The sequence below is a fragment of the Monodelphis domestica genome, chromosome 6 (assembly GCF_027887165.1).
Source record: "Monodelphis domestica isolate mMonDom1 chromosome 6, mMonDom1.pri, whole genome shotgun sequence".
NCBI lineage: Eukaryota > Metazoa > Chordata > Mammalia > Didelphimorphia > Didelphidae > Monodelphis > Monodelphis domestica.
In genome coordinates this window covers 85073680-85316677 of record NC_077232.1, presented here as the reverse complement: position 1 = coordinate 85316677, position 242998 = coordinate 85073680, and the positions used below count along the sequence as shown (strand labels likewise).

The 242998-nt window shown below is 39.2% G+C and overlaps 1 protein-coding gene across 8 annotated transcripts; it reads left to right on the top strand.

Moving 5' to 3' along the window:
- Positions 1-2101: 2101 nt before the first annotated feature.
- SH3TC1 (SH3 domain and tetratricopeptide repeats 1) lies at positions 2102-129914 on the top strand. 8 transcript variants are annotated; one of them, XM_056802377.1, is made up of 19 exons: positions 2149-2230; positions 21577-21693; positions 60488-60807; positions 81300-81371; positions 84094-84221; positions 92624-92729; positions 95154-95318; positions 99415-99613; positions 100970-101040; positions 105503-105698; positions 107294-107427; positions 107914-107955; positions 111050-112744; positions 113872-114052; positions 115523-115673; positions 119011-119133; positions 122530-122680; positions 124374-124570; positions 129414-129914. In XM_056802377.1, the coding sequence occupies exons 3-19, from the start codon at positions 60534-60536 to the stop codon at positions 129669-129671; spliced, it is 4143 nt and encodes a 1380-aa protein (XP_056658355.1). In that variant the 5' UTR covers positions 2149-2230; positions 21577-21693; positions 60488-60533; the 3' UTR covers positions 129672-129914. The 8 variants fall into 8 exon arrangements, with proteins under 8 accessions (XP_007496862.1, XP_056658355.1, XP_007496861.1 ...); XM_007496800.3 differs by lacking the exon at positions 21577-21693 and having other exon boundaries at positions 2102-2230; XM_007496799.3 differs by lacking the exons at positions 2149-2230; positions 21577-21693 and adding an exon at positions 4284-4507.
- The last annotated feature ends 113084 nt before the right edge of the window (positions 129915-242998 follow it).

Below are 242998 nucleotides of genomic sequence, written 5' to 3'. Positions count from 1 at the left end.
TTTTGCCTCTTTTTGAACCCCCAGCACTTAGCATAGTACCTGGCACATAGTAGGCACTTAATAAATGATTCAGTGATTAGAATCTTTGCCTTCTCTGCTTGACTTTTCCTCTACAGTCATATCATTTGCATACAAATCATTTCTCTCTGAGTGTTAGCTCAGATTTATGTGATGATTTAAAAAGACATACAAAATACATTTTTCATATCTTTAGAAAGTCCCCCTGAGATAGTACAAGAATTATTATTTTATAAATTAAAGATCAGAGGTGGTTTAGTGTCCAAGGTCATAACTAGAACTTTTAACCATGACTAATTTTTTCACCATTTCAAAAGACTGTAAAACTTTATGGGGTAATGGGTATTGTATTTATTTTTAAATATTTAAACAATTCAATTTAAAAAAAAAATTTGACCATAGCATTCTGCTTTGGTAGAAAGAGTTCCAACTTTGAAGTTAGGAGGTTTGAGTTCAAATCCTGTCACTTCTAATATTTGTTTCTATCCTTAAGAACAAGAATAAGGAACTTGAATTTTTTACCAGAAGCTATTAATTGGGACCCACTGGTAGTTTTTGAGAAAAGGTGTTATAGTAGATGGTTTTATTCAACTGAATTGTTTCCTGGGTACCCACTGGGTACCTAGTACTGTCTGAGGCAACAGGAGAACAGAAGAGAGAACTAAGAAGTAGGTTCTGCTTTCAAAATGCTTTCATAGTTGAGATAAATACAAATAAATGCTAATTTAATAAAAACAAATTATAAATAAAAATGAAAGAGTTATAGAAGTAAGCCAGAGATGTCTCAGGGTAGGAAGAAACTAATTTGTGGAGTAGTATGGACAGTAATTATTATGAATCCCGTAGAGAACCCTCTGGGATAGGATAATCTAGGAAGAGTTCATGGAAGAGATCAGACTTTAGTTGGGGCTTGAAGGATGGTTGTGCTTTGCCTGGTAAAACTAACTCAAGGGGGCAGCTGGGTAGCTCAGTGGATTGAGAGCCAGGCCTAGAGACAGGAGGTCCTAGGTTCAAACCTGGCCTCAGACACTTCCCAGCTGTGTGACCCTGGGCAAGTCACTTAACCCCCATTGCCTATCCCTTACCAGTCTTCTGCTGATTCCAAGATGGAAGGTAAGGGTTTAAAAAAACAAACAATAACTCAAGCTAACAAAGAGGAGCCAGATTTATATCCCAAAGGAAAATATTTTTCATGTCATAAAAGCATGATATAAATGTAAGCCTTTATTATTATCACTACAGTAGAACAAAAGATGGCTCATTGTAATCAGGTGACCAAATTCTATGACTTACATTCTTAAGGTCAGGAGATCTGGATTCAAGTTTCCACTCTGCTACTCACTCTTTTTAAGATGTAACATGTCAGGGTAGTCAGGTGGATATATACTGCCAGGCCTAGAGATGGGAGGTCCTGGGTTCAAATTATGGATCCGATACTTCCTAGTTATGTGAACCTGGGCAAGTTACTTAACTCCTATTGCCTAGCCCTTACTACTCTTCTGCCTTGAAACCAATATTTAATTGATTCTAAGACAGAAGGTAAAGTTTAAAAAAAAAATACAACATATTTCTTCTCTTTGTCCTCAGTTTACTCCCCTTTAAAGTGAGATCACTTGGAATCTATGGTTTCTGAGATCTCTTCCTCCTCTGATGTTCTCCACCAATGAATAGTCTAATCTTTTCATCTCTGATTCTCCACATACTAAGGATCCATTTAGATCTGAAATTCTACCTTCTAAGGTATCTTCCAACTCTCACGCTATTCCCTCAGGGCCCTTCTACTTCTAATTTTCTTTTTCTTTGTTCTAAGGTCCTTTCCAACCCTTATGTTCTATATTCTCAGAGCCCTTCTAGCTCTAACATTATGTAGATTCTAAGGTTCCTTCCACCTCTGTTCTATCTTCTTAGGACCCTTCCCGTCTTAATATTCTATGTTCTAAGTTTCCTTCTACTTCTCTATGTTCTCAGAACCCTTCCACTCCTAACATTCTATGAGTTAAAGTCCTTTTTCACTTCTGATATTCTATGTTTGAAGGCTTTTCCAACTCTAACATTCTTTTTTCTAAGTTCCTTTTCAACTATGATGTGTATGACTTCATCATAAATGGTGGAAAGATCTAACTCCAGAGTCAGAAGATCTGTGTTCCTATCTGAGCTCTGCCATTAGCCTGAGTAAAGCCTCCTCTGAAAGATTTCTTACCTATAGAATAAGGTAAGTGGACCAGTTGGTTTCTAAGATTCCCTTTCAGCTTAAATGCCTGAATTATAGTCAGGTCCTAAGGTCTATTCTTGACCTTCCAGCTGCCTTTGGGACTGTGAAAAATTTGTATTGAATGGTTCTCCAGGGTGGATTTCTTGGACTCTCTTTTTTCCTATTTCTCTTGCCATCTGCTTTCTCCGGTTCTTCCTCTGACTTTTGGGGTAAGCAAGTTGTTCAGTAGTCTGGATAAGGACTGAGACTAGACCTGTGATTGTACTAATGTAGGGAACTGCCAGACAAGTGAGATCGTTTCCTTACAGTCTTAGATCAAGGGTTCTTTTATTTTTATTTTTTAAATTGTAATTTAAAAAACTTTTAAAATTTTGTTTTAAACCCTTATTTTCTGTCTTGGAATCTGTCAGTTCCAAGGCAGAACAACAGTAATTGGAGTTGAATGACTTCCCTAGGATAGGATAGGAATTGTCTGAGGCCTGATTTTAACTTAGGACCTCTGTAGGCCTGTCATTCTATCCATTGAGCCACTTCACTGGCACAAATCTGAGATTCTTAAGCTGGAATTCTTGAATTTGGCTCTAAAAAAAATCGACAACTATTTCAATGGAATATTGCATTTACATTATATTTTACTGTATTCTGAGAAAGGGCCCACAGGCTTTCCCAGATGGCCAAAGGAATAGTCTATAACAGTGATGATGAACTTTTTAGAGATGGAGTGCTAGGCTCTGCCCCTATCCCATATTCCAGATCCTATTAAGTTTTGGATGCACCCTGCCCCAACCCTTACTCTACACAGGGGAGGGAAGAAGAGCTCCTATTGGACTGCTGGGCAGAGGGCTGAGTGAAGTGATGAATGTCCTCAGCCAGTGTATAGAGGGGGAGGGGAGTGGCCCAAGAGCTCTGCTCCCCTCCAGCTCTGCCACCTGTGAACTACCCTTTATCCTTTATCCACTTTGAGTTCTCATTGGGCTACTGGGCAGAGGGGCATGGGGGGGGGGAAGGAGATGAAAAATGCTCTCAGGCATGATGGAGAGGTGAAGGGGAGCAGCTCTGCCCAAGTCCCTCTGCCTTTCTAGTTATAAACTCTGGGGAGGGAGAGGGGATGGAGGGTGGCCAAGTGCCCACAGAGAGCACTCTGTATGCCATCTTTGACCCCCATGCCATAGGTTGGCCATCTGTAAAAATGGAAATTTGAACCCCAGACTTCAATCCCCAGAAGTCCTTGGCAGTTCCCAGAATTCCCTATAATATCACCTGAATCCCCACCTGGGCCAAGAACAAAATTTGTATTTAAACTGACTGTACTGCCTTCTTGGTCTCTCTGCTTCTGCTTCTAAGCATATGCATCTCTCTACCAGGCAGGCAAGATGTAGTGAGTAGGTCGCACGTGCTTTTCTTATTTTATATTTCTTTATTTCTTAATTCTAATAATCTTTAATAAACCTCTAAAAATAAAATACTTTTAGTTGAAAAACGAATTTAATTTTTACACATCACTGGTCTATAGCACACACAAAAAAGGTAAAAACGTTGGTCTTGGATACTTGCCTTGAGTACTCAGAATTTGAGTGATTTGCTCTGGGTCCTATATACAACAGCATGGATCAGAGCTGGTACCTGAAACTGGGCTTTGTGGGCTTCAAGGCCAGTCTCTTCTATCCACCATGCCCCAGTACAGTTCACTCTCTACAATCTTAAAACTAACTAATGGTTGGGGTTTGGGGCAGCTGGGGCAGTTGAGAGGTTCAGTGAATTGAGAGCCAATCCCAGAGACCCAAGGTCCTGGGTTCAAATCTAACCTCAGACACTTCACAACAGTGTGACTCCAGGCAAGTCACTTAACCCCCATTGCCTAGCCCTTACCACCCTTCTGCCTGGGAACCAATACAGTATTGAATCTAAGAAGGAAGGTAGAGGTTAAAAAAAAAAAAAGCAACTTCATGGCCTCGGGGCACAGAGTGAGGGAGAAGAATTAATCAAATCTAGGTGGCCCAATCAACTCTGGAATTCTAAGAATAATCTCTACTGTTCCTCAATTTCAAGGAATGCCAGCTGATGTTTGAAACAACAAGCCCAGCCTCTGCGATAAGAGGAAGGTCAGAAAAGAGAAGCTTGGGGACTTTCCCTCCGCGGGGAGGGGCTGGGAAGCAGTAGCCAATAACAAAGGCTTAATTCCCCTGGAGCTCTAACTGGTTTTTCTTAGTGAGGGTGGCCCGAAAAAAGGTAGAGTCTTCCAGGCCAGAAATCCGATGTGGCTCCAGAAGACCCCAGGTAATGGCGCTTCCTGTCACTGTTTTCCCCCCTTCCGTGTGGAGAAGTCAGTAGAAGGGGATCCATCTGCCTTCGCCTCTTTCCTGTGGGTTGTTTCCGAAAGCTAAGCTTTCCTGTTTTCGCTTGCGAGCCCTAGTTGAGGTAAGGCTGTTTATTAGGGGTAGAGGTCCAAAGTTTGGCGCTGGCATTTTGAACAGGTTGGGCAACCAGAGATCCGAGCAATACAGAAGCGGGATCTTGGGAACCTTGGCTCCTTCCTTCCTTCAAGGCTAGGCTTCCGAAAGCCAGCGGAGGAAGGAAGTTTAGTGGAGTAAAAGAGAGCTGAACTAGGACTCAGAGATTATAGGTTAGAGCTCTAACTCTTAACTTTTGCTAGCTGTGTGGCTTTGAGCAAGTCATTTCTCTTCCCACGTTCCTTGTTAGAATAGGTGATCTCTAAGAAACTCTTCTGCCATATTTGTGTATGATACAATGCAATGGCTTCTAGTAAGCGAAACCACCTTCAATTCTTAATACTTTTGTGATCTGGAACACGTCACTTGACTTCCTTGGGCCTCAGTTTCCTCATCGGTAAAATAAAGCGGATGACTTCTTCTAGCTCTCGATCTGTGTTCCTGTGATTCTGTGACTCAAATGTGAATTAGAAACATTTTAAAAATTCTTTTCAGCACTACATTCTGGTTGAAACTCATGCTGGGATTAAGGTTTTTAGTATTGTTCGTTCTGATCTAAGAATGAAACTTCTTTTAGAAGAGAAATAAAACCTGGTGTTATGTATAGAACTGAGTCAGGGCTCTTTTTTTCCTCTTTCCATATGAATCTCCTATCTGCTCACATGATATGTACCACTGTGGCTTAGATTTTTTTTATTGCTGTCATTCATTCATTCATTCATTCTTAGGCAGTAGTCAGTTGTTTTTTCTAATAAAAAAAAAACAAAGGTGAAATATAGATAATATGATTATACTTCCTCTGACTTGTCATAGCTAAGAAAAGTATAAACCAGGAAAAAAAATAAGGGTTTGAATAGAATTTCAGTTTCAATACCTGTAGGGACCTTGGGAACAGCCTTATTCAGAAGGGGAATAGGAAGCACCTTCTGGAAAATCTTGTCTTCCCTACTTTTCCAGTCCTTGCCTTGGCATATAGTAAACACTTAAAAATTCATTCATTCAGTCAGTCATCTCTGAATAAGAATACAGAAGAGATGACTTATAAGTATTAACAGTATTACCTTGGGTGACTTATCTAACTCTGTTTCCCAGTCCGAAAAATAGAGAAGATAATATTTGTGCTATCAAGATTATCAGAGGTTATATGATAAAACTATTTAAAACGCCACATAAAAGTGATCCATTGATATCTTTATTGATTGGAAATCATGCTTAACATGTTAAGAACTTCTGGCAGAAAAAGGATTGGAAAGACACTTGATAGAAGGGAGACAAGATTGCATCTGAAGTCAGAAGAATGTGGATTTGAATCCTGTCTGTTACTACTGGTATAAATTGCGGTGAAAGTTACTTCCTCTCTCCTGTCACGTCAATATTTTTTTTTAAGAGCCCTTACTTTCTGTCATAATAATAACTATAAGACAGAAGGGCAAGAGCTAGGCAAATGGGGTTAATTGACTTGCCTAGGGTCACAAAGAATAATTTATTAAATACCTACTATATGTCAGGCACTTCCCTAAGTGGGGAGGATACAAAGAGAGGCAAAAAGCAACCCCTGCTCTCAAGGAGCTCACAATCTGATGGGGAAGCATCATGCCAACAATTCTGCAATACAAGATATATACAGAGTAAATTGTAAATAATCACAGAAGGAAGTCAGTAGCATTAAAGTAATCTTGGAAAGACTTCTTGCCCAAGGTGGAATTTTAGCTGAGGCATTCCAAGAGGCAGAGATGAGGAAGGAGAGCATTTCAGGTTTAGGGAACAGGAAGTGAAAATGCCATGAGTCTGGAGATGAAGTGTCTTGTGCAACCTTGTGCAACCAGGGAAGCCATTAGCGATAGATCCCCAAAAAGTGGGAGAGGGAGAGAGGAACCAGGTTGTAAAGGGCTTCAAAAGTCAAAAATGGAATTTTTATATTTGGAACCACTAGAATTTATTGCATAGAGGTGGTAGAAGTATTAGAAGAGAGGGCAGTTAAGTGGCTCACTGGATTGGGAATCATGTCCTGGGTTCAGATTTGACCTCAGACACTTCCTAGGTATTTGACCTGGGCAATTCACTTAACCTTCTTTGCCTAGCTCTAAACATTCTTCTGCCTTGGAACCAATAAACAGTATTAATTCTAAGATGAAACAAGGGTTTTTTTAAGTGTTAGAAGAGAGAATCTGGCATAAACAAGAGATGTTATAAAGGTAGAAATGACAAGATTTTGCAGCTGTTTGCATGTTGTTATGAGCATGAAGAGCTGTAGTCAGGTAGAACTGAGTTCAAATCCAGGCTCAGATATTTACTAGCTATGTGACTAGCTGTGTGACAACCTCTGTTTGCCTTAATCCGTTGGACAAGGAAATGGAAAACTATTCCAGTATCTTTGCCAAGTAAACTCCATGGATGATATCGGTGCACTATGGTCTACAAGGCCATGAAAAGTCAGACACAATTCAACAATAATGAGAATAAGGAATCAGGAGTTGGGGAAGACAACTAGTTTCAAGCTTCGGTGACTGGGAGGATAGCGGTGCCATCCATAGAAATAGGACAGTTAGAAAGAAGGGAGGGTTTGGGGTGAAAGATAAAGCATTCGGTTTTGTGTATATCTAAGGTGTTATGGACACCCAGTTTGTGATGTCCAGTATTACTGGCAGCTGGAGATGTAAGACAAAGTCAGGAGAGAGGCTGGAGCTGATGAAATAGATCCAAGAAGCATCTGCATAGAGCTGATAATTGAATCAATGTGAATGGATGACAGCAACAAAAAAAATTACTATTGAGAGAAAAGAGGGTGCCTGCTGTTGGTGGGTGCAACTTGAGGATTCAGCAAAGGAGACTGAGAAGGGCCATTCAGACAGATAGGAGAACCAGGAGAGCAGAGGCTCAAAAACCTAAAGAGAAATAAGAAGACACTGATCCAGACCTCAGTGGCCTCATCTGCAAAGTAGGATCTTCTGTCCTAAGATTCCTAAGTCCTGACCATCAGGTGAAGGCACAAAGGGCTGAGAATTAGATCATTTCCCCAGAGCAGGGCTTTTCCACCATAGGCATCAGAACTGGAAGGTGCCTTAGAGATTTTTCAGTCCAGTTCTCCTGTCTGTAAAATGAAGAGGCTGAAGATGGAAGGGGAGGAGGGAGTGACTTGCCCACTGGAAATAGGGGAGAAACATAAAAAGGAACCAGGGAAAAGGAAAAGGTGGAGAAAGCAGACGCTGTGGGAGCTACTTTGCAGTTTTACTAGGACCCACCCTGGTTCTTCCAATTCTCTTTCAGTTCATTTTATAAACCATATAATTGACTAGAGAAAATGAGATCAGAGATGGTTAGACTGTATGTCCTGTTTGTTTTTAAACCCATACCTTCTATCTTAGAATTAATATTATTGGTTCCAAGGCAAAAGAGCAGTAAGAGCTAGGTAATGGAAGTTAAGTGATTTGTCCAGGGCTCTACAGCTAGGAAGTTTTCTGAGGTAAGATTTGAATCCAGGATCTCCTATCTTTGGGCCAGGTTCTCATTTTGCTGAGCCACTCAGATGCTCCCAGATTGGATGACCTTTGACATCCCTCCTAGGTCTACCATTCTATGGTTTTCATTAAATGTTGCTACCCAAGAGAGAGTGGTGCAGTAGAAAGAAGACTTGAAATCTTGAAAAAGTTCTGAGGGACTTATGAAAAAGAACACTATCCACCTACAGAAAAAGAGCTGCGGGAGTAGGAATGCAGATGGAAGCATGATTTATCACTTGATTATTTGGGTTTATGTTCTTGGATTTTGTTTCTATAAGATTATTCACTTACAAAAATGAATAATATGGAACGTGTGACAATACATGTATAACCCTGATTGAATTGTTTGTTAGTTCCATGAGGGGGAAGGGAAGAAGGGAGGGAGACACTATGGATCATATAACTTCAGAAAACTTATGTGGCATTTTGTTGTGAAAGTAAAAAAAAAATTTAATCTTGAAAAAGACCTGGGTCTGCATCCTAGCCCTGTTTTATTAGCTCCACGAACTTGGGCCAGTGGCTCCCCTTTTTTGTACCTTCAAAAGAGGATAATGATGCTTGAACTACTTCACAGTTTTGTCATGAGGAAAGTATTTTGTAGACCTCAGAGTGCTTTAGAAATACATTAGCCTAAATAGCTCAATGCAAATATATTCAAAATAAATATATAAGAGAATTCAACATAAATATATAAAATAACTAATTGTGTATTTATTTATGTTTGTTTGTTTGTTTGTTTATTGATTGATTTTAAATTGAATGAGCTATGGGCATAAAGACCAGATTAGGTGGCTTTGGATTTGGAGTCTGGAAGATCCAGGTTGAAATCCTACCTCATCTACTTAGCGTGGCTTCAGTTTTCTCCTCCATTAAATTGAAGAGGGTTGTCCTTGATGACCCGTAAGGTTCTTTCCGGTTCTAAATCTATGATCCTCTTTTCTGTGATGTAATTGACCGAGGAAGCTACCAGATGAGGAAACTGACTCTACCAACATAAGCTGGTTGGGATCTTCTCTGTGACTTAGTCTTAGGGAGTTGTCCAGAACAGGAAGTTAGCGGAATTGGTCACACAGCTCCTATGTGTTAGTGCCAGGACAGGAAACTAGTTGCTTGAGGCTGTGAGGTGGACTTTTTATCACTACCATGTTGTATCCCAGCTAGGGTCTAACAAAAGCTTTACTTTGTCTTTTTTTTTTTAATGTGTTGGTGTCTTTGGTTCTTTTTTTTTTTCATTTTGAATTAATTTATTTAGTCAATTTAGAACATTATTCCTTGGTTACAAGAATCACATTATTTCCCTCCCTCCCCCCATCCTTCCCACAGCCATTGTGCAATTTCATTGGGTATTACATGTGTTCACTTGTCTTTTTTTTTTTTTTAACAAAACACATTTTATTTATCACCCCTTAAGGACAAGCAGCAGAAAGACCAAAATGAGTATTCTAGACACATGGTAAAAGATGGTTCAAAAAAGCAAAATGAGCCATTTTCTCCATTTCCCAAGATCTTAACAAGAAGGAATTTGCTTTGTATGCCCCAACAGAGCATTTTGTATTTAAGCCTGGAGGCAAAAAGAAGCCACTTGGGGGCAGTTACATGGCTCAGTGGATAGAGAGAGGCCTAGATACAGACAGGTGTCCTGGGTTTGAAATATCTGGTCTCAGATATGTGCTAGCTGTGATTGCCTAACCCTTACTGCTCTTCTGTTTTAAAACTAATACTAAGACAAAGGTAGGGGTTTAAAAAAAGAGAGAGAGAGAAGGAATTTGTTTTCTCAAGAAGACAATGATAAAGAATGGGAGGAAAGACATTCTTGGGTAAGGTAAGGTGAGATGAGGTCTGGGAAAAAGAATGGTTAGCATTTTGACATGTCATAGACTTTTGGAATTAGAAGAATCTTTAGGGAAGGGAAAATCACATCTCACATTTATTTGGAGCCTAAGGGCTACTTATTCAATGCTGGAGCCAGAAGAGACCTTAAAACAGAATGTTGGAGATGAAAAAAGCTTTTAAAAATAAAATTTCTGTACTTCCAGATGAATTTCATTTTTTTCTAGCTCTGCAAAATATTAATTAGTAGTTGATTGGAATGGCACTATAAAGGTAAATTAATTTAGGTAGAGCTGTCATTTTCATTATGTTGACTCTGCCTACCCATGAGCAATTAATGCTATTCTAGTTGTTTAGATTTTATTTTATTTGTGTGAAAAGACTTTTGTAGTTGTGTTCATATAGTCCTTGGGTTTCTCTTGGCAGGTAGACTCCCAAGTGTTTTATATTGTCTCCAGTTAATTTAAATGGGATTTCTTTTTCTATTTCTTGCTGGATTTTATTGGTAGTATGAAGAAATGCTGTGATTTATGTAGGTTTATAAAAAAACAATTTTTAAAAGGAAAATTTCATTGAAGAAACTGTCCATATTGCACTTTATTTTCCCATTCCCAAAGAGGAAAAAATTGGCATCTTGTTGATAAATGTCTATTTCTCATTAAAAACAAACAAACAAATAAAACCTTTAGATGTTAAGCCTTCATCTAAAAATAGGAGGTAAGATGGACTCTGATTTTGAGGGACTAAGTCTTGACTAACCATATTGGGAGCTACAAATAGGTCTCTTTGCTTTAGTTTCTTTTGCCTCTAGCCTGTACAGAACTAGACCTGATTACTTGTGGGAGGTACAGTTGTTGAACTTGGAGTGAGGTCTAGTCTGCTCTGAGGCCATTGTTATCTGAAACTGATCTCAGAATTGGCCACATGGTGCCTTTTGGTAACCATATTGATTGGGTGAGTTGTCTTTTTTTCCCCTTCCTTTAAGTAGCATGTCAGCTATAGTGGAAAAAAAACAATGCATTTTGAGTTAGTTAAGAACCAAGTTTGAATGTTCACTCTAATATTTACCAGCTATGCAAACCTAACTCCTTTTTTTTTTCTAAGTCTCAGTTTCCCCCTCTAGGATATTAGTTATACCGCCATCCAAGAGGAGTTGAAAAGTAATTTTGGAAATCTTAAAATATAGATTTGTATTATGAAATATGAATTGTAATTAATTTGGGGGGTGGCAGCCCAAAAATCTTAGTACAGTTTTAAGTTAAATATTAAGCTTTCAGTAGCTTAAAGTTTTACTAAAATTTTTGATACATCTAAATTATTTCCATCATGCCCAAGAATATATATTTTTAATGGCACTGGCTCTGGGGGGCCTTTCCCCAACTGGACATTTATAGGTTGGGCCCCCAGGTGGCAGCTGTTACTACTCAGGGTTTTAGGGATAAGCCTGAGGAGATGGATTTCTAATACTTGTTTATGAGTCTCCATGAGTATGTACCCTATTAACAATTAGTTGAACTTAATTAACTTTTACAAAAATTATTTGTTAATTAAGTATCATGGGATAGCTAAGGTAGTACAGTGGAAGGCAGGTCATGCCTGGATTTGGAAGGTCCTGGGTTCAAATCTGGCCACAGACAATTCCCAACTGTGTTTCCTAGGAAAGTCATTTAACCACAATTGTCCAACCCTTACCAAACTTATGCCTTGGAACAGTTACTTAGTATTGATTCTAAGACAGAAGTTAAGGGTTTCAAAAAATAAAATTAAAATAAATACAAAGATATAGGAGGCCACCATGATGGTCAAATGATAGGTTGGATTGCCAGTTTTCCATCACCAGACTCTTGGCTCCTTTACTAATTAGTCCATAGCCACATTGCCTTAGAAATGGCAATTTTGGGGGCATCTGGATGACTCAGTGGATGGAGAGTCAAACCTAGAGACAGGAGGTCCTGGATGCAAATATGACTGCAGACCCTTCTCAACTGTATGACCCTGGGCAAGTCACTTAATCCCCATTGCCTAGCCCTTGCCATTCTTCTGTCTTGGAACCAATACACAGTATTGATTCTAAGAGAGAAGGTAAGAGGTTTTTTTTTTAATGGCAATTCTGGGACCAGAATTTTGATAACAAGCTCAGTATTCTTTCCAACATATCACATTATCTCATATGTATGTTTCCTTCCAAATTTTAGGATGGATACAGTTAGACCAAAGGATTCCAATCCCTTTAGACTACTTTGGGATGCCCATCATGACCGATTTATTAGATATTTGTTCATTTTTCTTAATAGCTAGTATTCATATATAGAGGACATCCCCTTAGTCTTAAAATTCAATTTTAAGTTACTGAACTCTTACAACTCTTGAATTTTGGGGACACTCTGTAGAGTACTTTTAAATTTGCAAAAAGACAGAGAGACAGAGACAGAGACAAGAGACAGAGAGAGAGGGAGAGGGAGAGAGGGAGACAGAGAGAGGAGACAGATGAGACAGAAACAGAGATAGAGAGAGAGAGAGAAAGAGGGAAAGACAGAGACAGAGAGAGAGCAACAGTGACAGAGACAGAGGGGAAGGTGATGATGGGGGTTTGGAGGTGGAGAGAGACATTTAGGGGCTTTGGTGCCTCACAAAAATCCTTTCTTTCCTGTAAGCCTCTCCATGTTGCTGACTCCTGTTTCCTAGCAGCAATAACAGGAAAGTCTTCCTGATTTCTTTCATTGCTGACAGGGGCTTCTGGAACTTTGGCTATTTGTCTCCTAAGCAATGTCCTCCCAAAGATATGGTGGTCCCTATGAGAAAACTGATTGGGAGGCAGGAAGTGCAGGAATGTGGCCCTATATGTAAGCACTTCCACTGCTTGCCAATCAGAAGAGCTTATCAGCTTTTAAGTCTTTTCCCTGGAATATTTCTGAGGCTTAATCTTTCTTTAGTATTTGTTACTTGTTTAAGTACCTACTATGTGATACCAAGAGAAGAAAGAAACAGTGTTTGGATGAAAAGAATTTATATTCTAGCCTCTGCATTTTAGGAGTCAATTCCTTTAATTCCTTCATTTTAGGAGTGAATTCCTTCAATTCCTTGTAATCTCTGCAAGTGAGGATGTTGGATTAGAGTCGGGGTCTTCTTCCATCTCCTCCTCCTGGTTTTGAGTAAGAGGAGACCTAGGTTTGAGTTTCTACTCTAATATTGATTAGAAATGCAAACTTGAGTAATTTGCTTTTTTTTTTTAAGATTCAGTTTCTCTATCTGAAGATATTACTTCATCTTCTTCCTCTTTCTCCCTATTATTCCTCTTCCTTCTTCTCTTCCTTTTCCTCTTCCTCTTGGTCAAGTTGGAAGTCCTGCAGCCACTCAAGGGCCCCCTTTGCCCCTATCCTTGCTATAGACTTGCCATATTGGCATCACACAGTGCAAATATCTTCTCAGCTTAGCCCTATTGGCACTTAGAACTCTAGAACTCAAGTAATCCACCAGCCTCAATTTCTCTTATAGCAGGAATTCCAGGGATTTGACACTATGCCTGGCCTAGATCAAGAGGTTCATAGCCTATGCCTGAAGAGATTCATGGAGAGACTCTAGGGGAGGAGTCTGTGAATTTGGATGCAAAAAAAAAAAATAATTTCAGGGATCCCTTCTACCTCATGATGGTTTGAGGCTTTGTGCCCCATAATCTGGAAAGTCTATAAAATATTTTGGCCCTCCCTTCATACCAAAGAAGTCTGATGTTTTTCTTTTTCTTTTATGGGCAAGTTGCCCATAAATTATGTTGATATTATACAATACTATTTTATATTTTATGCATTTCCAAGCTTCTCAATTTCTTCTGGGTCATCTGCTAGCTTTTGCTTATCATCTGTGACTTTCACAAAACTCCTCAAAATTCCCGTTTAATATCTTATGCCAACCTATGATATATTGAAACAGTGATGGAATAAGTCAAGATGTGGAAGGGATATCTATATGTCTTTATTTTCACCAGGCTTTAACTGAAATTTATTTCATTTTGAATTTAAATTTGAATATGAAATTTATTCCAATTATGAATGTAGGCAGCAAATCATAGTCATATCAGCAATAACCATGAGTTAGCTCCAATGGAAATCATAGTTAATTTCATATCGTAATTTAGTGGTAAATACCTTAACATACTGTCTGCTTTCTTCATTATGTTAAAATTATAATTGTAATTAAAGCATTTGCCAGATATCGCTATATTTAAAATATTCTGAGAACTGTATTTCAATATAATTGGATTTCTTTATAATCCAATGTATTTTATTGTCTGTATTTAAAAATGTAGTTCTAAGACGGGCTACACAGACTTTACCAGGCTGTTCAAAGCAACCATTACATGAATAAAGGGTAGTGCCTTAGAGATCCTTTCAGCATTGATGTTCTAAGTCCTAAGGTCTCTTCGGGCCCCAAGGTCTTGTGATCCCTTTACCAACCTGTTAATAATCTTCTGAGGGTCAGAGAGGTGCCTGTTCAGCTGGGAATGCACCATTTGCAACAAGGATTGCCTCAAGTGCATAACTGCACTCAGAAGGCCATCTCTCTTCTAGATAATTACCTGACCACTGACACTTAAACAGAAGGATCTCTGGAGTTCCTTTGGAGTTAGTGAATATTCATCAGTCACTCTCACTGCCCTGTCTACCTGCATGTCTGTTTGTTCCCCAACCCCCGGCTGGGTTTAATGGTCCCCAGATCCTAGGAAATGAGTAGCTAATGCATCTGTGCTTTGGCAGCCCCCAACCTTAATAAGGTTAACTTAACGGGTGACATTAGGGAAAGAAGAGATTTAGATTGTAAATTTCTTGATGGACTCTGTCATTCTCTTTGTCCAGAACAGGGCAAGGCATGTAGAAGGGACCTAATAAATGATTGTTGATCATGGAATGAATGAATGGTTTCCAAGAATAACAGCTTTTCTGCTCTTCAGAAAACATCTGGAGAATTCTTTTGAAGTCTTAGCATCACTGTTTAGAAAGGGCATTGACACGCTGGAGAGCAACCATCCAAGGGAGGACAGAGTGGTCAAGGACATGAGTGTATGACAGATAAGAATTCATTTAAGGAAATGGAGATAGTTTAAGCAGTGCGAAATGGGAGAGTTGTTTTTAAGTACTAAAAATGTACAGTAAAAGAAAGACTTGATTTCTTCTATTTAGCCTCAGAAGAAAGAATTAGAATGATGAGAAATGGTCAACAGGCTTATTTATAGCCTTGATGGCAGGAAGAACTTCCTAAAACTCAGAGTCATGCTTAAATGTAATGGGCTGCCTTGTCTGGTAGAGGATGCCCTCTCCAGAAGATCTGAAGGAGTACTTGTTAGGTGGGTGGTAGTAACGATTCTTTTGGAGATTGTCAACATGGAATCCAGAAACCCCAAGCTTGTAGCCTAAGCCTAAGATCTGATGAACTCCAAGTTCTAGGACTAGCTTGTATGTTGGAGACCCCAAAGCTTGTCCATGTTCCCTGTTCCTGTGAGAATTCACCCTGAAGGGAATCTCAGGTTAGCAGTTTCAGACTGAATAATGGACCCTAAAGTGAAAAACAATCCACTTCAGGTGGAGGCTAAGCCTAAACTGAGTGACTCTCCTTGTCTCCAGAAGCCTTTCCCAGTATATCACACCCTCCTTCCGAGTATCGAACTAGGGACTTTCAACTTAGGAGACTGACAGGACAAGAATCACTTGGCTTGGGCTTTAGCCCTCACCTGAAATGGATTGTCTTTTATCCCAGGGTCCATTATTGAGTCTGAATCTGCTAGCCTGAGATTCCCTTCAGGGTAGATTCTCACAGGAACAGGGAACAAGGACAAGCTTTGGGGTCTCCAATGTGCAAGCTAGTCCTAAAGCTTGGGGCTCATCAGATCTTACTAAGCTACAAGTTTGAGGTTTCTAGATTCGATGTCGATAGATTATATGTTGGAATAGAGTGCTCTGCAATTCAGATTCTCCATGCTGAGAAAAGGGACCAAGAAGCACTGGAATGCATCAATCCGGGCTAAGCAAATCAAGCCGTATAAACCAGAGAATGGGAATTTATTTGGATCCCCAGGCTGTATTGGTGAACATTCTTCCATGCTGTGTTGTGATCTACCTGCTCTTCTTACCTCCCTATAGGAAAAGGGGGCTGATGTAACTAGCCTACACTGGCCCAATATCCAGTGATTTGCCTTGTCATAGGGAGCACATCACTTCACTCTGGGCTTTACTTTCCACTTCTGTGAAGTGAGGAAGTTGGCAATGTGTATCTTTGAAAATACTTTTCATCTCTGACGTTTCAGGATTCTGGGACTAAATTACAACTTTCCTCGGATAGAGATTTCTATTTGCAATATTTATTTTGTTATCTATTCATATCTTCAATATTTATTTTATAGTCTTTTATTTCTATCCACCAAATACTTAAGTACCTAATATGCTTAATATATAACATTAATATCTATATTATCTACAGATAGACAGACAGACAGACAGACAGACAGACAGATGGAGTCCTTTGCTGGGCTGGAAGGAGGGTATTTAAAGGGAATTAGCATGGTACAATGTTAGGATGACTGGCTTTAGAGTCAGAGGGCTTGAGTTCCAATCCCACCTCTTATACTTATTACTTGTGTGAACATGACCAAGTCATTTTATCACCTTGGGTCAGTTTCTACATCCGTAGCCTGAGGAGGTTAGACTAGATGGCCTCTGAGATCCCTTCCACATCTAGATTTGTGATCCTGTGAAAAAAGATCTATAGAATCTCAGAGGTCAAGGAGCTTCCCTCTTTGTTGGAGGAATACATGTAATGGGCCTGCAAGTTAATGTGTTACAATGTCAAATCTAATGAGAACAAAGGAAAGATTAAGTGCTTTAAGAGAATTTGAGGATGGGGACAAAAGTCAGCTCCATAGAGAAGATGTCAATACTTTGGCACCATAACACAGCATAGCTAGTTCATACACAGTATGTCCATCATGTGAGAAATATTCTGTTGCCAACTTTGGCATGTCACATTGTAGCTGGAGAGCTGACTCCTGGGTTTGACCTTACAGAATTTTCTGAAGGGTTCTCAAAAGAATAACTTTTCCACTGGCTTTTATTGTTTTTTATTTATTTTTTTAAACCCTTATCTGCCATCTTGGAATCAATACTGCTCCAAGGCAGAAGAGTGATAAGGGCTAGGCAATGGGGGTCAAGTGACTTGTCCAGGGTCACAGAGCTGGGAAGTGTCTGAGGCCAGGTTTGAACCCAGGACCTCTCATCTCTAGGCCTGACTCTCAATCTACTGAGCTACCTAGCTGCCCCCTCCACTGGCTTTTTTTTTTTAAACCCTTACCTTCCATCTTGGAGTCAATACTGTGTATTGGCTGCAAGGCAGAAGAGTGGTAAGGGCTAGGCAATGGGGGTCAAGTGACTTGCCCAGGGTGACACAGCTAGGAAGTGTCTGAGGTCAGATTGGAACCCAGGACCTCCCATCTCTAGGCCTGGCTCTCAATCCACTGAGCTACCCAGCTGCCCCCTCCACTGGCTTTTAAAGCAACCATATTATCTGATCTAAATAATACCCTATAGTTAAGAGGCAGCAGGGCCAAGTGCTAGCATAGTTGGCTCATGCCTTTCCTCCAGGCTGCCATGTTGCCTCAGCTGTATATTGTTGTCTCTCTAGTCTCTCTGTCTCTGTCTCTATCTCTCTCCTCTCTCTCTCCCTCTCACCTTCTCTCTCTCTCTCTGTTAAGACTCTGAATACTTTTCTTCTCTCTTCACTCTCAATAAATTCCTTTAGTGATTTCTCTCTCTTCCTCTTCCTCTCTCTCTCTACATATATATGTGTGTCCATCTCTTTCTATCTATCTGTTTGTCAGTCTGTTTATCTATCCATCCATCCATCCATCCATCTATCTTTCTATCTATTGTGATATGGAAATCACTTTAAAAGACTGACATATATTAATTTAAGGTCACCAAGGAATTCAGCTATGTAATTCCTAAATGAAAACTCAAGTCAGCAGTCAACCTTTTATGGAGTTTTAATTACAAACAGGAGGAAGAAAAGTATTAGAGGGAAAAAGAGAGAGAAGGGAATAGGGCTTAAATACCCACTCTGCTTAGGCTGGGCCAAAGGCCCAAGGCCTTGGATAGCCGAGGCAAAGAAAAGAGATCAGTCCCTATCACTCATGTGACCAAAATGGAGAAACAGTCTGAGGGGCCTCCACCCAAGCACCAGGCTCCAACTACCAACACTCTCCCTCCACACAGGAAGTCCCAGCCTCCTCAGCTCTCCTCTACCTCACTTCCTGTCTCACCTGTTCCAATGGTGGCTCTAGCTTAACCCAGGACCACCCAGAGGTCTGTCCCCTTTGCACATGTCTGTTGAAGGTAATATTCTCAAATAATTAAATCTTGAGCTTTGCTGCAGCCCTTCCTAAATCCTGTTACCCTGAGTAGGGTGGAGATTGTAGTTTCCAAGACCTGATTCTGTCATTCCAAGTATCTCTATTGTTATTGATCAGGAAATAGCCAAATCCCATACTCTAAAGAATGGTTTGAACAGGGTTGAGTAGTTTTGAAATTCACACTATCTATCTATCTATCTATCTATCTATCTATCTATCTATCTATCTATCTACTTGTTGGCTCTTCAGCAGAATAGAAACACCTTGAGAATACAGATTGTTTTATTCTTTGTATCTTTAGGGTCTAGCACAAGTCCTGTGAAAAAGGAAGGTGAGAGTTCAAATTCTGCCACTGTTATTCACTAGTAGTCTGTCTGGGAAATAAATCACTTAGCCTCTTTAGGTGCCTGAGACAACTCTCTAAGACTTATTGGTGTAACAGAAGTCCCCCCCAGTAATAAAAAATTACATCCTTCTCAATTATTGGGTTTGAAGAGGATCAAATATTTACTTTGTGTGGCCCCAAATTAGAATTAACGATGCTCTAATCTGAAGAAAGTGCTTTTATTGATTCCTATACCATTTACTAGCTTGCTAAATGACCTTGGAAAAGTCTTTGCCATCCATTTCCTCAGTCAGTCCTGATTACTTGATAAGTATAGAGTTATTGTGAGAATCAAATGAAATTAGGGAGGGAGGAGGCTTTGCAAACTGAAGGACTCAGTAAACTGTAGATTTTCCTCTTCCTTTCCTTCTCATATATTATTTGTAGAATCTTGGCAACCACATTTATTGACCATATACTATGTACTGAATGGAGGACTAGGTACTGATCTCTTACCTCTTCTGGCTCTAGACTGGACATCTTCCATCACTATAATACATCAATCAACATTTATTAAGCAGCTACTAGGTGCCAGGCACTGTGCTAAGTGCTACAAAGCATTCTTTCCTCATCTCTACCAAAATCCTTCTCTTCAATATTTATTTATAACCAATTATGTGTCCTGACAAATTTCTACACAAGTTTTCTTAAATTATATGATCAAACTTATCACCGTCCCACCCTTCCCTTATCCCTCCTGGTGCTTTGATCTGGGCTATACATGTATTATCAAGTAAAACATAAAAATCCTTTTTTTCAAAGCCCAGCTTAAATGCCACTTCTTCCATGAAAACCTGAGATTTCCCCTTACCAAAAGTGATTTCTCCTTTTGTAGAATCGATACGCAGAAGAGCCTGAAATTTGTTTTCAATGTGCCCATAGACATGGCATTGTACTCTTCTGCTCTCAGTTTTCCCACCTGTAAATTTGAAGTAAAATAATAACTGAAAAATGTGTCTCTAGATTTGGAACTGTAATATAAATATATACTATAATAATGATAATAATGATAATAATAAATATGAAATATCCACTTTAAGGGTTGTAAAGTGTTTTACATACATCTCATTTTATTCTTACAACAACCTTAGGAAGTAGGTACTATTATTATCCCCATTTTTAGAAGGAAACTGAGGCAGAGAAGAGTTATATGATGTGCCCAGGGTCACACAGTTAGTAAGTATCTGAGGTTAGATTTTAACTCGGGTCTTTCCAATCCTGGACCTAATTGTTCTATCTACTGTATCAAGTAGATGCAATCTTTTCATTTTCATTTTTTTTTTAGCCTTCACTTTCCATCTTAGAATCAATACTGTATATTGGTGGTGGCTAGACAATATGGGTTAAGTGTCTTGCCCAGGATCCCATAGCTAGGAAGTGTCTGAGGTCATATTCGAACCCGGGACTTCTTTTCTCTAGGTCTGGTTCTCTATCCACTGAGTCACCCAGCTGCCCTGGATCCTTTCATTTTAAAGAAGAAAAAGTTGAGATTCAGGCTCCCACTTATTCAAAGAGTCACAGGAAGCAATAATTGGCCATGTGGGGATTTGTGTCTAGGGCCTCTGACTCTAAATCTAATTGCATTATAAATTAGGAATATTTACAAATATCAGCTGCTGGTTTTCCTGATGATGGTGGAGGATGGATGGAGGATACTTTGCTGCTGTGGTGATTTTGTGGTTTGGTTTTTTCTTCCTTCTTCCCGATTCTCTCTCCACTGCCTCAGAGACACTCGCTATCTGGCCATCTTTAGTATACTCCTGTCACAGCTGGATTGCTCTGAGGTCAGCATTATCCTCTAGACTGCTGGGCGACAGCATTTCCTCACACCCTGAACTCTGTGTATTTTTCTCTTCTGGTCTCTCTGTTTTTACAGTTTTCATTCAGATTGTGCAGTCAGTCCCCTTCCCCAGTGAAAAAAAGTATGTGTGTATTTGGGTGGGGGTAGGGCACATGAATCTCTTGGCATGGGAGGGCTGACAGTTTTCATGGCTGGCTTTTAACTCCTCTTAATCTTGGTCACTCTGGTTTGATAAAATAAACATACAGATAGGATATTTGTATGCCTAATTTGTTGTCTAGCCAGTCATTTCAGCAGTGTCTGATCCTTTGTGACTCTATTTGGGGTTTTCTTCACAGAGATATTAGAGTGCTTTGCCATTTCCTTCTCCAATTTATTTTACAGATGAGGAAACTGAGGCAAACAAGGTAAAGTGAGTTGACCAGGGACACACAGCTAATGTTTGAGACTGGATTTGAACTCAAGTCTTCTTGATTCCAGGTCTAGAGACTCTCATCTATTCACTGTGTCAACTAGCTACCCTTGTATACCTAAATATCTCATTAAAAATAATTATTTTGAGGTTCAGGTAGGTGGCCAAGTGAATTGAGAGCCAGATCTAGAGAAGGGAGGTCCTAGGTTCAAATGTGGATTCATATATGTTCAAGCTGTGTGATCCTGGGCAAGTCACTTAACCCCCATTGCCTAGCCCTTACCACTCTACTGCTTTGGAACCAATACAGAGTATTGATTCCAAAATGGAAATGAAGGGTTTAAAAATTATTATTATTATTTGGTTTTTAAAAATCAAGTTACTCTTTGTCAGAATTCCAGAGGTTAAATTTAGCTCTGACTTTGCCTAAAGCAATTTTCCTGTCTTAGCTTCTTTTTTTGTAAAATGAGGACAGTAATTCTTTAGTGGTTATCCCCTCCCCAGAGGTGTTATCTGAAAAGTGCTTGTAAAATTTAAACGGTTAGAGAGCTGAGAAAGTTATTACTGTGGTTTTAGGTGACAAGACCAAGACTGGTTATCTACGCCTTCATGGAGTTTCATGCGCTTAAGTTGCTGTTTATTTTCTCTAACGTGTAGAGCAACGACCACATGAAACCTGGTTACTTTGGGGAGGTGAGTTACATACAACAGACTCAGAATGTTAGACCTGGGAGAGATCACAGCATAATGGAATAGAGGATGAAAGAGCTGAAGAGGGGCTTGGAAACCCCTGAGCCCAGACCTCTCTCTTGATTTTATAGCTAAGAAGAGTGAGACCAAGAGAGGAGAAAGCAGAGAATTTTAGAGTTGAAAGGGAGCACAGGAACCATCTTAGTTTAATCCATACCTGAAAAGGAGTCTCCAGTATAGCATATCCCCCAAATAGTAATTCAGCCTTTGCTTATAGACCTCTATAACATCCCCTAACACCTGATGCAAGCTATTCCATGGATGGATAGCTCATTCTTTTTTTTTTTTAAACATTATTTTATTTGGTCATTTTCAAACATTATTCATTGCAAACAAAAATCATTTTCTAACTCCACCCCCCCTCCCCCCCGCCATCCTTCCCCTAGCCAATGTGCAATTCTACTGGGTATCACATGTGTCCTTGATCTGAACCCATTTCCATGTTGTTGGTTTTTGCATTAGGGTGTTCATTTAGAGTCTCTCCTCAGTCGTATCCCCTCAACCCCTGTAGTCAAGCAGTTACCTTTCCTCAGTGTTTTTACTCCCACAGTTTGTCCTCTGCTTGTGGATAGTGTTTTTTCTCCTAGATCCCTGCCAATTGTTCAGGGACATTGCATTGACACTAATGGAGAAGTCATAAGTTCCATTGTACCACAGTGTGTCAGTCTCTGTGTACAATGTTTTCCTGGTTCTGCTCCTCTCGCTCTGCATCACTTCCTGGAGGTTGTTCCAGTCTCCATGGAATTCTTCCAGTTCATTATTCCTTTGAGCACGATAGTATTCCATTACCAACATATACCACAATTTGTTCAGCCATTCCCCAATTGAAGGGCATCCCCTCATTTTCCAATTTTTTGCCAACACAAAGAACACAGCTAGGATTATTCTTGTACAGGTCTTTTTCCTTATTATCTCTTTGGGGTACAAACCCAGCAGTGTGATGGCTGGATCAAAGGGCAGACAGCCCTTTATTGCCCTTTGGGCATAGTTCTAAATTGCCCTCCAGAATGGTTGGATTAATTCACAACTCCACCAGCAATGAATTAATGTCCCCACTTTGCCACATCCCCTCCAGCATTCATTACTTTCCTTTGCTGTCATGTTAGCCAACCTGCTAGGTGTGAGGTGATACCTCAAAGTTGTTTTTATTTGCATCTCTCTGATTATAAGAGATTTAGAATACTTTTTCATGTACTTATTAATAGTTTTGATTTCTTTATCTGAAAACTGCCAATTCATGTCCCTTGCCCATTTATCGATTGGAGAATGTCTTGATTTTTTTGTACAATTGATTTAGCTCTTTATAAATTTAAGTAATTAAACCTTTGTCAGAGGTTTTTGTTATGAAGATTGTTTCCCAATTTGTTGCTTCCCTTCTGATTTTAGTTACATTGGTTTTGTTTGTACAAAAACTTTTTAATTTGATGTAATCAAAATTATTTATTTTACATTTTGTGACTCTTTCTATGTCTTGCTTGGTTTTAAAGTAAGACTTTCCGAGCCAGCGAGAAGCCTCAAGGTAGGAAGATAGAGGAAGGATAGAAGTTCTGGATGCCGTGAGGGGGATGGTGGAGCCAAGTTAGAGATATAAGGTGGCAGGAATGAGTCAGAAATCCAGGCCTTATTAATTATCATGGAGCCACAGCAAAACTCCGATCAGTGGACTACTCAGAAGGCTTGTTCCTGTCCAAAGATCCCAATTTAATATCACACAGGTCAGAGACATGATAGAGAAAAGAAAGTGCCTGGCCGAAGGCCAGGTCCCGGGTGGGAGAGGTAGATCAGGAAAGGAATCAAAGATGGAGCTTGGCCTCTCTGGCCAAGCTCCAGCAAGGACAGGCATCAGTGAGAGCTGAGATCCAAGAGAAAGAGAGGGGCGGAGCTTACTGAGGCCCTGTATTTAATCTCTTTGATATGCAAATATACACAATACATAGGGATGATTATCATTGGTTAACGACAAGGTATAGGTGTGGTTTCTCTTAGCCAGGTGAGCACAAAGAAACCTGTTTTCCCTCCTAACCTGGAGGAAGCTGGGGTCAAGGGTCAGAGGCTTTCCCAGCCATGCTCAAGACTGAGCATGCTCTCTTCTAAGCCACTCTGTACCTACTGTCTCCCTTGCCCATAGATAGGGGTGGACTGCTACATAAAGTCTTTCCCTTCCCAGAGGTCTGACATGTATACTATTCTTTGTTCACCTAATTTACTTATAGTTTCCTTCTTTATGTTCAAGCCATTCACCCATTCTGAGTTTATCTTGGTGTAGGGTGTGAGGTGTTGATCCAGACCTAATCTCTCCCACACTTTCTTCCAATTTTCCCAGCAGTTTTTGTCAAATAGTGGATTTTTGTCCCAAAAGTTGTGGTCATTGGGTTTGTCATAGACTGTCTTGCTGAGGTCATTTACCCCAAATCTATTCCACTGATCCTCCTTTCTGTCTCTTAGCCAGTACCAAATTGTTTTGATGACCACTGCTTTATAGTATAGTTTGAGATCTGGGACTGCAAGGCCCCCTTCCTTTGTATTTTTTTTTCATTATTTCCCTGGATATCCTTGATCCTTTGTTCTTCCAAATGAACTTTGTTATGTTTTTTTTTAATTCAGTAAAAAAATTTTTTTGGAAGTTCAATAGGTATGGCACTAAATAGATAGATCAGTTTGGGTAGGATGTTCATTTTTATTATATTGGCTTGTCCTACCCATGAGCAGTTAATGTTTTTTGCAATTGCTCAAGTCTAGTTTTAGTTGTATGGAGAGTGTTTTGTAGTTGTGTTCATATAGTTCATGTGTTTGTCTCGGTAGATATATTCCTAAGTATTGTATTTTGTCTAAGGTGATTTTGAATGGGATTTCTCTTTCTAATTCTTGCTTCTGAGATTGGATAGCTCATTCTTAAGGCAATTTTTCCTGATACCAATCCAAAATTGGCCTCTGCAACTTCAGTCCATCCATTTGCTGTTGCCCAATGAACCCACTGGAGACAAAAAAGACAAGCCAAGCCCATCTTTCAAATGACTTCTATTTAAGGACTTGAAGAGAGCTACACTGGCTAGAGCTACACTGGCTTCTGCAAACTTTCTTCTTTCTTACCAACCAGACCCAGAGCCTTGAATTGATATATGATACCCTAGACTCAAGGACACTCTCCTCATTGACCACCTCTAAACATTCTCCAGTTTATCAGTGTTCTTACTAAACTATGGCACCCAATAATGTAAATAAAAACAATGTCCTAAAATAAATGTAACAAAATAATATCTTTGAATAAATATAACAAATAAAAACAGTATCCTAGAATAAATATAACAAAAACAATATACTAGAATAAATGTAACAAATGAAAGCAATATACTAGAATAAATATAATAAAAACAATATGCTAGAATAAATATAACAAATAAAAACAATATACTAGAATAAATATGTTAAAAACAATATATTAGAATACATATAATAAAAACAATATATTAGAATAAATATAGCATAAAAACAATATACTAAAATAAATATAAAAAACAATATACTAGAATAAAGATAATAAAAGTAATATACTGACAAATATAACAAATAAAAACAATATACTTGAATACATATAATAAAATATACTAGAATAAATATAGTAAATAAAAGCAATATACTAGAATAAATGTAACAAATAAAAATATATTAGAATAAATATAATAAAAACAATATGCTAGAATAAATATAACAGAAATAAAAATTATCTCCTAGAAGCAGCCTGACCAGGGCAGAGAACAAAGGTATCACTATCTTCTTATTCCTGGAAATGGCTGCACTTACTTTGTGAAGCCTAAGATCACATTAGATTTTTGGGGGCTGCTACACCACACTGCTGACTCATATTGAACTCACAGTCTACTAATAATTTCCCTTCTCCTCTCACCTCCCCCATCTCTCCTCTCTGGCCATGCCTCCCCTATCTTGTGATTCTACAGTTGTTTTCTTGAACCCAAGTATAAGATTTCAGGCTTGATCTACTAAGATGAAATTGAGGAGGAATGAATGTAGTCTATCTGTTTGGACCTTGAATCTCTCATCCACTCCCACCCAACTTTGGGTCATTCACAAGTTTTGATGAGCATGTCTTCTGTGTTTAGACACTGATCGAAATGTTACAACAGTACAGGGATGGGAATAGTTGGTGGTTCAGTGGATGGAAAACTAGATCTGGAAATGAAAGGTCCTGGGTTCAAATCTAGCCTCAGACCCATTGTCTAGCCCTTTCTGCTCTTCTGCCTTAATACATAGTCTTGATTCAAAGATGGAAGGTGAGATTAAAAACAACAACCACAAAAACCAGTACAGGGTCAAATAGCTAATTCCCCTCAATTTCTAAATCTTTGATCCTATGACTTTTTCAAATTCTCCACTAATTAAAGTGACAATTAGGATTTGAACCCCGGTCTTCTGACATCCATATTCCCATGAAAATTATAGCTTCAGAGGTCCATAGTAAGATAGCCCCCTGACCCAGCCTAGAATTTGGTTCTTTCTAGTTTTCCAGTCCATTACTCTACAACACTTCCTATTTTGTTTTCCTTGTTCAAAAAACAAATGCAATACCAGAGCTAGTCCTTTCATCTCTGTAGGGCTCAGTTATACCCTCTGTATAAGGTGAAGGGGATTGAATTTTATTCTCTCAAATGTTTCTAACATTCTATGTTGTATAAATGTGCTAGAAGAGTTGAATAGGAGCCATTAGGGTGAACTGGTTAATTGCTGAGCACCAAAATAGCCATGCTGTTGGACTAGATGGTGCTGGGCTATAGTTTTCTGTTGAGTCCCTGAATATATGTGAGAGCCCAGATAATACCCAGGTATGTTAGATATGACTCATCCAGTGAAGGGAATATGAGTGATTGGATTTCTTTGCTCTCATCTTCCCAATTCCTTGAGTGTTCCTAAAGCTTAATTGCCAACATCTAATGTGAGCCACAACAGAAAGCAATGGAGTACAAAAGGGGATGGACTTGTCAGTAGACCCTGGACCTCAGTGACCCTGGGTAAATCATTTCTTTGGTTGCTCCCATCTATAAAAAGGGAAGGATAATACCTTGAATCTTTCACCATCTACTTCATTTACCTTATAAGAAAACATTTTATAAACTTGAAAGGACTAGATATGTTAATTTATTATTATTATTGCCTTTAGAACATAAAAAACGCATAGGTAAAATCTAAGGGATTCTAGAATTGTTGTTCAATTGTTCCAGTCATATCTGACTCTTTCTCATTTAGGGTTTTCTTGGCAAAGCTATTAGAGTGGTTTGCCATTTCCTTCTTCAGCTCATTTTATAGATGAAGAGACTGAAGCAATCAGGGTTGAGTGATTTGTCCAGGGTCACACAGTTAGAAAATGTCTGAGACTAGATTTGAACTCAAAAAGATGAGTCTTCCTGATTCTAGAACCATCACTCTCTCCCCTGTGCCACTCAACTGCTCAATGGAAGGGACTACATTTAAATAACTAAGTACAGATAACCCTTCCACAGCACCCAGAAAATCCATATAACATTTTTTGGCCTCTTCATACTAGAGAAGTCTGAAATTTTTCCTTTTTTTCTTATGGGGTACTTACAGTATCTTCTCGTAAAATTTAGGTTAAGTATTTGGTCGTATTTGTATGTAGGTCAATGTTGGGCCAGCTCTACATTTCTACCCTTTGTGTGTTCTCTACTGACTTTTGTATTTTTTTTCTTGCAAACTTTTAACATTTTACTTATTTTAACTTTAAAAAATAAATTGTGTATATTTTTGGTATTGAAAGATAAGATATTGATATTACACAATAGTATACATCTATGTTATGAATTTCTGAGTTTTTAAACTTTTTTTGTGTCATCAACTGATCTTTATGTGTCATCTGCAGCCTCTGTAAAACTTCTCCAAAATTCCCATTTAATTTTTTATGCCAACTTTTGACATATCGAAACCACGATGGGGAAAGTAGCAATGTGAAAGGGATATCTGTATACACAAAATACAGATGCAGAATAGATGAAGGATAATCTTAGACAAGTAGCTAGATGACTCAGTCGATAGAGCATTGGACCTGGAGTTGGGAAGAACTGAGTTCAAATCCAACCTTAGGCAGTTACTAGATGTGTGACCCTGAGCAAGTCACTTAACTTCTTTAAGCCTTAAATTCACTGGAGAAGGAAATAGCAAACCACATCAGTCTCCTTTGCCAAGAAAATCTCATGAACAGTATTGCTGTGCTATGGTCCACAGAGTCACTAAAAGTCAGCCACGAATAAATAATTGAATAGCAGTGGAGAGGCAACGAAGCGGATATAGTTTGTCCTAAGTGAGGAAAAGAGAGAAAGTCAATTTGAATGTATCACAGAATGGAGGAAGAGAGGGAGGAGTAATTTCCAAGGAGGGTGGAAAGATAGAATTGGGCCAGGTTATATAAGACTTTAAAAATTAAACAGATGAGTCTATATTTTATCCAAGAGGCCATAGGAATCCAAAGCAGTTGGTTGAGTAGGAGAAATCACAGGGTCATAACTCTGCTTAAAGAGAATCCCCTTGGCAGCAGTGTGAGCCACTGGAGTGGGAGACTCTTGAGGCACAAAGACCAGCTGTTGGAATTATCTAGGCAAGGATGATGAAGGCATGAACTATGAAGGTAGCAGCTATATTAGCAGAAAAGGGGGGGGGTGACTCGAGACTTTGTAAAGGTAGAAAAAGCAAGATTTGGCAACTGATTGGCTATGTGAGTCAAGGTGGAGGGTGGCAGGATAATAGGAAAAATGTGTTTTTAAGCTATTTGGAGCAATCTCAAGTTGCTGACATTCCTTTCTAGAAACACCCTGATTATCATGGAATGATGTAAAATTGATGAAAAGGCGAACTGGCCAGATGTAAAATGAATGATATAAGAACCATTAAAAATAAAAGGGGAGTAATTAAAGAGTTCCTGGAGAACTAGAATCAAAGAGTTATGATGAACGTAGAGGGTGAGTATGAAGAATTCAGTATATATTGCAGGTCTAGGATCCTTGCGAGGAGGAGGATTCATGTATCCATATCCTGGAATTAGAGAATTTAATTTTTTGGCTTAGTTGAAAAAATAACAACTGTGAGTGAAGTATGATATTGGAAAAATCCTTGGAGTCATGAGCCTGGGACAATAACAGTAATTTTGTGACCTTGAGAGCAAGTTGTTCTATTCTCTCTGAGTCTTAGTTCATTTATCTGGAAAGTGAGAATTATAATACTTGTATCATTTACCTTCCACATCTATAATAAATTAAATGTCTGTGTGCTGCTAAGGCTAAAGTAAAGTAAAGGACAGCTTAGGTGGCTCAATGGACAAATCATAGGGCCTTGGAATCAGGAAGAATAGAGTTCAAATCTTACCTAAGATACTTTCTTCTTTATAATTAATCAATCAATCAATTAATTTCAGATACTTTCTAGCTGTGTGAACCTGGCCCTGGACAAGTCACTTAACCCATGTTTTCCTCAGTTTTACCATTTGTAAAATGAGCTGGAAAAGGAAATGACAAACCATTCCAGTATCTTTGCCAAGAAAACCTTGAATGTGGTCATAAAGAGTCAGATACAACAAAAATGACTGAACAAAAACAAAATTGGTAATAGGAAGCTCTTGTGTCCTTTGAATTCTGGAATCTAGATAACTGAATTTTAGTACAGGAGTAAGGAACTGCAGGTAAGGCATTAAAAAAACAAAACCCTTTACCTTCTATCTTAGAAACAATAATAAGTACAGGTCTCCCTTCCCCCTTGCAACTTTCCCCATAGGAATATTGATATATTACAGGTGGGCATAATAAATTAAATAAGAACTTTTGGAGTGTTTTGAAAAAGCCACAGAAAAAAATTAGAAACTGTATAGCCTATGACCAAATACTTAACCCAAATTTTACAACAAGGTACTGTTAACACCCCATAAAAGAAAAAGAAAAAATTCAGACTTCTTCTCTGGAATGGAGGAAGGGTCAAAAAACTTTATATGGATTTTCCAGATAGTGGGAACTCATTGGTGCTTTTCACTCCCACAATGTGAAAGGGTGGTTCCACAGCAGAAGAGCAGTAAAGGCTAGGCAACTGGGGTTAAGTAATTTGCCCAGGATCATATAGCTAGGAAGTATCTGAATTTGAACCCAGGACTTCCCATCTCTAGGTCAGGTATGGTATTCTGTATGTGCTGTCAGCCATCCCTGGTCTCACCTGTTTCCCTTCATCACAAGGAAAGATTTGATGATGGGAGTGTATTAGGAACTGATGACAATATTAAAACTTAACAGTAAAAGTTTAGGGGACAAAGAAAGGCAATGAAACTGCAAATAGTTTGCCATTGAACTAATATTTGAGCATCGGCTATGTGTGTGGAGTTTGTTGGGAAGATACAGAGGTGGTTAAGGCTTGACCCCCTCCCTCAAGAAGCTTATCATCTGGAAGGGGCTAAGCCCCTCCAGGATATTGAAGAGATAAAGGCATCTGCCTTTCTGAGGGCTCTGAGGAAGGAGGGATCTTATCTTAAGGATGGGATAGAATCCTGGAGGGCTTTAGAGTCTTTAGAAGGAAGGTTTTTCACTTCTGTGCCCTGGGGAGAACAAGGAGTATGCTAGAGAAGGGTCAGAAATACAGTTTGTAATTTGGGGTATGTGAAAGGAAGAAGAGGGAGATAAGGATAGAGATTGAGACTAGATAATCTGGCCAGTCTCCCCCTTTCTCTTCACAACCTCTTTCTCTCTTGTCTTTATGTTTTCTTTTCTAAGTTAAACCAATGGACTGGCATATCCTGGGGCATTTGCCATCCTGCTAGAAGGAAAGAAGGAAGGCAACCTGGGGAGAAGAAAACCTCCCTAGATTTGGATCCAGGTTATCAGGGTCCAAATTTGATTCTGCTTTTCAGTAGATGAATGACGGTGAACAAATCACATCTTTCTGAAACTCCATTACTTTATCAATAAGAAGTGGGTAATACTTTCATATCCTTTTCTCAGGAATTGTTTTGGAGACGGGATTTTCTGTATCTTAAAGAGTTATAGAAAGAAGATTTTAATATGATAGTTTAATAATTCCATTATAGAAGTGATAATTATTACTATCAGCCTCATCATCAGAGTTGATAGCTAGGTACTCTGATGGCTCATGCAGTAGGGACCCTTTAGAAGAGACTTCTTCAAAGGATGCTCAAGCTCTTTTGGAATGGTTGAGATTAAATTAAGATTTTCAGCTTTTTCTTAATGGACATTGAACACAGGATGCCATTTTGAATCCCAGTGTTCCAATTCAAGTTTTTATTCAACCAGCATTGAGTGCCTGCTTCTTAATGTGAACTTAGAATTAACTTGAGGAGATGAGGCTTAAACAAAAATAAACACTTCAATGGCAACAACAATTAGCACTTAAAGGCTGAAATAGAATGGACCCAAGAGATCTAGGTTCTAGTTCTAGCCCTGACACTAAATGTGGTCTGTGACTCACTCCCAAGTAAGTAATTTCTAAGATCTCTTTTCAGTACTTAATTACATACATAAAGCACCAGAGTCTTAGAGATCATCCAAGCCAAACATGCAGATGAGAAATTTGCTTAGGGTCACACAGGTAATAAGTAGATTATCCTCTAGGTCTCTTGTCACCAAATCCTGTCTCCTTTTTTTTTTTCCTCTGAAGTTTTTCCAGAACTCCCTTGGTACTCATTTCCCCATATAACATGAAGGGGCTGACATAGATTCTTATTTTTTTTAACCCTTACCTTCCATCTTAGAATCAATATTGTGCATTGGTTCTTAGGCAGAAGAGTGGTAAGGGCTAGGTGATGGCAATTAAGTGACTTGCCCAGGGTCACACAGCTAGGAAGGCTGAGGACAGATCTGAACCCAGGACCTCCGATCTCTAGATCTGGCTCTCAATCCACTGAGCCACTTAGTAGCCCCTATTGTAAATTATTTTTAAAGTTCCTCTCAGGTCTGATAGTTTATGAATGTGATAATGCACTAAAAGGAAGCTCAGATTATAGGTGCTCTAGGAAGTTCTAGGAAGAGAAGGAAGGAGAACCCTGTGAGTCAGAGGTCTTCCTGGTGGAGATCATCCTTGGTGAGGGATTTGAAGGATAAGTAGGATTTGGAGTTAAGGGTGAAAGGCTATTACAGTCCTAATCATGATGATTAGCAATCTATGCTAGGGGGTTGAACATAAGGAGAAGATCAGATTGTTTGGAAAAGATGCTTAAAGGTGAGGAGTAATAAAAGTCTGGAAAGGTAGGTTTGAGTCAGATGATAAAGGGGCTTGAATGTCTTGTCTGGTCAAGGAGTTTGCATACCATCCTAGAGATAAAGGAAATCAATTTAAAGTGAATACTGGGGGAAAAAATAAAGTAGATACAGAGAAGATCTGGCCATCCAAAGTGGTTGATCTCCTTGTCCCACCCCCACCTCACATTGCTCTTAGTTGTTGTTTTGTTTTGAATTCTTTGTGACTCTATTTGGGGTTTTCTTGGCAAAGATACTGGAATAGTTGGCCATTTCCTTCTCTAACTCATTTTACAGATGAGAGAACTGAGGCAAACAAGGTTAAATGGCTTGCCCAAAGTCACCTCAGCTAATAAGTGTCTGAGGTCAGATTTGAACTCAGGAAGATGAATCTTCCCGACTCCAGAACTGCCACTCTACCAGCCTACCTAGCTGCCCTCTTCCACACAACAGCCCCTTAAAACACTTGAAGAGAAGTCTCCTAGCCTTCTCTCTACCAAATGTTTTCTTATCTAGACTAAACCCCCAGTTCCTTCCAGTTAGGAGGAAGCATGTTAGAGTGGAAAGATCACTGGCTGTGGAGTCAAGGGACCTCACTTCAAATCCTACCTCTGGTAACTACTTGCATGAAGTTGAGCAAGTCATTTGACCTCTTGGCCTGAGTTTTTCTTGTCTGTAAAATGAGATGGTTTGGACTATGTGGCCTCTGAGGTCTTTTCCAGTTTCAGAATGATAAGCCAAGCCAAGAAATAGACCTCCTATCTGGGGGCCCTTTGCCATCTTGATTGCTTTCTTATCACAATCCTTGAAATCTAAGTTGGTGGATAATTTTCATGCATATCTGTATCGATCTTTCTTTGAGATAGCTGTCCTTTTATCTTCCCTCATATTGTGATCACTCACCCTCAGGCCTTCAGGTTTCTCTTGCCTGGTTTATATTAATAGGTTCTTGACTGATTCCTGGGCTTCAATTCTGTCTTTTGCACAGTTGCCACATTCATCTTCTAATTCAATCTTCTAAAAGATTATTTTGATATTTTGATATTTTCTCTAGCTCAGAAATCTAGAATGCCATCTGCACCACCCCCAGAATAAAGTCCAAACTCCTTGGTTTGGCCTTTGAGATATTCTACTATTTGGCTTCAATATCTTTTCATTTCAGGGGGACTAGGAGGAGATAGGGACAAGAACTCTGAACTCTGATTTCATTGAAAAAAGGGGCTCTTGAAGGAGGAAACTCCCTTCACAGTGCATATAGATGCCTTCTCTGCAGCTTCTAATCTTGGAACTTAGAACCTAGAACCTTAGGAGTTTCAATGACTTAATGAGGGTCACACAGCCAGTATTTGTTGTAGAACTTGAACCCAAATCTTCCCTGGCTCTGAGATTAGCTCTCTATTCATTGTCTTGTCTCCTTTCTCAAATTAGTATGGTGTTAACAAGTGTTTTATAATGTACAATCAGTCAACAAGCAAGCATCCATTAAGTACCTAATCTGTGTTGAGCACTGAGCTAAGAGCTAGAAATACAAATATGATAATAGAAATAATAACTTCTAGCAAAGAGGTTATATCCTACTGGCAGAAAAGTAGACACACACATATGCATAGACACACGCACATCTATATCTAGAATGAATACAAAATAGTTAAATACAAGGCAGTTTGGAGAGGAAGCTAATAGCAATTGGGAGGTCAAGAAAAACTTCATTTAGAAGGTACTGCTTGAATTGTACCTTGAAGGGAGAGAGGGATTCTCTGAGGCAGAGGTAAGGAGGGAGTGCATTCCAGGCCTGGCAGATAGTTAATGCAGAGAACAGACAGGAGATGTTAGGAAACATTAAGAAACAGGAAAGGATTGTGGAATACTGTCGGGGAAGAAATGTACAATGAAGCTAGACAGGTACGTTGGGATCAAGTTGCAAAGGGCTTTAAAAGCCAAATAGAATTTGTATTTTATCCAAGAGGCAATAGGGACACACTGAAGTGTATTGAGTAAGGCAACCCTAAGGGCACCTGTGAAAAAATTACTTGGGCAATAGTGTGTAGGAACGAAGAAGGGAGAGACAAGAGCAATTATTTAGGTAAAAGGTGATGAGGCTCTAAACTAAGGTAGTAGCAATGTGAGTGAAGGGAGGAAAGACATGATATAGAGTTAGAAAAAGCAAGATTTGGCAATTTAAATGGATGTGAGGGGTGAAGGAGAATGAGAAGTTAAAAAGATAATGCCAAGATTATGAACCTGAGACAATGGAAATTCTACCTTCAATAGAAATAGTAAAATTTGGAAGAGGAGAATAATTCAGGGAGAGTAAAGGAAAATTAATGAATGAACTCAGCACCAAGAAGACCTATGTCTAAGTTAATGTCTAGATCTACATTAATTTTATATATTGATGTTAATGTTTATGACTATGTCCCTGCCTTCAAGGAAAATATAATCTAATAGGGATGGAGGTAAATCTAAGGTACACAACATACTGCTGATAACTCCATAGATCTTTGATTATGTTTACATGAAATCTCATTTCACTGACACAGATCACAAACTCTTCATGACTTATCATTCTAGATAGTTCTTATCCATATCTTTCTAGAAATTCACCTTAGAGAGTAAGTCCAATATCCTAATGGACTTCCCCTAGCCCTTTTTAGCTATCCTTCTGTTATTTCTCTTTCCCTCCATGGTCTCTAGCCATACATGTTCTTAATTGATTTGTAACACAAGTCAACACTGGTAATATACTGCACCATTTATATCCACGATTGTTCTTTGGGCACCTGCCATTTTGATTCTTCTAAGATCATAATTTTTGTGAGTGAATGGGATAGGGGATTTGATTCTCTCCATCTCCCCAGATCCTTAGACATAGTCACAGGATTTACTTACTAGTGATGAAATTTTAATTTATTAACATAATATAATCCTTTGCTAAGTTTGAATACTTCTGTGTGTCAGAAGGGAACATCTTCATTGCATAAGAAAAAACTGGCCATATCTTTGTAGGGCTTTAAATAGCTAAGATCTAGAGAATTCTAAGAGTTGAAGCTACTGAGAAAGCCAGCAGTTGGAGAAAAACCCAGGCTTTCCCCATTTCTGTTGGAGAGGAGAGAATTTCCTCTCTCCCAATCATTGTCCATCAATCATGATTTCTAGAATGGAGCTATTTTCTCAGAAGGATACCTCTTATCCATCAGTTGTAGAATCAGGTCAAGAGGCACAGTTGAGGGAGCAGGAACACACAATACAGACATACACAGATTAAAAGAGTCAGTCAATTGAGACTGGAAACAACTTCAATGAGCATGAAGCTAATTGTAGAGAAGAGCAAACTATGGACTTAAGAGATATCTAGCTTGGGTAATTAAGGGCTTGACTGAAAATAGAATTGTATAATGAAAGAAAACATTGTGAGGCTTCACGTTACCGGATGAATGTGTAGCCTTTGCTCCATATTCTTTAGATGTATATTTTGCCAATATGTACTCTGTTTCTGTCCACTCTTCCTTTGGATGACACATGTATTTCTGGGATATCAGGTTTTTGGAAGTTACTTAAAAAACAAAACAAAACTATAAGCTGTACTATTCCATCTTTTCCTTTGCTAAGAGCTAGTTGTGTCCACTAACTGATAATACATGGGAAGTTAACTGATGGGGGCTCATGAGTTTTAGAAGCAGCCACTCACAGGGAATGCTAGAATCAGTGAGAGTAGTCTCATTTTCTGGGGACCCATCCTGAAAACCTAGTAGTAAAGTTGGGTGAATACTCCAAAGTGGATGCTACAGGAAAAGCATAACTGGTATTTTAGTTTGTTTTTTTTTTTCTTTCAAGACTTTTGTAGTGGCAGTTAGCTCAGGATCATTGAAAATGCTTCTCAAATGTGATCCAGTTTGAGGCCTTTTCCCTTTTCAGTTCTATACCTGTTTCCATCTATAGTTCTTGTCTATATTGTGAATAATGATAGACTAATTCCATAGGCTTTCCATCAAGCTGAATGACATACTCTGGACAACATGTATTTTTTTAAATTTATTTTTGTAGTGAAAATGGCCAGATATCTTTCTTAGGACAATTGGATATCACAAAGAGATTTTTTTGGTTTGTTCTTTTTCTGAGACTTGATGGAGTTAGTATAGTGTCATCTGTGGTAGGACTATTTGGACAAATTCATAGAACTTTAAGTAAAATCTAAATCCATAAGCTAAGTACAATTTCTGATTTGAAAAATGAGAGAAGACTTCATGTAGGAATTGGCCCATCTCTTTCCTAATCTCTACATCTGTATGTGAATCTTCCACTTTAGTCAAATTGATCTACATCCCTCTCAGTCTCTTTCCTGTTTTGTGCATTCCTAGTTGTGTACTTTTTAATATTTTCTCACACATCTATTTTCTCTAATCACTTTCATAGAATACTTTTCTTCTCTAAATCCTACTCATTCTTTAAGGCATTGTTGAAAAATAGATTAGACTCATGGATTGCATCAAATAAAATAATTTAATAAGAATAAAAGTAAATTTCTGCCCCAGACTCTTCTATTTATGAATCTTTGCAACATGGAGCTGATCCTCAGTTCTCAAAACTATATTCAAAGTAGGTCCTACCATGCTGAGAAGGTTTTGAGTATGATCCGGTGACAGATTATATGTCTTTTGTCTTAAGTCCACCATGAATAAGTTTGGAAAAACTCATTGCCAGGTTGGCTACAGGGCAATCAATGTATTTTCAGCACTGTGTGCCATTGGAGTGAATGCTCAAACTGGAGAAATTATGGATCCTTGAAGAATCAAAGTCAATATAAAGTTATGTTGTAGTTATTGATTGTTCATTTTAGTCATGTCTGACTTTTCATGGCCCCATTTGGAGTTTTGTTGTCCAAGATACTGGAGTGGCTTGCCATTTCTTTCTCCAGTTCATTTTGCAGATGAAGAAACAGGCAGAGTGAAGTGACTTGTCCAGGATCGTACAACTATTAAGTATCTGAAGCCAAATTGTAACTCAGAAAGATGAGATTTCAATTCCAGTAAACTATCCACTGCACCACCTTGCTACTCCTCAGAGTTCTATATTGGGCACCAAAAGTGTCACAGGTATGGGATAGTTGAGAATAAATATGCTTATATAAAAATAAAATCTGGGAATTTACTGGACTACAAGCTTGGTATGAGTCAATGGTGTATTATAGTAGCCAAAAATGATGCTTTCCTGGGTTTTATTCAGAGACACAATAACTCGAATGAAGGACTTGATAGTTGCATTCTCCTCTGTCCTGGAATATTGTTTTTTGCCTCTGGCTGCCATATTTTACAAAAGATATTAACAAGCCAAATGATGACCTGGGTGGCCAGAGGATTGGGATCATGCTATCTTAAAATCATTTGAAGGAACTGAAGATGCCTAGTTTCAAGAAGAGATTTAGGACAGAACCGATAACTGTCCCCAAGTGCTTGAAAGATTGTCATCTGGGAAAAGGATTTGACTTGTTCTGTTTGGCTCCAAAAAGAAATGAAAATTATAGAGAAGTAGATCTAGATCTGATATGAGGAAAAACTTCCTACTAATGAAAGCTTTCTCAAAGAGATGACTTAGGAAGTAACAAGTCCATATTCACAAAAAAAGTTTCAAGCAGATGCTGAGTGGCTGCTTATCAGCAATGTATTGGAGTGGAATAATTGGTTAGATACAGATTGAACTAGAATATCTCTGGAGTCCCTTCCAACCTCTGCTTGCTAAATCTAGAATATGGAGTTGGGAGGTGCCTTGGAGATCATCTAGTTTAACCCTTTAATTTTGCAAAAGGAAATCAAAACCTGTAATGAGGAAGTGATGTTACCCAAGGTCATAAGCTAATTAATCAATAAATAATTATTAAGTGCCTACTTTGTGCGAGGCACTTTTCTGAGACTGGGGATACAAAAAAGTCAAAAAACAGTCCCTGAACTCAAGGACTTTACAAATGAATGGGGAAGACAACATGTAAGCAAATACATACAAAGCAAGGTATACACAGGATCACTAGGAAATAATTAACAAAGAAAAGCCACTAGAATTAATTGGGGCTAGGGAAGATTTCTGGTAAAAGAAGAGATTTTAGTTGAGACTTAAAGGAAGCTAGTGAGATTGGCAAGTGGAACAGAGGACAGAGCATTCCAGGCATGGGGGGCAGCCAGAGAAATTGCCCAGAGCTAAGAGATGGAAGGTCTTGTTTGTGGAATAGCCAGGAGCCCAGTGTCAGTAGATCAGAGAGAGCATGCTGGGAGTAAGATATAAGAAGACTGGAAAGGTAGGAGAGGGCTAGGTTATAATGGATTTTAAATGTCCAACAGAGGATTTTGTATTTGAACCTAGAGGGGGATGGGTAACCATTGGAGTCTACTGAATTGGGTGTAGGGCAATATGACATGGTGGGACCTGCACCTTAGGAAAATTAGCTTGAATGGCTGAGTAGAGGATGGATGGGAGAGATGTGAGGCAGGCTATTACAGCAGTCCAGACATGAAATAATGAGGGTTAGGGTTAATGTTAGAGAGAGAGGGAGGGGGGGGTGAGAAAGAAAGACAGACAGACAGACAGACAGAAGAGAAAGAGAGAGAGAGAGACAGAGAGAGAGAGAGAGAGAGAGAGAGAGAGAGAGAGAGAGAGAGAGGAGGGAGAAAGAGAGAGAGAGAGAGAGAGAGAGAGAGAGAGAGAGAGAGAGAGAGAGAGAGAGAGAGAGAGAGAGAGAGGAGGGAGAAAAAGAGAGAGAGAGAGAAAGAGGAAGGAGAGAGAGAAAGAGAGAGAGAGGAGACAGACAGATAAAGACAGAGGCAGAGACAGAGACAGAGACAGAGACAGAGAGACAGAGAGAGAGGAGTCCAGAATGACTCTTGAGTTCCAAGCCTGAGGCACTATTGAGTAGCCAGTTTAGCATTCAAACTCTGGCTTCTCTAACTCCATATCTAGTGTTTTTTAAGAGCTGGAGTTTGGATGGGAGATTGTTTCAGGTGGGGAGTAGCCAGTGCAAAATCCCAGAGATGGGATGTACCATAGTATGTACAAAGAATAACAAGTAGGACACTATGGCCAGACTATTGTACAGGGAGAGGAGCAGCACTTAAAGTGATTGCAAAGGTAGGAAGGGCCAGGCTGGGAGCAGATCCAAATGTCAAACAAAAGACTACATTAGATTCTGGAGGCAATAGGGAACCACTGGGGTTTATTAAGGGGAGAGGGCAGGGTTATAGAGTAAGAGTTATGCTTCAGAAACATCCCTTTGGCCACTGCTCAGTGACAGCTGGATTGGATGGGGAGAGACTTGAGGCAAGGGGACCAGTGAGAAAGTCTGAGCACTAGCGGGCCCATTTGTAGTCTGGACTCCTGGACCTGGGGTGCTCATCCTCCTCCCTGCCCCTCCTCTGAGCTGTCTGGGTCTTGTGAAAAGACATGGTTATTGAGAAATCCCCTCCTATCATAGCCAATCCTGCAGCTGTAGGGTCAGTTTGACAAACAGGATACTGGGTTATAAGGCCAAAGGGACATGGGGAGGAGAGGAAATATCCTGGGACCCTTTTATGGTTATGGGTCCTGGCCTTTTCTAACTCCACTTCAAAATGGGCAGAATCACTAGCTTCCTTCAAAGCACAGCTCAAGCTCACTTTCTTGTTTCCCTACTCCCAGTCCCTTGTGGTCAGTACTCTTTTAGACAGTTCAGTGAATAGAATGATAGACCTGGAGCCAGGAAGACCTGAGTTCAAATTCAGCTTCAAATACTTCCTAACTGTGTGTCCTTGGATATATCACATACCCTCTGTCTTCCTCAGTTTCTTCATTTGTAAAATAGGGATAATCATAGCACCTCTCTCCCCACCTATTTTGAGGGGGTCAAACAAGAACTTTTTAAATATTAAGGTGTTGATGCTATAGCTATTCTAATTTATGAATATAAATATGTGAATTTATGAATAAATTATATAAATATAACTAATAATAACACCTACCTCCCAGAGTTATTGGGGGGGGTCAAACAAGAGCTTTTTAAATATTAATGTGTTGATTCTATAGATATTCTAATTTATGAATATAAATATGTGAATTTATGAATAAATTATATAAATATAACTAATAATAACACCTACCTCCCAGAGTTATTGGGGGGGTCAAACAAGAGCTTTTTAAGCCTTAAAGTGTTTATGTTTTATATAAATTTTAATTTATAAATAGAAGTGTAAATTTATAAATTTGTTTATATTCAATTTAAATAGAAATTTAGTGTTATAATTACTTCTACTACTATTATTACTTTGTATTTTTCAGTTTACTCAATATATTCCATACCTTCACTACCTTGGGCTAGCTTTAATTTAATTAAATCCAAATTAAGCAAAAGCCAATTTACTGGTCCATGCCCTTGATAATCGTTTGAGACGTGCAGTGGAACATAACAGAAGGGCCAGTAGGATGTCGAACTGGACCTGGTACACAGAATAGAACGGGAAGCACTTACTATTGTCATGGTAGAATGTCAGTGTTGGGAGAGCCCTTTGAACACAATGTCATGAATTCCGAGGGATGGTAGAATGTAGGAGGTGGAGTGTTAGAGCTGGAAGGAAGCTTAGGGTTTCACACTGAGATGGTACACTGGGGATCCCCAGCCATGGTATACCAGAGGAAGCCTGCAATGAACAGCAGAGATTCTCCATAAGTCTTGGATGTATGTACAGGATTCTTTTTTTTTTTTCTGACAAATAACTCTAGATTCCAAGTTCTGTGTAGGAAATATCCATGCCAGGCCTACATGTGGTCATCCAACCCTTCATCTGGCCTCTTTCCATGGGTACAACCACTCTTTGTCCATCCTAGAATCATCTTTAGTTTTTTGATTCACTTGCTTAGGCATTAGGAGTCTATGAAGGAAGTGATTTGTTTCTTGGCAGCTATTATAGGAGACTGAATTTTGTCATTAGCTGCCTAGATATGATCTTAGATAAATCCCTAGCTCTCTCGGGGTCTGTGTCCTCTCTGCTAAGTTTAGGGGGTTGGGCTGATTGATTTCCAAGGATTTTTTTTTTTTTTGTAATTCTGACATTCTTGGGGGAGTTTGGAAAGAGGAAGCCTCCTGCCTGTGTTTAGGGAGTGGAAGAAGAAGTGTCCAAAGAATGCAGACAACAGGAAGGTGGGGTGGAGTAAACTTTGAACCATCACTAAGACCAGGACTGACTTACTGAGGGCCTCTCTGGGAACAACCTTTTAAACTAGGACTATTTTCAAATGAAGGCAATCATTTTTTTTTAAAGCAGGGTCTCCTTATCTCATCTAGTCTGGAAATGTAATGGCTACTCCTGGGCCCAATCCCATTACCAATCAGTGGAGAAGCTTTGACTGAGTTCAGTTCCCCTATTCTTATTCTCTTCCTCCCTTTTTCTCCTCCTCTTATTCTATTCCTCCCACCTCTATGGAGCCCGCCATATTGGTATTGAACTATGGGAGGATTCCCAAATGTCTATACCTACCGCAACTCAGAACTCCTTAGAGAGCTCAAGCCATCCACTAGCCTCAGCACCCCTCAAGAGAGAGGATCCCAAGCCTATACAAGCAAGGATGGTGACAGTTTCTAACAGCCAGACCTCCCGCCAGTGGGACTCAGTTCCTTACTATCTGCAATTTGGGGAGAACCATTTAACTCGTCAACCCTTCAGTTTCCTTCTCTGTAAAAGAACTGGAACTACCCATCTTAGCAGGCTGTTGTGAGGCTCCAAAAGAGCGGGTCTTTAATGTCTACATTTATGATTATTATTTTTCTTTCTTTAAAGAAAAACACTTTACTTTTTGTCTTTCTATCTTATTAACTTACTTTCTGTCTTAGTAACAACTCTAAGCCAAAAGGACAAGGTGAATAGGGTTAAGTAACTTGCCCAGGGTCACATAGCTAGGAAGTATCTGAGGTCAAATTTGAACCCAGAGCCTCTCGACTCTAAGCCTGGTGCTCCATCTAGTGTGCTCCCCTCAGCTGTCCTTCAGATTATTATTGATTTGCAGCTTAATGGCACATAAAGGCTAATAACCCACTTTTTTCAAAGCAGCTTTGACAGATAGAGTACATGAATGATCCTCATTTTACACAAAAGGAAGCCATATATCAGAGACATCAAGGGGAGAACATGGCTTCAAATCTAGGTTCATAGCTATGTGATTTAGGACAAGTCATTTACCACCTCTGGGACTCAGTTTCCTCATTTACAAATGAGAGGTATAGTGGTCTAGTGGTTAGAGAGCTAGCCAGGGAACCAGAAAGACGAGGGTTCAGTTGCTGCCTTTGATCCATATTGACTCTGGGCAACTTACATAATCTTAGTTCTAACTTTCTAAGACTATAAGTTGAAGAAAAGGTTCCAACCTACACTAGTGTTGGCCCCGTGACTAGATCACTAGATCACACATTCTAGAGTCAAGAAGTTCTGAGTTTAAACCCAACCTCAGAAACTCACTAACTGGTTAACCCTTGGCAAGTCACTGGACTGCTCTGTCTGCCTCAATTTTCTCAACTGTAAAATGGGGATAATAATAGCATTTCCCTCCCAGAGTTGTGAAGATAAAAGGAGATATTTGTAAAGTACTTAACACAGTGCCTGGCACATAGTAGGTGCTTAAACAATATTTATTCCTTTTTTCCCTTGTAGGGCTACCTCATCTAATAGTTCTATACACCAATGAAATCACAGTCTAGTCCCTATCCATCCCAGTCTCTATAAAGTGACAGATTTAATGAGTTAAGGTTCCATAGAACATTCCAGGTTTAGCATTCATAAGGTCCCTTCTGGATCTAAGTTCTAAAATCTTGGAGGGTCTGTGAGCTTCATTCAATGCTGATAACAGGATTCTTATTTCATCCTTATAGCAACATTATGAGGTAGATAATAAAAAATATTTCCATTTTATAGATGGAGGAATTAAGGTCTAGAGTGATGAAATCATTTGCCCACAGTTACGAAATTAGCAGCTGAACTAATAATCAAATCCAGGTCTTCTGAATGATAGCCTACTACACACTGCCAATCCATGTTTGAGGAAACAAAATGGTATCAGACATAGTGTATACCCTCTAGGAATTTATGAATATTATATATATATATATATATATATATATATATACACATATATATAGTCATTTAGTTGTTTCAATTGTGCCTGACTCTTCCTGACCCCATTTGGGGTTTTCTTGGCAAAAATGCTGCAATGGTTTGCTATCTCCTCTACCTCATTTTATAGATGAGGAAACTGAAGCCAATGGGATTAAGTGACTGGCCCAAGGTCACTCAGCTAATAAGTGTCTGAGGCCAGATTTGAAATCAGGAAGAAGAATCTTCCTGACTCCAAGCTTAGCATTCTATTCACTGTCCCACATAGTTACCTTGATGTATACAGTAGGTGATCCATATATGTTTCAAATGTCTAATCAGAGTAGTAGTAGAAATGCTTCTTATTTATAATTGAACATTTTAGAATTAATAAATGTGATATTGTAGGTAGAGTATTGACCAATGAGTCAGAAGATCCAGGGCTCTGCTCTAGGATGATGGACAAGTTAGTTATCTTCTTGGGTGTCATTTCCCCCATTTATGAAACTGGGAGTCTTTCCTTTACTAAGGATAGAGAGAGAATTGTAGGAACTATAGTATTTAGAGCTGGACAGATCCCTAGATATAAGCTAGTAGAACCCCTTCATTTTACAGATGAAAAAACTTAAGGTCTAAACAAGGAGAATATTTTGCCCAGATTCCACTCAGCTACTAAGACAGAGTCAGGATTCAAACCCAGAACCTCTCCCATCAGATTTAATATTCTTTCTTTGTCTCACAACTGGGCTAGACCCCAGTATTGTTTGTGATCCCTTTCAGTCCTAAAATCCAAATTCTATGATTCTTGGCTTCATGGTGTCAGGAGATATGCAACTTCAGGAATGCCATAGAATCCAGGAACAAATTTCACTGCTATTATGCAAAAAGATATCACTGTTAGCCCTAACTCACTGTACAGCATCCTAGAATGAATTCCAGATGGGCCACCCCAAACTATGAGAGCTAGAAGGGACCTGAGAGACCTTAGAAAAGTCATATGAATTTTGTGACTTTCCATTTGGTTCATCCATAAACTGAAGGGTTTGGACTAAGCAATTAATAATGTGTCTTCCAAGCTTAAATATCATACTTCTACCTTAAGATAATTATAAACAGATGCTATTTCTATAATTGCATGGGGCAGGTAGGTGGTCCAGTGGTCAGAATCTCAGGTGTGGAGTTAGGAAGACATCTTCCTGAGTTCAAATCTGGCTTCAGACACTCAATAACTGTGAGACCCTGAGCAAGTCACTTAATCTGCTTGTCTCAATATCTTCATCTGTAAAATGAGCTGGAGAGGGAAATGGCAAACTACTCCTTATCTCTGCCAAGAAAAGAGTCTGACACAACTGAAATGACTTAATTTCTGTGATGCTTACAGTTTACAAAGGGTTTCCCTCACAACAGATAGGTCCCATTATAGAATTTCAGAGCTTGAAAGGTTCTGAGAGATTGCCTTGTCTAAATCTAGATCAAAGACCACAGATTTTGCAGGGGAAAGGGACCTTGGAGGGAACCTAGTCCAATCTTGCTCCCTTTTCTTTTTCCTCTTTTCTAGAGAAACAGACCTAAAAGGGTTATATGACTTGCCCACGGTCATCCACTTAGGAAGTATGAGTAAGAAGGCTGAGACTCAAACTGCCTGTCTTCAAGTCCAGCTTTCTGTCATTTTTACCAAGCTGTCTCCTGGCTAGTTCCTCTTAAGGATCAGGGAAGGTTCTCAGTTCAGCTGTACAAATATGATTATGTAAACAGCAGGAAGGCTTTGTTTTTTTTAAAGCACTTAAGAATAATCTAAAAAGCAGGAAATGAATTGGTCTCCAATTTTTATAACACAAAGGTGACTAGAGAAGCTCAAAGATTTGCCCAGAGTCAACACAGCTCATTGAGAGAAGTAGAATTTGAACCCAGGTCTCCTGCCTGACTCCCTAAATCCACAATAGGTAGGTTCTGTGGCTCCCAGGTGCAGTGTGGTTCCTCCCTACATGCAGTTGTCTTTAAAAGCTAGAAAAGGAAACTCACAGCCCAAGCTGACCTGGCCAGGAGAGCCACGAAGGTAGTCTTTACAGGTAGAATATTTAGGCAAGGGAAACTCTATAAGCGTTTTCCAGGATTCTGTATAGCAAGGGGAGGGGATAGAGGTGGGAAAGTGTGACTCAAGCCAGAGGAAAGCGCATGCAGCCAGACTCCCCCAATTCTTCACCACTGAGCTTCCTCTTCTCGAGGGGAAACCTAGTGGCTTGGCTTCTATCTCAAAAAAAAAAAAAAAAATCCCCGGTTTTCCTACACCGCGGGTGGCTGAGGTAGGGGCACAAGGGGCCTGGCTGTCTGGGGGAATGCAGGGGATCATTGGTGAGTTAATGATCAACTCTCCACCCAGCCAGCCGCCACACTGCACTGCCCATTCCCCCAGAAGGCCAGGTAAGAAGAAAGGCAGGAAGGTATGCGTCCGCACTCAGGAAGTCCCTGCCAGGGGGCTTGGAGCTGAGGCTGGGCTGGCTGTGTGCACAGGCAGCAGAGGCAGGGCAGAATGAAGCGATCTTTGACCAGGTAGGGAGGCAAATACGGAGTGGGAGGGTGGGCTCTGCGGGACATTATTTGTGTCAGTGGTGAGCAATCGGCCTGTTTTTTCCCTTCTGTGCGCTCTCCGAGGGGGACTGGGTATTGAAGTTGACCCTAGCAGGAAAGAGCTCTCCACTTTCCGCGACTATAGTTTCCTCTTCCCTCCTTTTCTTTTCTTCTTCCCTCCCTTCGTTTTTCCCAATTGTCTTTCGATTTGAAGGAAAATGAATTCCCAGGGAAATCAAGAAGATCCAAAGTCCTGGCTTTGGGCTCTAACATAAATGGGATAAGTGACCGTGGGCAAGTTACCTTACCTCGAACAGTCTTAGGGAACTCATTAACGTTTTAGATACAAGTCAGGTATTTAAACAGAAATCATCTGCTTTGATGGAGGGAGTTTCCTCCCCCTGGAAATCCTTTATTTCCTGGAAATCACAAGTTGGTTAAAAAATTAAAACAAACAAAAAAACAACCGGAATTCCTGAAACCTCAGCTCCTTCTAAGGCTCCTCTCAATACCTATATCCAGCTTCTGGCTCTCTGTCCTACCTGCCAGTTTAGGAATGACTTCCCCTTCTCAAATCTTGCACACAACTACTTTTTGACTAAGCTCGAGGCTGAGGAACTATGCTCCTGACACAAGAGATATAACAGGAGAGAATGGAATGAGCTGAGAGTCTAGGGGTTAGGGGTTCCTTTCTCTAGGCTGCTGTTGTGTCCCTCAGTGGTGTTAAACGGAAAGGGGGACCACTAATCCATATGTAAGGGTCTCTGCAGGTACATACTGACAGCCTTAACATGTAATATTATCTATATTTGCTCATACTTGTATTTCTTTTAACTTATTTCCCAATTGCATTAAAAAAAAAAAAGCCTTTACCTTCTGTCTTAGAATCAGTACTGAGTATAGTTTCCAAGGCAGAAGTGTGGTAAGGGCTAGGCAGTGGGGGTAAAGTGACTTGACCAGGGTCACACAACTGGGAAGTGTCCAAAATCATGTACATTAGTGCTCTGATGAGCCAGAACATCCCCAAGTCCACTAGTCTCCCAATGGCTAAAATTCTGTTTAACATGATCTTTGGAAGATAGCTTTCCAAAGTCAGTGAGTGGTAAGGCTCTCTAGAAGAGCCATTAAAATAGCCCTCATCTCTTTATAAAGGAGCACTTGGAATTAAGGAAGGGCTGTCCTCCTCTTTCAGGTACTCATTTAGGTTTATTCAGTTTTCTTGTCTGTTTTGCTCATTTCAGTTTTGAACAGATGGGATATTGAAACTCATGTTTATGGTGTCCTAAATATTTATCACAGATGCCAAGAACAGTCTAAAAAGTAGCATGTCAATTTTTTTCTTTTCTTTTTTAACCTTACTTTTTTGTTGTAAACTCTGAGACTGAAGGGTATTTGCTAGACAAACAGGATTATGTGACTTGCCCAGGGTCATAGAGTCTGAGGCCAAATTTGAACTTAGATCTTCTCAACTCCGGGCCTGGTACTGTATCCACTATGCTACCTAGCTGCCCCTACTTTTTTTAGTAAGCTAGAGAAACTTGGGACATAGAACAGGTGAAAATTTTCTAGAATAGGAGAAAGGACACTTTCTAATTTTGCTTTTGACCTGGTGCCAGACCACATGCATATCTATCGCTCTTGCCTCACACACTCTGCCTCAGTTTCCTTATCTGTAAAATGAGAGAGTTGAACCATCTGAATTCTGAGATCCCTTGATATGCTCAGCTTCCTTTCTTCTCCTAAAACACAGCTCGATTGGCTCAGGTGCTTGTTAAAAGGTTGGGAGGGAGCCAGGCTGGGAGGTTGGAGTTGGGGCTGGGCACAGCATTAGCAGAAAATGTGGGGCTAATGGAGGAAAAAAAGTAAATGAGTCTGGCTTCATGTCAGGCTCCCTAGCTTTTACACATAAGCTATCTGCTTCGTGAAAGATGGAGATGGGAAGAATCCTGGAAAAATATAGTAATTGATGTAGGATATAGGAAGTAGAATCAGGAAATCAATAGAAACAATGCAAATAGAAAGAATAAAAATTGAATTTAATACTATGCCATTATAATAATCAAGAAGCTTGGACCTAGGGAAGAGGGGAGAATGCATATCCCTCCCTCTTCACAGATGGGGAATGGGAGGACCATGAGTGTGCAATATGGCAGATACTGTCAAATTAGGTTGGTTTTAGTTGATTTTGCTCAAATGCTTTTTTCTCTTTTCTGTTTTTATTCTGTGTTACAAGGAATAATTCACTGGTTAGAGGGAGGAGGAAAAATATGTTCAGAAATTAATTTAGGCAGGTGGAAAATATATTTTCTTTCTACAAAAAGGATTCTGGCAGAAAAGTTTTAAAAATTTGGGGAATAGAATATTAGATCTTAAAGGGACCTTTAGGGATTATCTATTTCTACATTTTATAGAGAAGAAATTTCAAGTCCAAATAAGAGAGAAAACTTGCCTAAGGTCACACAGTAATATGTTGAGATAGAGCTAGGACTAGAATTCATTCCAGAGTTAGTATTTCTTCTTTTCGTGTCTGTGTCCTCAGACATGCAAAATTCTCATGATTTAAAAAAAATAAACATTGTTTTATTTGGTCATTTCCAAACATTATTCATTGGAAACAAAGATCATTTTCTCTCCCCCTCCCCCCCCCCACCTCTCCCATAGCCGACGTGCAATTTCACTGGCTATCACATGTGTTCTTGATTCAAACCCATTTCCATGTTGTTGGTATTTGCATTAGAGTGTTCATTTAGCGTCTCTCCTCAGTCATTTCCCCTCAGCCCCTGTAGTCAAGCAGTTGCTTTTCATTGGTGTTTTTACTCCCACAGTTTATCCTCTGCTTGTGGATAGTGTTTTTTAGATCCCTGCAGATTGTTCAGGGACATTGCATTGACACCAATAAGTCCATCACCTTCGATTGTACCACAGTGTGTCAGTTTCTGTGTACAATGTTTTCCTGGTTCTGTTCCTTTCGCTCTGCATCACTTCCTGGAGGGTTGTTCCAGTCTCCATCTCATGATTTTTTAATGGCTTTAAATTAACTAAAGATAATAAATGGAGCTGGACAGGAAGGAGGATGTTAGCATTTCTGCCTGTCTTGAAATACTGACCCTTCCCCCCTCTCTCTCTCTCTCTCTCTCTCTCTCTCTCTCTCTCTCTCTCTCTCTCTCTCTCTCTCTCTCTCTCTCCCTCAGTGCCTCTATTCTGCCTCTGACATCTTATAATTCTAAGTGTATCCACTTTATAGAAGCAGGAGATTACAAGAAATAATAATATCCCCAGAGACCCGTCTCACTTCCTCATGATCATTCTCAGTTCTCAGAATGAAACCTAAATTTTATATCATAGGAAACAGAAGGGACCTAACTCAAGCTCTTTATTTTCTATATAAGGAAGATGAGGCCCAGGGAAGGGAAGACTCGTATTCAAGGTCACAGGGATACTAAATAGAATTTGGTCTCAAGTCCCCTGATTACACACTCAGGGTTTTCTTAGATGTGCCAAGACACTTCTTACATAATGTTGCTTCTGGCTGCTTGCCTAAATGAGAAAATTTTGGCTGTTAAGCTGCCCACAGAACCAGAGTCAATCCAACTGGGCAGGGAGGCTCCAGAAACACCTCTCCTTTCCTTTCAGAGCAGATCTAGGTAGCTTCCTCTAGTACTGAAAAGACAGAAGGAGAGACAGGTATCCAGGCATTCAGAGATGGGCTAGAATGATTTTATAAGCTAGAAAGCAGCAGGTATTTACTACTGTCAGAGCCACACACACGGGAATTTTTAAAATAATTAAACACCAGCAGAAGAATAAGGAATAAGTATTTCTATAGCACCTACTATGTGCCAGGCCCTGTACTAAGCTATTTTTTTTAACATAAATATTATCTTTTTTGGGGAGAGGCAACAGAATAGTTTCCTTTATTTCTTCATAGTTATTTTTCACGTTTTTTTACACTAGAAAATTGTTGTTTTCTGGCCTCTTTATTTATTCTGGCCTCTTTTTTATTCAATAATATCATCTTATTTGAGTTTCATGACAGTCCTGTGAGGTAGATGCTACTATCATCCTCATTTTACATTGGAGGAAACTGAGGCAAATGAGACCTAGATTAAAATAATACCTCTGAAATTTGCTGTGACCCCAAACAAGTTATTGTGCAGCTTTATAGAGGTTCCCTCCTCTATGGAAACAGTAATTGCACTATTTATCTCTAAGAGTAATAATTAGAAACAAATAAATAAATTGACCAGTCAATAAGCATTTACTAATTGTGTAAGTGATAGGGATACAAAGGAGGCAGAAAATAGTTTTTGTTCTTAAGAAACTCACAATCTAATAGGGAGACAGCATTAAAAACTATGTGCAAAAAAGATTTAAATAGGGGGCAGCTGGGTGGCTCAATGGATTGAGAGCCAAGCCTAGAGATGGGAGGACTTGGGTTCAAATCTGGCCTCAGTTATGTCCTACATGTGTGAACCTGGGCAAGTCACTTAACCCCCACTGCCTAGCCCTTACCCCTCTCTGTCTTGGAACCAATACACAGTATTGATTCTGAGATGGAAGGTAAGGATTAAAAAAGAAGATAAAGAGAAGATAGATTGGAAATAATCAATGGAAGGAAGGCTCCTGCATGAAGGAGAACCAGGAAAATCTCTGGTAGAAGGTATGTATTTAACAGAGACTTGAAGGAAGCCAGGAAAGACAGGAAGCAGACAGAGATGAGGAGAGACAAGGGCATCATTCGCTGAAAATGCTTGGAGTGAGGAGACACAGTATGTTGAATGAGGAACATCAAGGAGGCCAGTGTCACTGGATCCGAGTATGGATGATATGGGGAGTAAGACCAGGAAGGTAGGAAGACGCCAGGTTTTGAAGGTCTTTAAAATCCTAACAGAGAAGGCTCAGTGGATTTTGCATCAGGCCTGGAGGTGGGAGGACCTGGGTTCGAATCTGATTGTAGGTACTTCCTACCTGTATGACCCTGGACAAGTCAGAACCCTCATTGCCTAGCTCTTACTGCTCTTCTGTCTTCAAATTGATGCTAAGACAGAAAGAAAGGACTTTTTAAAAAAATTAATCGAGGATTTTATATTTGTTCCTAGAGATGTTAGGAAGCCAATGGATCTTACTAGATGGGTTGGGTAATATGATCAGACCTATACTTTAGGAAGATGAATTTGATAATTGAGTGGAAGATGGACCACAGTAGGCAGGGACAAGCAGAGAGTCTGGCCAATGAGTTATAGATGGTTAGGATCTACCCCAGAGTGGTCACAGTATCAGAGGAATGCAGGAAGTATTCTGTCCACAACTTTATCGTAACCCTAGTAATTTAAGTTTAGATAGCACTTTTTTTAAACTCTTACTTTCTAGCTTAGAATCAATACTGTATATTGGTTCTAAGGCTGAATCTCCATAAGGACTAGGCAATTACCCAGGGTTACCCAGCTAGGAAGTATCTGAGGTCAGATTCAAACCCAGGACTTCCCATCTTTATCCACTGAGTCCCCATAGTTGGCCCCTAGGTAGTACTTTTAAAGATTACCATGAAATAAGTAAATAAGTAAAAACAGGGAAATTTACAGTGTGTTTTTTCCACAATAATCCTGTGAGATGGATGATTCACTCCTTATTATCCCTGCTATAAAAATGAAGAGATTGAGTCTCATTGTGAGCTATGACCTGCCCAGTTTCCAAGTGTCAGACCTGGAATCAAGTCCAAGTCTCTAGTCTCTGAGGTTTGTTTTTTAGTATTAAATACTGCCTCTCTAAGATCAGAGCAGTGTGGTATAATGGTAGAGAGCCAGCTTCAAAGCCAGGAAGATGAGGCTTCTGGAGAATATGTATCATCATTGAATGTCTTATATCAAGAGCATTCTGGACCTGACTATGAGGTAGCAGATCTCGCCTAAAAACCAGCAGACAAAACATGAAGAGGACAAATTATGCCTTCGACCGTATCTGAAGGAGGTTATACGTGAAAGAAAAGAGAGAGGAGAATAGGGCAAGAAGTCATCAGGCCAAAAGAATTATGGATATGTTGGTCTTTGAAATATTTTTCAATAAGTATGGTTGTGCAAAATATGACATCAGTTAACCATTTGTAACGTGTGTGCTGTAGATTTATTTAATTTTGATAAGTACCATCATGGGGGGAAAATAGATGAAAAAGGTTAAAAGAGAAATTGATGCCCTGCCTTGGTAGAGTCAATTTCTTTACTTCGGAGTTCCCTGTCCCAATATAGTCACAGACCCAGGACCTATTGCTTTGTTCTTGTTTGATCATATCCAACTCTTCATGGCCCTATTTGGGATTTTCTTGGCAAAGATACTGGAATCGTTGGCTATTTCCTTCTCCAGCTCATTTTACAGATGAGGAAACAGAGGCAAACAGAACCAAAGTCACACAGCTGGAGGTTATATCTGAACTCAAGTCTTTTTCCAGACTTAGTTCTCTGTCTGCTGAGCCACTTACACCCTATTGCTAAGATATTTTAATTTGCTGTGTAACCTTGAAGGAATTCCTTCCTTTTCTTGGCCTTAATTTTCTCAGCTATAAATAAACTGAAAAAGAAAATACTAGGTGCCTTCTGGGATCCCACCTCACTCAAAACCCTGTGCTCCTATTCAACCTTGACTTTGGAAGCCAGCGAGCAGATTGGAGAGCCTACTCTAGGTCAACATTTGAGCCTGTGGGTAGTGGCTTAACCAGAGAGGCCTCAGGAGAGCTTGCTTGAACAGGAATTGTGATCTTTGGGGACATAGACTTAGGAGGTCAGAGAAAGCCACTGAAGCAAGACTGAATTGGTTACTTAAATCCCAGAGTTTCTGTAGGTTCTCCCTGCCCCACTCCAGGAAGTACAGAGATGAGGTATCTTTGGAATGTGTTTGGAGACATTCCATTGCCCTGGGAGGAGTCCCAGTGAGGACTGGGTGGTGGCTGGGGCCTCCCTTCTCAGGCTTCCCTGGGCTTCCCTGAGAAAGATGCCTGAAGGAGCTGGCCCTGGTCTGTTGTTGGAGCTGCCTAGTGGAGGGAGAAGGATTGCTAGTGTAGGCATGAGGAGACTTGGATTTTAGTCTTGGTTTTTGCACTACTTGGAAGTATACAAGTGACTTCTCTCTGGGTCTCTGGGTCTCCACTTGTGCACTGAAGACATTGGATTTCCAACAGGTTCATGGTGACCCCCATTCCAATTCTACCACACATCTTCAGCTCCCATATTCTAACAAACACAAGTGGCCTGGTGAGGGGTGGAGAGTAGAAATAAAGAGTTTCGTTCTGATTTCTATAATAAGCTCAGTGGTTGGCATTAGACAAATTTCCTTATAGAATATGAAAGGGAGAAATCACTAGGAAAATGGTTCCATCCATGCTTGATGAATGGATAAATGAACGAATAGAAGCATCTATTAAATATAATGAATATACTCAGGCATTCTATTTCTTTGTTTGGAGAAGAAACTTCTCTGTTCTTTTAGTTTAAAGATAAAAGCTTTAAACTATAGCTGGTGATGTCCGCTCCCCTGCCCCTGCCTCTCCTTTCCCCCCATCTTTTATTTATTTTCTGTCTGGCTTCCTAATTTTTACTCTGACTCACTTCCCCTTAAGGTCTGGATTGCTGTTTTGACATAAACAAATGAGGCTTTGCCCACTCCTTGATCTCTAAGACATACATTTACTCAGAGTTAGACCAGGAAGAGACCTTAGAGTCAATTCTGTCATGATATATGTGGGAACAAGGGTTTAGAGAGGGGCCATAATCATCCAGGACAATTTGGCTAGTTAAGTTCAGCCACCAAAGTGGTTTTCCTAAAGTGTTGTTCTGACACTTTCACCCTTCCTACTCACTAAATTCCAAAGGCTCCCTCTTGACTTCAAGATCAAATATAAAATGTTCTATGTGACATTCAAAGCCCTTCAAAACCAAGCCCTCTTCTACCTCCCCAGTCTTCTTATACCTTACTTCCCAACAGGTACCCTTTCATTCAGTGATGCTCACATCCAGGACATTCTGTATCTTGGCTCTGGTCATTTTCTCTGGCTGTCCTCCATGCCTGGAAAGTTTCCCTTCCTGGTCTCTTCCTACTGGCCCCACTGGCTTCCCTTAAGTCTCAATTAAAATCTCACATTCTATAAGAAAACTTTCCCAACTCCTCTTTAATTTTATTGCCTTCCCTTTCAATTAGTTCCCTTTCTTCCTGTATATAGCTTGTTTGCATATATTTGTTTGCATGTCATCCCCTCCATTATTTTGTGAGTTCTTTGAGAACAAGGACTATCTTTTGCCTCTCTTTATATCCACCAGGGCTTAACACAGTGCTGACTAAGACTAGAATTCTGTTCTTCTGATTCCAAGGCAAGCATTCTTCCTACTATGCTATTACTCCTTTTCCTGTGCAGATTGCAAGCAGGTTATTCATTCTTCCTTTCCTCTTCCTTCTCTCCAACCTCATGAATATGTTGAGTTTGGGGTCTTAAAACTGTTAGTGTGGGGGTACCTAGGTGGCTCAGTGGATGAAGAGCCAAGTCTAGAGATGGCACATCCTGGGTTCAGATCTGGCCTCAGATACTTCCTAGCTGTGTGACCTTGGGCAAGTCACTTTAACCCCAATTTCATACCCTTTACTGCTCTTCTATCTTGGAACCAATAAATAGTATTGATTCCAAGATGAAAGGCAAGGGTTAAAAATAAAACAAAACAGTAACAATATTAGTGCTGTGGTGATACAAATTCCTTGTATAAAATCTAAAGGGAGGAGACATGGCAACAAATACCAACCCCAACCCCCCCCCTTTTATAGCACTTTATATCCATTACAGAATGTAAGATCCTTCAAGGCAGGACCTGGTTCAAGATCATTTCTGCACTCCCAAAGTCTGGCACATGAATCTTTGTGGAATGGATTCTCTTTGATCTTCACAATAGCCCTGGGTAGTGGAAAGGAGAGATACTATTATCATGATTATACTGATAAAGAAATGGGGCTTAGGAAGGCCAGGGACCCAAAGTTTGTCCCAATTGAGATCTGGGTCAAGGTCTTGCTTGTTTTCAAGTTCAGTGTTTTTCTACTAGGTTACTCTGAGCCTACATTTCCAAAGAGCAGACTAGAGTTGTAAATGTAGTCATGATAAAGGAAACACTTATTTTACAGAGAGTGTGAAACCAAACTGCCAATCTTTGAATGATACTAAGGCATAAGGGATTTCTGTTTATCATTTTCAGAGAGTATTTGATGAAGGGCAAAGAGCGTAAAATACCCCCTTCCTAACAGTATTTTTGTTTGTTTGTAATGTATAAATGGAGATTTTGAACCTTTGACTTAATTCCCCAGAAGTCCTTGGTATTTCCCAGAATTCCCTATAATCTCTCCTGTGTCTCCACGTTGGTGAGATCACTTTATTGGTACTTAACCGGCAGTAACACCACCCACATTCTCTTTTTTTTGCATGATGTAGCATCAGCAGTGATGGTGGTAAGGTGGGGAAAATTTGAAAATGGCTAACCAGCCATAGGCATGTGGTTTTTATTTTGTATTCACTTTATTCCGTGATTTCTAATGATCATTTAATAAACCTCATAAAAGATAATATTTTTATTATTAGAGATATAAATTTAATTTTTACAGGGATTTAAAATGTGTTCAGTCATAAAACACATGCAGAAGTGGCCTGTGTTCAGGGCACTGGGAGAGGCAGAAAGAAAGTATGTCACCTGTTTTATAGGGAAGATAAGGTTTGGATACACACACTTTTAGCACGATGTTGAGTTAAGAGGTGGGAGAGATGGACTGCGGGCATTGTTTTGGGTGTGGATTGAGGAGCATCCAGAAGGCTTCATGGGAGGCACCTCTCAGAGAGAGGACTCACCAGATGATGATGATGTGCTGGAGCATATAAAGGATATGTAAGAAGAGATCAGGGAAAACTATCAGAAGAGACTTGAAAATAACAAGGTTAATACTAATAGCAGTGTTCCTGGAATAATTGTTTGAAGGGCTAAAATTCCAGGGAATTTTTACCCTGGAGACTGAGAGACCAGATGACTGTCAAAGAAAATGGAGAAAAGATTTCTGTTCAGATACAGGTTAAAAAGATGAACTTCATATTCCCTCCCTGCTTTAAGATTCCCTGCTTAAGGGAATTTTTAAATTTTTAAAAAATTTTAGTGGGCTTTGGTTTTGTAACATATTTACCAATGTCATTTCTTCCTCCCTGAAACCTTCCCTTTCAAAGAACTATTGTAAAAGATGGTCTGTGAGATTTAAAAAATGCTTTGATGGGGCACCACAGTGGATAAGAGTGCTAGACCTGGAGTGGGGAGGACCTGGGTTCAAATTTTACCATAGTCACTTACTAGCTGTATGGCCCTAATTGCCTAGTCCTTCTTGCTCTTCTGTCTTAGAATTGATAGTAAGATAGAAGGTAAGGGCTTTAAGAAGGAAAAAAGAAACTTTGATAATTATAATTCCATATATTATATTCCTTTTTAATCCTATGTATTTTATTTTATATGTTTAAAAATACTGCTCTGAAGTGGGGCTCGTATATATCTATAAAACAGAAAAGTTCATCTGTAATGAAATAAAGAAGGAAAAAAAAATCCAACTAATTAAAACTGACCTGCACCACAAGAAATGACAAGCAGGCTAATTGTAAAAAATCTTGGAAAGAACTACATGGACTAATGAATAGTGAAATGGTCAGGACCAAGAAAACAACATATCCAGAGACAGAATTAATACTGCAGGAATAAAGTATGAAGGTTATCTTCCGAAAGTGAACTGAAAAGTGGAAACATGAAAACCTTAATTTCTATGAACTTATCTGCTCTTGGACTATACATTCTGTGATGCAGGGAGGGGAGGGAGGGATTGGGACACTTTTGGATAAACTCTATTAATAAATACATTTAAAAATAAAGTACTAAAATTTTTTTAATTGGCCAACCCATCCACCAAGGCCAGCATTATATACAGTATTCCATTTCTCTACTTTACTTCTATAAAGAAGGGAGAGAGGTATATTCTGGTATTGCTTCTTTAGGTGGTACAGTATATAGTGTGTTTGGACTTGAATGGAGTAAAGAAGACCTGATTTCAAATTGTGCCTCAGACACTTACTAGTCATGTGACCCTTGACCAGTCACTTAATCTTTCAGCCTCAGTTTCCTCATCAAATGAGATAATATTTATCTAGTGCTTAGCATAGTTCCTGGCATATAATAGGTGTTTAGTAAATGCTTGTTTCCTCTCTTCCCACTCCTATCTATAAAATAATGTTAATAATAGCATCTTCCTCACAGGGTTGGTGGGAGGATCAGATGAGATAGTATTTGAAAAGTGCTTTGCAAACCTTAGGCAGCTAGGTGATGCAATGAAGAGAAGAGTCAGGAAGACTTGAGTTAAAATCCAGACTCAGACACTAGTGGTGTGACCCTGGGCAAGTCACTTAACCCTGTTTGCCTCAGTTTTCTCACCTGTCAAGTGAGCTGGAGAAAGAAATGGCATACCATTCCAGAATCTTTGTCAAGAAAACCCCAAATGGGGTCATGAAGAGTTGGACTTGACTGACAAGACAAAACAACATAATTGCAAAGCCTAGAGTCTCTAGAATATTAGCTAGTGTTATTATAGCTACTGTTATTCTTTGGAGCCAAGATTGGTCATAGCATTCAGTTGATTGTTTTGTGGTTGTATGCATCATTGTAATCAGTAAGTTTATTGTTTTGTAGATAATGTGCTGATTATATCAAGGTCTAAACATTGCAGAACCTTCTTTTTTTAATTTGTTTAATTAATTAATTTAGAATTTTTTCCATGGTTACATGATTCATATTCTTTCCCTCCCCTTCTCCCTCCCTCCTCCCAAAGCCAATGAGCAATTCCACTGGGTTTTACATGTATCATTGATCAAGACGTATTTCTATATTATTAATATTTGCAATAGAGCAGAACCTTCTAAAAGAGATCTGTAACAACTCAAAAGAATTTGGTTCAACTATCTATACAGGAGAAACCGAGTGAATGAAGAATGCTTATTGTTCAGACTAGGACATGTAGTTGGATAGGCAACTCATATTGAATGAGTACATATGTCTTGGACAAATTCTACAAATGGACAATGAGATAGGATAGTTAGGTGACTCAGTGGATAAAGAGCCAGGCCTGGAGACAGGAGGTCATGGGTTCTGGTCTCAGACACTTCTTAGCTGTGTGATCCCAGGCCAGTCATTTAATCCCCATTGCCTAGCCCTTACTATTCTTCTGCCTTGGAACCAATACTTAGTGTTGATTCTAAGGTAGAAGGTAAAGGATATTTTTTTAAATGGTCAATGATATGAACCCAGAATTAAATATAAATTATATTACTTTTGAGAAGCTGAGTAGTGCTTTCAAAATCTCTAAGCTTCCTTCCGGAAACAAGATGCATTTAAAAAAATAATACGGGGGCAGCTGGGTAGCTCAATGGATTGAGAGCCAGGCCTAGAGATGGGAGGTCCTAGGTTCAAATCTGACCTCAGACACTTCCCAGCTGTGTGACCCTGGGCAAGTCACTTGACCCCCATTGCCTAGCCCTTCCCACTCTTCTGCCTTGGAGCCAATACACAGTATTGACTCCAATATGGATGATAAGGGTTTAAAAAAAATAATGCCTTCTCTAATAAGAGGAAGAGAGAGAGTTAACTATTTTAATGTAGCAAACAAATAAGTTTGTGGTTTTTTAATTAAAAGATGAGAAACTATATGCCTGGAGAAGAAAGGTCAAAAGGTCCTTTGATATAAGTGGGAGATAACCAATGGACAGATCACATACTCTGTTGGCTTTCATGCATTATCCAGAGATATTGAGGAAGGGCCCCCAGTATGAAGTCATACTGCATGAAAAGGCATGAATGGATTGTTTTGAACAGTGGGTGAAATACTCCCCCTCAGTGAGAGCACAGATGCAGTGAAATTTGTACATGTTCTATCTCACTTCTCTCTTCCTCCTCCATCACCCCCCCTCTCCAGTTGACTCTAGGTTCCTTTAAAGGATGTTGTTTTATTTGGTCTTTGTGGCTTCAGCACCCCTAGCTAGCATAGGCACTCTATATAGACGTAGTAGTCCCCCAATACATATTTGTTGACTTGAATTGGTTTTTTGTAATTCCTCTCCCCTCTTCCCCTTATTAAATGGATTCCTTCTTCCTGTAAGTGATGAATTGTCTTTTAGAAGATGTTTCCCAATATGTGGGGCCATTTGCCGGAACTTTTTATCTAACTGTGCAAAACCAGATCTGTTTACTGGCTTCCTTCCTTTCCTCTCTCCCACAGCTGGTGGCTTCTCAGCACCAGCAAAAATCTGGGCCAGTCAATTTGTTTTCCCTGGATATGACTGAAGGCATGTCAGTGCTGTGAGCCTGGGCATGGCAGGGACCACTCTGAGTATGCCTAAGAAGCCTGGAGAAAATGTTCTTTTAAGGCACTGATTTTTGCCATCTTGTCTCAGACTCAACTTGTTTGTCTTGGCAGAGAGTAAGACCCCTCTAGTCTAAACTAGAGCACTGGCCTTAGAGTCAGGAGACTTGGACCTTACTATTGGCTACCTCTATGACCCTCAACAAATTATTTCCCCATTCAGGACCTTAGTCCCCTCATCTGTTAAATGGGACTAATAATCCTTGCTCTATCTCCCTCACTGGAGTGATGAAAGGATCAAATGAGATCATCTATGGGAAAGTGCCTCCCAACCTTTGAAGTATAACATAAAAATCAACAATTACTTTAATGGAATTAAGCCAACATTGATTAGCACAGCGCCTGGTTAGACAAGTATTTGGTTATCTTCCCTAATAGATTTCAAGCTTCTTGTGAGTGGATATTGTTTTATTCTTTGTATTTGCACACCTAGCACTAACAGTGTCCTTGGCACAGAGCAGGTACTTAATAACTATTTTGTTTTGTTTTAAACCCTTGCCTTTTGTCTGAGAATTAATATGAAGTTGAAGTTGAGACAATTGGGATTAAGAGACTTTACCAGGTTCTCACAGCAAGGAAGTGTCTATTATTTTTAAACCCTTACCTTCTGTCTTAGAATTAATATTAAGTATTGGTTCCAAGGCAGAAGAGTGGTAAGGACTAGGCAAATGGGGTTAGATGACTTACCCAGGGTCACATAATTAGGAAGTATCTGAGGTCATATGTGAGCCCAGAACCTCCTGTCACCAGGCCTGGCTCTCTTTTCTACTGGGCCACCTGATTGCCCCTCTAGGCAATGTCTGGGGTCAGATTTGAACCCAGATCTTCCTGACTCCTTAGTTCCTTGCTTCTTAGCTGTACTGATATTTACTTGTTGATTAACGGAAGCATGAGTCAGAAAATCCAAGTTTCAGTTTGGGTTCTGACATTCACTAGCTCTATGACCTTTCACACTTAATCTATTTCCTTGCTTAGAAAATGGTGATAATAACACTTTCTTTATCCACTTCACAGGACTGATGTGAGAAAGGGGCATTGTAAAGCAACATGTAAATGTCAGTTGCTGTTGCCATTATAATATTAAAAACTTGGGCAAGTCACCTGATCCCTTTGGGTCTCAGTTTCCTAATCTAAAATGAACATCTCTGCTGCTCTGTGATGCTATTTTGCAATTTAACCTGGCTGTGGGTGTGGACGGTCTAAGGGACAGACAGTCAAACAGGACACATGGAATACCAGTGTTTGCACATAATCGGGAAGGAAGGAAAGTTCTTTCCTGTTCTCCTGATGGTGATTTTTCAACAACAGGATATTTCCCTCAGAGGTCCTCTTTTCTGAAAACAGTGTTTTGTTTTGTTTTTCCTTTAGACAGCTGGTCATGCAGATCCTATAGCGAGGAGTGAACCGACAAGTCATGGAGGGACCAGTGGTCCCGGTTGACACAACAGTAAAGTGCTTCAGGCCAAACATTGAGTCGCAGACTAGCCAAGAGGAGGAAGACAAGGAGGGATGGCAACCGCGTTTGGCTCCCCTGATGGGAAGGAAGCCAACGGCATCCTTGGAAAGGAGAGATCAGGATTGGAGGAAGAATATTCTTGACGGTCTGCAAGGACCAAACAGTCCCATCAAGGTTCATAAGTTTCCAGGAGAAAAAGAGAATGAAGAAACCTTTGGTCGAGGAAAATTGGGTAAGAATTCCATTCATCTCCACTGGCTTTTTTGGTGGGTGGGGATTCCTTTCTCTCTTGTTCATTTTCCCTCTCATCTTATTCCTCATAGGAAGATAGGTATCTTCTCCTAGATGTGGCTTTTTTCCCTATCTAAAAGGGAGGAAAATCAAAGAATGGAGAAGGGAGTAGGTAACAGAATAAGACAATGTTAAGATTGCAGAATGATAAAGCATCAGGATCCTTAGAACACAGAAGAGAGACAAATACTTAGAACTGGAAGAAGGCTTACCATAAATCCTATGCTATATTACAGTGTACTAGAATGCTCAAAGATGTCCTTAAAGATCATTTAGTTCAGGGGTTATTAACCTAAGGTCCATGATCTTGTGGTTTTTCAATATTTCAATAAGTGGATTTCAGCCTAACTGGCTTCCTTTGTAATCCTGTTAATTTTATTTATGCATTAAAAAAATTATTTTGAGAAGAGGTTTCACCAGATTTCCAAAGGGGGCCAGGATGCCAAAAACAAACAAACAAAATGAAGAACAAAAAAGAAAAAGAAACAAGGTTGAAAAACTTGATTTAATCCAGCTCTCTCAGTTTATAGATTAAGAAACTGAGACCCAAGTATATGTGGCAGGCTGCCCCGAGGCACACAACTGATGAAGCAAAGCCAGGATTCAACCCCAAGTCTATAAAATCTAAGTTTACATTCTTTCCATTGTGCCATGAGAATGTGGCTTTTTAAAAGGGTACCTGTTGAATAAGCTAAAAGTGAGAAGCTAGAAAAGTTTGCCACAGATCCTCAAAACGGTTTGTTTCGGTAGAGCAAAACAGGAACAAGCCCTGTGAGAGTTAACTTTGGGAGTAGAGAATCCTGTAGTCATAGAGTTGTGGTAAGGGCAAAGTGGAAGTAGCTCCTGGGTACATAGATTAGCCTTTAATTTGCTTTGGATATTTGTTAAGAAGTGACCTTGGTCAAGTAACTTAAACCTCTTGATGCTTCTGTTTCTTTATCTGTAACCTGTTAACAGACACCTACCTCATTGGAGTGTTTAGTGGTTCAAACAAAATAATGTACTTTGCTCATCTTAAAGTTCTATAAAAATGAGATCTGTTGTTATATTATGATATATAATATATATAATTGATAATACCAACCTCTACAATGTGGTACAGTGGAAAAGAGACTAGCATTGGAATCAGAGAAACTGAGTTCAAATCTTGCTTCTGATGTTTACTACCTGTATGTGTGACCTTCTCCAAGTTAAGTCACTTAACCTTCCTTGACTTCAATTTCCTCACGTGCAAAATGAGGGGGTTGGATTTGATAGCTTCTGAGCTCCCTTCCGGTTCTTGATATCTGTGATCTTATAGGAGCCTTAATACCTCACAAAGTTGTTCATTTCATGAAATGGTTAGACATCTCTAATTGTGGGGAAGTGTTTCCTTTCATTGTTCTGGTCAGCCTCCTTGGAACTTTCACTCACTGGCCCCCTAGTTTTGTCTTCTGGGACCAACCACAAGGTAGAGCTCTCTTCTTCATTACATCCTTTCTCTTACTTGGGGATAGCTATGATATTCCCCTTGGTTCCTACCTCTACTCCACATCTTCTGACTTGATTGAATTGAAATTGGTGATGATGCCTAATCTATCATTTACTAACTCTATGACCTGAGACAAGTCACTTAATCTCTTAGTCTCAGTTTATTCATCTGTCAAAATGATACTATAATAATCGCTCCTATTTCTAAAGCATTCTACATTTTGTTCTCCCCAATAATCCTGTAAGAGAAACAAGTAAAAGACAAGAAGAGAGTGAGGTACCATGATGTAGTAGACACAAAGCTAGGCTTGGAATCCCAAAGAAGTGGGTTCAGACTACATCTCTGTCACTTGTTAGGGGTATGATTATATAAAAGTTTCTTAACCTCCCTTACCTTCATCTTTTGCAACTGTAAAAGGAGGATAACCAAAGCTGTCATATCTACCTCCCAACTGAAGTTCAAATTACATGATGTATAGAAAGCGTGTGCAACCTTGAGAACACTATATAAACATCAGTTACCATTATGATCGTCAAGCAGTGTTATTTTCACTTAATAGGTAAGGAAACTGAGTTCTAAAGAGATAAATTGACATCTCTGTTGACAAATCTTCAGACATTTTTTTTCAGTTGTTTCTCACTCTTTACCCAAATTTTGGACTTTTCTTGGCACAGATATTGGAGTGTTTGCCATTTCTTTCTCCAGTTTAGTTGACAAATGAGGAAACTGAGGCAAACAGTATTAAGGAACTTGCCCAAGATCACATAGGTAGTAAGTGTCTGAGATTGGATTTGAACTCAAGAAGATCTTCCTAAATCCAGGTCTGGAGTTGAATGCATTCTGGAACCTCTACCTGAGTAGTAAGCCAGGGCTTTGTACTACCTCCTCTACTGGGCTGTTTTCAGGGATTAGAGTGCTGGACTTGGAATCAGGAAGACCTGTGTTCAAATCCTACTTCAGATATTTACTATGCCACCTAAGCAAATCTATTAACCTTTCCCAGCCTCAGTTTCTTCATTTCTAAAATAAAATGGTAATGGTATCCACCTCCCAGGGGTATGAGGATCAAATTAGACTACATACATAAGGAATTTTGTGAACCTTGTTCTTAGACTAAAACCGTAAATAAGCCTGAGCTACTAATATTGTCAGAATGATGTTATTTCAGTCGCCCTGATAAATGGGGTGAGGGCCTTTTTAGATCTAGTGGAAGAGTAACTGCATAATTCTTTACTTAGAATGCCCCATGCAGAAATAGCCCTCCACAGAAGCTAGGTAGCAGTTAACATTTTTGGTTTAGATAACCTCTAAAAGGTCTGTCCATTTCCTTGCAAGGTATAATCAGAGACTTGGGTGGAGTAATGGCAGTGAATCAAATCATCACACTAGTATGAAATGTTAGAAGAGGCAACATAGAAGGCTTGAGAGCTGAGGTTGAAATCCAGAAAATTTGTGTTCAAATTCTGTCTCTGTTACTGTTACTCCATTATTGACTGGCCCAATCAGTTCAATTCTCTTTGCCTGAAACACCTTTCAAGACTTACCTACCAAATCACAGAAGGGTTGGTTGAAAGGAGTTCCCACACTGAGACTCCCCAGCTGATGAAATCACAGATTCAACAGGTATTCAACTGTTTAAATTGTACACTCTCCATTTCGGAAAGGCACTGAGAAGCCATCTAGTTCCACCTAACAGGAATTTCCCTTATAGCACTCCAAGTAGCCATGGCCCTTGCCAACCTCTCTGCTTCTACACTCTCAGTATTTCTGGGCCTTTCAATCTGCCTTTCAGCTGAATGTTCTTAATATTTGCTTTCTTGCACAAATTAAGAATATTAGCTTTTGGGGAGCTGAGACTAATTGGACTTTTCTATTTGTATTCTCATTGCTTGGCACATAGTAAGTTTGTTTGTTTGTTTTCCTTGGGGAAAAAATGCCTTACCTTCTCTCTCAGAATCTACACTAAGTATTAGTTCCAAAGCAGAAGAGCAATAAAGAGTAAGCAACTAAGGATAAGTAACTTGCCAGGATCACACAGTCAGGAAGTATGTGAGGCCAAATTGGAACTCAGGACCCTCTGTCTCCAGGTCTAGTTTTCTATTCACTGAGCTACCTAGCTACCCCTATGCAGTGAGTTCTTAAGAAATTCTGCCATTCAGAGAAATAGCATTTTTGCATCTACTTGCATACTTCCACTGATGAGTAACAACTACTTATCAAGACTAACCCTTTCTGGTTTCGGAGACCTTGAATAGAAGTTTCTCTTGATAGAGAACTAAAATCTGCTACCTGTCCTTCTCTGAGAATCTGTGAATGCTGAAATGCAATGATGCTGTGAACAAAAACAGTAGAAAGAGTTAAAAACCAAGACAAAGTAAATTAGATAATTGCTAATAAGTCCATTCAAAGCATCCAGCTTGAACATGTTCTATTTCATGGTCCTGAAAAGATAGTATAATTCAGATTCGATGTCATAAGAAGATCAATTGAAGAAACTGAGGATATTTAGCCTAGAGAAGAGAAAATTCAAGAGGAACCTAATAGTTCTCTCTGAGGATTTAAAGATTTTCTCTTAGAGGAAGAATCGGACTTGTTCTCTTTGACTCCAGAGGAAAGAACCAGGGGACACTCATTGGTAGATATTAGAAAGAGATGCACTAGGGCTTAATGTCAGAAAGAACTTCCCAACAATTAGAATAGTGCCAATGTGAAATTGGCTGCCTTGCAAAGTAGTAGGTTCTTTTTCATTAAAGATCTTCAAGCAAAAACTGGCTGACCACTGGTCTGGTATCCTATAGTTGGGATGGCTTTAAAAAATCTTCCCAACTGGAAAATTCTGTGATTCTTTGATGGCTGAGCCAAGTTGGAAATATTGGAAAGGTAAAGGAGGAGAAAGGTTATGGCAACATGGTACGGGGGAAAGAGAATTGGATCTGAAGTCAGGAGGTTTGAATGGGATTCTACCTGTGTGCCTTTTATTTTTTAAAACCTTATCTTCTTTCTGTCTTGGAACCAATAGTGAGTATTGGTTCCAAGGGATAAGAGGCATAAAAAGACGTCAATTGGGGTTAACTTGATTTGCCCAGGATCACACAGCTAGGAAATGTTGGGGGCCAGGTTGACCTCCCATCTCTATCCATTGAGCCACCCCAAATGCCCTACCTGTATAAACTTAAAGTAAGTCACTCAGTTTTCTGGGTCATAGTTTCTTCATTTGTAAAATTAGTACAGCTTTCCACATCTTACTCTCATGAGTGGAGATAGGCAAATATCCCATTTGTTTGTCTTTAAAGGAAGTAGTAAAGCTTCATAAGACTGACTCTGGGCTTCCTGGACAATTCCTGGGCAAACTGTAGGATGTATTATTACATGGATTGTTTGTATGCACTTAGAAAAGAAATAGTGGCTCACTAAGAACTGAATTCATCAGGAAGAGATTACTTGATACCAGGCTCATTTGATATTTTTGAGATGGTCATTAAACTTGACAGCCAGTGTGGTGTAGTGGGTAGAGAGTTGGCTTGGGATTCAGAACAACCTGGGTTCAAGTCCTACCTTCTGTGCATACTGGCTGTGTGACTATAGGCAAGTGCCCTAGGTAACTCTTCAAGATTTTAAGTTATGGCGGAGTTGTGTGGGTGAGTGAGATTCCTTACCAGGCATTCCCCACATGGATGAAATCCCAGGGCCAGACTCCAGACCCCCCACCTCTCCCATATTACCCACATAAAGAAAGTTAGGCAGATGAGGAAAATGTCATGTATATGTTAATATAGTATATCTGTATTTCAGGAAGATATTTGGCAAAATATCATTTTCTCCTTTGGGACAAGATGAGGGCTAGTATTTGATGATAGTAACTTAGGAAAAAAAAAAACCTGGTTCCATGTGGAGACCTAAAGGGTAATAATGAAGGGAATGATAACAGTATGGAAGACTGTAGCATGTCCTAGGGACCGGTCCTTACCCCTCTTAAGTTCAACAACCCTTCCTGTCTTCATGGTGTTTATATGAAATATAGAATAAGGCTATGTAGGGAAAGGGAGTAGCTATTTATTAAGCCTCTAGAATGGTCCAGGCATTGTGGTAAGCATTTTATAAATATCTCATTTGATTCTCATAATAATCCTTTGAGGTAGTTGCTATTATTATCACCATTTTATAGATGAGGAAATCGAAGTTGAGAGAAGTTATGTGATTTGCCCAGGGTTACACAGCTAAGATGTGTCTGAAGGTGGATTTGAACTCAGATTTTCCTGATTTGAAGCCCAGTGCTCTATCCACCGTGATCCCTTCCTGCTTTGAATGAATGCAGGGAGTTGGATGGAGAAGAAGACCATAAGCCAGTGGATCTCAATAGCTCAAGAATAGTTGGCTAGTGATAGCAGAAATTTTAGAGAGATAAATATGGAGTCCTGTGTTTGGATTAGACAATTGCTAGCATGAGTACAGACTATGGAGTTGGGGGGGGGGGGGCTCATTATAAATAAAACCTAAGGATGTTGGTAGTCTTTAAATTCAGTGAGTCAACAGTACTATGTAGCAACCAAAAAAAGCCCCTAATACCACATTAACTGTAATAAAAGGATCCACAGTAAGAGAGGTGCCCTGGTGGGATGACATTAGGATTACACTTGGTCCAGTTATTATTAAAAGTGACATTGATAAGCTGGGGCATATCGGTGGCCAGGCTTATTAAGATATTTAATGAGAGGAGCAACTAGGTGGTTCAGTGGTTAGAGAGCCAGGCCTAGAGACAAGAAGTCCTGGGTTCAAATTTGACCTCAGACACTTCCTAGCTATGTGACCCTGGGTAAGTCAATTAACCCTGATTGCCTAGCTCTTACCGCTGCTTTGCCTTGAAAATGATACTTGGTGTCAATTCTAGGGCAGAAGGTAAAGGTTTAAAAAAAGATATTTAATAAGAGCAGTTAATGATATTTGAACTGCTGCTATCCAGAAGCTGGATAAGACTCATTTTATTCTGGGGTACAGAATGAGGATTAAAGGGTAAATGTCTCAGAAAGGGAGATTATAGTTCAATGTGAGAAAAAATGCTAATAATCAGTACCATCAATTAGAATTTTCTTTTTGAGATTTTATTGCTTTGTTGCACAATCATTTGTCTCTCAACAGCTATGAGGATAATTGAGTTCCAAGCAAAAAAGCCTTTTATAACTTAAAATTCACAGTATCAATACATGTATGTATACTGTTAGATTTATAAAGTACATTTCTTTGAGTTAATCACTATCAGTATGTCTATAAACAAGCTTCTTTTGGCATTGCATTTCTCCACTGGCTGGCCTTTTATTGCCCACTATTTTTAATGAACCCATGCCATTCCCATTTTACTTTGAAGGCACACTACACACTAGACAGCAATTTCTTTTGACATTAAGATGATTAAAATTCCTAAAGGTCAGTATATTTTCCCTTCCTCTTCCTCAGAGCCTGATTTTGATACTGGCATTTTCCATCAAAAGGTGAACCTGGCTGGGATACAGAGCCATGGAATCCATACATGGCCCAATGACTAAATAATAGGTATATTTTTGTAATGACCACGCAGACATGTTAAGAAAAAAATTCATGAAGTCTGATGAGTATTTTAGACACAAATGAACCAGGCATTTAAAAAAATTTTTTTAAATTTAAATTAATTTATTTAGCCAATTTAGAACATTATTCCTTGGTTACAAGAATTATGTTATTTCCCTCTCTCCCCTCCCTCCACCCTTCCTGCAGCAGACATGCAATTTCATTGGGTATTACTTGTGTCCTTGATCAGAACCTATTTCCATGTTGCTGTTTGCAGTAGGATGTTCATTTAGAGTCTACATCCCCAACCATATCCCTTCAATCCATGTATTCAAGCAGTTGTTTTTTCTTCTGTGTTTTTACTATTGGAGAAGTCCATTACATTTGACTGTACCACAGTGTATCAGTTTCTGTGTACAATGTTCTCCTAAACCAGGCATTTTTAAAAGAGTGAGATCCACGTCACTGGGGGTGGGGGGTGTTAAATAGATCATTGGGAGCCTTTTACTTGATAAATTTTAGACTTAATGAATTGAACAAGGGTTAGACCAGATGACATCTGAGTACCCTTATGATACTGTAAATTTCTAGAGGTGTGGCAAAACCTATCTAAGAAGTAATTGAGAATAAGTAGGAGGAGAACCTTCCTGTTAAGAGAGGATGGCATATTTGACACTAAGGAAGGAGAGGGCATCTAGTTGGGGGGGGGGTGGATAGTCCTCATTGGAGTTAAAGGATGCAGACATCAAAGAGGTTGAGGGTTTGGGTGGTTAGGTTTTTAGTAAAGTCATCCATATTGAAATTTCAGAGGGATGATGGTGTGGGTGGAATGAAGAGGAAGACCATAAAGTAGATACCAAAGTTGGAAGAACATCTTGGAAGTTGGTTTGCAACAGCAACAAAGAAGGACCATGACCAATAAAGCAAATTTTCATGGCTCTAGATAGATGAAAAGTTGGTTGTTGAGTGAGAGTGGGAAGGGAATGGTCATTCTGGAAGGCTTCTGGGAGGAACTTTAGAGGTCATCAAGTCCAACCACTTCATTTTACAGATGAGAAAATTATGGCGAAGAGAGGGGAAGTAATTTGGGTTAATAGCTATTGAACACTTGAGCAAAAATATACAAGGGGCAAGCATTACATCACAGCAGAGTTGTAACAAGGGTGAGGAGAAGAATTCTGAGGAATTTTGACTCGGGCCACAGAAGTTTAGAAATGGATTCAAACCTAGGTTTTCTGATTTCACAAAAAGGGCTCTTTCTGTTGTGCCAGTGAGAGGAAAGGAATATGCTTGCCTCAATTCTAGCTCTTAAAATTGGGAGTTTTAGAGAAATAAATGCCATAAGGTTGCTATGGATGTACCATTCATCCTCAGGAGGAGAGCAGGGTTTCCATTATTTAAAAAACTTCAAGACATTGCTAATAGATTAGGGATTCCAAAAGGCATATTGGAATGAGCTCAGCAGTGATTTCAATCAAGTTAGAGTGAGATGGTGGAGATATAAAGCTTTAGAGGGATAAGGTGGACCAACTTTATGTACCAGTGATGATTTTTGGAGGCTAAACCAAGAGATTGACTGGCACTCCATGCTCCTTCAAAGTCAGACTTACACACAATACATACATTGGTGTTTTCTTGTGGTTTCTTAGAATTATAGGACTAAGAGCTGGAAGACACCTTACAGATCATTTAGATCATACCTATCCTTTACAGAGGAGTAAATGGGATCCCAAAGTAAGGATAGGACTTGCCCTAGGCCACGCTAATAGTTAATAACACAAAGCTGGCATTTGAACCCAGGTCCTCTAAGTGCTAGACAATGCTACCTCTTCACCCACTTGTCCTTTGTTCCTTGAATAAGGCCGCTGGGTTTCTAGCTCCATTCAGGGGAACTGAAATCTTTTATAAGGTTTCTCTTCTCCAAGAAATCCAGGAGAACCCTTTCAAGCTTTCGGATTACAGTTTGGTTCTTACAAAAGTGGCAGAATGTAATTCACTTATTGCTGGCCGAGCTCCCAGCTTCATAGACAAGAATTTTGCTGTGTTACCATAAAAACATCTATTCTTCTCTCTGGGCCTCAGTTTCTCCCACTCCAAAATGGGGTGGAGTGTGATTGGACCAAATTAGGTTCACCACTTTGTTGTTCTTGTTGTTTAATATGTGTATCGATAACTATTTCAATATAATTGATTTCCCTTTGTAATCCTATGCATTTTATGCATTAAAAAAACATGATCCTGAGGGGGTCCTTAGGCTCCACTAGATTGCCACAGGGGTCCATGGCACATAAAATGTTAAGACTTCTTGGACCAGCTGATCTCTTCCAGTTAGCCATCCTCAGATCCTATGAAATTCAAGCTTCTACCTTGATCTGCTGCCTCTGAGGAAGGACCTGACTCCATCCCTGAAGGCAAACAGGGACAAGATAAGAAAGGGGCATTTTAGCTGCTTCCCCTTGTGGTTATGACTCACTGGGGGAAGTGGACTAAGGGAGATAGATGACTGCTTAGCTAGGAAATGCTGTGATTTATAGCCTGGTCTAAGAACCTTGTAAACTCAGCTCATTCTCTTGCCAGGACTGAAAATCTGCCAAACCAAAGCTGGGTCAAGTTTGATAGCTCAAGAATTGTTGCATTGGGTTTGTTTTATTTTTTTCTTCACCCCCAGGTGACAAAGCAAAGAAACTTGCCCTTGTTCACATGCATTCTTCTGTTGGTATTTGCCCTGTTAAATCCCTCTGAGATACCAGCCAAAACCCTAGTACAAATGCAAGGGATCCAGTCATTGTGGGAGAAACAGACATTTGCATGAAACTAAGTTTTATTCTCTCTTTTTGAAAGTTTTACAGAAATATAATGTAACCAAACAAAATAAAGAATCATATGGTTTAGAACTGAGAAAGATTTTGTTGTCTGATCTAATTTTATCTTCTCTCTCTTCTTCCTATTTATTTAATTTTTAAGTTTTAGTGAGAAGAAACATGGCATAATTTGTAAAGAGATGAACTCAAAGTCATGATACATACTAGCTATATGACTCTAAGCAAGTTATCTAATTCCTCTGTGTCCCTCTACCCCAAACCCCAATATTCTTTCTTTTTTTTTTTTTACACCCTTACTTTCCATCTTAGAGTCAATACTATATATTGGTTCCAAGGCAGAAAAGTGATAAGGGCTAGGGGTTAAATGACTTGCCCAGGGTCACACAGCTAGGAAGTGAGTGTCTGAGGTTAGATTTGAACCCAGGACCTCCCATCTCTAGGCCTGGCTCTCCATCCACTGAGCTACCCAGCTGCCCCCTCCCCCCAATTCTCTTAAGATTATGAATTGCATAACAGAGTTCCTTCACCAGATGTATCTCACACCAAGGAAATAACAAGTCTGGTTCAAACCATAATAAAAATGTTCATTATGCCTTTTATTTTTATTAGTCATTTACTTTATACTTCCTGCCCCCATCTCTCCCTTGAATCTCTGCTTGTGACAAAGAAAACATCCCACCTTGTCTTGACTATGTTTGGTACATGACCATGTATGCCCCCACCTTTCCCTTGAAGCCTTGCTTATAACAAAGAAAAACAGTTTTTCAAAAGCAAAGAAAGTACCAGCCTTGCCTTGATTGTGTCTGGTATATATCCCATCCACATTTCTCCTGAAGGGAGGGAGGTGTATTTCATCATCTCTCTAAGGCTGAGATGGCTCCTTTCAATTCATCCAAGTTGAGTTGCCCTCATTGTCATCTTTTCCTTATTAAACTGTCCCTTATTCTTCCTTCTTTATGCATCCCCTCATACAAGTCTTTCTGAGTTCCCATGAATTCCTCATAGTCATTATTTCTTTTTTAAATCTTACCTTCTGTCTTAGAATCAATACTGCTTACTGGTTCCAAGGCAGAAGATCAGTAAGGGCTAGGCAATGTGGGTTAATTGACTTACCTAGGGTCACACAGCTGGGAAGTGTCTGAGGTCAGATTTGAACCCAGGACCTCTGGGTCTGACTCTCAACCCACTGAACTACCCAGCTGCCCCAATAGTCATTATTTTTTCTGGTACATTAGTGTCCCTTCACTCCATTTTACAGATGGAGAAACAGAGTATAGAATTAACTTGCTAAAGACCAGATGAGTGATGGTCGGAACTGGATTTGAGCCTAGATGTACAGTTTTCATTAAGGCAATTAAAATGATAAAGCTTTATTATGCCCAATGAGGGATGTTTATTTTATTTTTTACCTTCTCTATTAGCATTAATACTAAATATCAGTTCCTAGGCAGAAGAGTGGTAAAGGCTAGGCAATGGGGGTTAAGTGACTTGTCCAGGGTCACATAGCTACGAAGTATCAGAGGCCACATTTGAATCCAGGATCTCCCATTTCCAGACCTTTTACTCTATCCACTGAACCACCTTGCTGCCACCTTACTTTAAAAAAAAAAATTTATTTAATTGATTAAGAAAAATTTTCCATTGTTACAAAAGTCATGTTCTTTTCCTTCCCTCCTCCCACCCCCCCTCCCATAGCCAACAACACTCAATTCCACTGGGTTTTACATGTGTCATTGATCAAGATCAATATTATTGATATTTGCACCAGGGTGATCATTTAGAGTCTACATGTATCTCCAGTCATATCCCCATCAACCCATGTGATCAAGCAGTTGTTTTTCTTCTGTGTTTCTGCTTCCACAGTTCTTTCTCTGGATGTGGTCAGCATTCTTTCTCCCAAGTCCTTCAGAAATGTCCTGGATCACTGCATTGCTGCTAGTAGAGAAGTCCATTATGTTTGATTGTGCCACAGTGTATCAGTCTCTGTGTACAATGTTTTCCTGGTTCTGCTCCTTTCGCTCTGCATCACTTCCTGGAGGTTGTTCCAGTTCACATGGAATTCCTCCAGTTTATTATTCCTTTTAGCACAACAGTATTCCATCACCAACAGATACCACAATTTATTCAGCCATTCCCCGATCGATGGACACTCCCCCATTTTTCAATTTTTCGCTACCACAAAGAGCACAGCTATGAATATTCTTGTACAAGTCTTCCTCTTACTTATTTTTTAAAAACCCTTTCTTTCTTAGTAACAATTCTAAGAGAGAAGGATAAGGGCTAGGCAAATGAGGTTAAGTGACTTGCCCAGAGTCACATATCTAGGAAGAGTCTGAGGCCAGATTTGAACCCAGGTTCTCCTGACTCTATCCACTGTGCCAACTAGCTGCCCCCCAGGTACCATGTTTATAAAATGCTTCCACATATATTATCTTTTTGAAACTACCCTGTGAAGGAGGCGGAGGAAGCCTTATTTTCTCTGTTTCAATGCAAAGCAAAATGAGAATCAAAGAGGTTCAGTAAACCCAGCATGATTTCTTTTAAGTTGCTCCTGATGAATAGAACATTTTTAAAGAGTTCATTTTAAAGTCTCAGAATGAGTAAAATATTAAAATATTAGTGAAAAAGTACCTTGATGCTGAAGATTCCAGGCAGGACTGGACCAGATATGAGAAAATTAGGAAAACAGTCAAAAATCCCATATCCAATGAGTGTCAGAGCTTAGTATTCAAGCTTATGCAATTTTTAAAAAAATGTTTTCTTTTATCATTAACTATTTCTCAATTACATGTAAAAAGATTTTAATATTCATTTTTTTATTTGAATTCCTGATTCTCTAAAGAGGGGAGCTGAGTTCAAGTGGTCTCTGCCATTTAGGTGACCTCGGTCAAGTCACTTTTTTAATCCCTCCAAGCTCTATTTTCCTCAATGATGGGGAAAGGGGAGGCACAATCATACTTATCCTGCTGATGGTATAAAGTCATCATGGGGATGGTTAGAGATCATGTGTCTGAAGTGCTCTATAGAAAAGTTTTGGGGAGGTGGGGGTTGGGTGGTAGCAATGAGGAACCCGAGACCCTACTTCATTGTCTAGAAGCTGAGCTCACAATCCAGTCTTTTTTTTTTTTAGTTTTTAAAACATTATTTTATTTGGTTATTTTCATACATTGTTCATTAGAAACAGATCATTTTCTTTTCCTTCCCCCTTTCACCCACCCCTTCCCTAGCTGGGTGATTAGTCTGGGTATCACATGTGTCATTGCTCTGAACCCATTTCCTTGTTGTTGGTATTTGCATTAGGGCGCTCATTTAGCGTCTCTCCTCGATCATGTCCCCTCAACCTCTATAGTCACGCAGCTGCTTTTCCTCGGTGTTTTTACTCCCTCAGTTTGTCCTCTGCTTGAGGGTAGTTTTTTGTTTTTTTTTTCCTCATAGATCGCTGCAGGTTGTTCAGGGACACTGTAAAGCCATTACTGGAGAAGTCCATTACGTTCTCTTGTACTACAATGTGTCAGTCTCTGTGTACAATGTTCTCCTGGTTCTGCTCCTTTCGCTCTGCATCATTTCCTGGAGGTTGTTCCAGTCTCCATGGAACTCCTCCACTTTATTATTCCTTTTTTGCACAATAGTATTCCATCATGTGTATGGGGTGCTCAGGGAGGGGTAGTATCTCTGGTATGGAGGGCCTGTTGTGCCCTCCTAGGGCAGCTCTCCAGCCTCTAACCCCCACCTGACACCCAGCTCTCACTTGTGGCTCCCAGTAGCTGCTAGCATGCAGCAGGGGCCACACCCTGGGCAATGGCTTCGACAGGCCGGCCAAACCTTGTGAGGGTAGCCATTGGGTCATCGACCCCTGGTGAACCAGGGCTTTGCTCACCCAGCATGTGAAGACTGCTTTGGCCGAACAGACGGAAGAAACTAATAATAAGTTTCAACAGCTGAGATGGCGATGCAGCAAAGCACTGTGGAGTGCTTAGGGCGTGTTGGAGCACGAAGGCCAACACGGCCATCCAATGCAGCTGAGGAAGTCTCCAGATGTAACAATTTTTCGTGCCACTGGACCCAGGCTTCCAACGCCGAGAGAGTGGGACTGTCTGTGCATCGACTTTTCCACTTAAATCTCTTTCACACACAAGTATCTTTGTGCACACTCATCTATCCTAACCCTGTCCACCCTCTTCAAGACCTGCGGCGATGGGGGAGTGACAACGCAACAGGTGGAGGTGACCACTGGCAGTTGTAGTCACGATCCTGCATGTAGGCGGCCCACGGACCAGCGGTCGCTCGGCCTTGTGGGCAGCAGGGACATTTGGCAGCATCCTGGGTGACTGAGCAGCCCTCTCTAGGACATCACTGCTCACCCTAATCAAGGGAGGAGACTAGAAAAGGGGTCCTAAACATTGCCTGCCCTACAAACACCCAGTCAGAATACCATGGCTGGCAGGTCATCCCCTTTAAGCGGTCAAAATCAAAGAAAAAATAACAAAGAAACTCCTACTAGGAGCATGGAACATGAGGACATTACTTGATAGAGAGAATAATCTGTAAAGAACTGGCACGATATAACATCGACATTGCAACCTTAAGCAAAACACGCTTACCAGAAGAGGGATCACTCAGCGAACCCACCACTGGATACACCTTCTTCTGGAACGGTAGAGCCTCAAATGAATACAGAATCCATGGTGTTGGCCTGGCCATCAAGACTACTTTACTCAAACAGCTGCCAGACTTGCCTGTGGGCATCAGCGAGAGGCTCATGAAGATCCTTTTGCCTCTCAGCAAAGACCGGTATGCCACCATCATCAGCGCATATGTCCCTACACTGACCAGCACAGAGGAGACCATCGAGCAGTTCTACTCTGACCTGAGCGCCATCCTGCACTCAGTGCCCACAAATGACAAGCTGATACTACTGGGAGACTTCAACGACTGCGTTGGCCAGGACCATAAAAGATGGAAAGGAGTGCTCGGCAAACACGGCATGGGCAAAATGAACAACAATGGCCTACTGCTACTCAGCAAATGCTCAGAGTTTGAACTCACCATCATGAACACTGTGTTCAGAATGGCGAACAAATATAAAACAACGTGGATGCATCCACGATCAAAACAGTGACATCTCATTGACTACATTATTGTACGCCGGCGAGACATCCAGGATGTAAAGATCACCAGAGCCATGAGAGGAGCTGAATGCTGGACAGACCACCGATTGGTTAGAGCGACTCTTCAAATGCGCATTGCGCCTCGCCATCCAAAACGCGCCCAGACAGTTCGCACATTTTACAACATGAGTTGTCTTAGAGATCCATCTTATTTGCAAACATTCCAGTCCTGCCTGGACAACAAGCTGTCTGCCAAGGGAACACTCACTGGAAGCTCAACCGAGAAATGGAACCAGTTCAGAGACGCAGTGAAGGAAACATCAAAGGCAGTCCTAGGCCCCAAACAACGCAACCACCAGGACTGGTTTGACGAGAACAACACTGCTATTGAAGACCTATTGAGCAAGAAGAACAAAGCCTTTATGGAGTGGCAAAATAACCCAAACTCTGCTCCTAAAAAGGACAGATTCAAATCTCTTCAAGCCACAGCGCAGCGTGAGATCAGGAAGATGCAAGACCGATGGTGGGAAAAAAAGGCAGAAGAAATCCAGTGCTTTGCTGATATGAAAAACTACAAACAATTTTTCAGTGCCCTCAAGACTGTCTATGGGCCATTAAAACCCACCACCACTCCCTTGCTATCCTCTGACGGTGACACTCTCATAAAAGATAAAAAAGGCATCAGCAACAGGTGGAAAGAACACTTCAGTCAGTTTCTCAACCTAACCTCTTTAGTTGACCAAAGCGCCCTTGACAAGATCCCCCAAAATCGCTCCATTGAACAACTTGACGTCCCTCCTTCAATAGAGGAAGTCCAAAAAGCCATTAAACAAATGAGTGCAGGCAAGGCACCCAGTAAAGACGGATCCCAAACGAGGTGTACAAGGCCTTAAATGGAAAGGCGCTCCAGGCATTCCACATAGTGCTGACCAGCATATGGGAAGAGGAAGACATGCCCCCAGAACTCAGAGATGCCTCCATCGTAGCCCTATACAAGAACAAAGGCTCAAGAGCAGCCTGTGACAATTACAGAGGCATCTCACTACTCTCCACTGCCAGAAAGATCCTTGCCCGTGTTATACTCAACAGACTCATGTCATCTGTTTCAGAGTAGAACCTACCTGAATCACAATGTGGCTTCCAACCAGATCGTAGCACCATCGACATGGTCTTCACGGTGAGGCAAATGCAGGAAAAATGCCTTGAGCAGAATCTGAGTCTCTACGTTGTCTTCATAGATCTGACAAAGGCGTTCGACACAGTGAACAGGGACGCATTGTGGGTGATCCTCAGCAAGCTCGGTTGCCCAGCAAAATTCGTCAAACTGATCCAGCTCTTTCTTGTCGACATGACAGGGGAAGTCCTATCTGGTGGAGAGACTTCCGATCACTTCAACATCTCCAATGGCGTGAAACAAGGCTGTGTCCTTGCTCCGGTACTATTCAACCTATTTTTCACCCAAGTATTACGACATGCTGTGATGGATCTAGACCTGGGCGCCTACATCAAATACCGACTGGATGGCTCACTATTTGACCTTCGCCGCCTGACTGCAAAAACAAAGACAACAGAGAGACTCATCCTGGAAGCTCTCTTTGCAGATGACAGTGCTCTCATGGCCCACCAAGAAAATCATCTTCAAACCATTGTGGACATGTTCTCTATTGCAACAAAACTGTTTGGCCTGACTATCAGCCTCAGCAAAACAGAGGTGCTGTTCCAAACCGCACCAGGGAGGCCAACGAACCAGCCGTGCATTACAATCAACGGCATGCTGCTTTCTAACATCAACACTTTCAAGTACCTGGGCAGCACCATCGCCAACGACGGGTCCCTAGACCACGAGATTAATGCCAAGATCCAAAAGGCCAGCCAGGCACTTGGGCGGCTGCGCTGCAGAGTCCTCCAACACAGCGGTGTAAGCACTGCGACGAAGCTCAAAGTGTACAACGCAGCGGTCCTCAGCTCGCTCCTGTATGGTTGTGAGACATGGACACTGTACCGGAAGCACATGAAGCAGCTGGAGCAATTCCACCAACGCTCCCTCTGGTCAATCATAAGGATTCAATGGCAGGACCGAATCACCAACCAGGAAGTCCTCGACAGAGCCAACTCCACCACCATCGAAGTCCTGGTCCTCCAAACCCAGCTACGATGGTCTGGACACGTCATCCGCATGGACCCACAGCGAATACCAAGACAGGTATTCTATGGTGATCGGTCAGCTGGACTCAGGAAACCAGGCCGACCAAAGAAAAGATTCAAGGATCAGCTAAAGTCCAACTTGAAGTGGGCTGGCACGACACCAAAGCAACTAGAACTCGCTGCCTCTGACAGAAGCAGCTGGCGAACCCACATTCACCAGGCCGCCACCACCTTTGAAGATGAGCAACGTCGACGTCTTGCCGCTGCGTGTGAACGCCGACACCAGGCCACAACCTCACCTCCCATAACAACTGGCGTCCCATGCCCCATGTGCCACAAACTGTGCGCCTCAGCCTTTGGACTCCAAAGCCACATGAGGGTACACCGTAGATGAAACTGCACAAAGACAATAGTCATTCTCGGTCACTGAGAGACTACCACTACTATTCCATCACCAACAGATACCACAATTTGTTCAGCCATTCCCCAATTGAAGGGCATCCCCTCATTTTCCAGTTTTTGTCCACCACAAAGAGCGCAGCAATCCAGTCTTAACAGAAACAGAAATCAGCTGGGAGAGGCAATTAGGCTGCTAAACTCCAAAATAAATAGTGCTAGAGATTAAATTCTAGTGAAATTTTAAGCTGACACCAATCAGTTTGAAGTGGAGTGGTCGGGGAGACTTCCTGGAGGGGAGATGAAATTTGACCTGAGAATTCTTAATCAATTCAATTCATTAAGTCAAAGTTCTTATGTCCAGATGTAGGTATAGCACTGTGCTGGGCATTGGAAATATGAAGAGCAAACCAAACCCTATCCGTAAGGAATTCACATCATTATAGTCATCATCAGAACATTTATATAGAACTTTAAGGCTTTCTAAACACTTTACAAAGAGTATCTTATTTTGTTCTCTCACCAATCCTCATTTTATAGATGAGGAAACTGTGGCACATGAGTTAATTATTGACTTTATGTAGCTAGTAAATGTCTGAGGCTGGATTTGAACTCAGGTCGTTGGGATAATAGGCTTAGTGCTCTGTCTAGCAAATCTCATCTTCCTTCTTGGAGGAAAGGTTTAGATGAGCAGGGATATGAAAGCAAGGTCTTCCAGGGGAACAGAACAAATTGTGAGTAGAGGAGCAGTAAATAGCCATCCTGCTTGGAGGGCATCCGTCGTTCATGCATAAGAGAAAAGCAATAATGAGGGGAGATGGAGATAGAGATCATTGAGTGTCAAGTGAAGGAGTTACAGGATTAGGGAATTAGAGGTGAGGGCTGGGAGAAGGGAACCTGGGAGGTCATCCAGGACAACACATTCATTTTATAGATGAGGAAAAAGCCCCAAGAGGTTAAAGAGCCAACCCTAAGGTCAGAGCAGATGAAAGATCTGAGATGCTAACCCAGGTACTGTGATTCCAGATTCTGCTTTTTTTTTTTTGCAGGTAATGGGGAGCCATCAGGTTTAAATAGGGAAGCCACAAAACACAAGGAGAGTGATATGTTAAGTAAAATCCTGATTTCTAATTTGGAGGAGAAAGAGAGGCAGATGAGAAGAGAGCAGCATGATGTCAGGAATTAATCATCAAACAACTCTTGAATCTGTAATTGGTTCACATTCTGAGTCTTTGGGCAGCAGTGATCAAGTTTTAGCCTCCCCATCCTTTAGCATGTCTAGGATGTGTAAAGTCATAAGGATGAGCCCCGCTTTTATCAAAGCAGATCATAAACTCTAGCTAACTTAGAAACTCCCAAAGATCACTGGCTTTAAAAGCAAACAAATATATATATATATGTGTGTGTGTATATATATATATATACACATATATATACATACATATGTGCCACCGTGTCTGTTTATGTAATATATTATAAATATATGTATATGCATTATATATTTATATATGTATAATATACAATATTATATATTATATTATATTATATTATGTTATGTTATATTATGTCATATTATGTTATATCATATTATGTTATATTATATTATGTTATATATGTATACATACATATATACTAACCCCATATATATATAAAGGAATGTGCATATATGTATAAACATTCATATGTGGACTATGCTGCCAACTCAGTGAGAATCTCTCCAGACTTATTGAAGCTGGTTCTTCAATAATGGACAAAAGCCACCATCAGACCCAGACTCCATATTAAGGACTAATGCCTCTAATGTGTAGCAAGCAAAGATTTAAGAAGAAGGAAATGTGCTTTGGGGGTGGGGGTGGGGGTGTATGTGTATTGGGAGAATAATACTGAAACAGAATTTTCTTTTATGAGAGAAAGTATGCTGTAGCTGTAAAATCTTTGGATTCAGACTGAGTTCTAGGCCAGGTTCAGTTGAGAACTCACTGTATGGTCTTGGAACAGTTACTTCTGATCTTTGGGCCTCTGTTACCATGTGAAATGAGGATATTGGACTAGACCAGTGTTGGTGAATCTTTTGGAGACAGAGTTCCAGGCCTCGCCCCAACTCCCACCTGCTAGACTGAGTACTGTTGTGCCATGCCCCCCCTAACTTATCTTAGACAAGGGAGGGAGGAAGCTCTCTCATTGGGCTGCTGAGCAGAGGGGCAGGTCATGTGAGAAATGAGAGGGGGAGGGGAACAGCTCCTCCTGAGTCTCTCTGCCTTTCTAATAACGAACTCTGAGTGGGGGTTGGGGGATGGTCTCATGCCCACAGAGAGTACTCTGAGTGCCATCTTTGGCACCTGTGCCATAGGTCCGCCATCACTGAAATACACTGTCTTGAAGGTTTTCTTCAGCTCTACTAATGTTTTATAGTTGGGGGGGTAGACAGAGAGGGAGAGGGAGAGAAAGAGAGAGGAGGAGAGAAAGAGAGAGGAGGAGGAGGAGGAGGAGAAGGAGAGAGGGAGAGAGAGAGAGAGAGAGAGAGAGAGAGAGAGAGAGAGAGAGAGAGAGAGAGAGAGAGAGAGAGAGAGAGAGAGAGAGAGAGAGAGAGAGAGAGAGAGGGAGAGGGAGAGAGAGAGAGAGAGAAGGAGAGGCAGGCGAAGAGAGAGGAAAAGAGAGAAAGAAGGAAGAGGGAAGAGAGAGGAAGAGGAGAGAGGGGAAAAGGAAGAGATAAGGAGAAAGAGGGAGAGAGATAAGGAGGAGTGAGGGGGAAGAGGAGAGAGAGAGAGAGAGAGAGAGAGAGAGAGAGAGAGAGAGAGAGAGAGAGAGAGAGAGAGAGAGAGAGAGAGAGAGAGAGAGAGAGAGAGAGAGAGAGAGAGATCCAATCTTCAGGGCTCTTTGTGCTACTGAAGTTTGGCATTTTATTTGTAACAGTTTGAAACTTTTTTCATGTTCACAATTCTTATTTCAGATACTCGACTCTCTGACAGCTGCAGGACCACTGTGGGGACATCCCTTGGCCAGATGGGAGCCTTTCCAACAGGTATCAAGCACCATATAGTAGCTGAGCTTTAACTAGAGTTGTGACGAGAGTTTTGTCTAGGTCACAGAAGTTTAGAAGGTGCATATATTTAACGCATGCATTCCTTCATCAGTACCCCCATGAGACAACTTAGCTTAGTGCTTAGAATTACTTGTACATATCTAGACACCCAAGGGTTCTTCTATATGGACTCAGAGAAGATTAGATTAGTCAATAGACACAATACATGTGTTTCGAGGTTCTCTCAAAGTGAGTGAAGCAGTTAGTCTGGGTCCTTCTCCTTTAGTATTACCCTTCCCCTCTCCAACAGGGCTGGATAATAATTCCCTTTTTGAAATTCATGATCTCTGTGGTTAGAGGTGGAAAACTAATGGAGTCATCAGATCATAGAGCAAGCTGGTGGGGGGGTACAATGCATTGGCCCAGTAGTCAGGATAATTATAATTATTATTATTATAGGCAGAGTTAGAAAGGACCTTTTACAGAGGAACAAATTAAGGCCCAGAGAGGTAAGGTCATTCAGCTCCTTAGCCTCCAAATATGGTACTCTTTCTGCTACAGCCATACTGATTATTATTTAAAATGTGATTTGGTGCTTAAAGTCTCCAGGTGGTCTTAATCAGCTACCAAATTTCAACTAGGTGATGATGAACTTAGATAATTAGAAGATGGTAATAACTTGAGTTTGTATAGTGCCTTAAAATTTGTAACAGAAATGGAAGCTATTCATAAATCCTCAAGATAGGGAGGAGGTAGCACAGTATGATTAAATAACAACAAAAAAAACCCACTTGATTGGAGATGAAGAGAATCCCAGATTTGGTATTTATTTAAAGTCATCTGTAAGTCATTTTGTTTCTTTAAGTCTTAGCCTCACTTGGTTGTGAGGAAAGGGCATTGTAAACACAGAAATCTATTATTAAGGGTGCCCATGTTTATGTAACTTTGCTACTGACCTAGCTACCCTTCCCTCTTGATAGAATTTGTAAAAAAAATGTTGTTTTAGAGTCTTAGGGTAGTAACGTCCAATACATATGGCTCCACCATCCTGAGAAGACACCTGCTGGCATATATTTTCCTCTCTTTCTCATGTCCCTGTTTTATTTACCTGTTGGGTCAATTTCTGTAAATGGCCAAGGGCTAAGCAGATCTTCCAATGACGATACTTTACTGCTGCCAAATGATTATGGGCCAATTCCAATTTAAAAATCATTGCAATCTTCAACTATAGACACTCAAACTTGCTTTACCTCTTGCCATAAGTACCTCACTTTCCCCAACTAGATTATAAGTTTCTGAGGAGTAGTAACTGTGGCTTACAGTTTTTTTTTTTGTTTTGTTTTGGTTTGGTTTTTTATTCCCTTTTTATCACAAGGCTGGTTTGTTGGTTGCAGAAATTATCATAGAATACACAAGGTTTAAATGGAAGAGCTCTTAGAACAGAGAATGGTAGAGCTAGAAAAACCTCAGAGATCACCTATTCCAATATTTCACAGAAAAAGGAACCAATATGATTATAGGAAATCATATGAAAGTGACTTTAAAGGCCATCAAATATAATTCTTATTTCACAAATGGGGAAGTTGAAGCTTACTTGCCCAGGGTCACATCTGGCAAGTTTTTGAGGCAACATTGATACTCAAAATGTCCTAATTCTAAATACAAAGTTCTGTCCCACGAACTATCATGCTTCTCTCTAAGACCTTCTGCTAGGAGATTGGGCAGTGGCAGTCTGCCACTAAACGTGTCTCTATCTAGTTCTAAAAAAGACTCTAGGCATTCTTGGCTTTATACTCTTAAGACCAACCTCATTCTCGATTCCCATTTGTAGATTCTCTAGGAAAATGGAGGAGTATTGATGTGCCCAAATAGATTTTTTTTTGTTTGTTATTCAATCATTTCAGCTGTATTTGGCTCTTCATGACACTATGTGATTTTCTTGGCAAAAATATTGGGGTGGTTCGTTATTTCCTTCTCCAGTTCATTTTACAGATGAGAAACTGAGGCAAAGTCAAGTAACTTGTCCAGGATCCTATAGTAAGTGTCTGAGGCTGGATTTGAATTCAGGTCTTCCTGACTCCAGGCCCAGTGCTCTATTCACTAAGCCACTTAGTGGCTCCCCAAAGTATTCAAGGAGTTATCAATCTGCTTGGGAAGTAAATGGCAAAGGAAAACAATTCAAGGGAATTCATTTAGAAAATTATTGTAGACGAATTCTTTAAGCAGTTCAGAAAAGTAGAGATTTCTGAGCCCTTGAGTCTCAGTGAGTAGACTCCTCTTCCTTCTGCAAAGGTCTTAAGTGCTGTCAACATTCAAGGATTACAGACTGAGGAAATAAAATAGATGTCTTTGATTATATGTGTAACTAGGATAAGAGAACTAGATCCTTGTCCAAGGTGTTGCTGTCCAAAGGGGGGAAATGCATTTCCTTTGGGAAAATAGGATATTTTGTCCTTGCTCTCTTACAGAGATGACCATGCCTGAGCCTCTCTGTCCCCTACCAGCCTACTTCTCCCTCATTCCACATGGATTAAAGAGGAAGGCTGGTCCTAGCAAAGGATAGAGCAGGATCGCAGACTAGCAGAAGTCACAGAAAATGGGGAGTTTGATGGTCTTTTCTGGTGCTCAGTTGAGCCACCAGATCTACCCTTTTCTGCAATGAAATATGCTCCAGGTGCCAAAATTCCTAATATAGCTCTGACTACAATCTAATCTCTTCCAGATATTTCCTTGAAGCTCATCATGGTGCAGCCAAAGAGTGGCCTTCCTGTCCCCTGTCTACAAGAGGAGTTGAGGCGAAGACTCCGTCTCTTGGAAAATGACAGCCGGGAAGTTTCAGCTGTGTTCAGTGTAAGTTTTAATGATTTTTTGATGCTTAAGCCTAATTGGAGGGCTAAGACGTTCACTTAACTCTCTTTCCCTAGTCATGGTATAGTAGACAAAGGGCTGGTCTTAAAGCCAGGTAGACCAGGATTTGAGGGCTGCTTCTAGCAAAATATCTATTTAATTTATGTATTTGTCAAGGCAGCTAAGTGATACAATAGAAACTTGAAATCAGAAAACCTGAGTCCAAATCCTTCATCAGACAAAGCTATTAGCTTGTGACTGTAGGCAAGTAACAGAACCTCTCAGCCTTCACATCCTTATTTGTTAAATGAGGATAATAAAATTACCTTCCTTCTATGGTTGTTGTGAAGATCATCTGTGCTTTATAAAAGCTAGCTATTATTGGTTATTATTACCTGACCCAGGACAAGTCACTAACTTCTAGGTGGATCTCTAAGAATATAAAATGCTGAGAATTTGCATCAGGAAAGGGCATCTACATTGTACAGTGGTTAGAGTAGCAGGTCTGGAGTCAGAAGGACGTGCCTTCCTGAGTTCAAATCTGACCTCAGACACTTATTAGCTGTGTGACCTTGGGCAAGACACTTAGCCTTGTTTGCCTGAATTTCCTCATCTATAAAATGAGCCAGACAAGGAAATAGCAAACTATTCCAGTATCTTTGCCAAGAAAACTCCATTTGGGATCATGCAGAGTTAGACATGACTGAAAAAAAAAATGAAAAAAATAGAGAATGTTTTAAATGAAAGAGCCCTTAGAACAGAGAAAGGTAGAACTAGAAAAACCTCAGAGATCACCTATTCCAATATTTTACCGAAAAGGGAACCAGTATGATCATAGGAAATCATAAGAAAGTGACTTTAAAGGCCATCAAATATAATTCTTATTTCACAAATGGGGAAGTTGAGGCTTACTTGCCCAGGGTCACATCTGGCAAATTTTTGAGGCAGAATTGATACTCACAATTCAGAATGGAAATGGGCTTTCCCTCACCTAGTATTTCCTATCCCAATGAAATCCCGGACCGATCCCTATCCTTAGTTCCCAAAATAACCTTGAACACCTTTCCCTGATCTTTATTTGATGTAAATACCTCCCTGTCCTTCTCAGGGCTTGGCTCCAGCACTCTCACAGCATTACTTGGGCACATCTATAATGAGAGTCAGCCCTGTCTTTGCTTGATCTAACTCAGGACAATGGCTAAGCAGTTAGAGTCCTATAGTTTGCATCTGAAGGGAATCCTAGACCATAGAACTAGACAGTTGGAAGAAACCTTAGAGCCTTTAGAACATCAAAGGAGGGCAAGAAGCAACTTAGATCATAGAAAAGAGGTTTTTCTCCTAGTTTTAATACTCTTACAAATTATCTAATCCAAACTGTTCCTCAGCCTCAAGCCCACCTCTGCTCCCCAAAGATAGACTGTTTCTTCAGGGGTTTTGTGAAGTTCATTTTATAAACCATCTTTCCTGCCAGGTGTGAGCTGGTTGGTTATATTCTACTCAAAGATGCAGCTAAGAATACTAGAGATGTTGGGTTTTCGCAAAACATTTATTTATGATTAAAAAAAATTATAAGGACAATCCTGAAGGACTTATGAGAAAGATGCTATCCACGTTCAGAGAAGGAACTGTGGGAGCAGAAACAGAAGAAAAACAACTGCTTAATCACATGATTCAATGGGGACATGATTGGGGATGTAGACCCTAAAGGATCACCTTGGTGCAAATGTCAATAATGGGTCTTGATCAATGACACATGTAAAACCCAGTGGAATTGCGGGTTGGCTACAGGAGCAGAATGGAGGGAGGAGAGGGAAAGAACATGATTCTTTTAGCCATGGAAAAATACTTTAAATTAATCAATTAAATGAAATTTTAAAAAATTATAAGTACATGCCTCATCTCCAAAGTGCCGAACTTTGAACTAAAGTAGTTGATCCATAGGATGGGATGTGGCCAGTTTTCCTTATCATGTGCAATTCTGATTGTTTTGACAATTGTGTCATCTATGCTTACTCATCTTTGTTGGGAGAAATGATCTTGTCAAATCGCATCTAAGGCAAGTCCTGTGTGATGCTGCCCCACCAAGGTCCTGGCATGATCACCTCCTTGTATTTACTCTTATGGTCATGGCGATGGTTCTTACTTCCTCCAGCGGACTCAAACACCACTGTGGGGTAAGACACGGGCCTCAGGGAAAGTGTTTGGCCCAAGAAGAAAAGCTAAAAAGTATAACAGTATAAAAAGTATAAAACCAGAAATCCACTTGTGTAATTAGATTTTGTACCCTCGAACTACATTTCCCAGCATTCCTCTTTCGTCCCTGTTATGTCCTTCTGGTTTTTTTAGATAAAAGGTGCTGTAACTCCGCCCTCTCTCTTCTCCCGCTTTCACTGTTTGAGAAACTGCTCTTTACGGACGGTTTTTATTTTCCTCTACTTCAAGTATCTATTAATAAATCTTATAAATAGAATACTTGAAGTATTGGATATTAATTTTTAATCTTACACAACTCAGATCTTGGAACTCACCCTTCCAAGTCCACTCCTGCTGTTGTTCAGTCATTCAGTCACATCTAGTTCTTCGGGACTCCATGGCCCATGCTTGTTCATGGGATAATCTTTTTTTTTGTCTTTCCCAACTCTTTTTTTAAAATTTTATTTAATCAATTCAGAACATTATTCCTTGGTTACAAGAATCATATTCTTTCTCTCCCTCCCCTCCCCTACCTTTCCAGTAGCTGATGCTCAATTCCACTGGGTATTACATGTGTCCTTGATCAGAACCTATTTCCATGTTGTTGATGTTTGCACTAGGATGTTCATTTAGAGTCTACATCCCCAACCATAACCTCTACCCTCCATGTAATCTTGGCAAAAACCATTTCCTTCTTTAGTGGATGAAGGCAAATAGAGGTTAAGTGACTTGACCAGGGTCATAGCTATAGTAAATGTCTGAGTCCAGATAGAAAACAGGTTTTTCTGACTCCAGGTCTAGCACTCTGGCCACCTTTGTCTCTTAGACAAATAGAGGTCAAGTGACTTGCCCAGAGTCACACAGCTAGATTTGAACTCAGGTCTTCCTTACTCCAGGCTCAGAGCTGTATCCACTGAGCTATCTAGCTGCTTCCACATCCACTACTCCTCTGTAAAGTCACAGGGCTTCACTATTGAAAAGGAGCTCAAAGTTTATCTAGTCTAACACTCAGATCTTTTCCAGATGGGCTACTATCTAGCTACAACCTCTGTCATCATATCTGTGTGAACCCAACTTCAGCTAAATAAGGATCTCTTTTATACCATCCAGCCTACGTTTGGAGACTTCTAGTGACCCATTATCCCTAAGCTAATGGAGGTGGGCAGCCGTGGGCCCTTCATGTTTGGAAATCTTGTATTTCACACAAAATCTGCAGGAATCAATTCACCATTCTGTATTATTCATCACTTCTATGATTCTGTATTTACCGTAGATCGGAACTGCTACGCATTATTAATCCCTATAAAAGACACTCCAGAAGGGTAGTGAGACGTCTCCTACACTGACAAATGATGGCAGGTGGGACAAAAGGGGCAAACATGGGACCTGCTCATTAAAAGCTCTGGCAATCCAGAAGAATCCCCCAAACCGATGTCTGCTCCTTATTTTCCCTTTTTGGTTTCCTCAGATTCATTTAGGATGGGTCAGACGCCCAAACACAACTCTACCTGGACTTGTACCCTCCTCCTTTACTCTGGGTTTTTCTGCCTGTAACACCCTGTAATGGCCAGGGTGGCCTATTCTGAGAAAAGGGGGAGATTTCACTGGAATGGGAGGGGACAAGCCCCAAGACCCTCAATAAATATTCAAATCTTGAACTACCCCTTGGGCTACACCACCAGCCCCAAGGCTATTAGTTATTATGCCATCTTAAACTTATTTAAATAAAATTCTTTTATTTCATTTCTGGACTCAATGGAGTTTTGAGCCTCCCATTCTTGGAGTGAGACCCTGCTTACAAACTTGAGTGTGTTTTTCCACAACAATTCTATTTTCAGATCTTTTTAGAATTTTTTTTAGAATTGTTTCTCCTTGCACTGAGCTTAAATCTACTCCGAAATTTTCATCTTTCCTTGGAATATAATCTTCTTGAGAAAAGGAATTGGGTCATTCTTTAAATTTATTTCCCCAGTGTCTAGCACAGTGCCTGCCTGGTGGTTCATAAATGCCTGTTGATTTAATTCCTTTTATGATTCCTAGATTTTCCCTCTGCAAATAAATGGAATAAGACTTCTTTATGATAGCCTTTCTTGAACACTACTCTCAGGCACCTCCTTAGCCTCCTCTTTCTGGGCTAGTCTTTACAGATTCTTCCTCTTGACCTTCTTTTGGCCTGGTATCGAGGTCCCTGACCATCTTGGATGCTCTCCTCTGTTTCCTTGCTGACTGATGTCTTTCTAAAATATGGCATCCAGAACTGAACAGAATACTCTCAAGTAGGATCCTCCGTACACGCTGCCTCTCTTCATGTGGCAGAAGACTGCCTTAGTTCTGGGTTGTCCTGTCATTACTGATATAAAGTTGGCATTCCATGAAAATGCTCAAATGTTTTTCAAGAGGAACCATCATCTAGATGTGCCTCTTCTATCTTCATTTGTGAAGCTGACCTTTGAAACCCTACTGTGGGCCTTTACTTTTATCTCTAAATTTTGTTAGATCCTACTCAGTTGTGATGGCCAGTTGAGATCTCATAGGATCCTGACTCTGCCATCCAAAGCATTAATTATCCTTTAAGGCTTGGTACCATTTCCAGATGTGATGAGCCTGTGATCTACGTCTTCAAACCAGTTACCGATAAATCTATTAAATAATAGAGAAAAATACATACCCTGGTGCACTAGACTAGGAAACCCCTATTGATTTGTAATTGATAAATTAATCAATCAAAAGCATTTTTTTAAAACCCAAAAGCATTTTTTTAAAACCCTTAACTTCTGTCTTAGTAAGACAGAAAGCATTTTTTTAAAACCCTTAACTTCTGTCACATACACACACACAGAAGTTAACGGTTTTAAAAAACTGCTTTTTATTGATTAATTCATGAGTGAATTCTAAGACAAGAGAAGTAAGGGCTAGACAGTTGCTCAGGGTCACACAGCTAGGAAATATCTGAGGCTATATTTGAACTCAGGACCTCCCATTTCAGTCTGGCACTTTATCCACTGTGATACCTTGATGCCCCCCAAATATTTTTAAAGTATTTACTGTGGGCCATGTCCTGTGCTAAGAATAAAAACAGTCCTTGCCTTCAAAGAACTCCCATTCTCACTAATGTATTGTAGAAAGAGTTGCAATCTGATCCCACCATTATGGAGAGCAATTTGGAACCATGCTCAATGGAGTCTAAAACTGTGCATACCCATCAATACTATTATTACAATTATATTCCAAAGAGATGCCCCGCAGAGGGAAAAATGACCTATTTGTACAAAAATATTTTGTGGTAGCAAAGAATTGACAATTAAGGGGTTGCCCATCAATTGAGCAAGTTGTGGCATATGATAATTATGAAATTACAAGCAGGGTGATTTCAGAAAAACATCTGGAAGGATTTATATTAACTGATGCAAAGTAAAGTGAGCAGAACCAGAAGGACATTGTACTCAGTGATTGCAATATATTTTTAAACCCTTACCTTCCATTTTGGAATCAATACTGTGTATTGGCTCCAAGGCAGAAGAGTGGTAAGGGCTAGGCAATGGGGGTCAAGTGACTTGCCCAGGGTCACACAGCTGCCCCCTGCAATATTTCTTGATGAACAATTATGAATGATCTAATTATTCTAAGTAATGTACTGATCCAAGACAATCTCAGAGACTTATGATGAAAAATGCCTTTAGGATTCTTAAAAATAGCTGATGGAATCTGAATGCAGCCTGAAATGTACTACTTGAAATCTCTTCTACAAAATGACTACTATGGGAAAATGTTATACATGATTACACATCTAAAATCTATATCAGATTGCTTACCATCTCAAGAATGGGGAGGGCGGGTGGGGAATGAGAGGAGGGCCAGAAGAAGGAAGAGAATTTGGAACTCAAAGCTTTAAAATTTGTTTTAACATATAGTAGAAGAAAAAAAAATAAAAGATTCTTTAAAAAACAAAAGTTTACATTCTAATGGGCGAGATAGCATATAAATAACTAGTTAAATATAATTATATGTATATATATATATATATATATATATATAATAGATGGGAGATAATCTCATAAAGGAAGGTGCTTGCAGCTGAGGAGCACTGAGAAAGGCTTCTTACAGAAGGGGAAATTAGAGTTGATGGCATTAGAACGGTTGCCTAAAGAGTTCCTTGTGAGAAAGCATTTGAGAATGATGAAAAGGGCTTTCGATGGTAAGTCAAGAACCAGAGAATTCTTACTTGAGATTTCAGAGATCATCTAAACCAGGAGTTCTTCACCACTTTAGTATCATGGATCCCTTGTACCGTCAGTAAAATGAAGGAACAAAACTAGACCACAGAATCATAGAACTTCAGTGATGGAAAGGGCTTTAGTGGTCATAAAGCCAACCCCATCCTTCCACAAAAAGTTCCTTATGGTTCCTTGCATTTCTTTATCTATAGCTCTATGAATTCATTCACCAAAGTAAGATTTGATGCTGTAGCCTAATTAAAAAAAAAAAAGATGGGGAGTGCAGCAAAATGGCTTAGTGGATTGAGAGCTAGACCTAGAGATGGGAGATCCGGGGTTCAAATCTGGCCTCAGACACTTCCTACATGTGTGACCCTGGGCAAGTCACTTAACCCCAGTTGCCTAGCCCTTACAATACAACCCTTCTGTCTTGAAACCAATAAGAATTTTTAAAAAATTTTTTTTCAAAAGAATTTTAAAATAATTTTTTTTTAATTTTAAGAGGATAGGGATTTGTTTAAATATGTACTGCCTCTGAGCATTCAGTATATTCAAACCAGAATAGACAATTATTAATTACTATTAATTAATCTTAAGGAAGAACCAAAAAAGAAAAGAAATTAAACTCTGAGGTCGTGTTCATATTTAATAGGTTAGTAAATGCTGTATTTAGTCCAGAGATGGTGATGAGAGTTGAAACTTTGCCTTCTGAGGGTGCAGAAAAGATCTTGGAATATTTAACCTGATGTAGAGAAGATTTAGGGGATGAGAGGGGCAAAAATACCTGAAAGAGAATGGAACTTGGAGTCAGTGTATGGGAGAGAAGGAGCCAAGTAGCAGATGAACTCTAGGCTGTCCTGTGAATGAATGAATGAGCATTGAAGTTTTTAACTATGTGCCAGACACTCAGCTATATGTTGCGGATATAAATGCAAGCAAGCTAGACAGTGCCTTCCCTTATGGGCTTCATATTGTTAAAGAACAATAATTTTACTAAGACAACCCATGAGTAGGAGTGATGGTGAGGGGGTTAGTAATAGTTCATATTTCTCTAGCATTTTCAAGATTTATAAAGCACTTCCATCACAAGCCTCTAGTGTTCCCCTCTCCCTTTGACCCAGAACCAACCAACCAACAGCTGGCTCAATTTATAAAACACTGAGCTTGGAGTCAGGAAGACCTAAATTCAAATCTATCCTTAGATTTGGTAGGTGTACTACCTTTGTAACCTTTGGACAACTGACTTACCCCTTGTTTGCCTCAGTTTACCCAACTATAAAATGGTGATAATAATAGCATCTGCCTCCCAGGATTGTTGTGAGGATAAAATGAAATAGATTATAAAGAACTAACAGTTAAATTTAGTGTCTCTGCTAAAAGCATTATATTTTTATGAGGTTTATTAAAGATTAAGAAATAAAAAAAAATACAAAATAAGAAAGCACATGCCTAGGCACAGAGCCCATTCACAACCACTTACTCTACATCTTGCCTGCTAGGTAGAGAGCTGCGTGTGCTTAGAAGCGGAAGCAGAGAGACAGAGTAGGTGGTACAGTCAGTTTAAATACCCATTTTGTTCTTGGCCCAGGTGGGTATCTCCAGTGAGATTTTAGGGAATTCTGAGAACTACCAAGGACTTCTGGGAATTTAAGCCCAGGGTTCAAATCTCCATTTTTACAGTACATAGGAGGTACTATATGTGAATTATGATTGTTAATAATAATAATTTTATTATCACAAGGAACATAACCCAACATTGGCTCCAAGCAGAGGATGTTCTGAAGGACTAGAGGAAAACAAAGCAAATAGGTAGCATAAATCAGAACTTAGAGACTTTTGAAAAAATATATTAAAGATGATTTATAACCTGGCATTTTCTGTTTTCCATTTTCCACTAACAATCTTGATTATTTATTTGGCCATCAGCATAATAGCCAAAAACTAACCTTTGAATAATGCCAACTGTAGTATCACAATTTCATTCCTTTTTTCCTCCAGGAGCTGTCAGCCAGGCTGCTATCTATTCACAGCGACCAGGATCTTATTGTAGTGACATTTAAAACTTTTGAAGAAATATGGAAGTTTTCTACCTATTACTGTCTGGGTAAGGCACTTATGTTCTTAGGAAGAAATGTTCAATGATTTCCCATTATCCCTCTTGGGTTCAACTCTTGCTTCAGATACTTACTAGCTGTGTGATCCTGGGTAAGTCCCTCAATCTCTTTGAGGCTAAATATCCTCATCTATAAAATGAGGATAATAATAGTATCAATTCCTCAGACTTATTTTGTGAATCAAATCGGTTAACATTATCTAAAGTTCTTTGTAAAGGTTAAAACATTGTATAAACATTATCTATTATTATTACTTTTTACCTATTATAAAATCAATCTCTCTATCTTACTATTATTGTCATTCATCAATACCTTGGGAAAATATTTTGCTAAACGTTAACTATGTAAAATAATAATTCTTTTGTAGTAGTAATAATCACTTGTGCTCTTGAATATTTCTGCTAATAAAACTTATCTAACAGTTTTTCAAAAAGAGAGATAATAATAAATGATATTTAATGGTGCTTATAATCATAAAGTCTTTCATTTGATTTTTCCAACTCCTCAAATAAAATAACAAAGACATTGTTATCACTCCATTATCAATAGGGAAAACAGAGATCAGAGAAATGTAATGACTTAACTAAGATCACAGTCCTAATCTTCTGATTCCAAGTCTAGAACTCTTTCTATCATTTGATAGTACTACAGGCATAGATAGGTAGAGAATTTATTAATTGCTTACCCTGTGCCAGACATTATTCAAAGTCCCAGGGATACAAAAAGCAAACAAAACAGCTCCTGGATAATGGGAGTTTATATTCTTTTTTTTTTTTCAAACCCTTACCTTCTGTTTTAGAATCAATACTATGCATTGGATCCAAGGCAGAAGAGTAAGGTTTAGGCAATGGGATTAAGTGACTTACCCAGGGTCACACAGCTGGGAAGTGTCTGAGGTTAGATTTGAACCCAGAACCTCCAGCCTCTAGGTCTGGCTCTCAATTTGCTGAGTGAACTAGCTGCCCACAGGAACTTATATTCTAATGAGAGAAGGCAAGACATAGAGGGGAACTGGAAGGAGGTCTGGGGGTTGGTGGAGATACTCATGTTGAAGCATGATGGAGAGATGGCCAGAAGTCCATGACATCCCCTGGAAAAAAAGTATTTTTAATGAATCCTTGATAATATGATTTAGTGAAAAGGACACTGGAATTCATGGTGTCATGAAATTTAAGGCTGATGGGAACCTTAAAGCTCATCTGGTCTTACCTCCTTCGTTTTGAGAAGATTGAGAACCAAGGAAGGTTAATGATTTCCCCAGTCAGATGAGAAGATAGTGGATAGGGATGAGAACTAGATCTGTGACTTCATTAGTAAAGAAAATTCCTGAATAAAGAAACTCCCTCTACTAAGTCAGGCTAGCATTATAGTCTTAAAGAGGGGACTAAAAAGTGACCACTAAGTGGCTAGTGGATAGAGAGCCAGGCCTGGAGATGGGAGTTTCTGGTCTCAGAAACTTCCATCTCTGTGACTCTAGGAAAGTCACTTAACCCCCATTGCCTAGCCCTTACTGATTTTCTGCCTTAGAACTGATATTTAGTATTGATTCTAAGATAGAAGTGTTTAAAGAAAAAAGCTGGGGTGGGGTACTAAAGGACTGAAACTGACCAACATCACAAAGCCATTATGTGCCCAAAGCAGGACATTTAAAAAAAAATGCTCTTGCCTTCTATCTTAGAATAGATACAGGTATCAATTTCAAGACAGAAACAAGGTTAAGGACTAGGCAGTTGGGTTTAAGTGACTTGCCCAGGGTTACACAGCTAGGATGTATCTGAATTCACATTTGAACCCAGGACCTGGTGCTCCATCCATTAAGCCAGATAACAGCCCCTCAAAGGCAGAACTTGAACACCAGTCTTCCTGGTTCTCTGTTCACTATACTATATAGATTTTTTTTTCACCAATATTTGCCAAAGCCAGATTTTCAGTCTAAGTCTTTTCATTCCCACTTCATTATGCTTTCTCCTACCCCATGCTGTCATTTGAAGACCGGAGCACTGGCCACTGGTTTTGGCTCACTCTACTCTCATCTATAAAATTAGGGTAATCTATCGTACCTCATGTGGTGCTTTTAAAATTCAAATGAGATAAGGTTTATGAAAATATCTTCTGAACTTTAAAATGCTAAACATTAAATTACCATGATCACCATTGCCCATCAACATGCCTATTGTCAGCTCGTGGCTCATTTACTTGTACTTTTGCTTCCCTTCATTTTCTCATAATTTTGTTTCTCTTCACAGTTTCTCTCAGGGTGCACTTTTAACTAAGGCATATTTCTTCTTTGCCAATTTTGAAATAGTTTTCTGCACCGAACTCTGTAGTCTTGGCAGATGGCTACATTTACCTCCCTTTTGTAGGGAGACTAGGAAAGACAACAGGCTTTCTAATTCTGTCTTTCTTTTGGCTAGGTTTTATAAACCACTGCATGGAAAACTTATTGATGGACCAAGACTTCTGGCTTCTCTCCAACTATGACAACAAGAGGGATATTGAAGACTTTGATGCTGGGATTGATGTCTTTATTGATGAAGAAGCTTTAAACTTAATGCACAAAAGTCTCTTAATCCAGGAAGGTAAGGATTGCTTGAATAAAGTTGTATTTTATAAAGTGATTGTTATTGGTTTTTCTCCCTCAGGAAATGAGGAAGAAAAGGGGTACAAAGGAAACCATGAATGTCTTGAAATTTGAGAGATTAAATTTTTCAGTTCCTTTTAATAATGAAAGCTGTACAAAAAGGAAATTGGCTGCTCAGCAAAGTAGTGAGTTCTCCATCACTGAAGATGTTCATGTGGAGACTGTTTAATTACTTTAGATCATATATTTGAAGCTGGAAAGGACCTTAGAAAAAATTAAGTACAACCCTTTCAGTGTTTTACAAACCTTAAAGTGCCATTTATGAAAATGTTGTTCTTGTTGTTACATTTGAGGAAATTGAGTCCTAGTGAGGTTAAATGACCTGCCTAAGGTCAAAAAGGTAGTAATTAGCAGAGCTGAGGTTTCTGAATAAAAATCCAGCATCATAAAGGACATTGTAGAGGTAACCAATAAGCCAACAATTATTAATTTAGTGCCTACTGTGTTCTAGGGACTGTCCAAGGTGATGGAGAGCCAGAAAGAAATTTGAAACAATTCTAACCCTAAGGAAATGTACATACTATTGGAGGACACAACAGATACATATATAAATATATTCAGAATAAATTGAGTAGGAGACAGTGCTTGAGTTGAGTCCTGAAAGAGAAGCATGATTCTTTGAGGCACAGATGACAGAAGAGTACATTCTAGGGTTGGGAATAGCCATTAAAAAGTAATAAAGATGGAAGATGGATTGATGTGTGAGGCACAGAGAGAAAGTCAGTTTGGCTAGACTGTAAATTGTGAATTTGAGATGAAGATTGGAAAATGATGGAAACATAAACTAATGGTCTTTAAATTATCAAAAAAAAGTTTCTATTTTATCTGGGAATCACTGGAGTTTACGGAATAGGGTAGTGTTATGAATCAGAATAAGCCTAAGGAACATCCCTTTGTAGAAGATGGATTGGAATGGAGTCTTTTTTTTTTTAAAGAGAAAAATGATATTCTTTGATCTGCATTCATCATTTCCTTCTATGGTAGTGGATAGCATTTTTCATCATGGGTCCCTTGAGGTTGTCTTGGATCCTTGCATTGCTGATAATAGCTAAGTTGGAATGGAGAAAGTATTAAAGAAGAGAGATTTATTAGAATACCACTGAATTAGTCTAGGTAAAAGAAATGGATTTGAGTAGAGTGAGTCTTTAAGTAGGTTGAGTGAATAATAGACCATTACAATATCACAGGTAGCAGGTGATGAAGGTCTGAAGGTTGTGGCTGTGTGAATAGAAATGGATTGGATGTGAGGTACTTTGGATGTCAAAATTGTAGTACTGTGCAACCAGTTAGATTTTGCAGGGGGGTGAGGGGAGTGTAAGAGAATAAGGAGTCCAGGGTGCCAAGGAGATGAACTTGGGAGATGGGGAGAATAGTGGCTCTCTTAACATAAATAGAAAAATTTAGTGAAGGGGAGGACTCTGGGAAAAGACAATGATTTGATTTCACCATGCTGAGTTTGGGATTTTCCAAGATGTCCAGTTTGAAATACCTCATCAGCACTGAGTGATGTAGAAGTCAGACTCAGGAGAGAGACCCAGGATGGGGGTCTCTGAATGATCTATTTAGAGATAATAATTAAGCTCATTATAATTGATAAGGTCACAGAGAGAGAGTATGGAAATAAAGAAGAGAGCCAGGAACAGAACCTTGAGCTACATTTCACAGTTAGATGATGTGACATAGTTGAAGATCCACCAGAGGAAATTGAGCAGTGGTCAGATAGAGAGAAGGAGAATGTAGAGAGAGACTCATGAAAACCCAAGGAGAAAAGAGTATGCAATATAAGTGATGGTGGTCGAGAATATCAAAGGCATTAGAATTCAGAAAGAACAAGGACTAAGAAAGGATTGTCAGAGCTCAGGTTTATTCTGATGTTAAGGCTTGTACTGGTTGACTTGTTCTATCTCTTCTAGCACTTAAATTCTATAAAATTGATTAATAATAGTGGAGGATGATTAATTTATTACTAAATTTTGCTCTTTTGATTATTAGCTTTTGATATGGAAGACTGAAATTATTTTAGGAAGTATTTAGTAATAACAATTTTTTTTTTGCCCTTGTTTTGGTCTGGAACTTTGATTTCATTGCAGGGGGCTTCTTGATAAGGAAACTCCTTCTACCAATGTAGCTCAACAGCTGTACTGCAACTTTCAGTCTTAGAGAGGTGGCTTAGGCAGCGAGAAGTTGTTTACTAAGAATCACACAACCAATGTGTGTCTGATAAATATCTTGATCCCAAGTCTTCCTTGATTACAATGCTGACTCTCTATCTATTCCACTATCTCTCAATAGAAACTACAGTAATAACTCAATATCTATAGAGTTATAAGGACAAAGAACTCTCCTCAAAACAACCCTGTGGAAAAAAAATTGTACAATTAATATTGTTCTCATTTGAAAGAAGAGAAAATTGAGGTTCAGAGAGATTGAGACCTTTCCAAATGATTCTATAGCTAGTAGGTATCAGTCTCTGAACTCTTGTTCCCTGTCTCTCCTATTTGGGGTGGTGTTTCAGGATCTAGAATAAACTCAAGGAAAATTGGATTTATCCAAGTATTTTAGTAAACCACCTAGAACAAGCCAGCAGCTATGGTGAACAAGTCAGCTATGGTCAATACCCTCCTCAAGGAGATCTTGGGGTGATTGTAGGGAATTCTGGGAAGTACCAAGGGCTTTTGAGGATTGAAGTCTGGGGTTCAAATCTCCATTTTTACAACCATCAGATCTTGACTTCCAACTTTTCCTAGGATTCAGTAAGACACATCTGTCCACCTATCTTCCATGAGTATCATAGTTTCATTTGCCAGTAAAGAACAAAAGCAATTCTACAAATTCTGTCTCTCTTGGTTGTCATTTTAGCTTTCTTAGAACTTGTACCTTTTATAGGAATTGTATTTTAGGAGGAAATTTTATAGGAATTATTTCAGTATCTTTGGTTCTGGTCTTCTCCAAATGTTACACGAGGCCCTGGTGCCTTATTATTTTCCTGTATTATATTATTTGTTCTACATTGGTATAATTTACACATGACCAGTCTGAGTTCTAGGTATAGGGGAGGGGGGGAAAGAGAAGGGGATATGCCCTGCTTTGTAGGTAGGAGTCCTGTGATGCTATTACCATTAGTGACTTGGTTGTCATAGGATTATAGACCTCAGTTAGTTGGGACCTCAGAGGTCATCTAATCCAACCCCAGCATTCTGCAGGTGAGAAAAGTGAGGCTCCTGGAGGTAAAGTGATTTGCCCCAAATCACATAAGTAATAAGAGACAAATTTGGGATTGGAACTCAGGTCCTTTTCTGTTAGAGCCATGGTCCTTTCCATGTATCATTCTGTCTCCATTCTAGAACCCAGATTCCTGCCTCCTCAGTGTTCTTTCCCTAAATAGAATTATCTCCCTTTTGCTGCCATTATCTGGATACTTTCCAGATTTGGAGGTGCTGCATTTCTCTGCCTGCCTCCTTCCCCACTAACCCACTTCAAGTCTCCAGGACTTCATGACTTTCTACTTGACAGAAATGGGAAAATAGGAAGGAGACCTTTAATTATAAAAGGAGGAGATTGGCTTGATGAGTAACATACAAAATCAGGCTCATCACTTTGTATGGCTCTGACATCTCCCAGTACTACTTTGCATAGGCTTGCATAACTTCTCAGGTTGTTTTGAGGTTTAGATGAGATACTTTATGAAATTTGCTTAATATAGAGCCATAGTAGATACTCAATAATGGCTTTTTTTTAGCCGATGGACTTCCTGCGACAGGGAACTCACTACTTTCAGAAGAAAAACTCAGGCTGCTGAAAAATACAGTAGGGTCTTTTTGAGAGGAATTATCTAGGATACCTAGAATCCAGGTCTATGAACAGTGTCTGAACACCAATTTGATCCATTAATGGTGTCACCCAAAGACCAGAACTACCTTAGACTAGTACCATTTATAGTTTAAAAAATTCTCACAAGAAATGAAACCATACCATATATCAATAAATTTTTTCTTTTTGCTGACTTGAAAGACAATCCTCTGGTACATTTTAAGGGTCATTCTTTGTATTGTGTCCTGACAACCATATAAGAGAAATCATGGCTCCAAGAGGTGAAAGGAAGACTGGCCGACCCTGCCGGATTGCATCGCCAAGCCATCTGGGGACACTGACACAGACGACACAGCCACGGTCTGATAGCCTTTCTATGTCAGCCAATGGGTCCTCTGAAGAACTCTTGATTCCATTTCATCAGTAGGTACCGAAATAAATCTTCTCTTAAGTTTACTGGGCCTTAGCAAGTAGTTTCATGCACTTGAATTGTACCTTTGTGCCCAAGTGGTGATGGGTAGGCGAAAAGTAGAAACACAGAAGAAAAACAACTGCTTGATCACATGGGTCAATGGGGATATGATTGGGGATGTAGACTCTGAATGATCACTGTGGCGCAAACATTAATAATATGGAAATAGGTCTTGATCAATGACACATGTAAAATCCAATGGAATTGTGTGTCAGCTACAGGAGGTGGGTGGGAGGTGGAGAGGGAAAGAGCATGAATCATGTAACCATGGAAAAATACTCTAAATTAATTAATTAAATAAAAAATTTCAAATTAGGAAAAAGAAAAAGAAAAATTAAAACCTAAAAAAATAAAATACATGCTTGTTGGGTGGAGTTATTTATTTCATTTGATTTTCACAACAGTCCCCTGTGGGATATATGGTAGGGTTCATTAGTTCCACTAGACAGATAAGAAAATTGAGGGATAAATGGGCAATGATCTTAGAACACAATGTCAGAGCTGGGAGGAAATAGAACATAATATATTAGATCAGGGAGGGAATTAGATGTCAGCTTTACATCACTGTGTGACCTTGTCACACTAAAGTCACTAAACCTCTTTGGGACTCAGTTCCCTCATCTATAAAATGGTAAGAGTAGCAGGCAAAAGGTTGGACTAGATGACCTCCAATGTTTCTTTCTCCCTTAATCTATTATCTTGTGATCATTCTTAAGATTTATACCAAATGGGGACTTTTGTGAAGCCTATGTGTACTGTTTCCTCACCTTTTTCTTTCGTTATCCCCTTCTCCCTTTCAAAACTCAGCTCAACTTTAATCTATTTTTCTATCTGCCTATATATGTGCAAATTGTCATCCCCCAGCCCCTCCACTAAACTGCCAACTTCATGAAAGAGGAGTATTATTTTTACTTTTAGTAGTGGTGCCTAGCATAGAAGAGGCACTTAATAAAAGTCTTTTTCTTTTTAAAACTCTTACCTTCTATCCTAGCATTGATCCTGAAACAGAAGAGTAGCAATGGCTAGGCAATTGGGATTAAATGATTCACACAGCTAGGAAGTGATTGAGGCCAGATTTGAACCTAGGTCCTCCCAACTCCAGTCTGGCATTCCATCTACTGTACTACCTAAATGTCCCAACATTTGACTAATTCCAGTTTCCACCCAGCCTGCAAGAATGAAGGTTGATAGGATTCTGTTATTTAGCAAACTACTTAGGGAGTCAGCAGCAATGGCCAAGTCATTTGGGGCTGCCCCTTTGGTATGCATGGGGATTTTCCAAAGATTTCTCTTTTTTCTTTTCCAAGGTGGTCTCTTAAAGTGCAGTCTGACCCCATAGATGTCTTTGTTGATGAATCCATAATCTACAATCAAATTGGTAAGAACGCTTGTTTCCCTGCCCTGTCTCATTCATTTCAGTTGACCTGAGAAACTTAATTTGGACTGAATGTGTCTGGAAGAGCTGCCAAGTATACATGAATCAGCTAGGATAGGTAAGATGGTGTGATGTCGCAGGGATGCTGGGTAAGATCCAGCAAAGCTATTATAACTTTTTTTTGCCAGGATAATATCTTGTTTCTTTAAAAAAAAAAAGTCATCTTAAACTAAATTAAATTTTTTAAAAAAGAATAAAAAAGCCATCTTCCTTTACAGATAGAATAATAGCAATATTATATCATATAATCATAATATCAGTTATGATCTTTGCAAATCTTTTCTTTGGGTCTTAGTTTCTCCCTCTGTAAAATAAGGAGGTGAGACTATGTGATTGTTGCTAAGAGGCTCTTCCAGTTCTGCCATTCTATGACTCTCAAATTTATGAGTGATCATCCATTCAATGTTTCTGTGCCAGCTTATATAAGTCTTATAGATATATGTCTTAAATATCAAATAGACATTTCCTTCATAACTACGTAAGGTGGATATTATACATAGTTTGCAGAGGAGAAAACTGAGTCAGAGTTAGTCATTTTAATACCTGGTCACATAGAAAATATTGCAACTAAGATTGAAACTTGGGTCTCAATTCTCAAAATCTAGGGTTTTCTCCAAATTGATCACATAGATTGTTATTTGTGTTCATCAGAATTGTAAGAAAATTCTTTCCCACTTGAAACAATTATCCAATTATCACTTTGTATCAAGTTCATGTATGGGATGCTAACGAACCCAGAACCTTTGAGAAAACAGGATGATATTCATAAATCATTTAACATAGTGCTTGGTACATAGTAGGTGATGAATAAATGCTTCTTCCTTTCCCCTTTGGTAATAATTTAAATAATTAAATGAAAGGCAAATACTTCAAATTTTGTTTTTGGTAGTGTTAATTATTTAAATCTTTTGAGGGTATTTTTTTTTTTTTGGTTCTGTATCCTTAACTAGATCTCTTTCCTTCTTTTTTGTATGAATTCTTGAACCACTCTAAGACCAAAAACAATCAAAATTCTTATTGTACCAAGAAGTTTTTTTTTAGTCATTTTACTTATGTCCAATTCTTCATGACTTCATTTGGGATTTTCTTGGCAAAGATACTGGAATGGTCTGCCATTTCCTTCTCCAGTTTACTTTGTAGATGAGGAAATTGAGGCAAGCAGGATTAAGTGACTTGCCTAGAGTCACACAGCAAGTAAGTGCCTAAGGCCAGATTTTAACTCAAGAAGATGAATCTCCCTGCCTTCACACCCAGTGCTCTATCCTCTGCATTACCCACCTGTTAATTTTATTGGATGTGTTTTATGAGCATGTCTGGTTCATAATTTTTAGATAATTATCTGATGTGGAATTAGCTTGCATGTAAGCCTGCACTTCAATAATGTGTTTGCATATAACAGTTCTGTGAGGTAAATTTTACCAGGGTTATTTACATTTTATAGTAAAGAAAACTCAGACAGACATGAAAAATAATTTCAAATCAATGGAATTAGCTCTGGAAGGGACCTTAGAGATCACTGAGTTCTACCATCTCAATTTACATAGAAGGAAACTGAGACCTAGACAGGTTCATTGACTGGCTCAAGACAACACACTTGCAAAATTTGAACCCAAGTCTTCTGTCTCCAAATACAGGGCTTTCTCCAGTTTGTCACACTACTTCAGAAAGGTGATTTGCTTATGGTACCACAAGTCAGGGATGATGCTAATTACTCTAGTGGTCTTTTTACTATACCACACCTCCTCATGTCCCCCAATTTTAGAACCCCCCTTGAAATTCCATTTCCAAAAAATGGTGTGAAAAAAGGCAATATAATGGACAGATTAATTACATCTTTTTGCAAATATGTTAAGATAATAATTTTGCTATCACTCTTGGATTTTATACTGAGGATATAATTATTGGTGTATACTAAACTTCCTTTTAACAAGAACTGTTCAAAAATAGAATAAATGAGTTGTCTTGTTGGGCAACAAATTTCCTGATCGTGGAACTGTTGAAGTAAACTTGATGACCACTTGTTTGGGAGTGTGAAAGAGTTCCCTTCCTCAGGCAGGGGGTTGAAGATGACCTTTCAGATCCTTTTGCATTCTAAGAGTTTATGATTTTATGTGGTAGAATAAATTGGAAGTTATTCTAGTGCCAACTCTGACATAGTTTTGCTTAGGCAAGTCACCTTATCTGTATCTGTTTCCTTGACCACAAAAGAAAGGAACAATTTTTCCTTCCTTCCTTCCTTCCTTCCTTCCTTCCTTCCTTCCTTCCTTCCTTCCTTCCTTCCTTCCTTCCTTCCTTCCTTCCTTCCTTCCTTCCTTCCTTCCTTCCTTCCTTCCTTCCTTCCTTCCTTCCTTCCTTCCTTCCTTCCTTTCTTCCTTCTTTCCTTCCTTCCTAAAATGAAGCTATTGGAATTTAGTTGGTAATACCAAGGGCCTGACCAAATAGCTCTAGAAATAGAGAAGACATTCCCAATACGAACTAGTAGCATATTGAATTAGGAAAGTAAGTGAAGAACAAAAGATAATCCTTGGTTATATTCCTTGGTTATATACGTCTGTAGTGACACAGTCAGAAATAGCAAAACACAAGAAGGAACAGATTTAGGAAAAAAGATAAACTCTGTTTGAGACATAGGGAATTTGAGGTGTTGGGACACCCAGGGGTGAAAATCCTATAGCTGGTTGGAGATGTGGGCTCAGCAGAGAGGGTCAGACTGTGTATATAAATCTGAGAGTTTTCTGAACAGAAGTGACTGAGCAAATAAATGATACTGTCAAGAGGGGCAAATGTAGAGACAAGAAAGCCAAGGATAAAGCTTTGAGCAACATCTACATTGCAGAGCAAGAAGATGAAGAACTTAGAATGTAAGTTCCTTAAGAACAGAAACTATTTCATTTTTGTCTCAGCATGGTACCTGGCATGTAGTAGGTGTTTAATAAACCCATTGATTTGAGAGATACTTGGATAAAAAGTCCATTGACTTGACCCAGTGAAGGCAAAATAATGGAGAAAGAGCTTGGGGTTATTGGAGAGTAGATCTTGCACCAGATATAAGCTGTCTCTGATGGTTCTTCTAGTTCTGAGATTTTGTGAAGTTGGAACTTGGTAAAGAGAGACCAGGAAGGGAGGGAAACTGGAGAGTATGCTAAATGATGATCTGTTGAGAGAATTAGGCTTTATAAGATCATCTATTTGGGGTTGCCAAGGACCTTTGATGTCATCCAGTACACTCCCCTCACTGTATACTTGAAGAAACTGAGTTTCAGGGAGATTGTGACTTGCCTAATTTCCCACAGGAAGTAACAGACTCAGTATTTGAACTCAATTCCTCTGACTCTTTCCATCCTACCACACTACTTCCCAATGAGAGACATCTCCAAATACTTGAGGGATTCCCCTGAGGTATGAAAGATTAGCTTTATTCTGGTTGGTCCCATAAAAACATAAAAAACTTTGGAACAGTGAAGTTAGTGGGAAGCAGATTCAGATCAATTATACTAGAACACTTTCTAAAAGTATCATCTAACAATGGAATGGACTTCTAGAGAATGTAGTAACCTGGTCTGTAGAGATTTAAAAATTCACAAAAATACTTTCCTCACAACTAGTCTGGGAAGAAGGTAGTAAAAAATATAGTTATTTCCATTTTAGAGGTGAAAAAACTGAGTCAAAGTCTAAATGACTAGCCAGCATCTCACAGCTAAGCCAAGATTTAGCCTTAGTTTCTATGGTGGATGAGGCAGCTAGGTGAGGCAGTAGATAAAGTACTGTTCTTGATTCAGGAAGACTTATCTTCCTACATTCAAATCTGGCTTCAGAAACTCACTAGCTCTACGACCTTGTACAAGTTATTTAGCCCCGTTTGCCTCAGTTTCCTCATCTGTCAAATGAGCTGGAGAAGGAAATAGGCACACCATTACAATCTCTTTGTCAAGAAAATCCCAAAATGGGGTCATGAAGAATCAGACTCAACTGAAGAATGACTGGACAGCCACTAAACCATGATTCCTAATGGAGTGCTCATTCTACTTTGCCATTCTATCTCCCATGGTAGTGAGGCCCCTGGTCTCTGAAAGTCTTCAAAGTAAAAGCTAAATGCCCATCCACTCCCTGAGGATATTATATAAAGAATATGTTTTACCCAAGCATTAAAATTAATGTTCCAAAATTCCTTCCATATCTGAGAGAATTCCACATCTGTGCTTTCCTCCTCCATCTTCTTGCCCTGAACCATTGCAGATATCTTGAAAGCATTCTCGTTAGTAGGGATAGGGGTCAAGGCTGTCCCTGTCTACATCCAAGAAGGGGAAAACATTTGCCAGATTTGTGAGGGAATTTTCTGGCTTGGCAGAAGCCTCTGTTCTGTTGTTTGAAGGCATTGATTTAGAAGATGGTATCTTTTCTGCAGGTATGGGAACATGCTTTGCCATAATGGATCACTGTAGCCAAGGACCAGAGGAGATGAGTTTCCAGGACAGGGATCAGATTGAAATCCTTGGCGTCCTTGTTCCCTGCCTGGGGTGGTTTCTGGGGAGGCACTCAGTGACTGGCCAGGTTGGCTTTGTGAAGACCAGTCACATTCAAGTAGATAACCAAGATTCTGGGTAAGTAGAAGAGCCCAAATCCTTCTTCAGACTGTTGCCATGCCTCCTGAACCAGTTATGGACAGTAGTTTGCTACTGCCCAGACTTATGGTTGTTGTTTAGACTGAGACATCAACTGAGAGATGACCTAGTCATGGGTGGTCTGACAAAGATGAATTGGGAATCCTAACATTTAGAACTAAAGGGGACCAGAGATTATCTCTGTTATTGTACAAAAATGCTACACCTTTGGGGGCAGCTCGGTAGCACAATGGATAGAGTACTTGGATCCATTTTAGCCTCATATACATTCTAGCTCTGTGACCCTAAACAAGTCACCTAACACCAGTTGCCTAGCCCTTATTGCTCTTCTGCCTTCGAGTTGATACTTAGGCAGAAAATAAGGGTTTTGTTGGTTTGGGTTTGCTTTTTTTTAATGCTACTCCTGCATTCAAATATCACCTCTGATACCTACTGGCTACATGATTTAATCTCTCAATGCCTCACTCCCCTCTTCTATAAAGTAGAGAGAATAATACATGTTTCTACCTCATAAGGTTGTTGTGAGGACTAAATAAAAACATGTAGACAAAGTGCTTTGTAAACATTGCAGCACTTTGGCAAAGATAGTTACTATTGTTATTGTTATCATTAATTATCATTAGTGCAACACCTCATTTTGCAGAAAGGGAAACTGAGGTCAAGAGGAGCTAAGAGACTTGCCACAAATCACAAAGTAGAAGAGCTTGCTGCCAATCTTGGGTCTTTTGGCCCCAATTCCAGTGATCCATCCACTGCACCCATTCCTCTTGACAGCTGGGGCCACCCATCCACATGTACAATTATTTATGGACCATTATTTCTTTGCTTATTCAGACTTCTAAGTCACAGAATCATCAGTGCTCAAGACCTCAGCCAGCACACAGCTTGGCTCTCCATTTAAAACTTCCCTAGGGATACACAGATCTCAGACTTCCACAATGGGAAGCTACCCAAGAGCATCAGCCCCCACAGGAGCTCTGTTCTGTTTTGATACAACCTCACCTAACCTTCTTATTCTTCTTACTTTTGAAGAATTTCAGTATTTGCAATGTCATGGCCCATATCAAATGACTACTAAGGGATGCTGGCTCTCCCCCCTTTTTTTTTAATGGCCTCAGTAAAATAAAATAGAATAAAAAAATTTATAAATGGCCTCAGTGGGAAAAAAAGTGTGTACCTTATTTAGGGGGACTATCAGCAGATGCTGCCGTCCTATACTCCCCTTCCTCCCTCCCCAAGCTTAGCTGTTTTCCCTTTCATATGAGGTAACATAGACATGTTTAGATTGAAGTAAATGCACCAGATTTTCCCCTAGCTGTTAAGTGGTTTAGCTTGATTCCAAAGTTAAAGGTCTTAAATTTTATTCTAATCTTGGTGCCTTTAGCGCCAAAAGAACCTTAGAAATAGGATTTTGTTTTGAAGAAATAACATTTCCAAAAAATTGAATGTTAGTTTTAATATTATATATTTGAATAATAAATGTATAATAATAAAACATTGATAAAAATAATAGTTAATAGTAGAATCTTTGTTGCTTGGAATAAACTTAATATAGCTGATGTCCTAATTTCTAGGCTAACAAATGTGATCTTTCTGGATGAGGAAGAAAGATCATTTTTCTTTAATAAAAAGAATTTTTCTGAAGATGATGTAATCCAGTTATTGAAGAAAACAGCCACCTCTGCTGTCTGCACAGCATATAGTATGGGTAAGTACGTCCTCTGTGGGGTGTCCTCCTCTGCCCTGTGGGGCACATCCCAAGGCAAGTGTGAGGTTACAGGACTGAATAGCAATCAACGCTCTGATAGATGGGGCTGAGAAGGTTTATTATTCATGTGATTTAGCTTAGTAATGAATGGAAGATGTACCATGTGCTCGTGACCCAACTGCACTCCCCACACACCATGTAGAAGCTCTTGAAGCTCACTGGGACTCTCACAACAACATTATGAGGCAGTTGGACCAGGTACTGTTATTCTCATCATCCATGTTTTGCAGAAAAGGCAACCAAGGAATTAAGGGCCATGAAGGGGAAGTGGCTTAGTGAATGGCACACAGCTAGTAAGTGGTACTTGAAACCAGGTCTTTTTACTCCAGATTTTTTCCTATTCAGTTTTTGCTAACTCCATTTCTAATGCTCTCTCTACTATCCTCTAGCTGCTAACTCTTTTCTTTTCTTTTCTTTCTGATTCAGACATATTTGAAGAAGTAGAATTTCAGAAATCTCAAGAACAAGGTATGGCTTTGGAAATGGTGCTGGTACATGCGTTCACTAGACCGAGGTGGTGGTGGAGATTTTCACTCCAGGAAAAGGGGCTGTTGTGTTGGAGTCTGCAGTTAGGGAGTAACAAGTCCCCTAGCGTGGTCATAGATATTGAAATTTACATAGATATTGAAATTTACATTATTCAAAGGTATGACTTGGGGCAGCTGGGTAGCTCAGTGGATTAAGAGCCAGTCCTAGAGACAGGAGGTCCTAGGTTCAAATCTGGCCTCAGCCACTTCCTAGCTGTGTGACCCTGGGCAAGTCACTTAACCCCCATTGCCTAGCCCTTACCACTCTTCTGCCTTGGAGCCAATACACAGTATTGACTCCAAGACGGAAGGTAAGGGTTTAAAAAAAAAAGTTATGACTTAGATAAAATATGGTCATTGGTTCCAGCCTAATGGAAACAGGCTGTTGTGAATTCAAAGAATGCCGCCTTGTCAGAGGAAATTCTTTATTTGAAATAATTGGGACGAAGCTGTTCATAGAGCATAAAGTGGTACTTTGCATGTAGTAAGCATTATTCAGTCAGTCAGTAATATACAGAATCTATTAATAAATAAACATCTTTTAAGTAGCTACTGTGTGCTAGACCCTCTGCTAAACAGCAGGGACACAAAAGGGGGCAAGGGAGAGATCCTGCACTCAAAAAGCTGATAATCTAATGGGGAGACAGCATGCAAACAAGGCAAATAATATAGTGGGCAAAGAAATAATTAACAGAAGGAAGACATTAAAAGGGATTGGGAGAGGTTTCCAGTGAAAGACAGGATTGTAGTTAGAACTAAAAGTCAGTTGTCAGAGCAGAGGAGGGGGGCATCCAGAGAACATTCCCAGAGCAGAGAATCATAGCATTTCTGGCCAGTCAGAAAATAGCCGCAGGGATCCTCCAGTCCAACAAATATAGTGCCATTTTATATTAAATATAAGGAGCGAAGCAGGCAGAACTTAGAGAATATTATATACAGCAACAGAAATATTGTTTGAAGAGTAATTTGTATATGTCCACCTCCAGAGAAAGAACTGATAAATAGAAACAAGCAAAACATGTTTTTACACATACATATATGTGTATGTATTTTAAACCTTCACCTTCCATCTTAGAATCAATACTGTGTGTTGTTTCCAAGGTAGAAGAGCAATGAAAGCTAAGCAGTGGGGGTTAAGTGATTTGCCCAGAGTCATACAGCTAAGATGTATCTAAGACTAGATTTGAACCCAGGACCTCCCATCATTACATCTGGCTCTCAGTTTGCTGAGCCAAGCAGCTGCCCCCTTATATATCTTTTCATCAAATGATGCCTTCTCTAGTGCTGAGAGGGGAGGGAGGCAGAGAGGGAGATACCTGGGAGTTTAAATGTAACAAATAAAAAAACTAGAGAGAAAAAATATAAGGACAAAGAAACCTAAAGTGACACGCTATATGTAAGGTCACATAGGTATTCATTGGCTGATCTCACATTTGAACTCATCTTTTGATTAAAGAACCACAGAGCAATTATACACCTCAGATATGGAAAAGGGATTCAGTTTATTCTGTTGTTTGTTTTTTTTTTTCCTGAGGGGACAGAATCAGAAGCAATGGGTAGAAATCAAAGGGTGGAAAATTTCAAATTAGTAGAAGAAAAATGTTCTAAATAATCAGATCTCTTTGACCATGGAACTGACTACTTGGCTGAATAAGTTCATCCTCAATAGAAGGGTTTAGCAGTAAAAAAGTAAAAGAGTACTTAGAATATAATACAAGTGGGGTCTGGGAACCTCAATTTGTGACTTGCCCAGATACCAGACTGAGCTCTGAGTATATTCAAGTAAAAGAGAATTCTGGAATCAAGGATGGAAAATGGATAGGTTGACGTGCACTAGGTGACCTCAAAGGCTTCTTCCAATACCGAGATTCTGTAATTCTCATGAGTGATATTAGTGATATTCCTCCGATTCTGAAAAACAAAACAAAACAAAACTTGGGGCACTAACAGTTCCTCCCTAGAAATGGGCCAAACTCCTTATGCTGTCCAGAAGATGGTGCTGGAAAATCCCCACTTCAGGATGAACTATAATTATTTTTCTTTGGTGTGCAATTTGGTAGTTGACATTCTCCAGGTTCAACGTGTTGGGAAAGAAAGTTCAATTTGTCTCCAGAAATGTTTTGAACAATAAAAAGAAACACAGAATCAAGGCAAACATAAGATTCTCCTTTCCTTATCTAGGGGGAATCTGAGTGGTGGCTCCTATGAAATTTTTAAATCATAGAATTTAAATCTTGAAGGGGCTTTAGAGATCCATTTAAAGCCATCTGGATTAGACACTTTCCCTCCCCTGCTTAGAATTTAGACTACATTTGGAAGGAAATGAGAAAATGGGATGCTATTTCTTTAAGGTGTAAGGTTCTGCATGTTGAAAAATTCCTTTTGGCAAGAGAGGAAATAGTGACTTCCTTGGATATCAAAGTGCCTGGAGGGAAATATGCAAAGCCCAAACCTTGGCAGTGGTTTCCTGGCCGTCAGAAGTGGCCACATCTTGATGAGTTAATCTAATATAGAAAAACAATTTAAAACTTGGCTGCTCAACAATGTTTTGTACTTTTATCCCAAATCTATAGAGAGCACTGAAGAGAGTTTGTTTTGAACATTTTTTCCTTTTGTAAAAGGCAGATAAATGTTTCTAGTCTTTATTCTTCCCTTCCAAATGCTTTCTTCTTTAATTTGATGTCTTGCTACTTGATTGATATTGAGATGGAAGGGATGCAATTATTAATTACCTCCTGCTTACAAAACACTTAGCTAGTTGGAGAAAAGATGAAAATCTAGTTAAGACAAGATGGTTGGAGCTCAGTCTGGTATCTGGGCAAGTCACAAATTTAGGTCCCTAGACCCCACTTGTATTATATTCTAAGTTCTTATCAAGGTGCTCCTGGAGTGTTATATGAAGTATAATAGAGTTATTTAAAGAGCATTTATCTCCCAGGACTGTTTTGAGAATCAAATAAGAACCCTTTGCAAACCTTAAAGTGTTGTATAAACATGAACTGTTCTCCACATCATAACCTTCTTCTAACTTGCAGAAATGCCTCAGCTTCCATTGGGCTCTGATCCCATTTCAGTGGCTGACAAAGTGAGAGCTGTGTTAGAAAGGTACAAGACCCCCCAACTCTGCCCTGAAGAGATTGACAGCCATGAAGGAGAGGATTACCAGCCATCAACTTCAGAGAGCCTCCCCATGTCTCAAGAACCCCATTTTTGCCTCAAGATGGAAGAAAATGACAACAGTCCAGAGAAATTTCTCCTTTTGCTAATGTTTCTAAATGAGGATAAATACATACCATGTTATAAGAGCCTGTATGATGTCTCTCTTCCATGTCTTAGCACCATGTTTGATGGCTATTCCGAGGAGGAAGAACTCACCTGTTACTTTGGGCAGGCGAGGATAGCGGCCAAGAAAGCCAACCTTCCCATGGCCCTGACGAGACTGTGCTTCCTCCTCGGGAGGCTCTGTGTCAGAAAACTCAAGCTCTCCCAGGCTCGGGTTTATTTTGAAGAAGCCTTGGGAGCCTTGAGAGGCAGCTTCAGTGACCTTTTCCTTGTGGTTGCTATCTACACCAATCTCACTGCCATTTATTTGAAACAGAAAAATAGAGAGAAATGCACACATGTGTTTGGCAAGGTAGCAGCTCTGCTTCTTGGAATTCCCAGCTATATCTGTAGTACTGAGATGGAAGCAGACCTCCTCAAATTTGCTTTGAAGATGGTCATCCTGAACCAGCAAAACCAGCAGGCTGAAGCCAGGATCTGTTTCCTACTGGCCAAGCACCATATTAATCTCAAGCAGCCTGAAGAAGCCTTGCCCTTCCTGGAGAGGCTTCTGCTTTTGGATGATGAACTGGGTTTATGGGACAGTTCGTGGTCCACAGATTGTTACCTCCATCTTGGGGAAACCTATAGCAGGAAATGTCTGCCCCACCTTACCGTGAGCTGTATCAAAGTCGCCTCTTTCCAGAGCTCACAGACCTTCATGAGCTCCTTGGAGAGCATTGACTTGGTCATCCAGAATACCCCGAAGCTTTACGGCCTGAGGAAGGTGGACCATGTGCTGCCATCCCAAATCGCACTCTACCTCAAGCAAGCACTGTCCTCTGCCATGGCTTCCCAAGAGCAAAAGCTCTGTGGTTCCCTCTACTGTAGTCTTTCAGAACTATATAGCCATCATAGGAGATATGAAGAGGCCATTGACTATGTATGGAAAGCTTTAGAAGTGGACAGCTCAGCCAGCATTGGCCAGGTCATTAACAACTTAATTTCTCTTGCTTGGTTGCACATTCTTCACCAGCAAAATCCAGAAGCACTGGAGATCTTAGATTCCATTGAAGACTCCTCTGGAAGTAGCCCTCAACAATTAGGGATTGTTTATAACATGGCTGCCATTGCCCTGAAAAGGATGAACTGCATAAAGAAGGCAGCTGAGGGATATTACAAGGCGCTCCATGTATCCAAAGATCTTGGGCTGGTCCAGAACCAGGCGGTTGTCCTGGCAAACTTCGGGGTTCTGTGTCTTCACTTAAATGCCAGTGGTCTGGCTGAACACTATTTCATTGAAGCAGTAAAACTCTTCTCTCAACTTCCAAGTGCTGTGTGTGGCCGAGAATTCGTCCAAGTTCTCCTCTGGCTGGGACAGCACTACACGAACAGAGCCCAACAGGAGGAAGGGAAATGCTATTACGAGTGGGCATTCCTGGTGGCCATGGAAATGAGTCATTTTGAAAGTAAGTGTTTATCGCATCTCCTCCTGCCCACCCACTCAAAGTCAGAACCTATTTTTCTTTCTTTTAGTTCAAGGCACAGTTATTTTTTACTAGCAGATAATTGCCAGGGGTGCTGACTACTGGGCCCTGAATTATCTAAGTGTAAGTGTAGAAGGAGTATTGTAGAGGGCTCAGGATTTAAAGTCAAAGGACCTGAGTTTAAATTTGAGTTCTGTCACCTTACTACATAAGTGGTAAGTCTTATCTTTAAAATGACCTTTGGAACTATATAATCTCTGAGGTCCTTCCAGCTCTAAATATATGACCTTTCTAAAATAAATCAGAACCAAAAGAAGCAACAATATCCCTATTTTGGGCTGCCTGAAGTTCTACCACATTTGGTTTGCTCTTTCTTTCTTCTTTTCTTCCTCCTTCCCTCTCTCCCTCCCTCCAGCCTTCCTCCTTCCCTCCTCCCTCCCTCCCTCCCTTCCTCTCTCTCTTTCTCTGTTTGTCTGTCTGTCTGTCTGTCTATCTCTCTCTCCCTCTCTCTCTCTTTTTCTCTGTCTCTCTATTTCTCTGTCTGCCTGTCTCTCTTTCTTTCCCTTACCTTCTGTCTTAGTAACAACTCTATGACAGAAGGGCAAGGGCTAGACAAATGGGGTTAAGTGACTTGCTCAGAATAATACAGCTAGGAAGTATTTCAGGCCAGATTTGAACCCAAGTCCTTTTGACTCCAGGTCTGGCACTCTATATGATGTGCCCCTTAGCTGCTCCTCCCCACTCCAAGACATTCTTAGAGCCATCTTCCAATCCTACCTCAAACTCATGAAATGTTCTTTATGAGATTTTAATGACTGTTGGCTGAACATGCCATACCTTAAAGGTATCACTTAGCTACTTGTATATCCTATACAGGAGGAAAATTATTTTCAAACTGCAAATTCAATTCAATTCAACCATCCTTATAAAGTACAAAAGAAACATGCCCTGCCATTATTACTATTTTTTTCCCCTTTCTATACCCCACTATCTGTTCCAGGTGATTTTTTTTCCTAGTCATAACTCCTGAAACTGTACTCTAAATGGGCATGGTTGTGCTTTGCTCCTCACTATTTCTTTCCTTCTCCCTTTATTATTGACTTTCCCAGGCCAACTCCAAGCAATCCAGCTACTGTGTCATTTCTACAGCACCATCATGCCAAACGAGGCCCAGTGTGTCATCTACAATGAATATCAGCTCTCCTTGGCCAGGAGGATGTCAGATAAAGTGCTAGAAGGGCAGCTCCTGGAAACCATCAGCCAGCTGTATCTTTCTTTAGGTACAGAAAGGTGAGAAGCACTACATAGGCTGACTGGTTTGGGAGTGTGGTTTACCTCCCTGCTGTGGCTGGTTGTTTTTGAATATGGTGACATGGAAAAGGAGCTGTTGATCCCTAGGATATCCGCCCTGGAAGAGACCATAATATATAGAATGGGAGCCAGGAAGATTCATCTTTCTGAGTTAAAATCTGGCCTCAGACACTTATTAGACCATAGGCAAGTCACTTAACTTATGTTTGCCTCTGCTTCCTCTTCTGTAAAATGGAGGTATTAGCACCTACCTCCAAAGATACACTTTCCACACCCTAACATGATAAAGCTATATAAATGGTGGAAGGTATTTGGCAGGAAAGTAGGAAAGATCTATTACATTATGCCTGGTAGCAAGTAATTGGCACATGCCAATATTTCCCAAGATGGAACATTTGGAGATTCCAGTGACCCCTTTCTGGGAGACAAAAAGACTGGCATCTCTACTTGGGCTTAGATGATCTAGGCACATACCCAACATCCACTGCATAAATATTAATTATTATTACCCGAGATCACACAGGTTATAAAGTGGCAGTGCCTGACTTTGGACCCATATCCTCTGATTCCCAATTTCATGTGCTTTTCACTATACCAGGTTGATTGTCTCTGCTGCCAGATGATTTGAATAAAGTACTTTGTAACTATATCATGCTCTCTAAATATGAACTGTCAGTTTCCTTAATTAGTTTTTTCAATTCTCCCTAATTAAAGCCTTTCCCCACAACATATGAATTATATAAACCCTCATGTGGGAAACCACCCAATACAGGAATTTCTTGCTGTTGCTACTCATAGTGCACTTAGATGAACAAAATTTTACAAAAGGATTAAACTCCCAACAACATAAAAGGAAAGAAACAATGCAGATTATAAGAAATAGTTCAGAATGTGTCCAGAAAACAACTTTTCAAAATATAGCTCATTATAGGAATACTGGATTTGTAGTTAGGGGATCTGAGTTCAAATCCCAGTTCTCCCACTCATTTTGTATATGTTTAGTAGTTGTTGTTTACTCATTTTTGAGTTGTTTCTGACTCTTCATGATCCTTTTTTAGAGGTTTTCTTGACAAAGATACCAAACTGGCTGGCCATTTCCTTCTCCAACTCATTTTATAGATGAGGAAACAAAGGTAAACAAGGATTAAGTGACTTGCCCAGATTCACACAGCCAATAAATGTCTGAGGCTGGGTTTTGATGTGAACTCAGGTCTTCCTGACTCCATGCCTAACACTTTATCTACTGTGCCACCTATCCGCCTTTTGATCTATGGCACTTCTCTCTGTGTGATTCTGTTTACACCTATATAAAATGAAATGTAACACTAAACAATCTCCAAAACCCTTTCTAGCTACAAAACCCTATTATTAAATTTAATGATTAGAAAAGTAGTTTTGTGACTGGGATACCATATATACACATGCATATAATCTCCTTTTTTTTTTCAGAGCTTACAAGTCAGCCCTTGAATATACTAAGAGAAGTCTTGGAATATTTATAGACCTTCAGAAGAAAGAAAAAGAGGCATATGCTTGGCTCCAGGCAGGAAAAATCTATTATATTCTGAGACAGACTGAATTAGTAGATATGTACATTCAGGTGAGTTGTGTTTATGAGTGATTCCTGAATTTAAATTTAAGTATACTATGTTGGTGGAGTAGGAAGCAAGTGATATTACTACTACTACTACTACTACTACTACTACTACTTCTTCTTCTTCTTCTTCTACTACTACTACTACTACTTCTTCTTCTTCTACTACTACTACTACTACGAACATTTATACAGCAATCTCATTTTGTTCCCACAGAAGACCTGTAAGGTAGTTACTATTATCATCACCCTTTTTCAGATGCGGAAACTTAGGCCAATAGAGGTTAAATGACTTGCTGATGGTCACATCACTAGTGTATGTAGATGCGGAAACTTAGGCCAACAGAAGTTAAATGACTTGCTGATGGTCACATCACTAGTATATGTCTGAGGCTAGATTTGAATTTAGGTCATCTGGTCTCCCAGTCCAGCATTCTATCTACCTACCTATCTGCCTACATTGGGCAGAAGGGGAGAACATTAAAGGGTACCTTATTGAAGATTAGTTCTTACTTGCACTTCTTTCTCTGCTCCCAAGCCCCAAAGATTGTAATCTTCTAAAGGACAGGTTGCTGTACTCTATTCATTTTCATCTCCTCAGGGTCAAGATCAAAGAAGGGGTGTATAGTAATGGAATCAGTAGCAAATTTGGAGTCAGGACCTAGGTTTGAATCTTAGCTCTGCTGCTTGCTACCTTTGTGATTTATACAAATCACTTCAGTTCTTCAGGTCTTGGTTTTCTATGGTTCCTGATACATATTAAGCTTTTAACAAATGCTTATTGACTGTCCAGGAAAGCAAGAGAATTGGGAAAGGATGACCTCACAAAGCCCTCCCAGCTCTAACTTGTATGAACAGAGGGTTAGGTATATAGTAGGTGCTCTCTAATTGTTTTAAAAACTAAATTCATTTAGGATATAATAGTATATTAAGGTGACATTTAAATGATCATTTTTATGTTTTTTAAGGCCACATTTTCACACGAAAGCCTTCCATCAAGGCTCAAATTAGGGCCCACTTTCCCCAAAAAGCCTATACCATTATCCCAAGGTAGGTCAGAAGTGATTTGCTCAATCTACTTATGCTATGGAAGTGGTTTGAAACAAAGAGCATCCTAGAAGAAAATCTTTTGAATTGGAAGAGACTTCAGAGTTCACCAAATTTATTACCTACTCAAGTTGCAAATGTTGTGGACAATAATACTTCAAGATGGGGAGTAAGGCTGCTTCTTACCAGAGGCCATTACATTGCTGAAAGGTTCTTCTTCTCAATATCAACATGAAATCTCTCTTCCAATAGTGACTATCCATTTATCTTCATTCTCTTCTAAGGGGTCGGGCAGGACTTCTTGTTCCTTGAATATACAGTAACTCTTTAAAAAATTAAAGAGTGATCATAATTCTATTACCTGCCTTCATCTCACCAGATAAGTTATCTGCAGCCTAAAGAATCCTAATTTTTTTTCCTTAATTTCTTAAACTTTTACCTTCCATCTTAAAATCAATACTGTGTATTAGTTCTAAGGCAAAAGAGTGGTAAGGGCTGGGCAATGGGAGTTAAGTGACTTGCCCAGGGTCACATAGCCAGGAAGTGTCTGAGGCCAGATTTGAACTCAGGACCTTCTATCTCTAGGCCTGGCTATCAATTCACTGAGACACCTCACTGCCCCAAGAATCCCAATTTTCTCTGCTGATCCTTAGAGGACATGGTTTTTATTTCCCTTTCCATTTTCCAAATGTTTTTCAGATTATTATTCTCCAAACTGAGCCCAAGGCTCTATTCCTTTATTCTTAGATGAATTCTTTAAAGTCACACTAGATTTGTGGTTCTTTCTTTCTGGATCTTTTTGTCTTTAAATATACAGTGTTACAGCTCTGTAATCCATAGACCTGAGTTTGAATCTCAGCTTGGCTACTCACTTTGTGACTTTTGAGCATGTCATTTAGCTTCTGTACCTGGCACATAGTCAATAGACTGATAATCCGGAGCTCAGTTTTCATACCTATAAAATGGGGAGGATATGATTTCTATTATCTGCCTCAGGACATTGTTGATGGGATCAAATAGAATGATATAAAGAAAGCACTTTAGGATTACAAAGCACTGTGCTATAGAAACCTGTAAGCTATTGAAATTTTTCTCTTCTTTTTAAATCTTTATCCCAGAATCATTATTTCGTCTAATCTCCATTATTCTGATACTTATGTTGAGTATCCCCCACCTCCTCTCACTCTTAATTTTTCCTTCTCCTTACTTTTTTAGGGATGGAGAGAATTTTGTACGCTTAGAACATGTTTAATATATGGTAGCAAGCTTAAGGGGCAGCGATGCAATACAGTAGATAGAGAGCCAGATTTGGAGTCAGGAAAACTCATCTTCCTGAGTTCAAATCTGGCCTCATATACTTATTAGATGTGTGACCCAGAGCAAGTCACTTGACCCTGTTGGTCTCAGTTTTATTATCTGTAAAATGAGCTGAAGAAGGAAATGGAAAATCACTCTAATATATTTGCCAAGAAAACCCCAAATTGGGTCATAAAGAATCTGACACCATTGAACAAGCAAGCTTAATAGTGTCACCTTTTGATGGGCCCTGTCCATGATGCCAACACTTCAAGGTTACTAAAGGGCTACGTAATTGTGTTCAGAATTTAAAATAGGTTTAATTCAAAGTCAGGAGGCCTGGGGTTAAATTCTGGCTCTGATATTTCCTACCTGGGTCACTTTACCCGAGTCAATGAGCCTTACTTTCCTCTCCTTTAAACTGGGAATAATTTTGTTTACATGACTTATATCAGAGGGTTGCTGTGTATAAAGCACATTATAGTACTCAAGACATGGGAGACAGTTATGTTGATCAAAGGGATTATGTTCTTCTATTGCTTTTTTTTTAAAAAACCTTACCTTCTGTCTTAGAGTCAGTGTTGTGTATTGGTGCTAGGGCAAAAGAGTGGTAAGGTCTAAGCAATTGGGGTTAAGTGACTTGTGCAAAGTCACACACATCTAGGAGATTCTGAGACTGGATTTGAACCCAGGATGTCCTGTCTCTTGGTCTAGCTCTCAAACCACTGATCCATGTAGTTGCTCCCTCTTTCATTGCTTTTTGACTACCAGAAGGAGGTTATGACTTTAAAATGCATATGGTATTGGGTTGGAAGGATGAGGCAGGGATTTGTGGCTTATAAAAATGGAGGGAGGAGAGGGGCCTCCATGTGTGATCAGAGGGAATGGTTAATTCTGAAACAAAACTGGAACATTAATAGACCTGGAAATGGGCCCTTGGGTTGAAGATTTATGACTCTGACAAGCTGGGAATCATTAAAAGTCTCCCTAATCTCTGTAGGTGGCTCAAGATGCTGCACTCTACACTGGAGACCCCATTCTGGGGTTGGAAATGTTTGAAGCTGCTGGAGACATATTCTTCAATGGTTCTTGGGAGAGAGAAAAAGCAGTGTCTTTCTACAGGGTGAGTGGGCGCTACATACACTCCTTGATGTCTAAGAAGACTGAAAAATAAGGATCTGAGCCAGAGCTCAAAGGGCTTTTGTTGCATCCAGTAATAAATCAGAGCTTTTCAACTCCCTTTGACCTTGACCAGGGCTATATATGAGCAGTGATTTTTTTTCCTCTTAGCTCTACTCAATGTCCCTTTCTTATAAAAGCCTTAGAATCAGCACCTGTCTTGAACTCCTAACCCAGAGACATTTTTGACTTTCCCTTCATTCTTCTTGTCCCCTAACTCCCCTGTCCTCTATTCCAGTTTCTTCTATAAAATAAGGGGGTTGGACTAGATGGGATTCCAAGATCCCTTCAAGCTCTAAATCCAGAAATCTCATATCCTTGTCCCCAGCCATTCCCGCTGACCCTTTCCCCATTCTCTAGCCATCTCTCTCAAACACCAGCCATGCCCAATCAGCTGCCCATAACCTATAGATCCCACCCTAGTAATATGCCTAGTATTCTTTCTCTCTTCTTCACTCCCATTCCTGAAGCCTCTCAGGATAATCTGCTTGCGTTTTCTGAAGTTGTCTCCTAGTGTGTTGTTGTGCCTCTAGGCAGTGTGATACTGTGGAAAGGTTTCTTGATTTGAAGTCAGGAGAAATCCGGGTTCAAAACTGATCTCTGGCATTTAGCCATTGTACAGGAAGGGTAGGGTGGAAGGAAAAAGAGAAAAGGAGAAACGAAAATGAAAAACAACTTTGTGGCTTCTCATTTGGTACAGATTCAAATACTGACTCTATATTAGCATTCAAGATCCTCCATAATCTACTTCAAACAGACCTGTTAAGCCTTGCCGTGTATGATAAATACTTGTAGAAGCCAAAGCTCTGGACCTTCATAGGCTGAATGCTATCATGGTCACCTCTCAAAAATCTCTGTCTTTGGTTCATTTTGCTGCTAGCCAAAGCTCTTTCTGGGAAATTTCGGAATATAATTCCGTAAAAAAAAAAAAGGTCGCACTTCTGTGTGAGCACTCAAGATAACAATGTAGGGGGCAGCTGGGTGGCTCAGTGGATTGAGAGCCAGGCCTAGAGACTGGAGGTCCTGGGTTCAAATTTGGCCTCAGACACTTCCCAGCTGTGTGACTCTGGGCAAGTCACTTAACCCCCATTGCCTAGCCCTGACCACTCTTCTGCCTTGGAACCAATATACAGTACTGATTCCAAGATGGAAGATAAGGGTTTTGAAAAAAAAACACAACAATGTAGTAGGAGTTTACCCCACAGAAAGTTCAGAAACAAACACCAAAATGTTCTTAGTAATCCATAAAAAGTCAATATAATTCTCTATATAATGAGTCCCTAGTTAGCCTCCTGGAGCAGTCTTCTAATCTCATAGTTCTCTTTAGTCTATGGTTTGAAGTACCCTCAGAAGAGGAACAGATGGAGCAGCTGGAGTGGCAGCCCCCCAATATTTTAGGAAATTATGCTTTTATCTCAGAAGATAAGATGGGCTTCCTGCCTTATGGTTTTACCCTAACAGTTTTGGACTCTCCAAAAAAAACAAAAACACACATTGACTCTGTCATTCTCATAAATCCATAATTTTTTTTTTTACCTAGAAACTAGAATTTTATGATACTACCCAAAGGACCTAGAGTCCTTCTGAGGGTTCCAGAGTGGCACTGTAGTGACAGAGACTTTGGCTCAGGTCTTTTGATCCCTAACACCATAGATTTATTTTTTGGCTTTTCCTTTAACTTTGTGGGTCATGTGCATGATACTCTTTTCCCCATGGTGGTTGGTACTGCCCAAGATCTGCCCCTTCTTTTATTAGCACTAGACTCTAGGACTTTATTATTACTATTTTATTAAAAATTCTTCAAGATCTCCATAATGTTTCAGAAATTTCCCTTTGGAGTAAGGTGGAAGAATTCTGAGTCTAAGAACTATCCTGTTGGGCCACGTAGAGGAGAGCACACCAACTTTCTGTGCTTCTGGAATATCAAGTTAACCATCGGTGCCTTTGGACAAAGGGAGGGGAAGCAGTGTTACTGTATAGACGCCCAGGTTTTCCTCATCTGGGGTTCAGGCCTGCGTTTAGCTTTGCTGCTTTTTGGTCTGTATTTAGTACTCTCATTATCACATAGACAAGGCTGACCTTTTTGATATTCCCAGAACAAAGAAGTGACTGTGAAACCAAATGATCTGAGCCAACCAATTAATTCCCAATCATATCCATAGTCAGGCATTTCATTCGCCATCAATGAGACTCATTACTCATCCTCAATTTATCAAACACTTCCTATATACAAAGTACCGTTCTACATACTGAAAATAAAAAGAGAAATAAAATGGTCTTCGCCCTCAAAGAACTTAGATTTTTCTGGGAAATTTACAAGAAACTTCAGTGGTTCCATGTTGCCTCTAAGATAATATGGACACAGAGATGCAAATACAAAATATAATCAAAGTAATTAAGGGAAGGATGACAACATTAACACCTGAGAGGTGGGGGAGATGTCAAGAAAGGCTTTATGCAGAATATGGAATCTAAACATGGTTTTGAAAGAAAAGGCACGGGATTCCAAGAGATACAGGTGAGAAGGGAAATTTTGCAGGTATAGCAGGTGGGTTAGGTAGGCAGGGAAGAACCTGTGCAAATGTCTGGAATTGGGAGATAAAATGTTGTGTATAGGGAATTAGAAAGAGATTTGTCTGGAATGAAGAGTACATAATGCTATATGACCCTGGGCAAGTCACTTAACCCCAATTGCCTAGCCCTTAGTGCTCTTCTGCCTTAGAACCCATACTTACATAGGTTCTAAGAACGAAGATAAGGATTTTCTTTTAAAGAGTACATGATGGTGAACAGTATGAAATAAGTCTTAAAATCTAGGTTTGATTCAGAGACTAACTGGCTTTAAATGTCAAAGATATTTGTGTTTTATCTTAGAGGTAATAGGGAGCCACTGAGACTTCTTGAGTAGGGAGATGATATGGTCAAACCGAGTTACAGAAAGGTTAACTTCTGTTGTGTAGAAGATAGACTAGAGATAGGAGGAGAGCCTGGAAATAGATCAGCTTGGAGTCTGATTGACTAATCCTGACAAAAAGACATAGAACTTGACCTACGATATCACATGAGAAATTAATAATAATAATAATAACTAGCATCTGCATAGTACTATGTGCCAGGCACTGGGCTAAGTGCTTTACTGATATTACCTCAGAGGGAAAGACACTAGTCTGAGACACATGGGGGTGAAATCTGAAAGATTTGGCAACTCACTGGAGATGACATCGGGAGAGTGATTCCAGGGCTGAGAGACTGTGTCTGGAAGAAGTTCTTGTTACAGCTCATTATTTACTGGCAGCTCATGGCTGTTTTTTTGTTTGTTTGTTTGTTTGTTTTTCCCTAGGACCGGGCTCTTCCTCTTGCTGTTAGGACTGGCAACAAGGAGACTGAACTCCGCCTATGCAACAAGTTAGTGGAATTGCTCTTCTGTCTCAAGTCCCACCAGGAGTGTCTAGAATTTGCACATACCTCTCTTGCCCTCAGTATAAACTTAGGTAAGCCCTGGAGACCTTAAGGACTTAATAAGAACACAACTCTTGGTCATTGTTCCTTGCCTTTGCAACTCTTAGAATTATGGTGGCCATGAATAGTAGTAGCAGTAGTATGAATGGGATGGGATGGGTTGGAATGAGATTGGATGAGTTGGGATGAGTTGGGTTGAATTGGGGTGAGGTGAGATGGAATGGGATGAGATTGGATGGGATGGGATGAGTTGGAATGAGATTGGATGAGTTGGGATGAGTTGGGGTGAGGTGAGATGAAATGGGATGGGATGGGATGGGATGAGTTGGAATGAGATTGGATGAGTTGGATGAGATGAGGTAGAATGGGATGGGATGGAGATGGGTAAAGAATGAAAGATAGATGGGAGAAGAGGGTGAGAGAAAGGGGAAAGGAAGGGAAGAGAGATTTATTAAGAACCTACTCTATGTTAAGTTCTGTGCTAATTAATTTTAAAGATATAATCTCTTTTGCTCATTAGAAAGAGGAAGGCATCACTGGCATGCTAACCACGTGACATTTATACAGTTCTTTTAAAAGTTGGCAAAATGCTTTAGATGCATCATCTTATTTCACCCTTAGGATAGCCCCGTAAAAGAAAGGCAATACAGATTCTTGTCCCCAGGGTCTATATGAGAAAACTGAGACTCAGAAGAAGTAACCCATTGTCACGTAGCTAGTAGGTATCAGAAATGATAGGTGGCTTTTATTTCTAGGTGGCACAGTAGGTAGAGCACTGGGCTTAGAATCAGGAATAACCATCTTCATGAATTCAAATCCAGCCTCAGACACTTACTAGCTCTATGACCTTGGGCAATTCACTTAACCTTGTTAAAATGAACTAGAGAAGGAAATGGCAAATCACTCCAGCATCTTTTGCCAAGGAAAACCCCGAATGGGGTCACAAAGTAAGACATAATGGAAAATGACTGAACAGCAGCTGCAGTGGCAGAGGCATCAAAATAAAATTTGAACCAAGACTTTCCTGGCTTCAAGGCTTAGGTTCTATCCACTAAAGAGATCTTCAAACATATAATACAGACTGTTAGAATCAGAAAACAGTTGGGTGGTGGGACCTGAAGTCAGGAGGACCTGAGTTTGAATTTTGCCTCAGCCTATAACTCCAGGCAAATCACTTAATATATTTTAATCTCGGTTTCCTGATCTGTAAAATGAAGATATAATAATAACACTTCCCTCCCAGGGTTGTTTTGATGATTAAATTAAATAACATGAAAAATTCCTTGCAAACCTCAAAAGATTCTATCTTCCTACAAGAAGAAACCTTAACATGTTTTCAACCACTGAGTTTTACAAATAGGGAAACCGAAACCTATTGACTTGCTTAAAGGTCAAAAAGGTAGTTAGTGATATAGCTAGGAATTGAACCCAAGTCTCTTGATTAACTTCTGGCCAAATCTCTTTCTATTATTCCATTCTCTTTTCTATGACACCAAATATCTTTCTATTATGTTGCCACTTTCTATTATAATCCTCACAGCCAAGTTTCTGAATATGATAAACAGACACTGATAGAAGCATTTAGTCCATCTGAGTTCTTTGTTTCTGTGAGAGACATGGGTTTCTTTAAGGAAAGCAAATCCTCTTTATGCTTGAAACCTGTATGCCATAGGAGCATCCTTGATCTAACTTATTCTCCTTCCACTCCCACGTTGCCTCCCTCAGGAAGTCGGTTGAATGAGCGAGTGGCCTATCATCGGCTGGCTATGGTCCATCATCGCCTGGGGCAGTGTGAGTTGACTGAACATTTTTACCTCAAGGCACTGTCTCTGTGCCCATCACCCCTGGAATTTGATGAAGAGACGCTGTATTACATGAAAGTGTATCTGATCCTGGGAGACCTTATATTCTACGACTTAAAGGTATGAGGAGCAACCTGGGCACCATGAGCTTTGCTTATTGGCATTTTAAAGAACTGCTTTGAGTTGGACTGAGGGAAGGAGAGGAGGTCCTCAACCATGGATTAAGTGATTCAGTAGGGTTCAAAGCCTCTTGTTAGTAGAGGTACCACTGAATAGCAACTAGGTTGCACAGTTTTAAAATTAGTTCAAATCCAGCCTCAGATGCCTAGTGGCCATATGTTATAGACACCCTTAGAAGGACTTCAGAAAGAACAGCAATTGCACTAACTTGGAGTTCCATATCCTTATTACCCCACCTTGTTGTTGAGTTAGTTGTGTTTGACTTGTTGTGACTTCATTTGGAGTTTTCTTGGCAAAGATATTGGAGTTGGCCATTTCCTTCTGCAGTTCATCTTACAAATGAGGAAACTGAGGCTAACAGTTAAGTGACTTGCTCAGGGTCACATAGATAATAAGTATCTGAGGTCAAATTTGAACTCAAGTCTTCCTGACTCCAAGCCCAGGGCTAGTAAAGTTAATATTGACATGTTTAGTGAGAGTGAGATTTGTTACAGGATTGAGATTGGTGCAATTTTTTTGAGGGTGCATCTACAGCATATATAATACAGTTTAGAATCTAACCATTGCATAAGAGAAGTACAAATTCTAGGAGATCTTATGAGGAGGAGATCCATTTCTTCAGAATGTGAAGTAGGAGTATGATCAGATATATCAAGGAAGGCTTAATGGAAGAGGCAGCATTTCACAGGATTTATTGTTGAAAAAGCTTTAAGGATCACTTTTAGTCTATTGCCTGAATTCATTTTACAGATAAGGAAGTGGGACCCAGAGAAGGAAGTGAGTTGTTCTAGGTTGCAGAGCCAGAATTCAAGCCCAATATTCTTGATTCTAGGGCTTTTCATGTCCTGGAATCTGCAATAATTGATCTTTTGGTAGAGCTGTTATTCTGAGTCAGTCAACACAAAGGGCTGATCTTGGCAAAACTCCGAGTGAGTGGATTTTGCCCATCATCTTCTTTCTGCACCCCTACCTGTCTCCCTCTGCATTGACTGTCAACAGGCTCCCTTGCCAGACATAACCCCCCTTCCCTCCATGGCACAGCCCACTTTGATGTTCAGAGGATGTTGTGCCTACTCTGACCTAGCCTTCTCAGGTAGCGGCTTCACTTTCTAGTCCCCAGCCAGAAAACTAAGCTTTTCCCATCTTCTACCCCATGCCTCATCTCCACCCACCTCGTTTCCTCCTTTCACAGATGCTGGAGGGCTTCAGTGCTAGGCTGAGGGGTCTGCATTTTATTCTACAGGCAATAGAAGCCGACATGAGCTTTTTTGAGCAGGGAAGAGTGAGGGACTTGGGGAACCAGAATCATGGAATATCAATCTGGCGGCTACTTGGAAGCCAGATCGAAGTGGCAAGATGCTAGAAGCAGGGACGCTAATTAAGAAGCCATTATAATAGAAAGTGATGGTGTAGTCTGAGAGGGTTGGACCAGCAGACATCTAGAATCCCATCGATCTCTGATTTTCCATGTTCTGAAGTCCCCTTCCCTCTGACATTCTGAGTTCTCTGATGCTAATGAAAAAAAAAATAATCCCTGTATCCTTTGCCTCTCAGCACTGGCTTTCTCAATGATTATCCTGAGTGCATAGTGACAGCTAGCGGCCAGCATTCATCAATGCAGCTTCTTCTCAATTTAATTGGAAAATGGCTTTGGGTATTTTTTCAGTCTTGGCAGCACAGCGTGGAAAATCCAGAAGAAAACTTAGACCTCTAGACCAATCCTACTTACTGTAGAGATGAAGAACCTGAGACCAAAAGAAAAGAAGTGACTTGCTACAAAGAGCTGTGTAGACCTTGAAGCCCTGTATACATTTGAGTTCTGTGCTTTTGTTGGTCTTTATTATTATTGCCCAAGAACATACAGTGACTTATTCTTTCCATAAGCTTTTATGGAAGGTCTACAATGATTTATGCTTAGAGCTCTGATACATTATGAGCTGACAATTCAGGGAAGAGGAGGTGCAAAGACAAATTGTCATCTATACTTGAATTGAGAAGGAATTCAATGAGAGTTTGCCAATAATTTTCCCTTAGAAAATTGTGTGTGAATGTTGTTTCAAGGAAGACAAGACTAGTCCTGAATTTCAGGGGTCTGTGGTCAGTTTCTGATCCACATTCAGCCTCAAACAGGTAGACGTCAACAGCTCCGAAAGAGCCAGTTGGGCAGCTCTGGTCAAGTTATCAGATGTGCTGAGGATCAGAGATTTGGTGCTTAGAAGGGATCTCACTGGTTACCAAATGCAAACCCTTTATTTTACACATGAGGAAACGGAGGCTCAGAGAGGTAAAGTCTTGTTCACAGTCACACTGGAAATAAGAGACTGAGCTGGGCATTGATTCTGAGTTTCTGACTTCACCAGGTCCTTCCAGCTATGACATGATGCTTCCTGAGGCTCTGGTGTTTTATCTTTTATATAATTCAACAAGGTACTGGGCTAGGTGTCATGGGGAGGGAGATAGACAATACAGAAAGCAGTCTCTGACTTCAAGGAGCTTACATCATATACCACTATTGTTGGGGGTCCTAATGAGTGGACTATTGTCATTATATAGCACTTCATAATGAATGTGGTTATGAAGGAATGATGGAGAACCGGAGCAGGAAGAGACTGATTTTACAGCAGGTCAGGTTCTATATACACACACAAAGAGCCAGTGTTTATACCTTAATATCTTGTTCATACTGGGTACCACTGTAGACCTTTCCAATCTCACATGCCCTGCTCACAGTAGAAAAAGCCATTCCCCCCCCCCACAAGCTCCTGTCCCCCATGTGTTATCGGATGCAAAAAGATTCTCAGAGTCTCAGAGAAATGGAGTGTTGTGAAAAGACTTTTAGATTTAGACTCAAGAGAGCTAAGTTTCAGAATTTTTCTTATTGTTGTCATTTTCAGTTATGTCTGACCCCATTTGGGGTTTTCTTGGCAAAGACACTGGAGCAATTCGCCATTTCCTTCTACAGTTCATTTTATGGATGAAGAAACTATGGCAAATAGGGTTAAATGACTTGCCTAAGGTCATACAACTAGACAATTTTTCAGGGCTTCCTCACTCCACTGTGCCACTTAACTGTCTCAGCTTTGGTCCTACATGTGCTCTTTGTAAGCCCTTCAACGTTGGACAAATCTCTGAATCTCAGTTTTATTCCCTGAGAAATAAGGAGAATCTTTGTACTACTTATAGCATGGTTTCATGAAAATAATATGGGGTTTGTAGCCATGAGACCCATGTTCAAGTCTTTTCTCTGATACTAGCTGTGTGGTGATGGATAAACCACTATCTTTTTCAGGAAGTTGTTGAGAAAAGCCCTTCATTGACCCTACACTGCAATAGAAATGTGGGTTATCATAATTACTATAAACAGCTGTAAAGCATATATATATACTATTTTGACTCACTGGAGGCTTCTTTGGGAATGGGAAGGGATTTTGTTCTTGGTCCTTTATAATTGATTTGCTTAATTAATAAAGGGTCATTACACCCATAATTACTGAAGTGTGACCTCAAAGGATTCTGCTCCCTAAAAAAGACAGCATGGTACAATAGAAAGAGTACTGGATTTGGAGGGAGAGGACCTTGGTTGGAATCCTAATTCTGCTGCTTGTTAGTTATGTGACCTTGCTAAAGACAAGACTTCTTTGGAACTCAGTTTGCTCATTTGTAAATTGTGAGAGGTTAGAACTAGGTCAAGGTTCTTGACTTCAGATGTGTCCCAGACCCCTTTGTCTGTTTGGTGAAACCCATGGACCCTTCTCAGAATCATGTTTTCACTTTATTTATTTTTATTTATTTTTAAGCTCTTATTTTCTGTCGTAGAATCATTCATAAGGGGAGCCCAACTAACTTCCTGAGTGCATGTTTCCTGCATTTGTTGATGCTTGTTTTTTGCAGGGGGTGAGAAGAGTCTGAGGGTTTGCTTGATGGAGGCAGGAGATTTAGTGGGCTGTGTAGTGGATTGGAGATTAGTGGCTATAAATACTAATCCAGGTAACCCTAGTGGAATCCATTACACTAACTTGGCAGAGCTCAAACAGAATAGTAAGTAGCGTTGTAGGGCTCTTGTGAACAGCCTAATGCCATTATAAAGCCCTTGATAATGTGGTTACTAAGTAATGATGGGGAGACCTAGGGCAGGGCTGGGGATAAATTGACTTTGAGAAGGGGATGCAGAGATAATGAATTGGTATTATGTATGGGAACGTCCTCTGGGGGAGAGAGTATAACTCCTTAATCCGTAAGCCTACAGATTCAGGCAGTCATATTACCATTCTATATGGAGAGCAGAGTATATATATTATATATATATATAATAGAAGGTGCTTTGGACTTGGATTTAGAAAGTCTGGCTATCATTCCCAGCTTCAGTCCTTACCAGCACCATGACCCTGCGCAAGTCACATCACTAATTGAACCTCAGTTCTCTGCTGCAAAATGAGGACTTACAAGGAGAGCATTTTCTGTATGCTAAAGCTCATTTTAATTTGTTGTGAGGCAGTGTGATAGAATGGGCAGAATGTTGTGTGTGACACCAGCTGTGTGATCTTGGCTAAGTCACTTAACCATTGCGTGCCTCAAATAACTCCTTTTAGCTAAGTTCTAGACAAATAGCAAACGTTGATGGAGGGAATTCCCACATGGAGATCTCCTGATTTCTTTATCTCCCTTATTTGTTATCTTCATATATACTATTTGTTATGCTCACAAAATTATTATTTTATGCTCATCGATATTAATGATTATTAGTTTTATTATGATAATAATTAAATTATAATAATTATTTCAGGATCCATTGGATGCTGCTGGCTATTACCATCTTGCACTTGCAGCTGCTATGGATTTAGGTAACAAGAGGGCTCAGCTAAAGATTTATACCCGGTTGGCTACAATCTACCACAACTTCCTTATGGACCGAGAGAAATCCCTTTTTTTCTACCAGAAAGCAAGGACCTTTGCCACAGAGCTGAATGTTCGGAGAATCAACCTGGCCCCAGACCGATATTACAGGGGCGCAGCCTGGATTGTGTCCAAAAACAATGTATGAATTCGGCTCCCAATGGTATATACTATTAAAAACAAAGCAAAAGAAACCTAACAAATCCAAATGCTTAACAGACATATATTTGTTAATATGTGAGATATCTGGTGTCACAAATTGATGTCTCTCTGGGAACCATAACTTAAAGGATTATTTTTTTTTTTGCATTAAAGTGTATTCTGTGTGTATTTAAATACCTCAGTGTCCTACCACTTTTTCAAATAAACTCAGTAAAAGAATGGAAAAGCATCTGGAAGACAGGAACTAATTATTTATCCTATGATTTTTTAAAGGTAACTAAGCATTTGTTTTCTGATATGATGTGCTATATGATGATGTCATTTAATGTAAAGAATTGTTTAGACCACACTCAGTTTCTCTTCTAATACCTACAGGTTCCTTACCCCAAAATTGCCATTAGGAATGACATGATCTGTACTAAAGTTATCTGGGTGCTAAGGATTATAATACAACAATTTGTTGTGTGCTCTCTGTGTGTCAATAGCTCTTCCCCATCCCCTCTACAGTCATGACACTATGGGTTAAGGTTGCCTTGTAGGCTGATTCCCATGATTCTTTTGGCTCCTATTCAAATACTATGCCTAGTAAGCCATCAAATATGGTATAGGATCTAAGTCTGTTACTTCATTAACAAAGGCAACTTCTGCATAGGGAAATTCCCTCTGACAATTAAGATCAGCATCTTCTCTATTCTTTTTATAAACTAAGAGAGTTGGTTAAAGCCTAGAGAAGATAAATAATTTGCACAAAGTCACAATGCCAGTATATGGTAAGATATAGGAGTATATGTCAGAGACACTTCTTCCTGCCTCTAAGGACAACTCTCTATTCACTATGTCACACAATACTCTAGCCCATTAACAGTCAAGTCAACTCTCTTCCCTGTCTTGGGAAGAGAAAGAATATCAGGCAACCATCCCCTCTGTTAAGTCCCTCTTATCCTCAATCTATACAGTCCACTTGACTCATAGTATCAGCAAAAGCAGAGGCTGAAGTTGTCTTCTCATATAGTAGAGTACGGGGTCAATTATTCTGTAAAAGTTAAAATTAATCTCAAATAATAAAAATATATTTTAAGAGATTTATTAGTGATCATTGGAAATAAAGGAATACAAAATAAAAACCATATGCCCATGGTTGATCAGCCAATTCAAAACACCTGCCTTACCACCACCAAGCTTGCTGTCATCAAGCCAAAGAGGCAGAAAGGAGGACCACCCACTCAATTTCCTGCCTACAGGAATTACGTAATGACAGGAAGTCAGGCTCCTGAGAAATGTAATTATTTTTTATGGTAATAGATTTTTAATTATACATTCCCCCTGATGATCAGTTTGGGGGGGGGCTAGTCTCCCCAATTTGATCATTTAACATAATCAACTTTTAAATTACAGTAATTTGGGGATAAAAGAGAAAAGAACAAACCCATGATTGCTAGATGTATTGACAAAAAGCTAGCTAGGGGGCAGTCCCCTTTGGCATAAGAGTATACATACAAAAACAAATGCATTCAACCCCACACAGTTCAAATCACAACATCCCAAAGTTCACTCTGGATCTTCTGGTGCAGTGTGTGGTCTGTGGAGGCATCTTCATGGTGCCTTCTCCAAATAGTTCACTTTCTGGATTCGGAGAGGTATCATGTTTCTTAACCTAAAATTACTCTCAAAAAGAATTTAAACTTTGCACTTTAGAATAATTATATTCCCCCCTGAAGAGGGTGTTGGAAAACACAGGGATCACTTAGGGATACATGACTGAGTTATGAGGTATATGAATCAATTGGCAAGAGAAATCAAAAATATTAAAAAAATCCAAATAAAAGAGAAAAGATAACTTCTTGATAAAATATAGACTATCAAAGTCTTATGTGCAAAAATTATAAGTAATGGAAAATAAACCTATAACAGGTCTTGAATCAGGGCCGAATTAAAGTAATTTCTATCCCACAAGTCTGTAGGACAAATGCAGTAATATTTCACTTACCCATTTGCAACCAAAACTATAGGAAGTTGCCATTCTATAAGAGAAAAAAAAGGACTAGATTTTTGTGTGATAGGGAAGTGTATTTCCTGGTCTGATTTTTACCTTCAGTCTCAGGGATAGGAAGAGCCAGGATGATAACCAAACTCCAGTATTTGTGAGTTTCACAAAGAGTGTGGGATACAAGATGTCCTACGTCTTAACATACTTCAAGCACTGCAACCTCAAGGTTCACATTAGGTACAAGTCCTTTCTTATTGGCCCAGAAGTTCATCAATCCTACCTGGCTTGGTCCTTTTTGGCCTTGTGCTTCTTGGCATTATATAATGGCTCTTTTGTTCCCTTCTCCTGGAATCAGACACAATCATTAATTACAATCCCATAACATTTATCAATAAATAGCAGGTTTCCATAGTCTAAAGCTTTTGGGTATGTAGTAATATTATAGCAAATGTGTATTTTAATTTATATTGCTGCAAAATCAAAAAAGTTAAAGAAAATCTCAATACTGGTGGCATGTGCTTCAAATACAAAAAGAAGAGAAAAAATAAAAAAAAACTGCAATACTATATTGCATATGCAAGCAAAAATAATAATAGAGAAAGAAAAATAATAATAGAGAAAAAAATAATAGAGAAAAACCTAATTGGTTTTTGTCAATGCGCCCAGCAAAACATTGATTTTGTTTTCTCTCTCTTCTATTTCCTTCTTATCTCTAACTATTGTAGTTTTCTCTTAGAAGGTGAAATTTTGTAAACACCTATAGTTAGAAGATTTTAGAGGTACAAGATGATTATGTTAAGTGATCAGTTGGGGAGACTAGTCTCCCAATCACCACCAGGGGGTATTGTGAAATTGAGATGAACTCCACCCTATTTATTCTTTAGAATTTTAGCAACAAGGAATGTATATACCCCACTTAAGGATTTAGTGCAGGTGGGGAAAGGTCTGTGACAAATCAGAAACAACTGACTGCCCCCTGGGCAGTCCAGAACCACCATTGGTACACGTTAAAGTAGAAGGAAGGCACAGGAAGTGACACAAGGAACTGCCTTTAAATTTCATGGTCACTTCCTATGAGATCCTCTTCGCCTTGGAACTTGACTGTGGAGGAGCTCAGGCTTGAGACCTCAGACTGCTTCCCTTTGGACTGTCATGTGGTGAGTGAAAAGGCTGACTCCTTTTCCTTGACTTTCTGGAGACACCAGCCTCTGGAGAGTTCCCACATCTTGGAGGAGACCCTGGTGGCTGGAAGCCTTGTTAAATTTAATCCTCTGGGCCACGCCTGCTTGCTGGGGCCTCTGAATTTCTGCCTGGTTCTGACCAGGCCAGAGCAGCTATCTCTCTCTCTCTCTCATTTCCTTAAGTTCTTCTATTTGCAAATAAACTACCAAAAAAGCCATTCTGACTTGAGTAATTCATTGGGATTTAGTAATTAAATCCCTGGCAACCAAATATTCAGTCCAACCATAATTTTTACCTTTAACAATCCTTCTTTTTCAAGGCTGAACAGATATAGCTTGTGTATCTTCTCCAAGCAGGATGATGGAGGTCCTTGAGAACATTTTATATGATGATCAGTTTAAAAGACTGAGGATTGTCTAACCTGGAGAGGAGAAGACCTGGGAAGAGGCAGGGAGAGGAAGGTCATGATAACTGTCTTCAAGTATTTGAAATGCTATCAAATAGAATTTTTCTAATTGGCCCCAAAGGACAAACTAGGAGAAATGGATATAACTATCAAGGAGTCTAGTTTAGACTCAATATTGAAAAATCTTTCTCAATTGGAACTGTCCAAAAGCAGAATGGGCTGCCTTTGAAGATGGGAATTTGGTGCCTCCCTTATTAGAAATCATAAACTATAAGCTACATGGCCCCTTGGCAAACCTAATATAGTGGGGGTTCCTTTAGGGGTGAGGTATGTTAGTCTAGCTGGTCACTGAGCTCACTTAAAATTCTCTGATTTCATGATTCAAGTTCTGAGTGAGATTTGATATCTCCATCTCTCCTACTTTATCTTACTGAGGTCCCAAAAAGCTCTCTAAACCTCTGTCAAACACAGATGTCTCTCCTGGGAAGAAGGGATATGGATGTCTAGCCCTTCGTGAGTTATGTGTCTCAGTCAATAAGCATTTATTAAATGCAGATCCCGTGCTAAGTACTGGGGATATGAAGAAGGGGACCAAAGCATGATGTCTTCTTCCAAGGATCTATTCTAATGGGGGAGATGGCATGTAAATAACCAACAACTACATACAAAATTAGCGCAGAATGGTTGGAAAGTAACCTAAACGAAGGCACTGACAACAGGTAAAGGGGGGAGGGACTAGGAGAAGCATCTTGTAGGAGATGAGATGTTATCTGAGTCTTGGAGGAAACCAGGAAAAGCAAAGATGGTGGTGCATTCCAGGCACAGGAGACAGACAGTCATTCTCCAACTAAAAGGCTCAGAGAAAGGTAACAGAATGTCATGTTTGAGGATCCACAAGTATGCCAACCTGGCTAGACTATAGAGTGCAGGCAAAGAAATAAGTTGTAAGAAGACTGGAAAGTAGGAAAGGGCCAAGTTATGAAGAGTTTTAAATGCCAGAAGAGTTTACATTTGATTCTGGAGATAATAGGGAGCTACTGGAGCTCATTGGTCAAGCAGGTTATCTATACTTTAGGAAATTTGCTGTGGCAGCTATAGGAGTTAAATTGCTATAAAGTCATCCTGACTTGAGTAATAATTTCAGGCAACCACATTTTTATATATTTAGTCCAACCTTTAATTTTGGATTGTAAAAAATAGACTCGAACTCTGGACTTCAATCCCCACAAGCCTTTGCTCCACTTCCCCAGAATGCTTTGTAATCTCACGGAATTCTGAGGTGGGCGAGATCAAGAAGGGATTTAAGCTGACTGCAAAGGCTTTTGTAGCTTTTTTTTTTTGGACTTCCGTTTTGGAGCAGAGGCTTCTCTTCCATGATGTGAGGTTATCTTGTCTAGGCATCTGGCCTAGGCATGTGTTTTTTCTTATTCTGTATTTTCTTTAATCCTTAACCTTTAATAAACCTCTAAAAAATATAATACTCCTTACAGAGAGAAACTAATTTCTACCTGCCTCAGTCTCCCCTAAATTTTAATCTTTACAGGATTGAGGAGAGACTTGAGTGAGAGAGACCATTTAGAAGGCAATAATTGCTGTAACTCAGAAGAGAGATGATGAGGTCCTGAGCTAGAATTCTAGCTGTATGAGTAGAGAGAAGAGCCTATAAAAAAGAGATGCTGTGAAGATAGAAACAGTAAGATTCGGAATAGATTGATTTTCAGGATGAGGGAAAGTGAGGACACCAAATGTTCAAGCTTGGGTGACTGGGAAGATTAAATGCAATAGGAAAGCTGAGAGGGGAAAGATTTCAGGAGAAGGGAGACAATGAGTTCTGTTTTGGACATGTTGAATTTATGACATCTGTGGGATATCCATCCAGCTTGAGATGTCTAAGAGGCAATTGAAGATGACTAGAGCTCAGCAAAGAAATCAGATCAGTGTCTGAAGATCCTGGAATCATTTGAATAGAGATGATAATTAAACCCATGAGAGCTGGTGAGATCACCTATTGAGAAAATATAAAGGGAAAAGAGAAGGGGGCTCAAGAGAGAGCCTTAAGAGAATCAGGTGGTGAATAGGAATGGTGTGGATAAAGAGCCGACAAAAGAGACCAAGAAAGAATGGTTAGACTTATAACAGGAGATCCAGGAAAGAGTAACCTCACAAAAAGTCAGAAGATAGAGTACTGAGGAAGAAAAAGGTGTCCAAGAATGTCAAACAAGCATTTATTAAGCACCTACTATTTGCTAAGAACTTTACAAAGATTTCATTTGATCCTCACAACAACCCTAGAAAATACTTTTATCCTTTTTCCTTTGAGGAAAATTAGGCAGATAGAAATTAAGTGACTTGCACAAGGTCATATATAGCTAGTAAATGTCTGAGGCTGGACTTGAACTCAGATGTTCTTAACTAGTCAATTTGTAGTTTAAAGTTTTGGGACATGGAGTCAGGAGTCTTGGGTTCAAATCTCAGCTCTGTGATCATAGGTAAGTCGTTTAACATCTCTTGGCCTCAGTTTCATTACTTGTTAATTATTCTAATACATTCTCCCCTCCTAGAGTCATTGTAAGGAAATTGCTTTGTAAACTTTGAAGTATAATGGAAATCTGAGTCATTGTTATTTATTTTTATTTATTATTTGTTTATGATTATACTTTAATATTCATTATTATACTTTCTAGTCTCTTTCCTTCACTCCATCAACACTCATGCCTTGCCAAACTCCAACCTTGAAATTACTCCCTCCATATGCCATTTCCTTCAACCATCTGCTTTTGAATGAGGCTGAAGAAAGGTTTCCTACCTATTAACTGGAACCACTATAAATTGTTATCCCATCTCACATGGGTTCTTCTCTACCACTCTTTGCAGACTTCTGAGCATGTATCACTCTTCTCTAGTAAGTTTCTCATTGTGGAAGATTCCTCTGCCTCTGTAGGCCTTTCTTCTGATTTGTTAGTTCCTTCTGGAATTTCCATTTTCTTTTTTTTTAAGCCCTTACCTTCCATCTTGGAGTCAATACTGTGTATTGGCTCCAAGGCAGGAGAGTGGTAAGGGCTAGGCAACTGGGGTCAAGTGACTTGCCCAGGGTCACACAGCTAGGTGGAATTTCCATTTTCAGGAAGGATTCAGGATAAACAAGTTCAATCCTTCTTTCTCCAGGTTCTGCTCTTGACTGTCCCAATTCCTCTTCCCCCTCCTCCCTGCCCCAACACTTTTCAGCATCCTTCAACGTACCATCTTCCCTTTTAGAATGAAAAACGAAGGAGAATGGAAACTTTGATTTTTTTTTTTGGATTCCCAAATCTTAGCAGAGTTACCTACACATTGTAAATATTTAAATGCTTATTGACTTGACTTGACTTTTCCCTAAAGATTTGCTATCATACTTCTCCATGAGCATTATTCCAAACTCTTCTCATTTCTCCTCAAGCTTCCCACAGCAATCTTTCCCTCCAGCTTCTGGGCTCAAGACATAATTGAGGAAATTGAGGTCATTTTTCCTGAACTCCCTTTTCTCATTAATTCTCTCTCAAAACTCCTAGATCTCACTCACCCTTTTCTCTCTGTCTCAAAATTTTAATCTCCCACCAACTACCAGGTCCTTGTTTCTACCTACAAACTTGCCCAACTCTTACATTCTTCAGTCCCCTTTGACTCTCCCATCCCCTCAAGCTATCTTGTACAACTAGCATTCCTTCTTTTATTGCCAAACTCTGGAAATAGTGGAAATTCCTCCTCTCAGCCCCTTGCTCTCTGGCTTCTGACTTTCTTACTCAACTAAAACCACTCTCTCCAAAGTTACCAAACGACCTCATAATTACTAAGTACAATCATTTGTTTCCACTGATGTAATGCTTCTCAACACCTCCATAGCAGTTGACACTGGTCACCACTCTCTTCTCCTGGTGCTTTTCTTGCAGATTTTTCTTCCAGTATCACTACTTAAAAGCCTTTGGACAACTCTTAAACCTCTCAGGACTGGGTGATCCCATCTGTAAAATGGGATTAACTATACTTGTTTTTACCTACCTTAGCATGACAGTGGAAGATCAAAATGAAGTGATTGATGTGAAATTGCTTTGTAAAGCATTGATAATAATAATATTATATATAGCATTTTAAGGTTTGCAAAACACAACAAATATCTCATTTGATAACTATAACAATCCTGGAAATTAAGTGCTACTAGTATCCCCATTTTTCAGATGAAGAAACTGAGGCAGAGTGCCCTTCCCAGGGTGATTTGGCTAGTAAGTATCTGAGGCTAGATTTGAGCTTCCTGACTCTAGTCCTAGTATTTTGTCCACTATGAAAAAGATATATCTAACCGATATACATTGTCTTCAATACCACTTAAAATTAAAACATTTAATAAATAATAATAAGATAAATGACAATAAAATAAATATAAATATAATATAAATATAAAATAAACATAAATAAAATAAAATAAATACTATAGGAATTCAGAATTAGTGATTATTAACTATTTTCAAAGGATTCTTCTTGTTAAACCCTTACCTTTTAGCTTAGAATCAATACTAAATATTGGTTCCAAGGCAGATGAGCCATAAGGGCTAGGCAATGAAGGTTAAGTGACTTGCCCAGGGTCACACTGCTAGACAGTGTCTGAGGCCATATTTGAACCTAGGACCTCCATCTCTAGGCCTAGTTCTCAATCCACTGAGCCACCTAGTTGCCCTCTAAAGCTTCATTTTGTACCCTTCAGTCCCTTAGTCCAAATATCTTTCTGTCAGATGAAACTGAGTCAAGCCCAAAGGGCAGCTAATGATGAGTCTCTGAATAAACAGATATTTGGCTTGATAGAATCCTTACCAAAAGTCATTCTCATGACCCTTCAGTAGCTAAAGGTGACCCATTAATTTCTATCAAATCATGATGTACCATTTCAGATACAGTCTTAACTATGCTGGTTTCAATTTCTTCTTAGAAACCTTAAATACTCTCCTCCCTGAGCCTTAATGTCTTCATCTGTAAAGTAAAAGGTTTGGACTGGAAGTAGTAGTATTTAGAATCAAAAGACTTGGGCTCAGATCCTGCCCCATGACCTACAACAAATTACTTTATTTATTTGACTCAGTTTCCTCATATGTAAAATTGTGTATAAGAGGAGGGGGAGAATGGGAGAGGAAGATTTGTAAAATGAAAAATTTAGAGTTAGAAGGGACTTTAGAAGTCATTTAGTGAAAATGGTAAGTACTTTCCCTCTGGAGTTAGAGCATCCAGATTCAAATCCCAGCTCTGCTATTTATTATTTGTATAAATCATTTCCTTTCTGGGTTTCAGTTTTTCCATCTGTAAAATGAGGGGATTGGACTGCATGACCTCTAAAATCTCTTTCAGCTTTAAACCTATGATCCCATCAACCTCTTAGCTACTACTCTGGGGTCTCTGAGCTCTGGCACCCATTAGCTTCCAGGAGCCCCATAAAGTTCTCCCATTTGCTAATAAAAACTGGACCTGCACTTATAAAACACAAGAGGGCAATATTGAGCTTTATAAAAACTAATCAAATCCTCATTCCATTAGAGAGGAAAATTTAGGCCAAGGAGATCACAGGACAAACTTTCAACCTTAACAAAAATGCCAGCATGTTCAAAAGATAAATTCTAAAAATGTATTTTCAATCAAAAACATGCTTTTTTATTTTAAAAAAAGATATAATTTTGGATTTAAGCAGAAAAGTCACATTTTAAAAGTTTCAAGCATACTGAGGTATATGGAGGGTCACTATAGTGGAATCACAAAATGTCATAACTAGAAAAGATCTTAGAGATGGTCATCCAGCTTTACATCATCATTTTATGGAAGCAGAAACTGTGATCAATAGGGTTTAAAAGGGATGTTTGCAACATCAGGTCTGATCTCTCTATAGCTCTCATCAGTCATCAACCTCAACCTCAGTTTACTTTTCTGTAAAGGAAAAAAAAATCTACCTCTTACAGTTGTAAGGATGAAATGAGATAATGTTTGCAAAGCAATTGGACCAAAAAAGGGAAACTAAGTCTCAGAAAAGAAAAATGATCTCCCTGAGATCATGTAATAGTAAACCCTGGCTTCAAACTCAGTTCCTGTGACTCACTCAGAGGTGTCCTAGAGCCCCCTGGGACCAGCTCTCAGGAGTCATTTGTTAAATTTTCAGTGTGAATATTTACACACCAGAGGTCAACAAATCTACAAATCAGGGCTTGGTTTATTGTTTTGTTGATTTCTAGACTTAAGAATGTGATAGAAAAAAATAATAATAATGTGGATTTACCTTATAAGTATGTAGTTTGCTTTCTTTCTTCTTCCCTCCTTTCCTCTCTTCCTTCCTCCTTTCTTTCTTTCTTTCTTTCTTTCTTTCTTTCTTTCTTTCTTTCTTTCTTTCTTTCTTTCTTTCTTTCTTTCTTTCTTTCTTTCTTTCTTTCCTTAGCCAGTTGTTAGACATTTACCAGCAAAAACCTGTTCTTGGTCCAATCATGCAATGATATAACACTTCCTCATTCACACCAATGTCTATAAACAAAGAAATGGATTCTGTCTCTTTCCCTCCCTCCCTCCCTCCCTCCCTCCCTCCCTCTCTTCCTTCCTTCCTTCCTTCCTTCCTTTCCTTTCCTTTCCTTTCCTTTCCTTTCCTTTCCTTTCCTTTCCTTCCTTCCTTCCTTCCTTCCTTCCTTCGCCAGTTGTTAGACAGTTACCAGCAAAAACCTGTTCTTGGTCCAATCATGCAATGATATAACACTTCCTCATTCACACCAATGTATAAACAAAGGAATGGATTCTGTCTCTTTCCCTTCCTTAAGTTGGCAACTTTGGCAACTAAAGGGGATTTTTCTTGTGTCAGGCTGCAATTTATCACAATTAATTATTTTTCCAGTAACTTGACTGTAGAGAGGAAGGAAATCTGTTACATCATCTGCCCCTTGGGGCCAAGATTGATTGTTACATTTAATCTAAGTATCATTAGCTATCAGTGTTATTTTTGTTATTGTAGTTAATCATCCACCATTAATTAAGTGCCTATTATTCTCCAGGCACTGTGCATAGTGCTAGGGATGTAAAGAAATGGCATAAGACAGCCCCTACTCTCAAGGAGCTCACAGTCTAACTGGATAGATAACATACAAACAAGATACATACAGGATAATTTGGAGATAATCAAAAATGAGAAAGCAGTAGCATTCTGAAGGGTTGAAAAAGACTTCTTAAAAGGAGAGATTTTAAGTGAGACTTAAAGGCAGCCAGGAGGTGGAACTGAGGAGTGACAAAGTTCTAGACATGGGGGACAAGTGAAAATGCACAGATACAGGATTAGAGACCTTAACTGGCTTTAGGAAGACTTGATACTTGTACCTACTAGCTGTGGGGCCACTGGCACCTATCAGACTACAGACTGCAGAGCAGAAGGTGATGTACTTTGGCAGAGGGATTTTTCTAATTCAGAGTTCCTTATAGCATGAAATCAGGAAGTTAGTAAAAAAAATTCATTTTATTGTCATATTGTTCTGGGTCTATTTACTTTAATATTTACCAATTCACACGAGTTTCCATTTTTCTGAATTCCTCCTCTTCTACCATTTCTGATTGCAGAATAAAATTCCACCACATTCAGAAACCCACATTTTGTTCAGTCATTCCTCTGTCAAACCAAACTTTGGCTTCTGGTTTTTGGCTGCCACATAAAGTGCTGCTATAAATATTTTTGTATATATGTGATCTTTTCATCTGTCCTTTACTTCGTTGGGATATATGCTGTGCAGTAGAATTTTGGGGTCATTGCTTATTTAGAGAGGAGGGAACTGAGGCTCAGAGACTTTGAGTGATTTACCCAACATCAGCCAAACTCACCCAACTTTCCCTCAATAGCATCAAAACCAGGACCCTGGATTCCTAGCTGATCTTGCCTGACCACTTCCTCTTGCCTGGTGACATGGAACTGAAAGGATACAAGGGGTGCTCAAAAGAAGGAAATAGTTATATTAATAGGAGTTTGGAAGGGACCCTAAACATTAGTTTTTGGTTTTGTTTTTTTTTGCAAGGACAAGTTCTCAAATTAGATAATCTTTGTCTTGGGACATTCTTTTCTGGTATCTCCCACTAACAAATAGATGACCAGTTCCCATTCCAGGTCCAACTTAGACTAAATGGACGTTTGAGGCCTTTTTCAATTTTGAATTGTGTGATTCTAGCCTTGACCTAAGTTTCAGATGTTCACAGACAAACCTTAGATCTTATTGTTACCTAAAATCATTCTACCTGCAAGTCTGAAACTTTCCTCTTTGATTTCTTCTCCTGTCTTTCCACCTTTCTCATTGACTTAGTCCTCTTGGATGCTCTCATGGTGCTCATCAATTTCAATCCCTCCCTGTTCTCCCTGTCCATCATTCCTGTTTTAGCTTTGCTGTTCTTCCTTATAAACTCAATTCTACATATAGTTAAGTAGTTCAATACTCTGTTCTCTGAGCTGGAATCTTTGTACCATTTGTGCTCTGTTAATATGACACAATGGATAGAGGGGCTGGCCTGGAAGCCAAGAAAACCTGGGTTCAACTCCCAACCCTGACATGTGTTGATTGTGGGCAAGTCATTTAGACTCTTGTGCAGATAGAAATTTGCCTTTGGAAAGGGAATTCCACCAAGCAAGCTCCTAACAACAACAACAATAAAAACACAATTCCCTTTTTTTGCTCTACTTTGAGTGACAATTTTAATTTTCCTGTTCCATTTCTATTCCCTTGCCTTTGAATGTTTCTGGTGGGAATCCTAAAATAGCATATACTGGGCCCAGTGGAATTTTGTTATTTAATATAGGCATCCTCAGTGCTCCACAACAATCCATTGACTCATCTCAGATTAAACCCCGGGATACTCTGGGAAGCAGCTGTTTCAAACCTCATTTCTCCAAAAATCTCCTAATTCTACCCCTATACTATTCTTTTCCTAACATACTGAGACCAGGCCAGACATGAGCTTCCTCATCTTTTCCCCTTTCTCATATCCTTACCTTACCTCAAAATGAGAACTTCTTCATGTTTTCTCCCATCTTCTTTACATCACCTTTCTTTCCTGTTTTCTTTTGTGCTCTCTCTGTCTCTGTCTCTGTCTCTGTCTCTGTCTCTCTGTCTCTGTCTCTCTCTGTCTCTCTGTCTCTCTGTCTCTCTGTCTCTCTGTCTCTCTGTCTCTCTGTCTCTCTCTCTCTCTCTCTCTCTCTCTCTCTCTCTCTCTCTCTCTCTCTCTCTCTCTCTGTCTCTCTCTCTCCTCCTCACTTTCTCTCCCCCCCTTTCCACCTCATGATCTCACCCATTCAGTAATCATTTCTGTGGAGATGATCCCCATATCATAAATCCAACCCTAATCCTAAACTCAGTCTCCAAATGCCTACTGAACACTTCTACCACATTGTCCAGATGGTGTCTAAATTTTAATCTGTCCAAGCCTGAACTCATCATCCTTCCTCCAAAATTTGTCCTTATTCCCAGGGACCCCAAGTCCCTAATCTGTTGGTTATAGAAGCATCCTGCTAGTCATTCAAGCCCAAGATCTTGAAATCATCTTTTGCTTTTCCTTCTCACTCCCCACATTCAATTTACAAAGCTCTGTTGATTGTGGCTCTATAAGGAAAATCATTCTAACATTTCCTCCTTTTCTCCATTCACAAAGCCATCAGCTGAGTTCAAACTCTTATTTCTTCCCACCTAGATTATGTAATAGTTTACTAATTGCTCTCCCAACCCCCCGGCTCTGATCTGCCCAATCTATCTTTCACTTAGCTACAAAAATTATCTTCCTAAAGCACATTTCAACTAAGCTAATTTCCTACCCTTAAACCTTCATTGAATTCCTTTTGCCTCTTGGATAAAATACAAACTGCTTGTCTAAAGCCTTCCTTAATCTGGCTCTAACCTATTTTTCTGAAATTTATTTCACATTCCAACCTTTCCACACACTCTTCTTTCTAGCTAAACTTGACTTCTGTTCCTCAAATGTACATGTTATCTCTTAATTTCATGCATTTGCACAAACAAAAAAAGTACCTCATGTTGAGAATAAACTTCTTTCTCTACTTGAGCTTTTTAGAATCTTTCTTCATCCATAGTAAAATTCAGATAACACTTCATCAATGAAATTTCCCTTCATTTTCCCCATCAAAATGAAAATATCCTTTCCTTTTCCAATTTTTTGTTTCTGGAACTCTTTGTTTACATATCTTTTGCTCCCATTACCTTCTTACCATGTAATTCTTTATGTACTTGAAAGTAGGAACAGTATCATCCTTTAATATTTTTGCAACTTTAAAAAATTATTTGTTTCCTTGTTACATTAAAATTCCCAGGTATTTCCCTCCCTCATTCCTCTCTCTGCACTAGAGAAGGCATCATCTAAATAAAAGACAGATATATAAAACTCCGCCTTATTTATTTTTATTTATCAGGTTTTTCACTGGAGATGGACACACACACGTCATTTTTCAAGCAATATTTCTTATACTGTATATAATATTCTCTTTGTCCTGCTTATTTCACTCTTCATCATTTCATGTAGGTCTTCCATTTTTTTAAGCCCTTATCTTCCATCTTGGAATCAATATTGTGTATTGATTGAAGAGTGGTAAGGGCTAGGGGGTTAAGTGACTTGCCCAGGATCACAAAGCTGGGAAGTGTCTAAGGCCAGATTTGAACCTATGACCTCCTGTCTCTAGGCCTAGCTCTCATTCCATTGAGCTACCCAGCTGCCCCCAGGTCTTCCATTTTTAAAAATTAACCTGCTTGCCATTTCTTATGGCACAATAATATTCTGTCACAATCTTATGCCACAATTTGTTTAGCAATTCCCCAATTGGTGAGCATTCTCTTAATTTCCAGTTTTTTGCCATTCCAAAGAGATCTATAAATATTGTAATATATTTGGTTCTTTTCCTTTTTCCCTGATCACCATAGGAAGCAAACCCAATAGTGGCATATTGGTGGGTCACAAGGTATATACAGTTTTATAACTTTTTGGGCATAATTCCAGATTGCTCTCCAAAATGGTTGGATTGGTTTATAGTTCTACCAACAGTATATTAGTGTCCCCATTTTTCTATATCCTTTCCAGTATTTGTCATTTTCCCTTTTATCATTTGGCCAATCTGATAGGCATGAGATGATACCTCATAGTTGTTTTGATTTGCATTTCTCTAATCAACAATGACATAAAGCATTTTCCATATAGTTATTTATAGTTTTGATTTCTTTATCCAAGAACATGTCTGTTCATATCTTTTGACTATCAGTTGAGGAATGATTTACATTCTTATAAGTTTGAAAAAATTTTCTCTATATTTTAGATAGGAGATTTCTTTCAAGAAACTGTCCATATAATTTTTTTTTAACCAATTTACTGCTTTCCTTCTGATCTTGGCTACATTCATTTTACTTGAACAAAAATGTTTTAATTTAATGTATTCAGAATTTTTCACTTAAATCATACAATGCTTTTTATCTCTTGTTTATTCCAAAATTGTTCTCCTATTCATAAGTTTGATAGGCAATATGTTCCCTGTTCTAATTTGCATATGATATCTGCTATAATTAAAAATAATCTTAGAGACTTTATATTAAATTTATAATTATCTAATAGTAAAAGAGAGAGAAAGAGAGAAAGAGGTTACCATATTGTCTTAACTAGTCTCTGGCCAAATGGAAACCTTTAGTTACCTGATTCCAAGCCCCCATGGTGGCTGTCTTTCTGGTCCAGTGCTGAAGCTCAACCAACTTGACAGAGATGGCTTATATAGATAAAAGTCAGACCTAGAAAGAGAGCTGGTTCACCAGAAAAAATGGCAGAGACAATCCCAGTTGTTTCACCCACTGGCCTTTTAAATTTAGTCTAGACACTCCTCCTCAGATTTTCTAATTGTCCAGTATTTCACTCCAGTCTTCATGGATCACATTCTTTGGCAACTGCCAGTCAGTAATCTCACTTGCCAAGCTGGAAATTAAAACACCTGACTATTGTGTCCTACTTAATGAGGTAAGTTTTTCTGGAATTGGAATTCTGGAATTGGAGTCCTCTAAATATTTAATATGTGTGTATGCTTAACATGTAAATATTTAAATCATACATAACTCCCTTTATGCCTAGTTCACGCAGCCATTTTGATTTTGTCTTGGTAAATGGTATAAAATATGGATCTTTATCTTTTTAAAAAGCCAGACTGCTTTCCAGTTTCCCCTGCATTTTTGTCAGATAGTGAATTCTTATCTCTAAAACTTAGATTTTTACTTTTTCTTCTTAAACCTTTACCTTCCATCTTAGAATCAATAGTGTGTATTGGTTATAAAGCAGAAGAGTGGTTATAACTAGACAATGGGGAGCAAGTGGCTTGTGCACAGGTAGGAAGTGTTTGGCCAGATTTGAACCTAGGACCTACTGTTTCTAAGCTGGACTCTCAATCCACTGAGGCACCCAACTATCCATTTAGATGTCTACTTTTGTTAAACATGAGGTTACTATAATCTTTTATTACTGTTGTATGTCTGTTCTGTTCCACTGATCTATTTTTCTATTTCTTAGCCAGTACCAGATAGTCATTACTGCTTTATAATACAGTTTAAAATTTGATACTGCTAGACTTTCTTCATTTACACTTTTCACTAATTCCTTTGATATTCTTGACCTTTTGTACTTCCAAATGAATTTTATTATTATTTATTCTAGTTAAAGAAAATGATTTTTTTTTTTGGTAATTTAAACAGGATGGCTTTGGATAAGTAGATTATTTTAGTTAGGATTGTCATTTTATTTATATTGGTTCTGCCCAACCACGGACAATGATTTCTCCAATCATTTGTCTAACTTCATTTGTATAAAAAGTTTTTTATAGTCATGTTCATTGTGAATCTTAAAAATTCTCAGACCCTACTTCAGAAGATTTGGTTAAGACCATTCCCCATTTTGAACAATGAAGGTACTTGATCAGGAATGTGAGAACTCTACTCCACCCATACTTAAGCATACTTTAGGGGAAGATAAAGTTGTGAAATCTTTACTGAACAATGAAAAGTACTTAACCCATACTTAAAGTAAAGCTAAAAAACCTTAAGCTGGGTCTATTTTTAGATCTAATACAAAAAGGTGCTAAGTACCTATGAAGGTCAAATTAATCACTAAAGATTCAAGCAAGCTTAGCAAGAGGTGTGAGGTTTTAGTCTACTCAGGTGTGAATTACTCAAAAGTTTAGTCTACTCAGGTGTGAATTAAGAATGGTCTGTCCTTTGGAAAACGTCTACTGTGATTGGTAGATGTGAAAACTTAGGGGAGGTGACATAGGAGAAAATTCTCTTCAAAAGGAGCTGTCTGAACCAGTTCAGGAAATTAAGCCTTGGAAGCTGAAGTGGAGCTCAGGAACTAAACTGGTGGGTCTCTCTGAATACTAGAACCTTGCTTGGGACAAATCTTGTGGTGAGTGAATTAAAGACTGACTGATCTCTCTCTTAAGCCCAGGCTGGCCTGGGCTGGCCTAGCCCTTTTCTCATTGTTTACTCTTACTCTCTCTCTTTCATTAATTCCTTATTTGTATTAATTAAAATCTCCATAAAAACCCAGCTGCTTTGGGTATATTTCATATTTGGGAATTTTTCCCTGGCGACCACTTTATATTTGATTTAACTCAAGACAATGTCTTGAAACCATATTTTCACGGTCACAATTTAAGGCAACCACTCTTTTATCTGTAACAGTTTATGACAACCACTTTTTAACTGTTACATCATGTAGTTTCTAAGTTTGTTTTGGCAAGTATACTCTTAGGTATTTTATTCAATCAATGGTTATTTTAAATGGGTTATTTATTTCTTAACTATCTCTTCTTTCAGGATGTTGTTGATGCTATACAGAAATGCTGATGATTTATGTGGGTTTATTTTATATCCTGCTACTTTTCTAAAAATTACCAATAGTTTCTACTAATTTTTTAGTTGAATCTCTAGGATTTTCCTTATATGCCATCATATCATCTGTGAAGAGATAGTTTTATTATTATTTTTCCCATTCTGATTCTTTCATTTTCTTCTCTTATTGCTATTGCTAGTATTTTTAATTCAATACTAAACTATATTGATGATAATGGGCATTCTTTTTATACTTCTTATTTTATAGGGAAAGCTTCTAACCTATTACAGATAATACTTCCTAATGGTTTTAGGTATATAGATCTAGTCATTCTTAGGAAAAATCCACTTTACCTATACTTTCAAGTGTTTTTGTTTTTTTAAATAGGAATGGGTGTATTAGCAGACTGGCCAATATGGAAGCAAAAGAAAATGATAAATATTGGAGGGGATGTGGCAAAATTGGGGCACTAATACTCTGCTGATGGAGTTGTGAATTCGTCCAACCATTCTCGGGGGGTAATTTGGAATTATGTGCAAAGGGCTTTAAAAGAATGCTTACCCTTTGACCCAGTGATACTACTGCTGGGTTTGTACCCCAAAGAGATAATAAGAAAAAAGACTTTTACAAAAATATTTATAGCTGAGTTCTTTGTGGTGGCAAAAAACTGGAAAATGAGGGGGTGTCCATTGATTGGGGAATGGCTGAAGGTGATGTGGCATCTGAAGGTGATAGAATACTATTGTGCTCAAAGGAATAATAAACTGGAGGAATTCCATGTGAAATGGAACCACCTCCAGGAATTGATACAGAGTGAAAGGAGCAGAACCAGGAGAACATTGTACACAGAGACTGATACATTATGGTACAATGGAGTGTAACTGACTTTGTTACTAGCAGTAATGCAATGACCCTGGACAATCCAGAGGAACTTATGAGAAAGAACACTATCTGCATCCAGAGAAAGAATTGTGGGAGTAGAAACACAGAAGAAAAACAACTGCTTGATCACATAGTTCAATGGGGATATGATTAGGGTTTTGATGTTAAAGGATTACTCTACTTGTAATTATAAATAACATGGAAATAGGTTTTGAACAATGTTACATGTATAACCCAGTGGAATTGCTTGTCAGCTCCAGAAAGGGAGAGAAAAGAGTAGAGATGTGTATGTTGGGGGGGGGGGGACATCATGAATCATGTAACCATGGAAAATTTTTCTAAAAAATTAAAAAAAATAAATACTTGAGAGTATAATTTTATTTGTCTGTTTTTTAACTTCCTGGTTTAGGTATCAACACCACATTTGTTTCATAAAAAGATTTTGGCAGGACTCCTATTAAATATTATATTATAATTCTATTAACTGAAACTTGCATATAATATATAACGTCTTTTATTTGATTCCTCAACCCAGAAAATATTTCACTAGTGACACACCTTAAATCAAGTCAAAAAGCATTTACAGGTGATGTAGTAAGCACGAGGCATAAAAATATAAGCCAAAACAAAAACAGTCCCTGACCTCAAGGAACTTACATTTTAATGAGAGGAGATAATATAAAAAAGGAAGCTTAAAAGAAGAAAAGGGGCAAGATGCCCATAAGGCACATAACAAAGAAAGTTCAGATATTTAGGAGTGCAGGCTAGAAAGGAATGAAGATTGAATGCCAACTTGGCAGAATCCAGTTACAAGGGCAGACCTCTAATTCCTAGTCAAAAGTGTCACATGATTGCTTCTCTCATCCACAGTGGTTTTTGGTTGTTTCAAGGACAAATTACTTGTGGTTGAATTCCATGGGTGTAAACAGTCCAGGATGATTGGGAAGAAAATGAACAATGTCAGGAAGGGTCTTGTTAAATTGGGATGGGCTCTCTAGGGAGATCAAGGAATCTTTTCTGGGGGTAAAAACAGGGTGTACTCATCTTCGTCTGGGATGGCTAATAAGTCCTATCAGAAAGAAGGACAAGTTAATCTCTCAAGGGACTTATCATATCAACGAGTCTATGATTCTTTTTGAAGGAAAGTCCAAATAATTGCAGACCAAAACATTTTTGAGGAATCTTCCTAACAAACCTTTTTTCATAAAAAAAAATGTTATGACTTGTTTTCTTCTCATGAATCCCCTTTCCAGACCCCTCAGACTTGGGATGAGCTTCCTAAGAAAGAGGAACATGGAGAATAGCCCGAATTTTATAGCCTCATATAGCTAGAAGGAACTTTATAATATCTTTTACCTTGGAAGAGGAAACTGAATCCCAGGGAAGGAAAATTACTTGCTTAGTGTCACATAGCTAATAAGGAAAAAAGCCAATATGCAAACCAAGTTTCTCTTGTTCTAAGATCATGTGCTTTTTGTGTTCCACCATGTTTTAAATCAAGAACCAGTCATAGCATTTTATTTCCCACTACATCTCTTTAGAATGATGGCATTTCAGAGCTGGAAGAGACGTCTCTGAGATATCACTTAGGCCAACCCCTCATGTTACAGAAAAGGAAAGAGACCTATAAAAGGGAAGTCATTTTCCCAACAACACATGATTCTAGTTTATTTGAGAGGCACAGTTGGGACTAGAACATAGGTCCCCTGACTCCAAGACCAGGATTTATTTCCTCTATCCAACTCAACCTTCAAGTCTCCTCAAGCAGAAGGAACTTACCTGGGGGAAAGTGAGTCTCATTTTACTAATGGGAAAAATATTGATACCTCCCATCTCAGAAAATTTATTGGACCATATTTGGAAAGGACATACAAAAGTCTTTGTGTTTGTGTGTGTGTGTGTGTGTGTGCTTTACTATTATCATGACTCTGGACTCCAGAGAAGGACTGAATGATCATGTAACATGGGTGGCACTTTTGTTAAGCCTCCATGCATTTTCACAGCATTTCACTGGGTTAATTATCAGCAAGGGAGTTTTTATTTGGCTGATTGCAATTTCTGAATTGCCCACTGCATGGAACTGAATGTGAGCCACTGGCCAAGGCCTTATATGTTGGTGACTTTCTGAAGAATGTGTGGAAGAAGGTCCTCTCCTAAGAGATTTTAGGATACCAAAATGGCCACAAGATTGTGGCCAAGCCTACAAATGTCTATGCTGATGTCCCACAGCTGAACCCACTAACTGCTCCTTAGCTGGCAGATCCCAATTCATCCAATGAATAGAATGGACTATTGATCAAAATAAATAAATATGAAATCTGCTGTCTAAATATAGCATGGAACCAAATCTTATGAAATTTTATATTCTCTTTGGTCATTTCCCAGTATATTTGGAGTCAGCTAGAGGAAGCCAGCTAGGTAGCATAATGATTAAAGTGCTAGGTTTTAGAGTCAAGAAAACATGAGACCCTTGGGAAAATTACTTAGCCACTCAGTCTCTGTTTTCTCATCTTTAAAATGGGAATAATAACAGCATCTACCTCCCAAGATTATGGGAGAATCAAATAAGATAACATATGCAGTGCATCTTGCATTAAAGATATTAAGATTATTAAAAGATATTTGTTTTTTATCTTCCTATGAACACATGAACAATTCATTCCCACATATTCCTTTTTGATTAAACAAATATGTTTACCTTTCTATGTTTCTCTTAGTACCTGCATTTATTTCCACTTTAAATTGTCTATTAATTTCTGGCTTTTCCCTCTAGAATGCATGGAAATTCTGTATTGTAAGACCAATTCTAAAGGTCTATTTTTTTTTTTTACCTCTTGTGCAAATAATAAAGTACCAGACCTGGAATCAGGAAAACCTAAGGTCAAATTCAGCCTCAGACACTTACTAGTTGCATGATCTTGATTAGCTTTCTAAACAGGTTATTCCTGGTTTTAAAAACTTTATCTCTTTACTTTTGTGTTTCTTTTTTAAAGAAATCCCTTACCTTCTGTCTTAGAATCAATTCTATCAGATCCAAGGCAGAAGAGCAGTAAGGGCTAGACAGCTGGGGTTAAATGATTTGCTTTGGCTCACATAGGTAGAAAGTGTCTGAGGCCAGATTTGTAACTAGGACCTCCTCTCTCTGGCTCACTATCCACTGAGCTTCCTACTTGCACCGAGTTCTTCTCCTCGTTAAGAGTACAACTGTTAAGTCTTCTGTAATCCTTATTGTGACTCCTTGGTATTTGGATTAATTCTTTTTGGATGATTATAGTGTTTTTCTTTGACCTGGAACCTGTGTTTTTTGGCTATGATGTTCCTGGGAGTTTTCATTTGGGACCTTCTTTCAAAAGGTGATTGGTGGATTTTTTCCCCCCTATATTTGTTCTGGATCTTAAAATTCTAAGTAATTTTCTTTTATACTTTTCTGAAACATGGTATACAAGCTTTTATTCTAATCATAGTTTATGGGTAAGTCTTAGATTATTTCTCCTTGACCTATTTTTAAGACATTATTTTTTGTACTAAATTTTTTAGATTTTCTTCTGTTTTGTTTTGTTTTTCCCTTCAAATTCCCCCCCCCATTTCTTGTTAAGTCATTGCTTTCTGGGTGACCCATTCTAATTTTCAGAACATTTAGTGCTTAGAGTAAGATTTTCCACCATCTGTTTAAAGGTGTCAATTTTCCTTATCATTTTTTCCTCCCTAGCTTTCCCATTCTATATTGCATGTTTCATTTCCTCCAATACTCAGTATTCCCTATGACAAGGAGACAAGGTTTTGTTTTGTGTGTATAACCCAGATCAAATTGCTTGCCATCTCTTGGAAGGGGTAGGGAGAGGAAGGAGGGAGGGAGACAATTTGGATCTCATCATTTTGGAAAACATATGTTGAAAATTGTTATTACATGTAATTGGGACAATGAAATATCTTCTAAAAAAAGACAATGATGACTTTTCTCTGATGTTTCATCTTGACATTTTGTGAGGGTGTGCAGTAGTATTTTCTCATGTATTGGGGATTATCCTTGGTTTGCGTATAGGTGGAGTAGGGGTAACTTGGGTCAAGCTCCACAAAGAGTATGGTCAGGGACTGTCTGGCCTGAATATAGTAGTCCAGACCAGGTCCTTCCTTTAAAGGTCTCCTGGAATGCTCCTATGGTGGACTCTGCCTCTATCTCCCTCTTATTACAGTCCTCCAGGATCTCTCTCTTCTGTAACTCTATATGGGGTTTCCCCCCCTCTATTTCTAGGCTCAGGGCTAATCTTGGACTCTTGTACTGGGCTCCCAGAATAGTTTTCAGGGACTTCTAGGGCTAGACTTTGCCTGGGACCTTTCTCCCACCCAGACCTCCTGAGGCAGGCTAGGGACACATTGGGACATGTTGGAGCTTGGATGGCCTTAGGGTGTTTCTGGGAGAACTGCATTGGACCTTTGAAGTGTAAAAATTAAAATTAATGTGTAATAACAAAAATATTATATTAAAGAGATTTATTAATGATCATTAGAAATAAAGGAATAGAGAAGATACAAAATAAAGACCATATGCCCATGGCTATTTAGCCATTTCAAAATCCCCCTAACCATGTACCCATGTACCCATGTACCCATGTACAAAATCACCACCTAACCATGCTGACAGGAAGCCCAAGAGACCCAGCAGGGCCACCCACTAGATATTCAGCCTCTGTCTACAGGAAGTATATAATGACAGGAAGTCAGTGGGCTCCTGGGAAATGTAGTTCTCTTTTAGGGTAACAGATTTTCAGTTATACAGAAGTGAGCTGAGCTTTCTCTCTCAGGTTGGACTTGGCCAGCCCTTCACCGATTTGGGGAAGGCTTGGGCTGGGCTCTGGCACCATTTGGCTTGGTTAGAGAGTGTTGCTCTACACAACACAGGAGGTGTGTTCCTAGCACCCATGGGCTCAGTAAAGATTGTGGCTGGGCTCAGCTGGATCTGGTCACTGTGGAGCTCAGGTAAAGAGTGTTAGAGCTTCCTCAAAGTCTCTCTGGGTCTCCTGCTCTTCACTACTGTCCAGCCTGGCTTGTTTGTCCCAGCATCTCTCCAGGCCATGGGGGTCCTTCTAAGGGATTCCTGGGATGGGTGAGGGCATCTAGAGGTGATTTTCTTTCATTTAGCAGCATGGTACACCAATAAACTCTGGTAAAATAGTTTTCCTTGGGATGTCTTGTCTTCTGTTGTTCTGTTCTCTCCCATAACAGGTTATATGAGAGGGAGAAGGCAAAACTCCCTCAGTGCTCACTCCCTCCTCTCCTTTTCCTGGACAACCTCAAATTCAAGAATGTAAGGATGAATTAAATCTTTTAGAAAGAGAAGGGGAAAGCTCTGGGCAATGCCAGGTTTTTGGGGAGAAGAGTATATATCTGAAAATATGGCCTCCAAAGCTGGGAAAGCAATAATATATATATATATGTATATATATATATATATGTATATATATATACACATACACACAGGACTTGTCTTCCTGCTACCCCATCATGAATTTTTCAGACAAAATAGAATGAATAATAAATGGAGAGGGGTTCTGTCTTTCTGTCCCATATTTATTTTCCAATTCAAGGAGATACCAAAGCTTAGGATGTCAGTAATGATCTGGGTGTCAATGTAAAACCCTGGAGGGTGAGGAGCTGACTTGTGTGACTTGTTTATGAATCACCTACGTATTTTCTGAGGGGTAAAATCAAAGCTGTTTTCTATCAAAAATACTCATTGCTATGTTGAATGGATCATACAACAGCAAGAGATCCTTTTACCTATATCAGCAGAGAATTAAACACAATCTACATTTGAAACTTAAGAGGGAATTTCCTAGATACTGCAATGACTAGAGGGGAAACAAGTCAGAGAGTTCTGCTTACTGGAGCTGTTCCTTAAGATTGAGCCTGATAAGTGTCAGCCAAGAGATTTGAGTCTCAAGCTCAAGGTCAGAGGTCAGAAGAATAGACAGAGAGGGAGTATCCTGAATAGAACAGCATCATGAATCAGCAATATATTCTGACCTCTTACTTCCAGGAACCAAGCAGTCACCACCCATTCCTGACACAGCTTGGATCTAGTACCAAAGGACTGAGCAATAACAAGAGTTTGAAAGGAATTGACACAAAAGGATGGAGAAGGAGGGGCTGCTTCTCTTCTAGGTGGTGATAAATTGAGTATTTGAGTTGGGCTAGACTGGGCTGAGCTGCTAAAAGGCTCTGAGGGACATGGGTGTCAAGAATGCCCAGCCCTGTATTTTGTCTCCTCCATCATCTGGCCTCAAACAAGGAAATCAGCTGTTCTCATCAGTCCCCCAACCCACCCTATGAAACAACTTTTTTAGGTAAGAACATAAGAGCTTGTATCTGAAAGGTTTTTAAATGAATCTCTCTCTTGGAAATCATTGCTAAGGCTGAGTCACCACCACCACCATTATCATCCTCAATCATCTCATCGGATTTTTACAAAGAATCTGTGAATTAGGTAGTATATTATGACCCTCATTTTAGAGATGAAGAAACTTTAACATAAAGAATATGTGACTTGCCTAAAATGAGATTTCATAGCTTAATCTTCTGAATACAAATTCAGAGTTCTTTCCACTATACTCCAATTGCTTTATAGAACCTAGAGGATTTCTGTGTATTTACAGAGAATGGCTTCTATGTCTTAGATTAAAAGAACGAATCCAAGTTTTTCTAGTAAGTACCTTTACTCTTTTGGTTGCTCCTTGTGGATACTCTCTAGCTGATGATTATAATAAAGATAAAACATTTACTTAGTGCTTTAAGTTTTGAAAATACAGATGAAGAAACTGAGGCAGAGGCTTGCCCAGGGTCACACAGCTCATAAGTGTCTGAGGAGAGAATGAATTCAGGTCTTCCTGCCTACAAGTCCAACATTCAGTCCACTAAGCTACATAAATGACTTCAATATCCTTACTAAAATATTGTACTAACTAAGCACAATGCCCTAGTTTATCAATGTCTTTCCTAAAATATTATACTGTGATTGTGAAGCTAGCAAGTTTGCATCTATTAATTCATGGATTAACATTGTATTACTCTTTTTTGCATATCACATTGTTAGATCAAACTGAGCTTATATTCCACTGAAATTCCCACATCTTTTAATATTTAACTCTTTTCTAACCACCTTCCAACTTTCCTTGTACTTGTGCATTTTCAACTCATTTATGAGACTTTGAATGTAAATGTAATCATATTAAAACATTGTCCTAATCTTGCAAGACTTTTATGAACTTTTATGAATCTCTGTAACTCAGCATGTTTGCTAAATCTCTCAGCTTTGTTTGAGTTGCAAAATTGATAAGCACATGATCTCTTGACTCAGTCCAAGTCACTGATAAAAACTGCCTAAAAGTAGAATGCCAAGCATAGATTCCTAGGGCATTCCACCAGAGACCTCATAAATTATTGGCCCATTAAAGACTCCTTTGGGGAGCCAGCCTTTCATCCAATTTTAAATCCACCTAATTGTATCATCCATCAAGACTACCATCTCCACCTTTTATATAATATCATCAAAGAGTCTGTCAAATGCTTTGCTAAAATTAAGCCAGTTTTATATATCAATAGCATCTTCCTCGTTTTATCAGTTTAGTAACATTGTCAAAAAAGTAGAATGATATTAGTCTATCATGGTTTGTTATTGATGAAGCTATGCAGACCTCATACTCCTTACTTTCATTTCTAGATGTTCACCAATTATCTTTTTGCTAATGGGTTTTAGAATTTTGCTAGAACTCAAAATTAAACTCATAGACTTACAACTTGAAGAACCCATTTATAACTTCTCTTTGGGTACAAACCCTTAATCATTTCAGAAAGCACCTAATTGTATTATTTACCACAAGCATAGTCATATTAAAACCTGGACCTACCTTTGACCCATTAATAGGAAAGTGGAGGTCATTGATGAAAGAACATGTCTATAAATGCCAAAATATTTATAGCAGCATTAAAAATGTTGTGGTAGCAAACTGGAAATGAAGCATCAGTTTGGGAATGGATAAATAAATTGTGGCAAATGAATGAATGCAATATTACTGTACTGAAAGACATGACAGTGATAAATAGAGGGAGATATGGAAATATTTATCTATACTAATGACAAGTGAATTAGGCAGTCAGAGAAACAACATATACAATGACCCCAAAAATATAAAGGAGAACAACTCCAAAATAATTGAAACTGAATGTTGTACAATTATAGATAAAAGTTGGTCCCAGAAAAGAAATGGGAATTGATAACTGTTTTAGCTCCTTTACAAAGGTGAAGGTCCATAATGTAGAACTTTGCAATAAACATCAGGTTTTAAATTATTTATTGATTTTTCTGACTTTATTTCTCTTTCTTTTAGAAATTTTCCTTGTCAAATGGGTGGTTAGGGGGACAGAAGGGAAGGATACAGGGGGAAGAGAAAGACAGTAAAAACTCAATCTATCAAAAACATAGATTTTTCAAGATGGATATGTATGACAAATTTGGGGTTATTGAAGGATATTTGCAATTTCCCAAAGGCAACATCACCCATTCTCTTGCCACTCATTAGTTGTGGATCCACTTGGTCCATATGCTGTGCATGGGTTCTATAGTTTGTCCAAATACCTGGATGTTAGAATCTGGCCAATAATTATTCATCTACATAGATTTTTCCTATGTGAATGGCTGGGCCAAACTCTTCTGAATAGTTATTTCATCTCAGAGCCTCTGAACTGTTCTAGGGGTTTATGTTACCAGCTAAATATACTCCTCAAAGAGGAACATCTCAAGGACTTTATCATCTACTGGAAAATTGTCTTCAACTTACACTCTGTCTTGGATCTCTCCCATGAGATTGGTGATCACCTTTGAAAAGCATACATTTCTCTGTTGTTAATATAGAATTCGGCAATCTCCTATGGGAAATGGAGATATGCATGGAATGTGAGCAAGCATCTCACACAACAAATAAAGAACTATAAAGAAAAAGAATAAAAGATGCCATCAAGGAAATGTATGATAAAAAAAATACAATGGACTGCTCACATGGCAATAAAATATGTTAACAGCTAAAAAGTATTTAGAGAGAACTTAGGTTTTGCCAGAAAAATAAATAATGAAGTTATATTAGTATTTGATTGGCTGCCACACCTTAAGAACCAATGGGTTTTTCCATCCACCCTTTGACTGAAATATTATTGATACCATTCCCAGTGGAACTTGACATGCTTTTGTAGTCATTGTCCCTCACCTTTCCTTATTCCCATTCTCAATACATGTCTCATAAAAATGTAAATTGGTTTATGAGTTATTTGTGCAGCCACATAAGACTTTTAATATCCTCTGCTCTGGTCAGATCAGTTTCCTCATTGGATAGCAAACACAGAATGTTCATTCTTATTCCATTTGCTTTCTGAGATACTCTCACAAGAGACTCAACATTGACTAATGAAAAGAGCAATGGAATTTGAAGTCAATGTATTTGGGTTCCAGTTCTTATTTTTTCACTAGCTATATGGCTGTAGGAAATTAATTTAACTTCTCTAAATCTCAGTTTCTCCTTTTGTAAAATGAGGATATTAATATTTATAGTGAGAGACCTATTGCTCTGAGCTACACACCATTCCTACCACCTCTGCCTTCCATTTTGAAGATCTCCAAGAAGCAATCTGGCCATAATTTGTATGACCAAGTCCATCTGTCCCAGAAGATGATGAGCATTGGAAGGAAAGTGAGAGTACCTCTCTGAATCCCAAATGACTCAATGGGGAATATACACTTGAGCAAGAGGTACTCCCCAGGTACTGGAAAAAGAGAGAAATAATTAGAATAGACCTAACATGAAACAACCCAAAGTAGAAAATGGAGAGCAACTTTAGGTTCAAGAAAGTATTCTCAGATCCCTATGAGACCTTCTGTATAATGCTGATGCATGGTGCTACGAGATTCAACATGAAACAAAAGAAATTTGAAATGGGCCAGAAACAATGTCCCAAAGGTAGGAAAGGATAAGAATATAATCTAGTGAAGTTCCAAAATGGTCCAGAAATGTTTGTTTCTTTTTTTTTTAAACCCTCACCTTCCTTCTTAGATTCAATATTGTATATTGGTTCCAAGGCAAAAGAGTGGTAAGGGCTAGACAATGGGGGTCAAGTGACTTGCCCAGGGTCACTCAGCTAGGAAAAGTCTGAGGCTAGCTTTGAACCCAAGACCTCTCATCTCCATGCCCTGCTCTCCACCCACTGATCGATCTAGCTGCCCATCCGGAAATGTTTCTTGAGAGGAAGAAGCCAAGCATCATTTGCTAGATGAGTGACAAATAACATGGAGGGATAGTGATAGCAGTGAGAAGGGCCCATGACATCTAGGAACAAGACACTAACAACAAAAAGGTGAACTACTGCTGGAGTACAATGATGGTAGAAGATCTCTTGAGTAAAAAGTATCACGACATAATACTCTTCTGAAATGTGGTAAAGCCTAGCCTTCCCTCTTGCTTGAGTCCAACTTAAAGTAGCCTTAAAAATCATTGAAACCATATAGGTCCCTGAGAAAGGATGCCCCAGTGTAGGAGATGGGACATCTCTTGACTGTCTATTCTCTCTATGGTGAGTCCTTTTTGCTTTCTTTACTGGATAAACACTTTATGTTCTGAGGCTTTCTGAGTGATTTGTTAGTGGTACTGATGGAAGTCCTTGGGCACTGCCAGATATTGATATCCACAACTTCAACTGGATGATGGCCACGAGCTAGAAAATTGAGAGGGCTTCAAAGTGTACCTAGGTCCTGCATGTCAGGACAGGGTCTCGGACACAAGGACCTCATGGCAGGAGGGCTGACTTTACAAAGTTATCATAAGAATAAAATAAGATCAAGCATGTCAAGCACATTAAAAATTGTAATGCACTATAAAATAGCAGATCATATTGTCCTCATGGAGTTTAGATAGAAATGGTCCTAGGGCAATGTGCCATTCTACTAATAGTCTCAACTGTTTAATGTCTGGCAGATTATTACAGAGGTAGATAACATGATTGTTGATTATAATTGAATATGCATTTTGAAGTATTAACTGGTTCTCTGTAGATTCATGGACAGTATCTTTGGGACAACTCCAGTGGCAGGCATTATGATGAAAAGCGATGAGCGATGAAGAGGAAGAAGAGGAGGAGGAAGGGGGCAAAGAAGAAATGACAATGTTTGACTGAAGAAAAGGAGGTACAAAGATGACTCAATAGCTATCTTCAGCATTGGCAGAGGGAAGAAGGACTGGGTTTATTCTGCTTGGGCCCAGAAAACAGAATCAGGACAAGGGGGTGGAAATTGCCTAGAGGCAGACTTTGACAACATAAGGGGAAAACCTCTAATAAACAGAGCCGTATAAAAGGCTTCTTCAGTGGGCAAGTAGTTATTTCTCCATTAATGGAAATCTACCATTTACGTGGATCCAGATCTTGAAGTTGAGTCTGGATGACCACTTAATCAGGAATATTGCAGAAGGGATTTGCATTCCATGCCTTTTTTTTGTACTATGTAACATCTGAGATTCTACCCAATTCTGGGTTTCTGCAATAATAATCCAAGGCTCAGAAAGAAACAAAAATCAACATATCCTTCAGTAAAAAGTCATAGGTAAGTCCATTTGAAGGAAACAGTGGAATAGATAGAAAGTCATCCTCAGGATCAGGAAGACCTGAGTTTGAGTCTTGCCTTCTGACACAGCCTGAGGCTATATGATACTGGACAAATTACTCAATCTCACAATGAACTAGGCAACTCTCCAAAACTATGAGTTGCAGAGAATAGGTACATATTTGAATTTGTAGATGAAGTTTCCAGGCTGGGAGTTCCCAGGACCAATTAAAGCACATCTCAGATTCCAAATCTCTCAAAATCTATTCTACAGAATCCTAGTAAAGAAAACAGGATGTAAACTTGAAGAGACATATGGAACTATGAGCTATTATTATAAGCTGGCAGCCAATTGACTATTCACCCAGGAGGAAAATTTATAATAATCAATGGGATGATACTGGCTCAAATGAATTAAAGTCAGTGGTGGCTCTTACATGTCACCACTTGAGATGAATTGATTGGATGGTTTGCATATCATCTGCCCTAATGCACCCAACAGATGTTTTACTAGACATTCAATCATGAGATGATTGGTGTGTGTATACTGAGCTCCCCAGCTGCACATTCAGGACCGAGAGAATGCATACAAAATGCATTGTAATCATAAATGTTACCTAAATAAATGTCAGCTCTAATCATTATAACAGATAGTTCCTTCCTCTATCTGGGCTCCTTGGTTCTGCCCTGGTTCCAGGTAGGCATTCCTTGGCACTATTCTAGGTCTGACCATTTCAAAGGATGGACAAAATCTCTGCTACAAATGGAGAACACAGCCCTTCCTTGTATGTCCACTCCCTCTCTGGAACTCCTGAAATCCTTTGGGAAATTATTTATGGCATCATCCAAAGGGAATTCCTTTTCTCTCTTTTCTGTTGGCTCAAAGTCCCTCCTAAATGCCTTCCAGTCAATGGAAAGAAATACATGCTATACTCTTCTAAGGTAACTGTGGAGAGATCTAAAGAGATATACACCACACTGATTGCAGGTTCTGGATGGGGTGTCAAATACTTTCAGAATGATCATTTTAATGATCTTTCAAGAACTGATCTCCTTTAGCATTTGTTCCCCTTTCGAAACTCTCTCTCTCTCTCTCTCTCTCTCTCTCTCTCTCTCTCTCTCTCTCTCTCTCTCTCTCTCTCTCTCTCTCTCTCTCTCTCTCTCCATCTTTCATTCATTCTCTCTCTCTCTTCTTTCTTTCATTCTCTCTTCCCATATCTCTCTTCCTTTCATTTTCTCTCTAATTCCCTCTCTCCCCCTTTTTTAATTCTCTCTTCCTCCTTTTCCCTCTCCTCTTCCCTCTCACTCTCCTCCTCTCCCCCCAGTAGGAGAATCCCCAAACCAGATTATTTGTCTTGTTTGCAGCCCCATTCTCACAGTCATCATCCATAGAGAATTCATAGATAAGCAGTCAGTTATCCCCACCAATTGCCAGGCAAGCCTAGCTAAAGGAGCAAGATACCCCGAGAGAGAGACAGGCATATGCTTGCCAGGTCAGACCAGGACAAGGACCTAAGGGTCTTGGGAATAGCAATATGTTCAGCCCAGTGCCCTCAGCCAGAATCCTGAGAAGCAACATCTATGGAGATGTAGCACGGCCACTGCTCCTACAGAAGCAACAGCCACAGCTAATGATGACCCAGAAAATCCTTACCGCCATAGTCCTTAGCACTGTCCATTCAGAAAACAATGGGATTTTATTAATGGAAATGACATTAAAGAAGAGGTGTTAGGGGCAACTGGGTGGTTCAGTGGATTGAGAGCCAGGCCTAGAGACGGGAGGTCCTAGGTTCAAATCTGAGCGCAGATACTTCCTAGCTATGTGACCCTGGGCAAGTCACTTGACCCCCATTGCCTAGCCCTTACCACTCTTCTGCCTTGAAACCAATACTCGGTATTGATTCTAAGACAGAAGGTAAGGGTTAAAAAAAAGAGGTGTTACTTACAAAGAAGAGCTTTGCTGCTGTACCCTAAGGACCACAGAACCTTTCCATCTGACTTGAAGTTGAAACCTTCTCCCATCTTACAGTGCAAGTCCCTTCAGTTCAGGGACTGTATTAATTTTCTTTTCTTTTTTAAACCCTTACCTCCCTTCTTAGAATCAATACTGTATATTGGTTCCAAGGCATAAGAGTGGTAAAAGCTAGTCAGTGAAGGTTAAGTGACTTGCCCAGGATCACACAGCTAGAAGTATCTGAGGCCAGATCTGAACTCACAATCTCCTATCTCCAGGTCTGCTTTCCTATTCACTGAGTCACCCAGCTGCCTCTGTTACTTTTCTATTTATATCTCCAGTACTTCATTCACAGTAAGCATACAACAAATATTTTATTCTTTCATTCATTCTGTTTATCTCGATTTCCTTCTCCTCCTTCCCCCTGCATCCTAGGAAATCACAGATTGGACATCATAGAAAAGTTCTCTTGAAGTAAACAGGTTTGGGGGTCTTTTAAAGTAGCAGGTTGAAGATGGCGGCTTAAAGAAAGCTAAAGTTCAGATCTCCGGAAAACCCTTCCCGACCGATCTCAAACTATAAGCTCCTAATGTGCCGAAATTAAAAACGATCAACAGCACAGACCCTGGGAATCCTCCTCCTGGACCTGGACCCGGATCAAAAGGTACAGCCCCCCTTAAAAGCCAGAACCCGAGATCACTCAGACCTAAGGGGTAGGAGCGCAGAGTCCAAGGCTCCGGGAAGCCGCAGCCCCTCCCCGCTCAGAGAGCAGGGACGTCTGAAACAACAGCAACCCTCAGGGTGGGCAAGACAGCCTCAGGGGCTGGATCCTTCTATCGGAGTCTCAGTGAAAGTCACTGCCCTTGGAGCTCCGGGAAGCCGTGGCTCCTTCCTCTGCAGAGAGCAGGGTCCTCTGAAACAACAGCAACCCTCAGGGCCGACAAAACAGCCTCACGGCCAGCTATTCCGAAGGCAACTTCCGGAAAGCAACCCAACCCAGTCCAGTCGAGGGGGCACCTTAGCAGCAGGGAAGCAGATAGAGCTGGGGGAGAGTGTGGCCCCCTGGTCCAACCCTTCCACTCCAGTTCCAGTGAGGCATACTCAATTTAACCCAGGGAAAGCTCATAGAACCAACAATCTGCCCAGGACTAAAGCCTCCGAACACCAGACAGAGATAAGAAAAGCTAATCCTCCACATTCAGAGATGGCAAACTCCACAGAAGCACAGAAGCCCCAAAATCCCAAGAAAAATAAGAAGAAAGGGGAGACTTTGGACACATTCTATGGAGCCAAAATACAAAATACAGAGGAGATAGAAGATGATATACAAGAAAATGCTCCGAAAACTTCCAAAGGAAATGGAAACTCTCCACAAACCCATGAAGAATTTGAATCAGAAATGGCCAAAAAGATGGAAGCCTTCTGGGAGGAAAAGTGGGAAATAATGCAAAAGAAATTCATGCATCTACAAAACCGGTGTGACCAAACTGAAAAGGAAAACCAGGCTTTAAAGGCCAGAATCAGGCAGCTGGAAGACAACGATCGTGTAAAAGAGCAAGAATTAATAAAGCAAAGCCAAAATACCAAGAAATTAGAAGAGAACATAAAATATCTCACCAACAAGGTGACAGATCTGGAAAATAGAGGGAGAAGAGATAATTTAAGAATAATTGGACTTCTAGAAAAGCCAGAAATAAACACCAAACTCGACATCGTGATACAAGATATAATCAAAGAAAATTGCCCAGAGATTCTAGAACAAGGGGGCAATACAGCCACTGACAGAGCTCACAGAACACCTTCTACACTAAACCCCCAAAAGACAACTCCCAGGAATGTAATTGCCAAATTCCAAAGCTCTCAAACAAAAGAAAAAATCCTACAGGAAGCCAGAAAAAGACAATTTAGATATAAAGGAATGCCAATCAGGGTCACACAAGACCTTGCAAGTTCCACTCTGAATGATCGTAAGGCATGGAACATGATCTTCAGAAAGGCAAGAGAGCTGGGTCTTCAACCAAGAATCAGCTACCCAGCAAAACTGACTATATACTTCCAAGGGAAAGTATGGGCATTCAACAAAATAGAAGACTTTCAACTTTTTGCAAAGAAAAGACCACAGCTCTTTGGAAAGTTTGATACCAAAAATCAAAGAGCAAGGAATACCTGAAAAGGTAAATATTAAGGAAAGGGGAAAAATGTTATCTTCTTCTTTTACTCAAACTCTCTTCTATAAGGACTACATTTATATCAATCTATGTATACTAATATGTGGGGAAAATGTAATGTATAAATAGGGGGTAAAGAAAGACCAAATAGAATAATGGTTCTCATACAAAGATTCACATGGGAAGGGGAGGGGAAGAAAACTCCTATAAGAAGGAGAGGAAGAGAGGGTTTTTTACTTAAACCTTAATCTCAGGGAAATCAACTCTGAGAGGGAAAAACATCCAGATCCATTGGGATCTTGAATTCTATCTTACCCAACAAGGGTAGGGAGAAGGGAAAACCAAGGGGGGAGGGGGAGAAGGAAAACAAAAAGGGAGGGAAAGAGAGTGGGGAGGGCGAGGGAACAAAAAGGGAGGGACTAAAAAGGGAAACATCAAGGGAGGGGACAAGGGGGACTGATTCAAAGTAAATCACTGGACTAAAAGGTAGAGCTGAAGAAGAAAAGGTTAGAATTAGGGAAGGCTATCAAAATGCCAGGGAGTCCACAAATGACAATCATAACTTTGAACGTGAATGGGATGAACTCACCCATAAAATGTAGACGAATAGCAGAATGGATTAGAATCCAAAACCCTACCGTATGTTGTCTTCAAGAAACACACATGAGGCGGGTTGACACCCACAAGGTCAGAATTAAAGGATGGAGTAAGACCTTCTGGGCCTCAACTGACAGAAAGAAGGCAGGAGTGGTAATCATGATATCTGATAAAGCCAAAGCAAAAATAGACCTGATCAAAAGGGATAGGGAAGGTAATTATATTTTGTTAAAAGGGACTTTAGACAATGAGGAAATATCATTAATCAACATGTATGCACCAAATAATATAGCACCCAAATTTCTAATGGAGAAACTAGGAGAATTGAAGGAAGAAATAGATAGTAAAACCATATTAGTGGGAGACTTAAACCAGCCATTATCAAATTTAGATAAATCAAATCAAAAAATAAATAAGAGGTAAAAGAAGTGAATGAAATCTTAGAAAAATTAGAATTAATAGACATATGGAGAAAAATAAATAGGGATAAAAAGGAATACACCTTCTTCTCAGCACCACATGGCACATTCACAAAAATTGACCATACATTAGGTCACAGAAACATAGCACACAAATGCAGAAAAGCAGAAATAATGAATGCAGCCTTCTCAGATCACAAGGCAATAAAAATAATGATTAGTAATGGTACATGGAAAACCAAATCTAAAACCAATAGGAAATTAAACAATATGATACTCCAAAACCGTTTAGTTAAAGAAGAAATCATAGAAACAATTAATAATTTCATCGAGGAAAATGACAATGGTGAGACATCCTTTCAAACCTTTTGGAATGCAGCCAAAGAGGTAATCAGAGGTAAATTCATATCCCTGAATGCTTATATTAACAAACAAGGGAGAGCAGAGATCAATCAATTGGAAATGCAAATGAAAAAACTCAAAAGCGACCAAATTAAAACCCCCCAGCAGAAAACCAAACTAGAAATCTTAAAAATTAAGGGAGAAATTAATAAAATTGAAAGTGATAGAACTATTGATTTAATAAATAAGACAAAAAGCTGGTACTTTGAAAAAACAAACAAAATAGACAAAGTACTGGTCAATCTAATTAAAAAAAGGAAGGAAGAAAAGCAAATTCACAGCATTAAAGATGAAAAGGGGGACAGCACCTCCAATGAAGAGGAAATTAAGGCAATCATTAGAAATTACTTTGCCCAATTATATGGCAATAAATACACCAATTTAGGAGATATGGATGAATATATACAAAAATACAAACTGCCTAGACTAACAGAAGAGGAAATAGAATTCTTAAATAATCCCATATCAGAAAATGAAATCCAACAAGCCATCAAAGAACTTCCTAAGAAAAAATCCCCAGGGCCTGATGGATTCACCAGTGAATTCTATCAAACATTCAGAGAACAGTTAATCCCAATACTATACAAACTATTTGACATAATAAGCAAAGAGGGAGTTCTACCAAACTCCTTTTACGACACAAACATGGTACTGATTCCAAAACCAGGCAGGTCAAAAACAGAGAAAGAAAACTATAGACCAATCTCCCTAATGAATATAGATGCAAAAATCTTAAATAGGATACTAGCAAAAAGACTCCAGCAAGTGATCAGAAGGATCATTCACCATGATCAAGTAGGATTTATACCAGGGATGCAGGGCTGGTTCAACATTAGGAAAATCATCCACATAATTGACCACATCAACAAGCAAACCAGCAAGAACCACATGATTATCTCAATAGACGCAGAAAAAGCATTTGATAAAATACAACACCCATTCCTATTAAAAACACTAGAAAGCATTGGAATAGAAGGGTCATTCCTAAAAATAATAAACAGTACATATCTAAAACCATCAGCTAATATCATCTGCATGAGATAAACTAGATGCATTCCCAATAAGATCCGGAGTGAAACAAGGATGCCCATTATCACCTCTACTATTTGACATTGTACTAGAAACACTAGCAGTAGCAATTAGGGAAGGAAAAGAAATTGAAGGCATCAAAATAGGCAAGGAGGAGACCAAGTTATCACTCTTTGCAGATGACATGATGGTCTACTTAAAGAATCCTAGAGATTCAACCAAAAAGCTAATTGAAATAATCAACAGCTTTAGCAAAGTTGCAGGATACAAAATAAACCCACATAAATCATCAGCTTTTCTATATATCTCCAACACAGCTCAGCAGCAAGAACTAGAAAGAGAAATCCCATTCAAAATTACCTTAGACAAAATAAAATACCTAGGAATCTACCTCCCGAGACAAACACAGGAACTATATGAACACAGCTACAAAACACTTTCCACACAACTAAAACTAGACTTGAGCAATTGGAAAAACATTAACTGCTCATGGATAGGACGAGCCAATATAATAAAAATGACCATCCTACCCAAACTTATTTATCTATTTAGTGCCATACCCATTGAACTACCAAAATACTTCTTCACTGATTTAGAACAAAACCATAACAAAGTTCATTTGGAAGAACAAAAGATCAAGGATATCCAGGGAAATAATGAAAAAAACACATATGATGGGGGCCTTGCAGTCCCTGACCTAAAACTATATTACAAAGCAGCAGTCATCAAAACAATTTGGTACTGGCTAAGAAACAGAAAGGAAGATCAATGGAATAGACTGGGGGAAAGCGACCTCAGCAAGACAGTATACGATAAACCCAAAGATCCCAGCTTTTGGGACAAAAACCCACTATTTGATAAAAACTGCTGGGAAAATTGGAAGACAGTGTGGGAGAGACTAGGAATAGATCAACACCTCACACCCTACACCAAGATAAATTCAAAATGCGTGAGGGACTTAAACATAAAGAAGGAAACCAAAAGTAAATTGGGTAAACACAGAATAGTATACATGTCAGACCTTTGGGAGGGGAAAGGCTTTAAAACCAAGCAAGACATAGAAAGAATCACAAAATGTAAAATAAATAATTTTGACTACATCAAACTAAAAAGCTTTTGTACAAACAAAACCAATGTAACTAAAATCAGAAGGGAAACAACAAATTGGGAAAAAATCTTCATAGAAACCTCTGACAAAGGTTTAATCACTCAAATATATAAGGAGCTAAATCAATTGTACAAAAAATCAAGCCATTCTCCAATTGATAAATGGGCAAGGGACATGGATAGGCAGTTCTCAGATAAAGAAATCAAAACTATTAACAAGCACATGAAGAAGTGTTCTAAATCTCTCATAATCAGAGAGATGCAAATAAAAACAACTCTGAGGTATCACCTCACACCTAGCAGATTGGCTAACATGACAGTTATGGAAAGTAATGAATGTTGGAGGGGATGTGGCAAAGTAGGGACATTAATTCATTGCTGGTGGAGTTGTGAACTGATCCAACCATTCTGGAGGGCAATTTGGAACTATGCCCAAAGGGCGACAAAAGAATATCTACCCTTTGATCCAGCCATAGCACTGCTGGGTCTGTACCCCAAAGAGATAATGGACAAAAAGACTTGTACAAAAATATTCATAGCTGCGCTCTTTGTGGTGGCCATAAACTGGAAAACGAGGGGATGCCCATCAATTGGGGAATGGCTGAACAAATTGTGGTATATGTTGGTGATGGAATACTATTGTGCTAAAAGGAATAATAAAGTGGAGGAATTCCATGTGAACTGGAACAACCTCCAGGAAGTGATGCAGAGCGAGAGGAGCAGAACCAGGAGAACATTGTACACAGAGACTAATACACTGTGGTATAATCGAACGTAATGGACTTCTCCATTAGGGTCAATGCAATGTCCCTGAACAATTTGCAGGGATCTAGGAGAAAAAAACACTATTCATAAGCAAAGGATAAACTATGGGAGTGGAAACACCGAGGAAAAGCAACTGCCTGAATACAGCGGTTGAGGGGACATGACAGAGGAGAGACTCTAAATGAACACTCTAATGCAAATATTATCAACATGGCAATGGGTTCAAATCAAGAAAACATGTAATGCCCAGTGGATTCACGCGTTGCCTATCAGGGGTGTGGGGGAGGAAAAGAAAATGATCTATGTCTTTAATGAATAATGCTTGGAAATGATCAAATAAAATATATTAAAAAAAAAGAAAGTGAAAAAGAAATAAAAAAATAAAGTAGCAGGTTACCTGCTCACACATCCACAGAACCATCTGAATGTCAGGAGAACCTACCCACAGCAGAGCAGGTGGGCAAAAGAAAGATAAGGAGCAGGCACTTGGCAACGTGAATCAGACACAGTTGGCACAATGACTCTGAGAAGTTAAAGGGGGCAGTAATTTGCCCATGAGGAATGACACCTTTCTGAAAGGCTTGCATGAGGATGTTCCTCTGTCTTTGACCCAGTTTCTGCCAGCTGGATTGTAAAAGTACCTATTCCTGGTCCTCTCTTTACCCGTAAAAACACACTCCACCCAGCCAATGCACACGCACGTGAGCACACACACACGCATTGTGAAGAAAAATTCAAAATGGTGAAAGTGGGAGCTCATATTTTTATAAAATGTCAGCTGACTAATAATTCCTCTACAAGGAAAATTTATCATAACCAGTGGGATGCTCTTGACCCCAAGGAATCAAAGTCAGTGATGGGTCTCGCAGTGTCACTACCTAGGATGAATTAATTGGCTAGTTTCAGTATCATTTGCCCATGCTGCACTGAACAGATGTTTGGTTAGATGTTAATTAAAGGATGCTAAGCACGAGTACACTGGGCTTCCCAGATGTGGACTTGATGTTCCAGTTGTATCCAATCCACCCTGCCGAGTGAAAACAAACAGACATTTGCATCCCGTGCTCTGGCTGATGTCTGGTCCCAAGGGAAGACAGGGTTTGATCTTTGTTGCAAATTACTTTGGGAGAGGAGTGGGTGAGGCTCTTTTAGTTCAGGGGATGTTGGGATCATAGGACTTAGAGCAATAATTTAGTAAAACTCCATTGAGGTGTTGAGAGGTTATGATTGACCCAGGGTACACAGGTAATAAATAATTAAGAGAACCAAGACTAGAATTCAAGTTCTTGGACTTCATATTCAATGTTCTTCCCATCACAATCTTCAGGTCTTAGCTTGATTTTATTTGGCCAAGAAGTGATAATAATATCGTTCTATTCTGCCCCTTCAATCCAGAGAATAATCCATCCTTACAGGCAACTTTGGAATTTTTTTAACAGTAGAGATTTGAAAAGTTTAAGAATTAGGATAGTTATCAATCTATGAATAATGGATAATTGACTGATTAAAAGTTCAAAGATCAGTAAATGAATGAATAAAATTTTAAAAAATTATTGTATTTAGTATGTGTCATTTAAAAAATTGCATTCAAGGAGTTTACATTCAAATTGGGGCTACAACACATTAAAAAAAGTTTATCCACAAAGAGGACAGAAAATCACGTCCATCCTTTGGATATGTCAATGAGAACTTCAGTTACATAAAGAGGTTTATGTCACTATTAGAGGACTGCAAGGAGTTGAGGCAGTAAGAATGGTAAGCCCTAAAGGACCTTAGAAGACAGTTGCAAGGTAGATGGCAAGTCCTTCTTCTCATCATAAGAAAAATTCAAGAATATTCTGAAGGAAGTTATATATATGTGTGTGTGTGTATGTGTGTGTGTGTGTGTGTGCATATAAAGGTACCTTGAAAATTAAGACTATTCTTTAAAATCTATGTATTTTTCATATTTTAAAAATACATATAATATATTATATACAAATATAATATATAAAAGACTACATAAATATCAGTAACAGTTTTTAAGACTACATAAATATCAGTAATGATTTTTAAGACTATATATCAGGAATGATATTTATTATTATTATGACTAAGACCAGAAAAACAGTAAACTCAAAACTACTAAGCTGCTTTTCTCCCTCTTCCTCTATTTTTATCTTCCCTGTTTTCTTATTCTATCTCATTATGTCCCATTTCCCTTTTGAATTCCCCATCATTTCCCTCATTTCTCTGCCTCTCTTTCTCTTTTCCCTTTATCCCTCCTCAAATCCCCACACCACTCTCCACCCTAAACACAAAAACATCCCTTTAATTGTCTATGGAGTCTTGAAATGTAAACTGTTAACAGTTGGAGGTGCTTTTGAGATAAAAAGTCTAGTGCAACTCTTTTATTTTACAGAAAAAAAAAACCCTGAAACTTACAAGGAAAGTGACTTGTCCAAGGTAATGCCCAGATAGCAAATGAGTAGCAGTGCTGGGAAGGTAATTCCCAAATCAGAATTCTTTCCATCACATCAGGCATTTGGATTATCTGCCTAACCCACAAGTTTACCAAAGGCGAGGATGCTATGGGTGAGATCAGTAGAGGATGAAATGCCATGAGTGTAGAATATGTGACATGGAATGGTCCAGACAGGGCTTGTAATAAATAGCTCCATATACACACACGGCAGACAAAGCTCATTAGACTCAATGTCCTTTGTTCATCACCAGTGAGTAACGAGGGTTTTATTGCATTGTGAGAACACACTGCTGGTCACTAAGAGGTCCCCACCCAGCCAGCCTGACAAAGGACATGGCTGTATTCCTAAAAAAAGAGCAGTCTCTCTGAATCACATCTCAGGATCAAATGGTGCAAAAACAAGGTCAGGGAGCAAATCAATGGAGGCAGCCCAGTGTAGTGCAATGGCCAGTGGGCTAGAAACCAAAGGATCTCGGTTCCCCTTTCAACTCTGTTGTAGTTTTAGTAGGTGACCTTAGGAAAGCCCTTTATTTTCTCTGGTTGTCTCTACAAAATGAGAGGACTAAACCACATTATCTTATGGGTCCCATATAGAATTTTATGTCCTGCCTCTATGTCTTGGAAATCATGTCCTCCTCACCTCTCTGCCAATCCACTCTAGGGCCATGTTCTAGAGGAAACTCTCCTGATATGCCCAGGTGCTAGTGACCCTCGCCATCACCACCACTGCCTGGTATTTAACTCAAATATATTTATTTATGTGTGTTTATTATGTGCGTGGGTCTTCAGATAGATTGTAAAGCAGTTGAAGAGAGGGAGTGTTTTATTTTTGTCTTCATGTCCCCAGCACTTAGCACTGCACCTGGCACTTAATAAATTCTGTCGATTGATTGACTAAATGACCAATATAGTTAGAGGGGACTTTGGGGATGCTCGAGTCCAGGAGTTCTTGAAATTCTTTGTGTCATGGATCTCTTTGTCAGTCTGATACTCTATTCTCAGAATAATGTTTTTAAATGAAACAATAAAATATATAGGATTACAAAAGAAAGAAACCAATTCCATTGAAATAAAGTTCTCAAAAAATTTTTTTTAAGTTTGTGATCTCCAGGTTAAGAACTCCTAATCTGAACCAACCCCTTCATTTTATGAATAAGAAACCTGAGATCCAGAGAAGGAAAATGAATAGACAGAAAATGGGTAAGTGCCAGAGTTCAGATTTGAATCTGAGGCTCTTGAATTAAAATCCCACATTTTACCTACTTCTGAACACAAACTTAAATAACTTTAAAATAATGTAATTCTATAACCTTTCTTGCTGCTAATGACACCCCATTTGCAGGGACCAGAAGGTACTATAGTGATTGAAAACAATTCAGGAACTGTGACATGAGAGAGCAACAAACATTAATGGAGTTAATTAGGCTGTTTCTTGATGAGTTTTGGCTTTGGCAAATCTGCCACTTTCCAGAAACGGCCGAGCTGATTGGATGGGGCCCAGGACACCAATAAGTGAATTCCTTTAGTCCAAGCTCATGTTAGAATGCTTTAACAGAATCCGTTAAGCTACAGCTCAGCCAAACATTCCCCAAACTCAGTGACTTCACATGGTGTCACACCCATTGTGGGTCAGGAGGCCACTGCTGAAGTCAGTTGAAGATAAAATAAAGTCAGAGGAGAATGTGGAGTGTTGAATTCTATTGAGAAGGCTTCCAGACCCACATGTAAATAGGATAGACTTGAAACCCCTAGTCTGTGGGGTCATTTTACTATAAAACAAAGCATTTCTTTGGAAGATCTCAAAGCTCTTTAGAAATATCAGAATTCTAGCATGTTAGAGCTAGAATGCCCTTAGAACCTAGAAGATGGTAGATGGTGAAGGCACTTCAGAGTTTAGTTATCCAGACTAACCTTTATATTTTATAGATGAAGACTCTGAGTCCTTGAAAGAAGAAGTGATATGGCCAAACTTAGAAATTCAGGATGTCTCCTGATTCCCAGGCCAGTGTACTCCTCATTATACCAGGTCACCCTCTGATCCCCATCACCCCCTATTCTTTACTGCTCCTTCAGTTCCTTCAGATCTCCTGACTGCAGAATGTCATCATGGACTTTGGTCCTTCCTCCTTGTTTTGTCCTAAAGAACGTGTGTGCTCTTAATTTCTAATCACTTATTTGGCTTTTCATTCTGATGGTCCCCCCCAACCCCAACTCCCTTAACATTTTCATAGGCTATTCCCTCTGTCCTGGCTCTTTATCTCAATCTGCTGACCCCCATGACTAACCAAAGGTCTGTCATGACACTGTTATAGTGCCTACTCAATGTTGGCCATCCCTTTTTATTACAATCAAGGAGACAGGACAGTCAAGAAATGGGGGTAAAAAGTCAGCACCTTCTGCCAATAGATACTTCTCCACTCTGAATGATTGACTGTAGGGAACATATAAAAATTTGAATCTCTAGACCTATCTTTTCTACAATGGCATAACTGTGTGGAAGGAAGGAAGGAAAGAAGGAAGGAAGGAAGGAACAAAGGAATGAATGAATGAATGAACGAAGGAACAAAGGAAGGAAGGAAGGAAGGAAGGAAGGAAGGAAGGAAGGAAGGAAGGAAGGAAGGAAGGAAGGAAGGAAGGAAGAAGGGAGGGGAGAAGGGAGGGAAGAAGAGAGGGAGGGACCCATTTCTGAGGGCCAGAAAGTACTATAATGATTGAAAATAGTTCAAAAACTGTGACAGGAGAGAGAAGCACACATTAGTGGAGTTACTTGGGCTGAGAAAGGAGGAAGAGGAGGAAGGGAAGGAGGGAAGGAGGGAAGGAGGAAAGGTGAGAGAAAAATTAGAAGCAGAGCTGAGGGAGAGAAGGGGAGATAATGTTTTGTGGTGTCTTAATGAGAAAACAATGCAGCTTTTGGTAATGTCATCTTGAGTACAGAGACTCCTAGAGGGACAAGAGACAAAGCCTTTCTATCACATCATCAGTGAGAACTACATTCTTGACAATATGTTCCCTACTCTCTCAGATAGACCTAAATTAAATGTCATGGAACTCTGTTAATCAGAGAACCCTAAAACTTCCCATTTCCATTTTTGATGTATCCCAAATAAACAAAATTAATGAAAGGGATGAAGTAATACTGTATATGAATGAAATTAAAAGTATTTATTAAGCACTTAATATATCTAAACATCGTTTAAGCACTGGGATACAAATAGAAAGGGGGATTCTTTGAAAAGAGTACGTATTCTAAGAGACCATAAAAGAGGGATTAGCTGCAAGGAAAATGGAAAGAGCCAATGGTCCTCAGGCTACAATGTCAAAGCAGCTTGTGGTAGGGATGGAGTTCAGAGGACATATGAGGAGAATGGGTATATGCATCTTTTGGGGAGTCATTTTAGAGTTAAAGGAACTGAGACCCAGTGAGCTGAAGTGATTTCCCCAGGTCAGAGGTAGAATTTGACCCCAGAGCCTGTGTTCTTTCTATACAAACAAGCATTTGTAACATAGCTAGCAAACTTTAAAATAATCTGTAAATGCTAGATATTGTTATTGTTGTTGTTGTTGTTGTTGTACATCAATAGATGAGTTTGGGAAACAGATTAAAAGTAACTCATGGGGGCATGCAATAGCAATGATCATGTACATCAATTATCTGAGCATCTGTTGGAGTTCTCTTTGCCAAAAGCTGCTGATAAGTTTTTGGCTTGCACTAATGACATTTTCATCTTTTAAAATACAGAAAAAACAATAATAAGGGGAACTATTCATCTGGATAAGATTCAGATTTGTAAAGAAGAACTTGTTGCTAAAGTAGAAATGATGGGAACGTTGATGGAAGTGACCACTTTATTTTAGAATTCCTGGTAGAGAAGAAGGAAAGCTGGGCAATCTCACAAGAACTCTAGATTTAGGGAAAGTGATTTTTGGAGGTCATAGAAAGGATAGATGGGATCTCACAGTCCAAAATTTTATAGAAGTTGGCCCAAGAGGGAACGAAATTTTTGAGGTGTAAACTGAAACAATTCTGAATAGGAAGAAGAGGGGTAGTAGCCCAAAGAGATGGATTAGTATGCACAGGAGATACATCTTCCAACTTTGGTTCTTATTTAATGATATGGAAAATGGACGCTTGAGCATGGAGTGTTGGATGGATGTAAAAGATGAACATGATAAAGCTTAGAGTGAGTTGAAGCTGGTAATGAATGATAAGATTCAACAAAAATGCCTTTTTATTTATTTAGTTATTTGTTGGGAAAAAATTATTTAACTAGTTAATTTAAAATATTTTTCCATGGTTACAAGATTCATGTTATTTCCCTCCCTTCTCCCATCCCCTCCCATAGCTGACGTGCAATTCCACTGGGTTTTACATATGAAAATGAATTTTTAAAAAGAAACTTTGGGGGGAAGCCTTGTGAATTGAGAAGCAGATCTAGAGACAAGAGGTCCTGAGTCCAAATTTGGCCTCAGATATTTCTAGCTGTGTGACCCTGGGCAAGTCACTTAACCCCCATTGCCTAACCCTTCCCATTCTTTTGCCTTAGAACCAAAATACACAGTATTAATTCGAAGATGGAAGGAAAGGGTTTAAAAAAATTAAAAAGAAAATTAGGATTCTTTAGACTGTAGATAACTTGTCAGGGAAGACCAATATGGAAGCATGTTTTGTATGAAAATAAAATAAAATTACAGATATTGTAAATTATAAAAGATTTTATAGTCAGTACTATCTTCAGGTAAAGGCTAAATCTTTTTTCTAAATTTCTGTAGGGCTTGCAGGACCATTTAAATTTTCTGTACATTTCTCCATCTTGTCCATTTCAATCTCCTCCTCTATCTTCTCCATCTTCATCTCCTTTATTATTAATTGAGCCCCTTCTGTATTCAGGCCCTTTGCTGAGGATACAGAAGTACATACTCAGCCACAGGGACCTCCTGGTCTTGTTGGGGGATGTAGGCAGAGTGGGAACAAGCTAAACTTGGACTCTGGACAAAGCCTGAAATGTGCCCTTTTTTCTTCCCCCTGCATATCAGAGTCCTCTGAGAAAGACTTTGAAAAACGTTGATATCAATACATAGGACTTTGTTTATTTCAATACCCATCTCTAAAGGCCATGAAGAAGAGAATGTTCTGGCCTGAAAATATGTGTAAGGGGGCCAGGGACTTTTTACTGTGACAAAAGAAATATAGGGGCAAAGGTCACCGATTGCTCTCCCTCTTCCTCTGTGGTTGCTAAATCCTTTCTGGAGGCTTATCGAAACTTTAGGACAATTGGTGTGTCCCCTGCATGCATGCAGGAGTCAAAAGGGCAAATAAAAATCAAAGTTGTATGTATATTCCCAGCCCAGAAAGACTCAGTCAGATGTGAGCATACAACCTAAACTCTGGGGAGAGGAACAGGTCATTGAAAGCAATTTCCTCTTCTCCCAGGAAGGAGCAAAGAATAGAATTCTTTCTGGGAAGAGATCCAACAACCTTACTAGCCCCCTCTCTGCAACCCTTTTAGGCACAGGCGGGATATACTATAAGTCTGATTAATAAAATAACTGAAAAATGTATTGATTAGCCCTGAGGCTAAAGGAAAGATGATCCTGCCAAGAAGGTGGAGGATGAGATGATTTTATTAATTGATTTTTCTGCTTTCCTAGATTTATGTGGGCTTTGCTATCTTGGACTAGGTTACACCCTTTTTTCCCTCTTACTGGGAAATTCCTTCCCTAGTCACTTGTTTCCATCTCTATGGGAAGCTTTTTTTGAACAAAAATGGAGAGAGGATGACCGTTAGGCCACAGGACCAAATGCCTCAGCTTTGTCCCAGACACCAAAATGGTTCTGTGATTCATTTTAGCTTGAGGAGCAAAAGGCAAACTTCACATTCTGTTTAATTCTGCCTTTGGGGAAGTTGATCCTAAATCAAGGAACATAACCATCAGATTCTCTTTCAGTTTGGCTCTGATCCCAGTCAGGAGAATGCCTGGCACTTCTGGACCAAGGCTCAAACTTTGGACTTTTTGTATTTCCATATCCTTAAACTAAACATTGTTCTTTCTTCCTGTAGCCCCTAGTTTACAATTCAGAACATCAATGAAGTAATTAAAATAGATCCAATTTTGTCTTTAGTGAGATGCTTTTAAAAGTACTACTTTAAACAGCAAAGAAACAGCTTTAAAGAACAACTATTTTTTTTTAGGTCTGTTGCTTCTTTTATTTTTCTTTTTTCTTTTCATGCCCAACCCACTTCCATATTGGTCATTGTTGTCAGAGCACACTCAGCCAGAACCCAAACTCCAAAATAAAACCATGAATACACTGATGTGAAAGGCAACTCCGACAGTTCTTTCTCTAGAGGAGGACAGCATTCCCCAACATAAGTCTTTCAGGATTGTCCCAGATCATTATTTTGCTGAGAGTAGCCAAGCTTCCCAGAGAATCATCTTCCAATATTGCTGTTATTGTGTACAATGCTCTTCTAAGAATAAAAACTTTAAAGAATACAGGGCAGCTAAATGGTATATTGGATAAAGTGTGGGGCCTGGAATCAGGAAGATTCATCTTCTTTAGTTCAAATCTGGCCTCAGACATTTACTATCTATGTGACCTTGGATAAGTCACTTTTGCCTCAGTTTCCCCATTTGTCAAATGAGATGGAGAAGGAAATGATAAACCACTCTAGTGTCTTTACCAAGAAAACCCCAAATGAAGAGTTGAACATGACTGAAATAATTGAACAAAGCAGAAAACTGGATTATACATCCATCCTCTTGGACAGAAAAGGAAGAAAGATGGAACAAAGTTAATTTAGTACCTGCCTGGATTCTCAGCCAGGGGATAATTCACCTGTGATCAGAGAATTCCCACACTGGCCATAGCTGTCTGGTTGGACAAAGTTTTCATTCACCTGAGCTCTCCTTTTTCCATATCATATATCATTCCATCCAAAAGGCCCAGGGGACAATCTAAAGTATGAGATTTATCTTGTAGACCAGTGGTGTCAGAGTCAACTAGAAAGGGGGTCACTAAACTCTTTATAAGCATCCCTGTAGACCACATATTGATTTAGACAACCACTTATTAACATTATCTGTGTTTTGTTGTACTTTTATTTATTTTGTCAATCATCTCTCAAAAGCATCTTTCTTATGCCTTTCACAACTTTATTCAAAGAACAGAGCAAACAAAGATTACTGTGACATACTCCCAATCTTCATACCAGTCTGATTTGCAGATACATAATCTTCATAGTATTCAGTGAAAATTCAAATGATACAATTAACTATGCATTCAATGATTTTATGATGGACAAAATTTAAGGGGATAACAGATTCTAGACATAAGGAATGTATTAGGGGAGCTAGGTGGCTCCATGAATTGAGAACCAGTCTTAGAGATTGGAAGTTCTGGGCTCAAATGGCCTTGGACTTTTCCAAGCTGTGTGACCCTGGGCAAGTCACTTTACCCCTATTTCCTAGTTCTTACTGTTCTTCTACCCTGGAACCAATACACATTTCCCAACAACATTTTAATATGGCACTAGAGCTCTTGAAGTATTTTGCATTGAATGAATGTTTAATACCTTTGCTGTAGACAATAAAAATCCATCAGCTAATATCATCTGCAATGGGGATAAACTAGATGCATTCCCAATAAGATCAGGAGTGAAACAAGGATGCCCATTATCACCTCTACTATTTGACATTGTACTAGAAACACTAGCAGTAGCAATTAGAGAAGAAAAAGAAATTGAAGGCATCAAAATAGGCAAGGAGGAGACCAAGTTATCACTCTTTGCGGATGACATGATGGTCTACTTAAAGAATCCTAGAGATTCAACCAAAAAGCTAATTGAAATAATCAACAACTTTAGCAAAGTTGCAGGATAGAAAATAAACCCGCATAAGTCATCAGCATTTCTATATATCTCCAACACAGCTCAGCAGCAAAAACTAGAAAGAGAAATCCCATTCAAAATCACCTTAGACAAAATAAAATACCTAGGAATCTACCTCCCGAGACAAACACAGGAACTATATGAACACAACTACAAAACACTCTCCACACAACTAAAACTAGACTTGAGCAATTGGAAAAACAGTAACTGCTCATGGGTAGGATGAGCCAATATAATAAAAATGACCATCCTACCCAAACTCATCTATTTAGTGCCATACCCATGGAACTTCCAAAAAATTTCTTTACTGATTTAGAAAAAACCATGACAAAGTTCATTTGGAAGAACAAAGGATCAAGGATATCCAGGAAAGTAATGAAAAAAAACACAAAGGAAGGGGGCCTTGCAGTCCCAGATCTCAAACTATATTACAAAGCAACAATCATCAAAACAACTTGGTACTGTCTAAGAGACAGAAAGGAGGATCAGTGGAATAGACTTGGGGCAAGTGACCTCAGCAAGACAATATATGACAAACCCAAAGATCCCAGCTTTTGGGTCAAAAATCCACTATTCAATAAAAACTGCTGGGAAAATTTGAAGACAGTGTGGGAGAGATTAGGTTTGGATCAATACCTCACATCCTACACCAAGATAAATTCAAAATGGGTGAATGATTTGAACATAAAGAAGGAAACCATAAGTAAATTGGGTAAACGCAGAATAGTATACATGTCAGACCTTTGGGAAGGAAAAGACTTTAAAACCAAGCAAGACATAGAAAGAGTCACAAAATGTAAAATAAATAATTTTGACTACATCAAATTAAAAGGCTTTTGTACAAACAAAACCAATGTAACTAAAATCAGAAGGAAAGCAACGAATTGGGAAGCAATCTTCATAAAAACCTCTGACAAAGTTTTAATTACTAAAATTTACAAAGAACTAAATCAATTGTACAAAAAATCAAGCCATTCTCCAACTGATAAATGGGCAAGGGACATGAACAGGCAGTTCTCAGCCAAAGAAATCAAAACTATTAATAAGCACATGAAAAAGTGTTCTACATCTCTTATAATCAGAGAGATGCAAATCAAAATAACTCTGAGGTATCACCTCACACCTAGCAGATTGGCTAACATGACAGCTATGGAAAGTAATGAATGCTGGAGGGGATGTGGCAAAGTTGGGACATTAATTCATTGCTGGTGGAGTTGTGAATTGATCCAACCGTTCTGGAGGGCAATCTGGAACTATGCCCAAAGGGCGATAGAAGACTGTCTGCCCTTTGATCCAGCCATAGCACTGCTGGGTTTGTACCCCAAAGAGATAATAAGGAAAAAGACTTGTACAAGAATATTCATAGCTGTGCTCTTTGTGGTGGTCAAAAATTGGAAAAAGAGGGGATGCCCATCAATTGGGGAATGGCTGAACAAATTGTGGTATATGTTGGTGATGGAATACTATTGTGCTAAAAGGAATAATAAAGTGGAGGAATTCCATGGAGACTGGAACAACCTCCAGGAAGTGATGCAGAGCGAGAGGAGCAGAACCAGGAAAACATTGTACACAGAGACTAATACACTGTGGTACAATCGAAGGTAATGGACTTCTCCATTAGGGTCAATGCAATGTCCCAGAACAACTTGCAGGGATCTAAAAAACACCATCCACAAGCAGAGGACAAACTGTAGGAGTAAAAACACTGATGAAAAGCAACTGCTTGACTACAGGGTTTGAGGGGATATGACTGAGAGACTCTATATGAACACTTCAGTGCAAATACCAACAACATGGAAATGGGTTCGAATCAAGAACACATGTGAAACCCAGTGGAATCATGCGTCAGCTATGGGTGTGGGGAGGAGGAAAGAAAAATGATCTTTGTCTCTAATGAATAATGCTTGGAAATGATCAAATAAAAATAAAAAAAATGGGCTTGCTTGTCCCTTTCATAAGGAGAACTTTCCCAATTGCCAATGCTCTCTCTCTGCTTTCACTCTCTGACCTGGCCTTGTAGCTACTCTGTATCTTGTATGGACACATGTATTTATATGTTGTCACCCTATTCAAATGCAAGCACCTGGAAAGTAGGGACTGATACCCCCTTTTTCCTTTCTATTCGCAATGTTGAGCATGGTATCTGGAAAATAGTAACTATATTTCCAAGGCTTCTAGCTGGGGTCTCTCTGCAAACTTGATCACTGATTGAATGATTGATATCACAAGATAATAGGTTTAAATCCAGAAGAGACTTTAGAGATGAGTCCATCCAATCCCCGCCCCCCCCCCATTTTCCAGATGGGAAGAATGAGGTACATGGAGATTAAGTGGTTGGCCCAGAGTCACACATCATCCAAAGCAGGATTTGAATTCATTTCCTCTCAGAACTTCCATCTTAAGGTCTTCCAAACAGGCTAACCATATTTACTCTGTTCCTTTATACAGGGACAGTTTAAAGGGGGAAATTGAGGCTGTCAGTGTGGGAACAAGACAAGTGCAGTGGAGGTTTAATGTAGTTCTATTTCTAGAATGGGTGGCATACAATGTGGACACTGGAAAAAAAAAGCTATTTTTTTCTGTTCCATTCCTGATGCCAGCCTCCCCCCAAATTCTTTTCACCTCCCTCTAACCTGCAATTTTAAGGTATTGTTTTCCCCATTAGAATGTAAGTTCTTTTAGGTCAGAAAATTTATTATTATTATTATTATTTTGCTTCTATTTCTGTAGCATAGCACAGTGCTTGGCACATAGTAAGCACTTAAGAGATGCTTCTCGACTTGACTCAACCTGATGACTTCAGGTCTCTCTGACTCTGGGTTCATTGTCCTGTCTGCTCTCCTCCTTCAAAGTGCTCTAAGTGGTTCCTCTTCTCATCATTACTATTACAATCTCTCTGTTCCTTTCAACAACTTGACTGCTTTGTGTAGACTGGTGTCCATGAGATCAGAGCAGCTGTGCAGATGAGCGGGGATCAACAGATGTCCCTACTGAGGTCGAGTTTGCAAAATGACCCCAGACAAAGGCCTTGGGAATAAGAAATCATTTGTCAAGTGGTTTTTCAGCTACAATAATGTGAGTCCGGACTGGTCGAATTTGCTGAATAAAAGTATGAGAATTTGCATTCATTTTACCACAAAAAATAAACACTTGTAATTTCCAGCAGGCAGCTGAATAAATCCTTCCAACAGTCAGATCTCTGAAGTCCTGTCTTTCCGGCTCCAACTACGTGTTCTTTTCCCTATCTGAATTCACTAAGTTGGATTTATTGTTTTTGTTGGTGAGGTCAGCTTCTTCTTGATTTCCTTCCTTTTCTCCCCGTCCCCCTCCCACCTGTGAACCCTGAGTGTCCTCTGGGTTTCTGACCTGGCCATCATCCCTTCTTCCTCAGCCATCTTTCCCCATGGTAAATTCGTCTTCTTTCTTTGGTTCAATTATAACCGCAATGTAGATATCTCCAAATCCTCAATTTCTAATCTCTCCAGTCGACATCTTTCACCACCTGGGGGCCATATCCATTTCATGCTATTATTTTACTAACCCCTCCAACTCTACATGTCCAAAACTGAACCCAGATTCCCTCCCACCTCTAGCCCTAAACCTCCCAATTTCTGATGAATATAATCTCTTGTCCCACAAGAGTGAAACTTGAGTGTCAGTATTGACTCCTTTGTCTCAATGACTATCATCCCATGGAACATTCAATTAGCTTTTCCCCACTCATGCTACCATGCTGATTCACGAAGCACAGTACCTACCTAGTACATACATTAATGTCTAATGACTGATTACTTATTGATTGATTGATCCATTCATTCTGCCATTAATTTCTCACCAGCATTTTATTTTATTTTTTAAAACTTTTAAATTTATATATTTATTTAATTTAGAATATTTTTCCATGGTACTATGATTCATATTCTTTCCCTTTCCTTCTCCCTCCCCACTCCCTTAACCAACAAGCATTTCCACTGGGTTTTCCAAGTATCATTGATTCAGACCTATTTCCATATTATTAAAGTTTGCAATTGAGTGATCATTTAGAGTCCACATCTTCAATCACATGCAGGTGAAATATTATATACACCTTGGGATATCTCAAAACATCTCAAATTAAATAGCCATTGAAGAGGTAGACTTAGAGACTTCAGCTCTTCCCATTGAGGACGTGGACTCTAAATGATCACTCGATTGCAAACTTTAATAATATGGAAATAGATCTGAGTCAATCACAGGAGAACAACCTGCTAAGAATTTCAGTCATCACAATTCCCAGTGTTTCACCAGTTGATCTGGTCTATGGAATGGTAGAGGTTAGAGATTTGTTCTGTGACCTCACTAGTATAGAGAACTTCTGGCTATGTACGTTTCCCTTTCTCCTGGCAGATTGGCACCTCATCCAGAGCTTGTCTTAAAAGAATTGCTTACATCACTAAGAGGATAAATAGCATTAATAAAAGAGGTTAATAAAATGGGAACCCTGATGGAGACCCCACTTTCTGTCAGAAATAGGATTGAGGCCAGCTCTCTATGGTTTGTGTGTGCCTACCATATTGTAGCTAATTGGGGTCCTTATGACTTAAGCATAGAATCACATGGAAGAGAGAGTTGGCAGAACCTGAGAAAAAAATATCTTTGATATATTTCTTTTCCTTAAGGGCATTTCGATATTCATAGACAAGGGACCTTCCAGAGAGAAGCCCCAGGACTTGTTTCTTTCCATTTTTTCACTACCACCCAACAAATCACTGATAAACTAAAGCATAGCATAATTACTATCTCTACTGCCCCCATAATCCCCCATGTTTGTCTTACTGGTACAGACCCTGGTGCTTAGGATTTATATTTCTGTTGCTGAGATCAGCACCTTTCCCAATGAGATTCAAAGTGATGACAATAATCCTCCTCTCACGCCTCTTTGTGATGTGTCTGTGAAGGAGAGGTCAACAGATCACAAGCTTTTTCAAATCCCACCAAGCCTGGAAAGACTAGAAAGTACAGGTCCAATGATGGATTGTGTGTTTGTTGTCCATGTACTAGAGTAGCTTAGCACGGAGAGATTCATTACCAGAAGGCTGGCCACTAGCTAAAAGAATTTTTCAGCCAGAATAAGCCATGATAGCCATTTCATAAATCATCTTGGGGCCGGGATCTGTGTTTGGCAGGGACCAGGGAGAAGACCTGCACTGGAAAAATCACAAATCCTTATAATATTTAAATAATAAAAAGTAATAACTTTCAGAGAAAATTTATATACAATTAGGATTAGAACAGAAATAATCAGTATTTTATCCCTTCTTATAAATAAATGTTTGCCAGAATTTTAATATATTGGAAACCCTAAAGAACTAAATGTGAAAGTTTTTGAAAAAAATATTATTTTAGATCAGCTTAGGAGCCAAAGAATGTGAAGGAAAAATGTGTTATTTTATGACTCATAAGCATTAACTGTGCTTTAGTGGATGAAAACCCTTCAACTGAGAAGCATCACTGGATTCTAATAGATGACTGATTTGTGCCTGCTGGCTCATGGGTCAAAAGAATTGGGAGAGTGGAGGCTGCACACAATAGTGTTCAAAATCTCTGCCTTAAAAAAAAAAATAAAGACAAGTCTACTCCTTCTTTAACATGTTGTTGTTCAGTTATTTCAGTTGTGTCTGACTCTTTATGACTTTATTTGGGATTTTTTGGGCAGAGACACTGGAGTAAATTGCCATTTCTTTCTCCAGCTCATTTGGCAGATGAGAAAACTGAGGCAACAAAGTTAAGTGACTTGCCTACAGTCTCACAGCTAGTAAGTGCCTGAAGCCAGAAAGAAGAGTCTTCCTGATTCTAGGGTTTGCACTTTGAAGTGAGGAATTTAGAATATTAAGATAATGATTAAAATAAGATTTTTGATAAAGAGCTCTCTGAGGGTGCAGGCAAGGCATAGTGTTGGGTGTGAGTCCAGAACTTAGAAGGAGGAACACAGGAAAATGTTCTGAGAGTGGGTGAGGTCCTTTCACTGACTGAGGGACTTTCTTTTTGGCTGCTGGTGGAGGCAGACATCTGAGACCTTGCTCTGTGCTGGTGAGAGGGAAGAGAGAACTCTGACAACCATCTGAAGAGGTTTTCTACTTTCCTGACTGAGAGAAGGAAGTCATCTCCAAGAAGCTGGTAGATCTGTTTCATTGGAGAACAGTTTGGAGAAGGAAGAACTGAAGGCTGTTTGCCTGATCTCTGGGTCATACCAGGTTACCTTATTGCCAGTTAGCAGCTGCCATCTTGGCTGACTGAATCTATATGTACTTGGAGATATCTTTATCAAATTAAGTTAATTGAATAAGGCTATTAGTTAGATTATAGTCAGATTTTTTGTTTGTTTGTTTTGTTTGTTTTTTTGTTTTTTTGTAAGTGCTAGGCAGTTTTAGTGTAGCTGGAAGGACGGAAGGCTTTATCGTGAGACAAACATAGAAGGTGGATGGATATAGTTCCTGTCAGTGTTAAGGCTTTCCTTGTTATTAATCCTCATACGTCTATCTTTTAATTATAAATAAATAGATTATACATTTTATAATTATAAATAAATAGATTTTTATGAATTTACAGTCTCCAAATAAAGTACATATTGTCCTGGTGAAGGAAAGCCACTTCTGGCTTTCCTTCTGAGGGGAGAACTAAAGGATATGTTTATGAACAACAACAAAATATCTTACCATAACCTCCCCTTCACAATGACCCAGATAATCTCAATACTTCAACTCTATCCACTTTACCACTTTGCTGCTCCATGGCAACCTTTTAAATCCTTGAAGAAAGCCATCATGTCTTCTCTGACTCTTCTCTCCATGTTACACATTCCCTATTTCTTCAACTGAATCTATAAGACTTAAACTCATAGCCAACTGATTTGCCCTCTGCTGGATGCTTTCCAATTTACTAATATCAGTCTTAAACTGTAATTCTCAGAACTAAGCCCAATAGGCTAGATGTAGTATGGCCAAGGCAGAAGATAGAAGGATTATTACCACCTTACTCCTAGAAGTCGGACCCTTCTTTTGGTAGCCCAATAGCACTTTTTTAACTCTTATAACACTGGACTTGCAGTTCCTTAGATTTTGACAGGGGGAGGGGGAACTGCTCCGTGACCATGCCTACCTCATTCTGTACTCGTGAAGAGGATTTTTAACATCCAAGTAAAAGGCTTTACATTTATTCTTACTGAATTTTATTCATTTAAATTCAATCTAATTCTCTAGGGTATCAGAATTGTCTTGGAACCTTAATTTGGTCTTCCATTGTGGTATTTATCTCTCCCATATTGGTGTCATCTACAATTTGATGAACATATAGCTATATATGGCAATGTTATATATAATATATAAATAATATACATTATTATAAATTCTCTATATATAGAACTAATATACATATATACATATACACATATTCTATATACATAGAATTTATATATGTATAAAGAGAAAGAGAGAGCATGTTTTAAAAAAATATTTGATGAGTCACATATAGCTTATCCATGTATCTGATAAAAGTGATTAAAAACTACATGGCTAGGGGGCAGCTAGGTGGCTCCATGGATGGAGAGTCATGCCTAGAGATGGGAGGTCCTGGGTTCAAGTCTGAATTCAGACAGTTCTAGCTCTGTGACCCTGGGCACATCATTTAACCCCCATTGCCTAGCCTCTACCATTCTTCTGCTTTGGAACTAATACACAGTATTGACTTTAAGGCAGAAGGTAAAGGTTTAAAAAAAAAACATAGATCCCAGACTTCTACCAGACATAAGCTCTTGCCACAGTGGCACTGAATTGTTACAACTAAACTTTGAATCAAGACATCTAATCAGCTCAGAATCCACTGAATTTTGTCATCATCTAATCCACACATCTCTAATTTCTCAATAAGAATAATACGAAATATTTTATCAAATATTTTAATATAATTCAGGTAACCTAAATTCAGCAAAGAAATTGCTTTTAACTAGGGATATTAAGGAGGGCTTCTTGGAAGAGGGGACATCTAAGCTGGGTCTGGAAGGAAGAAAACTATTTCAAAAGGAAGAGGTGTGTGTTGATTTCATTCAAAGTAGGATGACCTGTGAAAATGTGCAGCAGGGTTAAAGGACAAAAACATTTTAAAGAACAATAAGTAAATCCAGGTTCACTGGAATGGAACCATGTGAAAGGGAAATTTCAAGATATAGATGTGGTAAGATGTAGCATAATGGAATTTATATTATTTTAAATAAACTCATAAAAGAGCCCAGAAGCTGGAAGAAGATATGTTAGCTTTTTTTTAGGCATTAGTATACAGAAATATTTCTGTGAACATAACGTTCCTGCCTCTCAAGAATCTATAAGCTTGTTTTCTTCTGGGCTTAGTTTGATGATTAATTTTATTACTTTATATTTTTCCAGAGTGAGAAAGCCAAATGACTATCTTTTTGGTTACTTGCTACCTAAAACTAGAACTAATTAGATCAAGAGCAGTATGACTGACACAATTCATACCCTCAAGGTCCCAGTCTGTATCTCTGGGAAGCAATAGAGTTGCCAGGTGGTGGATCATAAACAGCTGTGCTACCAAAATCACTCTAAAGGATGCTGCCAGCAACAAGCTCCCCCACATGGCTTCTGTGAAATTATATCTATCCCTTCTCTTCCGACACACACTTTTAAGTCATAACTAATGTCCCTCAGGTAGCAGGGATGGTTTAATTAGGGCTGGGCATCTGTATGTTCATCCTCATGCATTCTTCCTCCTCTAGTTGAGCAAGGAATCATAAAGGTCATGCTTTATGCAGGTCCTGAACTTAGAGTCCTCAAATGGCCTTTGATTTCAATGCCGTTGTTCCTTCCTCTATCCAGACGACATACCCGTCATGGTATGCTTTAGGAGATAATCAACCAAATTGAAGAAAGTTTCCAGAGTTATCTACAGTAAAAGAATTTATTTTATCTATTTTCTTGATAAATGACACAGATTCCTATTATATGTTCATTTTAAAGTCCATTATTCTAAGACATTCAAATAGATATGTTATATGATTTTTCTAATAAACAAACACCAGGTTAAGAAAAATAAAGATGAACCTCTCCAAATTCATCTAGTCTGGTTCTCCAATGACAGACACTGAATCCCTGGACTCAATTCAGTTGAATTCAACATGTATTTTAGTATTGCAGGTCAGTCTTCTAGGTGTTGACTATAATGCTCAAAACCTTCTCACTTTGGCAGCATTTGCCAGGGTGCTCCAAGCTCTGATGAGGCATCGGAATTGGTTTTGAGTGGTAGCTGGAGGGGAAACCAGGTTTACAGTCTGTCCAGTGTATCACCTTGTTCATATCTATTATGTGTATCTTTTATGAACCTCAATTCCAATTCTTCAGATACTTCTGTCCTGGGACTAATCTATTCTATGAACTTTAGCCTTCCTTTTCAAAGGGGTTAGCATTAAGTTGGGTTTCAGTGGTCCATCATGTTATTTATGGATAAGATCATTTGTATGGTATCCTTCTGGACAACATGAAGGGATGTAGGGTCTGTATTCAATAATTTTTAGTATATATAGGTGTTGATTGTAATTTATAATTATATTATATAAATTATCATTATAATTTAGAACCTTTAATACATTCAATGACTGGAACCAAAAAGTAGTCAGAAAGGACTAATTTCATCCTAGAAGGATATCACCAGTAGAGAAATTAGATGAAGATATAAAAATGTCTTGTGAACTACACAAGACCTAAATCTTGGAGAGTGTAAAGGAGAGAATCTACATGCAAGCAAAGGACATCAGCTGTCAATCAAAAAAGAACATTTCAAATGGAATTTTCCCAGGAAAGACAGTTGGAGCTAAGCCCAGGCTGAATAGGGAAGAAGCTCTGAACAGGACCCCTGTTACCTTCTGTCCTAGGCTGAGGGACTGGTGTGGCTTTGGAGCTGAGGGAGAAACTTATGAACTAACGTTTGGCTGTTGGTAGCTGAGTGTGGTGAAGAAGATATTGGTGTCTCTGAGACTTGAGTTTGAAGAAAGAAGAAAGAAGATTAAACCGTTGTCTTCCCATCTCCCTGACAGACTTTTGTGTCACAGCTGTGACAGGACTGACATTTCCCAAAATCCTCCTAACCCTCATTATAGACTAGGGATAACCCCACCTCTCTCACCTCATCTTCCATCCTTGTCTTGTCTTTCCCAATAAACCCCCTTACTTGAGAAAAGAAGAGTAAAGAGCATTTCTCTGAAATCTCATAGTTCCCCTGAGTTACTTAGAAGGTGGCTGACTAAGACCAGGGGAGGGAAAAGGGAAACAGGAGGGAGAGGGTGGAAAACGGGTGGCATTTGAGGGAGAAGGGTAGGCAAAATATCTTGATCTATTAGCCATCTAGGGAATTGATAGACACCCTCAAGTATTCCTCTAGTATATCTCTCTCTATTACAACTAGGCACCTTCAGGTTTCCCCTTAGTATCCCTGTAGTCACCACAGAGTATCCATTTATTACAAATGATAACCCCAGCATCCATTTTTATTACAAGAGTTCACAAAAAAGCTTGAATAATAAAATTTAGATATTCTTGTCTCAGAATTCTAAAAGATCTCAACAGACAGACTAAAGGTGATAAAATGAAAGGAGCTATTTTATCAACCTGAGTTTTAACTTTGATTGGGAATAGAAAAGCAAACAAAGGAATCTGGGTTTTTAGTTGTTTTTCTTTCATATTCAAAGAGGACCACTGGTATCATGGGGTGATGTCTTGACTTGTGCATGAATTCGGTTTAAGTGAGGCATTGCTGCATAAAGTCATCAGTCTCATTCTCTCTTCCAGAGCCATCAATTTCCAATAGCAAGATAAAAGTTAAGACTGGTGATGAAGTGGAAGACCCGGGCATCTTTGGTGTCTAAGTACTAGGTATTCCATAATGCCTACTTCACCTGTTATTGAAATGAAATGGTCTAATCTACCCATTCCACAGGGGAAAGTCTTCATGAACATGCTTGGGTAGATATCCCTCTTACTAATTCACTGATGGGGTTTTGGTCCATTGGTTAGCCTCAACCAGGTTTAGCCCATCTGCTGAGATAGTTTGCTGGGGTATGGCCACTGTGCATGCCACAGCTTCTTGAAGCCATAGGTGAGATGTGATTGACAGTGGACACCAAAGATGGATGAGTAGCCTGAAAAGGTCTCAGCAAGCCTTTACACCAGAGGTGAACACCCATACAACTCAGGGTTTTTAGTTATTACAAGCTCAATATGAGTTAGCAATGTGATGTTGTAATCAAGAAAAGCTAATATGATCTCAAGCTATATTAACAGGGTTCTAACATTCAGTTAAGGAGATGCTAGTCCTTCTGTCCTCTATCAACAGGTAGGACCCTCTAATCTATAGAGTACTATGCTTTTGTTTGGCTAACACATTTCAGGAAAGATACTCATGATCTGGAATGCATTCTAGAGATTACCAGTGCAGTAAAGGACTCAAACTCATGTGATACAAGGGTCAGGGAAGGAATTGGGGATTTTTAGACTAAAGAAGAAATGACTTAGTAGAAGCATGATTAGTGTCTCCAAATATCTAATGAGATTAGACTTGTCCTTCATGATACTAAAGAACAGAATTCTGAGCAGTAGGTAAAAGTTATAAGAAGGCAGATTTCAGTTCAATAAAAGGAATTATTTCCTAAATAATTATATTTAGGCTCTTCAAAGATACATTATTTCTCCCTCTACTGATACAGACTACAACTACAGTGTGGTTTACTATATGGTCTTCAATAATTGCTATGGCTGAAAAAGGGATCAAATTTTCATCACTCCATGGTCAACTTGTCTGTGAGTTTCTTCAAACTTAGTCAATAATGGCTAGTCTTTATATATCTAGCAATTCAAGGTTTACAAACCATTTAGTAAGTATTATCTCATTTGAGCCTCACAATGATCCTGGGAGGTAGGTATTGTTATTATCCCCATTTTAAAGTTGAGGAAACTGAGTCAAACAGAGGTTAAAGTGACTTTCCCAGGGTCTCACAGCTTATAAATGATTGAGTTTGGATTTAAACACAGGTCTTCCTGACTCCAGACCAATGATCTGTGCCACCTTACTGCCTCAATACAAGCTGGACTTTAGACACAGGTCTAGCCATGAAGATGTTTTACCTTGATAGGACCATCCAGAATATGTTCCCCAGACCAGGGCAACAGTGGATAGAATGACAAGTCTAGAGTCAGGATGATCTAAGTTCAAATCCACCCTCAGACATGCCTGGCTATTTGATCTTGGGCAAGTCACTTAGCCCCATTTGCTTCAGTTATCTCATCTATAAAAATGAGCTGGAGAAGGAAATGACACACCATTCCAAGTATCTTTGCCAAGAAAACAAAGAGTCAGACACAACTGAAACAACTCAACAACAAATAACTTTAAAGAAGTTAAGATCACCTCCAGAGCACAAGACAACATTGCAGAAAGACTGGAGGGAAGGAATAGTCAGTGTTCAAAAAATTGAATGAACTGCTTCAGTAGGTCATGGGTTCTCCATCCCAGAAAGCCTTCAAGTAGAAGATGAACATGCTCGTTGGGAATTTTATTGAAAGGATTTCCTTTCTAGGGTAGATGACTTCCGAGTATTTATCCATTCAGTTCTGGATGCCCATAACTATGATTTTCCAGGTTTGGCCAGCCTCTGTGGATAGAACTAGACATAGTCAGATTCCACACTTTTTTAGCAAATCTAGATAGCCTTAGTCTCATCTATCTGGGCCTCATTCTTTATTTTTGCCCACAACATATGAGACCATGAATTTAGAAAGACCACTTTCTCATATGCTATAGAACTAAGAGGTGAATTTGGAGAGAGGATGGAATATGGTCCAATAATTACACTAACAAATTTGAGCTGAAGGTGCACTTTGCAATTTTTAGTATTTGGCAGGCAGTGAATTAAAGCCTTTTTGTATATCATTTGAAGATGGAGCCAGCACAGTCTAACTGATGGATTACTCTCATCGACTCCCTCGTCTGTTGCTTAGGCACATTATAAATATTTGGCTTTTTCTCTTTACTCTACATGCTCAGTCTATAGAACCTGGTGCAAACTCTGTCCCTGAACTTACGGAGTGCTGCTGATACAGCTGGTTAGTCTATCTGTCCAAGAACTTTCTAAACTGGCCCAAAGCAAGGTCTGTACACTCAGGGGGGTCTTAGAAGTAGTACACATAAAAGAAACACATATAAACGAGGACACATAGCACCTGTGACCCTCTAAAATGTCTTGTAATTTAAACATATGAAGTCACTTAGTAAATATTTCTTCTACTCCTTGTTTTGGTTGCCATGGCCTTAAAGGGTGGCCTGATGCTATCTGATGGCAAGTCCATTAATCAACTGATATTGATCAGTGAGTGGTGCAAGAAAGGAAATTAGAAAATCACAGGGGCATTGAGGTGGCTCAGTGGATAGAGACTCAGGAGGTCCTGGGTTCAAATTTGGCCACAGACACTTCCTAGCTGTATGACCCTGGGCAAATTGTGTAACCCCAATTGCCTAGTCCTTATCCCATTTCTGCTTTGAAACCAATATTTAGTGTTGATTCTAAGACAGAGGGTAAAATTTTTCTATTTAAAGGGAACCACAGAATCTAAAATTAGAAGGAACCTTTAGCTCTATAAAGACTGTGGAAAGATGCCTGCACTGGAGGGAAGACCTGAGTTTTAGTTCTTCCACTAATTCTCTGTTCAGCCTTGAGTAAGTCACTTCTTCCCTCCTGATCTGTTTCTTCTCCCATAAAATGAGAATATTAAATTAGAAGACCTTTAAGGTTTCTTCTAGTTCTGACCAACTTCTGTGATTTAAGAGCAAGTGTTTCTCCACTGGCTTTTTTTTTTTTGGTAAAATAAAGTATTATTATTACTGTTTTCTTTGGGAGGGGGGTGTCTGAGCTCATTGGGAAAGGGAACCAAATTGTACCAGTGAATAATTACCTTCGGCCAAGAAATACTTTCATTTTCTCACATCTGTGAAGATGCTTGAATGCTCATTATCCCTATCCATCAGATTAAATATTTAGGGGGAAAGAGTTCAAAAGTTTTTCTAGTTCTCTCTCTCTACAGTTTCCTCACCTAAAGGGCACAGTCACTGCAGAAGAGAGTGGAAAACTGTGTGAGCTGCCACCCCCTCCACAGCTAAGTAACAGTGGCTATATCAGTCAATAAATCAGTCAATCATCACCTTTTTGTTAAGACCCTACTATGTGTCAGACACCGTGGATACGAAATCACAAATGAAACAATCCTGGTTCTCAAGGAGTCTACATTTTATCAAGGGAACCTGTGAATGTATGTGGGCAGTAGATGGCTCATTGGATAGAGCATAGAATATGGAGGCAGGAAGACCCAAGTTCAAATATGGCCTCGGACACTGCCAGCTGTGTGACCCTCGGGAAGTCCCTTGACCTCCATTTGTCTTAATCCATCAGAGAAGGAAATAGCAAACCATTCTAGGATCTTTGCCAAGAAAACCACAGACAGAGCAATGATTTGGTATGATCCATGGGGTTATGAAGAGTAGACATGACTGAACAACAACCACAATGTATGTATAAATGCATTATGCATACATATGCAGAATAAATATACAAAATAAATACTAAGTAGTTTGGGGAGAGGGGACAATAGAAGGTAAGAATATCAGGAAAGGTTTCATGTAGAAGGGGGTGCTTGGTTTGAATCTTGAAGGAAATTGGTTGTTGTCCTTCATACTCAAAAAGGACCAAAATGATATCACTGGTGATATTTTTTGACTTGCATAAATTGGATTCAAGTGAGGCAGAGTTGTACAAAGTCATTGGCCATGTTCTCTCTTTCAGAGTCATTGAAGACCACTGAAGTCCAATGGCAAGACAAAATCAAAATCAAAATGATTGGTGAAGGCACAGAATATAGTGGATGACCTTGGCTTCTTCAATGTCAAAACAAATCCTATGCACTCTAAAATACATGCTTCTATAGCCATTGGTACAAATTATTCTCATCTGCCCCTCCTGCTGAAGGAAGTCTTTCTTATTATGAAAATTTTGCCAGGTTGTTGCTTACCTTCTAATTTTGGTTGTATTGGTTTTGTTTGTACAAAAACTTTTGAATTTAATGTAATCAAAATTATTTATTTTACATTTTGTGATTTTTTTCTAACTCTTGCTTGGTCTTAAAATCTTTTCTTTCCCAAAGATCTAACATGTATGCTATTCTGTGTTCATCTAGTTTACTTATAGTTTCCTTCTTTATATTCAAGTAATTCACCCATCCTGAGTATATCTTGGTGTAGGGTGTGAGATGTTGATCTAAACCTAATCTTTCCCATACTGTCTTCCCAGCAGTTTTTATCAAATAGTGGGTTTTGGTTCCCAAAGCTAGGATCTTTGGCCTTATCATAGACAGTCTTGCTGAGGTCACTTACCCCAAGTCTATTCCTATGATCCTCCTTTCTGCCTCTTAGCCAGTACCAAATTGTTTTGATGACCGCTGCTTTATAATATAGTCTGAGATCTGGGACTGCAAGGCCTCCTTCCTTCGCATTTTTTAATTTCCCTGGATATTCTTGATTTTTTGTTCTTCCAAATGAACTTTGTTATATTTTTTCTAATTCAGTAAAAAGTTTTTTGGAAGTTCAATAGGTATGGCACTAAATAAGTAAATTAATTTGGTTTGGATTGTCATTTTCGTTATGTTAGCTCATCCAATCCATGAGCAATCAATGTTTTTCCAATTGTTTAGATCTAGTTTTAATTGTGTGGACAGTGTTTGGTAGTTGTGTTCATATAATTCCTGTGTTTGTCTCGGCAGATAGATTCCTAAGTATTTTATATTGTCTAGGGTGATTTTAAATGGAATTTCTCTTTCTAATTCTTGCTACTCAAATGGGTTGAAGATATATAGAAATGTGGATGACTTTTGCGGGTTTATTTTGTATCCTGCAACTTTGCTAAAGTTGTTGATTACTTTGACTAGCCTTTTGGTTGATTCTCTAGGATTCTTTACGTAGACCATCATGTCATCTGCAAAGAGTGATAGCTTTGTCTCCTCATTGCCTATTTTAATACCTTCAATTTCTTTTTCTTCTCTAATTGCTACTGCTAGTGTTTCTAGTACAATGTTAAATAATAGAGGTGATAATGGGTATCTTGTTTCACTCCTGACCTTATTGGGAAGTTTTCCAGTTTATCCTCATTGCAGATGATGTTGGCTGATGGTTTTAGATATATACTGTTTATTATTTTTAGGAAAGGCCCTTCTATTACTGTGCTTTCTAGTGTTTTCCAATAGGAATGAGTGTTATATTTTGTCAAAGGCTTTTTTTGCATCTATTGAGATAATCATGTGATTTTGTTGGTCTGCTTGTTAATATGGTCAATTATGTGGATGGTTTTCCTAATATTGAACCATCCTTGCATTCCTGGTATAAATCCTACCTGATCATAATGAATAACCCTCGTGATCACTTGCTGGAGTCTTTTTCCTAGTATTCTATTTAAGATTTTTGCATCTATATTCATTAGGGAAATTGGTCTGTAGTTTTCTTTTCCTGTTTTTGGCCTACCTACTTTGGAATCAGTACCATATTTGTGTTGTAAAAGGAATTTGGTAGAATTCCTTCTTTGCTTATTCTGTCAAATAGTTTGTATAATATTGGAATCAGTTGTTCTTCAAATGTTTGATAAAATTCATTTGTGAACCATCTGGTCCTGGGGATTTTTTCTTAAGAAGTTCTTTGATAGCTTGTTTGATTTCTTTTTCTGAAATGGGGTTGTTTAGGTATTCTATTTCTTCCTCTGTTAGTCTAGGCAATTTATATTTTTATAAATAGTCATCCATATCACCTGGATTGCCATATTTATTGCCATATAATTGGGCATTATAGTTTTTAATGATTGCCTTAATTTCCTCTTCATTAGAGGTGAAGTCTCCCTTTTCATCTTAGATACTGTCATTTTGGTTTTCTTCTTTCCATTTTTAAATTAGATTGACCAGTACTTTGCCTATTTTGTTTTTTCAAAGTACCAGCTTCTAGTCTTATTTATTAAATCAAGAGTTCTTTGACTTTCAATTTTATTAATTTCTCCTTTGATTTTTAGGATTTCTAATTTAGTCTTCATCTGAGGATTTTTAATTTGTTCACTTTCTAGTTTTTTAATTTGCATGCCCAATTCATTGACCTCTGCCCTCCCTAATTTGTTAATGTATGAACTCAAGGATATGAATTTCCCCCTGAGTACTGCTTTGGCTGCCTCCCATAGATTTTGAAAGGATGTCTCATCACTGTCATTTTCTTCAATGAAATTATTGTTTCTATGATTTATTTTTTAACTAGCAGATTTTGGAGCATCGTATTAATTTCCAATTATTTTTTTATTTCCCTCTCCATGTACTCTTACTAATTATTATTTTCATTGCATTGTGATCTGAGAAGGTTGAATTTATTATTTTTGGTCTTTTGCACTTGTTTGCAATGTTTTTATGCTGTAGTGCATGCTCAATCTTTGTGAATGTACCATGTGTTGCTGAAAAGAAGGTGTATTCCTTTTTGTCGGTATTCATTTTTCTCCACATATCTACTAACTCAATTTTTCTAAGATTTCATTTACTTCTCTTACCTCTTTCTTATTTTTTGGTTTGATTTACCTAGTTCTAATAGAGGAAGGTTCAGGTCTCCCAACTAGTATAGTTTTTCTACCTATTGCATTCTTGAGCTTCACTAGTTTCTCCTTTAGAAATTTGGATGCTATGCCATTTGGAGCATACATGTTAAGTACTGATATTTCCTCATTGTCTATATTGCCTTTTATCAGGATGTAATTACCTTACCTCTCTCTTTTGACTAGATCTATTTTTACCATAGCTTTGTCAGATATCATAATTGAGACTTCTGTCTTCTTTTTCTCCATTGATGCCCAATAGATTTTGCTCCACCCTCCTGCTTTTACGCTATGTGTGTCTACCTTCCTCGTGTGTTTCTTGTAGACAGTATATGGTAGGGTTTTGGTTTCTAATTCACTCTGTTAATTGCTTACACTTTATGGGTGAGTTCATTCCATTGACATTCAGAGTTATGATTACCAGCTGTGTATTTCCCAGAATTTTGATTTCCACTCCTAGTCCTGCCCTTTCTTCTTTCACGATCTCCTTCTACACCGGTGCTTTGTTTTTAATCAATCCCGCTAATTCCCACCCTTATTTTACTTCTCTTTCTACTCCCCTCCCTTCTTATTCCTCTCTAATTTTCTTTACAGTCTTTTTAAACTACCCCCCCTCCACTGTATGGCTTCCTCTCCACCAGTCTGCTTGTTACCCTTCTACTTCCCTATAGGGAGCAAATCAATTCTCTACCCCAATGTATTTGATTGGCCTTCCCTCTTTGAGTCAATTTCAATGCATATAAGAATTGAGTATTTCCTATATCCAACCTCTTTACCCTTTCAGTGTATCGATGTTCTCCCCACTCCCACCATGCACTTCTTTGTGACATATAAATTTACCTCATTTTTTCCCATGTCTCTTAGTATTAATCTCTTTTTAAAAAAACACTAGTTGTACATATATATGTATATATATACATATATATATACATACATATATGTTTATGCATACATATATCTATATACGTATTTATGTCTTGGCACTTCATCCTATACAGTTTGTCACTGTTGTCCCTCTAAGTGTAATTCTTCTAGCTACCCAGGTGATAACAATTTTTAAGAGTTATCAAGAGGGCTTTACCTCTGCTGTGGGTAGTTTTTCCTGACATTCAGATGGTTCTGTTGATGTGTGAGCAGATAACCTGCTACTTTAAAAGAGCCCCCAGACTTCCGGTCAAGATGGCGGCTTAGAAGCAGTGAAGGTTCAGACCTTGGGAAACCCTTCCTTACCAATCACAAACTGAATGCTGCTAGGGCACCAAAATTCAAGGGCAGACCTGGGAAACCCTCATTCTGGACTGGGATCAAAAAGTATGCCCCCCCCCCCGAAAGCCAGAATCCTAGATCACTTGGATCTAAGGGGAAGGCAGAAGGAAGGTCCCAGGACCACTCCCCCCCAACCCAGAGCTCTGAGCCTACAGCAGCAGCAGGATCCTCAGGGCCGGCAAAATGGCCTCAGGGCCAGCTATTCTGAAGGACACACCTTGAAAGCAACCTGAGCCAGTCTCTAGTGTGCCCAACACAGAAGGCAGGGAAACAGAGAGAGATGGGTGGAGCCTGTAGTCCCCTGGCTGGGTCCTTCCATCTGAATCAGTTCCTGCTTTCATCTGAGCAGATTCCGGCCTCAGGGCACATTCAGTCCAACCCAGCTGAACCTAATCCCATCAGGAGCCCTCAGAGCTTCTGAAAGGACAGAAACCTCAGGGCCGGCAAAAGGGTCCCTCCAAAGGGCTGGTGAAGGGCTTACCTTGAAAGTAACCTGGGCCAGCCTCAAGGCATCTAACACAGAATGCAGAGGAGGTTTCCTTTTCTTCGGGGCTCATTCAGCCTAACCCAGCTGAATTTAATCCCATCAGGAGCCCTCAGAGCTCAGGGAGGCCATGACCCCTCCCCCCTTAGAGTACATGGTCTTCTGAAAGAACAGAAACCTCAGGGCCAGCAAAGGCATTGAGGTACCTTGCGGACAGTGCTGTGCCAGTCTCAGAGAGGGGAAGTAAGGCAGCATAGAAGCAATTGGAGGAAACTGAGAGCAGTAACACCCAAAATGCCGGCAGGCAGGGGATGGCAGGCTCTGTGCTTCCCTGTGGAAGAAAGAACAGCTGCAGAGAAAGGACAATCTGCCTGGGGCTAAAGCCTCGGACCATCAGACAGATACACAAAGAGCCAGTCCTCCTCACTCAGATATAGATGGCAAACAGTACAGAAGTACAAAAGCCTCCAAACACCAAGAAAAGCAAGAAGAAGGGGATGACTTTGGACACATTTTATGGAACAAAAATACAAAATACAGAGGAGATAGAATAGGAAACACAAGCAAATGCTCCGAAACCCTCCAAAAAAAAATGGAAACTCTCCACAAACTCTTAAAGAATTTAAACTGGAAATGATCAAAAAGATGGAAGCCTTCTGGTAGGAAAAGTCGGAAATAACGCAAAAGGAATTCAACAATATGAAGCATGAAAAAATGCAACTACAGAAACAGTTTGACCAAACTGAAAAGGAAAACCAGGCTTTAAAGGTCAGAATCAGGCAACTAGAAGACAATGATCTTGCAAAAGAGCAAGAATTAATAAAGCAAAGCCAAAAGACCAAGAAATTAGAAGAGAACATAAAATATCTCACTGATAAGGTGATAGACCTGGAAAATAGAGGAAGGAGAGACAATGTGAGAATAATTGGCCTACCAGAAAAGCCAGAAATGAATAATAATCTCGACCTCATAATACAAGATATCATCAAAAAACTGCCCAGAGATTCTAGAACAAGGGGGCAATACAGGCATTGAAAGAGTTCACAAAACACCCTCTACACTAAATCCCCAAAAGACAACCTCCAGGAATGTAATTGCCAAATTCCAAAGCTTTCAAGCAATAGAAAAAATCTTACAAGAAGCCAGAAAAAGACAATTTAGATATAAAGGAATGCCAATCAGGGTCACACAAGACCTTGCAAGTTCCACTCTGAATGACTGTAAGGCATGGAACATGATTTTCAGAAAGGCAAGAGAGCTAGGTCTCCAACCAAGAATCAGCTATCCATCAAAACTGACTATATACTTCCAGGGGAAAGTATGGGCATTCAACAAAATAGAAGATTTCCAAGTTTTTGCAAAGAAAAGACCAGAGCTCTGTGGAAAGTTCAATATTGAAAAATAAAGAGCATGGAATACCTGAAAAGGTAAATATGAAGGAAAGGGAAAAGGAGAAAAATGTTATCTTTTTTTTTCTTCAAACTCTCTTCTATAAGGACTACATTTGTATCAATTTATATATATTAATATGTGGGGAAAATGTAATGTGTAACTCTCAAAAATTATATGCATCATTAGAGTAATAAGAAGAATCATGCATAAGGTACATTTGGAGCATCAAGATGATATGGAGAAAGGGGGAGATAGAAAGAAAAAGGGGGGGAATCATTGATAATACTAAGATATACTCCAAGAATTGGGGGGGGGGAACTAAATAGAATAATCTTTCTCACACAAAGATACACATGGGAAGGGGAGGGGAAGAAAACTCCTATAAGAAGGAGAGGAAGAGAGGGTTTTTTACTTTAACCTTAATCTCAGGGAAATCAACTCTGAGAGGGAAGAGCATCCAAATCCATTGGGATCTTGAATTCTATCTTATCCAACAGGGTAACGGAGAAGGGAAAACCAAGGTGGGAAGGTGGGGAGGGTACACAAAAAGGGAGGGAAAGGGAACAAAAATGGAGGGGCTAGAGAGGGAAACATATCAAGGAAGGGGACGAGGGGGACTAATTTAAAGTAAATCACTGGCTTAAAAGGTTATAGCTAAAGAAGAAAGGTCAGAATTAGGGGAGGATATCAAAATGCCAGGGCGTCCACAAGTGACAATCATAACTTTGAACACGAATGGGATGAACTCACCCATAAAAAGTAGATGAATAGCAGAATGGATTAGAATCCAAAACCCTACCATTTGTTGTCTTCAAGAAACACACATGAGGCAGGTAGACACCCACAAGGTCAGAATTAAAGGATGGAGTAAGACCTTTTGGGCCTGAACTGATAGAAAGAAGGCAGGAATTGCAATCATGATATCTGACAAAGCCAAAGCAAAAATAGACCTGATTAAAAGGGATAGGGAAGGTAATTATATTTTGTTAAAAGAGACTTTAGAGAAAATTTCTGGGTAAACCTGGCTGCAATCTAGGCGCGACTCACTTCCCCTCCCCAGCACCAAACGAAATAGACTACCTCAAAAGAGCATAAAAATCACCTTTGGAAGAATGGAGGGACTCTCCAGTACCCCACAGAAATGAAGGTATGTGGGGTTTGAACATTCCCACACTATAAGGAGGAGGAAAAGCTCACACAAAAACGAGAACTGAGCCACCCCTCCCCCACACACCCCCACCAAACCAGAGTAAGCTATCACAGTGCTCACTGGGACAGCGAGTGAGTGAGGAGCGTCTCTGTCTGGAGGGGCACACCAGGGTCCTTGGGATTTAAAGACTGCAAGGAAAAGACCTCTCAGGGGGGTTTAATGGGAGAATCCTGTGCTCAGCACAGGCGGCTGCAGAGCTGAACTCCGGGGTGGTTGCGCTGAGCACCTGGGCAGAGCTGAACACCTGGGCGTGCCGCGCTGATCACCTGGGAGGTTGGGCTGAACACAGGGGCCCACGCTCTAAGAAACCTCGTGGGTTGGAAGAACTAGTCTGAGGCAACCTAAATTCACAGAAAACCCACCCATATCACCCAGACCCCAGACCAAAAAAGAAAGTGGAATAAAACCACCAAAGGGATGGCTCACATAGCCCAAAATCAAGCCTCCAAGAAAAAAGGGAAAAAGGTGACTATTGAAAACTTTTATGGAGGGAGTACCCAAGGAAAAGAAGAGAATGAGGATGAAATCCAAACAAAATCAGAACATGCCTCCCAAAATGGAAACTATCCACAAGCTCTGGAAGATCTCAAACTGGAGGTTACCCAAAAGATGGAAACCTTTTGGGAAAAAAAATGGGAGAAAGAGATCAGCAGTCTGATAGACAAGACTTCACAATTGGAGAAAGAGCTGGAAGCATCTAAAAGAAGGGCAGACAAAGCCGAAAAGCAAAACCAGTCCCTAAAGACCAGAATTAAGCAAATGGAAGACAGCGAGATTACAAAACAGCAAGAATCAATAAAGCAAAGCCAAAAAATTAATGAATTAGAAGAAAATATGAAATATCTCACTGAAAAGGTCACAGACTTGGAAAACAGAGGAAGAAGAGACAACCTCAGAATTATTGGTCTCCCCAAAAAACCAGAGATAAACAAAACTTCGATGCTATTCTATAGGAGATTATAGAAGAAAATTGCCCACATGTTCTGGAGCAAGGGGGAAATATAGAAATAGAATGGGTTCATAGAACACCCTCTATACTAAATCCCCAAAAGACAACCTCCAGGAATGTAATCACCAAATTCAAGAGCTTCCAAGTAAAGGAGAAAATCCTACAAGAAGCAAAGAAGAGGAGCTTCAGATATAGGGGGGCTCCCATTAGGATCACACAGGACTTAGTGGCTAACACACTAAGAGACCGCAAAGCATGGAACATGATATTTAGAAAGGCAAGAGAGCTGGGTCTCCAACCAAGAATCAACTACCCAGCAAAACTGACTATATACTTCCAGGGGAAAGTATGGGCATTCAACAAAATAGAAGATTTCCAAGTTTTTGCAAAGAAAAGACCAGAACTTAGTGGAAAATTCGATATCCAAGCACAGAAAGCAAGAGAAACATGAAAAGGTAAATATGAAAGAAAGGGAAAAGGAGATAAATCTTATCTTTTTCTTTAAGTCAAACTTTTTTCTATAAGGACTACATTTATATCAAATTATATATATTAATATGTGGGAAAAATGTATTGTGTAACTCTCAAAAATTGTATGTATCATAAGAGTAGTTAGAAGAATCATGCATAGGGAAAGATTGGGGCATCAAGAAAATTTGGTGAAAGGGGGGGCAAAGAAAGAAAAAGGGAGGGGGGAATCATCAATAACACTAACATTTACTTCAAGAAACAGGGGGGGACTAAATAGAATAATCTTTCCCATACAAAGATACACATGGGAAGGGGAGGGGAAGAACTCTCATATGAGAAGGAGAGGAAGAGAGAGCGTGAAGTAGAATTACTTAAACCTTACTCTCAGTGAAATCAAATCTGAGAGGGAAGAATATCTAGATCCAGTGGGATCCTGAATTCTATCTTATCCAACAGAGCAAGAAAGAAAGGAAAATTAAGGAGGGAGAGGGGGAGGGAGTATAAAAAGGGAGGGAAGGAGAGGGGGGCGGGGAAGGGAGCATAAAAAGGGAGGGGCTAGAAAGGGAAGCATATCAAGGGAGGGGACTAGGGGGACTGACCTAAAGTAAATCACTGGTTCAAAAGGAGATAGCTAAAGAAGAAAGGTCAGAACTAGGGGAAGATATCAAAATGCCAGGGAATCAATCCACAAGTGACAATCATAACTTTGAACATGAATGGGATGAACTCACCCATAAAGTGTAGACAAATAGCAGATTGGATTAGAACCCAAATCCCTACCATTTGTTGTCTTCAAGAAGCACATATGAGGAGGGTTGATACTCACAAGGTTAGAATTAAAGGTTGGAGTAAGACCTTTTGGGCCTCAACTGATAGAAAGAAGGCAGGAGTTGCAATCATGATATCTGACAAAGCCAAAGCAAAAATGGACCTGATCAAAAGGGAGAGGGAAGGTAAATATATTCTGTTAAAAGGGAGTATAGACAAGGAGGAAATATCACTAATCAATATGTATGCACCAAATGGTATAGCATCCAAATTTTTAATGGAGAAACTAGGAGAATTGAAGGAGGAAATAGACATTAAAACCATATTAGTGGGAGACTTGAACCAACCACTATCAAATTTAGATAAATCAAACCAAAAAAAAAATAAGAAAGAGGTAAAAGAGGTGAATGAAATCTTAGAAAAATTAGAGTTAATAGGCATATGGAGAAAAATAAATAGGGACAAAAAGGAATACACCTTCTTCTCAGCACCACATGGCACATTCACAAAAATAGATCATATACTAGGTCACAGAAACATGGCACTCAAATGCAGAAAAGCAGAAATAATAAATGCAACCTTTTCAGATCATAAAGCAATAAAAATATTGATCAGTAAGGGAACATGGAGAGCCAAATCAAAAATTAATTGGAAATTAAATAATATAATCCAAAATTGGTTAAAGAAGAAATCATAGAAACAATTAATAATTTCATTGAGGAGAAATGACAATGCTGAGGCATCCTTTCAAACCTTTTGGGATGCAGCCAAAGCAGTACTTAGAGGAAAATTCATATCCATGAGTGCATATATTAACAAATTAGGGAGGGCAGAGATCAATGAATTGGAAATGCAAATCAAAAAACTTGAGAACAAACAAATTAAAACCCCCCAGAAGAAAACCAAATTAGAGATCCTAAAAATTAAGGGAGAAATTAATAAAATCAAAAGTGATAGAACTATTGAGCTAATAAACAAGACTAGAAGCTGGTACTTTGAAAAAAAACAGACAAAATAGACAAAATATTGATCAATCTAATTAAAAAAAGGAAAGAAGAAAAGCAAATTAACAGCATCAAGGATGAAAAGGGGGACCTCACCTCCAATGAAGAGGAAATTAAGGCAATCATTAAAAACTACTTTGCCCAATTATATGGTAATAAATATACTAACCTAGGTGATATGGACTAATATATACAAAAATATAAACTGCCTAGACTAACAGAAGAGGAAATAGAATTCTTAAATAATCCCATATCAGAAAATGAAATCCAACAGGCCATCAAAGAACTCCCTAAGAAAAAATCCCCAGTGCCTGATGGATTCACAAGTGAATTCTATCAAACATTCAAAGAACAGTTAATCCCAATACTATACAAACTATTTGTCATAATAAGCAAAGAGGGAATTCTACCAAACTCCTTTTATGACACAAACATGGTACTGATTCCAAAGCCAGGCAGGTCAAAAACAGAGAAAGAAAATTATGGACCAATCTCCCTAATGAATATAAATGTAAAAATCTTAAATAGGATACTAGCAAAAAGACTCCAGCAAGTGATCAAAAGTATGATCAAGTAGGATTTATACCAGGGATGCAGGGTTGGTGCAAGCCAATATAATAAAAATGAACATCCTACCCAAAATTATTTATCTATTTAGTGGCATACCCATTGAACTTCCAAAAAATTTCTTCACTGATTTAGAAAAAAAACCATAACAAAGTTCATTTGGAAGAACAAAGGATCAAGGAAACCCATGGGAATCATGAAAAAAAATACAAAGGAAGGGGGCCTTGCAGTCCCAGATCTCAAACTATATTACAAAGCAACAGTCATCAAAACAATTTGATACTGTCTAAGAGACAGAAAGGAGGATCAGTGGAATAGACTTGAGGCAAGTAACCTCAGCAAGACAGTATATGATAAACCCAAAGATCCCAGCTTTTGGGACAAAAATCCACTATTCAATAATAGCTGGGAAAATTGGAAGGCAGTGTGGGAGAGATTAGGTTTGTATCAACACCTCACACCCTACACCAAGATAAATTCAAAATGGGTGAATGACTTGAACATAAAGAAGGAAACTATAAGTAAATTAGGCAAACACAGAATAGTATACATGTCAGACCTTTGGGAAGGAAAGGCTTTAAAACAAAGCAAGACATAGAAAGAGTCACAAAATGTAAAATAAATAATTTTGACTACATCAAATTAAAAAGCTTTTTTATAAACAAAACCAATGTAACTAAAATCAGAAGGGAAGCAACAAATTGGGAAACAATCTTCATAAAAACCTCTGACAAAGGTTTAATTACTCAGATTTATAAAGAACTAAATCAATCGTACAAAAAATCAAGCCATTCTCCTATTGATAAATGGGCAAGGGACATGAATAGGCAGTTTTCAGATAAAGAAATCAAAACTATTAATAAGCACATGAAAAAGTGTTCTAAATCTCTTATAATCAGAGATATGCAAAGCAAAACAACTCTGAGGTATCACCTCACACCTAGCAGATTGGCTAACATGACAGCTATGGAAAGTAATGAATGCTGGAGGGGATGTGGCAAAGTAGGGACATTAATTCGTTGTTGGTAGGGTTGTGAATTGATCCAACCATTCTGGAGGACAATTTGGAACTATGCCCAAAGGGTAATAAAAGACTGTCTACCCTTTGATCCAGCCATAGCACTGCTGGCTTTGTACCCCCAAAGAGATAATAAGGAAAAAGACTTGTACAAGAATATTCATAACTGTGCTGTTTGTGGTGGCCAAAAATTGGAAAATGAGGGGATGCCCTTCAATTGGGGAATTGCTGAACAAATTGTGATCTATGTTGTTGATGGTATAATATTGTGCTAAAAGGAATAATAAAATGGAGGAATTCCATGGAGACTGGAGCATCATCCAGGAAGTGATGCAGAGTGAAAGGAGCATAACGAGGAAAACATTGTACCCAGAGACTGATACACTGTTGTACAATTGAACACAATGGACTTCTCCATTAGTGTCAATGCAATGTCCCTGAACAATCTGCAGGGATCTAGGAGAACAAACACTATCCACAAGCAGAGGACAAACTGTGGGATTAAAAACACCAATGAAAAGCAACTACTTGACTACAGGGGTTAAGGGGACATGTCTGAGGAGAGACTCTAAACGAACACTCTAATGCAAATACCAACAACATGGAAATGGGTTCGAATCAAGAACACACGTGAAACCCAGTGGAATCATGTATCGGCTATGGGGGGGAGGAAAAGAAAATGATCTTTTTCTCTAATGAATAATGTTTTGAAATGACCAAATAAAATATTGTTTAGAAAAGAGTTATCAATATCCTCCTTTCTTGTAGGGATACATATCATTTTTAACTTATTGGGTTCCTTAAAAAAAGATTTTTTTGTTTGGTTTTGTTTTTCCCCCCTTTCTTAATTACCTTTTGATGATTCTCTTGAGTTCTTTATTTGGGCATCAAATTTTCTGTTCAGGTCTGGTCTTTTCTTTATGAATGCTTGAAGTCTTCTATCTTATTAAATGACCACACTTTCCCCTTTAAGAGTATAGTCAGTTTTGCTGGGTAGTTGATTCTTGGTTGTATATCTAGTGCCATTCCTTTCCAGAATATCACATTCCATGCCTTTTGGTCCTTCAGTATAGATGCAGCCAGATCCTGTGTTATCCTCACTGTAGTTCCATGGTATCTGAATGACTTCTTCTTAGCAGCTTGTAATATTTTTCCTTGATTTGGTAGTTCTTGAATTTGGCTATGACATTCCTGGGTGTTGTTTGTTGGGGATTAAGTACAGGAGGTGATCTGTGGATTCTTTCAAATCTCCACTTTCCCCTCTTGTTCTAGAATGTCAGGGCAGTTTTCTTGGATAATTTCTTGTAAGATGATGTCCAGGCATTTTCTTTTGCCATGGTCTTCTGGTAGACCAATGATTCTTAAATTGTCTCTCCTGGAACAATTTTCTAAATCTTCTGTTTTGTGAATGAGGTGTTTTATATTTTCCTCAATTTTTTCATTCTTTTGATTTTGTTTTATGGTTTACTGCTGCCTTGTAAAGTCACTTGCTTCTAATTATTTTATTCTGGTTTTTAAAGACTGAATTTCATCCCTGGATTTTTGGTCATCCATCTCCTTCTGGTCTGATTTTCTTTGGAGGTCATCTTTCATCTTCTTTGCCTCATCTTTCATTTTCTTTGCCTCATCTTTCATCTCCTTTGCCTCATCTTTCATTTTCTTTACCTCATTTTTCATCTCCTTTACCTCATTACCACAGCTAAATATCATTAGCTTGATAGCTAATCAAGCTGATTAATTTTGGCTTTCAACACACTATTTTCTCATTTTAGTTCAAGTGCCTTTGTTTCCAGATGACTTATCTTTCTTTTTAAGTTCTTTCCCCAGTTGTTTTCAGCCTCTCTTTATTGTGTTTTGAATTGTATTTTGAGTTCTTCCAAAGCCTGTGTCCAATTAGCTGGAGTTTCTGTGTTTTTGCTTGGTGTTCCTTGATCTTCCTCTGTTACATTTGTTATTTGTTCATTGCCTAGATAGAAGCTGTTGATTGTAATTTCTTTTTTCATTTTCTGTTGTTTGCTTTAATATTTGCCCCTTCTTTCCCCCCTGTAGTTGCCTGTGCTCTTTCTCCTTTCATTATTTGCTGAATCTGTGGGTTTTGGCTTTTCTGTCAACCTTTACCCTTGGAGCTTAGCAAGGCCTCTCAGAGCAGTCTGTGGGGGAGTGATGTTGGAACTTGAGCTTCCCTGCCCTCTAAAGGCTTGATAAGATTAAGTCCAAATGAGTTGAACTTGCAGAGCTGAATGTGTCCTGAGACCAAAAACTTGGGAAAGGGTGGGGGGCAATATGGAGTGTCTATGCTACTGTGACTAGGCTACCTCCTCTCTGCTTCTCCTAGAGCTGCCTCCCAGCCACCTGTGTTCAGAGCCCTGAGCCTGGCATAACTTTGCCCACAAGGTACTCCCTCCAGACAAGCACCCTTGCCCACCCAGAGATTCTAGCCAATGCTGGAGGCTCAGCACTGTATGTGGGGGGGGGGGGGTCCTGGGACCTTCCTTCTTCCTTCCCCTTAAACCAGAGTGTTCTTGAATTCAGGCTTTTGGGGGGGGAGTACCTTTTAAGTTGAGTCCAGCAGGAGGGTTCTTTAGCTCTGTCCTGTTGTTAGGTTTGGATTTCAGTCCCCTAGAACATTTGGTTTTTAATCAGTGAGGAAGGGTTTTCAGAGGTCTGAACTTTCGTTGCCTCTACTCTGCCATCTTGACTCCTCTTCTCCCTGGAGGAAGTCTTTCTATGCCCAAAGTGTACATCCCCCTAACTCACTGAAAAGTTTGAGGTTCATCAGTTACCCTCAACCTGGTTTAGCCTTCCTGCCAAGATGTTTTAGCAAAGTGTGGCCATTGCACATGCTGGGAGTTACAAGTGAGGTTTGGGTAGCAGGTGAACACCAAAGGAGGAAATAAGTCCTGCAAAGGGTTCAGCAAACCCTCAGGCTAAATGTTCTAGTCTTCCCTGTACACCCCAAGGCTAAGGTAAAGATGAAGGAAGTAACAGATTATAAGAGGTAGAAGTGAGGTAGGAGAACATTCTCAATATGGAGGCTGGATAATGCAAAGGCATTTTAGGAGGTGGGAGATGCAGTAGGTAGAGTATTAGGCTTGGAGTCAAGACCTAAATCCAAATCTTTCCTTGGACACCTACTTTTCTGGGTGACCCTGGCAAGTCACTTAACCATTGTCAGCTATGGTTTCCTCACCTACAAAATGAGGATAACAATAAGTTGTTGTGAGGATCCAATCCAATCTAAATCAATAAACATTTATTAAGTGTCTAATGAGATAATATATGCAAAGCAGTTTGCAAACCTGAAAGCATTTAGAACTCCTACAAATATTCACTATTATTTATAGGGAAGAAATGGAAAGTTTGGCAGAAAGGAAAGTTGAAAGTTGAAAAATAAATCAACTTATTTATTCATATATGGAACACAAAATGGGGGGATCAGTAAAGTACTAGGATTTTTTCTTTTTCTAGAAAGAATTATTGAATAGGATTTACAGTTGGAAGGAAACTTAACATCATTCAGCTCAATCCACTCATTTTTACAGATGTCCATCCTGGAGCCCAGACAAGAGGAGTGACTTGTCTAAGCTCACGAAGTTAAAAGCAGAACTGGGTTACAATCCTAGATCTTCTGATTCCAGAGAGAGTGCTCTGTCTAGCCATAAGGCTGAATTATTATTTGACCATTTTTTATTAATTGCATTCATCCACAAGCCCCTTCCCCTCCTCCCACCTCACAGAAGGCATCATCCAAGAGACAGAGAGATGCATATAAACTATGTATTTTGTGTTCTGCATTTCAATTCACTCTCTCAAGGTATCATTTACAATTTATTCTTCAAGAACTAAATCCATGGCTGTGTATGATGTTGTCTTGGTTTCTACTTATTTTGCTGTTCATTAGCTCGTATAATTTTTTTCCAAGTTTTATCAATATTAACCTGTTCATTATTTCTTGTGGCTCAGTTGTATTCTATCACAATCATAAACCACAATTTGTTTCACCATTCTCCAATTGATGGGCATCTCCCCAATTTTCAGTTCTTTGCCATCACAAAGAGAGTTACTAGAAATATTTTTAAACATTTTCCTTTTTCCCTGATCTCCTTGGGAAACAGACCCAAAAGTGGTATTGCTGGGTCTAAAGGTACACATCGTTTTATAGCACTCTGGGCATACAGCAGAATTATTATTATTATTTTCAATTCCTCATCTTCAATCAATACTGTGTATGGTTCCAAGGTAGAAGAGTATTAAGGACTAGGTAATGGGGTTTAAATAAATTCCCCAGGGTCCCACAGCTATGATACAGATGAATTAAAGAATGATTGGCAGGGTTGGGGGAGTCTTTCAGGAAAGGTCTTATACATTCTGAAATTATTGCAACAAAAATGCTTGGTTAGTTTTGTGGTCCATTAATGACAATGAATATTTCTCTAGTTTTTAAGGTTTGCATGTAAATTTCTTTTCCCACAAGGACCTTGTACTGAGTAGTATAAGTTCACTTAACTCATATTATAGATGAGGAAGCTGAGATCTGGAGAAAAGGAATAATTAGCTCATGGTCCCACAGCTAAAAATTAACTGAAACCTAAGTTTCTATCCAATAGAAAGAATACTACATCTGGATTCAGAATCCTAGATTCAAATCCTGATTCTGTAATCCATTTAGGAGCTGGGTAACCTTGGGCAAGTCACTTAATTCACTAAGTCTCAGCTGTTTCATTTTAAAATGTTCAATTGGGGGGGGGGGAGTTAGGTAGCTCAGTGGATTGAGAGCAAGGACTAGAGATGGAAGGTCCAAGGTTCAAATCTGACCTCAGACACTTCCTAGCTGTATGACCCTGGGCAAGTCACTTAACCCATTGGCTAACCCTTACTGCTCTTCTGCCTTGATTCTAAGATGGAAGGTAAGGGTTTTAAAAAAAAAGATGGGATGGAAATAGATGGCCTTCTAAGGTATATTTTCAGTTCTAAATCATATATTGTATGATCATCCTCCCTGTCTTCCCATTTTTTCCTTTCATTCGAGTGTATTTATTTTTCTTCTTTTAATAAAAACTCTTTTCTGATAATGGACAAAAAGACTTGTACAAAAATATTCAAAGCTGCGCTCTTTGTGGTGGCCAAAAACTGGAAAACGAGGGGATGCCCATCAATTGGGGAATGGCTGAACAAATTGTGGTATATGTTGGTGATGGAATACTGTTGTGCAAAAAGGAATAATAAAGTGGAGGAATTCCATAGAGACTGGAACAACCTCCAGGAAGTGATGCAGAGCGAGAGGAGCAGAACCAGGAGAACATTGTACACAGAGACAAACACACTGTGGTATAATCTAACGTAATGGACTTCTCCATTAGTGGCGGTGTAATGTCCCTGAACAATCTGCAGGGATCTAGGAGAAAAAACACTATCCATAAGCAGAGGACAAACTGAGGGAGTAGAAACACCGAGGAAAAGCAACTGCCTGACTACAGCGGTTGAGGGGGACATGACAGAGGAGAGACTCTAAATGAACACTCTAATGCAAATACCAACAACAGGGAAATGGGTTAGAATCAAGAACACATGTGATACCCAGTGGAATCACGCGTTGTCTATGGGGGGTGGGGGGGAGGAAAAGAAAATGATCTTTGTCTTTAATGAATAATGCATGGAAATGATCAAATTAAATACTATAAAATTAAAAAAAATAAAAGCTTAAAAAAAACTCTTCTCTGAAATTGTGAACTGTATTTTCAAGTGGAGGATTGGTCTTAAGATACTGGCGAATAGACACCATGAAGATATTTCCCCATCTTTCTTGGGTAGAGACATCCAAGTCACGAGAAATGAAGCAATGGAGGTAAGTGCATCTGTTTTATTTGTATTGCTGAAGTCTGCCACAGAGGTCACATTGCAATAACTCTTATTTCTATAGTGACTTACAATGATAACGTTCTTTGTAGGCATTATTTCATTAGATCCCACATCAGCCTTTGGGGGACAGCCAAGCAAGTATTATCAGGCTCGCTATGGGGAAACTGATGTCCAGAAAGCAAAGACGTCTGTTTGAGGTCCCAAAGCTAGAATGGGTCCAATTTAAATGCTCACCCAGTTCTTCTGCCTCCAAGTCCTGAGTTCTTTCCACTTGACTTGACTCTTAAAATGATCAACATGTTTTGTTATTCGTAATATATTTTTTTCCAGTTTCCAAGGTTGAATCCAGTGCTTGGATGAGAAGAAGGGTGCTGGGTAGAAGGCTGCTCGCTGTTTGCAGGGCGGTACCCAATTTCATCCTTCTCAGAAATAAGCATTTGTGAGATACACACAGAGCAGCCATGCTCTGCCTCTTCCTTCCAAGGGGATGAGGAAATCCCTCAAATGTCTTCTCATAAATTGTCCTGGCTTCACCAACCACATCGCGCTTCATCAGCCTTCTCTAATCAGCAAATGGCCCACGACTTTAGCTTTGTGTCTAATTCAGCAATATGAGGTAAAGGCTTGAGCATTTATCGGGGATTAGGTTCGTGTAGATATTCAGTCTGGACAATGTAGGTTCCAACTTCTTGGAGAGTTTCTGACAACTGACTCAGCCTTGTGACATAAATGCCAAGAATCAAAAATGGGGAAATAGCTAGAAGCATTATAATTATTGTTTTTTGCCTCAATTAATTCATTATAATTCAAAAAAAAGTATTTTAAACCCTTGCCTGTTTTTGTCTTTTATTTTATTTTAAAAACATTTTTATTTAATTGATTAATTTAGAGTATTTTTTCAGGATTACAAAAATCATGTTCTTTTCCTCCTCTCCCCCCAAACCCATCCTATAGCCGATGCACAATAACACTGGGTTTTACATGTGTCATTGTAAACCCTTGCCTTTTGTCTTAAAATCAATACCATGTATTGGTCATAAGGCAGAACAGCAGTAAGGGCCAGGCAATGGGGGTTAAGTGACTTGCCCAGCAACAAAAAGCTAGAAAGTGTCTGAGGCCAGATTTGAACCCAGGATTTCTCATCTCTAGACCTGGTTCTCAGTCCACTGAACCACCTCACTTCCCCCTCAAAAAGCATCTATTGGAAAATTCTACTAGTACAGAGCCTGGAGATACAAAAACAAAAAAGAAAACAGTTTCTGCTTGCATGAGACTTACAGGTTGAAAGATTTCCTACTGATCATGATTTCCCCAAATGTTCCTCTTTACAAATGATCCAGTTTTTTTGACTAGACTCATGATGTCATTAACTTAGGGAACTCCCATTGAGGAAACTCCCTTTACCAATACAGATTTATTTCTGCTCCAGAGTGGCCTAGCCCACTGACTCACCCAAGGGGTGTCAGACAGTGTATCAACCAGTACATGTCAGAGGTGGGATTCGAACTGTCTTCCTGTCTCTAAGGCTGTCTCTCCATCCACTTGCTATATTTCCCCCTCCCCCAGAATAAATGTGCTAAATAAAAATACAAATTCTCCTCAGTAAAATCAACAGCGATAAGAAAGAGAATGGTATTGCCATCAAATCAAACCAATTCTGGGTTCAAATCTGGCCTCAGCTACATCTTAGCTGGGCAAGTCACTTAACCCAAATCACCTAGACCTTACCCATAATAGTATCAATGCTGAAACAGAACACAAATTTATTTGTTGTTGTTGTTTTAATCTAGCTAATCCTTGAAAAAAATTCCTTTAAAATATACTTTAAAAATTAGACAATCTTTCTTGGGAGGGTTTTGGGGAGGAAAGCATTTTGTTAACCTTAAATATGATATAAAATATATAAATATCAATATGATATAGCCTTAAACTGTGACATATATTAATGTGCAATATAAATGCTATAAGCTACAAAATATATAAGTACAAATATGATATAGTCTTAAAATGTGATATAAATACATAAATATAAAATGTGATATAAGCAAATGTGATAGATAAAATAAATATGATATAGCCTTAAATGTGACATAAATACATAATATATGATATCAATAGATGATAAACATAAATATATCATCTTAAAATGTGATATTAGCAAATATATAAAGTATATTAATAAATATATGCCACAAACATATAACTATAAATATAATATAGTCTTAAATATAAAATAAATACATACTTATAAAATATGATATAAATCTAAAAATAAAAACATGATATAAATATTAAAATTGCTATTATTATTCATATGCAACTGAATTCAAACACAGTGAAAATTCGCTTCTCCCAGCAGTCTGTTTCAGAGACTAAAATGTCTTTTGTTAGGTATTTACTCTTTGGCTAAAGCAATATTATCTCCACAAGTCTCCTCCAAGATAAATCGGAGGGGTATGGGAAAGGGAAGAACCAAGAAGATCATTATAAGCCACTAACACTTTGACATGAAATTAGCTTCTGTCACTTGTCAGATAAAATCAGTCCGGGAGTTAGGAAACCCACATTGCTTCTCTGATTCTCACTCTAACTTGCTGCATTAGACAAGTTACTTCAACTTCTAGGTGCCAATTTCCTTATCTGTTTGGATGTAATCTTCTTGCTCCATGGTTCTTCCTCTTCCTCAGAGCATGACTGGATGGGAGCCTGAGAGAGGCACAGAGAGAGAGACTTCATTTTGGGAGCTGGCATGTGGACCTGACATGCTATCCTGGAAAGAACTCTGCTTTAACTATAATGTGTGTTTCTAAATATCTACTCAAGACTTGGGCAAACATTTTGTGGTTTCAGTGGACTGAGTCAACATTGTGATATGTCGGTCAAAAATGCTAATGTAATCCTAGACTGCATAAAGAGGGGTATGTAATGCAGACCCGGGGAGGTGAGAGTCCCACCATGCTCTGCCCTAGTCAGACCACCTCTAGAGTATTGTGTTCAATGCTGAGCGCCATATATTAGGAATAACATTATTAAACGAGAGAGTGTTGATTATAAATTTAGCTTGGGTGTTAGAATAGACCTCGATATGGAAAGTCTTTTATGAGTTCAAATCTAGGCTCAGGCACTTACAAGTTGTGTTTCCCTGGGCAAATCACTCAACCCTATTGGTCTTAGTTTTTTTTATCTGGAAAATGATCTGGAAAAGGAAATGGCAAACTCTTCCATTATCTTTGCCAAGAAAATCCCCCAAGGAGTGAAGGAGTTGGATATAACCTAAAACAACTGAATAACAACAAAAAGTGTAAGTTATTTAAGCAATCCAAAAGTGGAACAGAATCCCCCATAGGGTAACCCTCCTACTTTGAGATATATGTATTCCATACTTATCATCTAGTCCAGTTCCTAGTAGTGTTCATCTATCACCTCCTAGAACATTCTACTGTTTTCCTCGGATTCTTAGCAGGAGGCTCTGGGCAAATCATTTGGCCTTTCTCATGAGGCCTTGGTTTGCTCATCTGTAAAATGGAAGTCATGCTGGCACCTGAGGATCAAAAAAGATACAATGCATAATGTACTTTGGAACCTTTTTAAAGTGTTATAAAAATGGTAGCTATTAAAATCCTTTCCCAATGAGTTCAGTATCTGAAAGATTTTTTTTTAACCTCAATTCCTGCTTAAGCTATGGGCATCTGACATGCATGTTCATGTATACTGTAAAATGAATTATATATATTAATATATTAGATCCTAACCTCCCAGTTCCTCAAACTCCTCAATTCTCATGATCTGCCACTCCTCTTCACTGCAACTACAAGCAGAAATGGTCATACCTTTGATTTTTCCATCACCCACAAGTATTCCACTTCCATGTTTATCAGCTTTGAAATGCTTTTATCAGATCATACACTTTTATCATTCCACCTTCCCCATGTTTTACAACCCTCAACCCTGTTCTTCATCCACAGCGTCTATTCCTTCTATTCTGGAATTCTCTCATGGGCCGTTACCTCTGCACTTGCTACACTCCTCCTTTCCCTATTTCCCTTGTAGGTGATCTCATTGGCTTCCATGATCATTTCCATGTAGATGATTCCCAGATCTACACATCCAGCCCCAGTCTCCCTCCTAAGCGACAGTTCCACATCACCAACTGTCTTTCAGACTTAGTGGCCTGGATGTCTGGAAGGTATCTTAGTCTCAGAGACAGCTAATTGGCTCAATGCGTTTATATTTTTGTCTCAGATACCTACCAGCTGTGTGATCTTGGGGAAACTCTCTCAGCTCGGGTTCTTCACTTATAAAAATGAAGGAGTTGGACTTGATGACTAAAGGGCCCGTCCAATGAAAATTGATGATCCTATTTCCAAACAGAATTAATTCTTTGCCAAAATTCTCAATTGATGTTGAATGTACCATCATTTTCTTGGGAATCTTTTTATTATGCTATATTTTTCATTCTCGTTGACTCCATCTAAATCTTGCCATTTTTAGCTTCACAGCATTCTCGCCCTCTCCCTCTCTCTCTCTCCCCCTCCCTCCCTGCTCTCTCTCTCTCCCCTCCCTCTGCTATTCCCTTATTAGTACTCATAGAACTACAACCCTACTTCAGGACCCCATCACTTCTCCCATCAATGACTGTGACTGCAGGAGCCTTTTTTTAACCCTTACTTTCCCACTTAGAATCAATACTGCGTATTGGTTCCAAGGCAGAACAGTAGTAAGGCTAGGCATTGGGATTAGGTGATTTGCCCAGGGTCACACAGCTAGGAAGTGTCTGAAGACAGATTTGAACTTTGGATCTCCCATTTTAGGCTTGGCTCTCAAATCCACTGAGCCACCTAACTGCCTCCTGCAATATCTTTCTTTTTTTTTTAATTTTAAACATTATTTTATTTGGTCATTTCCAAACATTATTCACTGGAAACAAAGATCACTTTCTTTTCCTCCCCTCCCCCCCTCCTACCACCTTTCCCTCTCCCATAGCCGACGCATGATTCCACTGGTTATCACATGTGTTCTTGACTAGAACCCATTTCCCTGTTGTTGGAATTTGCATTAGAGTGTTCATTTAGAGTCTCTCCTCAGTCATATCCCCTCCAACCCTGTAGTCAAGCAGTTGCTTTTCATCGGTGTTTTTACTCCCACAGTTTATCCTCTGCTTGTGGATAGTATTTTTTAGATCCCTGCAGATTGTTCAGGGACATTGCATTGCCACTAAGGGAGAAGTCCATTACGTTCGATTATACCACAGTGTATTAGTCTCTGTGTACAATGTTCTCCTGGTTCTGCTCCTTTCGCTCTGCATCACTTCCTGGAGGTTGTTCCAGTCTCCATGGAATTCCTCCACTTTATTATTCCTTTTTTTTAAATATATTTTATTTGATCATTTCCAAGCATTATTCATTAAAGACAAAGATCATTTTCTTTTCCTCCCCCCCACCCCCATAGCCGACGCGTAAGTCCACTGGGCATTAGATGTTTTCTTGATTTGAACCCATTGCTTTGTTGATAGTATTTGCATTAGAGTGTTCATTTAGAGTCTCTCCTCTGTCATGTCCCCTCAACCGCTGTAGTCAGGCAGTTGCTTTTCCTCGGTGTTTCCACTCCCATAGTTTATCCTTTGCTTATGAATAGTGTTTTTTTCTCCTAGATCCCTGCAAATTGTTCAGGGACATTACACCACCATTTATGGAGAAGTCCATTACGTTCGATTATACCACAGTGTATTAGTCTCTGTGTACAATGTTCTCCTGGTTCTGCTCCTCTCGCTCTGCATCACTTCCTGGATGATGCTCCAGTCTCCATGGAATTCCTCCACTTTATTATTCCTTTTAGCACAATAGTATTCCATCACCAACATATACCACAATTTGTTCAGCCATTCCCCAATTGAAGGGCATCCCCTCGTTTTCCAATTTTTGGCCACCACAAAGAGCGCAGCTATGAATATTCTTGTACAAGTCTTTTTCCTTATTATCTCTTTGGGGTACAAACCCAGCAGTGCTATAGCTGGATCAAAGGGCAGACAGTCTTTTATCACCCTTTGGGCATAGTTCCAAATTGCCCTCCAGAATGGCTGGATCAATTCACAACCCCACCAGCAATGAATTAATGTCCCCACTTTGCCACATCCCCTCCAGCATTCATTACTTTCCATAGCTGTCATGTTAGCCAATCTGCTAGGTGTGAGGTGATACCTCAGAGTTGTTTTGATTTGCATCTCTCTGATTATAAGAGATGTAGAGCACTTCTTCATGTGCTTATTAATAGTTTTGATTTCTTTGGCTGAGAACTGCCTGTTCATGTCCCGTGCCCATTTGTCAATTGGAGAATGGCTTGATTTTTTGTACGATTGATTTAGTTCTTTATAAATTTGAGTAATTAAACCTTTGTCAGAGGTTTTTATGAAGATTCTTTCCCAATTTGTTGCTACCCTTCTGATTTTGGTTACATTGGTTTTGTTTGTACAAAAACTTTTTAATTTGATGTATTCCAGATTATTTATTTTGCATTTTGTACCTCTTTCTAAGTCTTGCTTGGTTTTGAAGTCTTTCCCTTCCCAAAGGTCTGACATATATACCTGCAATAGCTTTCTAATTGGTCTACCTACAGCATTCTTTCTTTAGTCTAATCCATCCTTTACTCAGCTGCCAAGGTGATTTTTCTACTGTCAAAGTCTGGTCACATCACTCTCCTACTTAATAAGTTCCATTTTCCTCTTTTTCCCTTTAGTATCTAATAGAAATCCCTTTATATTTGACATTTAAAGCTCTTTGTAATATGCCTCCCCCACCTTTCCAGTTCTATTCCTCTTTACTTCCCCATACCAAGGTTCAGGGTCAGTCAACAAACATTTATTGAGCATCTACTGAGTGCCAGACACAGTACCAAGGAAAAGTTCTGGTGCTAAACAATATCCAGAAAATGGAGCCAATGGATTTTAAGCAATGTGTTACTGACTCCCTTGGTCTCTGATTCCCCCCTCTGCCATTCTCCTGATAACTTGATTTAATTTTTCAGCTGAATTCAGCATATTTCACTGGAATAGAAAAACCCCAAATTGGTGGGAGGTTTGGTTAAGATAATCATCTGTATGTCTGCACACTTATCAAAAGCTTATAAAAATTTTCTGAGGCTCCCTGGTTTCCGTCTATCCTGAAACCGCATAGGTTCTGGTGGCTCTCCAAGTCTGATGAAGAGAATCACATTTATCTTTTCCTTCCTGAAGTCACCCTTTCCAGGGAAGAAGCCCTACCACTTTCCCAAGAAACTGAGCTTTCTTTAATCTTGTTCTCTAGACCCCAAGTCTTCATTTGCTAGATTCAGATTATAACCAATACGTTTCTTCTTTCTGTCTACTGCTGAAGTAAAAAATGACAGGAGTCTTAGGCAGTATCCTAGATGAAGAAGAAAATTCTGGACAGACAGTAGTAACACATTAACAATATAATAACAATAATAATAATAATAGATAGGAAGGAGTAGAAGGGAGGAAGAGAATTTGGAACTTAAGTTTTAAAAAATTAATTTAAAATATTTTTAAAATTTTAATTAATTTTAATCATTAAATTTAAAATATCCACATATAAATTAATTAAAATTTAAAAAGTTAATTAAAATTAAAATATTTAAATAAACAACATTTTAATTAAAAATTAAATTTATTAAAATTAAAATTAATTATTAAAATTAATAATAATTTTTGGAGAGGGGAAGCTAGGCAGCTCAGTGGCTAGAAAGCAAGGCCTGGACATGGGGCATCCTAGGTTCAAATCCAGCCTTAAACACTTCCTAGCTGTGTGACTTTGGGCAAGTCACTTAATCTCAGTTCACTAGCCCTTACTGCTCTTCTACTTTGGAACCAATATTTAATATTTTAAGATGGAAGGTAAGAGTTTTAATTTTTAAAAATTAATTAATAATAATAATTTTTCAAAGACTTTAGAAATGAAGGCTACTGGGAGGCACAAATGAAAATAGACATGAAAGTAAACTGTACCATGCTGGATATACCTGGAAGGCCTCAGTGCTGAGGATGTCACTTTACTGTTGTAAATAGTGATGATATCATGTCTGTAAAAGCATGTGTCCCCTGGAGCTGGGCCATTGTTTAGACTGAAGCCATCAGCCAAAAGAAAAAGGTAAACACCTTAGAACCCACTCTTGGTACTTCATTTTCCAATTGGTCTAGAGTTGACTTCATTCCTCCCCCCAAACATCCTCTAGCTACCCGAGAAGGACCATTTAGTCCCTTATAAACCATTCTGTGCAAGGAATTCTCTGAAAACTGCTAAAATCACCTCCTTCCTGATGTAGGCCTCGGCTTCTCCTTTCCCAGCAGGCCTTGCTTCTGTCAGACCTGTGTAAGTAAGGCCCAGGCATTTACAGGCCCCAAGCAGGCAACAGCCCAACTAGGCCAAGAGAGCGCAGCTGTCAGTGATTCAATGCGGCCTATGTCATCACCCAGGCATTTCCTAAATACTTTGCATCCTGTACATTATAGGGGATGGACCCTATAATATTAGTGGGGAGAAGGGGAAATGTCAGAGTTTGGGGTTCCTGATGATCTGTGGAGTGGGCTGATGGTAGAATTTCCTGCTGTCTAATAGAAGCCTTGGACTTGGCCTTCAGTCACAAAATGTGGTAGCTGCGTTGAAAGTCAGAAACCTAAACCCAACCCTGTAAAAAAGACCTCTTTTCCCCAATTACTCCAATTAGGATTGCCAAGGGAAATAGTTATGTTATAGTAGAAAGAATCCTGCCTTTGGAATCAGAGGACTTGGCTTGTTATTTTTGAGCTTGGCAGCCTTAGGCAAGTCTCATGCCTTAGAGAAGCTTGAACTTCACTTTCTTTACTCTAAAGCAGAAGTGTTTTAAGCCAGATCTAAATGTCTTAGCCAGAGCCAATTGTTAAATTTTCAGGATGCACATTAACACCTTGGAAAGCAGCAAATTGTCTCCATCCTATAGACCCCAGCTATTCCCTTCCCAGTGGGCCTGTACAAGGGTACAAATTAGGGATTTAATTTATTGCTTTGTTAATTGTCTAGATTTAAGAAAGATGAATAAAAAAAGTAATAATTTAGATAAACTTAAAAGTGTGTCACAAGTACAAATTCTTTTCAGAGGGCCAGTGATTAAACATTAATTAGTCCCTAAAAGGGGAATGAACTAGTAGATGCCTCTTGGCATTATCTGGAACAAAGTAAATGTTTAAATGCCTTATAGACTAACTTCTCTGAAACCAATGATGCTCTAAAATATTTGCAAAACTAAAAAAGTGTTAGCAGATTTTTTTCTATGCTTCTACAAATTGTAATGCAATATTTCCTAATTAACAATTGTTAATTAAGAGATAATTAAAGGTTAATTAGGAAATAACCTATTACAAAATAGTACAATGAGAGGAAAATACTAGATTTGAGGTCAGAGTACTCGGGTTCATACCATGACTAGATAGCCTCTATGGAACATCCCTTCTTGCCAGGGACTCAAGATTCTAAATTATTCCCATTTTGATAGCAGCAAAATGAAACAGCCCAGCCTCAACTATGGATCCCGAGTCCAATAAAGGAAAATTAATGACCCAATCAATTATTAGAAAGTTTATGGACCTAATATTTAAAGTCCTCTATGATTTGCTTCCACTTTAACTTTTCCTCCTCCCTGTCTTCCACCCAATGTAGATTATTTCCCATTTATAGAACTACAGAATCTCAGCATTGCAAGGAACTTCAGGGGACAATTTGTCCAACTTATACCTGGAACAAGGATCTCCTCTAGATCTTTAATGGCCAGTGGTCACAAGCCACCGATCTCCAAAGAGGGAGAGCTTAAGATTTCTGATGGTACCCATTCCAGTTCTTGGGGGGGAGGGGGGAGAGATTTGGAAGTTCTTTCCTTAAATCTGCCTGTCTATAAATTCTTCTCAATTCTTGCTAGGTTTTCCCTTAAAAAACTAAGCAGAGCCTCATCCCACAATACAACTTATTCAACTTCTTCCTATCTTCCCCTACACATGCATACACACAACCCTCATATCCATTACTCTAGAAATTTCAAAGGAGCAAAATTAGATGGTGTATCTATTTCTCTGATTTACATTTACTCTCTAGATTGACTTGTCATCAGCCTTGGCTTCCACTGTGGTACACAGAACACTTTGTTATAACTTCTCTGTCTTGGATCAGAAAGGATATTTCCTGTGACTCTCAGTGTGAGTGAGATTTGTTTATATGTTATTTGAGATCATAGAGTGGTATTTCTTTTTAAGCTTTCAGAAAACAGTCATTTCCGGATATACCCACCCAGTGAGCCTTCCCTTCTAGCAAAGAAAAACAGTTAAACAAAATCAGTCACCCTATCTTTCCAACAAAGATGGCGGGCTGTATTTCCTCAGCTGGAGAGTTGGCTAAGATTGGTCATTACAATTACATGGTGTTTACCTTTGATTTAATTTCATTTACATTTCTGTAGTCTTTGCATATGTTGTTTCCTTGGTTCTTTTCATTCTGCTCTATACCAGATCATTCAGCTCTTCTCATATTTCTCTGAATTCCTCATCTCCATTGTTTTCAGAATTCATTCATATTTATATACACCAATTTATTCAGCAATTTAAGGACATTCACTTTGCCTCCAGTTTTCCACTACCACCAAAAGAGCTGCTTTTACTGTTTTCATAATAGGTCTTAATCAATTATATATGTAAAACGCAGTGGAATTATTCATTGGCTATGGGGTGGGAGGAGGAGGGAAGGGAAGAGCATGAATCATGTATCCCTAGAAAAATATTATAAATTAATTAAATAAAAAATTTCAATTTAATATTTTCATATATGTGAGACCTTTTTAATGCTGACTTTACAGATCTTGCAGATAGTTGCTTCTAAAACTCTGAGTATATATATATATACACACATAAGTATACATATATATTTGTGTATATATACATATATATGTGTATATATATATACATATATATATATACACTCTATTCACAGGAACCTCAGGGATCATCTGGTCTGTTTCTTTTTATAGGTGATAAAATTGAGATCTAGTTGAGGGAAATAACTTGTCCAAGACCACTGGGGATATTTAGAATTTTAAAAAAAATGAAACCCTTATCTTTTGTCTTAGAATCAATACTGGTTATTGATTCCAAGACAGAAGAATGGTATTAGTGGTAGTCTCTCGGTGACCGAGAATGACTATTGTCTTTGTGCAGTTTCATCTACGGTGTACCTTCATGTGGCTTTGGAGTCCAAAGGCTGAGGCGCACAGTTTGTGGCACATGGGGCATGGGACGCCAGTTGTTATGGGAGGTGCGGTTGTGGCCTGGTGTTGGCGTTCACACGCAGCAGCAAGACGTCGCGTCGACGTTGCTCATCTTCAAAGGAGGTGGCGGCCTGGTTAATGTGGGTTTGCCAGCTGCTTCTGTCAGAGGCAGCGAGTTCTAGTTGCTTTGGTTTCATGCCAGCCCACTTCAAGTTGGACTTTAGCTGATCCTTGAATCTTTTCTTTGGTCGGCCTTGTTTCCTGAGTCCAGCTGACAGTTCACCATAGAATACCTGTCTTGGTATTCGCTGTGGGTCCATGCGGATGACGTGTCCAGATCATCGTAGCTGGGTTCTGAGGACCAGGACTTCGATGCTGGTGGAGTTGGCTCTGTCGAGGACTTCCTGATTGGTGATTCGGTCCTGCCATTGAATCCTCATGATTGACCAGAGAGAGTGTTGGTGGAATTACTCCAGCTGCTTCAGGTGCTTCCGGTACAGTGTCCATGTCTCACAACCGTACAGGAGCAAGCTGAGGACCACTGCGTTGTACACTTTGAGCTTTGTCGCAGTGCTTACACCTCTGTGTTGGAGCACTTTGGAGCGCAGCCGCCCGAGTGCCTGGCTGGCCTTTTGGATCCTGGCATTAATCTCGTGGTCTAGGTACCCGTCGTTGGCGATGGTGCTGCCCAGGTACTTGAAAGTGCTGACATTGGAAAGCTGTGTGCCGTCGATAGTTATGCATGGCTGGTTAGTTGGCCTCCCTGGTGCAGGTTGGAACAGCACCTCTGTTTTGCTGAGGCTGATAGTCAGGCCAAACAGTTTTGTTGTGGTGGAGAACCTGTCCACAATGGTTTGAAGATGATTTTCTTGGTGGGCCATGAGAGCACAGTCATCTGCGAAGAGAGCTTCCAGGATGAGCCTCTCTGTTGTCTGGTCAGGCAGTGAAGGTCAAATAGTGAGCCACCAGTCGGTATTTGATGTAGATGCCCAGGCCTAGATCCATCACAGCTTGTTGTAATACTTGGGTGAAAAATCAGTTGAATAGTACCAGAGCAAGGACACAGCCTTGTTTCACACCATTGGAGATGTTGAAGCGATCAGAAGTCTCTCCACCAGATAGGACTTCCCCTGTCATGTTGACATGAAAGAGCTGGATCAGTTTGATGAATTTTGCTGGGCAACCGAGCTTGCTGAGGATCACCCACAATGCGTCCCTATTCACTGTGTCGAACGCCTTCATCAGGTCTATGAAGACAATGTAGAGACTCAGGTTCTGCTCAAGGCATTTTTCCTGCATTTGCCTCACCATGAAGACCATGTCGATGGTGCTACGATCTGGTCGGAAGTCACATTGTGATTCAGGCAGGTTCTGCTCCGAAACAGATGACAGGGGTCTGTTGAGTATAACATGGGCGAGGATCTTTCCAGCAGTGGAGAGTAGTGAGATGCCTCTGTAGTTGTCACAGGCTGCTCGTGAGCCTTTGTTCTTGTATAGGGCTACGATGGAGGCATCTCTGAGTTCTGGGGGCATATCTTCCTCTTCCCATATGCTGGTCAGCACTATGTGGAATGCCTGGAGCACCTTTCCATCTAAGGCCTTGTACACCTCGGTTGGGATCCCGTCTTTACCGGGTGCCTTGCCTGCACTCATCTGTTCAATGGCTTTTTGGACTTCCTCTATTGAAGGAGGGACATCAAGTTGTTCAATGGTGCAGTTTTGGGGATCTGGTCAAAGGCGCTTTGGTCGACTGAAGAGGGTTGGTTGAGAAGCTAACTGAAGTGTTCTTTCCACCTGTTGCTGATGCCTTTTTTATCTTTTATGAGAGTGTCACCGTCAGAGGATACCAAGGGAGTGGTGGTGGGTTTTAATGGCCCATAGACAGTCTTGAGGGCACTGAAAAATTTTTTGTAGTTTTTCATATCAGCAAAGCACTGGATTTCTTCTGCCTTTTTTTCCCCACCATCGGTCTTGCATCTTCCTGATCTCACGCTGCACCGTGGCTTGGAGAGACTTGAATCTGTCCTTTTTAAGTGCAGAGTTTGAGTTATTTTGCCACTCCATAAAGGCTTTGTTCTTTTTGCTCAATAGGTCTTCAATAGCAGTGTTGTTCTCGTGGAACCAGTCCTGGTGGTTGCGTTGTTTGGGGCCTAGGACTGCCTTTGATGTTTCCTTCACTGCGTCTCTGAACTGGTTCCATTTCTTGGTTGAGCTTCCAGTGAGTGGTCCCTTGGCAGACAGCTTGTTGTCCAGGCAGGACTGGAATGTTTGCAAATAAGATGGATCTCTAAGATGACTCATGTTGTAAAATGCATGAACTGTCTGGGTGCGTTTTGGATGGCGAGGCGCAATGCGCATTTGAAGAGTCGCTCTAACCAATCTGTGGTCTGTCCAGCATTCAGCTCCTCTCATGACTCTGGTGATCTGGATGTCTCACCGGCGTACAATGATGTAGTCAATGAGATGCCACTGTTTTGATCGTGGGGGCATCCATGTTGTTTTATATTTGTTCGCCATTCTGAACACAGTGTTTGTGATGGTGAGTTAGAACTCTGAGCATTTGCTGAGTAGCAGTAGGCCATTGTTGTTCATTTTGCCCACACCGTGTTTGCCGAGCACTCCTTTCCATCTTTTATGGTCCTGGCCAACGCGGGCGTTGAAGTCTCCCAGTAGTATCAGCTTGTCATTTGTGGGCATTGAGTGCAGGACGGCACTCAGGTCAGAGTAGAACTGCTCGATGATCTCCTCTGTGCTGGTCAGTGTAGGGACATATGCGCTGATGATTGTGGCATACCGGTCTTTGCTGAGAGGCAAACAGATCTTCATGAGCCTCTCGCTGATGCCCACAGGCAAGTCTGGCAGCTGTTTGAGCAAACTGGTCTTGATAGCCAGGCCAACACCATGGATTCTGTCTTTATTTGTGGTTCTACCTTTCCAGAAGAAGGTGTGTCCAGTGGTGGGTTGGCTGAGTGATCCCTCTTCTGGTAAGCGTCAATGTTATATCGTGCCAGTTCTTTACTGATTAGAGCTGTTCTTCTCTCAGGTCTTGGGGTATTCTCTCTATCAAGTAATGTTCTGATGTTCCATGATCCTAGTGGGAGTTTCTTTGTATTTTTTCTTTGATTTCGACCGCTTAAAGGGATGACCCGCCAGCCGCGGTGTGCTGACCGGGTGTTTGTAGGGCAGGCAATATTTGGGACACCTTTTCTAGTCCCCTCCCTTGATTAGGGTGAGCAGTGCTGTCCTAGAGAGGGCTGCTCAGTCGCCCAGGATGCTGCCGAACGTCCCTGCTGCCCTACAGGGCCGAGCGACCACTGGTCCGTGGGCCGCCTACGTGCAGGATCGTGACTACAACTGCCAGTGGTCACCTCCACCTGTTGCGTCGCCACTCCCCCATCGCCGCAGGTCTTGGAGAGGGTGGACGGGGTTAGGATAGATGAGTGTGCACAAAGATACTTGTGCGTGAAAGAGATTTAAGTGGAAAAGCCAATGCACAGAGACAGTCCCACTCTCTCGGCGTTGGAAGCCTGGGTCCAGTGGTATGAAAAGTCATTACACCTGGAGACTTCCTCAGCTGCATTGGATGGCCGTGTTGTCCTTCGTGCTCCAACACGCCCTAAGCACTCCACAGTGCTTTGCTGCGTCGCCATCTCAGCTGTTGAAACTTCTTATTAGTTTCTTCCGTCTGTTCGGCCAAAGCAGTCTTCACATCCTGGGTGAGCAAAGCCCTGGTTCACCAGGGGTCCACAACGACCCGATGGCTACCCTCACAAGGTTTAGCCGGCCTGTCGAAGCCGTTGCCCGGGGTGTGGCCGCTGCTGCATGCTAGCAGCTACTGGGAGCCACAAGTGAGAGTTGGGTGTCAGGTGGGGTTCAGAGGCTGGAGAGCTGCCCTAGAGGGCATGACAAGCCCTCCATATCAGAGATACTACCTCTCCCTGAGCACCCCATACACCCCAGAAGAGTGGTAAGGGCTAGTTAATGGGAGTTAAGTGACTTGCCCAGAGTCACATAGCTAGGAAGTATCTGAAGTCCTATTTGAACCCAATACTTTTTATCTATAGGGCTGGCTATCCATCCATGGGCCACCTAGCTTCCCTCCATACTTGGAATGTGAATGCAGGTCCTCTGATTCTCAATCCAATGCTGTTTTCATGCCAATTTGGTATTATAGAAAACTGAATTTTACAAAGTTTTTTATGGGTTGATCCCCAAAGGGATGAATCATTGTCATAGAAGTAATGCTTTCTGGACAGAAGAGACACTGAAAGCTGTTTTCATGGAAATGCTGAGTCACCAATCCTATCTTGAGTGATTCTTTGCAGACATTAAGTGAAGGTTATTTTTGGTTCATCAGAAATTGGAAATCAAAGCCAGATGCTGATGTTTGAAGATCTTCTCACAGAATAGAGCTCAGAACAAAGGTCTGGTCATTTGTACACATTAAGTTTCCAGTTTTCCCCTTTTTAGAAACATAGACTCAGAGGTCATCTTGTCTAACCCTGACCGGAGGAATCACCTCAACATTGTCATCTAACCTCTGTCTGAAAGAGTTTCGTGACAGAGAGTCCACTACCTCCTGGGGGAGCCAATTCTACGTTTGGCCAGTTATTACTAAGTCTGACCTACTCTTGACTTGATTTGTGTCTATAACATCCACCCCACCCTTCCTGTGATTTCCAATTGCTTGGACAAAACCATATCACCTACTTTCTCTAAAAATAAATACAGAATTTTAAACATGCAATGGCTTTCCATTTCCTACAGGCGAAAATACAAATCTCTGTGGTAAAAGATGCAATACGCTAAAAGTCGAGTCAGATTTTTTTTAGGCAATAGGACTAATATGAGGTCTGGATGACTGACCCTTAGTGAAAAAATTCACAATTTTGCAACAGAAAGAGAGAGATTAAATGGTAATGATTAAACTACTAAGGAAATGTCTAGTCCTGTACAAATACAAACATCCATCAGAAGTAATTTCTACATAATAAAGACAGAATTCTTAACCATAACTTTAAACATATCATACACACACACACACACACACACAATTATTTATGAAAGGAATATAGAAATGGATTGCCTTCCCAAACCAAACAGTCTTGTCCTGGCATGAGACCACACAGGCTTTCTAAAGTCCTAATAAGAGAGAGAAAAACAAAAGAGAAGAGAGACTGTTATGTGTTCTTCTACCTACCACATGATAAAGAGGAATGAATCTTCTGTTCGATTGTCAAGTAGAGAAGAGAAAAAGGGTATTAAAGATCAGAAGCCAGGAAGAATCATATGCTACAGTCTATGAGAAGTATATTATACGAGCACTCTATATACATAAAAAGTATATAACCTTTCAGTGGATAGTGCTTAATTCTTATTTTCCTTCTGATTCCTCTGCCCCGGATTAGGATAACCTATGCAATAGGAATGACAGAACAAAAATGATTAAGGGGGAGGTTGGACCCCAAGATAATTAAAGACATTGGAAGGAGCTCTGAAATGCCTTTGTTCAATTCAGCTCACCTGACCTAGAAGAAATAATCATTAATAATAATTTAAAATAATTATAAGTATAAAGACAATAAACAAATAACAATTAAATAAATAAATAAAATAAAAATAATTTACAGGTATTGTTTCATTTTATTCTCACAAGAACCTTGGGAGATAGATGCTCTTGTTAATTCTTATTGTATGGATTTGGAAACTGAAGCAGATAGAGTTTAAAGCATTTTACAAGTATTTTATTTTATCCAGGTCCAGGGCTCTATCCATTGGGCCCCCTGGGTACCTCCAAGAACTATATCCTTATTAGAATGGGTAAAAATCCTAACAGATGTGATTGCTGAGCCATTAAATGTGATATTTGAAAGAAGATGGAAAACAGAAATACCACAAATTTGGAGAAGGGCAAGTGCCTGAACTTTCTTTTTTAATTAATTAATTTTTAAAGAATCTTTCAATTACATGTAGAAACAATTTTTGACAATTGTATTTTGATGTTTTAGAGTTCAGATTTTTTTCCTCCCTACCCTCCATCTGTCTTAGAGGTGATGAACACTCCGATTTAGGTCATATCTGTAATTTTATATGCTACATATTTCCATATTGCTCATGTCATGATAGAAGCCATATCTATCATGCATGCAGTAGAAATCTCATGATGGAAATAGAGTGGAAGACAAATGTCTCAATTTTCAAAAAAGGGTAGAGACAGAATTTGCAAACTATAAACAAGCAAGCTTGACTTCAATTCCTAGGAATATTCTAGAATGAATCATTAATGAAATGGTTAGGAGACTTCTAGAAAGGAAATGGTGATTATAAAAAGGCAGTGTGACTTCAATAAAAAAGTTATGCAAGACTAATCTGTTTGCTTGTTTTGACAGGATTACTAAATGATTAAAGGAAGGAAATGGTATCCATATCACATAGGTATAGGTTTAGAAATCTAGCTTTACTAGTGCAGCTTTTGATAACTTACTTCATTCTATTCCTGTTGAGAAGATGGAGTGATGCAGGTTAGATAAGCATATAATTAGATTTGGAATTGGTCAGAGATCCAGACTCAAAAAAGTAGTTATCAGATCAATGTCAATGTGGTAACAAATCTCCAATGGTTACCTCAAGGATCTGTACTTAGTTTTATGTCATTGGATATTTTTTATCAGTGACTTGGATACACAATAAACAGCATGCTCATCAGATTTGTAGATGACACAAATAAGACAGGATACAGGATGACAGAAAAAGGATATACAAGTATCCCTTCCATATCGCCACTTTTCCTATTGTGGTTTCAATATATCACAGATTGGCATAAGAAATGAAATGGAAATGGGGGGAGGGAGAGTTTTGCAGAATCTGCAGATGATACAGCAAAGGCCAGGTGATGAAAAAGGAAATGTTTAGAAGCTCAGAAATACATAAAATATATGTATAACATTGTATAATATCAGCATCTTATTTCATTTTAAAAAATATTCATTTAAAAATATTTTAAAGCTTATTTTTCATATTGTATTTTAATTTAACATTGACCTACATATAGCCTATGACCAAATGCTTAACACAAATTTTATGATAAGGTACTGTAAATACCCCATAAAAGAAAAATAGTAAAAGTATACTTCTCTGGTACAAAGGGTAGACCAAAAAAATTTATGCAGAATTTCCATATTGAGATGGATAACCTCCATGATGTGGGAGAGATGCCTGTAAGTGGATCTTGATAAGCTAAAGAATTAGATTAAATTTAATAAAAATGAAATCCATTGGGGATAACTGAAAGACACTACTTGGGTACACAAAAACTAATGTCAAAGAATAAGATAAGGGAGGCATGGTTAGGTATAGAAGTTGTCCTAAAAAAGATCTTAGGATTTTAATGGATTGAAAGCTCATTTAGCAGTGTGATGGGGAAGTTGGAAACCCCAAAAGCTAATGTGATCTTGGGCTGCCTTAAGGGAGCTTTGGTTTCCAGCAGTAGGGAAGTGGTAGTCCCTCTATATTCAGCCCATGTCAGATCTCACCTATTCTGTGACTCCCTAAACCACCTAAAATGATGGTTTAAGGAAGACACTAATAAGTTAGAAAGTGTTGAGAGGCCAACCAAGATGGTAAAGGGTCTTGAGCCAATGTCATATGAGGATCATATAAAGACTCAGACTGGACATGATCCCTCATTTCAAGCAGCCTCATGTAGAGGAAAGATGAAACTTCCATGCAAACTTAAAGAATTGGGAACCATGGGTGAAAGCTGCAGACACCATTGCAAGCTTGATTTCAGAAAGCTTCTTGACAATTAAAGCTGTCCCAAACCATTTTGGCTATGAGAAGTGGTGAGTTTAGATTAGATGGTTACGGAAGGTCCTCACAAACTCTGTGGTTTTGTGATTCTAGAAAGAGCAAATACACCAATTTGTAGAAGAGTATCTGAGGTGCAATAATTTAAAAAGTAGACTAGAATGAGATCGTGAAGAGCTTTCAAGGTCATATAAAAGAATTTGCATTTTATTGTTGAGGAAAAGAGTGCCATTAATGTCTCTTGAGTCAGTGAGAGACATACTCAGATATGAATTTTTGTAAAATAATTTGGGCAGATCTCTGAGGGAGGGATTGGAGGCTAGAAAGAATAGAAGCAAGGAGATAAATAAAAAAGATCATTGACATAGTCCAAGACAAGTGGAAGGACTGACTTTTGGAGGTGACTGAGTGAGTGGAGGTAATGTGATGAATGTGATAAATATGGCCGAAATGGAACCTATGAGGCTTGGCAATTGATTGAAGAGTGGGACAAGAAAAAGGGAAGAAGTGATGAAAATAGATAGAAAATCTGGTGCCTAAAAACAGATTGGAATGCTTAAAAGAAATAAGGAAGTTATAGAAGATTTTCTCAGCACAGAAAATATTCCCTTGAACAGAGAAAGTGTATGTATACATGTGAATGAATGTGCATGGGAAAGTATACATATGCACCTTCACATTTATGTATGCATATAAGCTGTTCCATACACATATGCATGTGCTTATATATGCAGAGATAATATATGTATATATGTAATTTATAATATGATGTTATACATATAAGTGGTATAGTGAATAAAATACTAGACTGAAGTCAGAAAGACTCATCTTCTTGAGTACAGATCTGGCTTTAGACAGTTACTAGCTGTGTGACCCTGGGCAAGTCACTTAACCCTCATTGTCTCAATTTGTCATCTGTAAAATGAGCTGGAATAGGAAATGGCAACCACTCTAGTATCTCTGCAAGAAAACTTCAAATGGGATCATGAAGAGTCAGATTCAACTGAAACACCTGAAGCCTACCACCAAACATAAATGTATATTATGTACATGCATTTTATATGTACTACATGAATATATAATATTATATACATATGTGTGTATATGTAAAAGCTTCACTAGGATATTCAGCCCAATTACATTTGGATCAGCAAAACAGGAATTAGCTCATTTTTATCCTGTTACCTTGGAATTCAATTCAATAAACATTTCTGAAGTGTGTATTGTGTATAACTCCCTGTTTGATGCTGGAAGAGATAAAAAGTTTAGATAAGACTCTGTTCCTAGGTTCTCACAAAGCTTACAGAGTACCAAGGGGTACAATAAAACATTTACTTTAAGTAATGTTAAGTACCTGATTTCATCAGTGTACATTTCATTCCACTGATGCAGATTGACTTCTCTCTACAACTTAGTAGGTGGTCTCCAGAATCTGCTGTAGCTGAAATCCATAGCTAAGCTGGTCATGAGCCACTCAGATTTTAGCTTGGCCTGTCTTTAGCCAACAGAAATACAAGTCCTTGGATCCATTATTTGAAGACTTACAGTAATGCCCAAAGAATTTAAGGTGTAATTGTAAATGAAATGGTCTGGTGATGGAATTGAGTTCACAAGTAGTGGAGCTAGCTTTAATAAGGAAAGTAAATTGTGTGAGATCATCGGAACCCCTTTTGTCATCCATCTTTGGTGTCTTACCAATCTCTCACCCAGCCCTCGCTTATGGTTCCAAGAAGCTGGTATAATCCACCAGTAAAAACCTGTCAGTTTCAAATGAGAAAACAGATGTAAAGTATCCTAGAAATATAAGCTATTGATGTTCTCGTTATCACCAGCAGCAACTTCTCATGACTCACAGTCCTAATCTCTAAGGATCCAAAAATGGAATAAAAGTCTCTGTCAAATGGGCAAAGGCTTGAGGGTCCTGCAGAAGAGTGAAGTCACAGAAAGAAGAAGCAATCACCAAGTATTTTGTGGTTTGGGAGAGCAGAAGGAAATCTACTTCTGTATAATAATGGAGTCCCATAATGAGAGGTCACTTTGCCAAGCTCATTTAACAAGCTCATAAGCAGAGATTCACAGACAGTTGGAAACTGAGCATAAGCTGTGTCATTACCATGGAAGTCAAAAGAACCATGGAATTTTAGAGTTGGGAGAGACTTTGGTGATAACCTTTTCCAATCCTCTCACTGGACCTGTGAATCAATGTTGGGAATTCCCAGTGAGAAAACTGCCTACATATATATATATTTTTTTTCCCTGCAATTTTTTGCAAAATTATATGTAGTCTTTGAGTTGCTTGGGAAATTTGAAAAGAAGTGACTTGTCCAAGGTCACACAGTATGGGTCGGGGGCAGGACTTGAACCCAAGTCCTCTTGGCCCTGGGGTTCTCTATTTACCTTGCTATGTTGCCTCTAATTTTATAGATCAGTAAACTGAGACTGAGGAAAAGGGAAATAACTTGCCAAAATTCTCAAAAATAATTGAATGGCAGAACCAAGTATCAAAATCTCAACCTGGAGAAAAGTCTACCATCTTCCCTTTGATGTTTATCTAAGACATCATAAAAATGGACAACTATGTAAGGTTTTAAGGCTAACAAATTACCTAATGTAAATTATCTTATTTGATCTTCACAAAAACTCTGTGGGGTAGGTGCTATTTTTATACTCACTTTATAGATGAGGAAACTGAAACTGAGAGAAATGAAGTAACTTCTCCAGTGTTGTAGGAATGTAAGTAAGGGATAAAGGAAAAGTTTGGATTGTCTTTAAGAGGAAAAGAAGAGTATTTAGACACAAGCCAGGGTGGGGGGGGGATTCTGGGGTTTAACTGTTTTAACTGTCACTCCTATTTTGGTTGAGCTGGAAGGAGGATCTTTGCTTTGGCATTTTCCCTTGGAAATCCTAATCTTGTGGAGAGGTTAGTGATTCCTGAGTTTGAGAGTTTGCCTTGGAGTGGACTGCTTTTTCCTTGAAGTTCAGTGAACCATCTGTCAGAAATCCATTTGGCTAAGGTAATTCCAAGGATTTGTCACCTGGGACTCTAGATTACCTAGTAAAGCCAACCCCAGACTTAAGGTAAGGTCTCAAATACACTTGTGAGTCCTTCCTCTTTATCCTTTCTGATAATCCATATTAATTAGGCTAGTTTAGAGTCAGATAGCTTTTGGGGATCTAGATAAGATCAGGGAGTGAATAAGAAGGGCTTGAGAAGACCAGAAGAGCAAACCCCACAAGGGGGAGCATAGATTGGTGGGATGAGCTATAGTTGTATAGACTTGGGATTTTATTTATCATTTTCCTACCCTCAATAAACTTGTTTTTTAACATTGCAAGGGTTGTGCTTTACTGGCCCTGAAGAGGTCCCTAGGTGGATGGTTATAATTTACCATCCATCTAGGAAAGATTTTTATTTCAGGGTCACATAGCTAGTAAAGTATCTGAGGTAGGATTCAAACTCATGTGTTCCAGTGCTTTACTCACTATGCCACCTCTCTGGATAGGACTACCCAGTCTAACTTCATTTATTTTTTTGATGGGGATTTTTGATTGGGTGATAGGGAAAATGATGTAGATACCAAATCTTATCAAGGCATTTGACATTTGTCTCTCATGCTGTCCTTGAGGCCAAAGCAGAGCAATGCCTGCTAGATGGATAAATGACTATATCCAAAGAGTAGTCATTAATAGTTTGCTAACACTTTGGAGCACAGTCTCTAGTGGAATGTGTTAGGGATCTCTCCCAGGGATCTATTTGAAAATCAAAAACAAAAAAAATCTAGAAGATGCACTTGCTGGATCTTCATAATTAACACTGAAAAGTTTAGAATCTAAAAGGATCTTGGTGGTTTAGAATAACAGCCACATCAAATAGGATTAAATTTAGATTTCATGATATGATTTCAAAGTCATACATTTGGGTATAATTTTACAAATGGAAAAGGAATAGCAAGACAACAGTTCATGAATAAAAGATCTTGAGGTCTAAGTTAACTTCAAGTTCAATATGCCTTAAGTGTGATATAACAGTCAAAGAGGTTAATACTACCCTAGGATACAATGAAGTTGGGAAGGGGATTGGTATTCAGAATGAATGAGATGACAGAGGTATCTTTCTGGAGGATGAGACAAGATGGTGGAGTAATCCAGAGCAGCTTTGTTCCACCATGAGTGTCCTCTCTGATCAAGATTAAAATATTGCCACAAAACGAATACAAGAGTGAAAGAACCAACAGGAAGACAGAGTGAAACAACTTTCAAGGAAAGAAAAACCCAAAAAGTAGACAGAGAACATCTGGTGAACTGGGGTGAGAGGAGAGGGGACCCAGACAAAGACTGTAGCAAGGAAGGAAGAGCAAGTCATAATCCCACACCTCACATCTGCTGTCCCAGGTTCAGAACCTAATCCAAGCCAACATCCAGACCCTGAAATCCTGCTTGGGAAAATAGTGGTACAAGTCAATCCACGTCCCTTGAAATTTCATACCTGTGGAGAAGTCTGGAGTCCCATCACAGGGCAGTCTAGGCCGATCCATGTGGGCCCAGAGCTAAATCAGGAATCCTAGTTTGGGATTGAGATAAGGACATAGTACACAGTTTGGGGTGGCTGATAGTACTAAGTATTGATCTTTTTGCCTAAAGCTTAAGGCAGAGTTCCAAGACAGGGCAATCAAGGATGTACTTAATTGGATCAAGTACACAGTGAGACCAAAAACTTGAGCCTAAGCCTGGAATTGGAATTTTATTAGCCCTTAACATGATCAAGTTCAAAGTTGGATCAAAGGCTTAGACCTTGTAAGGGGTGAAAATTAAAGAGTTAGACTAAATTATTTATGAGTATGGTTGCCAGGAATTATTACTCAATTCCAAATGATATTTTGGAATTTGGAATATTGGTAATTTATTTACAAAAGAAGAAAGAGTGAAAGTAAGAAAATCAGAGAGAGAAGATATTTACTCTGGTCTGGTCTGAACCAGGTAGGGCTTAAGAGGCCCCATAAAAGGGGGTACAGAGGTAAATTTAAAAAAGGGTTTAGCCACAAGACCTCCTCCAAGAAGAGGGGCTTCCCTGGAGGCTAGTACCTCCAGGAAATCAGGGAATTTAGGGGAATCCTAAATCCAAGTTTTGCAAGGACTGACCCTAGTCCTCCCAAAGGACAGATACATCTTATAAAATTAGAATTGTACCTTTAAAATGAATAGTTTCAAAAATGAAAAAATGACAGCTTTGTTTGTATGAGACAGAGCCAGTTAGAGCTCTCTCTCTCTCTCTCTCTCTCTCTCTCTCTCTCTCTCTCTCTCTCTCTCTCTCTCTCTCTCTCTCTGAATGGTTGGTTTATATAGACAAAATTGATAGAACTAAATGATTGATTGAACCAGAAAGATATTTTGTAGATATGGTCTGTGTTAGTAGCAGAAGTGACACCAGACATCTTTAGTTTGAGACTCAATATAGACCAGAATCTTCTTTATACTTATTTATTTGTGAATATATACGTTAATTTATTCATTAAATATTTATAAAAGATTAGTAGGTGGGCTTCAGGAACTGCTGTAGATGAAACCTATTGTTAAGCTGGTCATAAGCCTCTTGAGATGTATGGGGTGTTCTTGGAGGAAAAGTACTTCTGGTGTGAGGGCTTGCTAATGCTGCTTAGACTCCAGTAGGCTGTTGATAAGCTGGAATATATCCAGAAGATCACTAAAATGGTGAAAGGCTTGGAGATCATGTTACATTAAGACTGCTTATCCATCTTTGTTGTCCACCTGTCACCTAACTCAGCTGTGACTCCAAGAAGCAATAACATATACAGGGACCACAATCCAGTAAAACCATCTCAGCAGGAGGACTGAATCAGGTTACGAGTAGCTAACAAGTCACGAGCCTATCAGTGAGTTAGTGGGGTGTCTACACAAAGAACGTAAAGACTTTCCCTGGTGGAATGAGCGAATAAGAAATTTGTTCCAGTGGCCATAAAGATGACTAGAAGCAGACTCTGTGGAGTGTTTAGAACTTGGTCAGACAATGAAAATGCCAAAGTCATCCACAACATTTTGGGCCATCACCAGTCATCTTGACTTGCTTTGCCATTGGACTTCAATGATTCTAGAAGTGAAAGTGAGCCTGATGACTTTGCACAACTCTGTCTCATTTAAATCCAATTTATGAACAAGTAAAGAGATCACCCCATAATATCATTGGTCCTCTTGAAAACAGACAAACAAAAACAATTAGAATACTGTGACAGAGGCTGGAACTAGAGAAAAGTGTCAGGCTGAAGAGTATGTGAAATTGATTGCCTCAATGGGGGAGGGGCCCCAGGAGTGGAATCTAGAGGAGGAGAAGGCTCTGGCTGGGAGAGCAGTGAGGCTCTCAGTTTTGAGAAGCTGAAGAGATAAATTAGGAAAAAGACTTTCTCCTGAGGGTTACCCACTTTTCCTGCTGGTGACTGGAAATCTTTCCCCCCAACACTTTCCAATTGAAAGGACTTCTGAAGAGAAACCTGAGCAGACTTTATCTCAGCTCCTGTTGCCCAGGGGTGAGTCAACCTGACTTTCTCTCAGGGGGCTCAGACTGCCAAGGCCTGAGTTTCCCCCACAAACTTGAGGAGGGAGGGGAAAAGGTTTAGATAGAGACAGGGACCCCCTTTCCCCTTCTTCCCTGCCCATTATTCCTTTGTATTACCTGATTGGGTTGACATTAAAAGTTATCTGTTCTCCAAGATGAATGTGAGTGAATGGATCAAGGGGAGACCTTTTGGTCTTGAGTAGTGGAGGGGGGATAAGAGGGACAAGAGCGAATCTGGGAGAGCAGCTTTAGCTAAGCAGGGAAGGCAGAAGGGGGAAAATCTGCAAACCCCCTCTCCTCTTTCTGAGCCAACTCATTACATCTGCTGTCTCCCCTGAACCCTACTTTAAGAAGGGGGCTTTCCTCTCTTTCCTCCTTTCCATATACCAAAAGTCCAAACTTCCCTCAGGGCATGAAACTTCTCCCTTTTATCTTTTTTTAATACAATACTCTATTATGATGCAATATACTAGGAACTGAGTGGGATACCCAAAAAGAAATTCATCATGCTTCTTGACCTCAAGGAATTTACAAACTAGTAGAAAATCATTGAAGTCTTCTTAAAGTATGACCTTTAAATGTGAATAGGATGTCAAAAGACAAGAGTTGGGTAAGGGAGTATTACAAGTGTAGGAAACAGCATGAATAAAGGTGTGGAGGTGGGAAAGAATGTGATATGTGTAGAACATGGAGCATATTTTAATTTGACTGAAGGACAAGATATGCTAAAGTCAATAGTTAAGAACAAAAAAATAGGTTGGAGGCACATTGTGGAGGACACTGAAAGACAAATTGAAAGATCTGAATTTTTTTAATAATAAATAAGGAAGACCCTTAGAAGTTGTTTGAGTAAGTGCTATGATTAGATCTGTGCATTAAGAAAATTGATTTAACAGTGACATGCAGGATTAATTGAAGGCAAAGAAACTGGAGACAGATGCCATTTCAAGACTATTATAATTTTCTAGAAGAAAGATGAGGGCTTGAACTAGTGATAGCTGTGAAAGGAAAAAGGAGGACATCAAGGTAAGAGGTATGATGAATGAATGGGTGATAACTTTTGTGCTTTGCCTTAATCTTAACAATATAGACAAATAGATAAATAATAGGTGGGATTTGTTATGGTACTTTTGGAACTTTTAAAAAGTTCTCTTCTCCTGATTCCCCCTTGTTGCATGGATGTGACCCTTCATTGTTAAAAACTTTATCATTGAAATAGAAACTCTGGTAGGTCCTACCAAGTTTTAAAGGTTTTTAATTGGGCTCATTAATAAATTGGTCCTGTTGTGCCAGCACCAGTCTTATCAAATGCAGATAGCATCACCACCAGACAGCCATCAGGAAATGATTTTTTTCTATCCCAAGAACTCAGAGAAATTCTCTTATAGATAAAATAATCAGGATCTATGATGATGGAGGGAATAAACAGAAGCTTTCGAGTTGAAAGGTAGATAGCCCTGGAATTGGAAAGAGAAGACCTAGGCTTAAATCTTGACCCTTCCACTGACTTCCTGTGCAATCATGGGCAAGTATAATAATATTGGCACCACAGAATGGTTTTGTGTGTGGGGAGGGGGCAGCATCTTGTGAAGCTCAAACCACTATAGAAATGTGAATTGTTTTTATTAATCACACTGATGAAATCACAGATGCCTGAAGTATTGAAGCAAGCAGCTGATGACATTCTTTGGACAAGAAAAATCCGAATCACTTCCAAGGAGTATTTCCAAAGCTGTACAGGATTTTTCATGCAGTAAATGAAAATCCATCTGAGCAGGTACTTATGGTTAGCATGAGCAATGTTATGCTGACAAGCAGGATTTTCTTCCAAGGACCCAAAGCCAAATTCTGCATCTTAACTATTTTTGCAGGGAGCTTTCTTAACAGAGCAGTGATATCATTCTGCTTTTTACTGTCCTCAAGGCCATTCAATGAGAAAATGGTGCTATGATATGAGAGAGTCCTAGCCACACATATTGATCTGCATGATTACCAACTCCTCCATGAAGCCTTCCCTGATCCTTCCCTATCTCCAAGTAAAATTAGTTCTTCTTTAATGACACCACTCTGAGTCTTGACGTCTTTAGTTCTCTAGTTGCTATTTCCAGCATAGTTTAATGGAAAGAGCATTAGATTTGGCATTGAAAGCAGCTAGGTGACTCAGTGGATAGACAGCCAGGACTAGAGATGGGAAGTACTGGGTTCAAATTTGACCTGAGACATTTCTTAGCTGTGTGGTCCTGGACAAGTCATTTAACTCCCATTGCCTAGATCTTACAGCTCTTCTTCCTTAGAACCAATACTTAATATTGATTCTAAGAAAGAAGATTAAAAAAAAAAAAGATTTGGTATTGGAAGACTGCTTCTCCCTACTATAAGCAGCTAGTCTCAAGTCTTAGCAATAGGGACTTTGACCCATCAAATCTTGCTCCATCCCCCCCTTCACTATTCCTTACTCCCTAAAACTTTTGTGGACCTTGTGTGCTATTCATTATGGGAGTCTTTGCCTCTTCAGATGAGGCTCACTTGCTGGTAAACTCAATAAACCCTAATTGTGTTTGCTGTTATTTTAATTAATATATAATTATATGTTAACTATTATACAAAAATATTAATTTATTATTTTATAATTATCAAATTATCTTTCTTGGCCAATCTCTTGTTCCTTTTCCTAATATCGCCATAAATCACTTAACCTCTGTCTCCCTCAGTTATTGCATCTGCAAAATGGAGTTCATAGGGAGCAGCTAGGTGACTCAGTGGATTTGGAGCCATGCCTAGAGACAGGAGGTCTCAGACACTTCCTAGCTGTGTGATCCTGGGCAAGTCACTTACCTCCCATCACCTGGTCCTTCCCATTCTTCTACCTTGGAATCAATATTCGGTACTGATTCTAAAATGAAAAGTAAGGTGGTTTTTTTTTCTTAAGTAGCATTTCTCTGTCAAGGTGGCTGTGAGAATAAAATTAAATAATATTTGTAAAGTGCTTTGTAAACCTCTTTAAATGCTAGCTATTATTGGGATTATTGCCTCTGTAACTCCAAGGTAAGGCATTTTCCCTCTCTGGATATCAGTTTCCTCATGTCTAAAATGAAGGGGTTAGAAACAATAATCTCATCCCCTGCAGTTCTAAATCCCATAACTCTATGACATTATTTCATTTGCTCCACACAATAGCCCTGTGAGATTGCCAGGGCCCACAGACATACATTTAAAAGGGGTTGGGACCAGTGGAATTGCTTGTTGGCTCTGGGAGTGGGGAGGCAAGAGGGGAAGGAAAGAAATTGAATTATGTAAACATGGAAAAATATTTAAAAATAAAAAAATAAGAGGGGTTGGAGGGAAAGTCCACTTCACTATGCACATCTGCATCTCTCATCCAGCCCTGAAGACCAAACACTGCTCTGCTGCCTTTTTCTGAAGAAGAAGAAGTGACTCAGTGGAAACTGGTTACAGCATTCAAAGGCTGGTCACAAGGGAGGATGGGAAGAAGCTAGTCTCAATGAAGTTGATGTCCGGACAAGGAATGATCCCTCTCCTGGAGATCAGTATCATCACCTCTGCTGGCCCTTGGAAGCAAACCAGCAGGTGGGGTGGATAAGCATCCTGATGCCAAATATTCAGTCATTGCTTAGAGGAAATTTAGTGATCCTCTAGTCTTCCCTGATTTTTACTGAGGAGGAATCTGAGACTCGGAGTAGCTTGCCCAAGGGAGAGTTAGGGGCAGATCTGAGAAGAAATAACAGATTTCCTGACTCCTGATGTGAGGTTCTTTCCACTACATCACATATTTGATGTTTCTTGATCCTGTAATATTACCTTGAAGCTCTGAGTAGTTTTCTGATAGATGCCATTAGAGACAAAATGGTGGAAATGACCAGTGGCTTGGTGCCATCTTCCAAAAAGAGAAAAAGTAGAATTCCTGAGAATGTCATCTCCAAATTCTTCATGCTCTATCCAAGTTAGCCAGGACATGTGTTTACTTTTCCCCATGTCGTATCACTGGAGCTTCCCTCTGGGAAGTGAGGTAAATTTACCTTCTGCACTTTAATATCAAGACACACTCTAAAGGTCATTGAGAGTGTTGCCACATTAAAGAGACAAGTTATTTCTGAAGAAAGGAGATTCTGCCTTGTCAGCATTGGAATAGTTAATAAGCTGCCAGGAGGGCTGGGATGAGGAGTTAGGCATGGATGAGAACCAAATTATACTCAAGAATGTCTTTAGAGAAACTATAGTCATCCTGGGACATAGTCAGGCTTTCACAAATGATATTCTATAGCAGAACACATCTTTATAGTAACATGATTGACAAAAAGAGTCATAGAATGCAAACTCGGAGACTATAAGCTCCTTGAAGGCAGACACTGTCTTATTTTAGCTTTTGTATCCCCAGTTCCTTTCACAGAATTTAATAAATTCATAAATTCTTGTTGGTTACCTGATAAAGATATGTAATTCCATGGTATTCACTTTCTTTTTTAATAGAAAAAATTACTATATATGAACTATATAATATAAAATATTATATATAAAAATTTGATTCACTTTAATGAAATGCATTTTAAAGGCCTTCCTTCAACTAGGCATTTCTTATTTCATATATAAGTGTGATTCATAAATATAGGACCATAGATCTAAAGTTGTAAGGGACCTCAGAGGCCATCTAGTCCAACCTAATTTTACAGTTGAGGAAACTGAGGTCCAAGGAGGTTAAGTGAGTTACCCAAAGTTATAAGTATCATAAATGTCAAAAAGATGGTATAAATCCAAGTCCTCTGACTCCAGAGTCAATGTAGATCCCATTGTACCAACCCCCTCCCCCCTCATTTTGTAGATGAGGATGCTGAGACACTCTGAAGATTTCTTGAAAGGTGCAAAAACAAAGATTTGTATAATGAACATCTGTTTATCAAGTGACTTATAAAACAAGGGCATGTATGCCTGCCAAAGCAGTTCCCAGTGTCATAAAGGATGTCTAGTATGCACTCTAAATAAAAAAGGGAGTCCCTATAGGCAATAATAAATGTTCTTATTTTCTAATGATAGAGTACTGATTGTACCAAGTCCCAGATCACTGCCATTTCCTAAATGAAATCTATAATTACCCAAACATGTTGGCTCAACTGTGTATAGAGAGGAAAGCCAAGTACATGACACTTCTTGTCCATATATAGATAATCAGATGGGAATGACCATAAAACTGGTTCAGCAGTGTATACATCTTGGATAAACCTTATATATCACAGTAAACTGGGCACAGAATTGAATTGGACAGATTGGCAGAATTGCCTTCAAGAAATTGTTTGGTGTTTGGTGCTTTAAATGACCCTGAGTCTCTCATTTAAACCAAGTGCTAAGTTCTTCTTACTTTTGAAATGTACTAAAACTGATAAAAACAATCTTACTTTTATTGAAACTAATCTAACTACTCTTCTAGTATGGCTATGCATCACTGAATCTCATGGTCTCCAAAGAATTAAAGCTGTGGAAAGGCAAATGATGAGGACAAATAGGCTGCACCATATTGCCAAGGAAAGAATGTACAAATGAAATGGTTTCAAGGATATTGTCAGTGTTGTTTGATCAGAAAAGGAGCTGAGCCAGTTATGGGTTCAATGCAAGGGATAACTGATGAATAGCCTTCATGTTTTACTGATATCCATGCAATGTCAAGAGATTTAGAGGAAGATCTCCAGCACTTTGGGGACCAAATCCTGTGAAGAGTTTATGGTAGAATATTAAAAAGTCATACCTGATGAAAAAGTATAGATAGATTGCAATCTGGATAAATGGAGTGAATTTCCAGATTTGTGGAATCACAAATTGATGAGAGTTATTGAAGCATTTTCCCAGTGATACTATGTGGCTGCTCTTCATGGAATTCCTCAGAGATATTGTGAGTCTGGTTCTAGACCACTGTAATAAAATATCATGATAAAGCAAGTCTCACTGATTTTTTGGTTTCCCAGTACATATAAAGATTATGTTAATGCTATACTATAGTCTATTAAGTGTACAATCATATTGTATCCTAAAATGTATATACTTTCATTTTTAAAAGTTTTATTGCTAAAAAATACTATCATCTGAATCTTCAGAAAGTCATAATCTTTTTGCTGGTGGAGGGTTTTGCCTCAGAGTTGATGGCTGCTGACTGTTCTAGGTGGTGGTTGCTGAAGATTGGAATGGCTGTGACAAATTCTTAA

What these genes read in the sequence shown, in the direction of transcription:
- SH3TC1 (XM_007496800.3), top strand. Translation starts at nt 60,534, where the DNA reads ATGGAGGGACCAGTGGTCCCGGTTGACACAACAGTAAAGTGCTTCAGG. An exon ending in CTTTGGTCGAGGAAAATTGG is followed by an intron (nt 60,808 to 81,299) that starts GTAAGAATTCCA and finishes TTCTTATTTCAG; the next exon opens with ATACTCGACTCTCTGACAGC. An exon ending in AAGTTTCAGCTGTGTTCAGT is followed by an intron (nt 84,222 to 92,623) that starts GTAAGTTTTAAT and finishes TTTTTCCTCCAG; the next exon opens with GAGCTGTCAGCCAGGCTGCT.